This window comes from Drosophila pseudoobscura, chromosome X (genome assembly GCF_009870125.1).
Source record: "Drosophila pseudoobscura strain MV-25-SWS-2005 chromosome X, UCI_Dpse_MV25, whole genome shotgun sequence".
NCBI lineage: Eukaryota > Metazoa > Arthropoda > Insecta > Diptera > Drosophilidae > Drosophila > Drosophila pseudoobscura.
In genome coordinates this window covers 58,017,406-58,237,597 of record NC_046683.1, presented here as the reverse complement: position 1 = coordinate 58,237,597, position 220,192 = coordinate 58,017,406, and the positions used below count along the sequence as shown (strand labels likewise).

Genomic DNA, 220,192 nt, shown 5'->3' with positions numbered 1-220,192 from the left:
CCTGCAGGACTCCCGGACTCCACTCGTGAAGGAGGAGTCAACTTGTCAGCCAACAACAGAATTTACGAGCATTTCCCAGTGTTTCCTTGCCCCTGCTTCGTTCGATTCGTGTTGCATGCTTTTTGGGGCGCCACAATGCAGCAGAGCGAGTGGCACACGGAGGAGAGCAGAGAACAGTTCTGCGATGAAGATTTCTCGCTTAAAGAAATCGGTATTTATGGATCGTTTGGCACCCATCGAGCCACCTTGGCTGCTCCTTTTTGCTCCTCCGCTAACTGTTAACTGTAACTGTTATCTGTGCCCCCTCCCCCTCCCCCTCCCCTCGTGGCCCACTGACCCCCCCCCCCCCTCTCTGTGATCGCTCGCTGTGATTTCCCCTTCGTTAAATGTTAATTGGCAGCTGAACTGCTGCCTGGCTTTTGTCTACTGTTGGGCTCTCCCTCGCTCTCCCTCGCTCTCCCCCGCTCTCCCTCGCTCTCTCTCGCTCTTTCTGGTGCTGCCTTGATTTATGCATAATGCGACCATCGTCATAATGGCTCATGGCTCATGGCTCATGGCTCATGTCTGATGATGATGTTAGTCGAGTTTTTGCTGCTGCTGTGGTCTGCAGAACTCCTAATGAGCGCCCAAACGAGCCACAAAATGCGGCAGAGCAGCGGGTCTCGACTAGGGGATGCCCTGGAAAAACCAATACCCAAGGAGGGGCATACAGATCCATCAGTATCTGTATCTGTATCTGCCATGGATATCCCTGATATTTCAGCCAAGATCAGGTACTCCTTGGGGGGGGGCAACCGTGCAGCAAAGTGCCCCCTGCCTCTGGCTGCCCCTTGCTGTACGCTTCGCAAGCTGCAGCCACAATTTAATTAAGCCAACAGAAACGTAACCGTGCCACAGGAAGAGGCGATACGGGAGACGGGAGGGGGGGGGGGCTTGTGGCATGGACGACATTAGCATTGGATTGGCAACATTGTTGTTGATGTCCATGCTGCCATGTGTTTACTCTCTGGCTCTCTGCCGGTCTCCCCCCCGCTCTCCCTCTCCCTCTCCCGCTCTGTGGAAGAGTGCCTGTGTCCAGGGAAGTCCAGAAGAGCTCTCGAGCGCTTTAATAGACACGTTCTCATGTGGCTGCCACAATTTCCTGCCCCAACGAAGGAGGCGGCGCCTCCCCCTCCTCCCTCAAACAGAAAATGTGGAAAATGACTTGTGTCTCCTCCTCTCCTCCTCTTCCTCCTCCTCCCCGTGCCTGTTGTTGCTTTCTTTTGTAATTCTGGGCTGCCCACTTGTTGTCGTTTCCCCCCCCCCTCCCCCTCTGCTGCTGTTGTTGTAATAATTTGATTAAATTGAACGCTTTAAGTGATTTGCATTTTAAATTTCAATCAATATGACGTGACTGCTGCAGAGGCTGCTGCATGCAACCAGCCAGGCAGCCAGCCAGCCAACGGATGCAACTGCCACAGCGCGGGGCACAAGAGAGCGGTGGGAGGGGGGCATAGAGGAAGCCTCTGTCTGGTCAACTGGCGCCAGGCAACGGCTCTAATGATGTACAACCTCCTCCTGTGGCCAGTGGCCAGTGGCAGTGTTTGATTTGGGGCGGAAGAGCCATTTAGTGGGGGGATTGTGTGTGTGTTGAGGGGGGGGGTGTGCGCTGGGAGCAGTGCCAAAGTCAGGGTCAGATTTGGGGCAGACATTGGAGGCATGCAACAGACACACCTTAAGGCTGAAGCTCTGCCCCCCCGAGGATTCTTCGTGGCTTTCATTTTGTGCGAAAATATGAAATTAATTCTCAATCTTCTGCATCAATTGGAGCAGCAGGAGCCGCAAGAACAGCAGCAGGAGAGCCACCACCCCCCCCCCCCCCCTCAATCCCCACATTACGTATACGCACCGATGCACAGTGTCTTGAGAAATTGGTTTGGAATGGCATTCAATTATAATTGCCAGAGCTGCTAGGAAATATGCCACACATGCCACACCTGCCACACATGCCGGCAACAATGGCAGCAGCAACAAATTACTGCCAATGTTCACTGATCCAGGGATCCTTCTGCTCCGCTTCTGCTCCGTTTCTGGTCCTTTAGTTTCGGTCGCGCGCTGATTGCATTCTCCTGCAGGCGAGAGTGTGGCTGCCGCCGCTGCTGTGCCACAAGCTGCAGTTCTTTATTGTAATTATGTATTATTGTTGTTGCTGGATGTTGGATGTTGGAGCCTCCATCGCCATCGCCATCGCCATCATCATCAGCATCAACTTTTGCTTAGTTTTCTCCGCTGGTGTTTTATTTTTTGTGTCCCCGCATTGTTCTTGGCCATCCAGCGCCGTCGTCGTCTGCCTCCGTGCTTCTTCCTGCCACTGCCACTGCCACTGTTACTGCCACGTCTTGCAGTGGCAACTTCCTGATTTTCCCACAGCCACACTCCTTCCCCGCTCCACACTCTCCATGCTCCTTGCTCCACGCTCCATTCTCCACGCTCCTTGTGTGGCATTATATTTGCCGAAATGCAAAGTCTAAGGACTTTCGTCTGAGTGGATTTTTCTGCCTGCCTGGAAGCTGCAGGCTCCTGCTCCCCCCCCTCCCCCTCCATCGCTCCCCTCCACCCCACCACGTTTTTGTGTTGTTTTCTAATTCATGCAATTTTCACATTGCAAAATTTTGTGTTTTTTTGGGCAGGCGCTACTTTTGTGTGGCAAGATTCCGCTGCCTGCCACAGCCACAGCCACAGCCTCATTGTTTTCCGAGATTCGTGGGGCAGAGGATCGGTTGAGGGTGAGTCAGTCGTCAGTCGTCAGTCGGGGGGTCTCAAAATAGCCCCCTAGAAGAGCCCCACACTCCCTCCCAGTGGCGACCCCCAGACACGACCATAAAGAAGAGACCTTCCTCCTGCCAGCCAGCCTCTCTCTCTCTCTCTCTCTCTACCGCTCTACCGCTCTACCGCTCTCTGTCTCTGTCTACCCTTTCCTCCACTTAGGGATCCCACTCTTTTGATTGTCTTTCAGGCCATTGGAGCATAGATACATAGATACATAGAGATAGATCACCATAGATTCCTTAAGGATCCCCTCCAGATTATAGAAGATATTGGAACGATTTTTGGAAACCTCTCAAGAAAACATGGCCACAATCGTTTTCAGTCAAATATCTTTGCTTTTTTTAATATAATTTAGTATATATAAGATTATTTCATATAGAAAGATCCCAAGGCACACATACCCTTAGATCCACCGACGACCTTCCAACAGGAAAATCTGAAATTTAGATATAAAATAATGACATTTATTTGTGTTGTAATTAAATAAGTAATAAATAAGTGTTTAATAATAAATAATTAAACAATTTCTTTGTCGATAGACACTCCTTAATGGGCCTGTCCCAAAAAATACAGAAACCGAACATTTTCCCTAGGTTTTTTGTTGCGATTCGAGAGCATTTTGTTAGCTCTCTAAATATGGGGGGTTCCTCGAGTTTTAGCTCGGCGTCGACTTTGGCTAAATCTTTGGTAAAACCCAAAAATCCTGCGAAACGGAAGAGAATATTTCAAAGGAATTTACTAGTTCTAAAAGAGCATCCATGTCGGTCATAGAGATCTCTATTGGCTTTCTTTTCTTTCTTTCTTTCTTTCTTTTTTTTACCGATCGTACCATATGCTTTTTTATATATAATCACCCCATATTTTCCCATAAGTCACTTCATATCTGCTTAACGAACAATTTGGTGGGCTTTTTAGAAAGACTTTGAGGAAAAACTTTGATTTAGAATCATCTTTCTTATAGGGGAAAATCTTGAAGGAAAACAAACAAGAAATTCGATAAAAAACCCAGTCTTTTGCTTATTTTAAAAGTTGCCAATTGGTTAATAATATCCGGACAAAAGTATACTATAGAAATCGGTGTGTATTAGCTTTTAAGTCTCGACTCTAGGTCTCGGCTGTCCCGGACCTTTCCAATGGAGAGTGACAAATTTCGGCTGGGCAGATTTTGGTACAGTTTCGCTATATTGTTGGAAAAACCCAACCGTGTTTGCTAAAAAATTGTTGTATATTCTTTAAAAAACATCTCAAAGTCGGAGATCAGTTCCAAGCTCGTGATATTATTCTTCATCGAATATTCGGCTAGTACAACGAACATATAAATATACTATATTTAAATAATATGTGTATATTTTTATATATTAAAAACAAACAAAAATCCCGCCTCAAAATTCCATTAATCTCGAAACAGAGAAGAGTATTTCCCATTCGACTTTGCCAGGCTCTAAAAATATTCATATTTTCGTGGTGCCTCTCTCCGGCTCTCGCGCTTTCCTTTCTTTTCCTGTGCTGCCCCTCCCCCCAACCCCCCTGCCATCGCTTGATTCTGCAACAATTCTGCAACATTCTTATTCTCTATTTGAATATCGTACAAATTATGCTGCCACCGCCGCTGCCACTGCCGCCGCTGCCGCTGTTGTTGTTCCCTCTTTTGGTGATATTTTTGGACTAAACGTTGTTGTTGTTCTCCCTCTCTCTCTGTCTCTCTCTCTCTCTCTCGCTTTCTCTCAGTGATAGCAAAATAATGAGCGTAGACGGCGGGACGGCCAGCGGACGGATGGCGAGACGGAGAGACACGCGGCAGATAGCTCTCGAAGATCCCCCCTTTTGGCCCTGGCCCTTTGCCGTGTGGAGAGAATGGAGTGGAGACCTGGCTGTGGATCGGGCAAAAAGGAGCGTGTTGGGCGGGGCGGGGCGGGGGGGCATGCAGCACGCTTCACGCTCGATTTTCATGCGGCCGTTGTTGTTTTCGCCGTGCCACAGAGCCGCCCCCTCCCCCCGATGCCCGGATACCCTTTGCGGACAGGACGATTCCCACGATCTGCGATCCGATGCGAAGCGCTCCACAAAATCGCGATACCCTGCCCGCCAAGAAGGGCATCCCGAAAAACAGATGAAGAAAATGCTTTTCAATTTATTTTTAAGTACAAAAATAATTTCGGTTTTTTTTTTTGCTTTGTTGCTTGCAAAAATCTTGAGAACAACAACAAAATGAGCGGTGAAAATAAAAGGCAGGGCACGGTGCGGCGCGGCAACGCGACACACGCCTGTCGCCGCGTCGGAGTCCCCCTCAGGCCCCCCCCCCTCCCCCCCCTCCTGTAGCCGATGCCTTGCCTCGCCAGACTGTTCCTCTCTCTCTCCCATTGGACATAGGGGCGGCATAGAATAGGGATCCGTTCTCTATACATATAGACGCCTCAGTCGGCCGAGTGTGCGGCAAAATGTGTGAAATATTGGAGACAAACGGGCATGGGGCATGGCATGGCACGGCGTGGCGTGGCATGGGATGGGTTGGGATGGCATGGCATGGCAGTTTTTATGTTAGGCAGACGATCCGATCCGATCCCATGACAAAAAATCCATTTAGTTCAGTTCAGCGCAGGTCTGCGGCTAGATCGGAGGACGGTAACGGTAACGGAACGGGCATTATCTATCTTGGAATATTTGATTCCTCCTCAAAGAACGAACGAGCGAGCGAGCGAGCGACAGAGAGAGAGAGAGATAACCGGTTGAATGTCGTGTGACCAGCTCTCTCTCGACAGTTGATACTTTTTTTTCCAGTTCTCCTTTTTTGTGTGGGAGTTTGTCTCTAGTGTGGCCCAACAGACGCCAGAGGGCGCTAGCCTGGCCGGTAACGGTACACAAGAAGCAGCAGCAGACGAGAGCGAGAGAGAGAGAGAGAGAGAGAGAGCGTGATCGAGAGAGCGAGAGAGAGTGAAAATACTTGCGTGTCATGTGTGAAATTCCAATTTCTGATCTGTGTATCGAGCGATAAGCAGCGTATCAATCGATAGTCGTGCGTGAGTGAGTGATAGAAAGAGAGAGAGAGAGCGGGAGTGCGAGAGAGCGAGAGAGCGGCACAACGGAGTATTTCAGCAGGAGAAGGAGGAGGCTTCTCCAACGATCGAGCGTACCGGAATTCCTACAATTTACGTTTTCTCAATGTCAAATCGAGCGTTCGAGCGTTTTCTGGTATGTATCGTCTCGCACACAGCCACAGACACGACCACCGATCCGATATATAGATAGCGGATATATACTCCGATCCGTTCCGTTCCGATCCGATCCGATCTGATCTTATCTGCCAAATGCCAATGTTCGCTTTTTGCTCCCTTTTTGCGCGTTTATCGATAACAGCCGGTCCGATCGGAATTCCTGGGCTTACACCCCGCGCCACCCAACGCTAACCCTCCCCCCCCGCCACCGTCCCCACCACAACCCCTTTGCGGCATAGATGGTTGTTTTTTTTTTGTTTTTTTGTTGTTCGAAACCAAAATAAATGAGGAATTTAGCGTTTTCTTTAAAAATAAACTGGAATGTGTTCGAATTAGATGAGAAATTCGCATGTTCTCGGGTCTCTCTTCTCTTCTCTTGTCTTTGTTTTTGTTTGCGTTCGTTTTTGGGGAAATTTGATGGCTCTAATGGCACAGAGATTGGGGGGGGGAGCCTTGGAGAACTTCGATTAAAGGGTAGCGGGTGGAAAATATCATCTATCTCCGAACAGGATTAGGAATTGAAAGGCCTCTCCCCCCCATAAACTTTGGCCACAAAATCGGGGCATAAAAACAATAAACAAAAAATGATCTTGACTCACTTTTTTGTTGTTGCAGAAACTCTTAAGAGTCCTCTGCCCCCTGGAGAAACGGTGGAGCACTTGTCAGCACTTTATGGCCGCATTTCTGGGCCTCTTCTTTTCTTTTATTGCTCTTTTTTGTGGGCTTTATTTTGCATTTTTTTTGTATTAATTATAACTGGAAGAATCGGGGATTGTGGGGTTCTTTTTTTTATGGCAAACATAAATTTCGACTTAAGGTCTCTCGGGGAGGGTCCGAAGGGGGAGGGGAGGGGAGTGGAGGGCAATCAAAGAAACAACAAAAGAATCGGAAAGAGGGAGAGGGAGAGCGAGAGGGAGAGACGGGCACAGTAGCCGTCGGAGTGGAGTCGAGAGGAGTGTATCCAAGGTATATTCGATGGCAGGTAAGGCAGTTTTCCCGCTTCCCTTATGCTTTGCTCTCTTTCACTCTTTGGGCCACCCTTTGACCCAAGTCTGAGCCAGTCTCTGGCTGATGCTGTGGCTTTCCTTCTTTGGAATATACCCTGCGGCTGCTGTCCGTCCGTCTTCTGTCTTCTGTCTCTGTCTGTCTGGTGCTTCTGTCTCTGTCTGTTTGGAGGGAAAGAGAGACGCAAAAGCAAAGGCCGTTAATGATTATGAGAGTCTGTCTCCTGAAGGAGAGATCATCATCAGCAGGAAGGAGGTGGAGCAGCAGAGGATGATGATCATCAGACACTTGAAAGGAATTTCAATAAAGAGATAGAGAGAGAGAGGGAGAGGGAGGGGGAGGGAGAGCGAAGAGGCAAAACAACAACAGAAATCATCAGACAACGATGATGATGAGAATGGGGATTGTGGGGATGATGCATCCTACCGCTCCCCTCTCGCCCCCTGCCCGCCGTTCGGATGAATGCTTTAACAGGGATCCATCTTGTTGTTGTCTGTGGCATCAATCTGTCTCTGACACATTGGGGTGCAACATTGTGTGGCAGTTTTATCAGAAGGAAGCAGCAGCACAGCCAGACACCACAGCAGACTATGAAACGATCTCCTCATCAACAACAGCAACAAAAAACAGCAGAATGCCGCATATTAAATGAACCAGACAGAGGGGGAGAGGCACGGCGGCAGGGGGGGGGGGGGGGGGTCCTGTCCTGAATTGCAGATAATGTCTCCATGCCCCCATCCCCCTCTCCCCTGGAAGGGGCACGGGACTGCTCTGCCTCTCTCTCTCTCTTGGGCGCTACCTTTTACCTATCCCCCCCCTCCCGCCGCCTGCTTTAAGTGCAGTGCACCTGCCCCACCCCCTCCCCCTTTATCGTATCTGCTTTAAAATTAGATGCCTGCCCCGCTGTGGTCTTGTCCCTGCCTCAGATGATAATAAAAATGAAGTCGAAAAAGAAGTGCAACATAAATTTGTGCAAAATATAACGCATACGCAATGTGCAACGTGCAACATGCAACAAGCACACACACACCCATTGTTGTGTGCCTTCTTCTTTGGGGTTATTTATGCCCCACGAGGCGCGATGCCTCTCCCTCCCTCTCTCCCTCTCTCTCTCTTTCTATTTCATGACTCACTCACGCACTCGCGAGGTATATTTTCGTCTATTGGGGGACGGGGGGTGGGGAGGCCATGTAAGGACGGAAGAATCTTTGCAACAAGGACAGACGACGAAAACAAAGAAAGAAAAACAGAAACAACAGCAGGAAAAGTGGGCGACCACACAGCAGACACCGCAAAAAAAGAAAAAAAAGCGAACACTGAGAGAAATTCCTCAAGGAACAAACAATTAGCGGATGGTTGAAGGTGTATTTGCTGCAATTTTCTTTCATCGTTCTCCTCTCTTTCGTTGCAGCTGTAACCTGGTGGCGGGGCCCGGCGATAAATCGATTGGTTGTGCGCGTGTTATCGATGACAAAATGGTAGTCGGCGACAGGATTGCGGCCAAGGACGAGGGGGCGTAAACAATCCGATCGCAACCGCCGGACGACGCTGTGGCCCCCACGCATGCAGCCAGTGGCGCCGCGGGGGCCCGCTGCACATTGTGGTGCACATCGGTGGTGCGGTGGTGCACTGTGGTTTGCCTGCTATCCACACTAACGCTTCTCCAGCCGGCAGCAGCTCCAGCCCCAGCCCAAGCCCTCGCGGTGCCAATGCAGCAGAGGCGGCACGGCCACGTGCAGCACCAGCAGCAGCACCAGCAGCAGCAGCAGCACCAGAGTGTTGCATACTTGTGGGCGTCCAGAGTGCAACAGCAACAAGCCCAGCAGGGAAAGGGGCAGCAGCAGCGGAAGCAGGAAAGCGGCAACAAGTGTCTGACATGCCCCCATTCGATACGGCATTCGATATTGAATCCGTTTCCGTATCCGTTTCCGTCTCCGTATCCACCAGAACCGAGTGCTGGAAGAGGCGCCGCCGAAAGCGAAGAAGTGCCACAGCAGCAGAAGCAGAAGCAAAAGCAAAAGAAGAGGCACAAGAGTGTTGTAAATAGTAGTGCTGTTGAGGTTTTTTTCAGTGTAAATAGTGCAAATAATAATACGCGTAAGTTAAATTTAATTCTGGGCAAACTCTTGCCCCAAAACAACAAGAAGGAGGAGCGCCGGAACGAGAGGGAGCAAAAGGAGGAGCAGCAGAAGGAGGAGCAGCAGGAGGAGCAGCATCTTGTTGTTGGCACAAATTTGCAAAATAAATTACCAGCATCGAGTGCGGATTGCCACTTAAGTCCCCATACGCGTACGCGTACTCGTACTCGTAGTCGTAGTCGTTGTCGTTGTCGTGCCCCTTGCGTGCCTGCCCCCCCTGGTGGCACAGCCACAGTCCATTCTCCTCCCTTGGCCTGTTCCTGGCCTCATCATCATCTGCATCTGCATCTGCATCTGCATCATCGTTGTCGTTGTTGTCGTTGTCGTCGCGACGCGTCGCACTCGACTGGCGGTGGTGTCGCCTCCGCGTCTGCGTCCCGCGTATCGCCCGCGTCGTCTATGCTCTTGCCATATCAAATTAATCAACGTGCTACATTGTTGCAGCAGCAGCAGCAGCAGGCAGCATCATCAACAACAACATTGCCATCACATGTGCCCGTGCCCGGGCCCGGGGCAGCAGCAACTCCTCGGCAGCCTCGTATTTTTAAACGTGATACAATCCAAACAGCGACCACTGCATCACCTTTGACACCGCAGCAGCAACTGCAACGCCTGCTTGCAACGGCAGCCTCCACCACAACCGCTGCCACACCTCGGCTCGAGTTCATACTTTACACAGAAGTCTATGAAGAGGACTCGATCGCCGTTGCCCCAAGCGATTCCGAATCCAAATCAAAGTCGAAAACTCTCGCGGAGGAGCAGGCGGAGGAGCTGCCGCTGGATAGCGATACCTTTTGGCAGAAATACGGTGAGTAGGTAATCTATATGTTGCTACAAATACAATACAAATCTGCTCGATAGAGAGGAATCTCCCTCTCTGAGGAGGAGTCTCCACTTTTCCACACAGTTTCAAAGAGATTCCTTTCCTAGGACTACAGTCGAGATGGTTGGGGTAAACCCTCAGAAAGGGGAGCTGAATGCTGCCTGAAAGATATCTTTACAGCAGTTCTGTGGAATGATATATGAGATCCACTAGAAGCTCCCTTACCAAGAATTATAGACCGGGAAGTATCAAAGCATTCCAGCAATTGATAGGACTGTAATAAACAGTAAATGGATCTATAAATGGGGTAAACATAAATGTATCTCTGTTAAAGGTTTACAAATTACACAAAAATGTCTCTGTAGATACATTTTGATCACGTTTCACTTTAAGCGCCTGTAAAATCTTTAAAAATTAATCAATCCTTGTGATTTTTTTGTTTAAAGATTCTTTAATTTAGTGAGAATGAAAAAAGAAAATAATTTCAATTCAAAGAGATCCTTTTCCTTAAGAGATTTCAACGTTTCCAACTTTTGCACGTTTCAAATTTTTGTACTTTAATCATTTTTTAAAAATATTTATTCCAAAGGGCCTTAGCTTTTATCATATTCCGAATAAGTTTTAGCATACTCTCGACTAAATTTAGTAGGTGCTTGGAAGGCCACTCCGACCTCACGTGCTCCCAAAGACTCAACGAAACCAATTTGGTGCAGACTCGTACTTATCCGATGTTTTTTAAACAGAGCCCAACGATTTTCAATGGGATTCAGATCTGGGCCACTGGATTGAGTGAAAACTCGAATTATCGGGTCGATTTTTCTTCAACTGGTCGTAAAAAATGCTCGGGAAGCACTGTAGATCCGATCCGATTCGAAGAACATAGTATGTTTATTCCGTGATATGTGATATATTTACAGGCTAGAAATTCCACAAATTTAACCAGAGATATTCAATGGAAAATATGGCCCTACAATGGTGGCCCCATAATGGTGGCCCCATAATGGTGGCCCTACAATGGTGGCCCCACAATGGTGACCCCACACAATGGTGGCCCTATGGCAGATCTGCCATATATAAATATCACCTAAAAATCCACCGAATATCGTTCCACCTGTCAGAGATGTAAAAAACATTCAAAAACCAAAGGAAAACCTTTGGCCAACAAAACATTTTTCACAATTTCATGCAACGATTGTAGCCACAAAAGAGACGGAGAGAAAGGAGAGAGATAGAGATATAGAGAGAGACACAGCAATTGTATTGCAATGTTCTGCAGCAGCAGCCAGAGGAGGAGGGGGAGGAGATGGAGGAGGTGGAGAAGGAGGAGCATCATATCTGAACATTTGAATGCCTTATGCGACGATATGGCAGTGCCGGGGAGAGGCAGGGAATGGAGGAATGGGCATAGGGGGGGAATCAGGACAGAGGGGGGAGGCTGGAGGATGGCTTATGGATATGATATGATGTGGGGACTTTTAACACAGCTGCTGGCTGGTTAACATAATTTTCGTGGGCATCTCTCTCTCCCTCTCCCCCTCTCTCTCTCTCCCATTCTTTTTATTATTTATTTTCTTTTCGGTGCTTTGCTTTTTTGCAATTCAACGCAAAAATAAAAATAAAGCGAACAACGATGGTAAAAACAACAGACAGACGGAGACGGAGAGACCGAGAGGAAGGGAGAGAGAAGGAGCAGAATAGACCTGAAAAATACCCTAGAAAGAGATTTCGGGAGGTAGAGAATGAAAGCGAGAGCTTCCTCGAGCACCTCCTTCCTTTCAGGATGGATTCATGGATCGATTTCGTCACGTTCTAGGTGTTCGAGCATACCCTGCCATTCTATTTGATACCCTCTGATGGAAATAACAAAAAACAAAAGCACAAAAACAACAAAAACACAGAAATCAACTTTTTCCAACGAATAAATTTCGAGTTTTCGATAGTCTCGGTCTGCCACAGACAGTGGTCGTCGGTCGTCTGTCCGTCCGTCCGTCCGTCCGCCCGTCTGTCGTCTGTCGACGTTGTCGTTGTAGTCGTCCAGACAGCACCACAAGATCTGGCCACCAAACCAACGGACAGGGGCGGGGAGGGGAGGGGAGGGGGGTGTCGCATGGGATGGGAACTGGGGCCCCATATTCGTGGGCTCCAACAGCGTCAGACTGTCTGGTATGCCAACAGGCAGCAGCGAGGCAGCAGCGAGGCAGCCAGCGCTGGCTCTCTCTTTGCCACAGTGCAGCGCTGCCTCTTGCGGTTGCCGTTGCCGTTGCCGTTGCCTTGCCACATGTGGCGCTGTCCGTCCGTCCCGCCACTCCACTCCACTCCACTCCAATGATAGTTGTAGCTGTAGTTTCGGTGTCAGCTGTCTGCTGTTTCCACCTCTACTGCCTCGGCTGCCTCCGCTGGCATTACTACTGCTGTATCGAGACTCTTCGTTGTGTGTAGGCGTCATCGTCATCATCATCGTCATCGTCATCGTCATCATCGTCATCGTGGCATGGCATGGCGCTCGCATTGGCCAATGCATAAAATTATACAGAGACATGACATGGTTTTGAATAATTAAACACAACTACGGGGCACAACAGACAGCGGGGCAACAACGGGGCAACAACGGGGCAACAACAGGGCAAAGGGGGACAAACGGGGGCGGAGGTGGCATCAAGTCGGACTAAATGGCTGCCAAAATCCAGTGGATATTCCGTATACCACAAGCCACCGAAGGGTGGCACACAGGAGAGACCACGAGAGACAGGCAGGCAGGCAGGCAGGCAGGATGCACAGTCCTGAAGATACTACCTATGTGTGTGTGTGTGTGCGTGTGTGTGTGTGTGTCCTCCCTCTGTGCCTTCTATGCCCCCCCCATATCTCCACGTTCCGCCTTGGTTTTAACTCATTTAGCAGCTTAATTTCTGTAAACGGATTACAATTGAGTCCCCAAGGGGCCGGAGGGAGGCACGGAGGGGGGGCAGACTCCTTTGGAGACTTGGCTAATAGAGGCAGAAGACAGAAGGTACAAATTTGGCAAACAATGTTCCTAATTATTCAAATCATTGTTTTAAGGAACTGGAAAATCTTTCGACTCATTCCAAAGACCCGAAAGCAGAGGACCCCAAGGATCCACGAACTACAGGTGGAGGGCGGGGGATACAAGATTTAGTTTAGAACTCCCCAGAGTTCCAGTCGAGGGCTGCTTTGATTCTGCATCCCAAATAGTTGGGAGTCTTCTGCCTTTCTTCTTGCTTCCTGGAAAGTAGGGGCACACTTTCCGGCAATCGTTCTATATTTTAGGAGCTATATTTCCCCTACTTTATGGCCAAAAACAAAAGTTCAATAGACTCTTTCGACACACAGCTGCAGCGGAAGGACCACAACCGAAGGAAGGAAAGGGATCTCAGATCTCAGACATATGACAAATAGAAATAAAATAATCAAAAGAAGAATGCAACAAAAAATGAAGGGGCCAAAGGGCAAAGCGGGGGGGCCACAGATGAGAGAAGCGAAGCGGAGACGACAGACAACCCATTGACAGCACAGCCCAGAGATATTATTGACAGCTGAGAGAGAGAGAGGGACAGAGAGAGAGGGAGAGAGGGAGGGAGATATCGGACATTGGACATCGGACATCTTCCTCCGATGTTTGCCCAATATCTTTCCAGCCAGTCCTTTCCTTGCCTTTCCTTTCCATGCCGCCAGTCGATGGGTGCCGTGCCCCATTGTTGCACTGCTGCTGCTGCCGCTGCTGCACTGTTGCGTTGCAATTGTTGCTGTTGTCAGCAGCGGCGGTGGCGGCGGTGGCGGCAGCGGCGACGGCGGCGGCTCGTTTCATTCAGTCGTTGTTTGAGCTGTCAAAGGGGTCTGGTCTGGCGTTTCCTGTTGTTTCCTTTTCTTTTTTTCGTTTTTCGTCTCTTTTTTTTTTGTTTCTTTGCACCGTCTGCGATGTCTAGACACAAGTCAAAGTCGAAGTCGGAGTCGCTTCGAACCCTAAAGCTCAGGTGCATTCTCTTCGACACAACAAAAAGGAGGCACAGGGGCAGAGGCACAGGGGCAGAGGCGGAGGCAGACATCAGGCGACCTGGAAATTCTCCATGGTTTCTCCCTCACCCTTCTCTCTCTCTCTCTCTCTGCGTGTGAGAAACATTTGCCAGAGTACCAGAGACCCAGAACCAGAACCAGAACCAGACCCAAAGACCAGACATATCCAAATCGACATCGACATTCGCATCAACGACAACCGACAACCGACAACCGACAACGAGCGACGAGCGACGACGATGTTGTCTGTTTGTCGTCTGGAAAGTTATGGACAAAAGTTGTATCTGTCGCGGGTTGCAATACCCTTTCCTTCCGATGGATCCACCAAGGATCGACCCCTGTATGGGGTCCTTCTATAGCCATCATTGTGCTTAGTCATGCACACGACATGCATATTGTTTGTGGATACTCTGGCATTCTCTTTGGCCAGGCCGGGAGCATTTTCTTCTTTTTATAACTTCATAATTCCATGAACTGTGCTCCCTTCGACAGTACTCCACATTTTAAACCGAATTGGCTGATCAAATCCTTGATGGATGGATAGAACCACCTGTTTTCTGCCACTCGATTGCGGGTATCCACATACGTTCCACATTTTGCCTTCAGAATCAGTTCTTTTAGAGTATTCAAGGCTCGTTCTTGTCCGTCTTTCTGGAGGGGATACGGGTGTACGGACGTACGGGGGCACGGAGGTACGGACTCTCGACTGACGACTGACAGACAGCCTTAGATCAGAGTGCAGTTGATTTATGGCGGCGTTGAGTGGCTTTACGCTCACCTCAAATATGACACAAGGCGGCGGGGACCCTACGAAAAAAAAGTGCTTATACGAGTCTGGTACTCGTATACGACGATATATATACAATCTATACACACGCACATGTGTCGGCGTGTCCAGGCCAGCCAACGGAAGTTGTCCTTTTTTGCACCCTTCTGGATCGGACGATGTAGCAAACATGCCCCTTGTTCCAGGGTTCTCTGCCCTGCCCTGCCCCTCCTTTCATTCACGCAACAAGCAAATTGTGGCAATTATCGTCTCTGTCTCTGTCTGTGTCTCTGTCGCTGTGTGTCTGCCGTGTATTCCATTCCTTTGCTCCATATCCATGAAGGACCCCGCACTCTTGCCCGCCTGCCCGCCTGCCTGCATGCCTGGCCATCGATGCGTGACGACATGTCCGAGGCGGACATGTCCCTCTCTCTATCACTCATTCACTCGCCCTCCCTGTCCCTCTGTGCCGATGTCCCTCTGTCCATCTGTCAATGCATGTTGCCACTGCCACCGAAAACACCGAAAACATTCGGTATTCGAAAACACCTCTATTCAAACCCTCAGCTCTATGCAGTCTGGCACCATCCGCAAATTGCCTCCAGGATAAGTGGGGGCTGGCATGTGGCATGCGGCATGCGGCGCATGGGGTTTACCTGTAAATTGTGTGTTGGCTTTGGTTTTCTGTGTTTTTTGGGCAGCGGCAATCAGAGGAAACATAGCAATGGATATCCACAGTTAGTAGACGAAGGAGTCCTTGAAGATGACCAAGGATCTCCAGGACATATATGGCTAGAGAACCGAAGAGAGAAGAGTATAGAATACAGACTGTAAGGAAGGAGAACTTGAAGTTTTCAAGTACCAAAGGCCAAGAAACACCTTGCCTTTCCTTCCTTTCCCAACGATATTCCCGAAGATATTCCCCAGTTTTTGCCCAATACTCCCAAATATTCGAAAAGTATACCCAATCGTAGGAAAGGACTACCATAAGATGATATTTTCAACTAAAACTCTATTTAAATCGAGTTCCACTTGGGTTATGCTCTTCAATCCTTACCAAACAGTTTCTATCGGTAGAAACTATCGAGAATCTATCGAATTTCGAGTACATGGAGGATATATGGTTCGGTTTATTATTACATTTACTCGAATAGAGTCAGAAAAGTCGCAAATCTGTCCATCAGGCAGTACAGTTCCCTCTTGAATCTTCCATTTGCAATCAGTGTAATCGTGCCCCCTCCTTTGTGATCTCTGCCCCCGAAGCTCTGCCACAAGAAAAAGAAGAATAAGTCTCCCATGGGAGTCCCAGAAGCTCCTCCTCCGTTCCTGCCACTCCTGCCACTGCCTGCCACTCCCTGCCATTCGTGCAATGGGATATCCAAGGCAATTTGCCACACATTCTCTCGTGGAGATTTGGTGTTAAATATTCAATTCCGTCTGCAGCGGATGTCTGCGTTTGCATCGCGTTTCCGTCTTCGTTTCATTTCATTTCCATTGCAGCAGCAGCAGCATCCTCCCGTGATGATTCTGATGCTGGTGCTGGATCGGAAGAGCCCGTCCTCTCTCCTCTCCCCTGACAGAGGGCCGGGGAGGGATTGCCAAGTAGTGGTCGTCTGTGGCAAGCAGCGGCAATCCATTCCCTAACAAAGAATCAACTTTTGAATGGGTGAACCGATGCGTCGGTGGCATGGGGCGTGAGAGATGCGGAGAGCCGTAGAATGCACATAGAACTCCATCTCCATCTCCATCTGGCAGCTGGCATCTGCCTTCTGCCGGCACCCGGCTCCCGGCTCCAGCTCGAAACTGAAACTCGTGTAATGTGAAGCAGATGAAACGGACAGTCGGACAGCCGGACAGTTGGACAGCCGGACAGTCGGACAGTGGAGCTCCGTACAACGGACAGTGGAACGAGACGAACGATGGACTTTCCACAGGGGCGCAGGGGGCACGGTCTGAGGCAGCAGCAGCAGCAGCAGCAACAGAAATTGCAACCGATAATAATTATTTTTATGGAGTCTAGTCTGTGTCTAGACGATTTTTTTTTCTGCCGTTTCTGGCGTTGCCTGTCGCTTGCTTCACTTGCTGCTGCTGCTGGCTCTGCCACTGCCACTGCCCCACCGACTGCAGCAGAGTCCATCCCTCTCTCTCTCTCTCTCTCTCTCTCTGGCTGAGTGAATGCTCTGTTAAAGCTCTCTGCTCTCTCTACTGTGTCATTGTTTTCGCTTTGATTCCGATTTTAACTGGTAAAATGGCATTTAACTGTTTTTCTGTGCTGCTGCCGCCGCCGCCGCCGCCGCTGCTGCTGTTTGACAAACAAGGCAGACGGACTGGCGGGGGCATGTGGCAAGGGGGAGCCATGAGACATGAGACATGAGACACGAGACACGAGACGAAGACAACTGCAGTCACAGATAGTGAATGTGAAACGTGAACGTGAGCGAGGGCGAGGGCGATGGCGATGGCGAGGGGCACGACACACAACTAAATGCCGCACAGAACCCAAATGGACACAAAAGACACCGAGAAGGAGAGAGAAAGGGCGAATATGCATACAGAGAGAGAGAGAGAGAGAGAGCGACAGAGTCAGGCGCAAACATGCGGAAAAGTCAGCCCATGAAATCACCAGCACAATTTCTCTCTGCTCAGCACAGTGGCTCTAGGACTACAGATACATTGCACTATATACACCGAAAGATATAGATACATATCTGACAGATACAGATGCAGCCACCCCCTCTATAACCGAAGACAACCTGAGGATCGATAGAGATAGATAAAGACCCAAAATATATGATTTTCGGTTGTATTCACACAAAAGATATGATTTATCGGATATCGATTAATCGATACACCATTCACTGACCTCCAAATAACCTGCGTTCTATCGAATCTCCCTCTAAATACGCTTACATGATAGAATCTCAAGCTATGCTGAGGATTTGTGCTGATAACCGAAGCAGCTTCCCAGATCTAAGATATCTAGATTCTTAAGAATCATCTTTATCCATAATCTTTTATCTATACTGGAAATACACGTTCATTTTATGGATGGATTCTTGGGTGGAGAGCTCCGCTGGCAGGCAGTTCTCTTGGATGGTAATATTTTATAGGCATATCAGAGAAAACAAGCCATGTGCATCCCATCCATGGGCCAAGATCCATAAAAATTGGTTTGAAATTGAACAGAACCCTTCAGTACTCTTTGGTTCTCTTTTTGGATCTCTGGAACCAAAGAACTAGTTCATTTCAAGCTCATTCGTTGTGGATCCTTGTAGTTTGCAGTTCCCTTGAAGGTACGTCTCTTCCATTCCGATAAGTACTTCTTGCAGGGCCACTAAAGCCTTGAATGTCATTCGAACCACTGTCCTTCAATCACCGGCTCTGTGGCAAGCCCCTGCCACTATCCACTATCCACTCTCCACTCTCCAGCGAAGGCGCTCCATCAACTGCATTTCGTTGTTCGCTTCGTTGGGCATGAGAAAAATGTCACCTCCGCACAGAGACACAGAGAGTCCACAGTGGAGTCGGTCGGTCGGTCGGTCGGTCGCCTCCAGAGGCAGAGACCCATGGCCATGGGTCCCATGGTTCGGTTCAGAGATCCATCCACTGAGAGACAATCAAGGGACAATCGTCTGTCCTCTCAGTCGGCATTTTGTCGCCATATTCGGAGTAGGAGAGGTGCCCGAGGGGGCGATGGGGCGATGGGGCGAGGGGCGAGGGGCCAGGGACTAGGAGAATATGTCTCTCGACACCTTATTTGCCAGCAGGGCTGGCTTTTTGTTGTTGCAGCTGCCGCTGTTGCCGCTGTTGCCGCTGTTGCAAGTGGCGGTGCCCCAAAGATATTATGTTATTATGGCAATTATAGTTACACGACTTTGGCGGCATCTATGGCATTTTTGGCCCCGACGACAGCTTGTGGCATGTCTCACTCGCGGCAGTCCTCTCTCTCTCTCTCTCTCTGTGGCTTCCTGCCTCCCTTCGCCACTTGGAGATTCTCTTGGATAAGAGAAAGGAAGGCTAAGGCAATCCCCGCTACTCTGACTGCATTGCAATTACAAACATTTTAATGCAATTAACAGACACCTGAAAGGGGGGCACGAGGTCTGTGTCGGCAGGGGGTGTGGCATGGGCTTTTTGTTTGTCGCTGCGGCTCTGGCTCTGGCTCTGGCTGTGTCTGTGGCTTCTACGGTGTCTCCATCTCATTTGCCTTGCAATTCGAAACTTCTCTCCGCCCCAAAAAGACGGCAGCAGCCGCCAGCAGCCAGCAGCAACTTCAAAAGCCAAAAGGCGACATTCGTTCATTCGTTCACTCGTTCATTCGTTCACTCGATGCGTGTGTCAGTTCTTTGGGGCAATCTCTTGATGAAGCCGCCGCCGTGGCAGCCCCCTGTCTTACCTCTGCGATACCCTGTGCTGGGAATCAGTTCAGAGAGCACTCTTTCCAGTCGGAGAGTTCCCTAGAAAAAGCCATCGGAATTGCACGGTATCAGCCTGGTCGAGACGTGTGCTCCGCTCTGCTCTGTTCTGTTCTTTGCGCTGTGTTGTGTTGCCGCTCCAGTTGCTATCAGTGGCCGCTCCTCCGCGTCTGATACTCGAAACGTTGTCGTCTGTCGTCTGTCCTCGCAGCTGCTTTTGTAGTTGCCGCCAGCGTTGCACGTTGCTCGTTGCTCGTTGCACGTTGCAGCGGTGTTGCACTTACATGTGGAAGAAGGTAGAAGGTGGAAATGGAGGCCCCTGCCGCCCCTCCTTAATGCCATGTCCAGCAAATCGCTTTGGCCATGCAAAAGGAAGAGGCATCGGCGAATCAGTTTTCGCTTCATTTCATCGGCGTTTAATAAACAACAAAAAAAAAGAATGGATTGTCTTTATTATCGGAGGGGACTCTCGTACTCGTACTCGTCCTGGACACAGGACACTGGACACTGGACACTGGACACATCCTGCTGCACGTTGCAACTGTCGCCAGGCGGCATTCGGCGGGGCCTCAGATCTTCGTGGCTTCTTCGTTCTGTCTGTCTGGGTATCGATTCGCGTCATTCCCTCGGACGTTGCAGCGTCAGACGCCGCGTCGTTCATTCAAAACTTATTCAAATCGACAGCCGAAAAATAAAACAAAACAAAACTTGCGCCAAAAATAAATTAAAAACAAAAAGATGGCGATCTTTTGTGGCTACGAATTTTGAATGCTCTAAAAAAAAAAGATACTCTTAGGCATAGAATGTCTTCCCCATTCCTTTGGTGTTTTTCTCCAAGTTGGAAGATATATAATATGGGTTCTGGTTTGGTTCTGGCTTCGATTCAAACGGAAGACTCCCCAAGGACCGGTTTCACGACTTCGGCTTAACGAAAAAGACACACAGGGTTGCTTTGGAGCATGCATCAGCTGTTCGTGCTCGGCTCGGGAGACTTCTTTCGCCGCTAATGGATTGCCGAACCCAGAGAAGTCTCGAATTTTGTCTCTGGCTTTCTTCAATCAGCTGTCAATCAGCTGTCTCTTCTTCTGCATAGTTTTGTTAAAGCCAAACAATTCTTTCCCTTAAGTCCTTCTCTTGAAACGATGTCCATCTCAAACCAATTCTAAACAAGTCCAGACAGTATCTCAATGGCAACCTACTTTTTTCACAAATTGTTGCCTGAATTCTGCATATTTTATAGATACATATCTGTTAAATAGATAGATAGCAACACTTCTCAAAGCCTTAGCCCATAGACCCGTTTCGGTGTTCCCCTTTTTCGTGGCTCTCTGTGGCGCTGTGTGGCGTGAGGCGAAAATACGTTTTTATGGAGCCACTCGTCTAGACAGTCGGCATTCGAATGACGAAAGCCCCATCCATCCATCCATCCGTCGAACCGTCCATCCATCCATGGATATCGAGGCGAAGTTCGATAACGAAACGAAGAGACAGGCCTGTCTGTGCCCGTATACCCGTACACCCGTATATCCGTCCGTATAAACGTTATCAATGTAATCAAATGATATTGATTGTTCACTTCTGTCTGTCTGTCCGTCCGTCTGTCCGTCTGTCTGTCTGTCGAATGTTTGAATGCCAGACTACCGGACCTATCTACCTGTTAAATGTTAATGTTAATGTCTGTTCCCCACCTCCGTTCGTCCGTCCGTCCCTCCACCTGTCTGCCTGTCTTTCCGTTTGTCTGTCTCTGGCATTTGGTTGGGAATTAATGGGAGAATCATTTATAATCCGACAGACAAACAGTCAAAGCCACAAAGCGCTTCCACCTTGACCAGCGTCAGAGTCAGAGTCATCTGTTGAGTATCTGTATCTGTATCTGTATCTGTAGATGTGTATCTGTATCTGTATCTGTAGATATATGTTGTTACGCAATCCAGAGAAGATGGGGACGGGGGATTGGGGGGACTCCCAAGGAACTTAGTGAAGCGATTAGCTTCCGTTTCAGTTGCTTCAGCGTCTGCCGTCTGCCGTCTACCGTCTACCGTCTGCTGAATGACTTGCCAGCAGCCGAGCAGCCAAGCAGCCAAGGCAGCCTTGGCGGCAGTCCGGGGATTTCACTAATCGGTAGAACAGGCAGAGGCGGCAACAGGGAGAGGTGCTCCATACGTGGGGGCATGCACGGAGGACTGGAATTTGTATTTCTAGGTCATTAGGGGAGCAGCCAACAACAACAGCAGCAGCAGCAGAAACCATTTAAGAACCAGACGAACGAACGAACGGTTCGAGGGGCACAAAGGTAGAAAGGTAGAGATCCATGCCATGGGGCATGTCAGGGAATATGTTTAATTTATTATTAATGGACTCTCTGCGACCTGCCCCACCTTCCTGCCCCCACACACACACACACACACACACACAAAGGCACGACGTGTCCTTGAGTTCTGGACTGATTTTTTGATGAATTATTTGGTGTTTTGGCGGAATTATGGAAATTCCTGGAAGAACATTTGGGATTCCTGAGGCAAAAATATGACAGAAAAAGGCACTTCCATGATGAAATATGTACTGCATCTGATGGGAGGAGGAATACCCTTTAGTTTTTGGGATGGAAAGGAACTAGGACTCCATCTTTCCAATGAACAATCGATGTCTATCGATAGCTGGCGATTGTTTACGATTTATCTATGAACTCCCTCTGGAACTCCCTCTGGAACTTTATCTTTCCGATTAATAATCGATTCAGTTTTATCGATTCTATTATTTCACTTGTTTCTGTGATTTCTGTACCGCCGATCATCTTGTTGGGCTTTAGACAATCGACTTTTTCTATGGGAAAAGCATGCAGTGCGAGCGAGAGAGCTAGCTTGGCTTTTCAGCTGAGCTGGGAGCAGGGCTGCGGCACATATTATCGATTGTTTCTTTATATTGATCTTTACTTGCACGCACAAAAAAAAAAAAAAAACAACAAAGAAAACAATTCCACAATTGAAGTACAACAGATCTCTATTTTTGGAATATCTTCATATAGAGGCGAACGGTACAGCGTGTGGTGTTCTCGGAGCTCCATTCGGTGAAGATGGCGTAGTCCCCGCTGGGAATGGGGATGAGGCGACTGAATTCCGTCTCCAGTTCTCCGGTATAGAGTTTGTCCACGAAAATGTCATGCTATTTGTGGTAGAACGGTCCATATAGAGGCCACGGGTCATGGGGCTATCTACTCACATCGTAGGGACAGGTGTGATTGAGGTTCGTGTTGTTCACAAACGATCGAAAGAACATGAACGCAATCGGATGCTTCTTTTTATTCCTCATGAACTTGCAGGCATCATAGGAGAGGTCGATGAAGAAGGGCTTGTATCCGTTATCGAACTTCATGAACTTCACTTTCACCTAAAAAAGAGATCCGCGGGATATAGATCCTCACTCAGCGCGACAGAGAGCGCTCACCCAGGCCGTGTTTATGGGCAACTGATGCATCTTCGTGTATATATCCAAGTACTTGTGCGATCGATTGACAGCCTTGATCTGGCACGTGGCAAACTCCATGAATTTATCATCTAACGAGCTGCATTTGAGGTTCGTGAATGTCACGTGACTGAAACTTGTCTAAACAGAAAGGATATGCCCTTTTTATTGGTCCATTCCAGGCATGTCCATACGATTACCGATTGCAGAGCTATCCATAGAACGAACACCGGCAGCCTCCACATTTTGGACGAAACTGCGCTGCGGATCATCGATTCACTCCATTAATAATACCTTTTAGAGACAATAGACCCATTAGATCGTCCAACAATCCGCATCCAAAGCGAATGGTGGGGCTATTAAAGGTCTTTAATGCGATTTTCCGGCGGAATTATTACAGGGCAATCCTCTGGTTAAAGATTATATCGAACGGAATGGACCATTATCATATAATTATGGAGTTTTTACAGTAGATTTCTACTCCACTGATTCCGCTCGATTGAAATGTGATGCAGAACTATATTTGTCCAGTTTGAAGGGAAATTGCTTTGAATTTGAGTTTCGAGAGTCGCGGGTCACGTGGCGCGACATTAAGATATCAAAAACCACCATAATTGATGGCAAAATGTTGGGAGATTCTGTGAATCTTTTAGATCGATCCTCAAAGGCACTTCACAAACGATAAACCTGATGAAAGAGGCTTGTTTGGAACGGCTTCTAGCAATGTTTTAGACCTGATTGGATCATAAATGGAAATGCTACTTCAGAGCACTATTAATTATTTCCATAACGTAGTCTGGAACTTGAGTCTGTTTTCCTTGCTCGCTGGCCCCAAAACTGGTATCCCTTTCAGTTGTATTCTTCTCTTTTTTCGCTCTCTTATTCTATGCGCTCTCGGCCAGTAGAGTACAGCACAGTGGGCTTAAGAACTGCTGGTATTAGGGGATAGTAATGCCACAATAATCGCATTCTTTTGAAGTTAAAACAAGCCTTTGATCTTTTCCGGATTTTCCCGATATTTTCACGCCCTTTCATTAGAAATCATCATACCCGAACAAAGACGACACTTATTATGATATTCAAATCTAGAATCAAACATCATTTTCGGTGTTTAAACGCTTTAATGAGGCTTGGAAGAAAAAAAAAAAAAAAGAGGAAACAAATAAATAGCCGACTATTTTATGACTGATTGAGCGCGCTGATTGATCAATCAACTTTTGATCCTGATAAACTGAAATATACCTTCAGAAAGGCGCGATGTATTTTGTTCGTAGACCACTCCGTGAAGAAGGCATAGTCGCCATTGACCATAGGAACATATTTGGCGAAATCCGCCTCCAGATTCCCGGTAAACAATTTGTCGACAATCACATCGTGCTGGAACGATCTTCGGCTTTAGGATCTCTCTCCCTCTCAATCAATCACAGAATACTCACATTGTAGGGACATGTGTGGTTTGCGTTCGAGTTTTTCTTAAAGATATTGTAGAAGGAGCGGACGATGGGGTTCCGGGGGTTCGCCAGGAACTTGCAGGCATCGACGTTGACGTCAATGAAGAACACTTTGTAGCCATGATTGTAGCGCATTAGCTTTAGGTTGACCTGCAAGAGGGATCTCAGGATCAATAGGTCCTGTCTCCTGTCTCCTGTCTTCTGTCTCCTGGAACTCACTGTGATATTTTCCACTGGAAGCTTGAACAGTTGAGCCCTGAGCTCCATATACTTGTGGGTGCGATTCACTGCCTTGATGCGGCACATGACATCCCCGAATGTTCTATCCGCCATCTCGCACTTGAGGTTCGTAAAGGTCACATGCGCGTGGGTCGTCTACAACAAAAGGCACCAATAATAGACTCTTCCCAGACACTTGCTTTCCTTGAAAGGTTTACCGTTAGAGCACCCAACAGAATCCATACACAGAGCAGTCCGTCCATTGCGAACTATTGATCGGCGGCGCCTCTGACTCGTTGTGGCATAAACGTTTCTGATGTTGCGGTGTATATATTTTAACGAATCAAGCCATTTACAGTTCTCGAAAGCAGAGATCGTATCGAAATGATGATGGTCTCACCACCGCCCATGATCGCTGATCCAGCCATAATGACGATTGTTCATAATTAGCCGCCGGTTAGCCTAAAGTACACTCGGACAGTCGCTCGATGAACGCCGACGGTGAACCAGTAGAAGGAGAGGCTGTAGTCCCCTTGGGGCAAGGGAATGTACCGCAGGAATCGCGTCTCCAGATTGCCGGTCCACATTTTGGAGATCACCAAATCGTGCTGGAATACACACAAACGAGTCATAGCTATCGCTCCTCTGGGTCCATCGATCACTCACATTGTAGGGACACGAGTGGTTCACGTTCGTGAACTGCTTGACCGTCTGGAAGAGTTCTTGGAGCAGGATCTCCCTGATGCCATGCTCGGTCCGTAGACTCCTGAAAAACCCACAGAAATCAAAGGTCAGGTTCATGAAGAACGGCCTATAGCCATGATCATGACGCATGGGAAGGATTCGGCACTGCAAGAGAGAAAAAATACATACGATTCTGGCAGATCTATCGTGTAGAGGCTTACAGTTATATTATCCACGGGTAACTTGTAGATCTTTGCGTAGATATCCATATATTTGTGGGTTCGATTCACCGCCTTGATCCGGCACATTTCAAACAGCCCGAACCGCCGGTCAATCATCTGGCACTTGAGGTTCGTGAATGTCACATGTGCCACCGCGCACTGTGGAATGGTATGGGGCCTTTTAGTGGGGGGTTCTACTAGCTTTTTGTTACCTTTAACCTTCAACCATTTGTTTACCATTAGGAAAGTGCCAGCAATCGCAGATAACTTCCACATGTTGTTTCCAGTCGAGCACTGAGGCTAGTCACAGGTGAACCATGGCCTTTATCCAACTGAATCCACCCCCATCCCCACACCCACCCGCACTCGATAAGCGATCGATAATGAGCCCTCTCGTGGGCGGTGGGAGTATTTAATTATAATTCTGTTTTAATTTGTGGAACATTGGAAGCCCAAAACACTAAAATCCATTAGTCTTTCGGGACACGGGCACGGGCACGGGCAGAGACAGAAACAGAAACAGAAACAACAAAAAATCTCGAAAGAACTGGAAACCCATCGTAAAATTAATGTTCCAGCGGAAGAGACGGCCTCAAGTTGTGGCCAGAAAACAAGTCCAGACGGAAAAAACGTCCACAATTTTATTGGCCTTCACTTAACGCTCATAAATTTGTCTGCTGCTGCGGCTGCTGCAAGAAGAAATCCGCGAGACGCAAAAGGCAGCAAAGAGCAGCAAAAAGCAGCAAAAAACAGCAAAAGGAACCAAAAGAATATGGTTTATAGGGGCCACGCTTCCGCAGATGAAACGATGGAACGGCGATGTCTGCTGGAAACGGGTTCGGAAACACACAGTTCTTTCCTCGTGGACAGTGGAGTTCTGTTTGAATTTTCCCATTAAAAAATATGGCTGGAAACTTCTCAGAGAGAGAAGTGGCTTCGTGCCTGCCTGCCTGCCTGCCCCCAAAATCCCACCCATTTCTTGTCGCTGGATTCCTCCTCAGGTTAGTGGCGAACTTCACGCACAAATCTGATTAAAACTTGGTCGCAGTTAATGAACCAAGAAGAACCCCCTCTCTGTCGCTCCAGACATTGCCTGTTCCTGTGCCCCATCCTGTTGCAGTTGCACACACACACAGACAGACAGAGAGACGGAGACGGAACAGACAGATAGCGAAAGAGGCGTCTAAAAATAGCCAACAGAACCACATGTTGGTCAAGTTTTTTATGGAATACTCTGTATTTGAGGGTACTATGAGATTGGGGAACAGGTTGTGCATGGAAACCCTTAAGGAACAAACTTCTTTGTGGGTATAACTTTGAAATGTCTCAAGAGAATGCCATGCAACTTTGGGATCTCAAATCTAATGCGTTTATTTATTTACACAAAAAGTTTCATCAAAATCGAAGCCAAATTCAAGAGTCTTAAAGGGAAAAGCTTTGGGTTTTTCATGAGATTCGTATTTGTATTGGCTTTGGAGTAGGTTTTGGGGGATTACTTTATATTCGGAATAGGGTATTCGCAGCCTTAGTTTGGGTCCTCTTTCTCTGACGTTTTCTTCTTCTGCTACTCTTCTTTTTGTGCTTGGTTTTTGGTGTTGTTTTTTTGTTTTTTGGGTTGGCTAGCAAATGTTACCCACATCTGTCTCTCCTCCTGGCCGGAGGAGTCGCACTGCCAGTCCCGAGTCGCGAGTCCGTGTCTCAGAGTCCACTTTCCAGTGCAACAGCAACCATCTTTTAATAAATGCGAACGTGATCGCGTTTCGTGCGTCACTGAATGCCCAGACAACAGACAGAGAAGGAGATACAACGACAGACAGACAGAGAGAGAGGCAGAGAGAGAGAGACGGAGGGAGAGGTGGAGATGGAGGAAGACAGCGGGAAAGAGACTTTGTCGAGGCACAAGGCGTTGCACCTTTGGCCAAGGTGCATTGATCGGGATTGGGATCGCTGTCTGGGCAACTTTTCTGTTCCCGCTCCCTCTGCCGCTCCCTCTGCCGCTGCCGCTGCCGCTCGGCCATTGGCTGCGCCGCTTACTTCTGTTGTTGTTGTACTTTTTTGTGAAACGAAATTATTATTGTATTATGCACGCGTACACACATCCAAAAAGTATCTGGAGACAGCGGTTTTTTCCTCCTCTTTTGTTGTTTTTTTGTTAACGACGCGACGCGTGCGTCGAGTGCCCGAAAGTGCGTTCAATGAACGCTGCAGCCACACAGAGTCCCAGTCCCAGTCCCAGCCCCAGGCCCGGGCACAGGCACAGCCACAGCCACGATGGGGGCAACGATCGGTAGGAATGGACAAACGATAATACAGCGGGGATCGTAATGCCCCCGCCTTGAGTGGAGGGGGGGGAGGGCGGGGACCGAGGGTCAGACTACAGACTGCAGACTGCAGACTGCAGTGTCGGTGTCGCTGCTGAGACTTGAGTCGTTCAGTCGGCAGATATTCGAGTCGCGGCCCTTGGCCTCTGGCATTCTGCATTTCATAAGTGAACTGCTTGCGAGTTTAGCGAAATGCACTGCTTGTATTCATGATTTACTACAACTAATTGGAGGAGTTTGTCCCCAAAGCAGTGCAAATATGAACTCTGCGTAGGCAAAGCAGTCAACAGATCTTCAGCTCAGGGATCTGTGTTTTTTTGGACTTTGAAGTTGGGGATTACATAACACAAGCAGTTTACAAAGAACAGGCACCCAAACTGTGGGCTATAACTGATTGCGGAATGATCAGTGCGATGGTTAATCAACAGATAGATACACAGGCACAGATATAGATACATACAATGGGTAAATGGATCGCCTCAAGCACTTCCGCTTACAACTCAGAGAGTTCTAAGGTTGTAAGACGATTCCCCCTCGAGAAATACCTTCCAATAGAAAGTTCCCCCCTCCCAAACGTAGTCCCCACTTTCCCTCGAATCAACACGTGCCCCAATCAAGTCGCACATCGTCCGATTGCAGTTCATCGGCCACATCCAGACACCCCACATGCGGGTACACCCCTGGACTTGCACTTGCACCCCTCCGATCCACCCTCCGATCCACCCCCCGATCCACCCCCCGCTACGACTGATAACGTCCCCGCGACGGACGGATGGCGGAGGTTCCGATTTCCGATTACCGAAAGGCGCGTTCCCCTCGGAACCATAACCGCAATCGAGCTCCCCTCCCCTCCCGCCCCACCCATCCCCCGTGCCTCTCTTGGCCGTCGTCTGGCGAGCAAATCAGTAAATGAAATTAACTCGCTTTCGACCGAACGGCCGACCGACGGACGTACATATAAACACTGTCTGACGGCATCAATCGGTCGCTCAATCGGTCTCTCTGTCGGTCGTTTGGTCGTTTGGTCTCTCGGTCGCTGGATGATAATAATAAACCAATAAAATTAATACAAATTGCAATTGTTGGCGCGACACACTTCAATTGGTTTGCTCTTTTTTTGCTGCTGCTTCTCTCTTTATTTCTTTTTTTATTTGCCTTTTATTACGCACATATTTATTTAATGCAGGTCTCTATCGCTGCCTGTCCGCTCGTCTACAGAGGGGTCCCAATCCCCGTCCCGGTCCCGGTTCCACATCTGCATATGCTCGTTGTATGTCTACCCTGTACGTAGAATACCCTGTCTCCCTGCTGCCTGTCTCCCTATCTCCCTGTCTGTCTCCTCACATGCGATGTATGTCTGCCTCGTTGTTGCGTGTTTGTTTGTTTGTTTGTTCATTTTATTGTTTGCCCTTGTTTTCTCTGCTGCCTGCCACTGCCACTGCCACCATTGCCTGCAGCAATCGAATGTCTGGATGAACAATACTCAAACATGCACAAATGCATATAAATGTACTCTTTGTTCCTTCAAGGATCTGATCCAGGATCGATAGAATACAAATTCGATATATTTCTATTAGTTATCGATAGCAATTTACATAGATATCTCAATAAATCAACGATTTTTTTGAAAACTAGTTCAAATCGCCATCAGCTATCGACATTGGCTATCGGTTATCGACCGATAACACAGCCCCACAAAAAAAAAGTGTCGTGCGCGGCTCAGCAGATTATCCCTATGTATTTTGGGGCCCTGAACACGAATCCAAGGTCAGAAATGCTCCATCCCGTCAGGTTTTTTTTTCCTAACCTCAAAAAATCAATTTGGTCGAAACTTATATGAAAACTTTATCGGATTTGTTTGAAACTCGTTATTCAAATTAATCAAACTCAAATTATAATTTCTCTTAATGTCTAAACATTCAGTTATCGACTATCGCTTGAGGAAATAATTGTCTATCGATTGTAAGTTTCAGAGTAAGCCCACAGCCGCGATTAAAACGTACAGATATTTGTATCTATCGATAATTATCGAACGATTGGTCATTCTTTTCCGCATTTAAGCATTGCTCGAATCAATATCCCCAGGTCAAAACTTAATTGTATCCTCGAAAGCATCTGTATCTGCATTTGCGACGTCTGTGGACATTTCTAGCGCCAAAACAAATAATGTTGAAAACTTTTCAAGCAGCAAAAACTTCTTCAAGTTGCCCAGAGTTCTCTGGAAGGAAGGAGGAGAGGAGGAGACGAGACGAGAAAAGAAAAGCGCTTAGCAAATTGAAATCAAACAGTTTAGCATAAATGCGCATAAATGTCGAAAGCTGTCATCAAACACATTTCTTATTTTGTCATATGCTCGTACATTTATTCTCCCCCGTAGTCCGCAGTCCGTATTCCGCAGTCCGTAGTCCGTAGTCCGTATTTGGGGGAATATTAAAATAAATAGCAAAAGCTTAGAATACACAGACACAGAGAGCAGGACACGCACTCATGAGGATGAAGGGATATACATTATACGCATATCTAGGATCCTTTTAGCTGTGCGTAGGGGAGCAGCACGTGGTATTTGCTTAGGAGGCGAGAACACGCATTTCTCTTCTTTCTTCTTTCTGTTTTTTTTTTCGGGCAGCATAACTTTCAACGAGTTCTGAGCCTCAGAGATACAGGGGAGCCAGCTCCTGAACATCCAACATTCGCACGTCATCATCATCATCGGGGAAGAGCGGAAAACGGAGGGCAAACGTTGCGTATGCCTCATATTACGTATACGCCACCACCGACGCGTCGGCTGGGGAGGAGGGGAAGAGGGCGTTGGGAAAGCGCTCTTCAAATATGCGTAGGCCGCATACATATCTACAGCACTGTGTGTCCTTGAGAGGCATTGTATGTGTGTGTGTGGGGGGGGGAGGGGGCTGCGGCAGGCACCTTTTCTCCAGCACCTTTTGCACCATTTTCCCACTGCTTTCCGCATTGTATGGACCCTCCGACGACGACGACGAGCTGCGAGCTTGTCCTCCCCCCACAGCCCTACACAGCACCCCCTCCCCTTCGCACAGCTTTCTGCTTAAGCGCATATCCTGCGTCGTCATCCCTCGCTTGATGCGTAGTTAGTTGTCTGCCGATTTTGTGGCCTAAGCTTTTATATTATTGTGCCACCCACACAATAGCGCCCACTGTTAATCCCCTCACCACCCCGCTCCCGATATGTCTGGGCCTGCCCCAAATGCCGACGCCGCAACGCACACACAGACAGCGGGGACAGGGGAGACAACGGAGACGGCGGGGGGGCAGGTGGCAGGCGGCAGGCGGCAGGAGTTTCCCCATGCAACGTAATTTTGTGGAAATTCCATGGAAAATAAGGTAGATTTCAGTCACGCTACCAAGCCCAAGGATTACGACGGGATACTCGAGTACCATCAGACATTTAAGGATGCCAATTGCGAAGGGAAATGCACCTCAATCTATAGGATACAGATATCATCCATTCAGTAGAAAGTTTAGTAAAAAGAATGACCAAAAATAGTTGAAAAAGAAAAAGAACAAATATTGATGAATATTCGTCTCAAAGTCAGAGGCCAGACATGGACCAGCCCTTGCTGCCGATGGCTGTTTCTAGTAGGGTATTCCTAAAGGTCGTCTTGGCCGTATCCTGTTTTGGCAACTGGCAGGCGGCTGCCGGCTGGCGGCTGTCGGCTGTCGGCTGGCTGTGAAATGTTTGCCGGGATATTTAGTCTGCGGATCTTGAAGGTTAAATATATGTATGTGCGGGAGAGAGCACACCTTTTGTATATCCCATGGGCATTATGCAGTCGCCTGTTGTTCGCCCTACCTGTCGTTTCCCCCCCCAATCCCCCACAACCCCCCCTCCCGTGCTATGTACGTCTGTCTGTCTGTCTGCCAGCTTGTCTGGCAGTTTTCTGACTTGTTTGCCAAATGGCGTACAAGATATTTATGCATATTAAAACAATTTGCTTATTATGCCTGAATAATTGAGTGAGTAGCAGCTCAGAGTACAGCTACGGCGACAGCGACAGCGACAGCGACGACAAGAACCTCATGCCACGAATAACGAATCTGCATCTCAATCTGAATCGGAATAGGAATCTGTGCGAGAGAGAGCGAGAGAGAGAGACACCCTCTGGAAACAAGCGGTATGAATATATTAGCAGCAGTTCGGTTAGGTTCGGTTCGGTTTGGTTTTGGTTTTGGTTTTTGGGTTGGCAAACGGTTCGGCTACGTAATATTTGCCTACCATTACATTGGACAAAAAGTCTCTGCGTGAGCGTCGGCGTCAGCGTCAGCATCAGGGTCTGCGTCAACGTCTACGTCTACGTCTACGTCTAGGGGTCTACGTAGATGTCTGGGAATCTGGGGATCTACGTCTGAAAAGTGGGTCTGAAAGTGGGTCTGGAACTGTGACTGCTGTCTGCTGGCTGCTGGGTGCTCTCTGTGGCGACATCGAAGCGCAAACTTCAACAAAGCGTTAATTAATACTCGCAAATGTTTGCGCTTCGTCTGGCAATAAAAAAGTTAAGCGAGACAACGGGCCAGGGCAAACACAGGTCCGTCCGCCCCTTCCCCATTCCCATCCCCATCCCCTTCCCCATACCCTTCCCCGTCACCGTTTCACCACTCACTCAGTCAGTCATTCTGTCTGTCTGTCTGTCTGTCTGTCTGCCTGTAACCCCCTTTGCCGTGCCACCTAGAGGCAGTCGCGAAATAATAAAAATACATAAAAAAAAAAAGATACGATAGGGAACAAAGTCTCGTCATAAGTCAAATAAAAAGCGCAGCGGCGGCGGTGGCGGTGGCGGCGACGGCGGCGGCAACTGTGTCGGAAGTGGCAGATGCGGCAGAGGAGCGGCGGGGAGCGGGGGGGCGGAGCCGCGGCGTCGAGTCATCCGATGAATAGGCGCGCACTCAATTTTCCGCTGCTCGCAAAATAATTGTGGCCCACAAAAGGCAGACAGGTGAGAGCGAGGAGAGCGACGGGGGGTGGCGGGGTGCCGAAGGGGCAGCAGGTGAGCAAAGGGTGAAATTAGAGTCGTCGTATCGCGGGGCTGCAGCAACAGTTACGTCACCGAGTGGAGGCACAGAGCAGAGCAAACATCTCCCAAGCGCTGGCTGCCGGACAGGAATCCTGGGAAGGGGGTCCTCGATGTCGCGGGTATCGGGGGATACCCAAGAAACTGTTCGGATTCCGGGTATTCTGGAGAAACCCCTACTTGTGCAGGAAAATAGTGGACAATAATGGGTATCTCAGGTTCATTTCCTGGTTTCCTGGAAAACAATGCTGGACTGATGGATTTCCAAGGCTTTTCATGCTTCAGTAGTCGAAGGAACCCTCCCATAGAGGGATTAGCAATGGAATGGAATGGCCCATCATGGGCATGGGTTTCATTTCATCCATTGACTGCGATTCTTAGTTGATCTTCCCCCTCTCCCCCATTTCTTCCGTACAGGGTGCTTTTTCCATTATCATCAAGTACAGTCCCAGACACTGTTCCTTCTCCGGGTTGATCCGTCGCTGCCGCCTGCCATTTCGCAGACGGAAACTTTTATTTGACGGCATCAATCAGTCTCCGCACTGTCTGCCCCCCCCCCCCCAGGCCCCTGGACAAGCCCCTGCCACTGCCCCTCTGGTGCAGACCGTCTGGTCCCTTTTGTTGCCCCCAAAAGTGATCCAAAGTGCATGGACGGGGCATGGGGCAGCAACAGACAGAGACAGAGACAGAGACGCCGACGCAGCCACAGTCGCAGTCATTTTTAATGTCTCGACCCCAAAAGGGAGGCACAGAGTGCACAGGGAGGGGGGGGACTGCTTTGAGGTGACTATAGAGAGAAGGGAGGGGAAGGAAGGGGCGCTGTGGTCCGTCGTTCTCTGCAGACGACGCCGGCAATCATCAATTTCTCAGTGTCGCATTAGTTTTCATTAATTTCGAACGGCGGCGGCGGCGGCATCGGCATCGGCGAAACCCCAGCAGATGGACCCGTCACTGCCCCCTGCCCCCCTGTACCTCCCCCCTCCACCTTCCATTGCTGTCTCCCACTCTCAAGCCAGACAACAATTGCAGCAGCAGTGGCAGCGGCAGTGGCAGTGGCAGTGGCAGCGGCAGCATTATTGATGCATTTGGCGAGCAGCAGCGACAGCGCGACGACGCTGACGTTGACAGCAGAAGAGAAGAGAGAATGAAGTTGACGGCCAGACCTGGACACAGGAGTCGTCTGGGAGATGTGGGCTTGGGGATGGGTCGAGGCAGATGGAGAGGTCCACCAATGCAGCTGCAGCTGCAGCGGCGATGGCGGCGGCGGCGGCGACTAGCTGTCAGAGAGCAGACACACTCATAAATAAAGCCGCGTAACGGCGGTAGAGGGAGAAAGAAGATAAAGGAGTAGTGGGTGGGGGTGGGCTTGTAAGAAGGATAACTAGGGGGATGCCCCACCCACCCCCCATTCACGCCCACACTTTGAAAACAACTCCACCACCTGCTCTCTGATCATGGGATGTGGGACAACCCTTTCTTCAGTTCTTATTAGTGGTTCCATGGTATCTATAGGGGAAAAACGCGTCCTTGTTCCTTGTGCAACATCTGGGGCACTCTCTTCTAGTGGGCCTGGCTCGAATAACACTCATCGTGGTGGCAATAATGAATAATCACGATGAAAATGTTCGCTTGTAGCCACAAATTCAACTTTGACATTTTCATTTTCCTGGAACATCAATCCTCCCGTAAGCAAACGACAAACAAAAAGTGTTTGTAATTCATTTTAACTTGGCCCAAGGGCCAGCTCTCCCGCCCCTGTCTTTCCCGCAAAGTATTTCTCAATCAGAGCCGAACCCTTTAGGACGCCCCCCCTCCCCCCTCTCCGCCTCCACGGACTGGCTGGCTGTCTGGCTGGCCAGACCTTCAAGGCAAAGCGTTAAAAGGGGTGCAAAAGTCAGTTCTTCTTCCTTCTGTTTCGCCTGCTCCTTCGGCTGCTCTCCCACAAAAATTATTGAATTCAATTCCGAAAAGTTCTGCCCCGCTGCCACAGCTTCTGCCGCCGCTGCCGCCGCCGCCGCCGCTGCTGCTGCTTTAAAGAAGAAGAAAAACAAAAGCAAAAGGAAAAACGAAAAACGAAAAAGTATATTTCGCAAGTCTGAGCGAGAGGGGGCGATAGAAGGGGAGAGCAATAGGATGAAAATCGTCGCCGGCCTGTCAACTCCCATCAGGGAAAGAAAGAGCGACAGAGAGAGGGCGAGAGCGAGAGGGAGAGGGATGGAGTGAGGTAGAGTTTGGCCCGACTGGACGACTCGTTCGTTTTTCAAGGTTAAGCACACACACACACACACACACACGAATCGCACACCCATGCAACAGCGCCGCCAAGTGGCAGACTTTGAGCCAGACAGAGTCCAAGGGGCGCGCGCGGCAGTTCGGCAAAGGGCGGCAGAGGCGGGCGGGCGGGCGAGAGAGAGAGGGGTGGAGAGGAGTGCGAGTGCCAGTGCCGAGTGCCGAGTGGGAGTGCATTTCAGCTTACGCTTCACTTCATTTTCGGGCTATAAATGTGAGACTTTATGTGTCTCTGTCTATGTTTCTATGTCGCTCTACCTCTCACGCTGTCTGCAAGTATGTATATGTGTGTGTGTGTGTGTGTGTGTTTGTGTGTGTGTGTGCATTGGCTCGAGGGTGCAATATTTGCGACTGACTGTGGATTGAGTAGGAATGAGCGAGAATGAGGCTGAATGACGCGCCAAAGTTTCGCAACGCCTTCGTTCGGGACTTTGTTTGTCAGTCCCCCTCTCCCCTCTCTCCCTCACCCCCTCTCCGTCTCCTCTTTCCTTTTTTTTTTTGCATTTTGGTTGGTTTTTGAGTGGCCTGCGGCATTTTCGATTGTCGTCGCCACCGTCTAAATTTACGAGTGTGTGTGTGTGTGGCCGCTAGAGTGCGCCAGTGAGACTTACACACGTGATAATGGTTGTGCCCCACCAGGTGGAGAGCTCCGGAAGAGCAGAAAGAGGATCGCAGGAGAGGAGATAGAACTCTGTCCATGATATGAAATATTTCATGCTTTGCGGGTTTCCAAGAACTATTTTCGGGCCTCAAAAGTTCTCCAAACTTCAATATTTGTTTTGTAGAAAGTAGATCAGTTTTTGCCTATGATATACCAAAAGAACCAGTTCATTTGGGGAACCACTGAACACCCAAAACCACGTAGGGCACACCCATCCAGACAACCAGAAACGGCTTAAAGGAGGACAAACCCGCCAACTATCTGCTCTAAATTCAACTCCGATTCAGCCCACTGTGCGCGGAGGCGGCCACTGCTCAAGTGCCACCCAACAACAAACAACAGACACCAACAACAACTACAACAATGCAAAATCGGCAATAATAGACGCCGTCGCCGTCGCCGTCACCGTCGCCGGTGCAGACATCCCCGTCAGACGTTCCGCCCCGCAGCCTCCACTCCACTCTGCTTCCCTCCCCTCCCCTCTGCTCCCCTCCACTCCTTGCCTTCGACGACATTCAAAGTCATAAAACTTTATTTTCCGTTGCCTGCACAAAGGCGCAACGAGCGCAGGTGCGAGCGAGATGGAGCTAGATGCACATCATGCGACGACACTCTACGCCTCTCTCTCTCTCCCCCTCTCCCTCTCTCTCTGTCTTTCAGTCCCCTCTGGCAGTGTGTGTGTGCGTCGTGTGGGCGGTGAAACATTTCATGCGTTTTGTAGTCTCTCAATTCTGCTTGCAGTTCGACAGCCACAGCCGCCAGACACATTTTTGGCGTAGAACGGGGGGCAGAACAAGAGGGGGGGGGGGGGGGGGGGGGGACTACCGACTGTCTGGCTTCTCCCATCTCCGCCAGCTCCCTAGCCCGGCCCCTCACTGTCTGTCCTGTGTTTTACTTTCCTTTTGTGTTTGGAATACCCTTTGGCATTGGGGAGCCCCACGACTGGCGGGATCTGCTTGGGTTTTCGATCAAAGCACGGGGCATGTGGCAAGGGTAGGGCATGCAATGCTTCGGCCATCGAGGCTGAGATTTCTCTTGTCGCTGCTTTGTATTATTGCGTGTAATCAGCAGCTCTGATTCGAGTCTCAGTCAATCAGCGAGACGGCTCGAAATGTGCACTCTCAGACAGACACTCCTCCTCTCCCTCTTCCTCTCCCTCACCCTGCCACCTGCAACTCTCCTTGTGCCACACCACAGGATAATTAGCTGGCTATTAAACACATGGCAACCCTCGCAGAACATCTACTGTGTGTGGGGCAACGGCAACGGCAACACTTAAAACTCAATTCATTTCAAGTTCGTCAATGATTCAGACCCCCCCTCCCCCCCTTCCTGGAAGCAACCCCCACATCGCGTCGCATCGCATCCCTGAAAGGGTAGTTAATATCATGATTAATTTGCTGCCGCCGCACGGCACGACCTTCAACCTATCCCTTCGGAAAATACATGCCACAGAACACACACACACACACAAAAAAATGCCAGACACATTTTCCAAATCAAATTTTTCAAAAAAAAAAAAAAAGGTACCCTCCCAACAACAAATGGTTTGAAGTGTATTCCACCTTTAGGCCCAGACGGTTATCCAACCCCAAACACTGGCCCCAACGGCTGGACCAACCATTTATCCCCGTCCCGGTCCCAGCCGCAGCCGGCCCCCTGCTCTGGCGATCCCCCACACCTCTGCTGTCTGTCTTTCTGTCTGGCACTTGGCATTGAAAAGTGTTTTTTTTGGGGTGGTGGGGGGGGGGGGGGGGGATGGGGTGCCACTTGCAACGGACAGAATCGCATTCGGTGCAGAGTTGCCTACTTTTGAGAGCCGGGCCGCTGGCATGTGGAACCGCTCTGTCTTCAAGGGATATTTTTCTATGCTTCTCTCTCGACAGGAAGCAACAGGAAGCCGAGAGAGGGAGGGGGAGCGGGAGAGCTCGTCTCGAGTATGTGATTACATTGAAATTTATGTGGATTTATGCAACGTGCAACATGTGGAGCCACAAGAACAGAAGGCAATTTGAAAGCTTGTACAGCTTGCACAGGATGTTTTTATTTTCTTTTTTCGGGAAGCTGCACCTCTCAATATCTACCATATCCTGTTGCCGGGTGCTATAAATCAGAGGGAGAGACAGAGAGACAGAGAGAGAGAGAGGGACGGCGGGCAATCGAGCAAGATGCTAATTATAAACAAGCTGCCCCAGACAGGGGCACCACCAGTAGCACCACAACAAAACGGCAGCCCAATCATCATCCACAGCCACAGCAACAGCCACATCATCATCATCATCGTCCACATCGTCAGCTTTCAGCCTCATCATCGGCTACTGGGCATGCGCAACGTCTCGACGTCTCGACGCTCCCTCAAGGACAGCCTTGAGGGCAGAAACAAAGCGAAAGAAAAACAGGTTGGCCCCCCCTCCACCACCACCACCTCCTCCTTCTCCTCCGCCCTTTGCTCTTTTCGTTTTTGTGGCATTTAATTCATAACTCTTAATCGGCGGCCAATTAGAATAACAACTACCTTCTCTGGAAATTTATTAAGCATAATGGAATGTCTCTCAGCAGAGAGCGTCGAGCGGCGAGCAGAGAGAGGAGAGGAAAGCACGAAGAGAACGTTTATCAATTGATTGCAGGCGAATGCAATTACACGATCCACACACTGCAAAAGCTTCTCTCTTCCCTCTCTGCCGCTCCCGCTCTCAGTCTTTCGACTCGCTCTTCTTCTTCCTCTCGTCTCTTTTGCATGTCGTCTGGGTCGGGGTCTGGCTCTGTGCAAGGTATATGGCAATGGAAGGTAGGGTAGACGCCTAGCCACGGATGCTGCAGTGGGCCCTTTAATCGATAAGGAGAGGCGTTAGAGCAGCGGTAGATCGCAAGCCCCACTCCCACACACGCACACACTCACACTCACACCTTCTTTTTAACACACCTTGGGGCCCAAGTCCGAGTCTGCTATTGTTTTCCCTTTCTGTCGCTTGTCGCTGCCTTTTTCATTGCACAGCAACAAAAATAGGCGTCTGACGTCAAAATGCAAGCAAACGCAGACAGGGGGGGGAGGGAGAGAGGAACAGACGGACAGACGATGGGCACCAGACGACCAAAAACCAAAGTTGGAGTCGCCTTTGCAATTTTGTGGCGCGTTCAATACAAACAACAACAGCAGCAGCAGCAGCGCAAAAACCAACTTCAAACATAAAAAACCAACAAACAAAAAAAAAAGTACAAGCCAAAAAATAAAAACAAATGGGAAAATAATCACTGCATCGCAGGCCAAGACGACGCAGATAATACCCTAAAGCGAACTACCGCTTTCCTCTGCCGCTGGAGACTACACTGCCAAGCCGAGCCTTTGCCAAAGCCATGCACAGCCGCCTCCTGGCAAGGGTAGCGCAGCAGACAACAAGGAAAATGCAGACAGAAACAACAAAATCGGCAAACAACGACGACGCTACGACGACGCTACGACGACGACAACGACGACCAAGCCGATGACGACAGCGCAGCACAAACAACCACCGATACAGCAGCAGCAGCAGAGCAGAGCCGAGCAGCAGCCGCAGACTTTATGGTTGTTGCTGTTGTTGTCGACTGCAGACGCAGCCAGCAGCAACAGCAGAGGAGCAGCCGATGAGGAATACTTTTCAAGGTCACGCATAGAATTTCGGTATTTTGTTTCATGCGTCTGAAATGAGAAGAGGGAGAGCAAGAGACAGAGGGATAGAGAGAGAGAGAGAGAGCAGACTGCGACTATCCCTTTTGGGCCTTAACAGAGAGCTTTCAAGTTCAACGCATACCCTGCAGAGCGTTGCGAGAGCGAAGGGAAGTTTGACTGGAGTGAAGTGTGAATAAAACCAGGAATTGTGCACGCTTTGATGGACGTGTAATGCAATCAGAGTTCTATTCTATAATTACAGACTATTGATCGATGATCAAACGAAAAATAAGGGGAAGCAGGGGCTTTGCGGTGGCACACGCAACGGTAACTTCACATTTAAGAGGTAACAACGGTTCGACTACCTTGCACAATTCAGCCACATTGTCGTGCCATGCATTTGGGCTCTTTGTTTGCGTATTGCATCGATGAAGGACGACGAGAAGAGAGCCCATGAGTGCATGTGTGCATGTGTGCATGTGTGTGTGTGTGTGTGTGTGTCTGTGAGCATTTGAATCACTTTGAGGCGTCTCTGGTGTCTGTGTCTCGCTGTCTGCGTCCGTGCCTCCTCTGTCTCTGTCTCTGCCTCTGCCTCTGTCTGTGTCTGTGTCTGCGTCTGACATTGAGCCACTTTGCGACGCGTCGCCTGTCGTCCTGTCGCCCCTGTCTGGAGGAGACGCTGTAATCATGTCCAGGGGCAAGGGTATGAGACGAGCGAAGGGGAGTGTGTGGTGCGGAGGGTAGGGGAGGGTAGGGTAGGGCGTGCGGTAGCGTCGGTGAATTCCAACCGAAAAAATTGCCTTAATAGCGCATTTTCGTTGATTCTCTTCTCGTCTTCTTTTTTTCTCTCTTTTTCTCTTTCTTTCGCTTCTTTTTTTTTTTGGCACTTGTTGTCTGTGTAGTTGTCCTTGAAAGTCGCTCATGTTGCGACTGTCTTTCAATCGCCCTTCCCCTTCCTTACCATCCTCTCTCCCTCTCCCTCTCTCTCTCTATCTGTGTCTGTCTCTGTCTCTCTTTTCAGCTTATGCTAGGGATTCAAGTTGACTTTAAGGACTTCTTCTTCGTAGGGACCGGGGACCGGGGACTGGAGACTGAGGGGGGGTCCAGGCCCATGGTTCTATATTTCTTTTAATGAGACACTTGTGTATCCTTCGCTCTTTGCACAAGGTACAATACAAGTGTCCTTTTTTCTTAAGCTTTGTTCGACTTTTTCTCAGGTTATTTTGTGTCGTCTTCTTACCGTCTTCTTCTCCTTCTGTGTCTCTTTCTCTCTCTCTGTTGGCATTTGGAATACCCTTTAGAGAGGTTACCTTCAAAAGACTGTACATAAAGACACTGTCCAGATCGGATCAAACATCATACATGGCTGTCCCCTTAGGATACCCGTTTGAAACCCCCTAAACCTATTTCTAAACGTAGTCCCAGTGGATCCCTCGAAAGGATAGCTACTTCCATCAGCTTTCATGGAAACCATCACTGACTATCGAGGGTATCAAACGCTTCGGTGTCCAAGGATAAGCTGGGTCGCTCTTTTTTTTGGTTTGGCATTTAATAGGATAATAAGCAAATAGGCTTATGTAAGGCAGGGCGAAAAAGTAGAGGCGGGATAGACGACGTTGACAATGACTCCACTCCTCGTGAGAATGCAGGGTGGACGGGGGGCGGGGGGGCCCAGCAGAAGAAGCCCAGCAGTCAACAGTTCCGTTCCTGCTGTGCAGTGACGGAGGGAGGGGCGGAGGGGGGGCGGTGTGGCCTGCCCTGCCCTCTGGTCTGTGGCCTCGACGGCTGCACTTATCGTAATTTTATGCACAGACCAGAGACCAGAGACCGCAGACGTCTGTGCTTCCCATCTACCCATCATCTGCCATCACCCCCCTACACCCCCCCTCCCTCTGCGTGCACATTCCCTGCTCTCACCTCTCGGGCGACCCCTCGACGGGCAGCCAATTGCTTCGACTGCATTTTTTTCCGCACCATACCCCACACCCCCCACCCCATGCCCCATGCCACTGCCTCTCTTTTGGACTCTGAGATTGTCTCGTCAAAAATTGATAGGCTGCTTGCAGATGGGCCCCCGAATGCGGCGGGGACCAGCCGGGCACAGTGGGTGAAAACTGATGGAAAAGGAGTCGCGAAGAGGCGCGGATTTTTACCAGCGGGGAAGGGGACCCACACAGAATGGAATTCTTGGAGGAGTTCCATATACATTTTTGGATTTGTATCCTTTGGCTTCCCCACCAAATTGTTCCACTGTCCATCATTTGCTTTCGTTCGTTGAGACCTGGACAAAAAAAAAAAAAAAAACCCGCGCTCAAAAACAAGCTGCAACTCAGTGCCCTTTCCCATTCGCAATCTACATGCCTCCATGCCACCATGCCCCCTGCCCCCCACCATCCACGATGCTCCAGGTCCAGCTGCAGTCCGAGACGGCGACAGACGACGACTGACTGTAATTATGGCCATGTCAAATATGGGCGACGCGAGGCGACGCAACGTTGACGCAGAGAGGCACAGGCACAGGCAGAGGCAGAGTTGAGTGCAACATCAGCAGCGGAGATGCAAGTGGATTTCGACTAAAAGTTGCGTCTTGAAGGATGCTTCTTGAGGGAGCAGGCACCAGCCTCCCAAAAGCAGTCCCAACTTGATTGATGTGGTCTGGGGGTCTGTCCAGAGTGGAGTCTGGTCTCTGGTCTCTGGGTCTGTGTCTGTGTCTGGCTTTAACTCTGGCTGTGGCTCTGCTTCTGGCTCTGGCTCTGGCTCTGGCTCTGATCTCTGGGTCCCTGTCTGGGTCTTCCATATGGAGCACATGTTGGACATTCCCTTGATTAAATCACTTTTCAGCCACTGACAGTTAATCAAGAGGCGCGTAGGGCTCGCAGAGGGGCGTACGGCAGAGTGGAAGAAGAGCAATCCAAAATCCATTTTCAAGGTGCACCATGGGGCGTGTATGCGTGTGTGTGTGTGCAACATGCTGCAGTCGTGACTGTGGCAGATTACGGGGAAGGTGAGGCCAGTCCACTAGAGACTGATAGATCGAGACCAGAATGACCAGAGTGTGGCCTGCCCTTCTGCCCCTTACCTTCCACGGAATGCACCTTGTTACGTGACTTGGGGGCACACACATGCACATGCATCCCCCCCCCCCCCTCCCTCTCTCTCTCTCTGGCTGTCCGGGCGGGCAACCGTCGCCGCCATGCAACTTCCGCCTGCTCCAATTGTTTGCGCATACAAAGAAGCCTCCTCCGTCGTCGCATCGTCGCATATGGATGTACGGGTAGTATATATGTATATACCCGTGTGTGTGTGTGTGTGTGTGTGTGTAGGATGGATATATAATCCAAACAAACATATTGTTTTGTCTGCACCCCACATCCCCCCCATACACACCCCTCCACTCGCCCTGATCCCGTCTGTTGTCGTCACCCCGTTCCTCCTGCCGCTGCTGCTACTTCTCCTGTCGCCCGATCCCCTCCCTGTCTGTGTGTCGATTGTGTTTGGTTGCAACAAAGCGTCGCCGTCGCCGTCGTCGTCGTCGTCGTCTGAAGTGCATCAGAAGTGGTGTGGAAGGGGCAGGAGTTACGAGCAGCAGCAGCAGCGGCAGCGGCAACAGCAGGAGAGAAGCAAATCCCAGCATGCAATTTTTCTTTTTTTTTTTTGTCGTTGCACTTTGCTGTTGTTGTTTTTTTCGATTTCTCGTTTCGTTTCTGTCTCCCCCTCGGAAATGAATGCCAGACAGAGTCCAGAGTTGCATGCGGCTGCCCCGAAGGCCCGAAAAGATCGAGGGTTATCGGGGCACACGGACGGTAGCAGTGCGTTCCAGCAGCTTAGTGTCAGAGCAGGATAGAGAGACCACGAGAGAGAGAGAGAGAGAGAGAGAGAGAGAGAGAGAGAGAGAGAGAGCCCTCTCTTCTCGACATTCTCCCGATCATTTGTCCAGCTCTCTTCTCCGAGGCTTTTCTCTATTTCTATTTGCTTAAATTTTTCGTTAGACATTTCTCCTCCTCTCTCTCCCTCTTCTTTGGTCTTTCATCGTCATCTGGTTCTTCTTCATTAAACTTTGCAACAAAAGCACTTTTGTGTCAGTCAGTCCAGTCATCCGTCGAGTCGACTACAGACCCACCAGAGCTACCACCGGGAGCTCCATCTCCATCTCCGGCTCCATCTCCAGCTCCAGCTCCGTTTCTGAAGTTGTCTGCATCTCAGACACCGGCGACAATAACACCAACAGCAGCAACAGCAACATCAGCAACAACGTTGTGGCAGCCTTTTAGTTTAAGTTGTAGTCGTCGTCGTCATCGTCGTCGTCGTCTGGCCCCGGACCCACTCTCGGAGTCAGAGTCGGAATCAGAGTCGAGTCTGGGGGTCTGGGGTCTGGGGTCTGGTCTGGTCTGGGTTTTAGGTTTAGGTTTGAGTCAGAGTCTGAGTCTGAGTCTCAGTCTCGTGGCAGTAACGACGACTGTATGTGGCTTAAGTAGGTTGCTGGCTGGCTGGCTGGCTGGCTGGCTGGCTGGCTGGCTAACCACCCTGTTTCTGTTTCTGCCCTGCTCTGGCCTGTTCTGCCCTCAACCACCGACCAGAGCAGCGTCTACTGCGAGAATGGATATCCACCCACCCGCAAGAGCCCTTTTGGCCCTCGTTTCAGCCAGTGTGTAGGCCTGGGCCTGGGCCTGGGCCTGCCCTGGATGTCTCTTCTCTCACTTTGCGCTCCGCTTTGTTATTCATATTATCCGGCAAATATTTGTCGTTGTCATACGAAAAATGTCTACAACGAACGAACGATGGAGGAAAAAAAAAACCAGAAGCAGAAGCAGCAGCAGCAGCAGGAGCAGCAAAAAGGGTTGCTTACCCTCAGACTCCTCATCAGAATATAGTCTATAGGTCTCGCTCCCTCGCTCCCCTCGCAATCGGTTGTCGGTCCACACTAATGGCCGCAATTGTGGGCTGCCTTGCCTCCTTGACAGCCTGCCGCCAGACGACGCGTCGTCTGGGTCTGGGTCTGACGCCCGACCCAAATTGTCTGCAACAATTGCAGGGGACTTTATTCGTGCACTGATTTCTGAGAGTCGTGCACCTCCTGCGCCACACCACTGCTGATAATATCTTAATAGATTCTTTTGCCTCAGTGTTCGGGCTTCGGCTTCGGCCTCGGCTCCAGCTTCAGCTTCAGCTTCATTTGAATTTGAATGCGAATTTGAATGTGAATCCATAAGGAAAGGATCTGCTCTGTCTGTCAGTCATTCCATCAATGTCTTTGCGGCCTGAAAAGGTGTTCCGCGTGCCCCGACTCTTGTTCTTGGTTGACTTCTCTCCGAGCAGTTCCATTCTCATTCTCATTCCCACTCCCATTCCCGTTCCCATTCTCATTTCTGTGTGCAATTTGTATAATGAGCATTTGCCGCACATTTCCTTTGACTTTCAGCACCTTATTGTGTCCTTATCTGAATATTTGTTGGGTTGAGGGGCAGCTCTTCCGGCTTTGAACATCTTTTGGGTTATTTATTTTGAGACATTTGTGGGATTCCATCTGTGGGATCCTTGACCACATCTATGGGTATATGCGATGCCGTGATCATTCTGAAACGCATAGAATTAGTCAGGGATCATGCTTATCTATTCATTAGCTCGCTTTTATCGGGGTCACCATTCGATAGCTCTATATTTCATGCCAAGAAGGGATCGAGATCGTATACCCAAATTCTCGGGTTCACCATTCCACATATTCCATTGATCGTGGTCACCACTCCACATATTTCATGGATCGGGGTCACCATACCAATGCTAGAATTGTTCGAGGTCACCATTCCATAAATCTACCCATAAAGCAGGATCCTGTCTGATAGCTTCGTCTAAATATAACCGATTTGAGTCACGGTGATGATCCAATACGATCTATTATGTATAATGAATCCACACGGTCCGAAACAGTTAGTTATGACCAAAAACTATGGGGATGACTCGTGAAGTACTCACTATTTCGGCTATTCTCTATGCCATACATAGTGGATCCCCTGTAAGTAAAAGGAAGTCTGCTCCGGCGGATCTCAAAGCCTATTTGGAATAATCAACAGGATGCTGTCATCTTCAAGATGACGAATCCGAGAGCTACAACAAATCCTGGGTGATCAATCAATGTAGATGAAAGGCGATCAGGCGAAACCCCGCCATCTTCAACTTCAATGCCACTTTTCTGCATCGAACGAGTAATCTGGTGGGGCACTATCAGATGTTCAAGCCGGCTCCTTACGAAGTAAGCAAGGACCCAGTGCCCAGTGTATTTCATACATATATGGCTACACTGTTTTATCTGAGGAATTTTTCCACCGTTTGCCTTCAGTTCGTTGAGGATCTGTGGTGATTTTGAGTGGATTAGAGCTATAGTATTGGAACTGAGAAAGAATAAAAATAGTTGACGGCACCATCAAGTTGTCCAAGCGACACCGAAGCTTATTACGCGCAACTGAGTGGCGCTGCCGCATGACGCGTGACACGTATAAGCGATACTGACGTCCATGTATCGATTAAAAATCTGCGATTATATCGATGCAGCAACTCTGAGAAGTTTTTCTTTGAGTGCCGGCTCTTACCGGAGCTTCAACTCGCACTTCGATTGAGGCAAAGTGCATCGCTTCTGCTGTCTGACTCTTTCCCGTCCGTGGAAGGTGGGCGGTGGGGCGGTGTTTCGGGGCCGGGGGGTGTCCATCAAGTGTCGCCTGTGGTGGTGCCACAAGAGGCGTTCGTCCAATGGGCGGTCATAAGCAGGCTTTCGGTAATAGACCTGTCCGAGGGCCATCGCCGTCGCCATCCCGAAGCATATGTTAGACATTTATGTCTTGCTTTTCGACACCCAGCCAATGGCCCCATCGTATCCCGTATCCCATCTCCATCTCCATCCCCATCCCCAACCCCATTGTAGCTACCCATCTGAAACCGCAACTAGCAAATCGCTGACGTTGGCCCTCGGCGACTATTATTACTACATTTACGACCCTGACGTCTGTTGCTGTTGCTGCTGCTGCGGCGGCTGCGGCTGCTGCCACTTCTGTGCTGTGGCTGCTTGCCCCTCAAGCAAGTCGGACCATAAAAATGGCATTGTAATGGGGCTTTGGAGGCGTCAACGTGCCACAACAGAGTCACTGATTGACACTTTTTATGCTGTTTCAACGGGGCTGCCGGCAAAAGTTCAATGAGTTATGATTCAGTGATGGTCGCCTTTGTACGGCCATTGTCCCAGCGCTGTCCATCGTTCAATCCTTCCAATCGACAGTCAATAGAGGGCTTAATGAGTCCTCTGACCGACCGACCGACCGAGAGAGAGAGAGAGAGAGAGAGACAGAGAGGATGGTGGAAATTCATTAGCGTGAAGGATTCTTTTCTCGGGCATCATCCATTGTCCATTCTCGAGCCATTGTTGTACCTGTTGCACACACGATGATTGTTGATTGTTGATTGATGATTGTTGATTGATGCTCTATGATTGATGGAACTTCGCCTCGATGGCCATTCTCCCATGATGCAGTGCCTGTAAATGTTGAATGAAATGCGAATATACATATTTCACAATCCCCAGCATCAGCATGAGAATCTGAATCGAAATCCGAATCTGAATCGAAATCTGAATCGATGCCCGACTAGACTCATTGTCTGGCCGAGCCGTGCGATTGTGCGGCGATGCGATCTCTGCGATGTGCCAACGCCTTTTGATTTTGCTTTTCTCTATACCCTGTAATTGTATTATGTCCGGGTATATGCATCGCAAGAGATGCCGTATCCATTTTCTACTCCTATTGCACTGCTTTAGTCAGTGTTGGAAAACAGTTTGGTAACAGTCTGTAGTTTATAAATGGAAGTAATACGAATAGAAAGTGCTCTTAGAATGTGTGTTGCAAGCAGTACAAGCCGTTAGCTATCTATTATGAGAAAGAGGTATCAAACAGTCGGAATATCGATGCCATAGCCATAGTCATAGCCCCTTCTTTACTCGATTTGTTTGTGCCTCTGAAGACGAAAAGGGGGCAGGCATCGCTGACTGGCGGTGTCTAAAAATATCAAAGCAGCACCAGCAGCAAACGACAATGCCTTTGAGGCACTCGGTCGGGCATCGGGCAACGGGCAACGGGCACATGTAAAGTAAATGCAAAATCGTCTGCGTTGTCTTTTGTTGTCTCGCCACAGTCTGCTTATCACAGGGACCCAAACATCCACATCCACACGTCCACAGGCACAGCCACAGCGGCAGCGGCAGCGGGAGAAATCGTGGCTGATGCCAACAGCAACAATGAGTCAAGATGTCAACAGCAGTAGCGGCAGCAGCAACAAAAACAAGTTAATGACTAACACTAGAATGTCAATTAATGTACATCAGACGAGTGTATCCATAAGGTGGGGTGTAGAATATACCCTCTAAAATCATTAATCGAAAGATAATAAAACTCAGTAGAGGTGTAGGGCGTTCCAAAAGAGACAAGCAGTGCAAGGGATTAATTTGATGATCTAAGCAGTGTCACAGCATGGCTAGGCACTGGAATGGAAAACAGTTGCAAGCAGTAAGACTATTGCCAAGCAGGCAAAACCGGGGGGCCGACTATCGAAGCAGTGTCCTAATCGAAGCAGATCAATCTGTAATAGGAAAAGGATCAGAGGAGGCACTACAAACAGTACCCAACTCTGAGATAGAGAGCACTCTCCTGGTCTACCCCCGAGACTGCCTCGAGACTGCCCCCGAGGCAATGCAATTATCGAATCAAAGTTGAACCCCGTCCAACTGGTGGAGCGGCAGTGGGGCAAACGGGGAGTGGGGCGAGGGGGCTGACGCTGACTGTCGCTGACTGTCGCTGACTGTCGCACATATTACGTATACGACACGTGCACTGTTTGAGCAGAGAACAGAACAGCACTCGAACCGCATGCATATGCATGCATTTTATTTATTTAATTGCCACACAATTTATTTATAAATGCAGACAGACAGCTCACAGCCTTGGCACGATCGCATCGATCGGATCAATCGATCCCCCCATCGATTGGCGATCCCACAAATGCCCCATCGTCCATCGCCCATCGCCTGACCACCGCACCAGGTGGCACACAAAAAGCCAACCTGCAGACAAGACCTAGAATTCGCAATACCCAAAAAAAACCAAAAAAAAACCAAAAAAAAAAGCGACTATACGTCAGCACATATTAGATTATCAACATAAACAAAATGTTCCGTCTCGCCGTATGTGTACACATTAATATTTGTTGTATCTTTGTATTTTGTTGTTGTTGTTTTTGGCTACTTTTCGTGAATTTTGTGTTTCATTGTATGCCGAAAAGAATAAGCAAATACACGGACCAGACGGTGCGGAGAGGCTACACAGAGACTGCGACTGCGACGGCGACTGCGACGGCGACCAAGTGCCAGTTTTGGGTGAATTGCGGTTTTTTTTTTTTTTTGGTTTTTTTTTGCTACTGGTGGGCTTTCGGGGGAGGCTATGGGGCAATGGGGCTGTGGTGCTGGCTCTTGGTAACCGCAGGTAGGTCGCCAGACATTGCCATACGTGAGGAGGAAGTGAAGGGAGTGGGAGGGAGGGGGAGGGGGAGAGCGCGAGACCCGCGTGCCAGACCTCCGACCAGACCCAGACCGCTGCCGCTGTCGCCGTCGCTGTCTCTGCCAGTGACGGCGGGGGCCAGACAATGTTAATTAGCACTTCATGATAAGTTGTCTCAATTGTCGGCAAGGCAGTGCACAGCGGCAGCGGGGGTGGTGTGTTGCGGTTAACGGAAGGGAGAGAGTGACTGAGTGGACGGTGCGGGGCGGGGCGGTGCGGGGGGACTGTACAAAACATTCGATTAACAACAAAATTGTAGACATGCTAATACATTTTCGAGTTTCTATTTTAAAACAAAGCACAGAAAAACAGAAAGAAAACCTCAAAAAAAGAATGTCACATGTGATTCATATCATTAAAAATAAAATAAACACAAATAAAGCTGCATAAATAAATTTAATTAACGTGCGGTTGTCGGTACACACACACCGCACACCCGCCTTAAGCCACCAGTCCCCAGTCCCCAGGCCCCAGTCCCCACAGACCCCCGCCCCGCCCCACCACTATACCGTCTGGCAGTTTAATTTCTTGGACTTTGGACGGCGGCTCGGCTCAGAAAAGGCAGTAAGCAACAAAAAAAACAACAAAAAAAACAACAAAAAAGTCGGCAAACAGCAAAGCCACACACAAACACAACACAATACTCGGCAAAACCACAGAATCGAGTGACAATGAGCTAGCCAAAATTCCGCTTAAAATAAATATTTATTAGCGTGAAATTTGGTACGAAACAAATAAGCGCCTAAAACCAGAACGAAAGTCTAGTTCCCTCTAGGAACCCGAGCGACGGCACAGCCGATACATTACGTGCACATTTGATGGAGTTTTTGAAGTACTGTTTCCAAGGGGGTTTATGGTACGGCGCGGTGGCCTGATCCTGGTGGGGATCTGCAAGTTTCTCGGGTGGAAAGAGACAGGTAGGTCCAAGAGTAGGGTTTTGGCCGAAGTTCGTAATACCAAAAATTGTATGACAAAGTAATACTCAGTTACTGTCATACAATGTCGTGTGTCGTGCCTTGCACTCGTGGCAGCAACATGTATGACAGTTAATGTGCATGGCACGACTCTCCCAATCTCCCACTCTCCCACTCTCTCTCTCTCTATCTCTCAGTGCATTTCCCATGACGATTTATGCTCTAGCTTTCCCGCTCTTTGGCCCTCTCTCACTCTCTTGAAATCATGCTACATTAACAGCTGTGCTTTAACAGCAGCCGCTTCCACACGTTCCCATCCCCCCCGGAAGCATTAACCCGGTCGTGCCATTCCATTCCGTTCCGCTTCCAACCGTTTCACGCTCAGGCTTTGCTCCAAAGAAAGTTTTCATGCTCTCTTGCGCCGCAACAGCACATTTTGTGCTGTTTCTTGAGCGATTTGGCGTTCGCGCTTCGCGGATTTATGCTGCGGCGACTCTCATCATCAAAACCCAAAAAATTCTCAAACGTTGCGGACGCGTGTGTCGTGTGTGGATCCACAAAGAGGTCCCTCCGTGAGAAAACTCTACCGTTTCGAAAGGGGGGAAGACAATAAATGCTGCCGCAGAAGCAGAGGCAGAAACAGAAACAGAAACAGAGAATGTTTGTCCATCTTTGCCCTCCCACCACCCTCTATTTATCTGTCTCTCTCGCGCTCTCTGTTGGCGGGTGCGGGCGCGTGTGTTTGTGCCTTAATTTGAAATAAAAATCAATCAAAAGCAGAGAGCAATAGAAATACAACAAAAACAAAAGCAAACGCCAAAAGCAAAGACAATAACAAAAACAAAATTCACGTAGCGGCAGCATCGTTACGTCATGGCCGACGCCGGCGTCGTGCAGTAGCAGCAGCAGCAGCAGCGACCAGCTTTTGTTGTTGCTGTTGTTGTGCGTTGGCATACTTCAACGGCAGTTCATCCTCCCTCCGCTCCGCGCGTCTCTCTCTCTCGCTCACGAGTGCTAGTGTGTGTAAATCAGACAATTGTTTTTGCGCTTTTCGCAAGGGGAGCGGACCAGCAGCAGCAGCAGCAGCAGCAGAAGCAGCAGCGGCGGGAACGAGAGCAACAGGGAAACCAGCAAACGATAATTATTAAAATAAAACGTAAAAACCAAGAGACAGACAGACAGCAGCCACCAGAGAGAGACGCTCCGCTCTCTCAACAGCAGCAGCCGCAGCAGCAGCAGCAGCAGCAAAAACAAGCAGCACAAGCAGTGGGGCGGCTCTCTCTCACTCTCTCCATATAACAGCAACAGCAACTCGACGAGAGAGCTTCAGCCCGTTCCACAACCATTGCGTTCCACTGCTAACAGAGGGAGAGAGCTTACAGAGAAGAGCTTACAGAGTGCTGTAAGCAGTGCCTGCCAGCCAGATTGCCGCTATCGTGGCCGTCTGTTCGATTCCGTGGTCGCACTCGTTTTTGTCGTTTCGTTCGGTGCGGCGGTTGCTTTCCAACCAAAATTAAGCAGTAGAAACAAGCAGTGAAAAGCAGCCACACAAATCTATCTACAACTAATCGCAAACAAAATATCAGCCACAAATGCAACCAATATTTTTTTTTAAGTAACCATTTTTTTTATGAACTGTGAAAAGAAACAAAAAACAAACAAACATATGCAGAAAATAAATAGCAGCAAATAAACAGAAGATACAACTACAGTTACAGATACATCAGCAGCTACACAACACACAGATATACAACACTCACACACACACACACACACACACACAGCCAGCGTTCCTGTACTCAAAAGCATTCCTAATCGCCGCAAAAAAATACATAAATAAAATATAATAACACAAAAAAAAAAGAAGAAAGAAAGAAAAAAAACACAACAACAAAGCAAGTAAAAACCAATGCAAAAAAGGGGAAATTATCAACACAGCCGAGAACACAGCAGCACAAAAAACGAAAGAAATAATGCGTAAAAACAATTAATTAAAATGCACATAAAACACGAGTAAAAGCCACAACAAAAGAGAAGAAAAATCCTGTAAATAAATTTCATGGCTTAGAAAAATTAAACGTTCAAAAGTGTGACCAAAACAAGTGTCGAAACAAGAGAAAAAACGAGCGAATAATTGAAGCAAAATTTAGGAAATTTTAGAGGTATTCCTAAATCAATCTAAATCTAAATCTAAATCTATACAAAACAAAATAAAAGTTAGAACTAAAATAGTTAAACAAAATTGAACCCAAAAATATAAAACTAAAAGCCGAAATTCAGCAAAAGGTAAGCCATAAAAACAAAAAAGCAAACCCCCTTCTCCACCGACAGTCCATCCATCCATCCATCAGGGACGAACATCGTTTCATTCATAAGGGAGCCCCACTGTTAATTATACGCTATTCATAGGCCGATACGATACGCGATCTGCTCTCTATAAATCGCATTCCGGCGACTTCCTGTCAACACACACCCGAACCGCACCCCCTCGCTGAACCCACCCTCTCGAGACCGAAAGAAAAACAATAAAAATTCATTAAAAAAAAAACACACACGCACACACACACACACACACACACACGCGCGAAAAAAGAGAAAGAGATACAAAATCCAGTCAAAAAAAAAAACTGTCTACTGTCCCCTGTCCACAGAAATGCAATAAATTCTGAAATCAGCGATGGTATGTGGCCACTGGCCACTGGCCACACTATCTCGGGAGGGGAGGGGGGAAACGAAACGAAGAGATACAGATACACAGTCATCTCTTCAAAAAGATAGATTCCCCGCCATTCTACCGTGTAGTATCTGTAGATACAATATCTTGTATATAGAAACCAACAGAAACCAACAAAAAAGCGAATATAAAACATTTGTTTTAAAGCATTTTTGAATGCTTTTAAAACCCTTTAATATTTGTGTGTTTTGTGGCTGTCATAAAAAGTGTTGTAATAAATTAGCAGACGGGACGGTAGGGGACGGAAGCCGAGGGAAAAACACGCCTATAGTATACGCCATACCAAAGATATAGATACTAGATACATTTTGGGTGGGATCGGATTGGTTCGTGGTCTCTTAGGAAGGCTTTGTCCAAACAATTTTTGTATAATTTATGGTTTCTGGTCTTTCAAAAAGGTCTCATACAAATTCGTTGGAAACGCTCTTTGAAAACCTTTTTGCAAAGGAATTTGATTCATTTTGTTGATGCCCAAACATTCCTTGGATGATTTATAGGTTCTCTTAAGAGAATTAGATCTATTATGATCATTCTTAGATATTCACTTACCATTGAAAAGTCTTCTTGTTGCTCACGATTTGCCTGAAACGAAACAAACGCTTTATATCTATGGTAGATAGGGCAAAACTTGAGAATAAGTTGATTTAAGCAGAAATCTAGTGTAAATCTTCACGTTTCCTGCCTTTGAACTAAACCTAAACAAGCATTAAATACAGTTCAGAGATTCGTTGGCTGAGATTAAGACATTTGAAGCATCGTTTAGGCCCAAGCATTTCCCAGAAGAAGTTTTATTTGTATTTATTTCGGAGTTCCACCAAAACAAAGCAGAACAAAACCAAGTCAAAGTCGCGTGTGGCACTCTACCCACCTTTTCTCCTACTCGCTCTCTCTCTCTCTGTCTCTCTGTCCCTCTCTGAGAGCAGTAGGCAAATCACTTCCGTTCAATGAACCCATGCGTAAGCGTAAGCCAAGAGCTCCATCAGCCGTGGCTCTGTGGCTCTGTGGCTCCTCTTGGTGGCGAGTATTGCCTTGGCTTTAGCTCTGGTTCTATGGCTCTGTGGCTCTGTGCCTCTGCCTCTTGTCCCACCACACACCAGCGCCAGCACACCCCACTACACCGCTCTCACACTCGTGTGTGAGCCTCTGCCTCTGCCTGTGCCTGTGCCTCAGAGTCTTAGTCGTAGTCTCAGCTTTTTTCTGCTCTTTGCTTTGCACATAGATATTGTCTCACACTCGCACTCGCACTCACACAGAGAAACACTCGCACACAGAGAGTGGCAGTGGCAGTGGCAGTGGGGTGAGTGGAGGGGGGTAGTGGTGGTGAGGAGGGGACACTCGCATGGAACACCAAAGCGTAGAAGAGTTCTGGCTGCTTTGTCGTTTACCTTCCACCTTTCTACCTGCCCCAGAGCCCCTCTTTCCTCTTTCCTCAACCCTTTTCCCTTCAACAGCTTCGGGGCTCGGGCAGCTCTTTCTTCGTGAAAGAAGAAATGGGGGAATGCCAAGCATAAGAATGTTACGCATACGCCCTGCCGGAGACCCCGAAAGAGCCCCCCAAGAGCGTTCCCTCTTCTACTGCTACTACAACCATTCCGGCACTGCTTCTTGACATGATCTGATGCAATCCACTGCTTGTTTGGCTATTCAACTGCTTAGAAACTGAATCCTAGATCTCCAAACTGCTTGACAGGCTGATCTAATGCTTGCACTGCTTATCAACACATTCAATTTATACACAAATGACTGCAAAAATCAACAAATTTTAATAAATTAATACAAATTTCGCATAAAATAATACGAATTTGGCATAAATAAAAGTTTAAATTAAAAGTTCATGAGAAAATCCAATAGAAATCGAGCAAAAGAAGAAGAAACAGAAGCTCGACTGACAAGTTAATTAATCGAAAGCTAATTAAACAGCTGACGGCTGAAGGAGAGTAAGAGGGAGACCCTCAAACACTCTTTCTCTCTCTCTCTCTCACACGAAATCAAGGTCTTTTGTTTTTTTTTTTTTTGCGCCATAGTCCGTCTCCCTCTGTCGCTTATCAAGCGTCTGGTCCGGTCTGGTCTGGTCTGTGCGGCGGGTCTCTCGGTCTCCGTCTGGGTCTGGGCGTGAGGTCTGGTCTCTGTATGGTTCTGCGTCTGTTCTTTGGCTTCTGGAGAGCCGAATGCACGGCGGGATGGTGGTGGAACGGAGGGAGGGTAAAGTCAAGTCAAGAGTAACGTCTTATCATGAATTTCTGCTGAAAAGAGCCCACAGCCGGCGCACACAGAACAGAGATAGGAGCCCATGGACTTGAGCACCTGTCCGTCGCAGCAGGCAGCGACGTCAAACACAGCGTCAACCCGCGCCACCCACATGACCAGGCACCGCACCGCACCGCAACGCCGCAGCAACAGAACACGAGATTAGAGCCGCTGCCGAATGACGACTAACGACTGACGACTGACGAGCGACAACATTCCCCAAGGTCATTATTTGGCAGTGCAACAGAGAGCTCCAGTCCCAGCTCCTCCTGTCTCTCAGTCTCTCTGTGAACCGTGATTCCTGTCCAGATAATCACGTGCCGCCTCGTGAAGCATTGGTCAACGCACCCTCAAAAATCAGCCGCTGATCTTCAGCTGCGAGCCTCAAGGGAGGCAAGAGAGTGGCCACATCTCTCTGTCTGTGTCTGTGGAATGATGGGGTCTCATGGAATACCCATACCCTAGTTTTTACCGGCATTCTGGCACTCCAGAGTCCAGTGGATACTCTTCATGTTTACACTGCTTCTTCTTCGAGGCAATCTACTGCTTCTCAAACTTCTGCTGCTTGTTTCGAACACTGCTTCTCAGCTAACAATATCCTACAGATATTTCAAGATTCCCAAACTTTATACCGGTTAAACCTTCCGCTTCTTAGAAGGATCTACTGTAAATGAGGCTAGGAACATTGGCAATGAAACACTGCCATTTTTGCTGAATGAAAAGTCAACAGCCACACCACTTTTTGGGCATACCCGCTTCCATGCCACTCACTCTCTACTCTACTCTCGTCTATTCTCTGTGTAAAAAGCGAATCATTAGAGTTCATAATCAACTCTACACACATACACACGGTCAGTGGAACACACTGGAACACCCATACACCCGTCCATTCATGTTCCAATCGGAATCAGTCCCGGCGGTCGCTCTGTCGATCCGTCGGTTGTTGTCTGGGTCGAAGTCTGAAATTTTTTTTTGTGTTTCATTTCGTTTCGTTTTTACTGTTTCTCTTGATTGTTGTTACTACTTTTCTGTATGTGTGTGTGTGTTCGTTTTGGTCGTTTTTTATTTGTTTTTGGTTTTTTGTTTTTTGTTTTTGTTTCTGCCATTTGCTGTTGCCTTTTTTCCATTGTTTTCGTTGTCTTTTGGCGACTTTTCTACAGACATCGCGATTCCGAAATGTACGACAGTATGGGTATATTTTGATCTGCGTCTTTTCTGATTTTGTTGCCTTATCGAGAGGGAACGGAGCCGGGCACCGTCCGTCTCCTCGATATCCGGCAGAGATGCGCCAGAGACATTTTCTCCAAGCGCAAAAGCCGAAGATGCTAATTTCCAAAGAGTTTCTATAAATTATAAATTATGAATATCTGCTGGAGTGTGTGGGGGCTTTCTTTTGTCTAAAGTCTATACGTATTTCCAGCTATCGTCCCAGAAGAGAAGACCGGCCGCTGTGGAATTCTCTCGTGGTCTCGTATTCGTAATCGTATTCATAGTTCCAAAGGCGAAAAACGAAAAACGAAAAGCGAAAAGCGAACCGAACACCGTAACAACCGGACAGACCAGACAGGCTGAAAAATCGCTAATCGATTGTGACATGCGGTCTTTGCCTGATTTCTGATGCCAATTCGATGCGATTCCAAGAGTCCCCCAAGAGAGGGAGAAATATAGATAGAGAGACGGAGACGGACACGGGGAGAGAGCGGTTGAGAGAAAGATTAAAGAGAGGCTGAGATTCTAAAGATTAAAAGACGGGCAGAAGCAGCAGTAGATTATGTAATAAAAATAAAAATAAAGCCGGCTTTGATTGACTTTTTGTCTTCCTGCCTCCATCGGGGCCATTCGGGTCGCCAATCAGCGACTCCTCAAACAAGCCTCTCTCCCCCTTTCCGTCCCCTACCGCTACCTATCTCTCTTCCTCTCTCTCTCTCTCTCTCTCGGGGGTCGCGGTTCGGGTATGTAAATCGTAATCCGTCCCAGTGTCTGACTTCTGAATATATTCCCAATCTCGCTCTCTCTCTTTCGTTCCCATACTATGTACATATATATGTATATTAGTTTGAGTGTAGGTGTGCGCGTGTAGGCGTTACAATGATTAGCAAATCTGGACACCAAAATCCAGACAGAATGAAATCCGGAAAGACAAGAGCCAGACGATAGACGAAAAAGAATTTCTCATCTGAGCAGACGCGAGGGAGAAGAATCAGTTCAAATGGAAACAGTGGGAAGAAACAGTGCGAAGAAGCAGTGGGCAAAGCAGTGTAAACATAAATAGTGCTAGGAAGCAGAAGAAACAGCCATCGAAAGCAGTGCAGAGAAGCAGTTCTCAATAACCTAAGACTCTCTTCAGAATAAAATGGGGTTTTGCCTTTGGGGCAGTGGAAATTCATAGTTAATATTTTGCTGATCCCAGAATCTTCCAAAAACGTACCGCAAACCCCATTTATTTGCTGTAATTTTCCACTTCATGGTTGGCTCTGCCATTGGAATCCCATACAAAAAGCACCTGATTTTGCAGTTTAGTTTTTCAGAACGAAGAATCAGCAGGAAATTGGACGAACAAAACTATTGCATTTTGTTCGTGGTGGGGGGGGGGGGGCTTCTATTTCGAAAGGGAAATCTGAGTTTTTAGATAAAGCAAAACATTCTTTATTTCGATGAAAAGGAGGAGGCTTCCAGTGGCTCCCAGTGGCACCGAGTGGCACCCAGTGGCACCCGTTCGTTATCTGTCACACACCTGTAATGGGAGTGCATTTCATGAGAAAATCATCCGAAGCAGAAACCAGAACCTCGCAAAACGACGCAGTCGGAAGGGAAAAGGTGTCTGATGTCACGGTATCACGGCATTACGGTATCACGGTATCACGGTATCACGGTACCCGACCCTGACTTGTGCCACGTCATGCCACCACTGCAGCGGTGCCTGAGAGGCGCAGAGAGGGAGGAAGAGGTCGGAAGATAAGCGAAGGGAGGCCCCAGACATCAGCGGATGCTCGAAGCCAGAAAGGGGTGCGGGGTGCGGGGTAGGCGGCAGTCTCTGATAAGCGGCAAGCAGCCTCTCCATCATCGAAAAATGTGGGCCTAGAAACGGAAGCTGACTATCGCAGAAGCACAGCAGCAGCAGCCACAGCCACAGCAGCAGCAGCGGATCTCTCTGTCTGGCTGAAGAACACCAGACACTTGACTCCGCTGCTACCCCCCCGCCTCCTCCCCCGCTCCAGCATGCTGTGCCTTGCTGCCACAACAATAGAATCGTTTGCTTCTTGGAAATTTGTCTCGACAATCGGCAGACCAGACCCCTGGCTCGAAAGGCTCGGAACTCGGAAGGCCCCGTGGATTCTTCTCGCTATCTCTCTTCGTGTGTTTTTTTTTTTTTTGTATTTTTTGTATTTTTGACTTGGCCAAAAGCCACGCCCCCATAAATTAAGGCTTTCGAGGGAGGGGGGAGAAGGAGCAGCGGAATGGACAGGTAGGAAGGAGAAACCTCCTTTGGCCTACATTTTGTGAGGCACGAGAGAAGCGAAACGAAACGAAACGACACACACACACACACTACATATACCTATATGAGTGTGTGTGTGTGTGACTTCATCAATGATTTATTTGCGTTTCGCGTGTGGAGGCGACCCCCGGAATGGCGAAATGTTGCATGTGGCAGAGGTCCTGCCTGCCTGCCTGCTGTTTCCTGCTGCTTGAAATGTTTTTTGGCTCCACCCCCCCCACTCCCCTACCACCCCCCCCCTCTCAAAAAGTAGGTCAAATATTTTATCGTTACGCAAGATTATTTTCTGTCTGGGTTTTCGTGTGGCTTTTGGCTTTTGTGTTGTATTTTTCGCCGCTGCAGACAGCAATTAAAGGAAATCCCTTCAAAGCCTGCTCCACCCACCACCCATCCATCGCCCACACCCGTACGTATGTGTGTGTGTGTGTGTGTGTGTGCGGCATATAATCACGTCATTCCGTCGCGTCGGTTAATACCCCCCCCTTCCAGACTTCTATATGTCTGGACGGATGAATCGATATGGTCTGGGGGAATCGCACACGTGCACACACTGGAAAGGGAAAAAGCGAGACAGAGAGAGAGGGAGTGAGTGAGAGAGAGTGAGTTCTGAATCAATGAGTGCCCCCGCGACTGATTACAAATGAAATCATAGAAAATATACGATTATATGTGGTTTTTTTTTATATTTTTTATTTGTATTTGTACTCCGTAAACGAATGAATGTCTGCTGATAATAAAATGCTAGACAGGCCAAAGGGGGAGGGGAGGCACTGGGGGATGGGGGGGGGGAGAGGCCCTAACACACCATCCAATAAATTTCCACGTGCTAGAGAGAGGAGAAAAAAGAAACAAGAAAATTCTCAACAACAAAAAAGACGACAAATGGAAAAACAGAAACTTAAATTCCTGCAGAAAATATCAAAAATATACACATACGTATAGATATATATATATAATATATTTCTATGTCTGCTAAAAAAGTGGATGGGAAAGAGACAGAGACAGAGAGAGAGAGAGAGAGGGAGGTAGTTGTAGGCCTCGTGTGTGTTTTGTCTTCTTTTTCTGCTCAAAATGAATGATCTCTCAGGGATGGGGGGATGGGGGGATGGGGGCTGGGGGCTGGGGTTTGTGGCAGCACTGCCAGCAAGGGTACTCCCGTGTGTACATCCCCGAAAAATTCTGCGATGTCGGACACAATTTGGGATCTCGGATAAAGAGCGTGCGGCAGAGCAGCGTTGGGCAGAGGCAGTGGCTGCCAGCGCCGTGAGAGCGAGAGCGACTGCGAGTGCGAGAGAGATGGAAAAACCATGTTCAAAAATAGACAGACAAATTGTCGCGTCATGCTCACAAACAAAAACAACAACAACAACAACAGCAGCAACAAAAAATAGTGTATATTTATAAATAAATTTGAAAACATTGTCATCGTTGAATTGTTGTTGCCATTGTAGTGGCGGGGATTTGTGCAGTGCAACAACAAAAACAAAAAAAAAATTAAAATAGAAACAAAAAAAAAATACAAAGAAAAAGGGGAAAAGGAGAAGGAGGTAAAGAAGGGTATATACCCCTTTCGATATCCCCTTTCTAGCATAAGAAACATAGCTTCTGCAAGCAGTTCAAAGTAGGTGTTTAACCATTCATAGATGTATCCCCCATTAAGCAGTGCAAAATTCTAGTTGAAACATTTCGAAACCCTTGAAAGAAGTTCACATTCGCAGTTGCAAACAGTTGAAAGTGTTATCCCACATGACATCGTCATCTGTTAACCCTCCAAGCAGTGTACAAGTGTAAGATCCCTGGCATTTAGTACTCTACAATGCAAGCAGTGCGTCGACTTTGAAAGAGTTATGTATAAACTGTAGGGTAAGCACCAGCTCGAAGGCCTCATACCCTCTGCCGCAAAAAAATGGCATTGCGTTGACATCGTCTGACATTTTAACTTTAGTTTTGCTTGATTTTTTTTTGTTTGTTTTTACTGTGGTCTGTAGACACACAATTTATGTTCTCTGCTGCCACTGTTGTTGCAACATTTAGACAGATTAACTGCGTGCCACACAGAGGGGGCAGAGCCAGAGGCAGAGGCAGAGGGAGGGGCTAATAAACGACTTGACCCTGCCACGACGATGGATGCGCAGACATTAATTTCAATGAAATGCAATTAGCATAGATAGATCGAAATGCCACGACACACGACTCGGCGACTGCGAATCCGACTCTGGCTGGCTTGATTGTTTTTCTTTCGATCCCCATTCTTCCCCCCCATCGGAGACACAGCGGAGCACAGTTACCCCTTTTCGGCTTTCATCTTTCAAGTACTGCTTGCTTGTTGGCTTGCTTTTTCCCCGAGTTTGGGCAAAACGACTTGGATTACAATAGACAGGGAGAGAGAGAGAGACCCCCAGACAGAACGGTAGAGCAGGAGGGCAGGCAAACATCAAAGTGGAAGTGCCGACGCGGTTGTCCCGGCTTATTGTCTGTCCCACTCTTCACTCTCCACTCCCCGCCGCTCGCCCTCCTGTCTCCTGTCTCCTGTTGTCCCTGTCTCCCACAGAGAAGACATGTAAGAAAAATCGATTATACTTCGGGAAACAGAACCTTTGCGGAACTTGAAGCGCGAGGCTTAAGCGATTTCTAATGAATTTTCGTATTTGTTTGTGTTTTGTGTTTATGCCCGCGAAGGAGAGACAGAGAGGGAAATATTTATGGCAGAAATATGAGGAGATACAAACAGATTAGAAATATTCCTAATAATTGTTTATGCTAATAAGCAGTTGTAAGCAGTAATACACGGTTCTTGGAGAATTGAGAATCGTGTTCTTACCTTTAAATAAACAATCAAGCAGTGCCGATCAAATTAAAAGCAATGCCTGGCCCTTGATCTAAGCAGCGGTACACAGCAGTATAAGCCGTTACAAACAGTTCGCAAGCAGTGCGAAAAGGTTAAAGGGCTAACCATTCGTACAGAATCTCTGGCAAGCAGTGCACAGTAATAGAGTATTCATTTATCAAACAATTTGGAATTGAATTTTCGACCTTAAGCAGTGCGAATAACTTTCAAATGTAGCCATTCCAAACATTGCACACACAAAGCAGTGCAAATATTCAAAAGCTTATAAAATATAGTTTTTTGTGCAAATTTCTATATAATTATTAACATTCCAGCACACAGAAATATTCCACACAGGCAAAACCCGACCCGCGATTAATCCCCGAGTCTTTAATTATATCGTGGTCGACTAATCTGTCGACCAAAGCGCCATACATACATACTACTGCCATTCACATACATACACACATGTGTACGTGTATGTACATATACTACAATTATTCCCGTGCCACAACGTCCGCCCATTGATGGTTGAACCTTTTTTGTGACATTATCAATCAATTAATGTGATTTAAAAACCATTAATAGGCTTTCACTAATCATTTTGTTTGGCCGGAATACGGGCAGAAATTAAACCAACATATCGGACATGTATATGGGGCAAGGGGGGCGCCGGGGGCCTGGGGGCTGGTTCGCCTCTGAAAAATATAAATTATAAATTAGCCACACGCGCTACTACCAATTTGCACGGCTGCCTGCACCTTTGGGTGATAGATGGAAAAACAAAGGCCGAGAGCAGTGGTGGAAGACTGACTGATTGACTGATTGATTGACTGGGTGATTGATCAATGGGAACATTGGATGATGAAATACAAATACCCACAAAATGGAATCAATCTGTGGACTTCTTCCTTCTGGGGCACGGCTCTCTCTCGAGAGAGCTCTCTAAAGTAAATGCCATAGAAATGCACTCTCCCTGTACCGCTCTCCACCCTCCTCTCCTCGTTGGATGACTAATCGATGAGTTTTTGTGAGTCAAGCAGCAGTAAATGCCTCCCAGCCCGGAGACAGTGTTGCAAAACGTTGACACAGTTTTGCAGAGAAAGAGAGAGAGAGAGAGGGAGAGAGGTGGTGCGATACTTGAGGCCTTTGTGTTTTTTTCTATTGTTTCCCCTTCCAGAAAAAGCAAAAAAACGAGCCCCGCATGAACTAGTTTTTTCGGTCTGAGAGGCTAAACCCCCCCCCCCCAACCCACCACCCCAGCCACCGCGGCTTTTGACACGCCCACTGACCCACTTATGGGGCGCCATACGAAGGCTGAAAGGGTGGCGGCAGACAAGGGGGGGAGCGGCTACCGCCCTCCTAAACCAGGTCAATGAGTCATGTCATTGGCCGCAGGGCACTGACTACTGCTGGGGAGGACTACATGCCACATGCCACATGCCACACAAGAATGAAACAAAAGTTAAACACGGATCCGATCCTCCACACAGTTTTTGCGTAATATTTCGAAGCCTCTGTCAATATTTGCAAGCCATTCGCCATTCCCCAGTCACCATCCATCGGAATCATCATCTGTGGCAGTGGCAGTGGCACAAACAAACAGAACGGAACCGAACAGAAAACTCTACAATCAACATACGGCAGTGGGTCGGAGAGAGGGGAGTGTGGAGGGGGGGAGGGGGGCATGCAAAAAAATACGAACCAATCGAAAAATAAACAAATGAAAAAGAAAGTCAACACGAAAGTATGACACAATGTTGCAAATAAGGCACGAGTGGTGGAGAAATACGAGTGGAAAAGAAAGGGGGCTGATGGGGGGCTGGAGAGAGGGGGGGGGGGGGGGGGGGAATGGGAAATATGAGAAGGAAGAAAGAGGAGAAATGGGGCAACCCAAGGCGGGCATCACCGATTGATACTTGAGCAAAGAGTGTGCCGCAAACGAAAGTCAATTGAAGCCGAAAGAGCTTCCAAGGAGATCGAATTATTGCAGTTCTACAGCCATTAGGGGGGCCGGGGGGGTATCCCCCCCCCTTGGAACCGCCAAGAATGTCATGTCGCTGAACCTTGGAAAGATGATGAAATGCCGCGACAAACAAAACACATCGCATGCAAAAATGCCATAAACGCTGCGTATACGTAATCGCTTGAATGTATTTGAAATATTGCGCATACGCCGGCATTTACACAATTAGCCACGTGATTTTCCACACTAATTAAATGCGTTTGCAAATTGGAAAATGGGAAAGCATCAAGAGAGGGACGGGGCTGCCACCCCCAATGCCCCACCCAGTCACCCCCTTGAACAAATCAACCTCAAAATGGGAATTTCTCTCCCCCTCACGCTGTTGTTGTTCTTGTTGTTGTTGTTGTTGGAATGCACTCGCATCGCTTAAAGGTCAAACGACAGGCGGCAAACACGAGCAGCAGGCAGCAGCAGAGCTACAGACAGCGGGAGGGGGTGCGGCAGGGGGGTATCCACCTCATCATCAGCCGCTGCTGCCTGGGAATGGGCGAGGTCGACGCCGCTGTCTGCGGTTTGTTTCAGTTTTTTTTTCCCCTTCTTTCTTTCTATTTTTTATTTTTTTTTTTTTTTGCATTTTGTTCATTCATTTGCATTCCCTACCTCTCCGTCTGTCTCTCTCTCTCTTTCTGTCTGTTGCTGTGCGCAATGTCTAGAGCTGCAAGCACACACACACACACACACACAGAGGGAAAAAAAGGGTTGGCCTCTCTCAAGGGGCGGTGTGGGCGGCGGCAGGGCGCAGGCAGAACTGTAAAGCAGCACAGACTGTGGGGACTTTGTCGACTTTTCATCTTTTGCCCCCAGCCTCCGCCCCTCCTCCCCCCCCGGACAACATTGTAATATTTTGTGCACTGAAAACTAGACAAAAATTCTTTGCCAAAAAAAAAACAACAACAACAGCATTCAAACGACGCAGACGATGCTGGCGACTGACGTCAGCTGATGATGCTGCTGGCTGTCTACTGCTTCCTTTACCTCGGCTTCGTTTCCGCCTGATGTTTGCACTGCGTCGCATCTGGGCTTCATATGCACTGCTTGGTGTAGTCTCTGCACTTTGCACTGCTTGACCTGGTTGTGTCTCATATGTGCTGCTGTCAACCTTGAACTGCTTGTATGCATTGAACCGTTGGCTTGTCATTCCCACACGCACTGCTTATTCTGATGCTTACACGCACCGACAGAACAAGCAGTGCTTCGAAAACTGCCTACCAAGCACAGATCCACAGATCCCCCATCTTAATCGCAGAAAATTCGACACAACAACACCCCTAACAAACGAAACAACAACACAATGCGCACCAAATGATATTTCAGATCTTTGTGATTTTTCAAGTTCAATGTCATCTCAATGTATTATGATTGCCAAAGCTCTCTTTGCCCTCTGGCCGGTTGGATGGATTTCGCTAGAGGAAAAGGCATGACATTCTCCAGAGTCCAGGCTCCACACACAATATCCACAATCCACACACAACCTTGACATCCAATCAAGGTGTCAATGGCATTGCCCCCAAAAAACCGTGTGGCTATTTGGCAATGGGTATGCGGGTGCTGATGGGGATGGGGATGGGGATGGGGCAAGTACTGCACTTGACTGTCATTAGCGCAACGATCATAATCATTGAATTAATAACTTTTGTTGTGCGACAGAGCCAGAGAAAGAAAGAAGGCAAGTCCAAAAGGTGGATCATCCCGCGAACTTCTCGCGCACTCAATCAAATGCAATTTGGGGGAAATTACTCTCGATTGTACATATATGGTGGAATTATCTCTGCCTCTATACATATTCGGTCAAGGAACTTCAACGATAGAGAGATTGAAACAAGTTTCCCTCCCCCCTCCCCCTGCCCTCCCCTCCACTGGTGTCTACCGTTCAATGTCCGTTCCACTATTAAATAAAAATAGCCACGAAAGTCGTTTGCTTGGATCGATCGCTGTGGCTAAAAGTGTTAGCCAACTGTCCGATCCGATCCGATCCGAACCGAACCGATCCGTCTCTACCCCCCCCTCGTCTGGCTTTGGGGGGGTCTGACGCCCGTCTGGTGGTGGGACTGGGGCCAGTGCCAGTGCCAGTGCCGTCTGGTGCGATCAATTCAAATATTGAAATTGAAATTCACACAATTATTTTAGCACTTTTCAATAGTCGAAACGGGACGGAGGGGCCACACGTGCGTCAGCGGTTCAATCGAACGTTTAAACAGATTTTGAACCGTTGCCATGTATTCCTTTCTCTTTCATGGGTCTGTGGTCTGGGGTCTGCGGTCTGGTTGGGCCTTTATTTTATAGGGTATCAGTTGATTAGTAGTCCCAGACGCAAAACGTGGCCCCAGACGTGCTCAATCATTTCACTTGCGATAAAATTAATTGCAACAACCAGAAACGAGCGGCAACAATTAAAAAAAAACACACACACACTCACACATATCACCCAAATGGAATGATCAGTTGAAGGAATACCCTGTAGATCGTCGAAGACTATCTGTTTTGGGGCTTGTAAAGATGATTCCAAGAAGAAATATGAAACCATAATTGAGTTTCCTATCCCCATTCGTATCTTTCGCTTTTATGGATATTATCGGACTTTGAAGTGTGTGGTGCCACAGCCGATTACAGGGTAGCCCCAACAACAGCAGCAACAGCAACAGCAACCGCAACAGAAACAGCAACAGCAACTGCAACAGCAACAAAATATATAATTATCTAAAAACAAAGGCTATAAAAGGCAGCCCTAGAGCGAGTGACTGGCGAATGGCGACTCGACTCGACCCGCGACCGTAGGATAGGCTACGGCTAACAGTTGAGTCACCTGAGACGGTTAAAACCTGAGTGACAGACGCGCGGGACAGCGGCGGACTGGGCGACGGGTGACGGTAGACGGGAATGGGGCTGGGACTGGGACTGGGGCTGGGGCTGGGAATGCGCAAAAGTCTAAAGTGCTGCCACTTGTGCTTTTTCGTCGTCGGTTTTCCGCTGAAGAGCAAGAGCAAGCAGTGCAAGCACACGCGGGGAGTACAGTCAGAGTGAGAGTCAGAGAGCCAGAGAGTCAGCGAGTCATAGACATTGTTGACATATTTTTCACTTTGTTGCTTGTTGTTGCTTGTTTTGTTTTTGCTTTTGTTTTCGTGCGATGTACATTTTAATTTCAGTTGATTAACTTTTTTCGCTGTCTGTCTGGCATGCAAAGACCCGTACTCGTACCCGTACCCGTACCCGTACCCGTACCCGTACCCCTACCGTGTACCCCTTTCTGCCGTGTCTGCCGTGTGTTTGTTGTATAATTGTCTCTCCTGTCTCTAATACCCTTTGCAGAGCCCAGAGAGAGTGTTGATTAAAAGAAAAAAAAAAAAAAACATTGCAGAGATATCCTGATATCCAGTCGAAGGCCTCGGGTGACCAGAAAGATGTTGCCTGACCAATCAAGAGGGTATCAAATGCTTCGGCTATTTTCTGGTCTTGTTATTTGTTTGTGTGTGTTTTTTTTGTTCACTTTTCTGCGCAGCATTTCTCTTTTTCATTAAAATCATAAATTACTGAAAAATCTCCAAACAACCCCACACCCCACCCCCTCCCCCTGCCCCTGCCCCATCTTGTCGTATATTTTCATTTTCATTCACTGATCGTCAGAGATTGGGGGAGAGCGGGAGGGAGACGGACGTACAGGGGGTAAGGAGGGGCTCTAGCCCATGGTCGAGTGAGTGCGATAGAGATGGCAACGTTTACATAGCTGCGTCATTTTCGCCTTGATGAAATTGCGCTGTTCCACCGAACGTTGAACGTGTTGTAGCTGCCGGCGTTGTTGTTGCAACCGAATATCAGACAGAGCGTCATGATATTTACTGCTTGTGTGATTGTAAAATCTTGTTGCGCAAGCCATCGCCGCTTTTGTATCTGTGTATCTGTGTATCTCTCGCAAAGCGAACGAACGCGAACGCTTGTACATACAATATCTCTCTCATTCTGTGGCTGTGTGTTGTCGTCTATGTTTGCTCTGTTACAGGGTCTGCGACCGCGACGGGTGGCCTCTGTTTGTCTGCCGTTCTATCAGCGCTGTCTGGGTCTGCGTCTGTCCGCTGTCCGTCTCTATGTCCCCCCGTCTTGCCGTGCCGTGTCGGTTGGAATGTGGCTGCCATATCGCCCATAATACCCATTACTAATTGAAGCGTTTTGGTTACAATGGTACTTTTTAATACAAAGTGGTATAAAAATAACCCCGTAAGTTTGTGCAGCGTAATGGCTGGGATCGATTTGTGGGGCGAAAGCTGTGGTCAGATATTCTAAATATAGACCTACGATGGTCACAGGTGTCTAGACAGATCACCCAGAGAGAAAACATAACCAAGCAGTGCGAGATGGGCCGGCACACCGTTGCGTATCATTGATATCCAGTATTGAGCAGTTAATAGCAAGCAGTTGAGAAGCAGTGCATACAAGCAGTGCAACCACTAAGCTTCATATAATTAATATCACCCATCAAGCAGTTTACAAGCAAGCATGCCATACATACAAGCAGTTCGTATGCAGTGAAAGTGCATGCAAGCAGTTTAAAAAGCATAGGCAACACTCTCGCTCTCCTCCTCTCTATTTTTCGACTATAGGGTATTCTCTGTGTCAATCTCATTCCATCGATAGCCTTCTTTTCGCCTATTTGTTTATCGAATTGCCGTCCGCCTACATTCGCGCACTCACTCACACGCTCGCCCTCCCTTTCTCTCTGTTTCTCTGTTTCTCTGTTGCTCTCGCTCGCCGACTACCGCTACAATTGTGCGCATGTGTGCTTGTATCACACTTAAGTCGTCTGCTATCTAGTCTAGACGCATACGTCTGCGGTGTGTCCGTGTCCCCTGTCCTCTGTCCGTCCGTCTATATCTCTGCACGGGTACGGGTACGGCACCTTGTAGATAGCGAGCGACAGTCGTACATACTTTACTTTACTTTTCTTATGTTTGTTGTCTGTTGTATATTTCTCTTGCTCTTTCCTCTTTCATTGTTATTTCGGCTGTGCAGTGGGCCGTACTAGCTTTACGTTTTGTTTCGTTTCGTTTCGTATCGTTTATTTATAGTAATTAAAGCAGTGCGTGAGGGGGAATAAATTATTTAAATTTACCCCAAAAAAAAAAAAAACACAGAGGTAATTATTTAAATAAATAATTTAACGGCAAAGGAAAACAATATTGTTTCGACTTTCTCCAAGCAAAAAGTTTCTTAAAATTAAATACTAGACTTTGGGCCACAGATTAGGATAGATAAATGTGTGTTATTTTTTTAAGACCTAAAATTAACAACATTTTTCGTACATTTGTTCTGTGTTGCAGGTGGCTTGTTGCTAATCGCCATTAGTTTGTCCGTGTGCTTGGCCTGCGGCAGTGTGTTGGTGGCCGCAATTGCCCTACGCTCTGCCCCAGCAACAGCAGCTGGAGCAACGACAACAACAACAGCAACAGCGGCAGCAGCAGCAGCAACAGCAACAGCAACACTGACACTAGAAGCAGCAGCGACGCGAAGGATACGCCACAAACGTCGCTCGTCGCAACGACGGCGCAGCAGCAACAACGCGGTGCTGTCAACGGGGATTGGACTGGTAACGGGTAACGAGGCTATCTCTGCTCTGGCCCTGCCACTCGCCACCGCCTCCGCCGCCACCGCCACCAGCTGCACCGCCTCCAACAGCGCATTGGGCTCCGCTGCAGCGGATCAGACAGTAGCAGGCGCCGCAGCAGCAGCAGCAGCAGCAGCAGAGACAGCAGCAACAACAACAGCACTTTTGCCAACCGAGCCGGAACATTCTGTACCCGTAAGTACTTCCCACCCACCTACCACCTACCACCTACCACCCCCTTGAAAGGAAGAAAGAAGGAACATAAAAAAAAAAGTAGAAAGAAAAAGTTCTGAAACAGTTGGAAACAGGGACGAAACGCATGGGATTGGTCCTCTCCTCTCCTCGCTGTCGCGTCGCGTCTGCTCTAGACTGCACGGCCAGAAAAAGTAGGGTACAAAACACGAGAGGGTCTAAATCGGTCAAAGGTCATGTACATATGTACCTAAGTACATAGTTGAAAAAGTATCCAAATAAATAATAAGGTATAGAAATAAATGATCAATGAAACTTTAAGTGAATGACAGCAATAATGTCTCTCAGTGTAGCCATAAAACGAATGCCAAAAGGAGACACGTGTCGAAAGTTTTCTCTTTTTGTGTGCTGCCTTTTGCCTTTGCCTTCTTCGCCTGCCAATATCCCTGCCATGCATTCCCTTTTGTGACCAAGCAGACAGACAGACAGAGAGAGAGAGAGAGGGAGCGGGAAGAGGTACAAAGAGCGAGCCCATCACTCCCTCTGCCAATGCAGTAATTTTGCTAGCGGTGGGCAAAAGTCCTTGAAGCTACACAGCAAGCAGTGGAGAGGAGAGGAAAGGGAAAGCATGGCAAGCAGGGCAAGCAGGGCAGGCACAGGCAGCGCAGCAGACATGCTTAAATTGCTTTCGTCGTCGCCTACGCAGCGGCCCGAGCCCGAGCCAGAGCCAGAGCCAGAGCCCGAGCCGAGTCTTATGTAACTGCGCCTACTGCTCTGTCGCGTCGCCCTTTACAGGTTCCACTTCCTCCACTGCTACCGCTTCTGGGTCGGGTCTCTCTTTTCGCATGCTGTGTGTGTGTGTGTGTGTTATGCAATGTTTGTTGAATGCACAGCACGTCCTTTGGTGTCTGCCTTAAGTTTGTTTCGGTCTCTCTTTCTTTCTCTTTCTCTCGCTATCACTATATCACTCTGTCACTCTGTCTCTCATTTGGTATTCAATTTTTATCACTCCCCCAAAAAAAACAAGAACATAAAAACAGAAGAAAAAAAAAACCATTTGCTGTCTGCCATTTTTATGCGTCTTTATTATAATAATGGCCAAGACAAATTCAATTTCTCCATCAGCGCTTTGTCTATTTGCCTGACTTTAAATGGTGTGGTGGCCCATTCTTATTTATCGTAGAATTTGCTTATTGAATTTCCACTCTGCGCCGGCTCTGGCCTTGAGGCGGGTTTCGCCTTAATGGAACCGCCGTACCGTACTGCGCTGCACGACACACTCTGGGCTCCACAAACGCGTCTTGTGGCTTCTATGCGGGCACCCACATGTGTGGATTTTGTGGATTTTGTGGATTCCCTCGGCTTGCGCTCATTAGGACGACCCCCAGCCCAAGCCCAAGCCCAAGCCAAGGCACGACGGCGTGGCCAAAGACGTTAAGGCGGCTTTGGAGATTGCGGTTTTAAGATTTGCTATTACTATGGGGACAGAGGTGATGAGGGGCAGGTGCCAGCACGCCCATTACAAAAGATTAAAGTCGGCAACTTTGACAAATTGTTACTCGGTCTGCTGACATCTTCCAGTGCGCATTTGCTCATTTTTCTACATTTCTAGATTTATTTTTTGCCTTTTGTTTCATTTGCCCACGCCAAATGAACATTATGAATGAAAAACTGCGTCTGTACAGTGAGGTCCCCATGTGGAAGTCGGCTTGGGGAGAACTCTAGATAAGTGCAGGCCCAAGCACATGACAGGTGTCTCCACTGTATTGGAATATAATAAATGAATGCCTTCCAACATTGCTCAGAGTGTTCTCTTCCGCTCTCCTGCTCTCCCGCTCTCTTGCTCCCCAGCGCCGCCTGTCGGCAAAGCCATTTAGCAGTAAAGACGAAGGGAGGCGAAGGCGCGGGGGCATGGTGGAGACATTGCGTGGGCGGCATTGCTCTTGCGGCTTCTTGCTGCTTGCTGCTTGCTGCCAACGCAATGGGAAACACAATTGCCGCTAATAACCCAAGGCGTTTAGCGGCAGAGGCAGTGCCGGAGCGACGCAAGAGCGGCGTCGACAGAGGCAGCCAGGCGTTGTGTTTTAATCGAATTTTATTTGCCGCCGTTAGCCAATGAATAATTCAAATTGATTATTAAAATGTGCTCGCATGAGCCACACACACACACACACATTCGCATAGTTACACACGTTGTAGGCGTTAACATTAGGCCGAGAGCGGGGCGTAGATGTGTGAAAGAGGAACTTTCATTAAAACCGTTATCTATGCCAGACGCACGCACCAGACACGCAGAGACTTGCATAAATTACAATTACATTTACAGAGAGCGTGAGAGTAAGCGAGATAAACATACAGACGTACATCTGTGTGTCCATGTGTGTACATATGTACATATGTGGAGCAACAGCTGTTTGTTACCCTTGCACTCATTCCTCCCCGTGTTGACTGGTGGCGGGCACATTTTTGTGGCCTAAACAAACATTGAAAGTCGAAAAGTTTCAAGGATACTGCCAGGAACAAGGGACCCACACAAGGGTCTGTCTGCGTCTGATATTATGTCACTTTTCGTTAGACCCAAAAAGATAAACAACAGATGCAGAAAGAGCCGGTTATGGCCTGGCTTACGCCCAACAACAACAGCGACATCAGAAAGCACAAATTTCTCTTACGTCAGAGAGGGTGGCGGGGAGGGGGAAAGACGGGGACGGAGACCCCCCAACAGAAAATGAGGTTATTGCCAATCCTGTCTGCAATGCTCGAGTAAACATTTTAACCTAATTTTTTGCCGCCAGCGAGCGAGGGGAGAAAGAGGCAGAGAGAGAGAGTGAGAGACGGGAGATGCCCCAGACAATGTGATGCGATATTTGCTGCTCAGATTACCCAAAAAACAGAAACAATAAAATTCGAAAGTGGAAGGCTATACTCGGGAACCGAAATATTGATACCCTTGCGGAGGGTATCGTTTCCAGGGCAGCTATAAGATAAGGAGTCAGCCAACTGGACAACTGCTACTAATGAAGAATATATTGCAGTGCGCTATGGATTTCAAAATGCTTGTCAAACATATCGCTATAATCCACATACACAACCTGCAAGGGTGCGGCAAAAAAAGTACGACAGGCCAAAAAGAAAAGAACTTACTCGCACAACACACATGATCGCAGACTGGTGGCCACATAGCTTCACGAGATTTTAATTTACAAAATTGCATTTGCATATTTGTATAATTTACAAAGTCTTTTCGGCCACCGCCGCCGCGACCGTTGCCGAAAATATTCGTGCCCGATTATTTGCCGTTGTTTCTGCAGAGATTTGTCATTTCTTTCTTTCATGCCCGCTTGCACACATCAATCGGCCGGTGGGGTGCGGCGGCTGGGGCAGGTAACGGAATGTAGAACATGTTGAGTTATGAGAATGGCCATTTTCAAATAGACACTCGCTTACACACACACACACATACACACGATGCCGTACACAACATAACGGTGTACTCGGACGTAGTATGGAAACTTAGATAGCGGCGGCTCAAGAATCGCGCCAAAATGCAGAGAGCAGCATATCAAGAAAAAAATGCACTGAAACACTAGAAAAAAAACACACACACAAAAAACAACAATGGCAAAGACTGCATGCACAGCACTTTTACAAACACAATAAACACTAAATAACAATTTTACAACGATTTTAAGCGAAATAAAACACCGGCAGAGAGCGGAGAGCGGATCAACTGATCAAAGCCGTGATTTGGGCACACTGCGATTGCAGACCTATCGACCTATCGCAAATACAAAGAGGTGGCTGAAGACTGCGGGGGCATTTTAGCTAGCCAAAAAAGTATTATCACGATTTTACGGGAATCCCAAATCGGCAGACGTATTAATTTAAGATATTGAAATAAAAAAGATGTCACAAATGAGAGTTGGTCACACTGCAATGACCTATCGATTGGCCACCTTATCAACTGCACAGCACTGACCAAAGCTTCTAAAATTTTCGTTTGAACCGCAAGAATGGTCACTAACTACGCGGAGCTGGTGGTGAAGCAGAATCACTGCGAGGACACCGTGAAGGTGCTGCACGGGCGCGTGGCCGATCTGGAGCTGCCCGAGAAAGTGGACGGGATTGTATGCAACTGGATGGGTCACTCGCTGCTGTGGAAGTCGGAGATCCTGGAGGTGCTCGAGGCACGGGATCGCTGGCTGAAGAAGAATGGCTTCATCCGAGATGCGAGATACGGCTGAAGGTCACCAAGGATGGGCACCTGGAGTGCTTCACTCTGTACTTCGATGTGTCGTTCAGCCAATGCCATCTCCAGCGCACCCTCAGCTGCAATCCCTGTCTCGCCAGCGGCCGCAATTCGCTCTGGCTGCAGACGGCTCTTTTCGTCGATAGTTCCTTTGTGCTCCGTGAGAGACTGCACTATGCGGGTCGCTTCATCTTCCGCCCCCTGAAGGGATTCGACACAAATCAGATGGAGATCTGTCATCAAGCTTCATGTGAGCGAGTTCTTCAAGGGGGCCCTGCCGGAGTACTTTGGCAATCGTTTGGTCAACAAGCGCTGGCTGATGATGGAGCGCGACCAGACGGTGGCCGAGGTGGATAGCTGTCAGGACGAGGATTTTTGAGTGTAATAATCATATATTATATGTTTAGGATTTCTTCTTCCCTTTCTGTTACCCTTCACCTGCCCCTTTGGCGTGGAGCATGTTCTAATGGGATTCTCTGTTCTGTTTGTATTTGCAGATGCTATCGGTACAGACGGCCGGCTGCGCGGGAATGGAGCGGCTCGGCGTTCCGACCCGCACATCATTAAGCACACCACCCGACGATAGGTAGGCAGATAGATCGAAGAAGCAGCAGATCTCCCACATGAGAAAGTGAATGCTAATCCATCGATTGATTGTCTTGTCTCTCTGCAGGGATCAATTTAGATGTAGAATGCGCGTAGATGCGCTCCAGGCACGTGAGCTCTTGGCTGTACGTGGCGATTCTGTGATTCGTAGCGCCGGCAACAATCAGCAGCACCAGCAGCAGCAGCAGCAACCATCACTCCATCTCCATCATCACAACAATAAGCAACAACATTCCCACCATCAGCATCAGCAGCAACGCATGACAACTCCAACGACGCACAGCTCCAGCTCTAGCTTCAGCGCAGGCACCGGCAGTGGCACCGGCAGTGGCAGTGGCAGTGGCAGTACAGGGCTCAACAACAACAACAACAATAGTATTAGTAGTAATGTGGCGCGAGGCGGCATCGAGGCCACCACACTCAAGTATGGCAACACGGGGAGCGGGAGCGGGAGTGGGAGTGGGAGTGGGAAGGGCGAGAGCTCCTCCTCATTGTCTTCGTGTGGCTCCTCGCTGCAGAGCCACAGCAACGACCACCATCAACATTACCAATATCAGCAGCAGCAGCAGACCCCGCGCTGTCCCCACCATGTACCACTGCCGGACAGCGAGTACGGACAGGATCGTCATCTGCAGATCAGGAGTAGCTACCAGGTAAGTCCTTCGGCAGTCAATAGAAAAGCCCAACGTGTGCTAACATTTCACTTTTCGAAAACAGCAATCGGAGATCACCAGATCGTACACCAAACCGCCGCCCAATAAGACCGTGAGGGATGTGCCCGAGCAAATCTCGGCGGGCTGTGGCAGTTCCAGCTACCGCCTGACCACGCTCCAGGCCGCCGCCACGGGGGGCATCATCAGCGGGTCGTCCACGTACACAGCCTCCTCGTCCTCGGCGTCCACCTCCAAGTCCAAGCCGAACGCCATAACCAAGTTCTTCTCACGCATCAGTTCTCCAAAGTCGCCGCCGGCGGGGGGCAGCTGCTCGAGCCAGCCTCCATCACTAGCCTCCTCCGCCTCGATGTCGTCCTCGGCCTCCTCGCTGGCCTCCTCGTCCTGTGTGTCCACCTCATCGTCCGCCTCCTCGCTGGCCGCTGCCCCCCTGCCCACGCTGCCCATCTCCAATGCGGCCACACTGAAGAGCACAGCCTGCGGCTACGGGACCAATCCGAGTGCGACGACAGCAGCCGCCGGCAGCAGTCACCACAGCTACGTGGCAACGCCCGCAGCGACAGGAAGCTGCACGCCCGAAAGGATACCCACGCCGCCGCTCTCCGTCTGTGTGCCCATTGGGGCTGGCCTGCAGCTCTTCAAGAGCAGTAGCTTCAATCTTCCCGCCGAGACAGCAGCAGCAGCAGCAGCAGCAGCAGCAGGAGGAGTAGCGGAAGGAGTGGCAGAGTCCCTGCTCCCTGCCACAATGAGCCGCAATAATTCCAACTCTAGCATGATGAGCTGCCATTGCAGCTGCAATAGCCGGAATTGCAGCCACTGTGCGGCCAACTCATAACTGAGCTCGTGTTAAGTTAACTCTTAGTTACACAATACATCTATCTATCTATATAGCTCTATAGCTACAGATACATATGTAATTATTATAATTATATTATATATAGTATGTATTTATATATATATATATGTATATATATATATATATATATTTTTTTTTTTATGTTAGCTTACATTATGTTAAAGTTTAACCGATCAGATTTATTTTGTGTAGGTCTGTCGCCAACGTTGCGCTGGTACGAAAAGACTGTTTATTAGTCAGAATTTAATTTGTAAATTTCGAGTAGAGAGAGGAGAAGGAGAGATGTAAGCTGAGATAGAGAAGTAGAGAAAGATAGAGAGAGAGAGAGAGAGAAATAGAAGAGGAGGAGGAGGAGGAGAGAACCCGCTGAGCTGCCGCCTTGCATCTCCCACAGCAACACACAGAAACAGACAAACGATAAACTTAATTTAGTTATTTTAAAATCATTTCCATTTGTCGCCTGCTAAATGAAAATAAAAGAAACTTGAAAGAGACACCATACCACAATAGAGACATGCAGAAAAGAGAGACGTGAAGAAACGATGGAGAGAAGGAAATAATAACAAATTATATAAGTGAATATGTAATTGTAATTTTATGATCAATACACTTATAGTATACACTTTAGTTTGAATAACTCTAGTTTTTAGTGAAGCCAACCAACTCTTAACTATACTCTATCCAACCCAAACCGACCCGACCCGCCCCGCCCCACCCTGACCTCTTCTTCCCTATACCACATACCCTGTACGCTACCCTCCTTATACCCTATATTATTATATGCATGGCCCATGTGCTGGAACACACGAAAACAAAACACACACCCACACAAACACAAACAATTTTTAGTTCAATTGAAATTTGTATATTTGCTAACGGAATTACAATGTAAAAAAAAACAACAAAAAAACGAGAAAAATGAAATGAAATCTATGTAAACCAAATTGTAGAGAAATTATCGTTTTAATTTTTATTTATTTCTTTGATTTTTCCCTTATTTAGAAAATAAGAGATAGTGCTTTTTAAAATTGTAAAGATCGATCAAGTATCGATAAGGCTCTGTCTTCCTTTTGTTGGAAAATAGTCCATCCTTAGCTCAGTGGCGCCACCAGCTGCGTAATTGTTGGTTATTGGAACTACACCATAGAGGTGGTGCTTAACAAAACATTCAATTCAATCAGATAAAGCCTTTAAAGAAGCCTTTAAGGATTGCACAATTATTAAATACAATTTTACACCTGTATTCACTCACGCAAATGGATCATTTTGTCGAGTTTCTGAAGACTATGAGCATTGGCACTCAGCTTTTGTCAGCTAGCACTGATAGAATGTGAACAACGTAACACAGCACTGGTGAGAGCCACGATCACATGGCGGTTCTTTCAAATACATTTCGATCATTTTTCGATGGTAGATATCCAATTGAATAATTCCTCATGAGATCCACAGTATATCCAATGTATATACCCATATATGCATAAGATTAAAGCCAATTTCCACACGATCCCAGAAATATTAAGAGGAGAGAAATAAAGAAAGAAAATGGTTTCACGAACTTACGATCCATTTAATGAAATTAAAACAAACATTTAACCGAAAATTTAGATGAAAAGCGAATGGAAAAACTAGAAAAATATGATAACAAAAAAATGCAAAAGAATGGAAAAAGAGAAAGGAGAAAAGAGAAACTTTACTACGCCGAAAAGTCCTACAAGCCTACACTTTTAATAAAAATATATACGATACGATACGATACGATATATCTCGATGTCTATGGATCAAAGTTGATATAGGAAGGAAAGCCGAAAATAGCCCGAAGTATTGCGAAACGAAACCGAACAGAAAACCGCAGACAATGAATAACTAAACAAAGTGTAGAGATTAATTTACTAATTAATAACTAATTAATAAAGAGAAAGGAAAAGAAGGGTGAGTCCAGCTAAAATATCGAGGCGAAATCGAAACGAAATCGCTGAATCAGCTACATATACACGCATATACATATATGTATGATATTTAAATATATAACTAAATATAATTTACGTAAACAGGCCTAATTTCAACTACCTCCAAAACTGTTTTTTAAATTAAACAATTAAATTCTAAACGAAGATCGGATCGAGTCTATGAATTATACGAATTATGTTTAGCCGAAAACTAAACGAGAACTAATTATAAATCAAATGAAAAACCAAAAACAGAAACAAAAACAAAAACAAAAGCGACAAAGGATAAATTATAAATTATAAATTATAGTAAATCAATTGATTGAATTACGTTTTTTAAAATTCAAACAGATCGATTAATTCAAACAAAACAACAAATCAACAATCATTGACAAGTAATTAATTTTACATTTTATATGATATATATGATATATATATATAGTACGGTACGATACGATATATGTAGATATTTATTAATTCTGATATATATATGGTATCTGTACATTTAAATCGAGAATACAAATGGAAACGCACACGAGCTGCGTTTTGAAAATGCGAAGCCGTCGACTGATATTTATAACAAAAAAAAAAATTATAACATTAAATAACGAACAAAAACAAAGCAAAGAAATTCATTTGTAAATACACTGAAAATGCTGGAGGAATGGCGCAGGCATTCTGGTAGACCATTATGTTAATGTAATCCCACACCCACAAAACAGTTCCCCCCTTTACCCAGTCCCCACATCCCATATCCTTCCAGAAATCCAGAAATCGAATCGGAGTTATAATCGGATCCACCACGCAGAAAATTTGCACTCAAAACTAGCGAAATTTTTTAAAGCGCATTAAGCAAATCGTCACAGATACATAAATCTATATATATATATATATCTAAATACATATATATTAAATGAATACCAATTATTGTTGTTGTCTCATATAAAAGAAAAAACCAAAACCAAACCAGAAACTGAAAGGGAAACCAAAACGAAAGCAAATTAAAATATATTTCCAAAATATATCTAGAATATAAACTTTGAAAGCCAAAAAATTACACAAAAAAAAAACAAACAAGGTTTTTACTTTAAAATGGGTTTACTGGGTGCAGCAGATTTGTTGCGTGTCAACGGGAATATTTCAAATTCAAACCGCTCCATACAAACTGCAGTCAGCCATGTTTTCATGGCATTAAAATTGTATCCACGCAAAAAGCTGAGTGATACAAAAAGCCTGTCCAATTGCAACCTGACAATTGTTTACTTCCATAAAATTCGTATTCAAATTGCATCTGCCCAAGAGCTAAATGCTTTCGTTACATACTCCATCGCAGATTAAAAACCAATGATTGATTGTTCGTGTTTTTAGCCAACTAATGGCAATGACCAACACAAATAAAAAGCGGTCTGAACAGCAAAGAAACCCGGAATTTCGCAGTGTCCCTCCCCTCTGTGTCACAGCCGCACTATCACAAAATATTATCTCGCAAAAAAAGCTTCGTAATAGTAGATAAATTACTGTCTAAGAAATCAGCAAAAATGTTCCACCTCATGAATCATCGTACGGCGGATGTATGGATGGAAGACCGATCCTAATCACTGCTGTGGCAGTTATGAGGACCACTACACGCCAGAATGATCAATCAATTTGCATTATTTTCGGGTGGCAAGAAGACACCAAGTAAGTAAGTAAGTAAGTAAGTAGCTATTGGACAGCAAGAGACTTTAGGACTGGAGGACGTGAAATTCTCACGTACTTCTTATCAATCGAGCGATATTGGGTTCGCTAGCAAACATATATAGTACATCTGACCAAAGAACCGATTGCGGCTAAATGTTCAACATAAGCACAGGGCGGACCTGCCACGCGCCCATTGAACGAGAGTCCGTTCAACTGGCAACAACGTGAAGGCGGCTTCAGAAGAGCTCCATTCATAAGATTCTATTGGCGGAAACAAGATAAATCGTATCGCTATCGGACGCAATCAGGCGCAGAAACAGAAACAGACGCAGACGCCTTGTTAAATTACGAGCAGCCATAAAAACAAGGCTGTTCCATCGGGAATTCAATCATAAGCGAATTATTAATTATGTCACAGCTGTACGAACTGTCGGAGGTGGCCGAGCAGAATGGCAAGAAGGGGAAGCCCTGCTGGATCATCATCAAGGGCAACGTTTACGATGTGACCAAGTTCCTGAGCGAGCATCCGGGCGGGGAGGATCTGCTGCTCGAATACGGCGGCAAAGATGCCAGCAAGGCCTTCAGGCAAGCCGGACACTCGTCGGATGCCGAAAAGGATTTGAAGAACTTTAAAATTGGTGAACTTCGAGCGACTACAACTCCGACAACCACAACGACAACGACGGCGCCCATTCAAGTGCAGCCCACGTTAAAGGACCAGGACAAGGAGAAGAGGGTCAGCAGTCCAGTACCTGCGGACGATGCGGAACCGATGAAGAAGAGCTCTGGCTTCCTCTGTTGCTGCTAGTGGATAGTGTAGAAACGTAGGAAGTTAAAGGTCAAATAATTGATTTATTAACATAATTAATTAGTGTAATTAACGTTTAGCTAGGATACGACCTCTCTCATCCCATCCGCATTTAGAGCTAAGCAAACAAAACTCGCCATCGCCTAAGCCTAAGAAGATCTAAGAACTCTGCATACCTCGATCAAATAAATTGCAATTACAGATTCAACCAACAATTATGCTAGACTATTGAATGATCCTTTCGTCCCGAGTCGTCCTGATCCGCTGGGGGAGCAGCCCCCGCTGAGATATCTTGGAATACACTGCACGCAGAGTCGAAGGTATCCGTGGCGAAGTTAGACACATTCACCGTGTGATTGCGGAGGTAGTGATAGAAACGACTCGACTTGCGCTCCTGGCCCACGCGCTCCTTCTCGCTGCGACAAATGGAGCGCAGCACGGGCTCATAGTCGAGGGCCTTCGAGGAGGCAGAGCGCAGCTGACCAATGCCCAGGTGCTCGCCGATGCTCACCCTATCCAAACAAAAATTAACAATTTCTATATTCATTCCTGTACATATTTGGTTTATATGAAGACCTACCTTTGTGCTGGCTTGTCGAACAGGTTGTAGGCACACTCCTTGGCCGCCAGGCCAGTGAGAGCCTGCTCCACCAGCATATGGGAGATGTCCTCCGACAGGTACAGCTGCAGGCGATCGCAGCAGTCCTGGTTGGCATCCATCAGGGCGGCCAGCGAGATGTTGTCGTAGAAGGCGGCCAGAGTGGCGAGCGGAGAGCACTCCTCGCTGTTCCGCTGGCTGGTGGCACTGCTTAGCCAGGCCTTCTTCGGGGAGCGGGACTTCCTCTTGGCATTGGCCCTAGTGGCGGCGGCAGGCGGCTGCTGTTCTTTAAGCAGAGGCGATGTGGCCATCAGCTCGGAGAGATTCAGGCGCAGCAGACGAAAGTCCACGGGAAAGGGAATCCGATGCTGAACATTCTGGGAGCAAGTGAAGAACTCAAACAGACGCTGGTGTATGTGACAGCTATCCACAGTGGCCAGGCGTGTGGTGGATTTGCCGGGGGACTGCTTCAAAGACTGTGACTGCTGGCCCTTCAGGTCGCCGCCACTTTGGATGTAGAACTGCAGCTCCATGAGGGTCTTGCGCAGGTTCTGCTGGTTGTACAGATACAGGGATATCAGCTCGTCCAGCTCGATAGGACAGTTCTCCATGAGAGCCAGCACAGCCAGGAATCGTGAGATATTCAGGGCATTAGGGGCCTGGAAGTGGATCTGGTTCTGCTGCATCAGCCGCTGCAGATGGGCGCAGTTTGGGTCGGAGGCCACCACCACCACGGGCCGCTTCGAGCTGGCCGCCAGCGTGTAGATGGCATCTGTGAAACCCGCGTCCATGTTGTCGAACAGAATGTCCGCATCTTCGATGAGAATCAGCGACTTCCGCACTGGCTCCACGCCCGCTGGATCCCCCTGCTGTTGCTGCTGTAGCTGCTGCTTCTTGGCCTTGAGGCCACTCTTTTGTAGCTTCTGCAGCAGCTGCTGGGAGGATCCGACCCCCATCTTGCTGTCCTTGCGTATCTGATGCGACTGCGTGGCCTCCTGCAGCTCCTGGATGAGCTTCTTGCCCGTCCGCTTCATCCCCGCATTGATCTCCAGCACATTGAAGTTCATGTCGTTTGCCAGGGCGATGACAGCGTTGGTCTTCCCACTCGATGAGGGGCCCACCAGGACCATGGTGTTGCTGTTGGCCCCCACCGAGCTGGAGTCGTTGCCAAAGTCAAAGGAGGAGTCGTCGAAGGTCTGCGAGCTACGGCCGCCGTTGCCATTCCAGCCGGAGAGGAACTCTCGCAGCTCGTGCACTGGCGTCAGATTGACCAAGACTTGTTCAAACAGCAGTGGCTTATACTTTTCGGTGAAGAGGAGCTCTCCATTCGGGGCCGAGAGCGGGGGCTGGGCTTCCTCCGTGCTGCCGTGATCGAATTGTTCTATCGAGCGCAGTGTCCGCCTGGTGACGACAAACGATTCGCCCATCTGTTGCGTGTCCTGGGCGGAATCGATGGCGCTGAAGTGGCGGTACTTCTCCCTCATCTGGTTGTAGCACTTGAAGGTGGGGAAGCGCTCGAACTCGTTCTTCCAGAGCTTCACAAAGGCCCGCTTGTTGTCCAGCTGCGGCAGGGTCGTGTATGCCACCTTGTTTGTACTCTTGTTGTAGGCTTGATGCCAGTCCGATGCCTGGCAATTGGTGAAGCTACTTGCCTTGGAACGCCTCTTGCCAGATGGCAGAGACACCACCTCCCCGTCATCTTCTTTTCTCAGTGAAAAGGGAAGTCCCACACAAGGTCCCTGTATCGTTTTATAGCTCTCACAGCCCACGTGGGCTATGCTGGGAAATGCCTCGTAGCTCTCCTCGTAGTACTGCTCAAAATTCTTCTGCCGGCTCTGCTCCTGCCTGATCTGCTCGGGCACGCCTGATTGGAGGAATGCCTGACGAGCCTTGAGGACAGAGGGATCCGGACTGGGCTTAGGCAGCTGCCGGACAAAGAGCGGCGCCAGCTTCTTTGGTGTGGACACCGGATTACTGCTGTCCAGATCAATGATCTCAATGGATGATTCCTCCGCTTTTTGGCTCTTTTTTGCTGCGGCAGCTGCCTCGCTTTTGCTTTGCTTTGCGGGGCTCGTCTCCAGGTCGTAGTCGTATCGAGACTTTCCCGCACAAGAGCGACGCGGTCGACCCGGAGGTGTACCCGTTGATTCCACATCGATGGATACCGTCTCCACAATGCTTTTCTTACGCTGCGGTCGCCGCTTTGGTGTGTCCATTGGGGGGGTTGCTATCGTCACGGGCAATTCTTTCGGCGACTCCACTTTGGGAAAGTAGCCCAACAGACTGTCCCGCTTCTTGGTGGGAGAGGAGAGCTTTGCTAGGAATTCCGTCGTGTCCGCGTTCTGGGCATCCACACTGACCACCTCCACATCCACTAAGCTGATCCGGCGTGTCCGGGGCCTACCCCGACCTCGTTTCACGGGAACTGTAGGAGCCGACGATGCGGCTGGTAGCTCCTTTGGCTCAGTCTTTGTCGTCAGCATTTTCTTCAATCTGCATAAACAATTCAATTAATTAGTTAATGATGGAACTTCTTACGAGTCTACCGACTGAATCTCACCTCTTGGCCCTCTGGTCCATTTGCTCCTCAATGTAGTCCTCCCTCGCTTCTTCTTGCAGTCGCCGTTTGGCTCCTCCCTTGCGTTCGTTCCACTCCTGCAGCAATTGCTTGCGCTTGGACGTCGCAGTGCCTTCAGCAGGATCCTCTGCCAGATCGGCAGGGGACTCGGAGGCATCCTTGCCACCATCGTTGACGCCTATGGATCGGTTTCTGGCATTCATCATGAACTCGAATACATTAGTGGCACTTTTGGCCTTGGCTGGCGGAGCTGTTGCCCCATTTTCTGGCTTCCCAGCTTTGGAAAAGTGCTTCAGTATGCTCTGGTGTTCGGCCACGGGGGTGCTGCACTTGAGGGGACTCGACTTCCGCTTGCCATTCTTCAGGCCGTTTTCCTGGGCGACCTTTTCTCTCAACGGCTGGGGCTTTGACTCCCTGACATCCATTCCTGGTGGCCTCTCTTCGGCTTCGGCCAGCAGGGCGGCACGGCGTTTCTCCTCGCGCTTCCGCTTGTGCTTCTCGCGATGCTTCTTCTTCACCGAGTAGAGGACCTCCTCCATGTTCTGCAGGATGAGCTTGGACTTGGCACTGGGCGGTGCTCGCAGCACAAATGGGGACGTGGGCTCTAGCTCCAGTTGCTGCAATCCATTTCCGGTGGGAGTTCTGGGCGGACTCGTGGTTTCGGCAGCTTCCGCCGCTGTTGCTTCTACTGCTGCACTCGTTGTTGTTGTTGCAATGTGCTCTCTTGTAAGACAATTTACATCAGTCATTTTCTTGCTTGCTTCGCTGGAGATTTTAATACATGACTATTTTGGAGTGTGTGCGTGTGTGGGGGTCTGTGTGTAGGTGTCTGGGTGTGTGTAAGCGGGTAAAATACAGAAGCCAAACTTATAAAATTGCAATAAACAATGCGCAAAGCATACTAAAATACAATAATAATGAATGGTGTACCTTGCGACCAAACGATTTCTTTACACTTTCACACGCACACACACTTCCGCAGTCGCGATGGCTTTGGGCACACTCTACTTTTAAAACATTTAAACACTTTAATTTTTCAACTTTTTAAAATGTTTTAAACATTTTAAGTGCATTTCTTGACACAAAAAAAAGGACTGTAATGTGCTGTAGGAAAAAGGCGCGAATAAATTGTGTTGCAAAACGTTTTATCCGTGCGGCCTTTTCAAACACTCCTTCTGGTATTTCGTGCCACCCAATAGAGCAATTTAAAAGCAATGGTGCTAAATTGCCAGGAATTGGATTTAAAATGATGAAACTTTGGGAATTCTAGCGCAATTCAGGTGGTGGCTGATATACGAGAAGAATTTACATAGTTTTACCTAAATATTTCACCTGTTTATTTATTCGGTATATTTATGGTATATTTCGAAAATAGAGCAGACTGCGGTCACACTGGCTCCAATGAACACAAAAAAAGAATTACAAAATTTAATTGAAGAAATATAAAATGTCCACCTATTATTTTGTCATTGTTGGCCACAATGATAATCCCATCTACGAAAAGGAGTTTAGCACTGTCAACAAGGAATTCCGGGTAGAATATTGCCACAAAATGATACTGGCGTCCATCTGAAACGCTCCATCCTCTCTTTTGCATTGCAGAAAGAGGACCACAGACACCTGAGCCAGTTCATTGCTCACGCTGCCTTGGACCTGGTGGACGAGCACAAATGGAAAACGGCAAATATGCAGCTGAAGTCCATCGACCGCTTCAATCAATGGTTCGTCTCCGCCTTCATCACCGCCAGCCAGATACGCTTCATCATTGTGCACGACAACAAGAACGACGAGGGCATCAAGAGCTTCTTCAACGAGATGTATGATACGTATATTAAGCATTCCATGAACGCCTTCTACAAGATCAACACGGTCATCAAGTCGCCAATGTTCGAGAAAAAGGCCGAGATCTTCGGGCGAAAGTTTTTGCTATCATGAAGCTGTTAGTGAATAAGCAGTGTACATAATATAAATTTGATTTAATTTATTTAGAAAACCAGTCTAGTGACACGAAAATAGCTTATCTCTTGATGGTTAAGTTTTATTCTTGTTCCTTTCAATGCGCCTTCGAATCAAATCTAAAACGATTTAACGCCTTTTTCCTCCCAGTAACAATTCCAAACTAATGTGTGGTAGGATGGATAAGCGCATGCAAATGGAATCGATTGGAGGTTAAAGCAACAATATAGTACGGAATTGTAATGGGTGTTCAAAAAAAAATCTCTTTAAATGTTGTTCAATACAAGAGACTAGCGTCCAGGCTTAGTGCTTCTTGTTCTTGCCAGCGCGTTCGTATTTGCTCTTGGACTGGTGCCACAGGCCAAGGGGGATGGCCAGGGAAGGCAGGGTCATGACGGCGAAGGCCACCCAGTCGAAGAAGTGGGATGAGAAGCGCTTGTTGTACTCGTTAAGGTTGACAATGCCACCCTCACCGGGCTCCGAGCTGATGGCCAGTTGGAGCTGAAAGCACATGAATCCTTAGACCAAGTAGGCGACTAAAGAAATCAGTGACTTACCGCCTCAGCTTCCTCGACGGGCTTGTAAGACACCTCGGCGGCTGTGAAGTTGAAGTAGCCGAAGGCCTTGGGGCGCACCACCACAACATGGGTGAAGTTGGTCTGGGGGGCAATCCGCTCCACGGTCGCGGTGGGCTGGCCACCAACCACCTCGAATGCCTCCGGATGGAAGCCATTATCTACCAGAGCGACGTTGGTGGCAGCACCATTGCCCACATTGAAGATGGTATAGCGCACCAGCAGGTCGCTCTTTTCCACCAGGTATTTGTTCAGAATCTGCTTTGACACCAGAAGGCGGGCACGTGTCTCGTCCTCGGACAAGCAAACGCTAAACACCGCAAACAGCGCGCACAGGGCGAGGATTTGTTTGAACATACTGCAAGAGAGGAGAAAATGTTTGAACGTTTCACTTTTTTGTTGACGTGGAAGGGCAGCCACTGTGGGAAGGGAAGCCACAAAGGGCAGCATCTCTCGATGTTGTTGTGCTGTTCTATCACACAAACACAAACACTACGAGACATCAGCGGGATTGTCCTTTTTCATCATCTATCAACTTACTTGGATATTAGTTATTTCTGTGAGCAAAAGAGCCGACGACTGCTTTCTCGATTGACGGTTCGTGACGTGGAAGTGGAACGCGGAACGGGCACTCGGCTGTCAAACTTCGGAGCAGCCAGTATGACCGTGGGAAATTAAGAAAACAGAGGTATTTTTGTGCGATAGCTATCGGCGTTTTATTTTGAATTTTAGAGCATAGAGCATCCCACTCTCACTGCATGCTTTTCCTAATGGGTTTTATTGCTTGTCTCGCACTCTTTAATTCAAATGAAGTGTAGTTTAATATGTCCAATCTGTCCGCCACTAGCCATACAGTATATTGGTGTCAGTTCATACAAAGAAAATGTACCAAACAAATTTGCTATATTGTTTCCCAGGCTCGCGTCGCGTCATAAGCTGCCCATTATGAAATTATACAAGGTGGTGTATTGCGACAACGCGCTCCCTTTTCGGGGCTTAAATACTAGGATGGATCTACATGAAGAATTTTTATTTTTGTTTGAATTTTTATTATATATTAAAAGCTTTAGCTTAAGTTGGTATTCTGTTTCAATAAAGGGGGGTTAAGTGAGCTAAGTTCTGTCTTTTATTGGTATATTTAAAACGACACGATATATTTCGGTATATTTTATCGATAAGAAAATTTTGAACTTTTTCTTTCTCTCTCTACAAGCTTTACATTTACATTTTTACAAATATTTTCGTCGATCGTGAGAAAAACAAAAAATAACTGTGGTCTCTGTCACTGGTATAATACTCATAGTAGCCATTGTAATAATATTGAAAAATTTAAAGGAAATAATCATGAAAAAACAGGAAAACGAATTTCCGCGGGAGTCATCGCCATCTTTTTTTGGCGAGAGCTCGAACTGCTCTTCACTTTCAGGGAGCTTGAATAAAACTGCCCTACACAACAGGTTAGTAACAGGAGTGTCTCGCTTATTAAAAGATGATTTAAAACACTTGTTCCCAACAGCCGGCATAGTTTTTCGGGGCGATCCTCCCAATCTATACCCGGCATCCGGTCGGGCTACAATGTTGTGAAGTGCTTTGGTTTCCCCCTGCCCGTCGTAGTGAACGAGGCCTTGACCTCTGTGGGATCTGCTGCAGGAACGGTTTCTGCGAAGGTTGCCCAAAATGGTTTGGCTTGGGTACGAGTATAAGCACGGGTCGAAAAATGATTTGGCCTGGAATTAAATTTCCGCCCTTTTTCAGGTTGTGCACGGCCGCCGACTACTAATTTGGCAGTACAAAGAGTCGTCCAAGGATGCCAAGAACCCTACACGGGAAGGTGGCTTCCCTCAATGCCGCGAACTACAACTGCCCTACTCCGACTTGGGGTACAACAGTGAGTTGATTAGTGTATTCCAGACAGACGGCCAGCAAATGGCATCCTGCATAGCAGTTTCTGCAACGGGAGATGTGCGCTATTGGCCATCTATTGCCCACGACGGGAATACCGTGAATCTACCGATCCTAACCGGTCAGGACTTCGTTCAGATTATAAATCTACCATTGCAAGAGGGCTACCTTGCTGTGACCTCAACTTGCACTTTGGTATTTCTCAGCGTAGGCCTCACCAACGGCCGATACTCGTTGCACCACAAGACCATAAAGCCGGCCACCAGTTTGCTTGGTGGCTTTGGCAGCGACAAGGATCCGGTGAGGCTTGCATTTCCATCTAAAAAGGTTCCTCAAATAATATAAAATATATTTTCCAGCTCTTGGTTGGCATGTGCTGTGAGAGAAATTCTCCTGAAAGTGAAACCGTGGTGACTGTGCTCTCGGATCGTTCGATCCAACGCTGGAGTTTGCCGAGCAAAGGGAATACAGAACATTTACTCCACGAGAATGAAGAGGTGGTGCTCCGGATTCGCGAGGAGTTTAAGAAAATGTTCTGGAATCTCGGTACTCCCGCGGACAATGTGGAAATCGAGTTGCATCTGCTGGACTTTCATATCGTTGATGACAAGGCTTACATATTGGCTGGAGCTGTTAACGCTGCCCACGCTCCACAGATGTGCTATGCCGTTGGTAAGTATTGAATTTGTCATTCAACATGAACAATACTTAATACTATTTCTAGCTGTGGCCAGTGTCCAAGCGAACAGCATACTTCTGGAGTCATTCACACCCCTTAAGTTGAATAAATTCTACAACGCCAAGACCAAAGAGGATTGCTTCAGCCTTCGCTTCATAATAGGGAGCAGCCACATCTACCTCTACACCCCAAAGGTGGTCTATCCGTTGCTCTTGGCAAACGCCGTACCCACAGCCGAGATTGAGGCGGAGAAGATTGAATTTCATTTGCACGACGATCGAATCCTATGTGCCGCCGTCTGCAGTCGCCTGCCGCTGTTCTTTAGCCGCACACACGGACTGGTTTCCATCACGCCCGGCGACTTTGATGCCAACGAGCTGCATAATATGAGCACCTGCAATACACCAGATCTGTTTAAACCAGCTATGCTCGGTAGTTTCAGTGCACCCGATCAGTCTGAACTGACCGCAGTAACTGGCAGCAGAAACAATCTTCACATGTTCGAACTGGATCCGGATGAGCTATACAGCGATCGACGTGACAAAGTGGGCCAGTTAAAGGCTGCCTTCGTGTACCACCTGAAGCGTAATAACAGCATGGTGAAGACCATTATCGGGGAGCTTCTGCGCACTGTCAATGAGCCCGATCAATGTAGTGCACCCTTGGATGCCTACAAGTTGGATAGGTATGGACACTTGAATTTTTACTAAAATACTATAAGCTATCAGATACTTCCATTTCCATTAGAATTGTCATCACAATAGCGGAGGACTTGGCCGAGGATCTTCCAATCGCCGATCCATGCTGGGAGGAGGCCCTGGGCGATCACGATGGCAATCGTCATGCGTTGGGGAGCTCACGCTCCATGCAAATAATCAATCAGCTACGTGACAAAACCCTTGCCTTCGATCACTTTGTCTCATTTCTTCATGCCAGCGGCGTTTGGGAGAAGGTGAGTATTATTGCTCTTCTTATTCCTATTTTTTTTAATTTATCTTGCGTCATTCTTTTCAGCTCAATGCCATACCCTGTGGTAGTAATGTGCTGAAGCCGACCAGTTTTATATTGTCCGATATTAGCGAGAAAATAGTGGCTGCCATAGCACTCCGTTCCTTGCAGGCCAAACAACCAAAAATCATCGAGCATGCCATCGATGCCACTGTCGCCATGTGGGATGAGAAGCCCAATGGCAACTTAACCACCCAGGATATATTCTATGTGAAACTGTGCAAATTCCAGTTTGTATTTAAAGCCCTAGCCGAAATGGCTGACAATCAGATTTCAGCTCAGGGAGATACCACGGTAATGGTGGCCCAATTTCTCAACGATACCAATTCCATCGTCCTGGATACACTGGGCCAGGTGTTTAAGCATCGTGAGCAGCAGGCGAACCACTTCACACCGCTCAATGACAGACTGGTCGCCTGCGAAAACCTTCCCTGGACGGCCATGTCGGGAAGTGCTGGTGTGCGGGACACTCTCAACCGACTTATAGACCTCAGCCTGCGCTATGGTTCCCAGTGCATCAGTGAGACGGAGCTAAGCCAGAAGTTGTACCAGCAAATATACGAGCTAGTGGACTTGGTGCTTGAGGGACGCAAGAGCTACTTGGATAGTGTTCGAGGATCGGAGAAGGCTAATCTATTGCAGCGGCAGTTTGAGGTACAGCGCAGGGAACTCATCTCAGTCCTAAGTAAGTAGGTTTTCAGTATAACTGGGGTGTATTTCATATTCATTCCCTTTCCAGTCAAGGATCTTAAGTACGAGTATGCCGCTAAGTTGGCTGAAAAGTATCTGGACTTTCATGGTCTAGTGCTAATATGCGACGTGACGAATGACAAAGAACGTTTGGATGATTACATGCGCAAATACGAGGAGTTTGACTTCTCGCAGTTTGCCATCAGATGGTATCTGCGGCAGAAGCGACATGGCGAGGTATTCGAGCGCTTCAAGGACAACCCGGTAGCGCTGGCACAATTCATGCGTGACCATCCATCGTTGATCTGGATTCAGCTGATATTCAACGGCGACTACGAGCAGGCGGCAAAGGTGCTGTACGAGCTGGCGCAAAACGAGAATGTTGTTCAATACAAGAGACTAGCGTCCAGGCTTAGTGCTTCTTGTTCTTGCCAGCGCGTTCGTATTTGCTCTTGGACTGGTGCCACAGGCCAAGGGGGATGGCCAGGGAAGGCAGGGTCATGACGGCGAAGGCCACCCAGTCGAAGAAGTGGGATGAGAAGCGCTTGTTGTACTCGTTAAGGTTGACAATGCCACCCTCACCGGGCTCCGAGCTGATGGCCAGTTGGAGCTGAAAGCACATGAATCCTTAGACCAAGTAGGCGACTAAAGAAATCAGTGACTTACCGCCTCAGCTTCCTCGACGGGCTTGTAAGACACCTCGGCGGCTGTGAAGTTGAAGTAGCCGAAGGCCTTGGGGCGCACCACCACAACATGGGTGAAGTTGGTCTGGGGGGCAATCCGCTCCACGGTCGCGGTGGGCTGGCCACCAACCACCTCGAATGCCTCCGGATGGAAGCCATTATCTACCAGAGCGACGTTGGTGGCAGCACCATTGCCCACATTGAAGATGGTATAGCGCACCAGCAGGTCGCTCTTTTCCACCAGGTATTTGTTCAGAATCTGCTTTGACACCAGAAGGCGGGCACGTGTCTCGTCCTCGGACAAGCAAACGCTAAACACCGCAAACAGCGCGCACAGGGCGAGGATTTGTTTGAACATACTGCAAGAGAGGAGAAAATGTTTGAACGTTTCACTTTTTTGTTGACGTGGAAGGGCAGCCACTGTGGGAAGGGAAGCCACAAAGGGCAGCATCTCTCGATGTTGTTGTGCTGTTCTATCACACAAACACAAACACTACGAGACATCAGCGGGATTGTCCTTTTTCATCATCTATCAACTTACTTGGATATTAGTTATTTCTGTGAGCAAAAGAGCGACGACTGCTTTCTCGATTGACGGTTCGTGACGTGGAAGTGGAACGCGGAACGGGCACTCGGCTGTCAAACTTCGGAGCAGCCAGTATGACCGTGGGAAATTAAGAAAACAGAGGTATTTTTGTGCGATAGCTATCGGCGTTTTATTTTGAATTTTAGAGCATAGAGCATCCCACTCTCACTGCATGCTTTTCCTAATGGGTTTTATTGCTTGTCTCGCACTCTTTAATTCAAATGAAGTGTAGTTTAATATGTCCAATCTGTCCGCCACTAGCCATACAGTATATTGGTGTCAGTTCATACAAAGAAAATGTACCAAACAAATTTGCTATATTGTTTCCCAGGCTCGCGTCGCGTCATAAGCTGCCCATTATGAAATTATACAAGGTGGTGTATTGCGACAACGCGCTCCCTTTTCGGGGCTTAAATACTAGGATGGATCTACATGAAGAATTTTTATTTTTGTTTGAATTTTTATTATATATTAAAAGCTTTAGCTTAAGTTGGTATTCTGTTTCAATAAAGGGGGGTTAAGTGAGCTAAGTTCTGTCTTTTATTGGTATATTTAAAACGACACGATATATTTCGGTATATTTTATCGATAAGAAAATTTTGAACTTTTTCTTTCTCTCTCTACAAGCTTTACATTTACATTTTTACAAATATTTTCGTCGATCGTGAGAAAAACAAAAAATAACTGTGGTCTCTGTCACTGGTATAATACTCATAGTAGCCATTGTAATAATATTGAAAAATTTAAAGGAAATAATCATGAAAAAACAGGAAAACGAATTTCCGCGGGAGTCATCGCCATCTTTTTTTGGCGAGAGCTCGAACTGCTCTTCACTTTCAGGGAGCTTGAATAAAACTGCCCTACACAACAGGTTAGTAACAGGAGTGTCTCGCTTATTAAAAGATGATTTAAAACACTTGTTCCCAACAGCCGGCATAGTTTTTCGGGGCGATCCTCCCAATCTATACCCGGCATCCGGTCGGGCTACAATGTTGTGAAGTGCTTTGGTTTCCCCCTGCCCGTCGTAGTGAACGAGGCCTTGACCTCTGTGGGATCTGCTGCAGGAACGGTTTCTGCGAAGGTTGCCCAAAATGGTTTGGCTTGGGTACGAGTATAAGCACGGGTCGAAAAATGATTTGGCCTGGAATTAAATTTCCGCCCTTTTTCAGGTTGTGCACGGCCGCCGACTACTAATTTGGCAGTACAAAGAGTCGTCCAAGGATGCCAAGAACCCTACACGGGAAGGTGGCTTCCCTCAATGCCGCGAACTACAACTGCCCTACTCCGACTTGGGGTACAACAGTGAGTTGATTAGTGTATTCCAGACAGACGGCCAGCAAATGGCATCCTGCATAGCAGTTTCTGCAACGGGAGATGTGCGCTATTGGCCATCTATTGCCCACGACGGGAATACCGTGAATCTACCGATCCTAACCGGTCAGGACTTCGTTCAGATTATAAATCTACCATTGCAAGAGGGCTACCTTGCTGTGACCTCAACTTGCACTTTGGTATTTCTCAGCGTAGGCCTCACCAACGGCCGATACTCGTTGCACCACAAGACCATAAAGCCGGCCACCAGTTTGCTTGGTGGCTTTGGCAGCGACAAGGATCCGGTGAGGCTTGCATTTCCATCTAAAAAGGTTCCTCAAATAATATAAAATATATTTTCCAGCTCTTGGTTGGCATGTGCTGTGAGAGAAATTCTCCTGAAAGTGAAACCGTGGTGACTGTGCTCTCGGATCGTTCGATCCAACGCTGGAGTTTGCCGAGCAAAGGGAATACAGAACATTTACTCCACGAGAATGAAGAGGTGGTGCTCCGGATTCGCGAGGAGTTTAAGAAAATGTTCTGGAATCTCGGTACTCCCGCGGACAATGTGGAAATCGAGTTGCATCTGCTGGACTTTCATATCGTTGATGACAAGGCTTACATATTGGCTGGAGCTGTTAACGCTGCCCACGCTCCACAGATGTGCTATGCCGTTGGTAAGTATTGAATTTGTCATTCAACATGAACAATACTTAATACTATTTCTAGCTGTGGCCAGTGTCCAAGCGAACAGCATACTTCTGGAGTCATTCACACCCCTTAAGTTGAATAAATTCTACAACGCCAAGACCAAAGAGGATTGCTTCAGCCTTCGCTTCATAATAGGGAGCAGCCACATCTACCTCTACACCCCAAAGGTGGTCTATCCGTTGCTCTTGGCAAACGCCGTACCCACAGCCGAGATTGAGGCGGAGAAGATTGAATTTCATTTGCACGACGATCGAATCCTATGTGCCGCCGTCTGCAGTCGCCTGCCGCTGTTCTTTAGCCGCACACACGGACTGGTTTCCATCACGCCCGGCGACTTTGATGCCAACGAGCTGCATAATATGAGCACCTGCAATACACCAGATCTGTTTAAACCAGCTATGCTCGGTAGTTTCAGTGCACCCGATCAGTCTGAACTGACCGCAGTAACTGGCAGCAGAAACAATCTTCACATGTTCGAACTGGATCCGGATGAGCTATACAGCGATCGACGTGACAAAGTGGGCCAGTTAAAGGCTGCCTTCGTGTACCACCTGAAGCGTAATAACAGCATGGTGAAGACCATTATCGGGGAGCTTCTGCGCACTGTCAATGAGCCCGATCAATGTAGTGCACCCTTGGATGCCTACAAGTTGGATAGGTATGGACACTTGAATTTTTACTAAAATACTATAAGCTATCAGATACTTCCATTTCCATTAGAATTGTCATCACAATAGCGGAGGACTTGGCCGAGGATCTTCCAATCGCCGATCCATGCTGGGAGGAGGCCCTGGGCGATCACGATGGCAATCGTCATGCGTTGGGGAGCTCACGCTCCATGCAAATAATCAATCAGCTACGTGACAAAACCCTTGCCTTCGATCACTTTGTCTCATTTCTTCATGCCAGCGGCGTTTGGGAGAAGGTGAGTATTATTGCTCTTCTTATTCCTATTTTTTTTAATTTATCTTGCGTCATTCTTTTCAGCTCAATGCCATACCCTGTGGTAGTAATGTGCTGAAGCCGACCAGTTTTATATTGTCCGATATTAGCGAGAAAATAGTGGCTGCCATAGCACTCCGTTCCTTGCAGGCCAAACAACCAAAAATCATCGAGCATGCCATCGATGCCACTGTCGCCATGTGGGATGAGAAGCCCAATGGCAACTTAACCACCCAGGATATATTCTATGTGAAACTGTGCAAATTCCAGTTTGTATTTAAAGCCCTAGCCGAAATGGCTGACAATCAGATTTCAGCTCAGGGAGATACCACGGTAATGGTGGCCCAATTTCTCAACGATACCAATTCCATCGTCCTGGATACACTGGGCCAGGTGTTTAAGCATCGTGAGCAGCAGGCGAACCACTTCACACCGCTCAATGACAGACTGGTCGCCTGCGAAAACCTTCCCTGGACGGCCATGTCGGGAAGTGCTGGTGTGCGGGACACTCTCAACCGACTTATAGACCTCAGCCTGCGCTATGGTTCCCAGTGCATCAGTGAGACGGAGCTAAGCCAGAAGTTGTACCAGCAAATATACGAGCTAGTGGACTTGGTGCTTGAGGGACGCAAGAGCTACTTGGATAGTGTTCGAGGATCGGAGAAGGCTAATCTATTGCAGCGGCAGTTTGAGGTACAGCGCAGGGAACTCATCTCAGTCCTAAGTAAGTAGGTTTTCAGTATAACTGGGGTGTATTTCATATTCATTCCCTTTCCAGTCAAGGATCTTAAGTACGAGTATGCCGCTAAGTTGGCTGAAAAGTATCTGGACTTTCATGGTCTAGTGCTAATATGCGACGTGACGAATGACAAAGAACGTTTGGATGATTACATGCGCAAATACGAGGAGTTTGACTTCTCGCAGTTTGCCATCAGATGGTATCTGCGGCAGAAGCGACATGGCGAGGTATTCGAGCGCTTCAAGGACAACCCGGTAGCGCTGGCACAATTCATGCGTGACCATCCATCGTTGATCTGGATTCAGCTGATATTCAACGGCGACTACGAGCAGGCGGCAAAGGTGCTGTACGAGCTGGCGCAAAACGAGAATGTTGTTCAATACAAGAGACTAGCGTCCAGGCTTAGTGCTTCTTGTTCTTGCCAGCGCGTTCGTATTTGCTCTTGGACTGGTGCCACAGGCCAAGGGGGATGGCCAGGGAAGGCAGGGTCATGACGGCGAAGGCCACCCAGTCGAAGAAGTGGGATGAGAAGCGCTTGTTGTACTCGTTAAGGTTGACAATGCCACCCTCACCGGGCTCCGAGCTGATGGCCAGTTGGAGCTGAAAGCACATGAATCCTTAGACCAAGTAGGCGACTAAAGAAATCAGTGACTTACCGCCTCAGCTTCCTCGACGGGCTTGTAAGACACCTCGGCGGCTGTGAAGTTGAAGTAGCCGAAGGCCTTGGGGCGCACCACCACAACATGGGTGAAGTTGGTCTGGGGGGCAATCCGCTCCACGGTCGCGGTGGGCTGGCCACCAACCACCTCGAATGCCTCCGGATGGAAGCCATTATCTACCAGAGCGACGTTGGTGGCAGCACCATTGCCCACATTGAAGATGGTATAGCGCACCAGCAGGTCGCTCTTTTCCACCAGGTATTTGTTCAGAATCTGCTTTGACACCAGAAGGCGGGCACGTGTCTCGTCCTCGGACAAGCAAACGCTAAACACCGCAAACAGCGCGCACAGGGCGAGGATTTGTTTGAACATACTGCAAGAGAGGAGAAAATGTTTGAACGTTTCACTTTTTTGTTGACGTGGAAGGGCAGCCACTGTGGGAAGGGAAGCCACAAAGGGCAGCATCTCTCGATGTTGTTGTGCTGTTCTATCACACAAACACAAACACTACGAGACATCAGCGGGATTGTCCTTTTTCATCATCTATCAACTTACTTGGATATTAGTTATTTCTGTGAGCAAAAGAGCCGACGACTGCTTTCTCGATTGACGGTTCGTGACGTGGAAGTGGAACGCGGAACGGGCACTCGGCTGTCAAACTTCGGAGCAGCCAGTATGACCGTGGGAAATTAAGAAAACAGAGGTATTTTTGTGCGATAGCTATCGGCGTTTTATTTTGAATTTTAGAGCATAGAGCATCCCACTCTCACTGCATGCTTTTCCTAATGGGTTTTATTGCTTGTCTCGCACTCTTTAATTCAAATGAAGTGTAGTTTAATATGTCCAATCTGTCCGCCACTAGCCATACAGTATATTGGTGTCAGTTCATACAAAGAAAATGTACCAAACAAATTTGCTATATTGTTTCCCAGGCTCGCGTCGCGTCATAAGCTGCCCATTATGAAATTATACAAGGTGGTGTATTGCGACAACGCGCTCCCTTTTCGGGGCTTAAATACTAGGATGGATCTACATGAAGAATTTTTATTTTTGTTTGAATTTTTATTATATATTAAAAGCTTTAGCTTAAGTTGGTATTCTGTTTCAATAAAGGGGGGTTAAGTGAGCTAAGTTCTGTCTTTTATTGGTATATTTAAAACGACACGATATATTTCGGTATATTTTATCGATAAGAAAATTTTGAACTTTTTCTTTCTCTCTCTACAAGCTTTACATTTACATTTTTACAAATATTTTCGTCGATCGTGAGAAAAACAAAAAATAACTGTGGTCTCTGTCACTGGTATAATACTCATAGTAGCCATTGTAATAATATTGAAAAATTTAAAGGAAATAATCATGAAAAAACAGGAAAACGAATTTCCGCGGGAGTCATCGCCATCTTTTTTTGGCGAGAGCTCGAACTGCTCTTCACTTTCAGGGAGCTTGAATAAAACTGCCCTACACAACAGGTTAGTAACAGGAGTGTCTCGCTTATTAAAAGATGATTTAAAACACTTGTTCCCAACAGCCGGCATAGTTTTTCGGGGCGATCCTCCCAATCTATACCCGGCATCCGGTCGGGCTACAATGTTGTGAAGTGCTTTGGTTTCCCCCTGCCCGTCGTAGTGAACGAGGCCTTGACCTCTGTGGGATCTGCTGCAGGAACGGTTTCTGCGAAGGTTGCCCAAAATGGTTTGGCTTGGGTACGAGTATAAGCACGGGTCGAAAAATGATTTGGCCTGGAATTAAATTTCCGCCCTTTTTCAGGTTGTGCACGGCCGCCGACTACTAATTTGGCAGTACAAAGAGTCGTCCAAGGATGCCAAGAACCCTACACGGGAAGGTGGCTTCCCTCAATGCCGCGAACTACAACTGCCCTACTCCGACTTGGGGTACAACAGTGAGTTGATTAGTGTATTCCAGACAGACGGCCAGCAAATGGCATCCTGCATAGCAGTTTCTGCAACGGGAGATGTGCGCTATTGGCCATCTATTGCCCACGACGGGAATACCGTGAATCTACCGATCCTAACCGGTCAGGACTTCGTTCAGATTATAAATCTACCATTGCAAGAGGGCTACCTTGCTGTGACCTCAACTTGCACTTTGGTATTTCTCAGCGTAGGCCTCACCAACGGCCGATACTCGTTGCACCACAAGACCATAAAGCCGGCCACCAGTTTGCTTGGTGGCTTTGGCAGCGACAAGGATCCGGTGAGGCTTGCATTTCCATCTAAAAAGGTTCCTCAAATAATATAAAATATATTTTCCAGCTCTTGGTTGGCATGTGCTGTGAGAGAAATTCTCCTGAAAGTGAAACCGTGGTGACTGTGCTCTCGGATCGTTCGATCCAACGCTGGAGTTTGCCGAGCAAAGGGAATACAGAACATTTACTCCACGAGAATGAAGAGGTGGTGCTCCGGATTCGCGAGGAGTTTAAGAAAATGTTCTGGAATCTCGGTACTCCCGCGGACAATGTGGAAATCGAGTTGCATCTGCTGGACTTTCATATCGTTGATGACAAGGCTTACATATTGGCTGGAGCTGTTAACGCTGCCCACGCTCCACAGATGTGCTATGCCGTTGGTAAGTATTGAATTTGTCATTCAACATGAACAATACTTAATACTATTTCTAGCTGTGGCCAGTGTCCAAGCGAACAGCATACTTCTGGAGTCATTCACACCCCTTAAGTTGAATAAATTCTACAACGCCAAGACCAAAGAGGATTGCTTCAGCCTTCGCTTCATAATAGGGAGCAGCCACATCTACCTCTACACCCCAAAGGTGGTCTATCCGTTGCTCTTGGCAAACGCCGTACCCACAGCCGAGATTGAGGCGGAGAAGATTGAATTTCATTTGCACGACGATCGAATCCTATGTGCCGCCGTCTGCAGTCGCCTGCCGCTGTTCTTTAGCCGCACACACGGACTGGTTTCCATCACGCCCGGCGACTTTGATGCCAACGAGCTGCATAATATGAGCACCTGCAATACACCAGATCTGTTTAAACCAGCTATGCTCGGTAGTTTCAGTGCACCCGATCAGTCTGAACTGACCGCAGTAACTGGCAGCAGAAACAATCTTCACATGTTCGAACTGGATCCGGATGAGCTATACAGCGATCGACGTGACAAAGTGGGCCAGTTAAAGGCTGCCTTCGTGTACCACCTGAAGCGTAATAACAGCATGGTGAAGACCATTATCGGGGAGCTTCTGCGCACTGTCAATGAGCCCGATCAATGTAGTGCACCCTTGGATGCCTACAAGTTGGATAGGTATGGACACTTGAATTTTTACTAAAATACTATAAGCTATCAGATACTTCCATTTCCATTAGAATTGTCATCACAATAGCGGAGGACTTGGCCGAGGATCTTCCAATCGCCGATCCATGCTGGGAGGAGGCCCTGGGCGATCACGATGGCAATCGTCATGCGTTGGGGAGCTCACGCTCCATGCAAATAATCAATCAGCTACGTGACAAAACCCTTGCCTTCGATCACTTTGTCTCATTTCTTCATGCCAGCGGCGTTTGGGAGAAGGTGAGTATTATTGCTCTTCTTATTCCTATTTTTTTGAATTTATCTTGCGTCATTCTTTTCAGCTCAATGCCATACCCTGTGGTAGTAATGTGCTGAAGCCGACCAGTTTTATATTGTCCGATATTAGCGAGAAAATAGTGGCTGCCATGGCACTCCGTTCCTTGCAGGCCAAACAACCAAAAATCATCGAGCATGCCATCGATGCCACTGTCGCCATGTGGGATGAGAAGCCCAATGGCAACTTAACCACCCAGGATATATTCTATGTGAAACTGTGCAAATTCCAGTTTGTATTTAAAGCCCTAGCCGAAATGGCTGACAATCAGATTTCAGCTCAGGGAGATACCACGGTAATGGTGGCCCAATTTCTCAACGATACCAATTCCATCGTCCTGGATACACTGGGCCAGGTGTTTAAGCATCGTGAGCAGCAGGCGAACCACTTCACACCGCTCAATGACAGACTGGTCGCCTGCGAAAACCTTCCCTGGACGGCCATGTCGGGAAGTGCTGGTGTGCGGGACACTCTCAACCGACTTATAGACCTCAGCCTGCGCTATGGTTCCCAGTGCATCAGTGAGACGGAGCTAAGCCAGAAGTTGTACCAGCAAATATACGAGCTAGTGGACTTGGTGCTTGAGGGACGCAAGATCTACTTGGATAGTGTTCGAGGATCGGAGAAGGCTAATCTATTGCAGCGGCAGTTTGAGGTACAGCGCAGGGAACTCATCTCAGTCCTAAGTAAGTAGGTTTTCAGTATAACTGGGGTGTATTTCATATTCATTCCCTTTCCAGTCAAGGATCTTAAGTACGAGTATGCCGCTAAGTTGGCTGAAAAGTATCTGGACTTTCATAGTCTAGTGCTAATATGCGACGTGACGAATGACAAAGAACGTTTGGATGATTACATGCGCAAATACGAGGAGTTTGACTTCTCGCAGTTTGCCATCAGATGGTATCTGCGGCAGAAGCGACATGGCGAGGTATTTGAGCGCTTCAAGGACAACCCGGTAGCGCTGGCACAATTCATGCGTGACCATCCATCGTTGATCTGGATTCAGCTGATATTCAACGGCGACTACGAGCAGGCGGCAAAGGTGCTGTACGAGCTGGCGCAAAACGAGAAGGAGATTGTGGCGCGCAAAAAGACAATATTGTCTCTGGCCAAGCTGGCTGCTTTTGCGGCGCCCGACACCGACCTGACGTCGCAGATGGAGAAGATCAATGCTGATCTAAGGCTCATCGAGTATCAGCTGCAGTTGAGCCATGACGTACTGCAAAACTTTGGCCTCGACCCAGTAGAACAGAAAGTTCTCAAAGCTGAGGATATTATCGATGTAAGTCGTAGTGTCGTAAGTCCATAGTGTCGTACATTATTTAATATTATTCAATAATCCACAGCTATACATCGCCGATGAAAACAAAAGTGCCACCGACGTAGAGTTTGGCAAGGCCTTGGAGCTGCTGAGCTTTGTGGAACAGCCCTACGATCTGCGCCAGAAGATCTGGTGTGCGGCCATACGCCGCGACAACTGGATCTATGATCCCAATAATGCCGTGGAATGCATGCAGAAGCTACTATTCTTCAAAATCATTGAAATCTCGCTGGTGAAGGGCCAGGAAGGCAACAATTTTCTGCCACCCATGGAGGAGTTCATGGAGAGCACAGAACTGGACGACCTGCCGCAGAACAAGTCGTTCCAGAATCTCTTGAAACTGACCTACGAGTATGTGGCCGATAGGTTCAAACAGCCACAAGACATGAAAGTCTAATTACATATGTTGTGCATACACAAGCATTTACATTTATTAAACTCTGAACCAAAAGTTCAAGATGATGTGTAGGGGTTTGGGTTTTTGTGACGTATGGCGTGGCGTGGTGAACAAAGTGCTTTCCACTGGAAAGTGTGATATCAGAAGAGTCTGCTCCCAAAATTGTATTGCTCTAGCTTTTTTAGTCTCTGATATTTAGGCTCTCATCGGAACGGATGGACAGACGAACAAACTTAGACTTAGACATGGGGTCGGAAACGCTTCCTTCTGGATGTTACACACATCTACTTCTACCATAAAAGAAAGGAGTATCGTCGTTGTCGATGATAGAGAGATGGAAGGTACAAATAAAAGAGAGACGGAACAAGGGGACAATTATACCTACCAGTATATACATACATATGTTCTTAATCTTATGATTTATATAACCTATCCAAAATATTTAATACTTAATTACACGTAGGCGCCGGAATTAGCATGCATGTTCTCTCTTTCTGTTTGGTGGTATCCTGTTCGTAAAAATAATAATTTATTCGAATTTCAGATATTTTTTATCTGTTGCCATTTTTGTTCATTTTTTCTACTACCATTCTATATCCCTTCCCTCCGCTCGAGAGGACGCACACTGCACGAGAAAGAGTGTGAGAGAGTATATGAGAAAGAGAGAGATAGAATGAGTAAGCGCGTGGAAGACGTTGCTTTGCCACTGCAACTTCATTTGCCTTGTTTTTTCTGGCCATATTAATGATGTGATCTATGCTAAATTCGGCAATCTGGTATATATTTATTTTATGATTCTGTGTTTTCGCTTTTCTCGTATCCTCAAAATTATGGATGCCACAGATTTTCGTCTTTTGTGCAGTTTGAAGTGGCCGTGGCAAAACTTTACCGGTCGTGTACCGGGTATAAAAAGATAACAATATAGAATTAACCAAGCCGTTTTCGCTTGTGTTCTTACATCCTTGCCTGGATTCGTTTGGCCATGAGGTTTTATAAATCTTTTGAGATTAAATAAATTATATTAAACAGGAAAAGGGCGTAGCCAGGATTTCTCGAAGGGGAGCCGAAGTTGGTCAGAAGTTGTTGTAGAATTGAGGCAAACCAGCCTCCACAATCAGAGCTCTGACTAATAGCCCCACTCAGCACATTTTTTAACCATCCATTTCGGATGGGTTATCGTATCACGAGGTATTTGCCTTGCAAACATTTCCTTACATCTAATGGAATCTTTTTGTATCCAGCTATAAAAAAAAAATTAAGTGATGAACGTTTTTTCGACACCGAAAGAGACTGATGAAGTCTTGTTTTAGAGATACTTTCTTCTGAGTGCCAGCAATGCCCAGTATTCATCTTCTTGGATAATTTTTTCAGAACAAATAACCCCATTCTCAACACCCAAAGTTCGTTTTTCATAATAACGGTATTGAATGGTATTGTACCAGGATCAAGATCCATTTTTAATTACATATTCATTAAAATTTGGGGCTATGTGTAGTTTCTGCATTCAAAGCATGGGCCTTGGTAAAAAAAGGGACGAATGCTAAAATCACATTACATGATTAATAACAATTCATAATTATAACAAAGCCTGCCTGAAAGTCTGCCGTAACGTTATTTCTGTCTGTCTCACTCTAGACCACTCCCTCTATTCCCCGTTCCCCGTATAAAATGAAAACACTTATATATAAGTATGTATGTTTATACTTGAAAACGCTGATGCAATGTGGGCACAATGAGTATATGCTGCCGTATTTTACATTTTTTTTTTACTGAACTTAATTATAATAAGAAATTACGCATATTTAAAAGGAAGCCAGAACGGGAATCCTTACTGTAAGAGTCGCTGCTGTTACAGTCACAGCGCTACACATTGTACTTGGGAATAACCTTTATAATATAATTTTCATTCTGGTTTTGTTTTAGTATCTCTATAGAAATGTAGCGAACGCAACGCTCCGTGAAGTGGATATCCATCGTGACGTTGGATTTCAAAGCGTAGACTCCCACTTCATCCCAGACTTCAAAGTCACTTAAGAAAAATACTGTAAATTCAGCTCCACCAGAAACAGTCACGGTAATACAGTTGATAAGGGAAAACTTGGGCATCTTTGTCACGTGTTCATAAACATATTTTGTAAACTTTTTAATGGCAATTTCTCCCCAGGTAACTTGACGCAACGGTAGTGCGGATTCTTTCTGGTATGCACTTGATCAATGGCGTCCAATATTTGGTCCAGCTCGAAAATGCCAGTGGGACGCACCACATGCAGAAGCTCAGAAACAGTCATAAGCGGTAGACGTATGTGCGAGATCACGGTCTTGATGTCCGCGCTGGGATTGAGCTGATTCCATTTGCATACAGTCCGAAAGATTTCAACTTCGGGGGCAACGAAGGTGTCCCGTCGCACAACTTCCTCAAGTAATTCCTTAGACAGAATTTCAAAAGAAGCATGGTTGAGCACTTCTGATGCGTTGAAGTCCATAAATTTTAGGCATTCTTTGCGCAGGTCGTTCATACTGTTTAGGTGCGCTGCATTCAGGATCTTGCAGATGTTGCTGAAGGAAGCATTCTGCTGCAGATTTTTCTCTATGGCCGCCTCGACGTTCTGCAATCCGAAAAAGTGGACGCAACTTAGCAGATCTAGAATTTTATCCACGCACAGTGTGGACAGAGGCAGCGCGCCAGTGTAAATATAGCCCAGAATTATTTTAAACGAGTCCACCGGCACATCCAGGCGAATTTCCCGCTGCTTCGATTCAGCCATGTCACCGTACAGCATGGCGCGAAAGTATTCACTGCGGACCGCTAGAATGTTTCGGTGGGCCGGTAGCCGCTGTTCCTCTACCAAGAACTCCACGTCCGAATAGAGGTCGTTCATGCAGAGGCGACCCATGTCCAGCCCCACGCGATCGACCACATCGATGTCGTCGGCATTGGTACCCTTCGTGGTACCGGGGGAAGATGCTTCGTTTACCTGGGTGCTCATTTTCGTTTCTGTCTGTGTATGGAATGGATAATATCTATATTTGTGTTATTTTTGTTTTATAAACTCACAATATTTCCTCTTTATTAACAATTTATGGGCAGAGCTTGTCTCTTCCGTCGCTTTCAAATGAAGATGGTACCGCTTGATTATATCGATCTATCGGTATCTTAGCTAAACATCGATTCAATTTATATATAATTCCGTTCTTACATTGTTTAAATCAATTAAAATTACCATTGTTTCTGTAATAATTTTTTTTGGTATGTTATCAATTAATGTAATTTTAGCAATGCGCGTTGATGTGGGATTCAGGAACATAAAGAATTGGAGAATGAAAACGTATGCACATTTTTGTTTGCTCTTGTCCAGGGTACACTCGTAAGAAGGTATGGTATGTCATCGTATTATGACAATGTACCCTTCACTCCTCTCTTTTGTAGGTATTGTTTTGTATGTTCATGGGCATGTTTTTGGGGTTTCCCTTTCTTAGTTTTCACAAGACGGCGACATCAAGCCATATTCACTCAAATAACGGCGCGGTGCTATAAACTGCGAAGGGGTTAATTGTGTTTTCTATACCTTTATTATAAACGAATTATAATTGTATCCGATTAATTTATTTTCTATAAGATTAACTCATTATTATTAGCATCATTTTGTTGCGCTGTTATGGAACATTTTTTCAACGAAAAAAGCTGTAAAACAAGGCGTACAAAAGTATTGGCACACTTGTTAGCTCATTATAGTTCTTGTAATTTGGCTATAAAATTGTCTTTTTTGGGAGGAACATTCACACTTAGTTCTAGGTTTGTGGAACTGTCCAATACTCAATCTAAAAATATTTCCAACTGTCGCCAAATCGCTATAATTTGGAAAAATAAGTCTAAGGAAAACGAAACCACAGAATCTCAGAGTAAAATCATTCGGCATTTTCCCAACCAGGGCCAATTAGTTGCGGAAAATTGTAGCACATCGTTCAAAACTTCAAAAGAGCTTCTATACAATAATGTTCGAAACACACAGGCCTTTCATAAATAATTTTTCTGAAAAGCGTGAATAGAAATAACTAATCTTGGAATGCTAACAGTTATTTTAGTTTTCTTTCTTCTGGCAATTTTAGTACATATGTAAGACGGAACTTTAACAAAACCTCGCTGCATATAACAATTTAAATATGTGCACGTTTCTGAACACATTATTTGTATTGTTCAAACTGTCAGTACAAATCGATACCATTTACGTATATCGATTGCAGTAGCTTGCTCATGCAGCTCTGGTCTGTTAACCAACAGAGCCATTCTATGTATGTTATTTCAAAATAACCTAAACAAATGTAAACTTGTTTTTGTTGATTTGGCTGGATCTATTAACTATTTGTTTGATCATTTGTTATCGCTTTCCGCATCCCGAGCGCTTGTACTATTAACATACTTTTCAGTCAAGACTTTCGTTAGCCGGCATCTAAATAAGAATGCCCTTGAATGACATTGCACCCTACACCAAACACAGCCGCCACATGCGTTACACCAGTCATGTTGATTAAATTATGATAAATAATGATGATCCAAACCATTTAACGAAGTTAATGCATTGATCATCAAATGAATGATCAAGGAAACCCCTCGATACTTACCCCTTAAGCACTGGTAAAGTCTGAGGGGCATCACGCACTGGTGATAGCGCTTATCAGTGCCGTCGCAGCCGAGCCGCCAGAACATCGCGCTCGCTTATCAGCGGGAGTAGAATTTGCTTAGCTCTGCCTGACACTCAATTTTCATCGCACGCAAACGCAGGTCGGTCGTCCAGTTGGAAATCTACCAGCAGCCGGAAAACTCCAGTGGTTAGCAGCATGTCTCTCAGCGCGGAAACGGTCCAAACTACGCCCTACGAGGGCCAGAAGCCAGGCACCAGTGGATTGCGCAAAAAGGTCGAAAACTAAATTCAAGAAAATCATCTCGGGTCTCTCGAATTGTCCCATTCTGCTCCTCCGCCCACAGGTGAAGGTTTTCGTGCAGCCCAACTACACGGAAAACTTTGTCCAGGCCACTCTGTCCGCCAATGGAGCTGCCCTCGCTGGCTCCACTCTGGTCGTGGGTGGCGATGGGCGCTACTACTGCAAAGAAGCTGCGGAGCTGATTGTCCGAATCGCGGCTGCCAACGGCGTGTCCAAGTTGCTGGTTGGCCAAAACGGCATCCTCTCCACTCCGGCGGTGTCCAGCCTGATTCGTCACAACAAGGCCTTAGGTGAGTAAGTGCATCAGGTATGGGCTTCACTGTGGCCGTAAATGCAAAAGAGCTTTGCTGATAACAGCCACCACGTATCATCTATTCATCTATTTGTCGCGATGTGATCTGCCAGAGGTCTCTCAGGTCAATTAATGAAATGGATCCGTATCTCCCGAACCCTTTAGGTGGCATTGTCTTGACTGCTTCCCACAATCCGGGCGGCCCCGAGAACGATTTCGGCATCAAGTTCAACTGCGAGAACGGTGGACCAGCCCCGGACGCATTTACCAACAGCATCCACAAGCTGACTACCGAGATCAAGGAGTACAAGCTGGTGCGTGGCCTGCAGATTGACATCGCCAAGGTGGGCGTGAGCACCTTCGACATTGCCGGCAAACCCTTCACCGTGAACGTCATTGATTCGGTGACCGACTATCTGCGCCTCATGGAAGAGATCTTTGACATGGGCAAACTCAAGGAGTTTGTCAGCGGCAAGGTCACGGGAAAGCCTCTGAAGATGAGGATTGATGCGATGAACGGTGTCACCGGGCCCTACGTGAAGGAAATCTTTCTGAAGCGCTTGGGTGCCAGCGAGTCCTGCGTGGTCCACACCACTCCACTGCCAGACTTTGGGGGACTGCACCCCGATCCGAATCTGACCTACGCCAAGGATCTGGTTGATACAGTCGCTCAGGGTGACTACGATATAGGAGCCGCCTTCGACGGTGATGGCGATCGCAACATGATCATCGGCCACAAGGCTTTCTTCGTGACACCTAGCGACTCGCTGGCCGTGATTGCCCATTACCTGGAGGCCATTCCGTACTTCCAGAAGAACGGCGTCCAGGGATTCGCTCGCAGCATGCCCACCGCTTCGGCTGTGGATCTCGTGGGCAAGAAGCTCGGCAAGGAGGTCTTCGAGGTGCCCACGGGGTGGAAGTACTTTGGTAATCTCATGGATGCCGGACGCCTGTGTCTGTGCGGCGAGGAGAGCTTCGGCACCGGCTCCAATCACATCCGCGAAAAGGATGGCATCTGGGCAGTCCTCGCCTGGATCTCGGTAATGCAGCACACGGGCAAGGGAATCGAGGATATCCTTAAGCAGCACTGGTCCACCTACGGCCGCAACTATTTTACCCGCTACGACTACGAGGAATGCGCCTCGGATCCCTGCAACGAGATGATGGACACCATGGAAAAGACCATCACGGCGGCAGGATTTGTGGGCAAGAGCTTCTCCAGCGGCGGCAAAAGCTACAAGGTGAAGGAGGCGGACAACTTCAGCTATACAGATCCCGTGGACAAGTCGGTTGCCACCAAGCAGGGTCTGCGCATTGTCTTCGAGGACGGCAGCCGCATTGTGGTGCGTCTCAGTGGCACAGGCAGCTCCGGAGCCACAGTGCGGTGAGTACTCGCACAACGTGTTAACTCTTCTCGCATTTACGACGCTTGCTTTTCCTTATTTCAGCTTGTACATTGATTCGTATGAGAAGGAGAATGTCTTGGGCCAGGCTAGCGTCATGCTGAAGCCCTTGATTGACATTGCCCTGGAGATTTCTCAGCTGCCCAAATTCACTGGCCGCAATGCTCCCACCGTCATCACGTAAATGAGCCCACTCCATGGGAGAGGGGGAAACGGATATTACTTACTCATCCTGAATCCTGATCCTCATCCTCAGTTCGTTGCTGTTGTTGTGCCCCACTCCTATCTCCATTTGCACCTCAGCGAGGCATTTCTTTGTTATGTTTTGAATTTATTAAAGTTTGTGTAGCCTAAGAGCCGACTCATTTGATGGGCGTGGCCAGATACTCGAACTCGGAGAGTATCATGTTGGGTATGCGCTGCTCGAGGACTCGCAGCGGCAGGCGACCCAGCCGCACAAAGGTCTGCAGGAAGTGGAGCACAGTGGTCACTTCGGGTCCCAGCATTTCCTTGTCCCTAAAAACAAGACAACATTTGCATAACGGATTCCTGGCAGGGAATACAATTGCACACTCACGATAGCTGCGCTTCGGCCACCGTCACCACATACTGACTCATGTAGGAGATGTACAGCATCTTGACGTTCCTGTGGAACTGCTGAAGAATGGTCAGGAGGCCCACCACGAGGGGCACACAATCAATCACATCTTTGGCTGCCTTGGGCAGCAGGCAGTCTGTATTAGCGGAATGCTGCAGTCGATCCACATGAGCAATGGTGAAGAGAAACAGAAACAACGAGACATTGTGCGTGTTCTTGGTTGGGAAGAACACCTGCTCTAAGGGCTCAAAGTTACCCGTGCAGAGGAGGATGTCCTCAAGGTCCGTCAGCATTCCAACGCCCTGCTCATCGCACAGGTCCTTGCTGCGCGAGAGTTCCAGCAGGAAGGCGCTGTAAGGGAGATGGAATTGTATTACTCTTCTGGGACGGGGACTACGACTGGGACTCCTCTAACGCAGTACTCACCGATTAAGCGTGTCCGCCGTGTTCTGCAACAGCTTGGCCTCGCATTTGCTGCTGAAGCTCAGCTCGGTGGCGATTTGCTGGCGCAGCACTTGCTTCTGGCCCACCGAGAGCACCCAGTCTAAGAGCCGGGGCCACACCTTCATCCAGCGCTGGGTATAGTCCAGATAATACTTGAGCGGCTGCTTGGCCACCTCGGGGCCGGGGAAGTCGCGCGACTCCAACTCTTTCGTGACGCTTTCCAGGGCGTCGCGCCACATGCGATCCGAGGTGAGGTTCTTCTGAAGCCGCTCCAGATGGCGCTTTAGCTCGTCCGCCAGCATGTGGGCATAGAGCCGCTCCAGTCCGACCATGCCAGCGGGGTCGAGAGCCTCGCGCAGAATGCCAAAGAACCCAGAAGCGGATAGCACTTCCGGGTGCGGGGCTCTCTTCTCATACCACGTCCTCTTGAGGTCCAGGTAGATGGTCCCTTTGGGCTCTGTACAGCGCAGGAGCTCGTGGGCTAGGCGTCCAATGAAATTGTTGGAGTTCGATGGGTCCCCCTGCAGGGGCGGGAAGTTGGGAATGGGTATGATCTGGCTCTGATGGCTCGACTGCCACTCCTGGACCTTGTTCCGCAGGAAGGCGTTGCATTCCTTCTCTACATTGTAGCTGATGATACGTTGGGACTCTTCCAGCAGAATGCCCAGACCCTGCACCCTCAGATAGTCCTCGATGTACTCGAAGGACCGTCGATATCCCTCAATGGTCTTGGCCAGAGTCTGAAGCTTCTGTTGCATGAGCTGCACCTGCGACTTGCCCTTCTCGGGCGTGAAAATCAGTCCCAGATTGTAGGCATTGGCCAAATGATTGACCAGCTCCTTCCGAATGCCATCCTCCAGCAGCTGCTTGGGGTCCAGCTCGATTACCCCCACCAGCGTGGTCTTCATCATGAGGATTCCCTTGGTGAACACCGCAATGGAGTTAGTCAGCTGAGCCACCTTGGCCCGCTCCTCGAATTGGGCGTACTCCTTAAGCTTGTCCTTGTCCAGGCGTGTGGGGAACTCCTTTATCACGTTCGTCAGCAGGTGGATAATCCTCGCCAGAATGCTAAACATGGTCTCTGGGACAATCTGGAGCACTCGACGCAGAAAGTTGGCGAGCTCTGTGCTGTAATAGTTGGACACGGACACGAGATCCTCGCTCTTCGCCTGATTAATCCTCATCAAGGGCACCTCCAGAGTGCTGGCCAGCTTGAGAAACACTGACCGAATGCCGCGGACTGCGTGCGGCTGACGCTTGATGTGCTCCTGCATAAGGGGCCTGAAGTCCCGCTGCAGCAGATGCCAGGCATAACTGAAGTCGGTGATCATCTGTATCTGGATCTCAATGTCCTCCTTGAGGTTGATCAACTAAACGAAAGATTTGTGGGGATTACATATTGCTTTAGGATATCTTTAGCTTTAGCTGTACCTGTGCCATCCGATTGAGCAGATCCCGCGTCTCCTGCAACTGCTGCTTCACCAACATGTTGGCGTGCAGATTGTGGTACTCCTGCACTTCGTCCAGGGCCTGCATTACCTGAATGATAAGGCGGCCGGACTTTTGCGGCCTGCCTATTTCCAGTTTCTGCAGCCGCTTGGCCACCTCACCGAACCATTGCTGCAGATGGGCATTCGACTCGATCTTCGCCAGCGGCCGGGTGCCGGCAAATGATTCGCTCAGCTCCTGCAGACGCTGCATGGCCCCTTCGCGACTCTTGCTCCAGCGCTCTTCCCTGCTCTGCTGAACCTCGCCCAGCAGCTCCCGCACAGTCAGCTCCATTTGGCTGCAGTTGAGCAGGAGATGATACAGAGTGTTCCGGTTGAACTTCAGCTCCTTGAGCACCAACTGGTGCACGTGGCTGGGCTCGACTGCAATGCACGATATGATGAAAACCTCGCGGGAGGTGTGCAGGCAGTACCAGCGCAGCGCGACATTGCACTGACGCATCAGGACAATCAGTTTGTTGGCATGCTGCAGCACGAAGCCGTCGTCGAGGACTCCTTCTCGGACAATCTCTTGGGTCTTTTGGAGGCTCTTCGCCAGCTGCTCGCTTTGCTGCTGGCACAGCGTTTGAACGGCTGCTGAATTCACAATATTCGCTACGGCAGATCTGGCCGCCTGGAAGTCCAGCCAGGCATCTATAAGGTTTACCGTGATGCCCATGTACACGGATATGATCCAATTGTCGCAGTAGAACTTGTCCACAATTTCGCGCATCTGCGAGCCCTGGCCGTGCAGGACCTGGGGGCAGAAGTAGAGACACACGTACAGCATCGCCGCCTGGGAGGAGAGGGCCGTGGAGCGGTGCGAGGGATGCGGGTAGATGGCCAACTGGTTGTAGATGTCGTCGCAGCGGAGACGGGCAATGACCAGATCTATGAAGTTCGCATCGAAGCGAAACCGGGAGAAGTACGCTTCGGGGTATTTGGGAACTACCAGGTTGGCAGCTCCCGCCGCTGCCTGTTTCCCTCCCAAGCTTAACAATTTGGCGGTCTCCGAGGGATGCACGTAGCCCGTGGATCGCAGGAGTAGGCAGACATCGTGGATGTTGCTCTCGTCCCCACTGGGCGTGGCATCGCCACCGCTGTAGCGGTAGTAGGAGATCAGCAGGCGCTCCCTCACATCGCCGGAAATGTGGTAGTCCAGAAGCAGCAAAATAACTCCATACAAGTAAAGGGACTCGCACAAGAGTTGCTTGCCCTCCTCGTCCTGAAGCACCGTCTCCAGCGTTTGCTGGATGTAGTATCCACTGTTCAGCTCCTCTATGTACTGCTGCAGATCTTTGGCATAGTGATGGATGCTCTGGAAGGCCAGGTAAAAGCGTCTAATCAGCGGCAAGTGGCTCCGAATGTCATCATCCAATTCACTGAGCTCCTACACCATGAAATGCCAACAAATTAAAGTGTTTCTTCTTTAATTTATACTCTACTGCTTACCGGGCTCTGTTCGATTTTCCTCTCGTGCTCTTCGGCCACCTTGAAGTAGCTAAAGTCGAGTATAATTTCGCCATATTTCTCCCGATCGGCCTTTGTCTCCAATCTGCAGGCGGGGCAATTCAGATTTTCATTATGGCTTTTTGGGTCATATTTGTAACCTACCGATAAATTAGGGGAACGTAGTCCTTGAGTCGAAGGATCTCTGCTATGATGGAGTTACCTACCGACACAATATTCAGCAGATTTTGGCCACAGGCATTGTTTTCAGCCAGGAATTCAGTCATTTTGCCGAAAACACATCTTTATCAAAAACAATCACAACATACAGTGTTTTCCAACACTATTGATATGAGCAATCACACACACACACACATCCGCGAAAATAGGGTTTGGCGCCCAACTCTAAATTTGAATAAAGCTAAATCGCTACATGAAAAATAAAATAAAAATTCACTTAAGCAAAAATGAACAACTAATAAACATTGCAGGCAAATTATAAAACTATTATGGAAAATGTGCCAATTGTTTGTGGGTTTTTGTTGTATCCCAATGTAAATTTTGGGGAATTTTTTTTATTTTTTTGTTAGCTAGGGGAACGACAAAAAAATGCATTAAGAATATTTAACATAATAAAAATTATTGTAAAAATATCAATAAAATTATTTAATTCAACTACATACATTTTAATCAATTAACTAGCTAATTAACTGAGATACCATCATTGAAAAAATTAAATTGTATATTTTGTTGTTAAAAAAGTTGCGTTGCGCACTGCACTTCCCTGCATTTCTGTAGGTTCCCCCGTATATAAAATATACTCGAGTATGTATGTGTGGTATGGTATGGTATGTATTCCCCGTGCACACAAGTTTTCTGAATTTTTGTCCTTTTATTTTTTTGTTTGTTTTTGTTGGATTTAGTTTGTTTTTGTTCTTTTTTTGTTTTTACTTAATTGTACATACAATAGTTCTGTTTTCCGCTTCGTTTGTTTTCTTTTATGCGTATGTAATTGTAAAACATAATAAGTATATATATATATATATATACTATATATAATATATTCAGATATATGCCTACCAAAACTATGCGATGCGCTGTGTTTTTTCTCGGTTGATTTTGCTTTTTTTTGCCTGCTTTCTTATCTACATTTCTCATTAAGGACAACTTTTATTTATTGAATTTACACACAAAGAACTTTGAATTTGAGAAATGCTTTTGTTTTGTTTAATTTTGATGGAAATTTCATGAAATGTAATGTCAATTTATTTTTGATTTTCGTAACTCGTTTCCGCTTACATTTGCATTTGCGTGGGGATTGTATTTTACAAGATTTGCTGGCTAATTGTATACAAATTCATCTATTTTTTGTTTTTGTGTGTTGTGTGGTGTTCGTGTTCATGTTTAGGGAGGGAGGAAGGGCGGATTAAAGGAGGTAGGGCCAATGCCGATCGATCTGCCTGCAGCTTGGTCCGAGGGCAGATGGCAGGGCGAGATCTGGGCCGCACATTGGCCCCAACCCACCAGATCCTGCACACTTATGTATGTATGTATGGTAGATACTATCGAATCGTGTCTCTAAATGGATGAACGAGCGAGCGCTTCTAATAAAAACATGTTTAGTTATCTTAATGCCTAGACATTCGCATCCTCGGTCTTCATCATCATCATCATCTTGTTGAATTTGTTAATTACGCTCGGTTTACCTACTTTTATAACTATTAGAAGATCCTTAGCCTAGGCTTTATGTACAGTTTGTTGGGGTTGGGCTGGGTTGGGTTGGGTTGGGTTGGTTGGGGGGTTGTTGGTTTTATACATAATATGTTATTTAGAATTACAGCTTGTGGTTTAAACAACTAGAACTAATTCAATATATGCTTTAAATGGTTTCCTCTGATGTGTGTGTGTCTGTTCCTGGCTGAACTTCTGAACTTCTCTTCTGATGGTTTTAGAAACCATCTGCAATCTGCCAACTGCAATTCTCTTCTCGGATTCGCTTGCCTGCTCCATTTGACCACTTATCCTCTTTGCTTTCATTCAGCTGCACATCATCTCATCTCACTTAAGGGCTAGGAATTACGCTTTTGTTTTCGTTTAACAAACTAAGCTAGTAATTAATTAAATATTAATAATTATGTTTATATCGTTTAGATAAGGCCGTCAATGCAATTAATGCAAACATTATGTTATGTTACAATTACAATTCAAACGCCCCTCCTCTGCTGACTGCGCGTTCTATAGAGTTCTATTCTACTCTGTTCTCTTTCTTTCCTTTTGTTTCTTCTTTCTTCATATTTCTTCGTTTATGTTTAGCTTTTGTTTCTGCGTTTTTGGATTGGTTTGGTTTAAGTTTTACAGACAATTTATTGTGGGGAAAAAACGAGCTTTAAAATACACTTAAAATCAAGAGCGAATAGAAATTAGATTTAGATTTTAAGGATCTAAAAGTACACTTTAAATAGGGTGGGGGGCAGGGGCTCCTAACTAAAAAAAAAAAAAACAAGAAACGGAGACGACGAATCAAATCGGTTAAGTCAGAGGCTACAATATATTGCGATTGGAGGAAATCTGAAGCTGGAAACATTACCAGAGGCCAAGGGGCCCGGCCTGGGCAGGGCAGGCGGTGACGTGCAATATAACTGGAACTGGAACGGGAACAGGAGTAGAAGACAATGTGAATGACGAACAGCAGCGATCACTTGAGGTATGTTTTGAACAGCGTGGAACTGCGACAAAACTCGCGCTCCTGCTCCATATAGAACAGCATGTCACGCAGATTGACGCGTTTGATGCGCGGCCGTAACGTGGTTGGTGCCGAGCCCGAGCTGCTCAACAGTCCGCCGCCGCTGGAACCCTAAAGACGAAAGAATTTGGTTAGGCATTGCATCACTTGCAGAAGGTCTAAGTCGTTCGAGATCATACCACTCCCGCACTGGCCGCATCGCTATCCAGTTTGAGTTTCTTGCGGGGTCCAATGGCCTGGAGAGCCGTCAGATTAGCGTCCCGCTGCCGCAGCTCCTCCATCTCTGCGCGTTGCATTTCCTTGGCCTAAATAATGAAATGAAATGGAACTATAGCGAATCTGAGAGCCTGGAAGGAACTGGGTCAAAGATCCTACCCTCGCCTTCATCTTGGCTTGCTCGGGATCCTCCACACGAGACCTGGACTTCGCCGCCCGGAGCAGCATTTCGCGTTCGAGCTCCTCGTGCCGCTTCTGCTCGGCCTTGTCGAGCTCCTCCAGAAACTTGATCTGGCCGCGCACATCCTTGGCGGGCTCGTAGCGGGGGTCCAACTGCAAGGAGCCGAACAAGGATCATTATTAGATTAGAGGATCTACAGAATCAGCAGCTGCACCATTTCCACACACCTTGATGACATCAATGCGGTGCTCCGCTATCACAGCCAACTTCTCCACAATGTTCTTCAGTCGCTCCTGGCAGGCATGCGATATGAGGACGGCCACATCCTGCGATGGTTCGTCCAGACCCACCTCCGTGGTGATGGCCCGTATCCTCGCCTGCAGAGCGGGCATGTTGAGGAACACCTCGTCCTTGCAGGAGCGTATCTGGGTGCCGATGTTCTCCGTGCAGCCGAGAATCCGCTGCGACTCCTCGGCCAGGTTGACACCGCCCATGGCGGCCACGTCGTTGATATCATCGTCCCCATACATCGAAGAGGACATCGAGCTCTGTTGGAAAAACGAATTGGCCGCCGCTGCCGCTCCGCTCGCACTGTTCGCCTTCGACTCGTCCTTGGCATCGAGCGCATCCCTCCTCTTTTTACTTGCCGCCGCCTTGCTGATCGCCGGCGATGCCTTTACCAGCGTCTTGCCCGAGATGGGCGTCAGTGAGGCGTTCATTCGCTCCAGGTGCGACCCGGCCTTAATCTCCACCAGCTTCGGCTCAAAGTGGTTATTGTTGTTGTGGTGCAGCGAATTCTGCATTTGTTCACGGGCTCTCAGCGCCTCCGGCGGCAGATGGACCGTGGGCAGCGATGGCACCGGCAGCGACGTGACCGATGCCGAATTGAGCGTCGACAGCACCGACAGCGTGGGCGTGGGCGGCGGCCCACTACTGTTCGATATGGCTGCCAGCATCGGCGGGTGAAGGCTGGGCGTTATCGCCTTGATCTGCGTCTGGCCCACCTTGACGGCAGTGAGTTTGTTCGTGGGCGTGGTGTTTTGCGGTCGGGCCGTGGCCCGGATCTGCACAGTTCCCGTGCGCTGCAATTGAGCATGCTGCGGTCCACGGATTTGCACAATGTTCTATAAGATACGTAACCATGAACATTAAGTGATCAAGGGAAATCAAAGCGGAATCAAAAGGAAGGGAGTTTGTTTAACTTACCGCCTGTCCAGGCACTTGCAACGAGGGTATCTGGGTGCGAATGGCGCCCGTGCTGACGAGTCGCGGCGCTGTTGGTAGCCGTATGTTGGGCTGCTTCGATATCGTCGTGTGGCCGATGGTGGGCCGCGGCGTGCCCATCGCATTTGGTGTTATCATGCGCACCTGCGTCTGTCCAATGGTCGTTGTCTGGCTGGGGCCAATCGGACGGATTTGCGCTTGGATTTTCTACAAAAAATACAGCAAATGTTTCAATACAAAAGTGAAGTAATGGAACATCAGTGTTGGGACTTACGGGCAGCTGTTGCGAGAGTCCCGCCAGACCGATGACATGTTGCGGCGGCGGTTTGATTCCCTCGATGACCAGCTCCTTGGAGTAGAGGGCCTGACGCAGCAGTGGCAGGCTCTTCTTGAGAAACCCAATGAGGCAGGGCTGTGGACTGGCGTTGAGCAAACGCTCCAGGCGATCACAAAACTCCTCGGGCTCCACATTCGCATTAACCAGCTCCTGGATGAGGGTGCGCACATTCTTCTCCACTGGCTTCGGTTCCCGTGTCGATAATTCAATTAAATTGGCTAGAAACTTGCGACACTTTTCTTTGGTATTTCCCTGCTGAGCCGTCGTCGTTGTCGTTGTGCTCGTCGTAGCCTGTGCGCCTCCCGAGGAGCTCACATTGTTCACCTGCTGTTGCTGCTGCTGCTGTTGTTGCTGGTGCTGTGCTGGTATCGTTTGGATTTGCGTGATCTGCGGCAGGTGGGGCGCCTGCGAGTTCAGCTGCGTCAGGTGCGGTGGCTGCGATGAGGTCGTGTAGCCATGCGCATTACTGCTGGCCACCGAATTGACAATGATGTTGTTGGAGGCGGTGGTGTTGGTCATCGACTGTAGGGAGATCAAGAGAGGAACCAATGGATTAGCCAGGGATTTCATCGGATCGGCTGGGATCGTTATATTTGATATTCGATAAGACGCAGCGCAAATATAAGTGCAAAATTAGGAGAGAAAAAGCGTACGATTAACCACAAAAGAAAGATATATATATATGCATATATATATATATATATATATATATATGTATAAATGTATGTATATGGACAGTACAAGATTAATGATGATTATGGTATTTCTTGTGGGTGGGCGGGCAGCAGCAGGTTCCTGGACTCCAAATGTATGTGCAGGGGGGGAGGGCAATGGGGGTGGTTATGGCATAGGTGGGGGGGGCGACATGAGATGAGCTTAAGCAGTTTTATCTTCCTTCCACAGCAGTCCAGCACATCACATCACATCTTTAAGATGAGTCCTACTACTCCTCAGCCTATGAATGGATGTATAGAAATAGTGTCTGTCTTTTCTAATGGCAGAGTCCTGAAACAGCAACAGGCCATAGCCTTAGCCTAAGCCAAAGCCATAGCTTAAGCAGGCAGCGCATAGACTAAATCCAAAATAAAGAGAGTATTTCAAATACACAGACAGCAGATACAGATATATATACGGATACGGATACGGATATACACAACGATATGCAGCATGCATGCAAAACGTAGGCTAAGTAAAATACATCGATATATCATACTAATCACGAATTGAGTAATCATGAATTGATTTGATTTGTCGAATAAGTCGAACTAAAACTGAACTGAAGCGTAAATAAGATCATAAGATTCAAATAACAGCATAACAGACAAAAAGGAGAACAGAGAGTAGAAGAGCAAAATATATATGTATTCTATATATGGCATATATCCTGGAGGAGAGATGGTTCTTCTTTTTACGTTTTGCTTGATCTTTATAGTGACGGGCACATTGGCTGCAGCTGCTGCCGCTGCGGCAGCCGTGGCGGCGGCATGTTGCTGCTGCTGCTGTTTCTGTTGCTGCTGAGCCTTCAGTTGCTGCTGGAGCTTCTGTTGCTGCTGCTGCTGCTGCTGCTGGTTACTAGCGGGTTTGCTGTTGTTGTTGTTGTTGGTAGTAGTGGTGGTGGTGTTGGTGGTGGTGGTGGTGGAGGCATTAATTATATGGTTATTGTTGCTATTGCTGGATGGGATTGTGGATGATGTACGGACAATCGTTTTGCGCAGTGCTATGCTAACGCTGGCAGTAGTGCTGGATGCTTGTTGCGACTGAAGTTGCTGTTGCTGTTGCTGCTGCTGCTGTTGTTGCAGCTGCTGATGTTGCTGCTGTTGCTGCTGTTGGGATGGTTGTTGCCCATGATATCTACTTACAGCTGCAGCCGGCACAGTTTGTAGTCGTATCTGTGTGGTTGTGGGATGGTTTGTGGTGCTTGTTGTGTGGTGGCTGTTGGTGTTATTGCTGGCATTGGTCATGGTCTGTGTCACCGTTGGCGGGCCAGTCGTCGTGGCCGTGCCCACGCGCAACAGTTGGTATCCATTATCCGTTTTCAGCAACAACGCCGGGGTCTGTCCTGTATTAAGTGTGTTTAAAGTTATCTAAAAGATAGAATAGAGAACAGAGAGAGATATTCGATTCGGATTCGGATTCGGTTTTCATCGGTTGGACAAATGGTGTGTGTCGCGTGTCGGGTGTGGGTGTGGTGTGTGGATGTGGGGGGGCCCCAGTATGTAGTTTGGTGTGGATCATGTGAACATTTTGTGGGTTTTTGGGATTGGATTTGTGGGATGTGTGGATTAGTAGAGAAGAACCCACCACAACAACATTACACCACTCAAACGGCATGGCAAATCATTGGAACACTCACCGATGGACTCTGCGGTCGCACACCAGCCATGTGCGAGTTGATTACCACACGACTCAGCGGATTGGCGGACACGTTCTTTTGCTGCTGCTGCTGCGCCGGTGACTGGTGCCGCATGCCCACCACAACTCCTGCCGGCAGCATGGAGTTGAGCAGCGGCTGGCCCTGTGGACACAATTTGATTAGTATTTCTCAGAGAATTTCCACGAGGATCGTGGATCGAAAGTTCAAGTTCTACGACAGTGGGGCTGAAGCGTTTAGAGTAGGGAGGATTCAAAGATTGCCTACAGCATGCAACCAGTTCACGGCTTATATGATGGCTTCGTCCGTTCACGGGATCGCAGGATCACAGATCGCAGATCAGGGATCACAAAGGGAAAATGTAATTTTGATGTGCAGATCAATTTGTTAGGGATTTTCGGGGCGTGTTTTTTCGTTGTTTGTCTACGAGCTGTTGTTCTACATAAAGCGAGCGTTCAAAGCAATAGGTCTACAAAATACAATCATGAGTTCTTACTATAAAAAAAATGAGCATAGAATTGGTTGGTTGGTTGGTTGGGAGTGTTTGGATATGGGCAGAAAGGGGGATTTATTATGGAATTGGAGGATGAAAGCCGTCTATAAAAGCATAAATTAATGTTTTAAAATTATATGTGTACGCCTCAATGTGTGTGTTTCGACTGACTAAATTCCGATTGGATTGGATTGTACTTGGATTTAGGTGAAAATGGGAATATGGGGAATATGGGAATATATAGAGATAAACCGGATCGGACGACTCATTCGCCTAACGCCTGTTTTCTGTTTCTGTTTGTTTGTTTAGCTTGATGTGGATACCTGATTGATGGTCTTGGTCATTGTTACGATTCCTGCTGGTGCACTTGATACTAGACCCGCCGGCAGGGTGACAGCATGGTGATTGGATTTAATAACTAGGGTTTGTGTTTGGGTGGCACCTACGGATTGCGTCTGCTGCTGCTGGTGGGGCGACTGTTGGTGGTGCACCTGCGTCAGGCCCGGATGGTGGCCCCCGATTCCGGCCGTTATGGTCTTGATGGTTGTCGTGTTTGGAAGCTGGGCAGTCGAGATGATCGTCGGACCGCCACCGCTGCCCGGATTGCCGGTTATGTTGATGGTTCCATTCGGCAATTGGTTGGTGAATGTGATGCGATTGCCGGCTGTTGTTTGGCTGTTCATCGTGGAGGCGGAGGTGAAGGTGAAGGAGCGGAGTGGATTGTGTGTCTGTGTTGAAGGCGTGAAGTGGAGTGGCGGAGGCGTTTGAAGACCCTTTGTCGAGTGTCCTTCTAGCAAAAATTATGCTTCAGAGGACGTACTGTTGCCGCCAGATTTCTCGATCAACTGCTTTCGGACATCGTGTGGTTGTGGCTGCAGCAAAGGTCTATCACTTGGAACGATGTTGCTGATACAGACTGTTGCATGCTGCGTGTCCCAAAAGCGAACTGCAATGCAATATTAAATGCTCTTTAGTATTTATAGAAGGGTATACCCAGTGATCGGATGATTTTGGGATAATTTACGCGTCTGCCGCTGCCGTTTACAGCTTGCTACCTGTGCCACCGTTACCTGGCGGTCATAAAACAAGCAGATGTCAAGATCCGACCAGCGCCAGTACCAGTACACAGCACACAGCACCTGGTGGCCAGACTCAAAAGAGTAGAGTAGATCACGCCGGACACTGGAGAAGCGGGAGCATACACACACAGACGCAAGACACGCGCGCACACATATAGTAATTGCATTCAATTCACCTTGAATTTGGGCCAAAAGCCTTAAGAGCGGCCGCGGGTGCTCCGCTGACAAGAGCTTATTCACGCGGCTGCTGCTGCGCTGGCGAGCTCTCCTTCTCTTGCGGTCGCGTGTGTTATCTGACTATTCTACCCCGGTGGGTCGTTGCTTGGAAGATTTATCAACAATTTTTCACACACCACACGCACTCGGTCGGCCTCTGACGTCGGGCACGGAAGAATGTCGCTTTATTTTGGTTATTTTGATGTACAAAAAATTTGGCAGCGACAGTAGTTCGACAACGCCGCCATTTTCACGAATGCGCGTGCAAAATAATCGTCTGGAGCGGCGTTGCCAGAAGCTGGCGGAAAATTGTTCAGTGTTGAACAAGAACACGTTGTTGCGATGGTTTTCTTAGTCCGGCAACGCAAAAGTAACAATGATTTATCGTCTGGCGCGGCGTTGCCACGATGATTTTCTCAGTCCGGCAACGCTCAATACTTAATTTATATTTTTTTATTATTATTATTTTTGATATTTGCTCAACCGTTTAGCATCAGATTATGATAAACGAATGGTATGTTATGGTAAGGTATACATGATGCACTGAATCAGGGATATTACTTCAGCCCCAGTACGCCCAAAGTTGCAAAGTCAGCTAGGACAAACATATGGGGGGCTATAATGTAAACACCGCCACCGCCGTTGTCTCAACGAGGTACACTACGGCCATTAGATTTTTTTTCATGTGTGAATTGGTTTTTATCTTCACTATATATTAAATGAGAAACCGCGATTGGACCATCGCATCGCCGCAAGCCGTAGTATTAGTAATCTGGCTTAGGTGGGCAGCGGGGAGCTGGTGTCTTATGTTTGTGTGTGTGTGTGTGTGTGTGTGTATCGTTTTGTACAGCCTGCAGTCGTTTAACACAATTTGTCGCTTGTTTAGGATAGGCACTTACTTCAATTCATTTTTCATATGAACTCTGTGCACGGCTCTAGCACTTTTCTGGCGCTTAGCCCTTAGGCCGAAAACCGAACGACGCGCGCGAGCGAGCTTCTTGATCGTGCAAATACTCTTTGGTTTCCACTTGTTTTCCCCAACAGTTAGTTGCTGCGGCAAGACAGCCACTACGTCCACTTTTGCACAAAAAAAAAATCTAGCCCCAGCCCTTGCCCCAGCACGTGAGACGCGTGATTTCGGAATATAAATACACTGCTCTGAAGGGTTTTCACTTTGGGGATTATCTTAGGGCCTTCGTTGTGGGTGGTGGGTGGTTTTTAGATTAATTCTCGTAGTTAGTTTTGTGTTTGTTATTTTGTGTTGAATGTTTACATTTTCTCAATATTTTACATGGCATCTACGCGGTAGCTACACACACTTTCTACATAATGGGAGAAAAAAGCGGGTATGGATAACAGGCAAGACAGCCCTGAAAAAGCAACACATGCAAGGTAAAATCCACCCTTCTTAACCTGATTACCCGATTAGCCGATATACCGATTTTGTCTTCAAGGCATATTGCGCCGAGGTGAGGTTCCTCCGAACCTTGCAATTTGCCTGTTGTCCATACCTCTTTCTATAGACCATTCAAAATTACGCTCTTCCGACTCTTTTTTCCGTTGCATGTATGAGGAAGAGAGCAGAAGAGAGCAGCAGCGTAACCCTCAGAAATATACCAAAATATACCATTTAAAAAAAAAAAACGATTAAAAAACTACTTGATTACGAACTGTTCTAGCCCTAGTATATAATATATCGTAAATGGTCACTCTGGTGCTTACATTTAAATCCTTATCACTCATTCTCGTTCAAAAATTGCTGCTGGTTGAATACTACTAGCTAGCATCTACACACTGTTTGGATAGCGCTTCAACTTAATTTCAACGTCAAAATATTCCGACAAGTTCGATGATCTGGCTAGCTTAGTATTCACGACATTTTTGTTAGTGCTATGGCTACACTTAGCGGTGGTACTACCGGCTACGATTGGCAAGAGGAGGGAAACTGCTCAATTATATCAAATTCAAAATGGGTATTCAAATATTTTTGATTTCTTCGTTGACACTGCTGCTTCGAAGGAGATAACATAAAATATGCAAATCGATAGCGTGGTGAAATATAAGAGAGCTCTTCTCGGAAACCTAATTCGAATGCAAAAATCGTTGCTTGCTGTTCGAATATACTTGTTCAGTTCTTGTGGCCGCATTGTATTTGTTGCTACGGTTAGCAGTTATGTTAACAAGGCAGAGAGTTGGCAAAAAACGAGTTAAGTTAATGAAAATTAATCAAAATGTTCCAGCTAATGCCACGATCGCACTTGGCGACGACGTTTGGCGCGTTGTTAGGCTGTCGATTCAACCAGTTGGTGGTTTGTTGTCTAAAGTTGAATTAATTTTCGTACATTTCGCATTCGCATGTGTTTTATTTTTGTTTTATTATCTAAATCCTATTTATAATGCTTACGATTAATAATGCATGAGTATTCTGCCATTATGCTAAACTAGCCGTATTACATCAATCAATAACGCGTATTTACAAGTCTTAAAAGTGCCATAGCCCCCATTCCGTCCATTGCTCCACTCAGCTCTTCGGAACCCATTAGTTTTTGTTCCAATTTAGATACACGTCGAAAGCGGACTTGGGTGCTCTCGATGCTATTTTCGTTGTTGGATTATCAGGTCGCTTCGTTGTCGTTCGATTCTGACCAAAATCGTAAGAGAAAACTGTCTTGGCTGCCACTTTGACTTTGTTCTCCTGGTATTTGGCGTAGTACGGACTGCTGGTGGTGCTCTGGTTTTGGCGTGAAGGTGCCGCTGTTGTTGTAGGTGTTTTGATTTGTAGAACAGGGCTGGGAGTTTTTTCAAACTTGGCCTTAAATTTCTGGAAGAAAGGATGACTGAAAGGATCTGCCGTGGTCGAACTCTTTTGTGGTGTTGTTGTCGATGTGAATAAGTATGGTCTTGGGGTGGTGCTCGGGAGAGTTTTTGACGTGGTGGGACGAGTGGCACGTGTGGTTATAGCTGAGTAACGAGTTGTTTGTCTCGTTGTAGACCGTTGGGTGGGTCTTGCTGTGGCTGTGTAGCGAGTTGTAGACCTCGTTGTTAATGTTCGACGAGTCGTTATAGTTGGACGAGTTGTGGGTGCTGGGTGATTTGTAGTTTTGGTTGAGGCAGTTGGGCGAGTGCTGGGAACAGTGCGAGTTGTTGTAGCTGGACGGGCTGTTGTCGTTGGACGCGTTGTCGGTGTGGCTCGAGGTAGCGGCTTAGTTGCAGTTGTATAATGCGTTACAGATCTCGCTGTTGTTGATGGGCGGGTGGTAGGCACAGTTCGAAGAGTTGTGGCTGGGCGTGTTGTTGACGTGCGACGAGTCGTAGGTTTCGTTACTGCTATATAACGAGTAATAGGTCTTGTTGTTGTGCTGATGGTCGTTGGGCGAGTGGTTGCCGCTGAGCGCTGAGTGGTTAATGTTGGGCGTGACGTGGGTTTCGTTACAGTAGTATAATGAGTTGTAGCTTTCGTTGTGGACGGGGGCCGTGTTGTGGGCTTGGTTCTTGTCGTTGTTTTCGCGGAAGTTTGCCATACCCAAGGGGGGAAACTCGTCGGTCTCACAGTTGCTTTGGCAGTGCTCTTAGTGGTTGTTTTTGTTGTTGTTGATGTTATGGGGTGCTTTGTTGTTGTTGTTGTTGTACCTGAAGATGTGGCGGTATATTTTATCACTTCATTGCGGAAGCTGTCACTGCTGACATAGGGTCTGGTTACATGCTGCGGAGACTTCGTAGCGACTGAGGGCTTGACAGGTGCTCGAGCGGGCACGATTGGCCTTGCCAGTAGACTGAGGAATGGGTTCTGGGCATAGGAAAGATTATTATTGGGCTTGACCTGCACAGAATTCTTCAGCGGAGGAGCAGAGGGACGCGGAGAGCCAGGAGCTTTAAGGAAGGGATTGTGGTCATAGTTGGGCCTTGTCGATGGAGAACTGCCTGGGACTAGGGCTGTAGAAGGCTTCTCTTTTGAATTGCTGAACAAGGCAAGCTGCTGAGCAGATACCTGCGGGTTCTTTACTGCCTGTATGTTCTGCAGAAAAGGATTATTCGCATATCCATGACTGGCAGCGATCTTCTGCTGAGGCTTGTCCATGATCACCTGCTGTGGCTTTACCTGTGGCCGCTCTGCATACGGACTCGGCCTCGGCCTCTGCGCCTCCGTTATTTCATTGCCATCAAAGCAGTCACTCAACATGGCCAAGCTCTGATGCTGGCAGTGCCCGTTGTAGACGGTCCAAGCGTTGAAGCCATCCCCTGACAGGCGGGTATGCTCCTCATGGATCGTCCTAATGCATTTCACATCATCGGAGATGTCCGAGTCCAGCAAACGATCACATTCAATGTGACAGGCTTTGCCTCCTCCCTCACCGTGGGTGCACCAATAGAGATCGCTGATCTGGAACAGGCCATGATCGGCACTCCCATCCGCATTGAGACGACCCACGGCTGCCGTGTTGAAGGAGGACTCATGCTCTGCGATGCACACCCAAGTGGGAATCTCCTTCATGGGAAGCTTGTGCTTGTAATACAGCTCTTGGGCCAGTTCGCAGCGCTTGAAGATCTTTCCCTTGGCCCTCTGGGGAGGTGCTTTCTTTGTAATCTCGTTTCCCTTGGCTGGAGGCACCTGCTCCTTTGACAGATCTGTACCCCCAAAGCAACCGACTATATCCGCTTTGGTTTGCTGTCTGCAGTGTCCATTGTACACAGTCCAGGCCGTGAAGCCATCCCCTGAGATTCTCGTGTGCTCCTCGTGGATGGTCCTTATGCACTGAACATCGTCCGAGATGTCCGAGTCCAACAGGCGATCGCAGTCAATGTGACAGCCCTTGCCACCATTTTCTGCCCCACCGTGGGTGCACCAGTAGAGATCGCTGATCTGGAACAGACCATGATCGGCACTCCCGTCCGCATTCAGGCGCCCCACGGCCGCCGTCCTGAGGGAGGACTCATGCTCGGCGATGCACACCCAGGTGGCTATATCCTGCATGGGAAATTTGTGTGAGAAATACAACTCTTGGGCTAATTCACAGCGTTTGAAAACTTTACCCGTACCCGTACCCGTCCGGGATGTGGATGTGGATGTGATTACTGGTGTGCTGTGTGTGTTGTGCAGATACTGCTGCTGGTAATGTGCCTGCTGATAGTGTTGCTGATAATGCTGTGTTGTGTGTTGTGTCTGCTTGTGGCTAAAGAAGGGATTGGCCAGGCTCTGGCCCACCTTTCCGCCGAAGCCAATGGCATTGGGGTGGGACTGAGCCGCACGCTGAGGCGCAGCTTGAGGTGGTCTCAGGAAGGGATTGCCCTGATAGCTCACACCCACTCGCTGGTAGGTGAGCAAGGGTGGGGCTGGCTTATAGTATTGATTGGCAATGGGAGCCACCGGAGCCACAGGAGTGATCTTCTGCTGACCGAATTGATATGCATAGCTGACCTTTGATTTAATGGGTGATCCCCCAATGGCATTTGGATGGCTGGCGATCACCTGGGGCTTGGCGAAACAGGCCGCCACCTGCTCGTAGTGCTGATCCAGGCAGTTCCTTTTGTAGACAGTCCAGGCATTGAAGCCATCGCCGGAGATCTGGGTGTGCTCCTGATGGATCCTCCGTATGCACTGCACATCATCCGATATGCTGGTGTCCAGGAATTGGTTGCACGTGGCATGACAGCCCTTTCCCGCCCGCTGATCGTGTGTGCACCAGAAGAGATCGCTGATCTGGAACAGTCCATGATCCGCACTCCCATCCGCATTGAGACGACCCACCGCTGCCGTGTTGAAGGAGGACTCGTGCTGGGCAATGCACACCCAGGTGGGGATCTGGGGCATGGGAAGTTTGTGTTGGTAGTACAGCTCCTGGGCCAGCTCACAGCGATTGTAAATCTTTGCTTGGCGCTGGACGGGAGCCACCGCCAGTGGCACCTGTGGTTGTCCCTGGTAGTGGTTCACCTTCACCTGTTGCGGGTGCTGATAGGAGGCGGCCACCGAGAGAGCTGTTCCGCTGACACCCACGCCACATCCTGCCACATAGGAGGCCACGTCCTGGCGACAGTACGCGCTGTAGGCCTGCCACGCGGAGAATCCATCGCCCGAAATCCTCTGGTGCTCCGCGTAGATCTTCCGCACACACAGGACATCGTCCGCGATGTCATCGTCCCGCAGGCGAGAGCAGCTCAGGCCACAGCCCGCCCCTTGTCCGGGCGGGGAGCACCAGTAAACGTCGCTGATCTGGAAGATGCCATGGGAGCCGCCTCCCGGTCCAGTGCCACCACCGAAGGCGGCCGTGTTCAGGTCACTCGAGTGCTGGGCAATGCACACCAGGGTCGCCACCTGGGCAGAGGGTAGTCCGAAACGATGCTGCAGGAGCTTGGCTAGCTCGCAGCGATCGAAGATCTTGCCCGACACCCGCCCCAAGGGGCAGACGAAGAGCAGAAGGAGAAAGGGGACTAGGAGGGGCAGAAGCGACTGCCTCGACATCTTGCGATGATCTGACAAACGATCTGGATCGGGTCTCACTCTTATATAGAACACCACGCGGCAGAATCTAGAGCGTAACAGAGAAGAGATCCTTACTTCATTTAAATTTTAAATTTCCCTTCACACGAAAAGCGTTTTTAAACGCGCTCGTTTTTGTTTTGTGATTCGTCTTGGTATGGGTGAGCGTTTTTAACAGCTAGCTGCTGCGTGCGTTTGCGCGTTTCGTTGACGACTGAACCAGCGAGCGGTCGCATCTTCAGCCTAAAGTCAATTTGAATATGACGACGACTACGACGACTTCTCTGACGACGACAGCGACAAACTGGTTGTGTGTGTGGCTGTGTGGTGTGTGTGGCTATTGCATAATTACTATGACCAGACCAGAGCTTAAAAGGTTCTCCGACCGAAAGAAAAGAACCCAAAAGAATGGAATATGAATACCTACAGCAACCTATCTAAATGAATAAAAACGAATATTCAACCATACAAAATAAAGTTAGAAAGTTCTGCAGTCGGTCAGCCAACCAGCCATTAGCTGGTCATTTGGCTAATGAAATTAATTTCAAATATTTATCGGCAGAGAGCCAGCCACCTGATCCACCTGATCAACCTGATCAGTCGCAAGCGCAAGCGCAAGCGTTTTTCACGCGTTTTTAATCGCCTCGTAAGTCTCAATCAATCCATTGACAGTCGCGATTCGCAGCTGTCAATCAATCAGCATTGCCAAAACCCCACCCAGTCCCAGCTTCGGGCTCAGACTCGGACTCTGTCTCGGTCTCGGTCTCGGGTGTCTCAATCTCAATCGCATTGTAAGGCAAATAATACCTTGGACAGCATTGTTTATACTACAGTTCGGGGGAAATATTTCTGTTTGCATCTCGGAATTGGTCAATCGGTACGGGGCTTGGGCCTTTAGCCTTTTTGTATGGTCTTGCCCAAGTCAAAAACTATTTTTGTTTAGCTGCTGTTTTTTTTTTTTTTTGATAGCCAATTTGTGCAATATAAACTGTGTTTTAATTGGCGGTCTGTGCAAATTGTGGGGCCAAAAACTGTTGCTGATTGATTAATACTTGGATTTGGATTCCCTCATTAGTTGATCTTGAACTTGAGTCACTGCTGATAGGGAGAGGGGCGGTTAGATCAAGGTTTGAAATATGCAAAGTGCTTTTTGTGGTCAACAAAAATGATGTATGGTCCTTGGAAGAACACTCTAATGAAATCTTTAAACAGTCCCAGAGATTTACTCTCTCTAATTTGAGAATTCCAGGAATTGAAACGAAATACCAACATATTCTTCACAATTTAATTCAACAACATGTTTAGTTTATGGTAGGTTTTAGTAGGCTAAATCACAATACAATAGAATCACATTTAAAAAATAAATTATATACAAATTCGTAGACAAAAGGTATAGCATAACAGATACATCTTTACATGTATATAGACACGCTTGAAAGTAACTTAATCATACAAAAAAAAAAAACAAAAAAAATACATCTTTACAAGCATTTAATTTGCATAACAAGTACATCTACATCTACAGCTCCATCTCCATGTCCTTCTCCGTTGGGGAGGTACATCCCCATTTCTCTATTTCAGAGGAGCCTCCTCGCCGCGTCCTTTCTGGTAGAGGTAGTAGAGCAGGCTGATGAGGGCCACGCCTGCCCCTCCGCAGAGAGCCGCCCAGTGGACTATGTTGAGGGCCTTGAGGGTGTTGATTAGTTTCTTCTTGAAGAAGGCCACCATTTCCCCATTGAGTTGGATGCCCTGCAGGAAGAACAGACAAGAGATGATCTATCGAAGGTTTATTGGGGTTCTGCTTCTGTGGCACTCACCTCTTCCACCCAAATGGCCGGCATGAGGACTGTGGTGAGGTTCTCGGTTATGCCTATTCGATTGATGCTCTTGAGGAACATGTTGAACTGAACCCGCTTGCCGCCCCGCAAGGGCGTGCCCGTCAGCTAATGGAAATACCAATAAATTCAGGTTCTTTTACGAGTATGGCATTCGCCGCGAGAATTCACTTACCGACTGCACATCGACAAAGGTCTGGTGCTTTTTGGCATCTGGATTGAGGCCGCGTATCATTTTCCTGTACTCGTTCGAGGCGCCTAGCATATGCGGCAGCGTCAGTATAACAGGGGCATCTGCATACACAGAAATAATTATAAAATATACATACATATATAAGGAACATCTTAATTTGCATAACCAGCTCCTTGGGGGTGTCAATGCATTCCATTCAATTCCAATATTAATTATTCTGTTTACATTGTTGAAATATTTAAAAAAAAAAAACAAAACAGGATTACCTGACCTTTGTGGCGGCGAGCTACTTGCATTTAATTCAATTAAATTAATTGAAAATATTTCACAGAATATCTAGAGAGTTGCGGAAGCTGCGGCGGCTCACGTTTTGTCAGAACAACATTTATTTATTTATTTATTTACACAAGCACTTGGGATGGGGATTGGAATTGGGATGGCATGGCATGGCTCTGATGCCGAAGCGTGAACCAATTTGCTAGAATTTCCTCATCAGACAATGAACTGTGTATTTCAAATGCTCATTACTGAAACTGTTAACTCACGTTTCGACAATTATAATAAAAATAAAAAAAATGATGAACTAAAGAAAAGGAGGAATCACCAAAAGAATCTCAAGCTGGAAACGTGCGCGATCGGCAAACACCCAAACAAAAAACCACACCACAAAAAATATGATCAAGAAATGAAGGCCATAATCGGAAGTCGAAGATCTAAACACACTTTTCCTATGATAGTTATCATTTTGATGAACTCACAGACTAGATTGCTCAGCAGAATTTCCTTCTTTGGCAACTTCTCGTTTGAATCATAATACCCTCCCAGCCAATGGTATACAGCTCGCATTTGCTGCCTCAATTTGTGGAGCGTTCGTTCACTCGGACACACTCGAGAACATCATGATGAAGTGGGGGGCTCACTACAAGTACGTAGATGAATTAAGTCCGACCCCAAAGACAACACTTTTGATTTCAAATGCGCAATGCCCCTCGGGGGAGAACTGGATTCCAAATGTGAAGCTAAACGCTTTTTTTCCCTCTCCAACTCGAGTGTTAATTAAGAAATTAAACAATCGAAGAAGATCAAACGAAGAACGAAGCCAGCCCACACAGAATCTTCATCTCCATCTCCATCTCCATCTGAATGCGAATCTTCATCTGAATCTAAATCAAAGTCTTAACCAAAATCGCTTGCAATTTGTCAGTTTTCGGGTGTTGAGCGCGTGTGTATGGAAATATTCCATTTGTATTGCTTTTTATTTCTATTTTTTTTTACGGTTTAGTGGCGCATAATTTAAATTTGATTAGCTGCGAGTGTCGATGTTGATGCCTTTGGTTTGCACTTCTCTTCAGAGAATTAGCATAGGAGTCCCATAAAACACAAGCTAGAATTGGATCCCAGCCCCCGTCCCCCTCAAAGATAAATCGCAAAGCATGGCTTGCATTTGATTTAGTATTTCTCGCCTTATAATTACTCTGGTAATCCACTCGTACCACCATCATCAGCCACTGCCACGCGATGACAGATGGGCTCATGGAGTGCCTTGGGGGAGTTCTTTCCTCTGCCTGAATGGCCGGTTAATCGCCATAAGACAACACACAATACGGCCATAAACAGAGACTCATTTGCATAACAAAACAAGAACAAAAAAAACCAAAAAAAAAAAAAAACGATGAATGGCAAAAAATTGTCAAATATTATTCGAAATATTTCCGGTTAGTATAGACGTACGTATTTCAATATCATCAAATGAAAATGATAATGAAGATTTGAGACCAAAAAATGCTTAAAGTTCATAGATGGTTTTTGTCGATGTCGATATGGTATTTTTAGGAATGACCGACCGTTTGGCTGTCTGTCGGCATTGCTCCAATTAATGATAAGGCTTGTACGAGTCCGAATGGATGAAACATTCAATCGTTAACATTTGAGTTAAGTGTTCATAATAAAAAACAAAACAAACTGTCAAATGCCTAAACTATCGACATAAATAAAATGCTAATTAAATTAAATCAGACTTATATCATAGAAAAAGAAGCCTCGGAAGATGCCATAACCAAGGGGCTAATAAATCAACGAAGATGGTAATACTCTAGCCGATCCAATGGTGGAAACATTATGAGCTCTTCTTTCTTGAGAGGAAACTTTTTTCGTATCAAAATCAGTTTAGTTTTTCACAAGTGAAAGTGATGGAAAGGCTAAATGCTCTATATGATCTATCAAATATCATCTATAAGTTGATGGACTCCTTCTGAGACCCAGACAAAACCAGAAAAGCACAACAGAAGTCTTTGATCTAGTTAATTTATGGGAATCTACTCGCATTTGAAATTATAATTCAGTTTCAGTTTCAGTTTAGACTGTGAAATAACATGAGGAACTACAGATAAGCGATAGATAACACACCCAGAGCGTAAACACAAATATTTTGGAAATTCTTTGCATAAAATACTCGTAGGAATAACAGCGGGGTTTTCAATTAGATGTAATCTTTACATCATTAATTTTGGAAGATAAGATTCGGTTCTATTGAGTCTCTCATCACTGAGTATCAGTATTATCTTTGCATACGTTCATTTACATTTACAGAGTAGTCTTAGCCTTCGCCACAATATGTATTTTGATTCATGAACTATCGGACTCTCTCGTCGATAAATTGTCAGCTGTCGACTCACCCAAACAGGTTGTCAGATCCAAGGCGCCCGCGTAGAGGCATCCGTTCTTCCGCTTGATCACATTCGCCAGCTTGTCGACGCAGAAGCACTCGTTGTCGTGCTCCGGTCCGATGTCGTTGATGAAGTTCTCGCCAATGGAGTAGCGATATCCGGGGATGCCCTCGTACTGGATGTCCGCCTGATAGAAGAGCTGCACGGACCGGCAGATGTCCGCACTGAAGATGTACATGGAGTCGCCGCGCTGGCGGAACGGTGGATAAGAGGATGCATCGGTGCCATTGATCTGGTTGCAGACGGAGGTCTCTCCCTCTGTGCTGGCATTCAGCCAGACCTGCAGATTGTGCGAATCATCAAGCTTCTGGATCTCCAGCACCTTCATTGGATCGCCCTTGCCCGTGTGCACCTCATAGACATCATGACCAGAGCCGTTTTTCTGCGGACCAAGACAGGAAGTTGAAGAGACTGTGTTTGGCTTGCACTCTCACTGCGGATACTCACATGCCCGAAGAAGGAGAAGGCGAGGCTACCGTCGCTCTGCTCTCGAATGGTCTTGGAGCCGCTCTCCTTGATCTGGTTGCAGATGGCCTTGGCAATGCCCTGGGGATTGATGCAGAACCGGACTCCATCAAAGAGATACTCCCTTACGGAGGTGTGCACGAACATGGATCGGGGATCGTTGAACACTGCCTTGAGGTTGGCGTTCAGGTGGACCAGGAGCAGCGCCAGTCCCGGATCGTTCTCAGAGATTTGCAAAACGGACTGAAAGAGAGGGCAATTCCGAAAGAGTTAATTGAGGAAGTTGTGTCATGGCATGGCGTGGCATGGCAAGGCAAGGCAGAATAAGGTAAGGTAAGGTAAAGTTAAGTAAGTAAGGCAGGCAGGCATCAAGCATTAGCGGGTAGGCGGGGCTGTTAGCTATACATATGTACATATGTATATGTTTATAGTTTAGAGTAAAGCACAAGCTTAAGTTTGTTATTATTAATTATGTGTTCATATGTGTGAAAATTGATGTTTCCCAATCATTCGGCGTTCTGCTGCCGCTTTTTTCCCTCGATTCTCCTCGTTCATTTCAAATCAACTCGGCAATTTATCAAAATATTTACATAGACGAGGGATTTCATATATCAACAACACGCAACAGATCCACCACAAGGTGAATGCCAATCAAAATTTTGCTGTTCTATCTGAGTGTCCATCTGTCTATCTGTCTGTCGGTCTGTCTATCCGTCTGATGTGGATGATCTTGAGTTGGAAGTCTGAAGTTTGAGTCAATGTTACGGTTGCAATGTTTTCGGATGAGGAGGAGGAGGCAAAGGCGGAGGCGGTTGGAGGATGTTGTTCAACTTACTTTCACATCTTCAATAATGCTGATCAAGATGCCGTGAACCCAGCTAAAAGGCGCTATAAAATTGCAGTTCATTAAATTGCGTATACTCTTATTTACATTCCTCACCTAAAAACTGTTATGATGGGAGGAGGGGTCTAATATCTGTCTAGAATATTGACTTCTTTACCTTTAGCCAAGAAACTCCCAAACTAAATTGATGTCTTTGAGTCTCATAAACCCCACACGATCCTGACCTAACCCACACCCAGAACTGTTGGGCTGCCACAATCAGCGAAATAAATCAACCCATAAAAAAAACCCATCAGCTTAATTACTTCTAGAATCCGATATCCGATGTCCGTGACGCACGTCTGGGTTAAATCATACTTAATAAAGCAAAACACACAACATAAAAGATATATTAAAAGCAGAACAAAGACAAACACAGTTAAGAGATTGTATCTCGCTTATTTGCGCCATCACAGTCCCAGTAGAAAAGCCATTACCATTAACCATTAAGTTGAATCAGAGACCAAGAGACCAAGAGACCAAGGCATGCCAGTGGGTAAATCTTTGCACAGACAACACACCCTTTTGGGTCATTGTTTGAACTCAACCGAACTTATATTCCCATTCCCGATATAGACCGATATAGACCGATATGGACCGATATAGACCACCACCAGCTGGCAGGCGTTTCTGCTGCTACTCTTGATAAAATTAGTAGTGAATAAAATTACTTTACGTTTCCCTCGAATACGTTCCATCAGACGTTTCAGGATTCGCACGCCGGGCGTACGATTCAGGCGGGAGTTCAGCCTATTGGCGAACCCCTGAAAGATATCTGTGATCTCTCTTTCGAACACTTGTAAAAATGCCTGCAAATTGATTATCAAAAATGTTTTGTAGTTTGTAAACGATACAACAATGTCCTTAGAGAGTCATTTATCTTTGGTTTGACTTCGGTTTAGTCTGCTGCTCTCCGCTTTACTTACATTCATATGCATATTAAGGGCCACGATGCGGTCGTCTTGGGTGTACGGCGCCGAGGCATCGGCATCGAAGTCGAAATGGACATTCTGCACGTATGTGATCTTGGAGCCATCGCGTGAGAAATGCTTCACCTTCTTGTGGCGGTACTGCCTGTGGGGTTGGAAGATCGAAGGGGTTCATATCAAAGATTAAAGATTCCTCAGCAAAGATTTCTACTTACTTGTAGACATAGGGTCCGATTTCCTCGACTATGGGTATGGCACCATGTTGTATCATATCGGGATTCGTCACATTGAATATGTAGACCTTGAAGTTCAGAGGCTGCGGCAGGTTCACAAAGCGTTTGTACTGTTCCGAGCCATCGGCCAAAATGACACTCTGTCGGGGGATAGAAGAAGCCGGGAAAATGTGAGAGATCTACTTTCAATTCGTAGCCAAGAATATTCCCAATTAATTTGCTGTTAATTTATCTGACATTTAATTTACTTTGCTTTGCTTTGCTTTTCCTCTATCTCTGGGCTTAATTACACTTAAATTTATTAAACAACATTTTAATGTTGTTTATCACGCGTCGGAGCCTCTTATTTATGACATCTAATGACGCAGTAGTGGCCATAAAAATCAAATCAAAATCATCAACTTCAATCCCCCGCCGGAGCAGAGCGCGAACCTGTTTTCAGCTCAAGAAAATACTATGTGCCTTATTGTATCTTTCTGGGCAATGCAATTTCTATTGTTATTTTTCTTATTTATTTTTCGATGGCAGAGATAGAGACAGAGAGAGAGAGAGAAGGAGCAATGACCAAGCGGAGTATTTGGTTTAATTTCACATTTCTCGCTTAATGAAAACAAATTAGGCCGGTTTTAATTGGGAGGAGTTCTGGGAACACAAGTATTTTCAAATATTTCTCATGCTGCGTAAATAAAAAGGTTTTGTTGACCTTCCATTTGAATTTTTACAACTCGGTAGCCAACAAATACATATATGTACATATATATGTTTTCAAAATTGGCAAAACATAAAATGAAGGCAACAAAACAAGCCCAAAACATGACCAGCAATATAATTTTATGGTCTGCCCCTCGAACTGGACACAATTGAAGAATTGTCGATGTAAATATGTATGTAGCTGCATGTATCTATAAGTTACTCGTATGTACATCCATATGGTATGACTAAGGCAGATTTCAAGGTCAGGTCCAATACTATACACTATATACATACATACATATGTATCAAAGAGCATACAAAACGTTTGATTAACCTCAAGAGCTGACTGCTGCCTTCTGCCTGCTGCCTGCTGCCGAAGATAGACCCCGACTGACGGCTGACAATGGCCCGAAATTCATTCAGCAAAATCATACAAATAATTGTTGCGAAATAGAGCAGTTTTTGGCATGGCGACAAATCAAACGACAAAGAGAAACGTGGCCAAAATACCGATACCGATTTCGTTGAGTCTAAGAATGTGCTGGGTCAAAGAGGCGTATGCGTAATTTTGAAGAGCCGAAAGACTGGTTGGCCGAAAAGAGTGGGGCTTTGAAGAGAGCTGCGATTGCTTGGCATTGCTTTCGGGCCAAATTGCACAACATCATTTGTTGACCATCGAATCCCCACTTCAGTTGCTTTGAATTTCAATTTCAATTTTCAATTTCGATTTCGATTTCGATTCATGACTCGTTTGTTTGTCTTTGGCGATTGCATTTGAATTACAAATAGAAATGGTTGATGGCTTATGGTTTATGGTTTTCGGGAGCCATTCCATTGCAAGGTACACGGTGCCACCTTCAAGTTGAAGGCCCCTGCCTTTCGAGGGCCTATCAAACTGCTGGCCATTCTAGATCGCATCGCGACAAAAACAAAAAACATGCGGAAGTTCATTGCTAACAATGGCGGTGGCCCATAAAAAACAATTTCGGGCCTAACCCTGTGCCTTGGGTGACGTGACGGCCGCATGACAAAAAGCCAAAGCCGAAACCACAAAAAGGGCAATTAACTTTGCGCAGCTCCAACAATTAAAATAAAGAGCAAACACAGACGCGAACAGCGAACAGCCAACACTGAACAGCGAAAAAGATTAAAGTTTCTGTTTGCATTCTAATTGCAATAAAACAAAACAAAAGTTAAGCTCAAAGTCAACTCAAGTACTCGTACTTCTAGTTGGGGCTTCGGTTTCGGTTTCGCCTTGCCTCCCCTTGACAATGTTCGGCGAAGAAGATGTCACGCCTGATCCGGCGGCTGGCTGGCTCTGGCGTGTGCCCAGAGATGGGAGCGTGAGTGGGGTCGAGCCCTTCTCTAGATGCAATGGCAATCTTGTCACGTCGTCTACTTGATCGTGACTCACAAATGAAGGGCATCGTGTCACACCCTGCCGGACCAGAGAAAAGGGATAGATCTTGTCTCATGATAATTCCACTGAATGAGAATATGTACATATGTTCGTGCCTGTCACGCACTCATCGCTTGAGTCGAAAATCCCCAATGACACGCATTTCCGAAATGGTCAAAATGGTCATAAATAAAACCGCGTTGAAGGACAAGAACCAAGTGTTTTGGCTCTAATGGCACGGCGCTAAAGCAATAATGGCCATAAAATGCATTTAACTAGCGAATTAATTCATGGCCTTGCTGACTTGCATTTCAATTGCATTTTCATTTGGCATTCTGCTAAAGCGTGACCCCTGGGCATCCAGAATCGATTCTGGGCTCGCTCGGGGGCCAAAGGGAACATTTCCATGTAATTATATCATGTACATATATGGGATATGGGATTGAATTGCACTTGTTTTGGCCGGCAGATTGATTGGGGAATGGGAACTGGGGACAGCTGCTGTGTCATTCATTGACCGATCTCATTACGGATAAGGAGATTAATGTTTGGTTGTCGTGACTGTCGCCTGGTTCTGTCGTAACAATCAGATTTTGTAATCGGCCATCAATATAATGGGTGTAGTGGATCAACAATTGAACACAGGAATCAGAGGCAGGGACTTTTGGCACTCCAATTCGCTGGCATTATGGAAATGTATTTTAAGCCCGTTTCCCCCATAACCATTTAATTAGAAGTCCGATTTCTCTGAACTTTCGTTGAGTCATCACGAGTCTGACTAACTACGGATTATTCTATCCACTTGTTCCCTGGTTCTATACACACTTCGCTTAGTGGCTTGAATATTTACTCTTAAAAGTCAACAAAAGCTCCATTTGTTTGCTGTCCAGCGATAGAAATCGCTAGTCTAATATTTAAGGTAAAGAAACGCTGTTTGGTTTCTAATGAAAGGTGCTTGCCTCACCAAAGGCGAGTAGTAACAAAGAAAACATCTCTTAGATCCCAGATAGATACCTCTCTGTCCGACTCAGAGCCAGTGCGCCTCCCATGTAGTGCTATATAGCCTAGGCCCTAGGTGATAGGATGATAGGATATTCCCCTTTTGGTTGGACTCACCTGTTCCACCTTTTTGTGGACCATGTTGGGAAACAGAGACCATCCGCAGTAGCCACCCAAGACGGCCACGCAGACGCCCAGGGCGCTGACGATCAGGGACCAGTGGAGCATTTTCGGTGTCGTTGATTCAAGCATCTGCACAGATCAGATGCGACCCATGGGTCGCTCCGGTTCTCTTCAATAAAAATACCACTCTCTATAAATCTCTCTCTCTCTCTCTTTTCGACTCTTCGAGTCTGCTCCCTCAAAAGCCGGCTGTATAAATGTTTTTTCTGTTTTTTTCTTTTGATTGAGGAGAGCTTTGGCCTGACCTACGTCAAGGGAGAGCAGAGCCGATTGTTGTTGGAATGTTGTTGGAGTCGTTGGTGTTGGTTGAGGTGTTGCTGCTGCTGTGGATGTTGTTGTTTTTGTTGTGTGCCGAAACAAAGCGCACTATTTATAAGATACTCGTTTCTGGTTTTTTTTGGTTTTTGTTATATATAATTTTGAAATAAACAAGTTGCCGAATGCGAGACGCTGTCGCTGTCGTTGGCTTTCTGCCGTCTTTTACTATATCTCTACTATATGTATTATGTCTCTCATATGTCGTAGGTATAGGTAGGTATATTTAAATTATGAAAACGGGTTTGCCTGTTGTGCAGTGAAAGCTTTTTTCTGCCATCAGCTGATATAATTAAAATATTTTTGTTAATTTTTTCGCCTGCTGCCTTGCGTGCTTTGCTGCCTAATTGGGTCGCATCACAAACCGAAGAAAAAAATTCACAAAAAAACGCACAAGAAATACTTTAGATGGTAGATGGGTATGGTCCTCCGCACTGGGGCATCGGCGAGCAAGTGACAACCTTTTGTTAATTGTGGTACATTTTTATTTGATTCTCGGCCCACACCGGACACACCACACCACGCCACAGCACACGTACGTGTGTGTAGTATTATAGGCAAATCTAGCGTTGGCTCCGATCTAGATGGGGTCTAGATGGGGCTACAAGGGGGTCCGGCCTCTGATACTGGGGGTTGGGGATAGGGGACCGAGGATTTGGCTCGCGATACCATCAGCTGCACATTTGAATTAATGCCAGCACGCGACTGGTGGGTGGGTGGACTGGGTGAATGGGGGAAAACTTCCGGACTGAAAGCGAAATGAATCAAAAAAAAGCACACAAATTTTCACTATACATTCTAATTGAGTTGTTGGCGCTGCGAGTAAGTGGCTTATTTTTGTAAAGACGAGACGTGACGAGACGAGAGATCTTTTCTGAGGCCAACGCACCGCTCGGAATCACCGCAGACGACTGGCAGAGTTCAGGCCAAGCTCCGGGGCAGCAGCCACAGCACAGCACAGCGATGACAATGCTTTGACTTATGGCTTTCAGCAGGTTGTAGGTTTTTTTCTTCTGGTCAAAAGCCCTGCGATCTGGCAAAGAGAAAGAGAGACAGAGAGGGAGAGAGCCACTGTGGAGTCAGAGCGCGCACGCGCAACGTTTCTGAGAGCTTGCTGAGGGCTTTTATACGTCAAAAGTTGGCTCGAGTTGCTCGACTTTTATGTTATTTTCTTTTGTAATATTTGTACACATTTTTATTTTAGTTAAATTATGGATGAGCGGCTCATTAGCAAATTAGTGCAAGTTTTTACATATTTTTCCTCATTTTCTGACCTTTTTTTTTGTACTTTTTAAAGAGCGTATGAAGATTTGGAGCAAACGGAGATGGAATGATAGATAGATGGAGAAGAAGAGTTGAATAAGAATGAATATCAGTTAATTGTTCATCAAAAATATATCTCTGCTGTGTATCTATCCATGAGAATCGCGAAAAACTGCCTCGCTGCATAGCATTCTGTTTCCCAATGCGAATATACCTCCTTAAGCAGAGGGTACACACATATTGCGAATAGATTGGGTGTCTTATCTAATATCGAATGGTCTAATGATGCACTTACTCCAATTAAATGGATTTGGATATGAATATGGATAAGGTTATTAATGGTGGCTTTGACTGGCAATTTTTCACAAGTTCCCATTTGATATATGGGCAAGATATCTACATATGTATGTGTTTGTCCTTTCTCCTGCAGGTCATTAGGAAGTATCGTTTTGTGTATTGTGTACTACTGCTATCGCTCCAGGAATGACTCCAACATCAAATCTTGTTACCCTTTTCTCGCTACATGTTTTCTCATTCTCCTTCAGGCGGCTTCTATAGCTCATTCCAGTTCATCTTCTTATACTCTTTGCTGAGCCCCTGAGCTTTTCTGCCGTTTAATAAGGTTCATCGTTGGTGATGATATGTAATGTGCTAAGAAGTCGAAGGGATAGCGAGCACGACGAGTATGTTCGATGATTAGTTCGATTCAAGAGGCGATCAAATTGAAGCCCCGTCGGACGGTGTCGGATTGAAGAACTATTCGCCATAGACGTCGTGCAAAGGCAGGCCGAAGCCGAAGACGAATTGCCCGTGACCTAATGCAAGCGAGAACTCGATTAGAGCGCGTCCGATCGAGAGAGCGAAAGCGAAGAGATGAAAGAAAGGCGAGAGATGAAGACAAGAGAGAACAGCTGCATAGGCCGCTGCAGTCCGGGAGCATATGTATATGTACGTGGATATGTATGTATATAAATATCTTACAACAAGCAATAACTCGGACTTACTTTACTGCTGCACCACTGGCTATTATCTTTGGATTAAGTATTGGCTAATATTGGGCTGCGTAGCCCAGACTGTTAATTATTTATTAATTATCATCTCTGTCATTTCATTCAATCATTCTTTTCCAGCACACGCTTTGGCCCTTTGCTGGTTTGATCGCAAAGCTCTGCCAAGCTCCAGGTTGCTCTTCAAAAAGCTTCCAGCTCTTCCAAAGGCCTCTCTTAAGCTTCTCTTTTGGAGCTCGCGTGGGTGCACTCTGCCGTAGCTGTTGTTGCTGCTGGTGTCCGTATCTGTTTTTTTTTGGCCAAACGCATTAACAGGTTTTTCAGTTTTCGGTTTTCTGTGCGTGCCATGAAATTTATATGTAAAAACTTGTAAGCCGAAGCCAAAGCCGCAGCCGCAGCGATTGAATGGAGCGGAGCTGCGGGTGAAGCTTTTGTTGAACTTGACACGATTGTTGTCTGTCTCTCTGTCCGTCCGGCTGGCTGCCCCGTTGCCCCGTTGCCCATTGAATTTGCTGTTGTTGTGTTGTGGTTCATTTGCTGTTGCTGCTTTTGTTGTTCGAAATATAAATTGCTGTTCGCTTCGGCTAAGGCGGGATGTTGTTTAGTTTGTTGCTGGAATCTTGATGGTTGTGCAAAAATGTAAAGCTTTAAATATAAAATAAATGCAAATAAATAAGAAACAGAAAGAGGTATTAAAAATATGTAGTAGGTACATATGTATGTAGAAAGAGAGAGCGTATGAGTAATGCGATAGATGATCAATTCAAATCAATCATCGTTAGTAAACAGCACACAATTTGCAAACAACATCGAGAAAAATATTTACAATAATCTAAAAATTATTTCAAGCCATTTTCCACCTTTGTACCGCACACAGTATCCTTCAAGAGTCCCCAAAGCACATCAGAAGTATCTGCCAAGAATCAGCTAAACTTCGAACGAACACTCGCATCTAAAGCACTTCTAACAAAGTATGTTTTGAAGTACCTACCCATAAAAAAATCTGCCAAGTGTATACCATTTGAAAGGCAAAGCAGTAAAACTCTTTGGCTTCGGGTGGGCAATAAACTATTCCTAAGATTTGACCTGCAAAGCATCCAAAAAAGACTATGTCAAAAGATGCTTTAATGCTATAGTATCCATATATATCTTTTTGCCAGAATAAAGTTCCATTCCTTGCCAATTCTGAAGCATTTCACAGGGCCCCCCCCTTCCCCCCTCCACCATTCGCACACCCACCCGACAACACTCGACACCCATTTCAATTTCTTTGCAACATTTCTCTTAATTATTTTGTAGTGCGATCCACATTTAGCCTACTTTTTGAAGAGAGTCTCCTCAGTGCTATTCGCTCCACGGGCCTCCACAGTCGCCGGTCCCCAGTCCCCTGTCCCTGGTCCGCCTCCAGAGTATTCCTTTCCCATTTGCGTGCTGTGCTGCATGTGGATATAGTAATTTAAATATTTATTGCATTTTTTGTTGTTATGTATGCAACACTTGAGGCACAAACACATGGAGCTGTGGAGCAGAGTGCTTGCCTTTGTCTGACCTCAAAATTAAATTCAAATCTCGGGCAAAAGGCAGAACTTGGCAGGAAACAGGAGGCAGGAGGCAGGGCTCTGGGCTCTTGACTTGTGCTTATTTTTTTTGCTGTTGTTGTTCTTTCCTTTTCTTTGGTAAATTGATTGCCCGCGTGTGTGTTTGTGCACATACATATATCCTATATATCCTATATCCGCATTCAATGGAATCGAATATAAAGAAAAAACTTCACGCGACACAAGTCGTGGGCAGGGGGGCAGGGGGCAGGGGGAAGGGGGGCAAAAGGAACAATCAGCAGAAACACGAACTGATGGTCTGACAGTCTCCTCCTTTGCCATTGATGGCGTGCTTGGGCAATGGCAATTTATAGATAATTTGATACGAGACGTCAGTCAGTCAGTCAGTCAGCCACGACTGTCAGCCGTGATTGTGCCTCAATGTGGCACAAGGACAACATGGCGTGGGCCGGGGGCAGTGAGTCGTGGCCCCCGTCAGAATAAACGCCGATTCAAATGCATTTCTAACGAATATTCATTAGCCAACAAATTGGAACTGAATATTTGAAGAACTTAAATGGAATGAATTCATTGGAGCTTGTGCGTAATTTCTTCGCACGTTCCACGTTCCACATGTGGCAGCAATCGGGGGCAAGGGGGCCACAATTGTGGCATAAAAAGAAGCAATTAAATGGATTAAGCGAATGGGGAAGGCACAAGTCAAATGAGGCCAACAGAAGAAGGTTGTGCTGCCTCTGGCTCTGGCTCTGGCTCTAGCTCACTCTCTCTCCCTCCGTCTCTCTCTATCTCTCTTTGCAGTTTTCCGCTTTTCTGTTTTCCGTTTTCCCTATGCCATTCTGTGCCGTTTTGTTGGGCCAACAACGAGCCGTAGGCAGTCACAACAGTCACAACATGGCTGGAAGAGAGAGGCTCCTCCGAGTAGGATTCAGCCACTCGACCGCTTATCGCTCGACTGTCATCGTCTGCCAGTTCTTCTGGCACTCTGGCACTCTGGCACCCTGGCACCCTGGCACCCCATCCCGGCACACCATCTGCCCGGTCTGGCCGGCCTGTCTGTCTGTCACTCTGCTACCCTCTATCAGAGCCCCACTTCAAGGTGCATGGACATCACTTTGCATTGTTGCAGCAAATGTGAGCGACCGATTGATGAGCATGTGACGTCCATGTCCCTGCTCTGTCCCCGTGTGTGTACCTCTACCTCTCTCTCTGTGTGTGTGTGTGTGTGTGTGTACTCCTGTGTCCTGAAACTGTGTCAAATAAGTGCTAAAAGATTTATGCCCTGCCCTGTCTCCGGCTCCCGCCCTGTCTCGCCCTGTCTATTGCTCTCAATAAGTGGCACAAACGACAGGCGCTCACCGCAGGCTTAAGTGTCTCTCTAACAGCCAGAAAAACGGACAGACGGACAGACAGGACACACAACTGGATAACTGTCTATCCGTCTATATGCATGCATTCTCGTATGAGAGTCGAGGCTCTCTCCTTACTGCAGTTTTTCATTTGGTTTGGACCTGGACCTGGGACCTGGGGACCCAAGGGTAATTTGAGCTGGGATTCGCTTTTTCCATTTCCATTTCCATTTCTGAACTCATCATGTGGATTCTTGCTCCTCATGAATAAGGCAGGGAGTGGGCTTTAGGCTCTGGGATTATCCAATGCGTAGAAGTACATTAGTACAAAGTGAATTGTGTGGCTGGAAGAGACCTGCATGGATTATGCAACTTCATTAAGGGCTACAAGATCTCCGCTGGGTTCTATATAGAAGTGAAAGTGTCTTAATTATTCTATAGATGATATTCAATTACCGTTTTGCCAGTCAGATTGTGTGCTGTACTGTACTTGCTTTTCCCAACTTTCCTCCCCTTGAGTATTCATCAATCGGATCCAATTTCCATCCAATCCTACCTACTATATATATAACACTATCAATTTCTCATCATTATATCTCCATGAAGACTGTAAACGAGCCGAAATTCAATTGATTTGGCTAACAATTTCCAAACACGCAGCCTTCGTACAGCTCACAGCAATGCCCATCCACATCCAATGAATTATTGCGCATTAAGATGTAGCCCCCCCCCACTCACCCACTCACAGATACACACACTCATAGCCACACACAGCCGCACACAGAATCTCTCGTACACAGATGCATGGGCCCTCCCACAGTGCTGCAGGCAGGCTCTGGCAGGGCCGCAGGACAGCAACAATGTTGTGTGTCCTTCGCCGTTGCCGTTGCAGTCCAGGGACACGGCAGAAAAACGCTGCAGATACTACTATGCTGGAGGCCAAAACGGAGGCAAGCGCTAACTAATGACAATAAGGCGCGAAAAGGGAAAACCCCAGAATGAGCACGAAAGCCCCCCCCCCCCAACCGACCGCCCGCCTTTCATGCCAGTGTGCCACAGTGTGCCACCCCCTCATAATATCACGCATACGCCGCACAGCCGTTGTACACAGCGAAATCAAAACATAAACCCAAATCCAGTCGGTGCAGTCGGTGCGGCAAAAGGCGAAGGGCGAAAGGGAAAAGGAGGAGGTTCCGGAGGTGCATCGGGTTTTCCTGAGCGCGTGACCAAAACACCGACAAGCCGAGAGAGAGAGAGAGAGCGAGAACCCACTCGGGGAGAGAGAGAGACGCGACGCCACGCGACGCTCTCTCGCTGGTGAACGAAGGAGTTTCCACATCATCATCATCAGCATAAATGCGACGTCGGGCCTGGCATGGCCTGGCCTGGTCGCAAGTGCATTTTCCGCCTCCGTTCAGTTCTGTTTCAGTTTCGAGTCCGTGCAGTCGGAGCCCTGTCGAGCCAGAGAGCCGAGTGCAGTTTTGCCTTAGATAAAAACTAGAATCCGAAATAGGGAAAAATATATACAAAACCAAATAGTGTAGCTCCAAAAGTTGTGTCTGCATCTGCATCTGCATCTGTGTCCGTGTCCGCGTGTGTGCATTTCCTTAGCCCAGTGCCAGTGCCCCCATCGACATCGCCATCGCCGTCGCCGCAGCATAGATACCTACATTTCGGTGGGTGGGAGCACAGAGTGGGAGACAGGAGACGGCAGGAGACGACTGGAGAGAGAGCGAGAGCTGGAAAAGTGAAAACGTGAAAAAGCATTGCCACAGAACGTAGTCAGTAGACGGACAACGGAACCATGTCGACCCTACCCTTCCTGCTGAGCGTCGCCGACGAGCTGGACAACATCCACACGCAGTCCTACATGGACGACTTTGGCCTGGGATTCCATCCGCATCGCCAGTACTACCGCACGCCGACCATCCAGCTCTCGCTGCCGGCCAGCGCGGACTGGACTGGACGCGGCGCCGGCTGGGACCAGGGCAGGCACAGTCGCTACAGGAGCTACAAGTTCTACGACGAGTCGCAAAACAACCTCGAGGAGGAGGAGCAGCACGAGGAGGAGTACCAGCAGCACCACCAGCACGAGCCCCACGAGCAGCACGAGCACCAGGAATTGCCAGAGAGCGTACAGCTCCATCCAGAGACCTCCTCTTCCGTCGTCTGCAAGGGCCAAGAGCAGGTGCCAGTCAGTCAGTCAGCTACTGCCAGAAAGGGCCTGGGCATGGTCATCTCCAAGTCCCACGATGTGGGTGTGGGCGGCCTGGGGCTCAACCTGAAGGCCGGCGAGGAGGAGGACGACGAGAACATCGATCGGACCGTTCGCATGTACAACCTGTCCAAGAAGTGCTGCAAGAACTACTACCGCCACGCCCTGGAGACCGGGCCAGGGGCCAGCGGGCGGATCAAGTGCAGCAACCTGCGCTCGGAGAGCCACCACTCGAGCTCCAGCTCGGAGGAGAGCCTCCAGAAGATGCCCTCGCCCATAGAGTTCCTCACGTGCTTCTTGGTCAAAAAGTCCCGGACCCCCAAGTGCGGACACTCCTCCGGGCACTCTGGACAGCTGAAGAAAACATAGAACACGGCCCCCCGGTTGCTGCCACCCCCGCTCTCGGCCAGAACCTCGACTCTGACATCATCAACCAGTATGACCATGGCCAGTATGGCCACGGGTAGCGGCAGTGGCAGTGGCATGGGCACGGGAACGGGAACCGGCACAGGCACGGCCACGACGACAACGAAGCGGCGTAGCCAGTGCTTTTGAATGTGGGCCGGAGTCGGTGTCGTGTTTGGCCAGGCCTGGAGCTGGCTGCAGCGCTGCGGGGAGCTGCCCAGCTCGGAGCCCACATCGCTGCCAGTCACGCGGCTGGGCAGGATCGGCTACTAGGCGCACAACCAGCAACCGACAACCGACAACCGACTCGAGGCAAAGCTTAAGGGAACTTCAAGCGTACGATGAGCACGGAATTTTAATTGGTTTTTATATGGAGTCGGGGCATTCTGGGCACTGGACACTGGGCATTGGGTACTGGGAGAAGGAAGGGAAGCAAGGGTTCCATGGAAAGTAGGACTGATATATGCATTATATCTGGTAGCTGGAAGCTCTCTTCCCCCAGTGCTGAACCAGTCCTGGCCCCAACGAAATAGCAAGCAAATACAGGCCAAAAGTAAATCGAAGCTTACAGCACTTGAAATATTTCCAAAACCTATACGAGTAGGTACAATATATAGTATATATATTAAATATAGGAGCTAAACTATAAAACCAACACCGATCAATTTTTTGCAAACCAAGACAACACACACACAGAATTTTTTAAACCCAGATTTATACGAGTACCAGGGAGAAACGAAACCGAAACCGAAACCAAAACCGAAACCAAAACCAAACATACAATTTGTTAAGCAAACATTTTTATACGGATTTTTTGATACCAAGCAAGAGATATAACTTATATACGGATATTACAAAAGAAAACATTAACTTAGAACAGAGTTTAGGGCCAAGAGCTGGGAGACAGACAGTGGGGCTGAGCTTGAAGTTGATTGGAAGGGAAACCCATTTTGATTACAGATTACGGATTACCGAAAGTGTTTGTCCTTCTTTGAATACGAGTATTCCCTGTGAATATTTATGGTGCATTTTTTTTTGGGTAGGTTTTAGTTCAGCTTCAAGTTTTCTACAATTTTTATACAAGCTGTTGGCTTTTGAAAGCAAAAATAAAACAAAGCTGGTCTCGCGCACACACACAAATACCAATGCCAACACACAAACAAACACAGGAGGAGGAAAGTTAGTTTTAGTTTTTCCCAGTATTTCCCAGAGTGAAATGAAAATGAAACACACACACACAGCGAAAAAGAGAAATGTTGCAGCAAAGCTTGGAAAACTTTTCCACAATGTCGGAGAGTGTTTGGGGCTAGAGCTAAAGGGAGAGCGATATGGGTAGGGGTAGGGGAATGTGTTGGGGTAGGGGTAGGGATCGGGGGAGGTTCTATGGAAAGTGAAACATGTTTTCAATTTCCTTCATTTTTTTTATTTTTTTTTTGGAAGGGGGACTGTAAACAAGTCAATGGCAAACTACTACTAAGGACAACACACACACACACAGACAGAGAGGACCTTGGTCCCAATTTCAAATTAGTGAAAAGAACAAAAATACACCAAAAAAAAACACAGGAAAAAACTGAAAAACCCAAAAAGAAAAGGGAGAAGTTGCAAGTTTTTTAAGAGAAATGTTGGGGGAGGGAAACTTTGTTAGGGCTTGAAGCTGGAACACAGAATATATCAGATATACATATACATATAGTATATATTTATAGTTTTGTAGTCAGATATTCTCCAAACAAACAACAAATATTTGTGTGTTCTAAATGTATTCGATATGTTGCAAGAAAACAAAATGTATTTCATTCAAAATTGACGACTACGAGTATTTACAACTAATATCAAAAAGAACAGAAACATTTTATAGATATATGTATATTAACGCCACACTGTTTGCACTTTTCAGAGTTTACTATAGAACCAACCAACAACCAACAACCAACATAATATACGATACATATTCGAAACGATAGTATCTAGACGATCTACGTATGTATGTATGTGTATCGATCGCCAGGCACTCTCATAGCTTTACCACAGAAACACACAGAACAACTTCATATCTCTCAGATAAACGTAGTACTTAAGAGCTCCCCAACAACACTGAAAACCGAAAACCCAAAAACCGAAAACCGAAAGCCGAACGCCGAAAAGTATTCGACAAACAAATGTTAATGGAAAATTATTACTTAGCTGTAGTAGCGTTTTGCCAGTGGCTCTTGACACACTTTTATCTATGTAGATGCAAATACATTTGAACATTGTTAGAGCGCCACTGTTAGGCCAACTCCTGGCATCATCCATCTAACCGAATTACTAATCCCCAAGTACTTAACGTATAGATGTTCCATGGCATAATTGTACGTACCTCTCGCAACAGCATAGCATACAATACTTTACCGACAAGGAAATCACTCGACGCATATCATTCCAATACAATAGAATTCAGCTAAATCGTATTCAACTTGAGATTCAATAAATAAAGTATCTACAAAACGGAAAACGAAAAACTGTCTGGCATTTGTGGGATGGGGTAATTTCAGCCTTGTACAAGACACAAGACACAAGACGCTAACCTTCAGGGCATTGTATCTTCCATATGGAAGGGTAAATCAGAGCCAAGGAAACTCCTATCCTATCCTTCTCCACTCCACAGCCTTGGCAGACAGACAAAAGGACAGACTGGACGGAGGACGGAGGACGGAGGACGGTCGACGGACGACTGAGCGACACACAAGGATATTACGCGTCCTTCACACAAAACTTGTCGCTGGCATTAATTTGAGTGTCTTCGAGGGGGGGGAAACAGCTGACACTCGCAGCTTGGGGCTGTCCGAAGGCATTTCAATATTTTCAAGTGCAAGGAAGAATGTGCTCGTCGTTAAATGCTGAACTGCTGACCTTTGTCTCTGTTTGTGTGTGTTGTGTGTGTGTGTGTGACTCAGCGAAGTGCGGAATGCGGTACACCAGCCAGGAATGTCCTTAAGCGGTGTGCATCTTGTCCAAGGATGTGTCGTCAGAGTTTTTACACTTTCGGAATTTTAAATTAACTGCAGTCAAAGCGGAAGATGGAGGAAGGAGGAAGAAGGACGGAGGAAGAAGGAAAGAGCCCTGCTTGAGCCTTGTCCACTTTCCATTTCTGCACCAGCACCAGCGCCTGCACTTCGTCGTCAATTGGGTTCAATAGCACAAAACAAAGCAAAACAAAACAAAACAAAAATAGACTAATAGGCCGGGCCACCACGAGCGTTGCTTGCCCCATGCGCCATCCCCCATGCCCCATGCCCCATGCCCACTCGTACAAATATAGCCCTCATTCGTATGCAAACAAGTGCAGCGTCAGAGCGTCAGAAAGCCTTCGGGGGCGTGTCTGTGGTTGGGCCCAGGATTCTTGTTTGTTTCTCTGCTGAAGGTTGCCCTGCGGCTATGATGGGTATCTCGGAAGGAATGGGAATGAGAATGAGAGTGGGTTTCGAGGCATGCAATGTGGATGTATCTTTGATGAATAGCTGAATATATAGGTGAAGGAAGCGGCTAGTGTTTGAGGGCTGGATGATATGGGAGAACGTAAGCCAATCTGTTGCTTCATCCCTCTCTCTCTCTCTCTCTCTCTCTCTCTCTCCATTCAAGAAAGAGTATCTCAAATGTTACTGCCTCTCAGTTTCTGTCCCATTCTGTGGGCTCCTTCATGCGCTTTCATTGGGGCAACTTTGAGACTTTGTTGCTGGGCTTACAACTATTATTGTGGCTGTCTTTTGGGGGCTCCTCTTTGTTGCCGTTGCCGTTACCGTTACCGTTGCAGTTGCAGTGTTCACTTCGCATGGCCAATTACAGTTTTAAGTTGCTGGCTGTCAGGATCCTCATGCTCTTCCCCTTCGCCCTGACCTGACCTGTCCCGACTGTCCTGTGCCCGTCCGCCTCTTTCGTCCCGTCTTCGACTTGAACTTTTGCTTTCGTTTTGCTGGAGGTTCTTTGTATTTCTGTGGACCTGGCGATGGCGTCGCATTGCAGTGGCAGCTTCGTGAGGACGCTTGCACCTGCCACAAGAACCAGAACAAGGATGGTTTCGGTTGCCCTTTTGCGGCTCGTTTTAGTGTCTCGGTTGCCATTTATTCGTACAGTAGACTGCACTTCCCCACCCCCTGGACAGCCCCCTGGACACCCCCAGGGGCGACTTCATTGGCAACTCGTGACGCTCGTGCTCCGCTCTGGGTCTTTATTTCTTCTTTTCCAGCTCATTGATTTCCTTCGCCTAATTAGTTAGCTATTTTGTCCGCCCTCAAGGATTACGCATACGTCGACTGATGTTGCAACCATTTTCCAGGGCATACTTTCAGGCGGCAGGCGAAATGACGCAAAGAGAGTCGCATATTTCCGCTCCCTCGCATATTTTGTTAATTTTTATGGTTTTTGCCGAACGAATTTGAATATTTCTTGTAAAACATTTGACCCATTAGAGTCGCCCACTCATGGGGGTCGGGACGGGGGTCTTAGGTCTGCTAGAATTTCATCAGTTTTTCGTTTTTTCAACAAAAGTATAAATTATGATTTAGATAAATTCTTTATGGCTGAGGTGTTTGCTTTTATTGGCCAAGGAGGGGTAAGGAGGGGATCGGGGGAAAGCTGTTGCGCTAATCAGACAAATGGTCCAAGCTGTTTCTGAGGTAAGTTCCTGCCTGGCAGAATCTGGCAGTAGCTGGCAGGCTGCCATCCCCCCCATAGGATGACAAATTTTGTGGCAAGCCATAAACTACTCGCCCAGCGGTGGGGAGCAGAGGGGATCAGAGGGGAGCCACGGAACAATGTCTGCTTTCGATTGAATTCCCTCGGGGTAGGGGCTGGGGCTGGGGCTGGGGCATAGCCTGGGGTGGCTGGTAGGTGGCATGGGTGGGTGGGTGAGCAGATTTGACATGCTAATGAGATCTACGATTATAGAAAGTCATCTGTTAGATAATGGCCCGTTCAGGTCTAAAGAAAGTTGAGCACAACCCACACTCCTGCCCCATAGAATAGAAAGGTATTTGGATGGCCACCTCCCAAGGGAAGTCCGTGTGCAGTTGATTTTCATTTGATTTTGCCATAAAATCAAACAAATTAGTCGATTGCTTTGTTTGCCTTTAATTACAAATGAATTGATGTTGTTGTGCAGCTGCGGCACTGCGATTGATTTCCAAACGAGATTTTCCCGCTTCTCGATCTGCCTATCCCACCCCTCTGCCTACCTCTCGCCCACCTCTCTCCCTCTTTCACCCATCACACTGTGCTACATGGTTTTTGGAATACTCTCGGCTATTCATAGCTCTTCATTAGTCCTACGATATATATAAATTATATTTTCTTTGATTATTTTTCCCAAGAAGCAGCTCCAGCAGGGCCTTAAATAGGTGTCAGGGCATATAAACATCTCTTCGATAATTTATATTCATCTCAGTTTTTGATGGGGCGCGACAACATCTTGCCATTTTGGCAGAGAAACATTCTAATGTTCCAAAGTGCTGATAGATGCGGCTATAATTTATGGTATTCCCCTATCAACTTGGATTTCGATTCGGATTTGGAACCTAGTGTTTTCTCCTCCCAAAATCTATTCTTCTGTCCAGCAGTGTTCGTTCAGCAGCTCTGACTCAGCTTCATCAGGCATACGTGGTCGAGAGCAAATCACTCTATACCCCTGCCCGCATCGAGTGGCATCTAAATTGCTGCCAAGCTAGTTACAATTATTATCAAATACACGCAATATCTAATCCAACAACAGCAGGGAATGGGAGATTTTCGATGCGCGAATCATTGGATACCCTGGGAGATCTAGTGATGCTATCTTTTCGGTTCCGATTTAAACTCTTTTATGGGCATATACTCTAGAGAATTCGGAGCTGCTATCTTCTATACTGGGCGAACATCTTCTGGATACAGTAATACCCCTAATGCGCCAGGGTATAATTACAATTACAATCAGGGTGGGCCACAGCCAGCCCCAATCCCAATCACAGTCCCATCGATGATTGTGCATTGTTATGGGCACGGGTTCCATCTATAGAGGTGGGAAGGGGGGGGCTCAGAGGCAGGTCAGGCCCATAAATGTTATGTACATGGATGGCGCGACAATTGTTGTTGTTGTCGCTTTGGCTAATCTTCCCTGCAACATTGTACCATCGAAAATTGTACAAATTGCCTTTTTGTCATGACTACGAATACCGCAGCAGCAGCAGCAGCAGCAGCCCTCCCACACTCCCCCTGTTGTATCTGTGTAGCTGTATCTATAGATTGTGTATCTGTAATCCATGTATATGTTGGCTTTGTCTGTCTGTCTGTCTGGCTGTGTATCTGTATCTGTATCTGCTTGATTTATATCTTGTAGCGGCTTAAATTGTACAACAACAAACTCAAAGCCAAATTTGGTCAAAAAGTGAAAAGAATTATGCGCTGTTTCGGATTTCCGCCAAAGAAATGTCCCCCCCATCTGCGTCGCTGCTTTTTTTCTTTTTGTTTTAATTTTATTTTGATTTTTTCAATTTAGCTTTAGATACATTTGTATCTGAGCAAGCGGAAATGCTGCGTAATTAAGTTGAAAACGCTGAAGCGCTGAGCGATCTTTTTTGACTGTTGGGTTTTGGAATTTTTGTTCGCTTTTTGGCATGGCTTGCTTTAAAGGCGTTGGCGATATGGGAGAATGGGTTTTGGATGGGTACACCACAGAGAGAGAGAGAGAAAGAGAAGGAGAAGTACAAAGAGATGGGGATGGGACAAGAGCTAGGAAGGTCAGTTTTTGTAGGGCGGAAGTAGATATAATGGGAGGGGGAAGGCCGGCTGGAAATGTGGTCAAGTAAGAGATGATTTAGGCAGTAATTGAAACCCTTGCAGACTTCTCCTCCAGTGCGTTTTTTTTTACTATGAATCTCTATTTATTAAGCTCTCTACCCTTCGGGGAACCTTCTCTAACTTTCCGGCCACTGCGGAAGTGGCTCAACACCCAACACAAACCTCTATCGCCTCAAGGAAATGCCGTTTGCCATTTTCCATTTGCCATTCAGATCTTGTTGCATAGCCATAGACGTTTTCGGCCCACAGAGTCAGCCAGCCCCCTTTCGGAACAGAACAGATCACAGCAGAAATTCATTTCTCAAGATAAACAATCGAAAACATCGCCCGAGACCCCATAGCATATACCCCACACCCCACACCCCACACCCCATAGCCCATAGCCCATACTGCTGCCTGGCTTCTACGTCACAACTGTCATTGGCTGTCGAGTCTGAGCCGATCGGAGCCGGGGCTGAGCCCACTTTCGAGCGGGGCATAGCGCTATAAAAGCGGCGGCTTCTGTCGGTTGCAAGTTTAATTTGCTCAGAGCAAAAATCGCGAGTGGACGTTTAGAAGAGAACGCGTCGAAGTCGAAACGAAAAAGTGAAAAGTCGAATAGATCGATCGCTGCGTTGCTGCGTCCTGAGAGCTCTCGAGGAACAACACCCGATAAAAAAGAGAACAGAAAACACAAATAGCTGAGATGGCTCTGGTTCCGTCTACGAACAACACCGACTGGGATTACTGGGATTACCGTCGTCGCTTGTGGCGCGACTGGGACATCAACGACTGGGATCTGCCCTACTGGAAGCGCTCGCTGTCGCGCGTGGGCTCCGCGCCCGATCTGAGCAGGGTGATCGTGGGCAAGGACGGGTTCGAGGCCAACGTGGATGTGCACCAGTTCAAGCCGTACGAGATCACAGTGAAGACCACCGGCGATACGGTGGTGGTGGAGGCCAAGCACGAGAAGCGTCGCGACGGAGACACCTTCGTGGGACGCCACATTGTCAAGCGATTCGTGCTGCCCCGTGGATACTACCCGAACGATGTCCGGTCGGAGCTGTCCTCCGATGGCATCCTCACCGTGCGCTGTCCGCCGTATCTGAGCAACGAGCGGAGTGTCTACGTCCGTCAAGTGGGTCCCGCATATCTCAGCATTAAAAACTAACCCCAGGGATCGGGCGGAGCGCCGGAGCAGCCAGAGTGCACAGGATTTATGTGTTTTGTTTTTTTTTTTTTAGTTTCTGTTGGTGCAAAGAAAAAAAATTAAAAGAAAGACCCATTAATGCACCCGATCGGAAATATTTCAGAAGTCTATTGAAGATTTCCGTAGATTTTCCGAGTCTCTTAATTCTAAGTAAGCCCAATCCAAAGGGAAAATAATTGGACTCTTTTTGTAATTAACAAGGAAATATTTCATTTGTTTAGTTAAATAAAATAAAGGTTTAATTTATTAATAATTAATTGAAACAGTGGCTATAGTCTTATATGGGGGAAGGGGTCTGTGGTCTGTGGTGCACCAGGGCCAGCGGATGTCCCATACAAAACCGAAACAATGGGACGATGCCGAGGAAAATGTCAACATAAGTCCGACTCAAAGCACAGACAAGAAAAAAAAAACAGTCGCCGCGGCAGTCGACTGTCCAGACAAAAGTATATACTATATATAAAAGTATATCTAGAGACTAGAGACGTACATATACGTATATGTGCATACCACGCCCTTGGGCAATTTCCGCAAATGCCATCTAAGGTTAAGTTAAAATGTAAATGGATCCATAAATAACGAGACAGCGACGAGAACCGCCTCGAGCATAAACCTACACAGAGAAAACGCACAGAAATCGCTTGAATCGCATGAGCTGGAAAAACTAATCTAGATATACAAATGTACATATGTGCGAGTATATCATTTGACCATACAAAGTGTGAGCGCGTAGAACAAATTCGCACGCCCACAAATTTGGTTCAAAGTGATGAAAAGCACTAGGCGATTGTCTGGCGTTTTTAACCGCGCATGCGTTTGGCAAGCGTTTAAAAACGCATGCAATTACCAAGAAGCGAGCGGCTAGAAACGCCCCAACTGAAATGAATGAATGGCAAAGCCTTCATTAGAAGAAAAGCATGGAATTGAAACGTGTGGAATGGCCCAATAGCCAGCGACTTTAAACGCGTCCAATTGTCTGTCAATCCACGATTCAATCCCATGGATCGGATCGGTCAATTATGTACAGCCTTAAACCATTTTCAGTTGTTTGAGCCATAAAACAATTTGTCAATCAAATTGTAAGCTATAAAACACCGAGGTCCGAGTTCCGATGTCCGATGTCCGAGGTCTGGCCGCACAATTGGATGGTTGTGGATGGAAGATCGAAGGGGACCCGGAGGGACAGCGACTGCTCTCCACCCATATGGGAACGAGCCACGTTCGGTCTGTGAGCTACTTAACTATATAGGTTCTATACGATACGGGTTTATTTTCTATAGAATAACATGTTTGTTTGGCTGGCCAAATAAGTCGAAGAGTGCTGCGAGTGTAACACACCTACGCGGTGCGACTTTCGTATTGTATTTAATTTTGTTTAATTAAAAACAATTTACAATTGGCACCGAACTCAGCTGAACAGCCCAGAACAGAACTGAATAGAGCAATGCGAGGCGAGGCGGCGCATTTGATTCAAGATGATTGAGTGTTTTATTTATGTAATGGAATGTTAACTAATATTAATAATTTTTCTCGACAAGCATTTCTGACAGCGCTGAAGGATGGATCATCGGATCATCGGATCGGTCTGCGATCAAGTTCAATGCAAAAGCAAATAACAGAAGCATCTGGAACGGAACGGAACAGCACAGAACAGAACGGAGCCATCAATTCTGGTGGGCCTATGCTAATGACAAGTCTTCTTCCATGGGTAAAAATAGTTTCCTTCTCCCAAAGAGGGGCGACACTTGTGCGCTCTCGCACTAATTTACTTTATGATAGTCATGAAATATCAGCGTATATACTATAAGTATACATATGTATGTATATACATATATACATACATCTATCTTTGGAGACAGGGAAATTCGGTGTGTTCCGTGTGCTTCCCTTCGAGAAAAGTAGGAATCTCTTTGGCTCCTCAGTCTTGCCTTGGCTCTGGTCGGAAACGGTGCGTTCTCTTCTCCCTAGGAAATCGGTTCTTGTCTCCTTCAATCAGTGAAAATAACTATACACCACATACATATGTATATGTAGAACTTTTTTTTTTATTTACCATATCATAAATGTGGAATACTCCCAATGAACTCCAATTGTCCAAAAGAAGTGTTGAATGGTCATCTTCTTGAGTTCCAGCAAATATTGTCTCCCATTTATACGTGTACATATATAGAAAGTGTTGAACATGGGCTATTTATAAAGCCGCCTTAATCTTAATGGTTTCTTTGCATATATACTTTCATCTCTTGTCCCATAAATATGTTCTGAAAGGAAAGCAAAGACAAATCGTGAAATTTTATTAATGACTTCTTATTTATAAAAGAAAACCGAAGAAGCACAAACCCCGTCGAGTGAGTGAGTGGAAAGGTGTGAACCGCATCGAGTCTACAAGGATCGTGTTCGTGTCTAGGGCGGCAATATGTGGGCGGTCAAATATGTTTTATGTGCCCTGTCATGCGTTGCATTTGCTGCAGGTAAGTGTGGGCGAAAAGTTATGGAGAAAGTCACGGAGGAAGGCAACTTTATGGGGCCATATTTTCGGGAAGAAATTTCCCTATTAGAAAAGATCCAATCATTTTCATTAGTGGAGGAATTCTAAGAAATTTTGTGCATCTAAAATATGCCACTTTCATTTTTGAAAATTCTAAATTTTCAGATCTTCTAAAAATATGAACTTTTATTAAAGGAATTACCATAAAACAATCACTTATATTTTCCATTTTAATAAATGACATTTGTCCCTTCAATCTATATGTACATATATATGGAAATCCATAAAAAACGAACACGAAATTGCCTTTATGATCAGTTTATGGTAACAGCTAATGGACCATACTATACACATATGTATGTACGATTTTATGACACCTTTTCTTCAGAAAAATCTTAGGGAAGAGAAAATGAGTCATTGCCAGCACGCGGCCCCCATTCCACTAACAAAATAGATCATTTAATTACCGGCCGGCATTCAGAAATGAGGAACATAAAAACTGATCGTAAATTATCCCAAACGAAAAGCCAAAAAGAGCACCAGAGCATCTAAGAAAATGTTGAAAAAGAAATAGAAAACTTATAGACGACAATGAAAAGTCTTTTGGCAAAGATTCAGATGATTGTTTCGGTTAGTTTTATGGCCCCTCTCCATAACTATCCGCGTGTCTCCGATAGCATCTGAGAGCGGAGTGTGAGAACAGCTGTTTGAGAGATTAACCTACATGTGTGTATGTGGCTTTTCAGCGGCACTGGAGGACTGTGAGGTGGCGCCATTGGTGAGGCATGCCACGGCGAAGATAGCATTGAACGATGACACAATCACTGCGACATATACCTGCAAGGCGGGCTTCGATCTGAGGGGAGCGGCGGAGCTGATCTGCAACTCGGAGACCGACAAATGGCAGGGAGAGCCACCCAGTTGTGTGAAGGGTAGGTTGGAGAGCAATGCTTATCCTTTTTGATCTCTTATTTCTAATGAGACATATCCGTTTACAGCTTCCGCGGTCTCTGAACGCAAGAAGAGGGTTTTGGCCATACCAGAGGAGCCCAAGGTCCCTCTGCCCTTGGCTGCGATTCTAGACTTGAGCTGCATCGAGGCAAAGGTGATGGCCCCAGAGATCAGCCACGGACTAGTGGTCAAGTACGAGCGTCGCCGCCGGGGCGAGAAGATCTTCCTTGTGGCCTACTTCGCGTGCAATGAGAACTACGAGTTCGAGTTTTTGGAGACCTCAGCGATGTACTGCCACGACAAACAGTGGGTGGGCGAGCTGCCCACCTGCATTCCCCAGGTGGAGTACACCGATGGGGATGGCGGAGATGGCGGGGATCTCGAGGGCGAGGACTACGATGAGTACGAGACCATCACCAATGACGATGACAACGATACCGATAATTTGGTTGAAGAGGAGCCAAAGGTGACTGAGAGCGAACCGCCGCCACCACCTCCACCACCAGTCGAAGAGGAAGTTGTTGAGTCCGTGGAGGAGGCTACACAACCAACAGAACCTGTCAAGGCACCTGTAGAGGAGCTCCCAGTGGAAGTCGAACCACAGCCAGAAGTGTTGCCAGGGTCGATCGATGAGCCAAAACCTGAACCGGAAATTGTCGTACGCGTCGATGAAGCAGAGCGTGTTGAAACTCCCATTGAACCTGAAGTCAAGGTCGAAGAAGTAACCGAAATCAATGTGGTGGTTGAGCCCACGAAAGATCCATACACACCTCGATTCCTGGACGAAGACTGCGGTGAAGATCGCGGTGGATGTGAGCACATATGCAAGCGCCTCTTGTATCCAGACGAGAACGAGCCCGTCCTGAAGTGCAGCTGCCGGGAAGGCTATACCTTAGATCCCAGCGATTACGTGAGCTGTCTTGGTGGGTATCCTGGTTCTTATCCTTATATATCGAAGTCATCTAAAGTCCTCCTCTCTCCCCAGATATCGATGAGTGTCAGGAGTTGAATGGTGGCTGTTCAGAGATTTGCAACAATCTGCCGGGAAGCTTTCAATGCGCCTGCCAGAAGGGCTACCAACTAGATGCCTCAACGGGAAAGTCCTGCGTGGGTAAGCACATAATTCAGATATCTGCATACCATACGTTTCTTATATGACATCTATTTCTGAATCTATTTCAGACATCGACGAGTGCACCAATGCAGAACTATCTTCAGACTGTCAGAATGGTTGTGAGAACTTGCCCGGATCATATCGCTGTGTGGTGGCATTGGTCACCCAAGAAGAGGCCGCCATTGAGACTGCATTGTCAGAGCCCACGGAGGAGGATAACGAGATCTCAGTTGAGGAAGTATCGCAGCCCAGCCCTAAGGTGCAGTGCAACCCTGGGTTCCAGCTCTCGCCCGATGGCAGCGAGTGCCAGGACATTGACGAGTGTGACATCGACGATGGCGAGGACGAGGAACATCCCAAGCCTCGCTTCTGCCAGCAAAAGTGTCAGAACACCATTGGCTCCTATCGCTGCCACTGTCACTCGGGCTACCATCTGCTGGAGGATAAACAGAGCTGCGCCCTCGACGGCTGCCAGGACCTGGACAATCCGAAACTGAATCGCACTCGCTGTGCCCACGAGTGCGAGAACCTGCCGGATGGCAACTACAAGTGCAAGTGTCCTCAGGGCTACGATCTGGCCGAGGATCAGCACAGCTGCGTGGTGGCCGAGTCGGCCTGCACCACGGATAACGGCCACGACCGCTGTCGTCCGGGCAGCTGTGTGCCCAGCGAGGACAACAGCAGCTTTAGCTGCCTCTGTCCGCCCGGTTACACCAGCGAGGTCTTCAGCTGCCAGGACATCGACGAGTGTGCGGAGGAGAGCCATCTGTGCAGCCACAGTTGCCTCAACACAGATGGTGGCTACCAGTGCTTGTGTCCTGTCGGCCTGACCCTCGTGGAGGAGTTCACCTGCGTGGCCGAGGATCTGTGCGAGGTCAACAACAATGGGTGCGAGCAGATCTGCCTCACGGCTCGTGGCGGTGCCTGCTCCTGTCGCGACGGCTTCCGCCTCGGCGCGGACGGCAAGGGGTGTCAGGACGTGGACGAGTGCCAGGTGGAGAACGGCGGCTGCCAGCAGGTGTGCCGCAATCTGCCAGGTTCGTATGGGTGCGAGTGCTCGCCGGGATATGAGCTGCTCCGGCTGGAGGGACTTCGCGGCTACTGCTTTGACATTGACGAGTGCGCGAGGGAGATGCACAAATGCCATGAGGATATGCTTTGCGAGAACCTCAATGGTTCCTACACCTGCCTTTGTCCAGCTGGCTATGCTCTAGGGCTGGACAATCACATCATCACATCCACATCATCATCCGAATCATCATCCACATCATCGCCTAACGACTCATCATCATCTGAACCCTCACCGTGCCTGGACATTGACGAGTGCTCGCTGGCCAACGGCAACTGCTCGCACTTCTGCTTGAATCTGCCGGGGAGATTCCAGTGCGCCTGTCCCCTGGGGTATGCTCTGGCCGAGGACGGGCGCACCTGCCAGGACATCGACGAGTGTCTCCATGGCAATGGCCAATGCAAGCAGCTTTGCCTCAACCAGCCAGGGGGCTTTGCTTGCGCCTGCGAGTCCGGGTTTGAGATCACGACGGATGGCTTTGGGTGCTTGGACATCGACGAGTGCTCGCAGGAGTACGGAAACTGTAGCGACATCTGCATTAATCTTCTAGGTACCCATGCGTGTGCCTGCGAGCGGGGCTACGAGCTGTCCGAAGATGGAAGGAGCTGCCAGGACATAGACGAGTGTGCCGGACTTCTCTCGGGCGGCTGCACCCACGAGTGCATCAACAAGAAGGGCAGCTTCGAGTGCGGCTGCCCCTTGGGCTACATCCTCCAGGAGGACAATCGGAGCTGCCGCCCCGCCCTGGTTGGCTGTCCTCCTGGCAGTCAGAGGACCTCCACCTCCGATGGCTGCGAACCCATCAAATGCGGACTGGGCCTCCTGCTCGGCGCCGATGGCAGCTGTGTGGACGTCGACGAGTGCCAGTTGAACAACGGGGGCTGCTCGCATCGCTGCGAGAATAGCCAGGGCTCCTTCAAGTGCGCCTGCCCGGCCGGCTATCAGTTGGACAGCGATCTCAGGACGTGCCAGGACGTGGACGAGTGTTCGCTGGGCAAGGAGAACTGTCTAGCTGGCAGCTGTGTTAATGAACCAGGCGGTTTCCGGTGCGAGTGCTCCTCCGGCAAGAGACTCTCCATTGATGGAAGGACCTGCCTGGATGTGCCTCAGCCACCAAGGGCTTCGCCTCTTCCCGAGCTACCAAAAGCAAATCCATTTCCTACATTTCCCGAACTACCCAAAGCCCGTCCAGAAGAGCGACTGCCGCCTGCTCTCCCCGTCTTACCAAAACCAAACCCATTTCCCTCATTTCCCGAGCTGGGCAAAGCTCCAAAATATCCTTCTGCAGCTCCAGAAGCACCAAGGTTTCCTTCTATTGAATCAGTGAATACCAGGCTTCCGCAGATTCCCTGGGTCACTCAGAGACAACCCCAGCCACGGGATGCCTGTCCACGCTTCCAGGCGCCGGCGAACGGCAAGGCCCGCTGCAACAAGTATCGCCACAAGCGCACGCAGTTCTACAACAGTCGCTGCAGGGTCACCTGCAATCCGGGCTTCACCCTCCAGGGATCGGAGATCAGGAGTTGCGGATCCGCTGGTGTTTGGGAGGGTCAGGAGAACAAGTGCGTGCGTAAGTATCAGATAGAGGATCCAATCACCCAACGAACCGATCTGTGATAACTTGACTTCGTTTTAGCTCTTGTCCAGCGTCGTGTGCAGACCCAATCGATATGTCCTGCCCTGAAACAGGCCCGCAATGGTGTCATTTCTCCTGCAAGCTGTACACAGGGTCCTTCCAGCTTTGGGGCCATCTGCCACCTGCGGTGCAATGCTGGCTTTGTGCCTACTGGACCTTTGCTGGCCTCCTGCATGGCCCTGCAGGGCTGGTCCTTTGGATCCGATCTCAACTGTCAGCCGTTCGGCAGCAGTTTCTTCAACAATCAACTGCCCTGGATCCGATCGCAGTCTCTGCAGAATATACCGCCCGTACAGCAGACAGCCACAAGAGCTCGGCCCTACATTAAATGTCCCGAGAATGTGGTGATCCTTCTGCATCGCGGTGAGGTCAAGGCTCATGTGACCCTGCAGAGGCCCGAGACGAATCTGGACTACCGAAATGTGGCTGTTTTTCCCGCCTGGGCCAAGCAGCTGGAGGCTCACCTTCCGGCTGGCATCCACAAGATTGGGTTCCGGGCTCAGGACCCACAGACGAGGCAGAGTGCCGCATGTCAAACGATCATCACCATCAAGGCGGCGCCAACGACAGAGTCCAATTTATTCACATTTTCCTCCGCTCCAGTTCAGAGTCATTCAGGGTTCTCCAGACCTGCTGCATTTCCCACATTTTCCTCCCGGTCTTCAGCCCCTGCCCCCGCACCGTTTCCCACATTTCCCACACGGAGTACAGTCCGCCAACCAGCTCCATTTCCGACATTTTCCAGGCCCGCTCAATTTGCCAGACTATCTTCTCTTCCTGAACCATCGACCCCATCTAGCCCCGCATCCTTCCCAAGACTAGACTCTGTTCAAACATCAAAGAATCTCATTGGTGTCGCTCCTGAGCGCAGTGAGAGCTTCAGGGTGGACCTGGGCTCAGATACATCCAACTATTGCCCACCGTCGATTGAGGTTCATCTGAAGGAGAATCAGAATCTGCGTTCGGTTGTCTGGGAAGAGCCCCGCTTTGAAGGCAAATTGTTGAAGATCTTCAAGTCTCATGTAAGTATTCGAATCGAAACATACTATAGAATATGATACGATTGACTTTTTTTCAGTTCCCTGGTGCTTTGTTTAGGCTGGGCGATCATGCCATCAAATACGAGGCAACCACCACTGACGGTGTGACCCTCAGCTGCAGTTTCCACATTCATGTCAAGGGTAAGAGATATCCGGTTTTCTTTTTAGAAATTTCAATATATAGCACCTCGTTCTTTCAGCTGCCAAGCCCTCACCTGCACCTGCACAACCAGAGATTGCCTATCCCGAATCCGAGTCCGAGTCCCTGTCCTTGAGTTCAGCGCCAGCACAACTAAGGGAGAAGCCTGCCGCCAGCGGCAGTCTGTTCGATGGCCATGAGTCCTATGTGGTCTGTCCCGATAAAGAGCCCGTCCGAGTGACGGCCCACCAATCCGTAAGTGGGCCAAAGCCAAAGCCAACGCCAAAGCCAGTAATAGGAGCGCACCAGCGAAGGTTTCCATCTGTATCTCATTCGAATGCATCTCGTTTGTGTATTTTGTAGGTCAACCTGCCCGTGGGCTGTACTCTGAAGAACGTGCGCCCGCAATCGAGTCCCCAGACGCATCTGAAACGCGGCACCCTCACCTCGCTCTGGCATAGGTACAATGCGAATTTCTAGAGCCCAGTACTTGGGGTACAAGCTATCTACTCGTTGAGCAATTGAACGAGAAGAATACTGTTGGAGGCGCCATTTATGCAAATACTTCTTATATCTTTTTTTTAATGCCTAATTTAAATAAATAAATACTTTAAATGTATTTTTTGGGCGATCTTTTATTCATTATTATTGTTAGTGTTGTTACAGTTCTTGCAGATAAGCGGAAAATTAAATGGGTTATTTTTTGGGTCTTGTAAACTCTTTAAAATATTGCATCATCTTTTGATTGGGGTTTAATCTGAAGTCTGTAGTCTGTATGGCATTCCCCAACTGAAATGAACTCTCAACTTTTGTTTCCCCCAATCTATCTGATCCACAAGCTATTACAAATGGGTTCCACAAACCAGAATGATTGTTATTCCTTTCTGAAATCAGGTGAGTGGACTCGATATTTATGAAATGTATTTGTAGAGCAGCAAATATAGCGCGTGCCAGGCCCCCACCTCCACCTTCACATACACATCGACATCGACATCCACAGCTACTTCTAATTTATTATTCACTACAAAATAATTGCCCAGAAATGCCGTTGAACTCGTTTGGTTAGAACCTGTCGGCATGTCACATTATGAAACCATTTAAGATTATTCAGTTCTCAGTTTTATTTTCATTCGTTTTGCGAAAACAAAAAATAGAAACTAGCCGAAATAATAATAATGTCTAGAAAATAACATGGACCCCAGCAGAGCGATCAAATCGGATTGGGAGTATTTATATAGACACATATATATGTAGCATACTCGAACTGTAGGCAGAAAGCCAGCGCGACCCTTAGCAGGGGCATGCGATGTTAGACGATGTTAGGCCTATCTATCGCAGGAACTGATAACCCCACAGCCACAGCCATAGCCATAGCCATAAAGCAGAGTTAGTACTGCGATTGGACCGCATGTGGATGCTATTCCAAGATCGCCCGTTCACTCGCCCGATTGATCGCATTATTATTGACTGGTTTCCACTCGGTTTTCGTTTTCGTCTCACTTCTCCACGAGATTGAGATTATCTATGGAACCCGTGCGGCTTGGGGTCTAGCAAAAAAAGTCTATTTAAGCGCATGATTAACTGAGAAATTAAATCAGTTTTAAATCGTGTGCTGAGCGGTGCGTTCGCCAGTTTGCTCGGTTGTTGTTCCCCATCTCGCAGCGAAGACAAAAGAGAAGAATCGTTTCAAAATGTACCAGCGTCAGGTCTCCTTTGATAAGGTTCGTTCCTGTACATCATACGTACATGTACATGAATATATGTAGAAAGTGATCCGCAGAATAACAATAATAATAATAATAGCAATAACAAGTATATATTTTTTTGTACCCGACTTGAACTTTTGCTAACCTTGAGTGGAACCACAAAATATAAGAAGTACTCGTATTATTCCAGCCAGTGAAAACAAAGTTTATTTTGAGGCAAGAAAGCGGATCTATAATCAACTCGAGCTTCCATCAAATTGGGTTAACACTACAGATTGCCAGACAAAGGAATATTTATAGAACAGCCTATTGAGTGTGACTTTTTTTTCTGGAGTTTTTGCATCAAAACAAGATCTACCAAAGTGGAATATTTATAAGAAACTAGATCTAAGCATTCTAGTATCTTGTGGTATCAGAATCTCCATAACAATCTTCTCCGTGCCTCATCAAGTTCTAGGCGAAACCCATGGCTATCCATATGCTCTGAATGCCATTGCGGTCAGACATAAGCCTTCGAGACTCGAGAAATAGTACATAGATACACCTACTAACTAATTTCAATGATGCAGCAGTCTGTGGAAGCTCGTGGGGCTTCGGTTGAATAACTCGCCTTGATTTCGGACCTGGCTAACCTTTGAAATTCGATCCTCGTTCTGAGCAATTGATTGTATCGTCTTACAATAGTGGGGTATTGATCATCCGCTGATGGTCATGAGGGATGAGTAGGAATGAGGGTGTTTCCCAGATTGTTGCATCAGTCTGGGTCACATTCTGTGTCAATCAATGGGAGGGATTGTTTTTCCAAGCGATAACGAAATAATGAAAAGCTAATGAAAATCTTTCCACTCTCCATCAGCCAACGCGCATTGAGGATTCGGCGTATATTGCCGAGGGTGTCGATATTCAGGAGGCCAGGAATACCTGTCTGCTGTTCTCGCCGAAGGACTCGTCTTTGTCCAGTGGTGCCCTGGCCAATATCTTGGCCATCTTCAAGAAGCACGACATCAATCTGGTGCACATTGAGTCCCGCTCCTCGCTTCGTGTCCCTGGCTATGAGTTCTTCGTGGAGTGCGACGGCAAGTCCGGGGCCCTGGGCAGGGCTATTGAGGACGTGAAGGACCAGTGCAGCTATTTCAATATCATTTCGCGTGACTACAAGGACAATGCCACGGCAGTGCCTTGGTTCCCACGGCGTATACGCGATCTGGATCGCTTTGCCAATCAGATCCTCAGCTATGGCGCCGAACTGGACTCCGATCACCCCGGATTCACCGACCCGGAGTACCGCAAGCGCCGCAAGTACTTCGCGGACATTGCCTACAACTACAAGCATGGCGAGACTCTGCCCCATGTAGAGTATTCCAAGGAGGAGATCGAGACCTGGGGCATTATCTTCCGCAATCTCTCGAAGCTCTACAAGACGCACGCCTGTCGCGAGTACAATCATGTCTTTCCCCTGCTGGTGGACAATTGTGGCTTCAGGGAGGACAATATTCCACAGCTGGAGGATGTCTCCAACTTTTTGAGGGGTGCGTTTTCATAGACAGTGCAGAGAGGAAGCTTCTACAATTTGTTGCTCTATTTCCCCAGACTGTACTGGCTTCACCCTTCGCCCTGTGGCTGGGCTGCTCAGCTCCCGCGATTTCCTCGCCGGCCTGGCCTTCCGCGTCTTCCACTCCACTCAGTACATTCGGCATCCCAGCAAGCCCATGTACACCCCAGAGCCCGATGTCTGCCACGAGCTGCTGGGCCACGTTCCCCTCTTTGCCGATCCTGCTTTTGCCCAGTTCAGTCAGGAGATTGGATTGGCTTCCCTCGGAGCACCAGATGATTACATTGAGAAGCTCTCAACGGTAGGCTACACTCTCTACTTGCCTTCCCAATTCCCAATATCCATCCATCGTTTGTAACTACTAGATCTTCTGGTTTACTGTGGAGTATGGCCTGTGCCGTCAGGAGGGTGAGCTGAAGGCCTTTGGTGCTGGTCTGCTCTCCTCCTACGGCGAGCTGGAGTACTGCCTGACGGAGAAGCCCATGCTGAAGGACTTTGAGCCAGAGGTGACTGGTATTACCAAGTATCCGATCACACAGTTCCAGCCCCTCTACTATGTGGCCGACAGTTTCGAGAGTGCCAAGGAAAAGACTATGTAAGTCGATCCGCCTTTTTTTTCTTTTTTTTTTGGCTTATACTTTCTTTTTTAGTAAATTTGCCAACTCGATTCCACGTCCGTTCGGTGTCCGCTACAATGCCTACACGCAGAGTGTCGAAGTGCTCGACTCGAAGCCGCAGATATCGAATCTGATGAACAACATCAACTCCGAGTTCCAGATTCTTCAGAATGCCATTGTCAAGCTACGTGTCTGAATTCCATTCTATTTTATACTATATACTCTACTATACTATACTCTCTCTATCTATAGATCTTTAGGATTTTTATGTATATTTGTATATGCTAAATAAATAATTACGAAAAGTGTATCCGTTTTCTGGACTTTTATTATGCTGTCGTTTGATTTGATTAGCTTTTTCACACTGCTCTCGTGGGGAACATAGAAACATCTAGTTATATACAAATTAGTTCTAGATCACCATCGATTATCATCGTCGTATATACAGGCTTAAGCAAGTTCCTCCGACTTGTCCTATAGGTATGTACAGAGCTTAAACACAGAGTTAACTAATTAACTAGAGTTATTAAGGTAGTTGTAGTTGAGTTTAAGATAAGTTACAAGGTTTGGCTGCGTGTGGAAGTTCAAAGCTGAAGATCGAAACATATTCGGACAAGCTTTTCCAACAGAATTGTATCTAATATGTTGTTCAACATTTTCTATATGTACATAGGTATATTTCAATTGTTGGAAAAGCTCTGGCATGAGGAGAACTTATCGGAATATGCTCACAGCAGAATAAATGTCAGTTGCAGTCTCAACCTGAGTTTTTAGATATCTATCTATTATCTATATCGCATCTTAAACAATAAATTGACTTCAGTAGGGAAGCCCAGTCTTGGAAATGATATAAAATTGGATTAGCAATGCTTAAATCGTTATCTACAATAATTTAGGTGTACGTTTTAGGGTTTAAGGTTCGATTAAATATCAGAGATCCCTGTTTGCGCCACAATGGCACTTACTGGATAATGGTGGCTTATGGAAACGATGGGCACTTCTTCCTACTTGCTAGCAAAAAAATTTACTTATGGATACATATTTTGAGAACGTTACTATTCGTGCATACATACATACAAACACACACACACAATGTAGTCCAAATCCATCTCTAGAACAATGCCTAGTCTGTTGAGATCTACAACTAGTCCCAAAAGGAGTTCCACGAGAAAGTTCAATAGAGAGACAGCTAGTTAATACACAGATGCACAAGATACTCGTATAGGGGATGGGGGGGGGGGGGGGGGGGGGGGGGGGGGGGGAACTTATAGGAGCTTACGAACTAGGGTTCCACATGTGTTATTGACTTCCGCCAGGGGCTGTGTTTGATGCATCGAATAGATTCTGTGATTGCTCTTGCGACATTTGAAAGGGCAATATTTCCAGGTCGTTTGGCAATTGATTCTGATTCTGTAGGTGGGCGACGAATGGATTCGAATGGTAAAAACTGCTCGACTCTGGTAGCTGCTGCTGGTGTTGTTGTTGTTGCTGCTGTTGCTGCTGCTGTTGCTGTTGCTGCAGGAGATGTTGCTGCTGCAGCTGCAGATGGCTACTGCTGCTGCCCATCCTCATTTTGTCTTCACTCTGCGTCTCGGAATCGTCACTGATGCCCATGTGGAAGTTGACCGAAGGGCTTGTGGCCATCTGCATATACGACAACAAGGAGTCTTCGTTGTGATTCTGTGGGGCAGTCGAGTTGCTGTTGTTGTTGTTGTTGTTGCTGTTGCTGTTGTTGTTGTTGTGGCCGATGATGTTCTGACTGCTGTTGCCGTTGCCATTGTTAAAGCTGGAATGGTTGTTGTTGTGGCTAGGGTTTAGTGCAGCTGGAGGCTCGAGCGATTGCAGCGGCGACAGATTGAGAAAGGCATCAATGTCCTCAATGTCCTCGCGCGACAACATTTCGTTCTGCTGCTGCTGTTGCAGCTGCAATTGCTGCTGCTCCAAAAGATGTTGCTGCTGCTGCATTTGATTCTGATTCTGATGCTGCTGATGGAGATTATGCTGCTGCTGACTGTGAAGGTTCTGCTGCTGTTGCATCATCATCTGTTGGTCCTGCTGGTTCTGCATCTGCTCCGAGTTCAGCGCGAATCCATACTGATTGAAATGCGGCTGCACAGCATTCGTGCTTGAGAAGTTGAATGCGCGCTGCTGAACGTTGCCACCCGCCGCATTGGGCATCGCAGCTCCCGGTGTCATGCTGGCCGGTGTCATGTTGCCCGGTGCCATGGTGCCCGGTGAGAGTCCCATCTGCACCACGGGCTGGAAGTACGTATAGCGGGCTAGGAGCAGCTGCTCCGACACAATCCGCAGCTCGTCCTGTTGCTGCATTATCAGCTTCTGCAGCTCGTCGTGTTTGCGCTGCAGCTGATCCTGCAGCTGACTTTGCGTCGGCGTCATCACCACACTTCCGGGCAGTAGTTCCTGCTGCCCTTGCCCTTGACTCGGCACAGCCAGCGGCGAGAGGACAGGGACTGGCGGCACCGGGAACGGCCCTATCACTGGCTGCATGGGTATGGCTGCCAGGAACTGCTGCGGTTCCAGAAAAGTAGGCGCCACCAGCTGGGGGCTGGCCAGAGGATAGGGGGACTGCGGAAACGCGTTGCCTGCCATGATCTGTGCGGGTCCGATAGGCAGCATGGGCACCAGCTTGGGCGGCCCCACGTTCTGTTGCAGCTGCTGTTGGATCTGCTGCTGCTGTTGCTGGAGGTGTTGCAGATGTTGTTGCTGCTGCTGCTGCTGCTGTTGTTGCGCCTGCTGCTGTTGGTGCTGTTGCTGCTGCTGCTGGTGATGGTTATTATTATGACTTTGACTGTGATCACGATGCTGTGACCGCTGTCGTTGACTTTGCTAAGGATACAATGGCCAGTGTAAAAGGAAATCAAAGTTTACTTCACGCTCTACTCACCGAACTCGCATGCGTCAACACGGAGTGCCTGCTGGCTCCCGACTGTCTGCTGGTGCCTGATTCCGTAGACATTGAAGTGGAATCCGAGTCATTGCCTCTGTTATTGTAGAAGTAACATTTCCGTTTGGCTTTTGGCGAGATACCCGTAGAGCTAATGTTGCTATAGCTCGAGGCGGGCCTGGCTATTTTTAAAGGATTTGCTTGGCAGGAGCCCGATGCTGCCGCTGCCGCTACCGTCACCGTCGCTGACCACATGGGTGACGACTCCACTGCGGGTGAGGTGGCAGCCGTTTCATTGGTCAATTTCGATAGGCTATTGTCCAGCAGATTACTCTCCAGATTCTCATTGGCCAGCTCCAAGTCTCTCAGCGTTGTCGTAGCCGTCGCCGGCTTGCTGCTGCTGGCCATCGAGGTCTGGGCCTTGCAGTCCTTGCTGCTCGCCTGCTGGCGCTCCTTCTGAGTGTGCTTGATGACCTCCGCATAGCTGACAACATTGTGGGTGCACACAACGTAGTCCGGCTTCGTGTTGAATTGATGATAGCTTACAAAGTAGTCCGTTTGCAGCCATATCCATTGCTGGCCCTTGGTAAGGAAGCGGTAATAGCAGGATTTTCCCTCGCCCGTTTGTCGCACTGGAGAGGAGGGTAAAGAATTTAGTATAAGTTTTGAATCATCAACTTCGAATGTAGAAAAAGATGCCCAATTAGAAGTTTATATCCTTTTAACGTTGTTTTAAATTCTTTTGTTTTTATTAAGCCGCATTCAACACGTGGTTACAGTTGGGTGCTGCCAGATCGCTTCGATCGCAGTCAAAACAAAAGACAGCTGGTTGTGGGAATATAAGCGTTCAAGCTTTGCAATTTGTTAACAAGTTATGCCCTGGCCCGTTTTTCGCTCTGAAGAGCAAGATAGAGACCCTTGCCATAATGAGAAACCATTATTAGCAACCTTTCCAATCACAAGAGACAGTTCAAGAGCCTGCCAGTCGCAGCCGCCATTGAATTTTGGCGTAGCCAGATCGCTTTTATTTGCTGGCAGAAACTGATTGGCGCGGAAGACCAAAAGTTTGAAACCGAAATCTTATTTGGACGATTTTTCCGCTCCTGTTAGACGCACTGAATAGGAGCATAGTTTTCTATGCTCAGATGATTTTTAGTGAAGCTGCAGTAGCAGTTTTCATGGTTAAAGTGTGTTTTAAGTGAGGATTGCGATTCATCGGCCGAGTCCAGGGCTGCCAACTTGACAGAGGTGCATGTTCGAAGAAGCTGATCGATTTTTGGCGCACAAAATGCAAGGAAGAAGCAGGTGCACGCGCAAAAAAGTAAAAAAGTGAAAAAGTGAAAAACATGTGCAACTTACACTCTTCGTGGCACGCCACAATGTTGTCCAAGTCGTCGACGTGATAGTAATCGTATCCGGAGGTGCCCAGCACCTCGAACGGCATGTAGCCAATGATTGGGGGCGCGCGGTGATCGAGAAACAGGAACTTCCACTCCATGCTGTGCTTCGAAGTAAACTCGTTGCTGGTTGGGTCGATTATGCTCATCTCGCGTATCAGCTGCGGGTTCTGGACGCGGCCCGTGCCCACAAATACCAGCTTTCTGTCAACCTCCACGCTGGTGTTCTCACGGAAGATGCGCGGCAGGACGGGCGCAGACTGGCTGCCGCTCGGACTTGCGGAACGGGAGCCCGCCGAGGTGTTGGGATCGTTACCTTTTGTTACATGGAGGGGTAAGTGGAATTAGTAGATGCAGACCTTTGCAGCTGCACGTCTACCTACGAAAGTAACCCACAAATTTAACCAGTTCGTAGGAGTTGGTATCCGCCTTCTCGACCCCGCCGCGCCTTATATGGCTGTAGAAGGATATCTCGTTGCTGGCACTGATTTCCGTCTGCCGGGGCTCGATCACAGGCGGCGGATTGACGAAGACGTTCATGAGGGCCTCGTGGTCCATTTCATAGGCCAGATCGTAGATGTTCATTCTGTACAGGTCTTGCTGGAAAGATTCAAATCGGTAAGTTTCTCCCATTTGCTAATAATAGTCATACGGGCAAAAGACATACCGGCAAATAGCCCAGCTGTGAGGTAATACTTTCCGAGGCATAGAATATAGCACCCAAGCTGCTAAAGACTATCATGAAACCATCGAGGGACTCCAGCATCAGGTGCGTGAACTCGTCGTTGCTCAGAAACGTGGGCTTCCAGTCTTGTTGTATCTCAAAAACCTTGGATCGGTCCGCGGCCTCTGTTTGAAAGGAGTTACATTCGACATCATACAATAGGCAATACAATATGCTGGTTGAAATCAGTTGAACTACCATTATGATTCCTCAGGAATGATATGGTTGACTTGAGGACCGTCGACTTGTCCATCTTCCGACCGGAGGTGGATATCAGGGTGCTCAGATCGCACACCAAAGAGTTGAACTGATCCCGTCGCTTTTTCTCGCTCAGATTCCGTGACTTTCTGCAAAGGAAACTGCGAGTTACACAAAAAAACCATGATAAACATTTGCGGGTACTCATTTCATCATCATCATCATCCTCCTCCTCCTCCATTTAGAATGTACGAGTATATAATCTTGTGTTTCCTAATAATAATCCCCGCAAGGGGTGAGGCTTGCAACCCTCAGGTGAGTCGGCCGCTGTGTGCCCCACGTGTGCCTGTCCCATTGAGGCATTGTCTGGCGTTGATTAGACATATATGCCCATATGCTATCACCCCTCATGCATACGAATACGTGTATTCAAGGGAAAAAAGGGTCAGGGGTCGGGGCACCTTTTGTCACTTTCCATTTGTTGCGCTAGAGTTAACTTTTTTCACTCTGGCATTGACATTTGCATGTCGAAAACTGGCTAATATTAATGTGTGGAGTTCAGCCTCAGCCTCAGCCTCAGCCATAGCCTGTCTGTCATCATGTGGCTTCTTTCTGGGTAAATGTTCTGTAATTGTCAGTTAATCGGGCACTTTGTTTGGACAGTTGGTACTCGTATGCCATGGCGGTTAATATCCCCCCCGGCATACAGATTGAGTTTACTTTTGGAGTCAATTGAAGCTGGAACACAGCTGGAAGTCTATTTGATTTGAGGAGTTCTTAAGCTGAGTTTGGACATTTATGTGTATATTGTGTATATTGTACGGTGGTAGTCTGGAGTCCCCAGGTTAAATGTCTGATAAATTGTAATAATTGGCACACTTATATACACTTTTCACACAGGGTTTGGAATACGTTGGGTAAGAAGAACAAATTTATTATAGTCGGTGTAGGCTAAACTTTAGAATTAGATTAAAGTAAAGCTTTAAAGTGATGTCTTGACCATTTAGGGCTTCCGCCCAATCTCCTGAAATTGATTTCTAGCTATCTTCGAGCTAGGTCTCAAAGAGTCTTCTCTTCTGGAGTACCACAGCGCAGCCATCTAGGCCATTTAAATTTTACACTCTCTTCATTAAAGACGGATGATCTTACACTCTGAGTCCAGCCCCCAGTTGGCTCCTTATTACACTATATGCGGTGGTTGTCTTGAGAGAATTACTTTAGTGTCATATTAGACTCTAATTTAAAGTTTTCTGAACCTATTTATACCATGGTAGCAGGAACGATACTCAGTCAGTACGGCTTCCCTCCGCCAGGGGGCGAACACTGCATGACGAAGAGTGTGTGAAAGAGAGGGCGTGAGTAAGCGTTGGGAAGGCGTTGCGTAGCCACTACAATTTCATGTGTTCCTTTTGGCTATATTAATGATCCGATCTGGCCCAGATTCTGCAATTTGCTAGATACGGTTGTTCTCTATGATGCTGCGTTTTTTAGTTTTCTCGTATCTTGAATTTGTTCTTTGTGGGGGCGGGACGAAATTTTGAAATACACTTGTAGAAGTGTGGCAAATTTTGATAGCCCTAGCTCTTATAGTCTCTGAGATCTAGGCGCTCATGAAGACGGACATGGCTCTATCGAAATGAGGTCTATAGCTCTATATCTTGGGGTCGGAAACGCTTCCTTCTGGGCGTTATACACATCCACTGTCACCACAAATAGAACACTCTTTTTGAGCATCGGACTTTACTTTTTGCTCTGCGTGGCGTTAACCGGGGATCAAGGATGCTGGTGACGTAGATACCCCTATCTTCACGATTCGTTTTAGATCCAGCCGAAAATATACATCGTTGTCCCTTCCGTTTTGTAGATAAAATTGTTCCTTGCATGAACCGTTTAAGGGTATTATGCTCGGTTTATAATTGTTTTTAAGGTATTATTAAATTAATACTCTTATTAAATTACTTATACTACTTACTTATATCACTTATACTTACTTACTTTTACTATACTACATATCATGCTCGTAATTAGTATCACTATTTGTTTGTATTTCGAATGCATGCTTAGTTCTTTAAGAATATAAGTCTCACATCTGTCTTTCGGTTCGGTTCGGTTCGGTTGACAGCGCCAATCGGTCGGTTGGGCGGTAGTTCTTTCTAGACCAAAGAAGCCTTTACTTGTCATTAGTCTTTTATGTATCAAATTTGAATTAAGCCGCACTTTAATATACTCATAGTTGTCCCATGAGTCCTTGGGAAGCCTTGCCTTTAGCTATTTGTATCTATCATCTTTTATTGATCCCCCGCTCTGTGGATATTCCATTGTTAATTTGTTATATTTACAAGAACTGCAATCAGATATGTGTCCTGGATTCGGCACATATTTTGGTTATTATTCAATCGAGTAAATAGCCAACAGAAAAAGTAATTATTGTCTGCACAAATTGAATCGGCACTCGGGTTACCACAGAAGCGTACGAAGGCGCATTGGCTACTTGAGTTACAAATTATTCTTACACTTATTACCCAGTGGGCCCTCAACTGCTGTTTTGCTATGATTGGGGGGATCCGTGGGGAGGATGACCAGAAATGAAAGCGGACGACAGCCATGGTCTTTAGAGACAATTATTCTTTTATTTGGTGACTAAATTTCAAAGAAAATTGTCAAGAAATAAATAAATTTCACTTCTTCCCCGGGCATACTGTACTGTTCTGTTCTGAGTTGTGGCGTGTTCTCTTGTTCGTCATCTGTCACTTGCAGATTGCACGAGTATCTATTTATACATATACATATAGCCTACCCGTACTCCATATCCGTAGGAATTCGAATGGGTGGGTGGGTGTGTCTAAGCGTAGGTGCGTAGGTGAGAGTGAGTAATGTGTAGGGGTTTTTACCTTTTCGTATCATCCTTGTCATCGCTCTCGTCGTCCATTTTTCGTATTTACTGGATAATCCTTGAACCGAACGAATCTTTAAATACGACCAGAAGCGGGCAATAGAACAGAACGAGGAGGCGAAGGGGATTCGGTGGAGGGGGGAGGGAAAACCGAACCGAACTTCTATTGAAGACTTGCACACAAATGCGACAATTAGTTTCTGGTTCACATAGTTTTTTATTATTCTGATTATGTTTATTCGCTGGAGTCTGGGTCTAAGTTTTGGCTCAGGTTATGTTCGCACAACAATTGATTTCCACTTGCTCAGTGTGCCACATTTTGATCAACTGAAAGGATTCAAAAAAAAAATATCCATTATATATCCTTCGCTTTGTAGCGCCTTGGAAGTTTCTCCACCGAGTCGTTGCCGTCGCTCTTTCCGATTTTCGAGTAAATGTTGCTCCACGACGCGGACCGACAGCAACAAGTGCAGTTGAGTTTCTGTTTCGGCTTTGGTTTTCACTTTGGGTCTCGTTTCACTCGGTGGCAGCAGCAGCAGCATCATCCTTCTGCTGCGGCTGCTACTGCGGCCACTGCTGCCACTGCGGCCACTGCTGCTGCTGCCGCTGCTCTGTGGCAGGCAGAATTACATAAGATGCCACAGACACAATAAGCCGCGCCTGCGCAGGCGCCCCGTACCCGACACGAGCCGAGGCAGGCGGCCAATCTGCCAGCCAGGCGTGCCCCAATCGTTGCACGGGCCTGCCATGGTTTGGCATGGTAGGGCAGAGCTGGGCAGCGTGTTGCACAGTTGCAACCCCTGAAATGTATGCTACGCTATTTTGTCATGTTACAAAATGCGTTCAGCGAATGCCATAACAACCAGTCGCCAATGGGGTGGGGTGTGGTGTGGTGTGGTGCGGTGCGGTGGTGCGGGGTGGGGCAGGAACTAGCCAGAAGTGATGGAGGGGTTGAGTGGCGAACTGCCGGAGTGGTTGCATGGCTGTTGTCGATGTGTGGCAGCACCAGCAGCAGCTGGCCAATTGCCTGGCTGTATATAGACATTGCCTCATGACGCGGCTGTGCCTCGTGTGCCCCCGCAATCGCACTCGCACCCGTACTCACACCCACACCCCCACCGAGCCCTATTTATATATCAGCCACACATTCGCTTACATATTGCACACATTTTTTTGCATATTCATTTTGCATTTTTTCCATAGTCTTTACACATACACTTTACGGAGGTGGATTTTTCTGTTGCCCTGCATAAAATGATTTCCTTGCACACAGTTATTCCACAATTATTCCGTTTTAATTGCCAGGCTTGCAGCTGCAGGGCTTCCGTGGAAAGTAAAGGAAAGGAAAGCAATTTCTTGCTCAACAGAAACTTGAAAACTTTCGTTCGTTTCCATCAAAATGTCAAAGGTTCTTGCAAGCCTCTGAAATGCACTTTGTTTTCCAATGGCACGGGATATCAGGGAAACCTTCTTCGATGTCGACAAACAACACGAGCCAATGACGTCGAAGTTGGACCAATTTAAAGTTGATAAATCCAGGATAAAATCAGCCTTTAATTAAAATTGCAAAGCAGCTTAAAATCACACAGAAACACACACGCAAACGCAAATACAGAAACATAGAGCGAGAGCGGGTGCGGGAGCGGGAGCGGAAGCGAGAGATATTCGCTTCTTTGTCGGCATGCAGGAGCTGTAATTAATCCGGTTAGACCCCAAACGCAGCTCATAATTTCCCATATGTCCACACCAAAGGGACACACAAACATTTTAAATACTCGCCACACATCAAAGCCAAGTACCCTGCCCTGCCCGGCCTTGCCCTGCCCTGCCCCCCGTCTCTCTGTTGGCCAAGTGTTTTGCTGGTTAACCGTAAGTAGCTGTTGGCTCTGGCTGTGGCTCTGGCTTTGGCTTTGGCCTCGGACCCCGCTGGTGGCTCAAACTGTTGCCAGAGCCCAGCCCGACAGCATATAATTGCCAATGACTCGTTTAATGGCTCGTATTGCAATTAGTGCGGTTCGTTTGGTTTTGGTTTGGCTTTAGAGCGAAAAGGTAGAGACACAGCGATAGAGTGTCGGGTATTATGATGATTGAAGGGGTTGCCTTTAAGCTGAGGAATGTGGACTACTGCCAACTCCGTCGCGTTCGATTATAGAACCATTAGTGGCAGTTATTGGGTCAAATATATATTCATTTGGAGGAGAGCAGATCTTCTTACAAACAAGTATAAGTAAAATACTCGGCATGTTTTTATCTTGTCTTCCAACAAAGTCCCAGGCTGCATTTATAGAAATCCTTATAGTGCACAAATATACATGGATGGCAATCTGCTAGATTCCTTAATAAACTGTCAGTAGAGTGGTTTAATGTGTGGGTAAGGGATGGATGAAATGGCAAATACTTTCAATATTTTATTGCCTAGCGAATGGTATTTACATAATAGCTGACGGCTTAGGAATAAACTAGTTGCCCCCAGAAACCAGCTGTAAGTGCTTATAGCAGCCAGTTTTCAGAGTTCCATAGCAAGCAGTTAGCAGCCTCACCACCACCGCTTTCATATTTCTACAAAAGCGAGGTTTTAGAGTTTCAGGGCAGCCAGTTTTCAGAGTTCCATTGCAAGCAGTTAGCAGTCTCACAGCCACCTCTTTCATATTTCTACAAAAGAGAGATTTAAGAGTTTCAGGGCAGCCAGCTTTGAGAGTTCCATAGCAAGTAGTTAGCAGTCTCGCAGCCACCTCTTTCACATTTCTACAAATGCGAGGTTTTAGAGTTACAGGGCAGCCAGCTTTCAGAATTTCAGGGCAAGCAGTTAGAAAAATGGCAGAAACCGAATGCTGATCGAATGTCCGATGTTCACAGCGTCTAAAGAAATAGATATCTGATCATACATCTCTTAAGCGATCCGGGTATCGCTCACTCCCCAAACGAGATAAACTCGAATTACAAAACAATTCAATGAACTATCTATCATCGACTGCAGAAAGCCCGCTCATTGCTGACAGATTAAACATTTGGCATTGACAGCATTCTGGCTGTTATTTAATTGTATGTACGTATGTACTATATATTTATTTGCAATGCGGAAGCCAATGAGTGGGGTAGAAAAATGCAAACAAATAAAAAGCTCAGAAAGTCGGTTGGTCGGTTGGTTGGTTGGTCGGTTGGCCGGTTGGCGGGGGGAGCTCTAAGTGCGACTACGACTGCAGAGTGCAGAGCAATGGCAAGGCAAGTTTACTCAACCCGGCCAGGCCCGGTCCGGCCCGAAGATCGTTGACTGACCTACTCACGAGTAAGCTCACTCTCTCTCTCTCCCTTCCGCTGTCCCACTTGCACGCTCTATCTATCTATCTGTGGAGCGTGCCTGCTCTCCCGCCGACACTCTCTCTCTCTCTCTCTCTCTCGCTGTCGCTATCTCGCTCTGTGGGTCTGAAGGGGGAACTAACGTCATTTGATTGCATTTGTAAAGCTTCGCTCGGTTACAAAAATTATCGCATACCCGGAATGTGCATGTGTGCATGCGTGTGTCCCTCTCTATCTGTCTATCACTAGCTCTCCCTCTCCCTCTCTCTCACTCTCCTACTCTCGCTCTCTGTGTGTTTCCCTCTCTGTCCCTGACTCTCGTTCTGTGTGAGTGTTTGATTTCTTTGTCAGTGAACTTGAGCTTTTGCTTCCAATGCTAATTGCATTGCGACGATTACAGCATAGTGTCCATGTATCTGTGTATCTGTGTCTCTGCTCGTGCTGCTGCTGCCTCTGCCTCTGTCTCTGTGTGTGCGTGTGTGTGATAATACCCAATACTCATATGAGCCGTTTGTTGTTGTTGTTTTTGCTGTTGCTGTTTTTTCCCATTCTTTTTTGCAGCCATCATCCACTATTTCTATTTCGCTTTCTTTCCTCTACGTTCCGCCTTTTTCGCAAAGCTCTGACTTGTAATATTTTTCGTCTCTGTCCAGCTTCTGTTCCTGTCTCTTTCGTTTTAAGCTGTCTGTTGCTTTAAACTTGACTTAATTAAATTGTTCACTATTTTCGTTATTTTTATCTCTTGCCAATTGCCGTTCATTGATTTATTTTGCTAGACAGGCTCTCCCTATACTCCTATCCCCCTATCCGTCTCCCTCGCTCTCACTCTCTATCTCTGTCTATCTATAAGTCGCTTTTTAAGTATATAGTTTATTTGTGTACTGATTTTTCAGTTGATAGGGTTAAAGGCCTTTCCATTTAACCGGTTCTCAAGCAGTTTATGTTTTTCCGAGAACTGTAATTGATTCTCGATAGCTAGGGACTTACTGAAACCGATTTTGGGGCTTGACGTTTGAGGGTTTTCCATCAATTAATAAATCAACAGATGCACTGAACACTTCATCGACAGATCATCAATTCCTCCACCGACTCATCATTGCTTATCGATTCTGTCTATGTCGGGGAATTCTCAAGAGAACATCATTAACAGAACAGAGTAGTCTAAAACCCTTCTAAAACCTAACAAATCTTGGCATACGATCATCTTTGGAAACATTGAATGAATGTCAATCCCAAACAATGCATAGAAATGCATCTTTACATAGAAACTCAACAAAATTCTCCTCTCTCCGCGACATTCCTTCATTTTCTCTGTGTATAAAAATCACAACAAAACATTTGCGATGATATTTTTCAATTGCTTATCGCATCATAATTACAAAAAGTGTATTTTGTACAGGCGAAAATCAAGTATACGCCCCGCCAAACCGCAAATAATACCGAGCACCTTTTCGGAATGACTGGAATGTTATTTAGGAATTAGTTAAGTCCCGTCTTGTGCTGTATGCAAGGCCCTGGTGTCGAAGTTGAATCAACTGAAACGTTTCCCTTTTGTTTATAGTTTTTGAGTTGTCAATTGAAATAACGCTTTTTCGCCGAGCTACAGAGAGAGATAGAGAGAGAAAGAGAGCGGGAAACTGCTGTGTGACTGCCGCATGATCGCATACAGCTGCACGAAATGCACACGCGCACTCACACAACCGTGCCACTCACACACACTAATGCACACACACACACACACACACACGGAGCTAGTGCTCCTCAGACCTCAGTCAAACGCTGACGATGACGTTTAAAAGACGCAACCCGCGACGCGAGCGTCCGAGACTTGTCAGCCAACAAGTAAAAAAAAAATAAAAAAATAACAAATTAAAAACGCATCGATTGTTGCGACTACGTGGGTACCTGGAATTGACATTTCATGAACGAAAAATGCGCAAAAAAGGGAGGCCCAATCGAAGTCCTTCCGTTTCCTGGTGGAACGCTTTTCCAGAAAATCACGTGGTTCCAAGCCTAAGATGTTCCCCAAATGTTTGATCAACAACAGATGTACGGTTCTTCAGCCCTTTCCCCCAAGCCCATGTACCCTGGCACACGACACGACGAATGGCGGGAATAAAAAGAGGCACTACTTTGACAATGAAAAAAACGCCACTACAAAGCTGCATACACTCGTGTGGATCGTATCAATGTTTATATACTACATACATAGATACATAGATACATATGTATATCTGTATCTATAGTAATAACATTGTGCGCCATAGCCAGAGCCTGGCAGATCCGAACCCAGATCTGTTTCCCTTCACCTGCACACGACTGCCAGATAATTTGGGTGTTAACTTTTGGTTGAATGCACTTTCGTTTACAACAGTTCTCTCTCTCTCTCTCTCTCTCTCAGTCAGTATGCGGCCTCGGTGCGGGCCGGCCTTATCTCTTCTTTTGGCCAGGGCACTTCTCTAATAGATTTTCTTGGGGCTTGCTGCCTGCTGCCTGCTGCCTTTGCATTTTCTTGTTGGTTTTTGTTTCACTTCACTTTAATTTTATGGCGCACACTCTACCCAATTTTCTAGCAGTTTCTGGCGCCTGATGGCAGCTGATTTGTTTGGTGTAACACTTTGTTTTTTTTTTTTTTGGTAATTAGTAGCTTAGTTAATTAATGGGTTTATTGTTTGGTTAAGCTGCTCTTTGGGCTGCCCCGTGTTTTACCCTTTTTATGGGCCGTAGTGCCATAATTTTTGGTATCGACTTTAATGGCTTTTTGCTTGACGACTGGACGATCGACGGTCGACGGGAGTCCTTTTTGGGGTTTCCTTGGTATTTTTTTGGAAAATTTAATTATTTGTATTCATTTTTTTTCTGCGTATTTTCATGCGTTTTTTTATATTCATTCGTTTTCTCAACATCGATCACTGTCGATCACTTCTTCACATTACACCTAATTCGTTGACGAATTATTTCATATTTATTTACAGCCATTATTACAGCACTTTGCAAATCACTTTAAAAATTACATAATATTTGAACTTTTTCCCGTTTCTCGGATGTTTCTCCACCTTCTTGCAGACGTTTTCATTCATTGTCGAACAGTTTTTTTGGGCATTATCAGCAAAAAAAAAAAAAAAAACTTAAGATTCCTGAGAAGCGCAAAGTGGGGGGATGATAACCGAAAATTTGCACAGAAACAGAACCAAAAAAAAAAAAAAAACAAAAAATAAACCAAAAACCGAGCTGCAGCACGAGAAGCGACCACGTCGAAAGCGTGTAATTTGCGATCAGGTTACAGACAGAGAGAGACAGAAGCAAATCCAGAAAGCCAGAACAAAAACCCAGAGATCCACAGATCCAGAGACAATACACGGTGACGGCGACGACGACGACGACGACGACAACGACAGTGTGGAAGTGGAAGCATATGTACGTCAGACGCAGCTAAATCGCATAAATACTTGTAATATACCAAAAAAAAAAAAGAAAGAATTAAATAACTGGGTAAAGCATGCGCCGCACGCTTCAAAAATTAATATAAACCGAACCGAACCGAACCGGGCGAATCGGAAACCGTATTCAGGCGGTAGTTCAGCGTAAGTGAGTGAGTGAGTGAGTGAGAGGGAGAGAGAAAGAGATCCGCTCGTTGTCGCTGCGCGTGTTGGAATCGAACTGAACGGCGGTACGGCGGTACGGGAACTGCAGTTTCTAAGCTCCATAGAGCCAGAACCCAGAACACAGAACACAGAACCCAGACCCAGACCCAGGGAAAAAATACACAAACAAAAACGGGGCAGGCACAGGCAGGCAGGCAGGCAGAAAAACTACCAGTGGATAAACGAAAACTGCGAAATGCAACGAAATGCGAGAGGCTCCCAGGCCCCAAGAAACGTTCTCACACACACACACACTCAGTTTGACAGTGTGCGAGAGAGAGAGAGCGGGAGAGACCTGAGAAACCTGAGCGACTTTGCCGGCCGGGGCGTATACGCGATATATTCCGAGCGCTACCTGAATGACCGACTGACTGATTGGCGAGCGCCCCTGCCGTGCTATTATTTAATAGTGCATTCCACTCTGAGCTACTCGGGGTAGAGTCTCAGTGGAGTGGAGTCTCGTCTCAGTCACAGTCCCAGTCCCAGTCCCAGTCTCTCCCCCAGAACCCACTCAACGACGGCAATGCACTTCACATTTGCCGATCGCGAGTCCGGATTGAGTTGAGTTTTTTTTACATGTATCGTGGCATCGTCTCTCTCTCGTCGCTCTCTCTCTCTCTCTCTGGGATAACTATTAGCGCATACAGAGGGGGTTGTTCCATGTTCTCTCTAGTGTAATATTTAGTTTTCTTTTAAGCTTCTTCTTTTTTTTTGTTTGGTTTGTTTGTTGTCTGCTGTTCCTCATAGATTCCCGGTGTGCGCTTCTGGTATGCCTTTAGAGATTATATGGGGGGACGTTCTTCAAGCATAGAAAAGCAGTTTTGTTTGCTATTGATTTAAGTTCAAGGTCTGGCCCATTGGTTTGGGTTCTTGGCATAGGTCCACTTTTATGCGAAATCGGAACCCCTTTAGGGACTAACTTTGTGTTCAAATATCTTTAATTTGCTGAGCAAACAGTTGTGTGGCCTTAAAGATACTTCTGTGAAATAGTTCTCATGGCAGGAAGCCTACAATTTTGGAATAATACAACTTGGATGGATAATCTACTTACATTCCAGATGATATTCTGTAAAGGGTATCCGCGTGCGTCTAGCGTGTGCACATTTCCTGCGTACGCAAATTCAGCCTATGAATATTTCATAAGTATAAAGATTTGAGTTCCAGACAACTGGGTAACTGACATACTCGTACATACATACATGGGTGTACGACCCAGCAGTTTCCCCAAGGAAAGCAGAATCTCCCGCTATCATCAGAGCATCACAGGGCCAGCAGCATATCCAATTGCTGTGCAATTCCATTGCCTAATACTCGGACTCGTACTCGTACTCGTACTGATACTCTGGAGAACCGCATGCACTAGAAATTGGATATTTATCAGATGCTTACGTAACTCTGCAGCGAATCTACAAGTTTTCCCGTGTTTCCATTTGAATCGAATTGTATTTATCGAGCTCCTATGCAATGGACAGGATATATATGTAGGCCTATGCAAATATCGAGAGGTGTGCAGCACGATCGATAGGTGTTTACGTGATATCTGAAGTTCAGTTTTTCCATTTGACCTAGATTTTCGCAAGCACTTTGTAAGCCATGAAAGAATGAGTGTTGCTTTTCTTGTCTTTGCTTTAAGTATCCAGTCCATCAGGATATAGAGCATTCAACTCCTCCTTCAAAAAGGCGTTGCTCTCAAGGAAAACTTTCAGACTTTAAAGCGAATTTGTTCTCTGATATGTCATCATCAAATCACAATGGATTCCGCCCTTACATCTGACATTTTCAGGCATCTCAGGCCTATCGAAGTCGGGGAGGAGCTGGAGTCCCCCGAAAGCGATCCCTATCAAACAATGGTGTAGATGAACGTCAGCAATGTCACTGATACTCCACGGATGAACCTCCACCACCTCCTCCCAGCCAAGGGTGGAGTCGATGTAGTCCTCAGGATCCTCGGAAATAAGGTCTCCGGTCTGAGGACTCAAGACTATAAGCTATACGTAACTGACCAACTCGTACCTGCATTCTTGCAAAAAGAGAGTTGCACTTGTATTTGCTCCCAAATTTCACAGCATCCCGCGGCCCCTTTCCTCACGGACATTTCGGAGCTTTCCGAAACCAAACCAGGGATCTTGTCCTCATTTTATCCAAGTCTCCGGATGGAACTGCCCTTAATCTGCCATGGTTTGCTCACCACGGTTCAGGGGGTGCGCCGGGAGTTTCGTACCCTCTCCCCAACCATCCCCGTTCCCTACTCAGAGTCCATCTCTCCCCTGAATGTTTCGCACAAAATAAAAGTTTGGTTCTTGTATTTTTGACATTTTATGAATTTGTTGTCCACTTTTATTTTACATCATTATTAAATTAGGAAGTACCAGTAAAAAATATATATTTAGAACAAAAAAAAAAAAAACATGGAGAAAAAAGTGTTGCAGATTTAATCTTAAGCAATTTTTACAAAAATTTCGAATATTTTAGACACAAAAAATGTTGCCATATTGTGGAGGGGATCGGGGCTTGGGGCTTGGGGTTTGTTTGTGTGGGGGCTAGGGGGTACGGTATGGTATCCCATTCATTCGTTTAGTTTCTAAACTTAAATACAAAATGATCTTTAATTTGGATGTGGTATATACTCGTAAATATTATTATTATTTGTTGTACAAAATTACATAAATATTTAGTTGACAAAAGTTGGTATTTTTCGTTTTCGTTTGTTGTTGTTTGTTGTTTTGTTTTTGTGTTGAGCTGAAAATTAAATTCGTGTCCTATCGCTAAAGTAGAGGAAATACATACCAAACATACATATACATATACATATATATAATTTAGGGATACTTTAGGGATGTTGCATTACGGATAATCGAATATATACAGGGGGGATAAAGCAAATTGTTGTTTTTAAAATTGATTTGCTTTATAGAGAGAGAGAGAGAGAAGGGGGGGTTTCTGTTACAGAATAATCGAAAGGAGTAACCGAAAGGGGTGTGGTTGTGGGCGTGGGCGAGGGTGAAAGTAGAACGAAAGAAAGTCGTAGCGTAGTGTTATCAAAGTCGTTTCTTCGATAGGAATGCGGGCCGTAGATACAAATACAGAATGAAGCAGTTAGCATATAGAATATATATAGCGTATATATAGGTGTGTGTGTGTGTGTGTCTGTGTGTGTGTGTAGGTATCATTAGAGCATAATCAAGAGAGAGAGAGAAATAGTCATACAGACTGAGAGAGAGAGAGAGAGAGAGAGTGTGTGTGTGTGTGTGTGTGTGTGGGGCTTTACAGGGAAATTGAATTCATTTTCTTGTGGCAACGAAAATAGTTTTTTAATCTTTACAATCCATTCGTTTCGTTTCTTTTGGGTTTTTCAACTAGTCTCTAGTTTCGTATTTTATTTTTGTTGTATATAGTTTTTAGATTTTAGTTTCGTTTTTTTTTGTTGTTTTCTTATTTTTTTTTTTAGGTATATCAAAAAAATATTGCAGATTGTCTTAGAGTTCCAGCCGCTTTATACAAAAAGAGTAAATGAAAAGAAGTTGACGATTCCTTTTGAAGTTTCAAGTTTCCCCAATGTTTGTTGGTTGTTTCTTGTCGTCCCGCTTTTGTTTTGTTCAGTGTATGTTTGTTGGCCTTTGAATTGTTGGTATTTACTTTCACTACAAATATTTAGTTAAAATTTGTGTATTTTGTTTGTTTGTTTGTAGAAACCATGAGTTTGTTTTTGTTTGTTGAAGATTATACAATGCACAATTGATTTTCGACTTGTATCTTTTTTGTTTTTTGGTATGGCAAACGTATCTGAAAGACTTGTGGAATGTGGTTTGTTGTTGTTGTTCGAAGAGTAGTAGGACCTGTGGGGGGGTAGGGGCTGGGGCTGGGGCAGGGGCTATGGGCTTAAGCCAAAAGCAAACTTTTGATTGTTTCACTGGGTTGTTCTTGGGGGTCGTTTCAGGGGTTTCAGGGGGGGTTTCTATACAGACTTGTGTACACATCATATACATATACATCTATCGATTATGTTTGCTGATCTAGTGATAATTTTGGTTCTTCTAAAGTTGTCTCGCTTTCGGTTTTGGCCCCTAGGATTAACATGTAACGACGAAATGGCTTTAGACACACAATTTACAATTTTCTCGGTTCTCGGTTCCCGCGTCTACCTCTTAATCTTTCCTATAGCTACATACTCGTCTATATAGTGTATAGTATGTATAGTATATCTTATGCTTAAGCTTAAGCTTATATATCTCTTGTTTTCGACCTCCTCCCCTAGAGGAGCAGCTCTTCGTCTGTGTGAGGTTCAGTGCCGGCGGCCTCCGCATAGAGGCAGCATTCATCCGCCGCCGCAGAGGCCGTGTCCTGCTCCTCGCAGTCCAGATCCAGTCCACTCAGGTCGTGCGGCTGCTGGTGGGGCGACTGCGGCGCCTGCTGGTGGTGATGGTGGTGGTGGTGGTGGTGCGGCTCCTGCTGCGGATGGCTGAGATCGTGCAGCAAATCGAGTGTTTTTTCGATGGCTCTCAGGCGCTTCTCCAGCGAGGTTGTGGCCAGAATGTCCACCTATAAGAGGAGAAACACAGGGAATTAGAGATGGAAAGGCTGGAGAAAAGGGCTGCGAACCCACCTTGAGCTGCTGGGAGAGCGGCAGGAGGGCAATGATCCACCAGGCCCAGGCGGGGCCATCGCTGATCATCTCCCAATTCACCTCGAGGGCTGGCATCTGGCCATAGCTCTGGAGGATCTCGTGCTTCTGCTCGGTGCTGAGGCTCTCGAACCAGCCGATGGCCTTGGCCAGGACGAGGCTCAGCATGCTGGCCAGCGTCTTAACCTGCTCCTCGGCTATGGGCTCGTCGCAGATGTACTCCACCTTGGCCGTCTCATAGCCGTCCTTCTCGTTGCGCGCGAGGATCTTGAAGCGCTTGCACCCGATCGTGCTGAGGATCGAGCGGCCGTCGCTCAGCTGGACGCAGTCGCGGATGTCCAGGATGGTGCCCACGTCATAGTAGCGGGACTTGCTGCTGTTCGGCTGGACAATGCCGAATGTCTTGTCGCCGGACTCGACGGCGCGCCGCACCATCAGGCGGTAGCGGGGCTCGCAGACGAACAGGGGACAGGGCACCGCCGGGAAGGCCGCGGTGCAGATGAACACCGGCACCGAGGGCTCCTCGTCGATCTCCTGCCGGAAGCGGGCCTCGTAGTGGTCTGGAATGAATCGTTTCATTGCGGCTTCTAGGAATTTTGTCACTGGCCGCTTGGCCAGCGCAAAGGGTACTGGCGAGGATGAGCCCTGATACAGATTGCTGTGTGTTTGAGTTTGAGTTTGACTTTGACTGGAACTGGAACTGGAACTGGCATTGGAACTGGCATTGGAACTGGCACTGGAACTGGCACTGGCACTGGCATTGACATTGAATTCCACAAGTGGCGACAAGCACAATGGACACGAGGTTTTGTAATCCATGCAACGATCCAAGCATACCAGACAGTAGGTGTGGCCGCAGGGCGTCACCACCGGCCTCCACAGCGTGTGGCCGCACAGGACGCAGTCAAAGTCGCTGGCATCGATCAGGAGTCGATCGGCCACTGCAGTGACCGCCTGCGCCTGCAGCGATCCTTCGACTTCTGCAATGAACAAATGGAGTTAGGTTAGTTAGGGCTCTCCAGAATTCTCTCTCTCTCTTATTTTTACTCACTTTTCAGTCGCTGCAGCTCCTGCTGCGTGCGCTCCAGGACGCTGGCAAACAGTCGACTACATCGGCGACTCTCTTCAGTCTCCGCTGCCGCATGATCCACATGATCCACACGATCCTCCTGATCGGCCATCCCTCCTCTTCCTCCTCCCCCGACGAGGGAATCCATGGCCGCTGACCATTTCCGCTTGCAGTGTTTCCTGTTTCCGTGTCGACGCGGCTGCAGATCGAACTGCTTCTGCTCGTACACGTGCCGCTGATGGTCCATAAAGTCCAGGGCACTGGGGAAGAGGAAGTCCCCATTCAGATGCATGGCACTGGGATCCCTGCCCTCCATCAGGGAGGGATCCTCGACCTCCTCCTCCTCCTCCATCTCGTCCCCAGCCATAATGTAGTTGTCGTAGTGCCCGAACTCGTCCTCCACATCGTCCAGATGCACGTGATGGTGGTGGTGGTGCAGATGGTGATGGTGGAGCAGTTGTTTCCTGCGGCGACGCACCTGCTCCCACAGCAGGGGATAGGCGGGTCTGCTGGTGGCATAGCTGCGGACCACCGGAGGCGCCGCCTGACCGATCGACACTCGATTCTTGGGCATTTGGGCCAGGAGACGTTGCAGTATCTGAAGGAAATTCAAGTTAGTTGGTATCTGGGTATCTCTTGGAACTTTTATGCATCTCTCATTACCTTGGCGAGATCATGTTGAAATATTTCCGAATTGCTGAGATTTGTATTCTTGTCGAGACAAATGGCCAAGAAGCCATTGTACAAGGCATCCTCCAGTCGACCCAGACCACTCAGAGCCAAGGCCCGCAAGTAGTGCGCCTACGGGAAAGCGATAATACCTCATTATAGCAGCCACATATATGTCTCGAAGGGCTTTCCACTCACCTTGGGCGAAGTGCAGCGCGTCCTCAGGGCATTCTCAATGTCCGCCAGCGAACTCTGATAGTGATTCAGCTTGAGGAGCACTTCCGCTCGCAGACAGAGGCTCTTGAAGTTCGTGGGGGCTGCAAGACAACAAACAGAACGTGGAGAAGATCGTTAAAGCAGAGAAGCTAATTGAAAAGATGGACAGATTTGACAGATGGAGATGTAAAAATTACGAAATCGCACAATTAGTGTCGCCTTCTGTCAAAATGCTGCATCTTGAGATCACACGCCATGGAGCAGATCTCTTGCCAAAGTGATTTTTGGCTGCCAATATATGCACACACACACACCTACATACATATATGTACATATATGCAGATGTACGAAGATCGGGGGAAAAATGTTTAACACGCGCGCCAAATCAACAATTAGCTGTCGTCCGTCGTCCGTCGTCCGTCGTCTGTCGTTTGTCGCACATTCCGCCGCTTACATGTGCCCGTCACAAGTGTCGGCCGCTGACAGCAGCAGCAGCAGCAGCAGCAGAAGCAGCAGCGATCGTTAACAGAGGCGCCACCTTACAGAAAGCTTCCCATTCATTCCCATTCTCTTGCTTCAGCGATCAGCAGGAAATGAAGGGAAAAGCGAAAGGCATTTCGAGGCCTCTGGCCCCTTATTTTGCAACCTTAGCCCTGGGACAGAGAAGCAGAGTAAGAAATGCGTCATCGAAGGACGAACAAACCCTATGCAAAATACAACAACCCGACCTCCTGTAGGAGACAAAATTAATTAACCACTAAGTTTTTAAAAGAAGAACAAACAAAACCTGGTAATAATGTTCTGCTGGAAACTGCCAATGCTCTTGCCATTCATCGATTAACTCCGCGTTTCTCTCACTGCATCGATTGAAAGATACACGATATTCTTCAAAGGCAAAGCTCCACGGCATTCCTTCGCATTCATAGCTTAAGCTCTGCTAGCCAGCTCTTGAGTTTCAGTTGAGTTTCAAGCTTGAAGCGGAGAAAATCTTTCAATCGATAAACGATAACATAAGTACTGAATGTTTTGGTTTTTTTGTAAGCATAACAATTTCATTTCCATCCACTTTTAGGATTATATTTAATGAACTGAACTGAGCAATGAATAAATAGCATAATTAATGAATAGAATCTGTCTCCTTTTTTCAAAAAGTTAATGAAAACCGGTGGCTGTCTGATTACGGATGTCGGAGAATACAAATTTGAATATGAGTTTGAATTTCGCGCGCATATTGTGTATCCGATCGGTCAGTCAGCCCTGGTATGAATGAGCGCAAGCAGCCAGTCGAGCCCTGGTTTGGAATCTCTCAAAGCAAATTTGTTTGTCTCTCTTAAAAATACTTGCGAAATCGTACTCAAAATTCATTGGGCTAAAGCTTGGTTCGCGAAAGAAGAGAGTGTGTATGGGCTTTCGAGTGAGTGTGTGCGAGAAAAGAGCGCAAGCTCTTAAGTCTTATTAAGAGCAGCTTTTGAAGAGGCAGCTCAAAAAAACCTTTGCTTGAATTTGTAACTGACATTTAAGAAGGCTTTGAAAAGTGCATTTATTTCTTGTTAATTTTTGGTATTTTTGCTATTTATTTCAGCATTTCAAAGCACATATCAACTGGAAGAATTTTACGGTAAGTTTTTCTCACGTTTTTAAACATAACTCAAAAGAGAGCGAACAATTAACCATAAAACTCCAAAAGTAAATAGAAATAGAAGAACATTATAAATAAATCTACGTTCCGTATAGAGTAGCCCTAAAATTACGTAATAGCCCCTGAACGTAAGAGGGATGCAGCCAGAGTCAGTGCAAGCTTTTTGCTCTTATCTCCGAGCTTATCAGCGATGACGAAATCAGTCCGTCATTGACCGCGCGCGTGTGATAATATCGAGTTTTGTGATAAGCAAATGGATGCAAGTGAAAAGTGATCTCAGATGGGGATATGGACAGATTGAATGAAGTGGATGGAGAGTAGGCATGGCACTGGCTGCAGCACGTTTCGAGAGCTTATCTTTCATGGAATCAGCAAGAGATCGCTTGCGCTTGTGCAAAACGTATGGCGGGGAGCGATAAAAGCGAGTAAAGTCACGTTCCAGCTCCAGTCTGCCATTAAACAGCTCCGGCTAGAAGTGCAGATCCATGCTTTCCCCGCTTCTTCCACTTCTTCCCGCATGACTCACGACATGCGGGCGATCGCCCGAGCTCATCCTCTCATTTGGTTACGGTGACTCATCAAAGAACACACAAGCAAGTGAGAAAGTGAGAAACCCCAAAAGAAAAGTGCTACATAATGCTCGCTCGCCGTCGTCGACCATCGATAAATGCTAAACGAAAGTGAAATCAAGAAGGTGCGCAACAACAAAAACCAACAACCACATAGAACGTAAAGTCATTGCTGCTTGTAAAGCAGTGTGGTGGAGGTGGAGGGGGCGGAGCGGGGGGTCTGTTCCTAGGTCAGCACCTGGCCACATGCAATCGCTCTGCCGCTCTTTACGGCGGCGTTCCCACTACGTCACGTAGGCCACTTGTGGACAGCGCCATGAAGCGAGACCGTAACAGCAGCACAGCGCCAAAGAGAGTTTAACAGGAGCTGGCGGCTGTTAAGGGGCTGTTAAGTATGTGCTCTTTCTCTTTGCCAACAGTTGACTCTCTTTGGCGTAGCTCTCTCTTTTGTTGATATCTCTCTCTTTCTCTGCTGATGTCTGTCCGTTCGCTCTTTCGCTGCTTCTGTGCTCTTTCCCTGTTAACCGTTAAGAGATTCTTTGGGCGCGCAGCTGCTGTTAACAACGCGAGAAAAAACGCGATTATGTAGCCTAACATTACGCAACATAAAAAGGCGCAACACCAGCAGCAGCAACGGCAGCGGCAGCTGGCAGCGACGCTGACGGCAGCGCAGTCGTTGTCGATATAATATTGGGGGGGCCCTATAGAGCAGATATGATATCGTGTAATTGTTGTTGTTGTTGTTGCTGTTGTTGTTGCTGGGTGTTGCAATTGTTATACAAATTGTTGCAAAAACGATTACATCGACAAATACTCGACGGCCCGCTGGCTGGCCCCCCGCAGGGCAAATGCTCATCGCAGACGGCCCCCGTGCCCCCTGCTCCATGCCCCGTCCCTCTGTGGAGATGCGAGTATATTAATTTGCATTTTTCCCCATATTTGTCGCAACATTTGATTACGACCAAACATCATGTTGTTGATTATGTAAAATGTCTGTCAATTTCAATTTCTTCTTCTTCTGTTTTGTTGTTGTTTTTAGTTCCAAAAATATACCAAAAAGATTACGGCTATGGGGGTTTGTTTGACAGATAAGCCCGTGCTGGCCCTCCTCACCCCAAGCCCCCCCTCGTGTTGTCGTTAGTGGATTGTGAATGGATAAGGTGCCAAACATAACGGCAAAGATGGAATGGGGTGGGAGGTTGTGGTTTGGGGGGGAATGTTGTTGTTATGCGTGGGGTTCCAACCGCTTGTTGGGGGTTCGATGTAGTTCTATCTATAAAGTTGAAGAATGCATTTGGATTTCACAAATTTGCCATATAATATGGGATATCTGAAAGATTGGAGGTTGGAGAAGTTTCATAGGTTTTTTTTTGGTGAATAATTACTAGAATTTGTGGAGATCTTTCGATGGCTCTCCCTCTGTATTCCAAATACTTCTTATCTGCTGTGATATATCCGTATCTCAGAGATGCTGATTGCAATTTAATTGAATTCTAATCTGAATTCCAATCTAATCCCTAGCCTTAGGAGGCTGTTACACAATAATACTCGTAATATTACACCACAATCTCCATTCCAATCGAGAGTCGTATCTATGTATCTATCCATCTATCCGCCGTGTACATATATATATGTATATGTATAATATGCATACTAATTATATTTATGTGCTTATTATATCATGGCCTAAGGCGGCGAGGCGGCCACGTTCTCCACTTCCCGTTCGATATGTCAGTGTGGTGTGTGTGTGTGTGCCTGTGTATCCATCAGATACTTCTACTACTTGCACTCGTGTAAAAACAAACACACAAAAAACAACAAAATTCAATTAAAATGCAAAACCAAACGCTGATGGCTGGCTGTCGTTTTGTGGTTTGTTTTTGTTGTTGCTACCAATTTGCACTTATTAGAGAATTTTACGCTCTACGTAACCCCTGCCACTGCCACTGCCACACCGTGCCCCCCCCGCCACCCCCTCTATGCCCCGTGATCCGAAAAGGCAGGCATCTTCCACGCGGGGCCCGCGAGTTTCCGTAACGCTGCAGACAATTTAAGCCCAACTGTTGATAAATTGCATTTGGCTTCAGATACAATTATATATCTATGTGTATCCACGTCTATGTATCTGTATCTATATCTTTGCAAGTGCCACTGGCACTGGCGTGTGTGCATTCAAAATCAGATTTCGTCACGTACATTAAAAATCGTTTGGCTTGCAAAAATCCCCCACAAAAAATAACCGAATGATATGAATATTAAAGAGAGAACAGATCTGAATTTTCTTGGCGAATAATCACAGCATCAGGCGTCAGGCGTCAGGCGTTAGAGGGGGTGGGGGGTAATGGCAATTGCATAATGAAAACGGAAAACAGAAAATCAGAAATCAAAAGAAATGTTAGAATTTTCAGTTTGATTTCCGCAAAGGCAACAGCAACGGCATCGGCGAAAGGCATTACAAAAGCATTTCAATCTCAAGGTGTTTTTTGATACGTGAATCATTTTCTATTTATTTTTCAAATTGTGAATGTAACAAATTAATGAATAAAGAATGTGAGTCCCTCCCCCCCCCCCCCCCCCCACCACACAAACCCCATTATCCCCCCTAGCCACTGCTTTTTTCAGTCGCAATTCAATTGTGCCTTAAAGTCGTTAAACAATTTGCTAAAAATAAACACATTGCGTATACGCCGCATGGTCCAGGCTTTGATTGAGGGACAGACACACACGCACGCACACACACACACACACGAGAATTATGTAAAAGACAGAAAGAGGGAGAGAGGCCGGGGCGGGGGGGCTGCAAAAAACTGACCTAAATACCAAATGAATGCCCATAAAACTGCGTCAAGTGAAACGCGAAACGAGCGGCTATAAAACGGAACAGCAGCACACAAAAAGATGGCAAAAACTTTATGCGACACCCCAAAGAGCAGCAGAGCTCCAGAGCTCCAGCGCAGCAGAGCACCAGCCCCCCCACTGCCCCCCATCGACCATTTCTGCTGATGTCTGTGCCTGTGTCTATCATCCACATCCCATGGATAGCTGGAGGACACAGTTGGAAGACTCCGCTCGGCTCTCGTAAAATATGACCATTATGCAGATGAAGCTAATTGCGCAGAGTCTTGGGTTTACGACTATAGCTGTCCATCCTCCTAAATATCTCTTCCCGAGTCCTGCCTTGGGGCTTCCTGCTTCCCCAATTTTCCCCTTGAATTGAAATAATTTGATGAAATTTCTATAAATTTAGTCAGACAAACGACTAAATTAATTGCTCTAGAGACATGCTCTTTATTCCCCCCGTTAATTTTGAATATATTTCAGAGATTTCATTCAGCCTTATATTTCCTTGATGGCAAATGATTGCTGCCTTTGCCAAATTCCCTGCTAAATGCCTGGCTCTTGGCCGCTTAGCCGCTTAGCCGCTCGAAAGTCTTGTTGACGGAAATGTGAAATGCATGAAAATAATATAAAATTCATTATTCACTTTCAGGAAGTGAATGCTGCACAACCCCCTACCACCCCCCCACCCCTTCGCATTTTCAGTCGCTTTGTTTTTACTGCTTTTGCGATTTGACGCTAAATTTGCGCGAGAGAATTTCTCGGAAAAGAACAGCTAAATGCATTTTTATATGCAATATTTTATGATGAAACTTTATGAGGCCAAATGACAGACAATTGTTCTGTAAATTATTTAAATATTCTTTTTAATATGCCCCCACAATATTCTTTTCGGCCGCCAAATGCCACACATTTAGTTTCTGCATCTCAATGAGGGCATGGCCCACACGACGTATACGTTATCTCTCGTGGATTTATGACAATGTTTTGATTGCATTTAAATTGGGCTGGCCAAAATTTTTGGCAAAGAATTTCTCGGCTTTTCCCCTGCCTCAGCGTCGAATAACCTGTGAATTGAATCAAATTTCTGAGAATTTTCAGCCTTTCTGGCTTTGGCCTTTCTCCCATTGCGTCATGTGGGCGTTGCTTCCGACCTTCCCGCTTCCATCTGGTAAATGTCAACCCCTCCATAAAACAGCAGCATCCCGACCGACAACCCGCAAAAACAAAACCACAAAACAACAAAACAACAAAACAACAAAAAATTCGTAGAATTTTTGGTTGGCATCTTGTTACTGTTTCTATTGCTGTTTTTGTCTCCTTTTTGTCTCCTCTAATATTTGGTCAGAGTCAACCGACTGTGAAGATTTTTCTGGCTGCTGTTGTGCCACAGCACGGGTTACATCTGGGAAATATCGTTATGCGTTGTCGCATAACCCTCCCCCCCTCAAGCCACCCCCGGAAAAACGCACAAAAAACACACAGAAACACAAAAAAGAATGTCAGAGTTCAGGCCGGTCGCCAAGGTCGCGCTGTAGATGCTGACAATTATTTTGGAGGGCAAACGTAACGTAACCCCAGATACCCACCAGATACCCCCCTAGATACCCCCCTAGATACCCCCTAGATATTCTTCAGATATATGTACTCCAGATGATGCGTTAAATGGTTGAATATCTGGCAGATTGAATCTGCCAGAAGTATCTCTGGGAAAGGCACTCGTGAGAGTGGAGGGTGACTGAACCCCAGAAGTAGTCTCGTCCCTCTCTTGGGGCCACGAAATTGCGACGCAAATTCTGTGCCGAACAACACGGCGTATGCGTCATGTTCAGCTGGCGATTGCTGGAGTGGAAACACAACAACCGGGGCCCCGCCAAGGGGATCGTATGTGTCGACGTGATAACACAGTTTCGCCGCCGCTGCCTCCGCTCTGAGGCCGAACTTAAACTTCACTTCACACCGCAAGGCCAACCAACAGCAGAGGCAGCGACTGCGGTGGCAGACAGATACTTCATATCCAAGGCATCATTATATAACCCCCAGAGGGGCAAGCCCCACTCGGAGTCAAAGTAGAGCTCAGCCACAGACCGCTTTTATCCGAAAAAAACCCCAGATATACTCGAACAAATTGCAACCACAATTCGGATATTTCTTTGGTATTTTATACGGTATTCTGCACCCAAAAAATTCAGTATATATCGGCGTATCTTTTCTTTGTTGCTTTTCTGTAAATTTTATGAAGCGCATAAAACTAATTTCCCATTGAGCAAAATGTTGTTCGGTTTTCAACAAAATCAACAACAATTTCCAGCGCTTCAATGAGCAACGACAACAACAACAACAGCAGTCGCAGACGCCTCGTTGAATGTTGAATGTTGAACGTTGAATGTGCCTCAAGGTCGACCATCGCCACTGGAATGACCAAGAATGGAGAGAGACACCAGACAGACAGAAAGAGAGGGAGGGAGGGAGATAGGGGGAATGGGAGACTGGGAGGGAGTGAGGGATAGTTTGTGCCACAAGTAAGGAAGTACATAAGATGTAAAGAAGTTTTGCCTTTTTTGTGGCTGCCTCTCTTAAAACATATACATATACACACCAACACATATATACTATATGTATGTATGTATGTATACTCGTACAATTTGTATTTGATGGCCCATTATTTTATGCTTGTTTCGTGCTTCTTTTTGTTGGTGTACTCCATAGTTGTTGATTCTGTTGTTGGTGTTGTTGTTGTTGGTGTACACATCTTGTATTTGCTGTTAAGTCGAGAAGCAGCAGCATTGGATAAGGCAATGAAAAGGAAGGAACAACTTCAAAGCATATTTAGCTCAGGGCCCACGAAAGTGGGCTGGAAGGGGCTGTTGTTTCAATGGAAATTGGAATGAAGAGGCAGAGGCAGAGAGGGCGAGGGCGAGTGTTTGCTGGGGGGCAGAAGATTAGACATTCCTCGACAGACGCACTCTGATGGGCAGGATAGAAGTGTGTAGGGTGGGGTACAGGAGGAGGCTCCTTTGATCTCATCGATAAAAGCCACAATTTAGTCTACACTTCGTGGATAAATATTGATAAATAATAAATCAATGGCATAGCGATCAAACTGAGTATTTATCGATAAAAGAATGTGCTTTTTGAAGCAGGATCATTTAGAAATATGTTTGTTCTGTGAGATAGAGTATTTAACGGCTGTGCTTTCATAACCGTTTGTCCATTTCTCTCCAACTACTTCCAGTCGGTGGATGTGTCTTTGATGTGGACACGCACCAACACACACGTACACACAGACCGTCTAAGGCTGCCTTCCTATGAGATAAGGCAGTGGAACACACCATTCGACCTACCCCCATCCGACCCCATTCCTTCGACTTGTACACCATCCCCACCCATATGGCCCTGCCCGTGGCCATATGTTGACTCTCTGAAATGTCGCCTGGCCATTGCGTTCGGCCACATATGCTGTTCCCCCGTTGACATTTGATAAATGTGCTCTGTGTGCCGCACACTTGCTGCCACATATCCCCCCCGCCTCCTCCTCCTCCTTTGCCTAGCACGCAGTTAATTGATTTCCCCAGGGAGGGGATGGGCAGGGTAGGGGAGCAAACCACCGACCACCTGCAAAAGCAAAGCTAAACCACAACTGAAACCAAAAACCGAAAACCAAAAAAAAACTAACAAAAAAAACTATCGCAAGACATCATCGACATCTGACATCCGACATCGGACATCGAGTGTTGGGTGACACAATCACAATGCGCCAATAATCCACTTAAAAATCATTACATGATGGAGGGGCGAGACACAGCGGATGGATGGGGCATAGTGGGTGCTGTCTGTGGATCTATTTTCGGACATATTCTCTCCCTGCCGATGGGGCATTGCGCTTATGCAATGGACGCTTATGGACGCCAATCAGCCCCTAAATTGACAATCGAAACCGGCTTCCTTTTTTTTACACACATATGTATGTCTATGCAAAGCTACCAAAAAAAAACCAGCACACACATAAAATATGAGTCCAAGTTATGTCTCTAAAAGAAGCGGACTCCAAAGCCATTGCGTGAGCCGACAACCGACGGCCGATGCTTGTGCAATGTCCCTCGAAAGAGCGCACAGGAGTGCAAGAGAGTGGCCACAAGCAACAGTGTGGTGTGACACGAAAGAGAGCGCGTGCAAGAGAGCGTGGGAGCGGGAACAAAGACAAAGCGCAAGCTTGGCTTGTGTCAAAAACTTTGACAGCCATCGCTCGCTCTCTTTTATCGTGGGTTTCTCTCTCTTTTGCGGCCGTCTTTCGCGAAGGCGAACATCGCAGCCGAAGCCGTAACCGAAGCCAAAACCAAAACCGAAAAGTATGTCAAAGTCAAATCATGCTGCCAGCGTCGCTGCCGACGCAGCCTCAGCATTACTAAACATTGTTGTTGCTGTGTATTATGTTTGTTTGGTAAGTGGAGTGACTGCCGCTCTGCCGCTCTGCAGCTCTGCCGCTCCTCGCTTCTCGCTCTCCCACTCGCGTTTTTTTCGGGTTATGTAAGGCCCCTTCCACTGTGCGGCCAACTGTTGTTTCGTTTCGTTACGTTGTGCCTGCCCCCAAAACTACCCGCTAACCCGCTGGCTCGCCTCGCTCCCACCTCCTTTGGCGGCCCTCTCATGAGCCCCAGCTTCTGCTCCCGGTGCTCCCGCTGCTGATGTTTGTCGTCGTCGCTCGGCGTCTTGGTCTGGTCTTTTGTATTTTTCACGCTTAGCTTGTGGCTGCCACCCCCCCTGGATTGCCCCTTGCCCCCCTCTGCAGCTGCTGCTCCTATTGTTGCTCATTTGTTTGTTGCCAATTTCAACGCTTTTCGGGCTTCGTTGTTTGTGGCTTTTGTTGTGAAAATTAAATCGTGATTTGTAAATGCTCTCAAATTTTCGTCTCGCTTTTAAATTTGTTGTTTGCTGGATTTTGCAATTTTTGTTGTAATATTTTTCGTCTGTTCGCCTCCTTTCGGCGATTAAATAATCAACGTTCAACATTCAACATTCAACATTCAACATTGTGTGGCAACAATCAGCAGCCAACGACAATGGGAATGGGAATGGGTATGGGGCATGGGAATGGGGAAACCGAATGTGGAGTTTCAAATATGTGGGGCATTCTATCGGGGAAATCTCTGGTGTTGCTGTTGCACAAACATTCCGCACTCTGAACAACTCCCTCCTCGATTGCAGAACATTCTTCTGCTGGCCCCAGGCTTGCCAGTTACGATGCCAGTACCGTATCAATGTCAGTCGTCAGAAAAGAAAAAAACAAAAAAATAATACAAAAATGTGTTGTGCAATTTCCAAGAAATTCTCACTGCCTGCTGCAGCAGTTGCTTAACCGTTAAGCAGATTCGATCTGCGATTGCATAACAACACACTTCATTTGCTCCATACCTCCCCCCCCCCTCCTCCTCACACACCTGGCCAGAACGTATAGCCCCCCGCCCTTCAAAAAAACAGAAGGCACAAAGCTCTTTGATAAAGCCACAAGTTTTTTGCCGCACTTTCAATGTTTCGGGGAAAACTTTTGGTGGCGCGTAAAATGGGGGGCGGGGGTGGGGCGCGCCCTTTTCTGGCGGAAAACACCAGGCAATTATGTCACCCATCCGATCCCATCATCCAATGAATTAACTTTTCCTCGTTTGAACTTTAGTTTTACTCGTAATTCAATTGTGTTTCCATCGCATATTCCATCGCCATTCCATCAATTAGCCACACGACACTCCCCCGTAAGTGAAATGTTGTTGCTGGTTGCAGGCGGGGGGGGGGAGGGTGGGGTAGTAATTGTTGCATAAGTTTTATGCCTTTTGAAGAGATCTTAACTCGTTTGATAGGGTCGGTCTCTGTGGCTGTGCTCGAGGCACGCCCCATGAAAGGTTTAATTTTCGATCTTTTGGTTTTGGAGTTTGGAAAATGTCAGCTGATGTAAGTGTGCCTCAACCCCAACCCCACCCCCCGATAGATTGATGAGTGAAAAGTGCACTGAAAGAAACCCGAGGGTTCTATGGGGATATTGAGTGCAAGCAGAGAATTTCCAAAATGATCGTTGATTAGGGATTAAAGAGGTTTGGGTAACAGAGAGACGGGGAGGATAACAGACAGCTACCGGATTGCCTTTCCACTATGCTTTTATTGGGGACTAATGTGAGGGATTCTGGCATGTATCTAGTACTCGAATACATTCTAGTATGGCTATAAATCCTTATCATAACAGTTTCAATCCTGTTTTTCTCTGTGTAATTGAAGGGCATTGACTGTGATTGACGGGGCTGCTGCAAGTGATTGTGGAGGGTCTAGTGATTGATCTTTCCATGGTTTCCCCATGCACTTCGCAAGGTGAGGGGGATGCAACGCAGGGGGGGAGGGACGTACCTCCGATAGATGTCTGGGCCCTGGACTCGTGTCTCTATTACTCAATCGTCGAACAAATGATTGTTGTAATTGTTGTTGTAGCACTTTTGCAGTTTAACTGATTGCCGATTGTTGCACCCCCACCTCCCCACCACTCCCCCCCCTTAGAGGAGCGCTCTCTCCCTCTCTCTCGCTCTGTGGCTGGCGATAAAGCGAAACACGAGCGACAGCAGCAACAATTTTTGCCTACGTTCTATGACATAACTGTAATTCAAACGAGTCAGAGAGCAATAGAAAGAGAAGGAGATAGAGGCAGAGACAGAGAGAGAGAGAGCGAGTGAGTGAGAGATTGTATAAGTGAGCGGGCGACTTAGTTTTTTTTTTTTTTTTGAGATTGTTGCTGCTGCCGTCTCATGTTGCTGCTGTTGCCGGCGTTGCTGTTGCATTCAATTGAGTAATCTCCACGATTTGTTGCTGTTGAAAGTGCACTTTTTGTGAATCGTAATTCACAGTTTTACAATAGAATATTACTTAATAGACAAATCGGACAATCGTCCAGACAGATGGAGAGACGGAGAGAGACAGACGAATGGAGCAACAGAATGGAGCGGCCTCTTTTTTGCGGTCTCTTTTTTATGACTCACGACTGCAAATGTTGCTGCTGCTGCTGCTGCTGCATGTTGCAACTGCCGCTTGGCCTCATTATGCAATTACAACAACAACAACAACAACGAACTTTTCGCCAAGAGATGGATAAAAATTTGTATAAACTTTTGCATATGGCGAGGGCTGTGGGGGAGGGGGGAATGGGGGGGGGAGGAATATCTCAATTAGGAAAAATATCTCAATGTTTGCTTTTCTTGGAAATTCAAGCCACCACGAATGTGTGTTGCACGTGTGCTATGTGTGTGTGTGTGTGCTGATTATTACATCACTTCGTGCTTGGGGCCGGGGGGGGGGGCCGGGGTCACATGGAGACAACGAGAGCGACGGGGGGATCTATGAAATTCAGTAGATAATTCAATGAATATTCGCAGGGAGGATATTGATGGCTATTCATGCCGATAGATAACGATAAATGGGTATAAATACAGAGTCGATTCGGCTGAAGGGGCCTGCCCTTGAATGGACGAATCTTTTTTGCGTAAAAAACTCGAAACCCATTGAATGAATGCCTGCAAATGATTCATGCGATTCGAGTGTTTGTTATGTGTTCCCCAATAAGCAGCTATCGTATGCGGTTCCCAATTGACAAGTTTATTGAATAAGAATTACGAGAGTACGGGTATTAGACGGGGCCTATTGGGGTCTATTGCGGGCCAAAGAGGGGAATCCATCATCGCTCATGGGTTCAGATATCGCATAGAAGCGCGGAGGCCTCAGGAAAGATAGTTCCAGAGGCGGATTCAACAGACGATTTCCATCCACAAAGGCCGCAGAGAAGCCTCAATGCCAGTTAACCCGCAGGACACGCCCCATTATAGTCCTGCGCCCCAAAGCACTCGTTGTTTGCTGAAAACCCAACCGAATTCCAGCAGTAAATACCCGAAAAGCGAAAAGCGAGAACTCCACTACCCTGGGGAAAATGGGAAAAGTTTGCATTTACTTAAGCATTTTCCAAAAGGAGAAAAGGAGAAAAGGGAATGGCGAAAGGCGTAGAGCATGTTCGAAGTAAATGAAAATCGCCCCCGAAGCAAATGAATATTTGAGGCAGTCGGAAAAACAGCAGAAGAAACGCGAAAGAACTCAAACAATTTCCCTTTCGGGTTCGAATTTTTCCCCATTTGAAAGTCTTGTAAAATGTTGAAACTTTTCTTTTCTTTGGTTTGGTTTGGTTTTCTTTTTTTTTTCATTTCAATTTCATTTGATTTGAATTCGTTGTTGTTGCTTTTGTTCGTTAACTAAAGAAAAAAATGTGCGATGGCATTTTAGAAATGTGCGCCAGACGCGGGCTATTTCATCGGCGTGGCATGGGGGTGGGGGGTGGAGTCGGGGGTGCATAGCGGAGAGCATGCCAAAAAAAAGAAGAAAAAGGAAAAAGTATCTATCAGATACCCGCGAACACGAGGAATGCCGGCTATGCAACGCATGGCCTCTAACCCGCAAAAGGGAGTGGGTGCTGCAGAGGGGGGGGTGCGGTGGGTGGTGGGATGGAATCTCGGGAGAAAGCACGCAATAAATCAAGCGGCAAATCAAAAATAAATTGCAAAAAAGCACAGGCAACAAAAAATTAACACAATATTCTGTATAATCTACATACAATTCAATGCCACAAATGTATCTCTATCTGTGTCTGTGTCCGTGTCTGCCGTGCTCTGTGTCTGTGTGCACTTTTGACAGACATTGCCAACTGACTTTTTGAAGGCCAAACTGAATTTTGTGGTCGTTAAACTCTCCACCCAGGCCCCACCCAGCCACCCCCCCTGGTGGTCGCCCCTGGAGACCCCTGGCTCTCGGGCTGGCTCTTTGTTCACTTTCACGGAACGGAAAGAACGGAACAACGACCTCAAAATGCGCAATAAATTCGTGCTCTTTGCCTGCACTTTGGCCAAAAAAAAAAACAACGCAAAAAGAAAACAAGCCAACAAAAAGAGCTTAAATGAAATGTTAAATGAGTGTGCAGGGTGCCAGAGAGGGGGCGGGGGCGGGTGCAGGGTGCCATCAGAGAGGGGGGTTGCAGGGTGCGGTTTCTGGTTGTGGTTTTGGCTAATTAAAAACTGTTAGCAGCAACAAAAAGCAGAGAGAGAACGAGAGAGAGAGAGGCAAAATGACTGGAAGCAAATGTTAATGAGTGCACTCACTCTGAATGATTACCAGAGAGAGGGAGAGGGGGGTAGGATTCGATCCGGGAGATACCCTTTACTGAGTCCAAGAGTGTTCTTGTTTCATACCAGGTCTGTAGCCAGAGATGGTCAAGAGCAAAGGGTATACCCATGGTCTGGAGGGGGTAAACAGGTGCCAAGAGGCATGTCCAGAGCGTCTGGTGTCTAGTGACGACAATGGAAGGCAAGCAGCAAAAAAAAATAAAAAGGGGATATACTCAAGACAAAGGAATGGCCGAAAGCGAAAGCCAACAAGATCAGGGCCATCTTCCATATATGGAACCTATACTAAATAATATATATATATATATACAGAAATATATTGTTTATCAGGTGGGGGGTGGTGGTGGGTGGCTGGTGGTATTGGCTGTGAGGCGATAAGCGCGTCACGTCTTAATCACATGAATGGATATTATTGCACGTCAGGGACCCTGCCCCTGCCCCTGCCCCCGTCACCAATCCCCATGTCGTATTGGAGGTATATTGAAAAAAAAAGAAACAAAACAGCAGCAAAGTCTGCGGGGAACTACTTGATTCAGCGACTCCGATTGCCATTTCCCGTAGAAAGTGCTATTCATAATCAGGAATGTACGAAGTAAGTGCTTCCATTAGCCGGGAGGGAAGTCCCCTGGCCACCCCTTGGATGCCACCTTTGGTGGCACGATAATTACCAAGAAAATACAATTTAATTACGAGCATAAATTGAAATGGCTTTCGCCAGAGCTCATTAGCCTGAAAATCAAATCTAGTTCTATAAAAATGTGATTTCCAGGGCAAAGGAAGGCCAAAAGGCCATCAAGGGGGGGAGTGCGGATAATGCCACGTGTCAGGCATCCAGCAGGGGGAGGGGCAGCGGGAGGGGGGGCATAAATATAACAAAATTAATTGCATGCCGCGTGCTAAATTCTTTCATTCCTTCGGCAACGCCAAGCCGAAAAACGCAAACGCAAAAACGTGAAACATTAAATGCAGTCAACTGGTCAGCCGAAACAACAACAACAACACACGAACAGAGGAACAGGGGAACGGAGGAACGGAGGAACACACGAGCACACGCCATATAATTATACGATCGGACGGACATATAATGTATACTATATCCGCCTGTATATACATCCATATATAGTATATACATATATATATATACTCGTGTGTAGGATATTATCGCATAAATTAGGGAGTCATCAAAGGAGCACAGAAGCCACAAAAAACAGGCATTGCATGACATGCGGGCATTTCCAATGCAATATTCCTAATGAAAATTGTTGCTGCTCCCCCTCGCCCCCTCTCCCCCTCTCCCTCTCGCTCTCCCTCTCGCGCTCCCTCTTTGTTAAGCAAATATGTATTCAGGCCAAGTCCTTGTTGTGGCTCATTTAACAGCTTTTTCCACTTGGAGCGGCGGGAGCTCTCTTTGCTTTTTGCCACCTTCTCTGGCACTCTGGCACTCTGCCACCCTGCTTCCCTGCCTCCCTGCCTGCCTGCCTCCCTGCTCTTCTGCTTTTTGCAGTTAATTATTTTTTTTGCGGCTGCTCACGAGGTCAACGACTACATTAACAGGTTTAAGCCATGAAAAGGAGCACAGCACGTACATGTGCATGTAAATAATTAAATGAGTACGAAGGAAGCCGGAGATGGAAGCACTCCGAGTGCCACTCAATGAAAGGATCTTTGCAGGGATTCAGGGAGATTTCTTTCTAGCCACTAAGAGCCTTCTGGGCTTTCGATGTAGCTCAATAAATACTCATACTATCTCCTCGGCAAATACTGATGCTGCTGTCTAGACCCAAGACTTCACTCGCATTTGTGGAGAAAAATCTTCTTGGAGGAAAAGCCATGGCGCGGGCGGGCGGCGTTGGTGGCCTGTCAGACTGCTGTCAGAAGACATCGCTCATCCCAGCCCTCCGCTGTGCCCTCTGCTGACAGCTCCATTGTCAAGTGGCCACTTGGCTCCGTCTGCCACACGGCCACACGGCGTATGCGTAATGTGTGTTATGTGTGCCCTGCTGGGTGTTGCTCAAGCAAAAACACTGCTAAAATGTTTTATTTGTTGCCTTAATTGACTGAGATTTTTTCTCTCCCCCCTCCCCCTCTCTCACCCCCTCTCCTTTGATTATTTGCATTTGCTTTTCGAGGGGGTTTTTCTTTGTTTTTTTTTTTGTATAGCCATGACTGGGCAATTATTTTATCAATAATGTTTACTTAAAGTTTTGTTTCTTTTACTGGCTTCTTTTTTATCAGCCAAAGTCAAAGCCAAAGCCAAAAGCCAAAAGAGTCAATAACTGATTGTGGGACAGAGAGAAAGAGAGAGAGAGGGAGAGGGAGAAACGGAATTCTTATAAATAGAAGGCGAGAACAACCTCTGGAGCGGAGCGTTCGTTTCTTTCTATTTCCATCAGCGAAAAAATACAAATATATTTACATACACATATAATCCCCTCCTCCGGCCACCCCACCCACCCCGCCATTTAAGCGCTGGCTCTCTGAGTAATTATAATGTTTAGGGTAAACAAAGTCGTACGATAAATGGCTGGCTGGATGGTTGGATGGCTCGTTCAAATGTATGCGATGATGCGTCAGCCCCCCCACGCCCCCCCCCCCACGCCACGCCACGCCACGCCACAGCCATCCAGCGAGACACTCGCGAGTGGCATGTGGCAAAGTACACCTTGATAATGATAATTATGAAAGTAACACCGCATCGCCCACCCACTGTGTGTGTGTGTGTGTGTTTGTGTGTGTGTCACGCAACAGAGGTGAAAAATCCCATGCCCCACCCACACGCGCCGTGACCTCCTCCGAGCGACGAGCGACGACAATCAAGTTAATTCCCCCAAGAAATGCTGTCACTTTGATGCATTAGGTGCCCCGCCAGGTGAAAGCGACTCTCTGTGATTCACCAGAGAGAGACACACAGAGACAGAGAGAGAGAGAAAGAGAAATGGAGAATAAATTGAATGGAAGTTCCCATCTAATTGTGTGTGCTGTGGGCAAACACGGAAAACCAATCGGGGAAAAATCATCAAAAAGAAACAAATATTGATTGGCAAACAGCAAACAGCAGAAATAAAACGATAGAACCTGTACTAGGATTAAGAGCAGACTTAAAAGTGGCCACCAAATCGGAGGCGGTGGGGGGCTAAATATTTATAGAGCAAACAAATGAATCATCGGCGAGGAATCGGAATCGGAAGCAGAAGTGCCATGAATATGATAATAATTTCATCAGAATTTCGAAAACTAATGAATATTTTTGTATTCCACTTTTATTTAAGGATCCCACAGAGAAGAGCTCTTTTATAGAGGGATTTCTGGGGTGAGTATTCGTAATCTTTTGCCAAATATCCATTGAATAATCCATGTATTTTAGTACTGATCTGGTAGTGATCTTTGATCTGGTTAATTTTAGCTCTGCCACTCTTTGCACTCCACCCAATTCTGTCCATCATTTCCATTGTGTTTCTTGCGCCCCCCATCCCTCCCCAAGTCAAGTGTTTTTCTTTCCGTCTGGTGGCTGGCGTCTGTCTTGCGTCTTTTGTTGGATTTTCCATATGGATTGCTTTTCCTTGTGGCAGGCAGGCGGGCGGGCGGGCAGCACTGCCACAAAGTGTTTTGTTTGATGGATTTCTAAGTGCGTAAATCGTTTGTGATTTCGTTTCTTAAAAAACCGAAAAAAGCCAAACTATTTTCGTGGTCTCTGGGAAATGATTAATTAGCAGTGTTTTTGTTGTTGTATTTTGTGTATTTTTTCGTGAAGGGGGAAAATCCTCTTGAGCTGAAAAGTGTCTGACTCAGCGCCTCGATAATTCATTGAAAATGGGAGAATACTACTCGTAGAATACCAAGACCAGATGTTCGGGTCCGGCCCGGTCCGGTCCGGTCCGGTGGCTGCGCGTGCCACATTTCACGTATCCATCAAATACAATTTAACGCTCTCTTGCGGCCAAGGACTCTGTGTGGACTGCGGACTGCGGCGTTCTGCTCAATAAATATTTGACAAGTGATTGGGTCCTTGGGCCCTACAGCAATCAGTGGCAACAACAAGTTGACAAGTCGAGGCTCAAAGGGAAACTATGCCACAAATACGTACAGCCCCATAACCCAGCGGGGGGGCAGCAGGCAGGCGGCAGGCGGCAGAGGGCCACCTCCTTGTGTGTGCGGCACGTGGATGGAATGTACTTGTTGCTCGGCTGCTTGCCCCAGGCATGCTCCGTCCTGGCCCGCTTTGGCCCTGTTCGTTAATGATTCTCCCCACCCAATGCCCGCGAAATCAAAAGGAAGAGCACTCACCTTTGTCGAGACTCGCGTTGCAGAACTTGAGCGCTTCGTCGAGCAGGTTGAGGTGCATGCAACTGCTGGCCTTCTCGCTGATCTCCTTGGCCTGCAGATCGGCGCCCCACCACTTCTCCACCAGGCGCCGCACCAGGACGTCGGGCATGAACTTCATCGCGGAGGAGGCACCCGCATAGCCGCTGATGATGCCGGCGGCGGCCGCCGCCGATGTGGACGCCATGGTGGTCGTGGCCGTCGCCGTGGTGGAGGCCACTGTGGTGGTGGTCACTGTGATGGGGGCGGCGGCCATCTGGCTGGCCATCCGCAGGCCATAGCCCATGGGGACGGGGACGAGGCTGAGGCTCTGGCTCTGGGCCTGGATGTGGCTCTGGTTCGTGGAGGCGGCACCGAATCCCGCGTAGTAGCTGGAGACGGCGCTGCTCGCCGTCGTGGTGGTGGTGAGGGCGCAGGCGGAGGGCAGGCCTCCGCCGCGCGGAGAGGCGTCCTGGGCGCGGGGGAACTTCACCTGGCAGATGTTGCACTGGGTGATCGTCTCGCAGCACTGCCGGCAGAAGGTGTGGCCGCAGTTGGTGGTCACCGGACAGCGGAGGATGTCCCTGCAGAGCGGACAGAGCAGCGGGTCAAAGTCCTCCGACAGGGCGGGACTGGGAACCATGGAACTGGCGCCGGCCAGTCCCTCGGCTGCTCCTGCTCCTCCACTTCCCGCTGATGTTCCTTCGCTGGTGCTCTGCTGGTAGGGCAGCCAGGGGGGCATCAGGGAGGCGGCTTGGGTCCTGGCACTGGGACTGCTCGGGGGCGAGGCTATGCCGCCCATCTGGCGGATGTGGTTGGTCAGGGCGCTGGCCAGGATCCCCAGCTTGTCGAGCGGCACGTGGCCGTCCAGCTGCCGGCTGGCGATCAGTTCGTAGACATCGAAGGCCTTCGAGAGGCTGCCCACCGTGGCGAAGGACTCGCCGAGGAGGTACGACAGATTCAGGGAGTTCTTGCTGTCGCCGTGCGGCAGGTAGCACTGCAGATGGCTGTCGCCGTGGCACGACAGGCTCTCCTGCTGCATGTGCTGCTGCTGGTTCTCCTTCCGCAGGACCTTGAGCACCCGCTTCTTGGAGGCCAGCGTGGGCTTCAGGCAGTAGCCCTGCGACAGAGGCATCTTTCCCGTAGAGGTGGCTGCGGCTGCGACTGCGAGTGCGGCTGCTGCTCTTTGCTGTTGCACCTGCTGGCAGTCACGTATGCCCAACGGCCCTGCCGGGTGGCCGGTGGGGGGTGGGGGATTGCTGCAACAGTTCTCGTTGCTCACGAAATGCCTGCTCAGTTTTCGCGTTTTCTTGCCCTTGCACGGAAAGACAGTGGACATAATCTATCCAATCTGTGTCTGTATCTATCCTATCTGCGGCGATATCTCTCACTTCACATCACTTCACTTTGATTAAACATGTATCACCAGTATTCCCGCTATTTTCGATATATTTCCGCTATATTTCCGCTTAATTTCATATATTTATTATATGATTACTTGATTATTCGATTATTTCGTTGGAATAATAATCTTTTGCGCGTGCGGTGCTCTGGGCTGTTTTTGTGGAACTGAAACACGAAGAACTGAAGAAGAAGTTTTGACAGCGACAGCAGGCATCTGAAAAACACACACACAGAGAGAGAGAGAGAGAGAGAGAGCGTGAGAACAAAGAGAGGATATGAGAAAGAGAGTCTATCAAAGAGAGAAGAACAAGAATGCAGATAGATAGGCAACGGCGGGGATTTACGTAACGCTCAAAAAAAAAACCCAACAACAACAACAACAAAACAGAAACTAAAAATGAAATGAAATAAAATGCCTGATTCTCGGAGGCAGCTTTTGATTCTGTTTTATAATTCACACACACACACACACACACGCAGAGAGAGAGGGATTCTCTCTTGAATCCTCTCTGTGGCGCTCTTTTGATTCCCCATTACTGCCGTCAGAGAAGAAGAAGAACAAGCATTGTATCTATTACTTAATCAACAGCCGACAACCGAGACTGGAGACTGGAGAATGGTTCCCGCTACCGTTACCGTTCCCTTTCCCGCCCCCCTCCCTTTTTGGCACCTCACCGCTCTTAAGTGTTGATTAATTCTTATATAAATTCGTTTGGGAAAATACTCGTACTTGCAGTTTAGTCTAGGGTTCATTGAACTTTGATTTCCAATCTAAAAGCTAAAGCTGGAGGAGGAGGAGAAGGAGGAGGTGGAGGAGGAGGCTCTGCTGTGCAATTAAAGTAATTATTGTTGCCTGTCCCCCCTCCCAGGGCGACTCGGCAGAACTCTGACAGTTGTCGCACATGCTATTACATAATATTATGAAAATTAACACTGAATCCACACACTCATTCTCTTGCGACTCGTGGGAGCAGGGCAGGGCAGGGCAGGGCAAGAGCGGGCAGACTGACGCGGACGCTGTTCCAAGTAACGAAATCAAAATCATCGACACACACACACACAGCAGAACACGCTGAAGCGGTTTAGCGTTCTCTCGCTCTCGCTCTAGCGCTCGCGCTTGTTCTCTTTTGCCTAGCGCTCTCTTTGCCTTGCCGTTTAGCCGTTCTGCTCTCTTCGAGAACACACTGTTATTCTGCCCTGCCGTTGTCGCTCTCTTTTTCTTGTCTTTTGCTTTGCTTTGTTGTGTGGCTTGTGTTTCGCTTTGATGATTTGTGCGCACGTTTTGCTGTTCACGTCGTTCGTTCGCTCGCTCGCTCGTTCGTTCTTTCGTTTGTTCGCAGTGTTCTCCTTCTCCTTGTTGTTGCTGTATCTTGAAGATAAACAATGCCGGCATAACACACACATACTTGCGCAGCCACTGCTATGCAGAGAGCATTTCTCTGTCTCTGCCTGTTTCTGTGTCTCTTTTTTTTCTTCTTTTTCTATGACTTTTGCCTTCCTTCGCATTCATTCTGGTTTTGTTATGTAAACAATTTTTCGTTTCTTTCTTTGTCGCCCGCCTGCCCCGGCATCGAAATCTTTATAGTTTGGTTTATATTTTGCCTTTTTTTTTCCTTTCTTTTTGCTATAATTTGTTTACATTTTCGTGAACGCCAAAGCGAGGAAAAAAAACCATGCAAAAGACAATCAAAGTGTGCCAAAAAACTAACAAATAAAAAGCACACACACAGACACACACACACACACACTCGCACAAGAAACAAAGTTGCGTGCAAATGAAATTTTTATTTTCATTTGATTGTGCTCTCTCTCTCTCTCTAGCTCTTTCCCTCTAGATCATTAGAGAGAGAGATATATGTGTACATATATATATTCGTATCAGACTTTTTGCATAAATCTGGTTGTTAAGTAATGCCGAAATATCTGAATAAGTTGGTAGTAAGCCAAGAAAATGAATTTATCAAGGGTGCTTTCGCCTGCTATAATTCTGAAGGCAGACATACAATACGCGATCTATTTGAGATCGCGACACGACACTGGCATCACATCAGGCAGAAGACTTTTTATATCAAATTTTAGACTAGGAATATGTGACATTTGCCATGTGCCATATGCCATGTGTCTGCCACTCGGTTGTTACATAAATCCCTGCGAAACATTGAAGCATACGCCACGAAGAGTGTCTCTATAACTTTGAAGGTGCCTCAAGTTTCCTCATGGCATACATATTTTATTAGTTGTGAATATTGTGAAATTGGGGCACAAGCACAAGCTCAATGGAGCTTCAGGGGGAAAGAAGAGCTTCCCTTCCTTTGCCTTCCCCAACTCGAAAATTTCCCTTTCAGCTGTCACAAGAATCGACCTTTAAATACTTGAGACATCCCTCACCCACTTGTAGATTATTTGCGAATAAAAACAGTGCTGGGCCGCAGCAAAACTACGATTCACCTAAGCTATATACATATATAAATACTCGTTTTGATGTGGGGCTAACGGGGAAGCAGGTTGCAATATCAGTTGGCATTGTGACGCACTAGCAGTGTGTGTGTGTGTGTGTGTTTTGGTTCTGTGTGGTGGAGGGGGTGAATGTTGGTAAACAACTTGGCTTTCAGGCACGGACTGGGTGGCACTCGATTTTAATTGTTCCGGGCTCTGTTGTGCCTTGGTTTTTCCTTTGCGTAAGTGAAAATTATGTATACGCCTCATATAACAAACAACAAAGAGCACGTGTATCGGTGTATCTGTATCTGTGTCTGTGTCTGTGTATCTAACTGGCATCGTAAATGCCGCCTTGTAAGTGTAAATGTAAATGCAAGTGTAAATGTCCGTGTAACTTGCGTAATTCCTCGCTGATAAACGTTCCTAAATGAACAGCAAATACGAGTGCTGCGAGTGCTACTGTTCTCCGAGGGATCTACATACATCTATAGTGCATCTACATATGTGGCCCCCGGTTGCTATCGTATATTGCTTTACGAGTATTTTTTGTAACCGCATTCGCATTCGCATTCGCATTATGCAATGCCAATCATCATATTTGATGACTGCTTTCGCTATCGCAGCCTTTTTTTTTTTATGGCATTCTAAGTAGCCGCTGGCCGCACTCGCAGTCGCAGTCGCAGTTGTTGATCTGCCGCTCGCCATTCGATAAGTGATTGCATTCGATAACAACAGTGACACTGGGACTGGGAATCAATTACATTGCATAATCATTACGATTATTGGCATAATATTTGCCGAACTAATGGCACCAGAACTGATTCGATAAGCGAAGCCCCCCCCAAGCCACCCAATACTTTAGCAGATTGAAGTTCTTTTGGTGCTCCCTTGTACAATATTGCATACGAGTATCCGTATCCCAAGCGTATCTGTATCTGTGAAATGTAATTTCCAGATCCCACAAGTCGATTCATTCTTGGAGTCGTATAACAATTAAACGAATCAAATTGATTATGCTTCGATGTGTGCCATCGTTTCCACATAATTACGAAATCAATGTTACGAAATCAGCCAACAAAATTTTCATTGCCTTGACTGGCGGTTGTTGTTGGTGTTGTTGTTGGTTTTTCCTCCGATTTCCTCCTCTTTGATATGTGTTTTATTGGTTTCTCATTTGTTCGCTTGCTTTATGCTTTGCGTTTTTTGTTGTTTTTGTTTGCGCCTGGTTTTATGACATTGTATTTATAACGATAAATGCTCATAAAAATAGCTTTAAAAAAAAAACAATAACAAAACAGACCAACAGAATGGAATGGCGGTTTATTGAGTCAAAAGCCAATTAGCAACAGAAATTCTGGTTTTTCTGATTTCAGATTTCTTTCAATTTTGATTTAGCTTTGATTATACAAGAACATACCCTCACATACACCGTCCCGTCGTTCGTCATACGACGGCTACGACACACGGCGGTGACTAATTAGGTTGTTGTTTTTGTTGTTGTTGTTGTTGTTACATAATGAATTGTTGTATCTTTTGTTTGTTTATATAATTGAAAGGCAAAAGGGGTACGTACACGTGCAACCCCCTGCCCCCCAGCCCGCTGCCCCTCTGGCACTCCCCTCCCTCCCTTATAGGTATGTGTCTCATTGGTTTCCTCGATAATCGGGTCTGACTCATGACAAACCTTTTTTACGGGCACCGGGCAACGGGCAACGGTGTGACGATGACGTATGCAAATAGTTTTTGTTTTGTTTGTTAACAGTTTTTCATTTGGGGCCAAGTGGGCGGCCTGCACAGAGGCAGAGGCAGAGCCGAATGAATATTGCGGTTGTCAGTTCGTCATTGGCAGCCGTGGCAGCACCAGTGGCGGCAGCCACGTCGCATAATGCGTGCAACGTCGTGTCGTAACGAGCAAGAGGCAGAGAGGCAGTGAGGCAGAGGCGGAGATGGAGATGGAAGTGGAGGCAGCAGTAAACTGCAGCGTGGGCTTTTGCTTACGGCAGGGAAGGGTAGAGGGTGTGATTGCGATTGCTATTACGATGGTGAGTGGTGACTGGTGATTGCGGATTGTGGATTGCGGATTGGTGACCCCGACAAATGTACGGATTACGGTTTGACGATAAAAGATTTGCCTTGTAGCCGTGTAATTGGTTGAATCATGATGTATCCCTGCATTACTCTACCCTAATTTGCCTTTCTAATGCCCTCACCCCCCGCCTTGGCGCCATCAGTCGCAGTGGCATTCAACTAATAAACAACTAATTTATCATTCGGTAGTAGCTTGTACGATATTCTGTTTTTCTTGGGAAATTCTATCATCGATTAAATATAACTGATTATCAAAGAGCAGAGCAGAGCAGGACACAACAGAAAACAGAAACACACAGAGACACACACACACACAGAGGCACACAGAGAACGTCAACAAATGGCGTAAAAAATCGCTTAGTAATGCCTTTAAAAATATGGCAACACGTAAGAGTCGCGCGAGGCGACTGCACCCGACCTCCGTCTCTGTCCCTCTCTCTCTACCTCCCTCTCTGACTAGCTGCAGTTGTGTTTTCACAATCAGCAGATGGAAAAACGGTTTTGCCCCCACCAAAAGAAAAATAAGAGAGGGAGAGACTTGGATTTGCCAATGCAAGTTTTTATTTTTTTTTTTTTGGAGCGCAAGCGAGCGTTCATTCACATTAAAATTACCCACACAACTGCATTCAGTTCAGGGCACACTCATTCACACACACACACACACACACGGGCACACACACACACACACAGGCACACACACACGGAGTACAAACAGCATGTGGTGGCCTGATGTCGTAACGCACACAAAGAGCGAAACGGAAGAGCGGGGCGGCTCTCTTCGGACTCTTTACCTGTCGCTGCTGCTGCACGGAACCGCGCCTCCTTGTTGTTCCTTGAGGGGCGTGCTGCCACACTGCTGCTGCTGCTGCTGATGGGCGGGCTTGAGATGGTTTCACGGGGGGTTTGGGGGCTTGGGTTCTTTGTCTGGATGTCTGGCTGTCTGGCCGTCTGCTGTTGCTTTTCCGTTAACCCACTGCCGGAGAATCTTTCGTTCCGTTCCTGCTTTCACATACAAAAAACTCACTGAAATGTGTCGGCTTTTCCGCTTGAATTTATTTGGTGGATTCTCGAAATTTTGTTTGCCAAAATGAATTTATGGCCACACGCGTACGAAAAACAACAAAAAAAAATGGCAAAATTTTTTGGGAAATTCCTTGCCGTTTTCCCCCCTTTTATTGGTGGCTGCCGCTGAATTGGTTGTTGTTGTTGTTGTTGTTTTGGGGCGTGCGCGTAACTTTTTTGTGGTTGTTTTTTTTTTTGTGTGTTTGGTTTTGTAAGAACTCGGAACGGCGCTTGTCCGACGCGACGGTTGGCTTTACGTAACCCCGCCGCACACACGGGTTTCGGTCCCTTCGTTGGGCAGGACGGAGGGAGGCAGGGGGAGGGAGGGTGAGGGAGTGGGGGGGCCTGAGCTGTGGAAGGTGTGCGGCACCTGGGAGGGCTCTGGGCCTCGCGGGTGATTCTCGTGCGGCACCGCCAATACGTATTTTGCGCAATTTTTTGTCAAAAGCCAAATTTCAAAATTCACGCACAAACACTAGCGCAGCGCGTCGGCAGCGCCTGCCTGCCTCTGATTACGCGACAATGAAGCAGCGTCGTCGGGTCGGCGTTTGTTTTGTAATACGCTTACGTTACGCGACGATTCAGCAGGCACCAGGCACCAAGCACCAGGCGCAAGGCGGCAGAGACGGCGACGGAGACGGCGACAGCGACAGCGACTGCGACTGCGGCAGCAACGTGTTCGAGTGGCTCGATGATTTTTTCGCTTATTGGTTGCGCGCTCCACTTTGTTGGTGCGTTTAGTTTTTTTTTTGCGTTTCTTTTTGTTTCTTTTCTTATATTTTTTTGCTTTTTGCTACGCCGTTGCGGCGTCTAGCGGTAATCCCCTCTCTGCGTGTCTGAACGTGTTCGCTGTTCGACAGCGAATGAACGGAGCTCCAGAGCGGGCGGCCCCAAGCAGCCCCAAAGCGAGCGCCACATAGCGTAAGAGCGAGCGTAACAGAGTGCCTGAGTATTATGTCATTTGTGGGGCTCTCTTAAATCTGTTGCGTCATCAAGTGGGGCGTCTATTGCTCTTCTGGCGCGCTCTTTCGTTGGCGCCTTTGAAAGATTTGCCGGCAAAGCGTCAACTGTCAAAACAGGCGACGCCAAAAACTGAACGCACAACGAAAGGTAGGCGTCAGGGCCGAAGATCTAGATACCCTTCAAGAATCACGTATCCCATTCTCCATTTGGTATTTATTCAGAAACCAGCAGCTGTGGAAGAAGGCCTGAAGGAATCTGTTCTTTGGTGATCCAGAATGCTCGTTGGGGATCCACAAAGTGCTAGAACCCCCCTGCTCTAGGGTATAATGATGGGGCCATTGGAATATGGGAATATGGGAGGGGTGTACACTCGTATAGTGGCGTTTTTATGGGCTTGGGGGTGGGGCCAGAGGGCTGTGCACTGTGTACTGTGTGTTGTAGTGGGCGTCATTTATCGTATGATGCGCATTTCCGGCGCCACTCAGCAACAGACGACAAGCAAACGGACACTCACAGACAGACAGACAGAAAGACAGCCACAAGAGCAACAACAACTAATCGAATTTTGGTGTTTCATAAGTGATGTGGCTGTGGCTGTGGCAGCGTCTCTTTCTGTTAAGTTTACATTTTGTGTGTTGTCTGTTGCGTTGCGTTGCGTTGTGTGGTTTATGTCACTTCAACGCACATTACGTATACGCATACGTTGACCTCATTTGGACGATGATGATGATGATGATCCGCCAAACAAAATGCACTTCGCTTTGGGGCTTCGCTCTCTTTATGCCTCTCTTTCTGCCCGTACACCACACTCCGCACACCGCACACCTTTCTCTTTCGCTTTGTGCTCCCCCCTTTTCAAGCTCAAGTTCAACGTTGGCCTGGCTTTTGCCTGCCTGCCGCCTGCCTGCCTGCATGTTACCAGTTTTCGTGTTGCTATTAACATTTTAAGTGCCTGTTAGTTGTTGTTACCTTTTTTTTTTCGCTTTCATAATAGTCATAGGGGACTCGTAAGAGGGGATGGGGCGGCGACGGCGACGGCGACGAAGACCCCCATATATATTTGAACATTGCTCGCATTTATTTCAAAACATTCAACATTCCCCCATGCCCATGGGGGAAGTAGTAATCGAAATGGTTCGGATCGGTGTGGTCGGGTCTGGTTTTGGGCTTTTGGTATTGGCCATGGACCGAGGCCCCAGGCCCCCAGGCCTCAGGCCTGCAACAGCCGCTTGTAATCAACGGAAATTAGCTGCGAGTTTCATGTTCGAGGGGTTTTTTTTGTGTATTTTGTAAGCAATACAATATATGAGGAAATTAGTTTTTCAAAGTTTTTGCATAAGCCGCATGTCCGTTTCGGGTGAAGTTCGGTGCGGTTCGGGTTCGGGTTTGGGGTTTGGGTTTGGGTTCGCTTCGGTTTGGTTATGCCCAATTTGGCTCACTCGAAGGTGGGGCTTGGCTGTGGTTTTCTTTCAATGTTTGAAGGTGTTTAAAATCCCACAATCCATGGCCCCAGGCCACAGATACAGCTCGATCCTCCCGCTTCCGCTCCAGCAGCATTTTTCGACTCAATTCAAGTTGCCGTTTTCAGGCTCTCATTCCACTTACCCATTATGCAATCGGTTTGACCTTCAGTTCCTTAAATAAACACATCTTCCAGCTGTGGCTGTGGCTGCAGCTGCAGGGTCAGCCAGTTTTGCGAATTAAAGTCGCACGCCAAAAGCAGGCAACGAATTGTGCGCCCCCAAAAGCAGGCAACGAATTTCGCGCCCACCGACAGCCCAAAAGTAGGCAATGAAAGAATAAGACCTTCTCGTACGCTTTTTCTTTTGCATTTATCGTTTCAAAATTTGTATCTAAACCTTTATTGTTTGTTCTTCTTCTGTTTTTGCAGTTTCTCACAAAAAAAAAATCGCCTGCTCCTCCTCGTCCTCTCGAATTTCTTATCCTTTTTCTAAGAAATAAATAGGTTTCTTTTTGTTTTTTTGTTTCGAATCCAAAGCCCAAAGAGAAACGAAACGAAACTTTGTCGTAACAAAAAAAACTTAGAAGGAACTTAATGGAATTATTCTTTTTAGCTTGAACTTAAGCTTAACTCATTAATTCATTAATGCATTAATTAATTAATTCATTAATTAGGTCGAGTGTAAAACAATTAACAAATGATTTGAGTTTACGAGTACATATTTCATAAATTATAACTAATATCTGCAGCATCTCGAGCACTTGTGTTTTTGGATTGGAATTTCCTTTTTTTGGTAGTTTTCTTCCGTTTTTTTCTTGAGTTTCTTTTTGTTTCTTTTTTTAAGTTTTAAGTTTGTTGTTGTTGTTGTTGTTGTATATATGTCTAGGTACATGTTAGTGTCCTTGCTTAGGCTTCATCATTAGTTTTTTTTTTGTTTAGTTTTTACTTTAGTTTTACTTTAGATTTGGTTTTCCCGTAATTTAGTTTTTGGTTTTTTTGGTTTTTTTTTGTCTTTTGCATGCTGCCAACAACAAATAGGCATAGTTTTTGCTTTGTTCTTATTCTTGTGATTTTCTCTAGCACTTCTCTAATGCCTTAAGCTGATTTTTGTCACTAAGTTTTTTTTTGTAGTACCGAATTGGGTTTTCCATTTTGCATTTAAGCCTCAACTTAGCTGTAACTTTATTTTTGTATGTATTTACTGCCTCTCCGCTTTTCCGCTCCGCCCCATCCCGTTTCCCACATTATTCTTTCACATATAAAATTACTTGCATTTCGTTTCATTTTGCAAAATTCTCAAAATATACGTAAAGGCTCTAAAACGCTTTTTTAAGTTCTCATTTAGTTGGGTTTTTAATTTCTTGTTTTTTAAATTGAATTTCATGTAGCTTGATTTTGTTTTGTTTTATAGTTTTTATGGTATTTTTTTTTCCTTTTGTTTTTTTGCAACAACTAACAATTTTTTGGGTTCATTTTTTTGGTTTTTTTTTTTGTTGGGTTTTTACTACATTTATATATCTTTATTTTTGGGGCTTTTCTGGGGGGCATTTTCTTGTATCTTTTATTGATTTTAAAATTCAACAACGTTTTTTGTCTTTAATAATATGTAAGAATATATATATATATATGTATATATGTATAAGTTATGTATATGTATATAATATTATGTATATAATCATATATATATATATATATATATATATATGTATATATATAATATAGCATATAATATGTTTCGCATTGCCTCGCATCTGCTCGCGCCTGCATTTCCGCTTTCGCTTTCGCTTCCGCTCTAAAAACACACACACTGCACCAGCCCCCTGCCCTCTGCCCCCGCCCCCGCACACACCCACGCCCACGCCCTTAACTAACTGTAACTAAACCAGCGTGTGAGCAGCGTTACGTTACATAATCCTTATACATAATCGCTTTGCTAATTTCGCTTTTTGTTTGTTTTCTTTGCTTTGCACTGCAACAATTTGTGTCTTTAGTTACTATTTTTAACCCTGCCTAACGATCGATTCCCCTTCGCATTCTCCGCCTCCTCTACGCCTCTCCCCTCTTCTATGTCTTCTATGTAGTTGGGTGTACATATACACATACATTTATGTATACTCGTATATGTATATAACTCTAGTATCTGTCTGTATAAGGTATGTATATATATAAAAATCATCAACTACGAATTTATCTACAAAAGTTACTCATTTTGTTGTTGCATGCGTACGAGTATTTTTCTCATATTTAACTAATTTTCCATTTTGTATATAATAATAATAAATATATATATCGTATGTATGTATATATATATTTAAATGTATATTGTATATTAAACATAATTTCGTTAGTTTTCTGCATTTCGGTTTTGCTTCTGCTTACTTCTCTTACTTTTCAGTTTTTTTATCGTCTTCTGTTGTTGCTACAAAGTCTACAATTTGTTACGGAACATTCTTATGCGAAAAAAAACTAGGTTTTCCTTTTCAGCTTCCGGCTCGAAGGCCTGAAACGATACAAACTATAATGAATACAACACTACAACAAACTAATGCTCGTTGCATAAAATATTTTTTGCCTAAATTCTGTGTGGAATTTTCCTTCTTTTCCTTATTTTCCTTCATTGTTTGCTATTAGCTTTTGCTTGCTTTTTGGCCTGGGCAAAACCTGGGATTTGAAACGGCCGCCCGAAAGTAGGCTACACAAAATGTCGCTCTCCCCTCGCCTTCGCCTCGCTCTAAGCCTCGGTGTGTTCTTCATGTGTGCCTGTGTGTGTGTGTGTGTGTGTGTCTGTATGCATATGGAAAATAATTAACAATCAACTATGTAATTAATATTTCAATTTTTCTTGGTTTTTATTCAACAATTTTCTACATAAACAAAATGATTCGCTACAAAAAATCACACTACAAACTACGGAAAACAAATTGTTAAAAATATATATATATATAAAAAAAAAAACCACTTTGCTTAAACCAAGAGTGTGGTGTGGTGTGGTGTGGTTTGAGGGGATGGCTGTCAGTGTCTGTGTCTGTGTTTGTGTAGGGGTAAGGGGAGGGGGAGGGGGTTGTACTACTGCCCAGGCCTCGAATATAAGCAAAAAATATCAAATCATTTCAACTGTTTTTCACCTCTACGCGCAATTATCATTAAATCTTCTTAGACATAAATATTTGTATATAAATATAACATGATTTTTGTTTCGTTTTGTTTTTGTTTTGTTGTACAAATATGTAGCAATTGCTTGAATCTGCTTAGTGGTATAGTTAATGGGGTCTCAAGTCCACTATTTTTTTTGTTCGAGTTATCAATCAATTAACGTTAATCGTTTATCAATTATCGTTTATCATTTATCATTATCGTATCGTATAGACTTTTGTGTGTGTCTCTGTGTGTGTCTGTGTGTGTGTGTGTGTGTGTGTGTGTCTGTCAATTCTTTCAACAACCGAAGCTCAAAACATTGCAAAATGTCACCCATCTCTTTTTGTATCTTTTTTTTGTGGGATTCTTTCTTTCTGTTTGATTATTATTAGTAAATATTATTATTATTAATATTCATTTGTGTGGTTTGTTCTTTTTTGTCTCTAGGTGGTCTCATAGCAGTGCAAAAGGCTTTTTAGTTTTTCGGGGGCTCTCTTTGTCTCAAGGAGGAACGAATGGTGAGGGAAGGGGGACAGGGGACTGGGGACTGGGGGGCGAACGACTCCTTTCTGGCTAAATCTCTAGGTTCATATTGCTATATATAATGCTATATATAGATCATCTATATAATCTGTGTAGTTCTTGCGTTCTATCGTTAGGGTTAGTTTCGGTTACGGCATGGGGTTTATTTCTCTAACTCTGTCTTGAGATCCTTGTATTCATTTAGATACACACTAACAATGAAGGGATGGCTGTGTGGATCTGTGTGTCTGAGTTGTGATGGATAGATAGATAGATATTAAGATAGATAGTTGGGTGGATGGGTAGAAGGATGGTATAGGAAAAACCAAAAAAATAAACGAATTTTCAATATTTAAAAGCAACGCTTAGATTTTTATTATTACTCAAATGTTGTTTTTGTTTTTGTTTTCTTTTTAGCTTTTTGTTATGCTCAATCTTTGCTTTTGTTTGTTGTTTCTTTTGAATGGTTTTGCACATTTCTCCATAGAATAAATAAAACTTATTGAAATTTGTAAAGAAAAAGTGCTTAATGGAACTTAATTAGATTTCTGTTTCTCTTCTCGTCTCGTCTCTTCTCTTCTCGTCTCTTCCCATTTTAGCTTCCGTTTTTTTCTCCTTTTTGCTGAATATAAAACTTAAATTTCGTTTTCTCTTTGTAATTGTAATTGTTGTTGTTGTTGTTTTTTTTTTGTGGATTTTTCATATATATTTGCTTAAGTCTCTAGATATTTTGTATGCAGGTAAATGTAACTCAAAGGTATAACAAACAATAATAATCGTAATAATCATAATAATAATAATAATAATTAATAAACTTAACTAGGAAATTGTTTTGTTTTTGCTTGTTTATCGTAACATAATTAATTAGTTTAAAAAAAAAAAAAAGTTGTTTTGTTTTTATATATTTTATATTTGTTGTTTTGTTTTGTTTTGTTTTAAGATCTTGCAAAATCACACCAAAAGAAATAGCATTTATTTTTCTTGTATACAAATGAATAAAATTGTTTTAAAACTAAAAGTAGGAAAAGTAGTGAACAAAAATTAAGTGAAGTGGGGGGCTGAATGGATGGATGGATGGCTGAATGGATGGATGGATGGATGTATGGTGTGGGGGCATGACGATGTGTGTTAGTACGAGTAGTACGAGAGTACAGTACGCCCTCTCTATGTTTAACCAGCTGACTATGTCTGGGTTAGTTCTTGGGGGGGGATTACTGTAGAGGTTACTGTAGTATCAACAAATTAACAACGAAAACTATTTCCATTTCCATTTCTAGTTTTTTGTTTTTATTTATTTTTTTTTTTGTTTTTTTCTTTCTTCTTTTTGCACTAGTTCTGCACTGTCCGTCCCTGTCGTGCGTCTGTCTGTCTGTGTCTCTCTCTCTCTCTCTCTCTTGCTCGCTCTGTGTTGCATGTTCTTCTTCCTCTTTTTTTTGTCCATTTTGTAGATTGGTTTTTTAATGTTT

At 46.9% G+C, this 220,192-nt stretch overlaps 26 protein-coding genes across 45 annotated transcripts; 12 read left to right on the top strand and 14 right to left on the bottom strand.

Moving 5' to 3' along the window:
• The first annotated feature begins 5,327 nt into the window (after positions 1-5,327).
• LOC117184400 (homeotic protein female sterile) lies at positions 5,328-9,979 on the top strand. The gene is made up of 2 exons (XM_033381516.1): positions 5,328-5,997; positions 8,437-9,979. Exon 2 carries the CDS (start codon positions 8,735-8,737, stop codon positions 9,977-9,979), a length of 1,245 nt encoding a protein of 414 aa, XP_033237407.1. The 5' UTR covers positions 5,328-5,997; positions 8,437-8,734.
• A 12,201-nt stretch (positions 9,980-22,180) lies between these two features.
• LOC6900000 (uncharacterized) lies at positions 22,181-22,915 on the bottom strand. Its single transcript, XM_002135330.3, has 4 exons — positions 22,859-22,915; positions 22,641-22,799; positions 22,416-22,583; positions 22,181-22,358 (listed from the first exon to the last, which is right to left on the bottom strand). The coding sequence occupies exons 1-4, from the start codon at positions 22,901-22,903 to the stop codon at positions 22,197-22,199; spliced, it is 534 nt and encodes a 177-aa protein (XP_002135366.3). The 5' UTR covers positions 22,904-22,915; the 3' UTR covers positions 22,181-22,196.
• An 844-nt stretch (positions 22,916-23,759) lies between these two features.
• On the bottom strand, positions 23,760-24,669 carry LOC6899999 (uncharacterized). The gene is made up of 4 exons (XM_033384316.1): positions 24,547-24,669; positions 24,329-24,484; positions 24,095-24,259; positions 23,760-24,035 (listed from the first exon to the last, which is right to left on the bottom strand). Exons 1-4 carry the CDS (start codon positions 24,589-24,591, stop codon positions 23,865-23,867), a joined length of 537 nt encoding a protein of 178 aa, XP_033240207.1. The 5' UTR covers positions 24,592-24,669; the 3' UTR covers positions 23,760-23,864.
• A 78-nt stretch (positions 24,670-24,747) lies between these two features.
• Positions 24,748-26,185, bottom strand: LOC117184977 (uncharacterized). 2 transcript variants are annotated; one of them, XM_033384315.1, is made up of 4 exons: positions 25,471-26,182; positions 25,234-25,392; positions 24,995-25,177; positions 24,748-24,936 (listed from the first exon to the last, which is right to left on the bottom strand). In XM_033384315.1, exons 1-4 carry the CDS (start codon positions 25,507-25,509, stop codon positions 24,775-24,777), a joined length of 543 nt encoding a protein of 180 aa, XP_033240206.1. In that variant the 5' UTR covers positions 25,510-26,182; the 3' UTR covers positions 24,748-24,774. The 2 variants fall into 2 exon arrangements, with proteins under 2 accessions (XP_033240206.1, XP_033240205.1); XM_033384314.1 differs by having other exon boundaries at positions 25,234-26,185.
• A 24,768-nt stretch (positions 26,186-50,953) lies between these two features.
• Positions 50,954-75,287, top strand: LOC6899996 (P17/29C-like protein DDB_G0287399). The gene is made up of 5 exons (XM_033384205.1): positions 50,954-51,982; positions 68,339-68,817; positions 73,561-73,649; positions 73,737-74,322; positions 74,387-75,287. The coding sequence occupies exons 3-5, from the start codon at positions 73,561-73,563 to the stop codon at positions 75,173-75,175; spliced, it is 1,464 nt and encodes a 487-aa protein (XP_033240096.1). The 5' UTR covers positions 50,954-51,982; positions 68,339-68,817; the 3' UTR covers positions 75,176-75,287.
• A 3,671-nt stretch (positions 75,288-78,958) lies between these two features.
• LOC4812173 (cytochrome b5) lies at positions 78,959-79,845 on the top strand. Its single transcript, XM_001352498.4, has one exon. It carries the CDS (start codon positions 79,232-79,234, stop codon positions 79,628-79,630), a length of 399 nt encoding a protein of 132 aa, XP_001352534.1. The 5' UTR covers positions 78,959-79,231; the 3' UTR covers positions 79,631-79,845.
• On the bottom strand, positions 79,655-83,969 carry elg1 (enhanced level of genomic instability 1). 3 transcript variants are annotated; one of them, XM_015188189.2, is made up of 4 exons: positions 83,737-83,969; positions 82,789-83,635; positions 80,211-82,721; positions 79,655-80,142 (listed from the first exon to the last, which is right to left on the bottom strand). In XM_015188189.2, the coding sequence occupies exons 2-4, from the start codon at positions 83,553-83,555 to the stop codon at positions 79,851-79,853; spliced, it is 3,570 nt and encodes a 1,189-aa protein (XP_015043675.2). In that variant the 5' UTR covers positions 83,556-83,635; positions 83,737-83,969; the 3' UTR covers positions 79,655-79,850. The 3 variants fall into 3 exon arrangements, with proteins under 3 accessions (XP_015043675.2, XP_033240095.1, XP_002135361.2); XM_033384204.1 differs by having other exon boundaries at positions 82,789-83,529; XM_002135325.3 differs by having other exon boundaries at positions 82,789-83,969.
• A 189-nt stretch (positions 83,970-84,158) lies between these two features.
• Trs20 (TRAPP subunit 20) lies at positions 84,159-84,826 on the top strand. Its single transcript, XM_001352497.4, has 2 exons — positions 84,159-84,340; positions 84,409-84,826. The coding sequence occupies exons 1-2, from the start codon at positions 84,254-84,256 to the stop codon at positions 84,739-84,741; spliced, it is 420 nt and encodes a 139-aa protein (XP_001352533.1). The 5' UTR covers positions 84,159-84,253; the 3' UTR covers positions 84,742-84,826.
• Positions 84,827-84,932: 106 nt separating this feature from the next.
• LOC4812098 (translocon-associated protein subunit beta-like) lies at positions 84,933-85,980 on the bottom strand. Its single transcript, XM_001352496.4, has 3 exons — positions 85,878-85,980; positions 85,320-85,695; positions 84,933-85,263 (listed from the first exon to the last, which is right to left on the bottom strand). The coding sequence occupies exons 2-3, from the start codon at positions 85,692-85,694 to the stop codon at positions 85,066-85,068; spliced, it is 573 nt and encodes a 190-aa protein (XP_001352532.1). The 5' UTR covers position 85,695; positions 85,878-85,980; the 3' UTR covers positions 84,933-85,065.
• On the bottom strand, positions 84,933-90,977 carry LOC117184953 (translocon-associated protein subunit beta-like). Its single transcript, XM_033384206.1, has 4 exons — positions 90,841-90,977; positions 90,283-90,658; positions 89,998-90,226; positions 84,933-85,034 (listed from the first exon to the last, which is right to left on the bottom strand). The coding sequence occupies exons 2-3, from the start codon at positions 90,655-90,657 to the stop codon at positions 90,029-90,031; spliced, it is 573 nt and encodes a 190-aa protein (XP_033240097.1). The 5' UTR covers position 90,658; positions 90,841-90,977; the 3' UTR covers positions 84,933-85,034; positions 89,998-90,028.
• Positions 86,682-90,019, top strand: LOC117184399 (nuclear pore complex protein Nup133-like). Its single transcript, XM_033381515.1, has 9 exons — positions 86,682-86,794; positions 86,854-87,028; positions 87,093-87,539; positions 87,599-87,911; positions 87,964-88,603; positions 88,666-88,870; positions 88,933-89,611; positions 89,666-89,972; positions 90,013-90,019. The coding sequence occupies exons 1-9, from the start codon at positions 86,682-86,684 to the stop codon at positions 90,017-90,019; spliced, it is 2,886 nt and encodes a 961-aa protein (XP_033237406.1).
• A 666-nt stretch (positions 90,978-91,643) lies between the features above and the next one.
• On the top strand, positions 91,644-94,981 carry LOC117184398 (nuclear pore complex protein Nup133-like). Its single transcript, XM_033381514.1, has 9 exons — positions 91,644-91,756; positions 91,816-91,990; positions 92,055-92,501; positions 92,561-92,873; positions 92,926-93,565; positions 93,628-93,832; positions 93,895-94,573; positions 94,628-94,934; positions 94,975-94,981. Exons 1-9 carry the CDS (start codon positions 91,644-91,646, stop codon positions 94,979-94,981), a joined length of 2,886 nt encoding a protein of 961 aa, XP_033237405.1.
• LOC117184954 (translocon-associated protein subunit beta-like) lies at positions 94,957-95,905 on the bottom strand. The gene is made up of 3 exons (XM_033384207.1): positions 95,803-95,905; positions 95,245-95,620; positions 94,957-95,188 (listed from the first exon to the last, which is right to left on the bottom strand). Exons 2-3 carry the CDS (start codon positions 95,617-95,619, stop codon positions 94,991-94,993), a joined length of 573 nt encoding a protein of 190 aa, XP_033240098.1. The 5' UTR covers position 95,620; positions 95,803-95,905; the 3' UTR covers positions 94,957-94,990.
• Positions 95,906-96,502: 597 nt separating this feature from the next.
• Positions 96,503-100,628, top strand: LOC6899993 (nuclear pore complex protein Nup133-like). Its single transcript, XM_002135323.3, has 9 exons — positions 96,503-96,719; positions 96,779-96,953; positions 97,018-97,464; positions 97,524-97,836; positions 97,889-98,528; positions 98,591-98,795; positions 98,858-99,536; positions 99,591-100,132; positions 100,197-100,628. The coding sequence occupies exons 1-9, from the start codon at positions 96,607-96,609 to the stop codon at positions 100,566-100,568; spliced, it is 3,486 nt and encodes a 1,161-aa protein (XP_002135359.2). The 5' UTR covers positions 96,503-96,606; the 3' UTR covers positions 100,569-100,628.
• Positions 100,629-102,646: 2,018 nt separating this feature from the next.
• On the bottom strand, positions 102,647-103,735 carry LOC6899992 (BTB/POZ domain-containing protein 9-like). Of its 2 annotated transcripts, none has more exons than XM_015188186.2 (2): positions 103,624-103,735; positions 102,647-103,567 (listed from the first exon to the last, which is right to left on the bottom strand). In XM_015188186.2, exon 2 carries the CDS (start codon positions 103,553-103,555, stop codon positions 102,680-102,682), a length of 876 nt encoding a protein of 291 aa, XP_015043672.1. In that variant the 5' UTR covers positions 103,556-103,567; positions 103,624-103,735; the 3' UTR covers positions 102,647-102,679. The 2 variants fall into 2 exon arrangements, with proteins under 2 accessions (XP_015043672.1, XP_002135358.1); XM_002135322.3 differs by having other exon boundaries at positions 102,647-103,563.
• A 1,566-nt stretch (positions 103,736-105,301) lies between these two features.
• Pgm1 (phosphoglucose mutase 1) lies at positions 105,302-107,558 on the top strand. The gene is made up of 4 exons (XM_001352495.4): positions 105,302-105,482; positions 105,553-105,799; positions 105,967-107,185; positions 107,250-107,558. The coding sequence occupies exons 1-4, from the start codon at positions 105,405-105,407 to the stop codon at positions 107,386-107,388; spliced, it is 1,683 nt and encodes a 560-aa protein (XP_001352531.1). The 5' UTR covers positions 105,302-105,404; the 3' UTR covers positions 107,389-107,558.
• On the bottom strand, positions 107,515-111,572 carry Strump (WASH complex subunit strump). Its single transcript, XM_001352494.4, has 6 exons — positions 111,348-111,572; positions 111,186-111,288; positions 109,678-111,123; positions 108,229-109,616; positions 107,782-108,153; positions 107,515-107,720 (listed from the first exon to the last, which is right to left on the bottom strand). The coding sequence occupies exons 1-6, from the start codon at positions 111,467-111,469 to the stop codon at positions 107,567-107,569; spliced, it is 3,585 nt and encodes a 1,194-aa protein (XP_001352530.3). The 5' UTR covers positions 111,470-111,572; the 3' UTR covers positions 107,515-107,566.
• An 853-nt stretch (positions 111,573-112,425) lies between these two features.
• On the bottom strand, positions 112,426-121,492 carry Taf4 (TBP-associated factor 4). Of its 6 annotated transcripts, none has more exons than XM_015188184.2 (10): positions 120,942-121,492; positions 119,071-119,693; positions 118,237-118,398; positions 117,296-117,967; positions 115,821-116,405; positions 115,529-115,753; positions 114,550-115,446; positions 114,301-114,474; positions 114,105-114,230; positions 113,878-114,036 (listed from the first exon to the last, which is right to left on the bottom strand). In XM_015188184.2, the coding sequence occupies exons 2-10, from the start codon at positions 119,428-119,430 to the stop codon at positions 113,878-113,880; spliced, it is 3,360 nt and encodes a 1,119-aa protein (XP_015043670.2). In that variant the 5' UTR covers positions 119,431-119,693; positions 120,942-121,492. The 6 variants fall into 6 exon arrangements, with proteins under 6 accessions (XP_033240855.1, XP_015043670.2, XP_001352529.3 ...); XM_001352493.4 differs by lacking the exon at positions 120,942-121,492 and adding an exon at positions 120,003-120,917; XM_015188185.2 differs by lacking the exon at positions 120,942-121,492 and adding an exon at positions 120,003-120,916 and having other exon boundaries at positions 119,194-119,693.
• An 889-nt stretch (positions 121,493-122,381) lies between these two features.
• LOC6899991 (uncharacterized) lies at positions 122,382-126,748 on the bottom strand. Of its 3 annotated transcripts, none has more exons than XM_015188181.2 (2): positions 125,080-126,748; positions 124,873-125,008 (listed from the first exon to the last, which is right to left on the bottom strand). In XM_015188181.2, exons 1-2 carry the CDS (start codon positions 126,497-126,499, stop codon positions 124,974-124,976), a joined length of 1,455 nt encoding a protein of 484 aa, XP_015043667.2. In that variant the 5' UTR covers positions 126,500-126,748; the 3' UTR covers positions 124,873-124,973. The 3 variants fall into 3 exon arrangements, with proteins under 3 accessions (XP_033239456.1, XP_015043667.2, XP_015043666.2); XM_015188180.2 differs by having other exon boundaries at positions 125,074-126,747; XM_033383565.1 differs by having other exon boundaries at positions 122,382-126,742.
• A 1,040-nt stretch (positions 126,749-127,788) lies between these two features.
• Snmp2 (Sensory neuron membrane protein 2) lies at positions 127,789-138,330 on the bottom strand. 4 transcript variants are annotated; one of them, XM_001352492.4, is made up of 11 exons: positions 138,260-138,275; positions 136,990-137,653; positions 133,764-133,921; positions 133,546-133,693; positions 133,296-133,428; positions 132,572-132,624; positions 131,719-131,979; positions 131,221-131,653; positions 128,528-128,646; positions 128,335-128,460; positions 127,789-128,266 (listed from the first exon to the last, which is right to left on the bottom strand). In XM_001352492.4, exons 2-11 carry the CDS (start codon positions 137,122-137,124, stop codon positions 128,090-128,092), a joined length of 1,743 nt encoding a protein of 580 aa, XP_001352528.4. In that variant the 5' UTR covers positions 137,125-137,653; positions 138,260-138,275; the 3' UTR covers positions 127,789-128,089. The 4 variants fall into 4 exon arrangements, with proteins under 4 accessions (XP_001352528.4, XP_015043663.2, XP_015043665.2 ...); XM_015188177.2 differs by lacking the exon at positions 132,572-132,624 and having other exon boundaries at positions 133,291-133,428; positions 136,990-138,330; XM_015188179.2 differs by lacking the exons at positions 132,572-132,624; positions 133,296-133,428 and having other exon boundaries at positions 136,990-138,324.
• A 5,558-nt stretch (positions 138,331-143,888) lies between these two features.
• Positions 143,889-147,669, top strand: LOC4812344 (uncharacterized). The gene has a single exon (XM_001352491.3). The coding sequence runs from the start codon at positions 144,350-144,352 to the stop codon at positions 145,127-145,129; it is 780 nt and encodes a 259-aa protein (XP_001352527.3). The 5' UTR covers positions 143,889-144,349; the 3' UTR covers positions 145,130-147,669.
• Positions 147,670-152,491: 4,822 nt separating this feature from the next.
• Positions 152,492-153,398, top strand: LOC4812617 (heat shock protein 27). Its single transcript, XM_001352490.4, has one exon. The coding sequence runs from the start codon at positions 152,664-152,666 to the stop codon at positions 153,126-153,128; it is 465 nt and encodes a 154-aa protein (XP_001352526.1). The 5' UTR covers positions 152,492-152,663; the 3' UTR covers positions 153,129-153,398.
• Positions 153,399-154,651: 1,253 nt separating this feature from the next.
• Positions 154,652-162,228, top strand: LOC6899990 (fibrillin-1). Of its 4 annotated transcripts, none has more exons than XM_033383089.1 (10): positions 154,652-154,875; positions 155,488-155,638; positions 156,402-156,587; positions 156,654-157,529; positions 157,592-157,717; positions 157,789-160,359; positions 160,426-161,447; positions 161,504-161,606; positions 161,666-161,859; positions 161,968-162,228. In XM_033383089.1, the coding sequence occupies exons 2-10, from the start codon at positions 155,584-155,586 to the stop codon at positions 162,082-162,084; spliced, it is 5,250 nt and encodes a 1,749-aa protein (XP_033238980.1). In that variant the 5' UTR covers positions 154,652-154,875; positions 155,488-155,583; the 3' UTR covers positions 162,085-162,228. The 4 variants fall into 4 exon arrangements, with proteins under 4 accessions (XP_033238980.1, XP_002135356.3, XP_015043662.2 ...); XM_015188176.2 differs by lacking the exon at positions 154,652-154,875 and having other exon boundaries at positions 155,066-155,638; positions 157,789-158,757; positions 159,340-160,359; XM_033383088.1 differs by lacking the exon at positions 154,652-154,875 and adding an exon at positions 155,072-155,115.
• Positions 162,229-163,185: 957 nt separating this feature from the next.
• Hn (phenylalanine hydroxylase) lies at positions 163,186-165,789 on the top strand. The gene is made up of 5 exons (XM_001352489.4): positions 163,186-163,325; positions 164,167-164,839; positions 164,901-165,163; positions 165,228-165,457; positions 165,513-165,789. The coding sequence occupies exons 1-5, from the start codon at positions 163,296-163,298 to the stop codon at positions 165,673-165,675; spliced, it is 1,359 nt and encodes a 452-aa protein (XP_001352525.1). The 5' UTR covers positions 163,186-163,295; the 3' UTR covers positions 165,676-165,789.
• Positions 165,790-166,733: 944 nt separating this feature from the next.
• On the bottom strand, positions 166,734-180,674 carry Clk (circadian locomoter output cycles kaput protein Clock). 3 transcript variants are annotated; one of them, XM_033382842.1, is made up of 8 exons: positions 179,203-180,674; positions 173,595-173,923; positions 170,704-170,864; positions 170,449-170,630; positions 170,165-170,381; positions 169,744-170,097; positions 168,385-169,016; positions 166,734-168,326 (listed from the first exon to the last, which is right to left on the bottom strand). In XM_033382842.1, the coding sequence occupies exons 2-8, from the start codon at positions 173,630-173,632 to the stop codon at positions 166,779-166,781; spliced, it is 3,132 nt and encodes a 1,043-aa protein (XP_033238733.1). In that variant the 5' UTR covers positions 173,633-173,923; positions 179,203-180,674; the 3' UTR covers positions 166,734-166,778. The 3 variants fall into 3 exon arrangements, with proteins under 3 accessions (XP_033238733.1, XP_033238732.1, XP_001352524.3); XM_033382841.1 differs by lacking the exon at positions 179,203-180,674 and having other exon boundaries at positions 173,595-174,142; XM_001352488.4 differs by lacking the exon at positions 179,203-180,674 and having other exon boundaries at positions 170,704-170,852; positions 173,595-174,142.
• A 3,298-nt stretch (positions 180,675-183,972) lies between these two features.
• Positions 183,973-213,531, bottom strand: LOC4811920 (uncharacterized). Its single transcript, XM_001352487.4, has 7 exons — positions 212,374-213,531; positions 205,637-207,269; positions 187,095-187,213; positions 186,891-187,028; positions 186,210-186,825; positions 185,141-186,138; positions 183,973-185,076 (listed from the first exon to the last, which is right to left on the bottom strand). The coding sequence occupies exons 2-7, from the start codon at positions 206,988-206,990 to the stop codon at positions 184,789-184,791; spliced, it is 3,513 nt and encodes a 1,170-aa protein (XP_001352523.4). The 5' UTR covers positions 206,991-207,269; positions 212,374-213,531; the 3' UTR covers positions 183,973-184,788.
• Between the last annotated feature and the right edge of the window lie 6,661 nt (positions 213,532-220,192).

Bases quoted from the DNA above. Each gene is read 5' to 3' on its own strand.
- Strump (XM_001352494.4), bottom strand. From the start codon at position 111,469: ATGACTGAATTCCTGGCTGAAAACAATGCCTGTGGCCAAAATCTGCTG. The intron at 111,124-111,185 runs GTAAGCAGTAGA...TTCATGGTGTAG, and splicing joins GGAAAATCGAACAGAGCCCG to GAGCTCAGTGAATTGGATGA. The intron at 108,154-108,228 runs GTGAGTACTGCG...TCTCCCTTACAG, and splicing joins ACGGCGGACACGCTTAATCG to CGCCTTCCTGCTGGAACTCT.
- LOC4811920 (XM_001352487.4), bottom strand. From the start codon at position 206,990: ATGTCCACTGTCTTTCCGTGCAAGGGCAAGAAAACGCGAAAACTGAGC. The intron at 187,214-205,636 runs GTGAGTGCTCTT...GTTGTCTTGCAG, and splicing joins CAACGCGAGTCTCGACAAAG to CCCCCACGAACTTCAAGAGC. The intron at 185,077-185,140 runs GTGGGTTCGCAG...CTCCTCTTATAG, and splicing joins CGCTCTCCCAGCAGCTCAAG to GTGGACATTCTGGCCACAAC.
- Snmp2 (XM_001352492.4), bottom strand. From the start codon at position 137,124: ATGCTTGAATCAACGACACCGAAAATGCTCCACTGGTCCCTGATCGTC. The intron at 132,625-133,295 runs GTAAAGTAATTT...GCAATTTTATAG, and splicing joins GGAACGTATTCGAGGGAAAC to CGCCTTTTAGCTGGGTTCAC. The intron at 128,267-128,334 runs GTGAGTGCCACA...TTCTTCCTGCAG, and splicing joins CGGCCATTTGGGTGGAAGAG to GGCATCCAACTCAATGGGGA.
- LOC6899992 (XM_015188186.2), bottom strand. From the start codon at position 103,555: ATGAGCACCCAGGTAAACGAAGCATCTTCCCCCGGTACCACGAAGGGT.
- LOC117184400 (XM_033381516.1), top strand. From the start codon at position 8,735: ATGCAGCAGAGGCGGCACGGCCACGTGCAGCACCAGCAGCAGCACCAG.
- LOC6899990 (XM_033383089.1), top strand. From the start codon at position 155,584: ATGTGGGCGGTCAAATATGTTTTATGTGCCCTGTCATGCGTTGCATTT. The intron at 155,639-156,401 runs GTAAGTGTGGGC...GTGGCTTTTCAG, and splicing joins ATGCGTTGCATTTGCTGCAG to CGGCACTGGAGGACTGTGAG. The intron at 161,607-161,665 runs GTAAGAGATATC...TCGTTCTTTCAG, and splicing joins TTTCCACATTCATGTCAAGG to CTGCCAAGCCCTCACCTGCA.
- Hn (XM_001352489.4), top strand. From the start codon at position 163,296: ATGTACCAGCGTCAGGTCTCCTTTGATAAG. The intron at 165,164-165,227 runs GTAGGCTACACT...TGTAACTACTAG, and splicing joins ACATTGAGAAGCTCTCAACG to ATCTTCTGGTTTACTGTGGA. The intron at 165,458-165,512 runs GTAAGTCGATCC...TTTCTTTTTTAG, and splicing joins AGTGCCAAGGAAAAGACTAT to TAAATTTGCCAACTCGATTC.
- LOC6899999 (XM_033384316.1), bottom strand. From the start codon at position 24,591: ATGGACGGACTGCTCTGTGTATGGATTCTGTTGGGTGCTCTAACG. The intron at 24,485-24,546 runs GTAAACCTTTCA...CTTTTGTTGTAG, and splicing joins TTCTGTTGGGTGCTCTAACG to ACGACCCACGCGCATGTGAC. The intron at 24,036-24,094 runs GTGAGTATTCTG...AGATCGTTCCAG, and splicing joins ACCACACATGTCCCTACAAT to CACGATGTGATTGTCGACAA.
- LOC117184399 (XM_033381515.1), top strand. From the start codon at position 86,682: ATGAAAAAACAGGAAAACGAATTTCCGCGGGAGTCATCGCCATCTTTT. The intron at 87,029-87,092 runs GTACGAGTATAA...GCCCTTTTTCAG, and splicing joins CCCAAAATGGTTTGGCTTGG to GTTGTGCACGGCCGCCGACT. The intron at 89,612-89,665 runs GTAAGTAGGTTT...TTCCCTTTCCAG, and splicing joins GGAACTCATCTCAGTCCTAA to TCAAGGATCTTAAGTACGAG.
- LOC4812344 (XM_001352491.3), top strand. From the start codon at position 144,350: ATGTCGACCCTACCCTTCCTGCTGAGCGTCGCCGACGAGCTGGACAAC.
- LOC6900000 (XM_002135330.3), bottom strand. From the start codon at position 22,903: ATGTGGAGGCTGCCGGTGTTCGTTCTATGGATAGCTCTGCAATCG. The intron at 22,800-22,858 runs GTAATCGTATGG...CTTTCTGTTTAG, and splicing joins TATGGATAGCTCTGCAATCG to ACAAGTTTCAGTCACGTGAC. The intron at 22,359-22,415 runs GTGAGTAGATAG...TACCACAAATAG, and splicing joins ATCACACCTGTCCCTACGAT to CATGACATTTTCGTGGACAA.
- LOC4812617 (XM_001352490.4), top strand. From the start codon at position 152,664: ATGGCTCTGGTTCCGTCTACGAACAACACCGACTGGGATTACTGGGAT.
- LOC6899991 (XM_033383565.1), bottom strand. From the start codon at position 126,499: ATGTCGAGGCAGTCGCTTCTGCCCCTCCTAGTCCCCTTTCTCCTTCTG.
- LOC6899993 (XM_002135323.3), top strand. From the start codon at position 96,607: ATGAAAAAACAGGAAAACGAATTTCCGCGGGAGTCATCGCCATCTTTT. The intron at 96,954-97,017 runs GTACGAGTATAA...GCCCTTTTTCAG, and splicing joins CCCAAAATGGTTTGGCTTGG to GTTGTGCACGGCCGCCGACT. The intron at 97,465-97,523 runs GTGAGGCTTGCA...TATATTTTCCAG, and splicing joins TTGGCAGCGACAAGGATCCG to CTCTTGGTTGGCATGTGCTG.
- Clk (XM_033382842.1), bottom strand. From the start codon at position 173,632: ATGGACGACGAGAGCGATGACAAGGATGATACGAAAAG. The intron at 170,098-170,164 runs GTAGGTAGACGT...ATGTAACAAAAG, and splicing joins TAAATTTGTGGGTTACTTTC to GTAACGATCCCAACACCTCG. The intron at 168,327-168,384 runs GTGAGTAGAGCG...TTGTATCCTTAG, and splicing joins TGTTGACGCATGCGAGTTCG to CAAAGTCAACGACAGCGGTC.
- LOC4812173 (XM_001352498.4), top strand. From the start codon at position 79,232: ATGTCACAGCTGTACGAACTGTCGGAGGTGGCCGAGCAGAATGGCAAG.
- Trs20 (XM_001352497.4), top strand. From the start codon at position 84,254: ATGTCCACCTATTATTTTGTCATTGTTGGCCACAATGATAATCCCATC. The intron at 84,341-84,408 runs GTAGAATATTGC...TTTGCATTGCAG, and splicing joins CTGTCAACAAGGAATTCCGG to AAAGAGGACCACAGACACCT.
- LOC117184398 (XM_033381514.1), top strand. From the start codon at position 91,644: ATGAAAAAACAGGAAAACGAATTTCCGCGGGAGTCATCGCCATCTTTT. The intron at 92,502-92,560 runs GTGAGGCTTGCA...TATATTTTCCAG, and splicing joins TTGGCAGCGACAAGGATCCG to CTCTTGGTTGGCATGTGCTG. The intron at 93,833-93,894 runs GTGAGTATTATT...CATTCTTTTCAG, and splicing joins CCAGCGGCGTTTGGGAGAAG to CTCAATGCCATACCCTGTGG.
- LOC4812098 (XM_001352496.4), bottom strand. From the start codon at position 85,694: ATGTTCAAACAAATCCTCGCCCTGTGCGCGCTGTTTGCGGTGTTTAGC. The intron at 85,264-85,319 runs GTAAGTCACTGA...ATGTGCTTTCAG, and splicing joins CCGTCGAGGAAGCTGAGGCG to CTCCAACTGGCCATCAGCTC.
- elg1 (XM_002135325.3), bottom strand. From the start codon at position 83,555: ATGACTGATGTAAATTGTCTTACAAGAGAGCACATTGCAACAACAACA. The intron at 82,722-82,788 runs GTGAGATTCAGT...TTGTTTATGCAG, and splicing joins ATGGACCAGAGGGCCAAGAG to ATTGAAGAAAATGCTGACGA. The intron at 80,143-80,210 runs GTAGGTCTTCAT...TTGTTTGGATAG, and splicing joins TTCGACAAGCCAGCACAAAG to GGTGAGCATCGGCGAGCACC.
- Taf4 (XM_015188184.2), bottom strand. From the start codon at position 119,430: ATGAACAGCCAAACAACAGCCGGCAATCGCATCACATTCACCAACCAA. The intron at 116,406-117,295 runs GTAAAAAGAAGA...ATCTCCCTACAG, and splicing joins CTATAAAGATCAAGCAAAAC to TCGATGACCAACACCACCGC. The intron at 115,754-115,820 runs GTAAGTCCCAAC...TATTTTTTGTAG, and splicing joins GACTCTCGCAACAGCTGCCC to AAAATCCAAGCGCAAATCCG.
- LOC117184977 (XM_033384314.1), bottom strand. From the start codon at position 25,509: ATGTGGAAGTTATCTGCGATTGCTGGCACTTTCCTAATGGTAAACAAA. The intron at 25,178-25,233 runs GTAAGCCTCTAC...TCTCTCTTGCAG, and splicing joins TACCCGTGGATAATATAACT to TGCCGAATCCTTCCCATGCG. The intron at 24,937-24,994 runs GTGAGTGATCGA...TGTGTATTCCAG, and splicing joins ACCACTCGTGTCCCTACAAT to CACGATTTGGTGATCTCCAA.
- Pgm1 (XM_001352495.4), top strand. From the start codon at position 105,405: ATGTCTCTCAGCGCGGAAACGGTCCAAACTACGCCCTACGAGGGCCAG. The intron at 105,800-105,966 runs GTGAGTAAGTGC...CGAACCCTTTAG, and splicing joins TCGTCACAACAAGGCCTTAG to GTGGCATTGTCTTGACTGCT. The intron at 107,186-107,249 runs GTGAGTACTCGC...TCCTTATTTCAG, and splicing joins AGCTCCGGAGCCACAGTGCG to CTTGTACATTGATTCGTATG.
- LOC6899996 (XM_033384205.1), top strand. From the start codon at position 73,561: ATGCTATCGGTACAGACGGCCGGCTGCGCGGGAATGGAGCGGCTCGGC. The intron at 73,650-73,736 runs GTAGGCAGATAG...GTCTCTCTGCAG, and splicing joins AGCACACCACCCGACGATAG to GGATCAATTTAGATGTAGAA. The intron at 74,323-74,386 runs GTAAGTCCTTCG...TTTCGAAAACAG, and splicing joins AGATCAGGAGTAGCTACCAG to CAATCGGAGATCACCAGATC.
- LOC117184953 (XM_033384206.1), bottom strand. From the start codon at position 90,657: ATGTTCAAACAAATCCTCGCCCTGTGCGCGCTGTTTGCGGTGTTTAGC. The intron at 90,227-90,282 runs GTAAGTCACTGA...ATGTGCTTTCAG, and splicing joins CCGTCGAGGAAGCTGAGGCG to CTCCAACTGGCCATCAGCTC.
- LOC117184954 (XM_033384207.1), bottom strand. From the start codon at position 95,619: ATGTTCAAACAAATCCTCGCCCTGTGCGCGCTGTTTGCGGTGTTTAGC. The intron at 95,189-95,244 runs GTAAGTCACTGA...ATGTGCTTTCAG, and splicing joins CCGTCGAGGAAGCTGAGGCG to CTCCAACTGGCCATCAGCTC.